The following is a 280,622-nucleotide window of genomic DNA, read 5'->3' as shown; positions in this document are numbered from 1 at the left end:
TGGTGACCAATAGGGGCACACAATTTACCTCATGGTTTTGGCGGGATTTTTTGAAATTAATTGGCACAGAGCAAGCATTGTCAACTTCCTGGCATCCCCAGACTGATGGATCTACTGAGATCCTCAATGCCACCTTCGAACAATTCCTCCGCTCCTACATCAACTACCACCAGGACGACTGGGTGGATTTGCTTCCTTTCGCGGAGGTTGCATACAATAATGCTGTGCATCAAAGCACGGGACAAACCCCCTTCAGGGTGGTATCGGGTCAGGACTTTGTCCCCATTCCCAAGCTCCCACAGCCCCCATCTCCAGTAGTGATGGACTGTGATTGGGGTTCTAAACTCGCAGACTCCTGGCCCGTCATTAAGGACGCCCTCAATGAGGCACAGACCTCATACAAACTTCAGGCTGACAAGCACAGGCGCCAACAGCCGCCTTTTCGAGTAGGGGACCTGGTTTATCTCTCCACTAAATTTATCAAGTCACCTCAGCCTTCCAAGAAACTGGCCCCCAAATTTATTGGCCCCTTTCAGATTAAACAAATTGTGAACCCGGTCACGGTGCGTTTGGATCTACCTCATAATTTGAAACGGCTGCACCCTGTGTTCCACTGCAGCTTACTCAAGCCGGCTAGTGACCCCTCCCAGTGGCATCCACATACTCCTCCCACTCCACCCGTCATGATTGACAGACAGCAGCACTTCGAAGTCAAGGAGATCCTTGACTCCCGCAAGCTTTGTGGCTCTCTCCAATACTTAGTGCTCTGGAAACACTTTCCCCACCCTGAGTGGGTCGCTGCCCACGACATTCAGGCCCCCAAGCTAGTCCGCAACTTCCATGTTGCATATCCCTCCAAGCCCTCGGCTTGATTTTCTTCAGGGGGGCGGTATGTCGTGATTGCTGTTGCAATGTTTGCGACATCATAACGGCTCACATGACAAAGTGCGGATGTGTGTCAATGACTGGAGAGGTGTGGGCGATAAACCGGACAAAGAAGATAATGGGGTTGGGAGATCTATTAAACAACAAGGTCGCATCGCCCGGTAATCGACCATTGACACCATTGTCAAGGAAATGATCAGGGCGAGGTTCGGAAGGGCGTGTCCAGGCTTTCAAGGAATATCGAAGTCTAATTGCCTGGTAATGGACCATTACCTCGCAGGAAGATAAACAGGATGATGCCCGGGGCGAATGGGGCTGGACGACCTCTCACCTATCAAGTCTTGATGACCTGTCACTCCATGGAACTCGTGGGGCACACCTGGGGAGTGTGGGGGTGGAGCGCTGTTTGGCGCGAGGCTATTTAATTCAACTTTTGGCGTGCTTCCCTCACTCTCAGCTTTTTACTGGTGTGCATTCCATTCTAAATAAAAGCCAGAGCTTGAACTTGATTTAGAGTCTCAGTCTTTTATTTAGTCTTAGGCATTCCTTACACCCAGTCACATTATGTTGAGCAATACATTGTGCATTATTTACCTCAACTGCCTGCAGAATTTTACAGGAGGGAAGCTCTGAGATATGAACATCTCTGGAAGGACAGAGACTTCGAAACTGTGGTTTAAAGGAATCCTCATCACACACCTTTGACCCTTCCCTGCATCCTCCGTGTAACTTCTTTGTGTTTCCAGGTTTGATTTAGGGTAAGCTGGGGATTACCATGCAACCCACTAGTCCAATTCCTGAAAGCTGCGGGGGGGGGGGGGTGCCCATTACTTCATTGCCATGCAAGCGGTGCGCAGAGGGCAGAGGGATGAACAGGCCGCAAGAAGCCCTCCTTCCCTTGGGCAGAGAAGGGGACCAGTAATGCTGCTCTGGCTCTCCATGGGCAGGAGAGGATGGTGCCCTGGGCACAAAACACCCTCAGAACATTGAAGGAAGGGCCAGCAGAAGTCCTCAGGTGGCTCCTGTGTCCAGGTGAGGGACACCAGTTACCCCCCTGGGAGCTAAAAGCTACCAGAAGCCTCCCAAGGGAAGCCATGCCTGACAGCTCCCCCATTTGTTTCTGGCAAAGGAGTGGAGGCCAAGTCCCATCTTTCAAATGCTAGATCTGTTAGCAGATTGCTAGGAAAGCCTTTGGCCCAGGAGAGATCAGAAAAGTCACACACCAGGCATTTCTATAAAAATAATTTTATTTACAGAAAACAAACATATTTAAAGGCTGTTTGCTGAGAGGAGAGATTTCTCTCAGCTGCATACTCTTTGCAAGCCTACAAAGAAGGGAAACTGAAACTAAAACAAGTTCAGGCAAGTTCCTCCCTTAGGCAATGCAACCATTAACACGTGAAAAGGGGACAATTAAATTCAACCTCTTCACCTGGCCAAAATGATTAGTTACCATAGTAAACTTAATCTGTAGTAGAAAACATATTAACACTCCCCTTTTTATACTACAGAATAAGATGCAAACCAATTTGCTTTGTTAACTCTTTGTGTCTTTCCATTCACAATATTTTAACATTATCTCCCCTTTGGTTTAACAGAAAGCTACCATCCTTCTTCCTGTGTATTTCCAAACCTAGGTTATTTGTTACTGTTCCAAGGCTTTTTAATGTGAAATGGCTTTTCATGCAGGCTTCAAAATCAAGCCTTTGTTTTTCTGTTGATGTGAACAGCAGCAAATCATCAACATAAATGCACAGATACATACAGCCTTGTTTGTCTTTCTTCATATATACACATGGATCTGCTTTTCCTTTTTCAAAACCAAAATTCTGCAGTTTTTCATCTAATTTTTGGTTCCAGGATCTTGTTTTAACCCATAGATTGACTTCTGCAGTTCACAGACTAGATTCTCCCCTTTTTCATAGCCAGGGGATTGCTGCATGTATAATTTGTGGTCTAAATCACCATAGAGAAATGCAGTTTGAATGTCATAGTGGTGAACTGACATTCTGTCAGGCTCTGCCTGCTAACCAGTAAAGACACAGATGCTAGCGTAGGCTTAGGTTCTGGCTTTATTGAGAAAACAGAGTGCATGCCTTTAGAAAGCTGAGAGTGAGGGGAGCGCGCTGGAATGGGATTTAAATAGCCCACGCCGGTCAGCGCTCCACCCCACCTTATTCCAGGTGCGTCCCACGAGTCCCACTGGTTTCATCCTTGTCAGGTGAGAGGTCGTTCAGCCCCCCTGTGCCCCAGGCGTCGCCTCGATCACCTTCCTGAATGGTAATGATTCATTGCCAGGCGATCAGGCTCTTAATCCCTTTTGACAGCTCGGGCGTGCCTCTCCTGTTGTCTTGTCAATTACCTTTTGGCAACTTTGTATCTTTGTCTTCCACGCCGCCGGCTTTGGTTGTTACTTAGTTTCCAGCACCTGTTGCTTTATTTTTGTTTCATGGTTGCCTTTTGCCTTAATCCGCCAGGGACCCATTTCCCTGTATTGTCATGAGAGCCATTGCAATGTCACAAGCATCGCAACGGTGATCATGACATACTGCCCCCCACGGTATGGAAGTTGTGGACCAGGTCGGGAGCCTGGATGTCACAGGCAGTGACCCACTCAGGGTGTGGGAAGTGTTTCCATTTTACTAGGTATTGGAGGGAGCCCCGCAGCTTGCGGGAGTTGAGTACCTCCTTCACTTCGAAGTGTTGCTGTCTGTCTATCATCACTGGTGGGGGGGGCATGCATGGGTGCCACCGGGAGGGGTCACTTGCCAGCTTGAGTAAGCTGCAGTGGAACACTGGGTGCAGCCTCTTTAAATTATGGGGCAGGTCCAAGTGCACCGTGACTGGGTTCACGATTTGTGTCACCTGGAATGACCCAATAAATTTGGGGGCGTTTCTTAGATGGTTGCGGTGATTTGATGAATCTGGTGGATAGGTAGACCAGGTCCCCTACCCAAAACGTTGGTTGTTGGCAACCAACGTTTTGGGTAGGTGTTTGTCCACTTGCAGTTTGTATGTGGTTTGTGCCTCTTTAAGCGCGTCCTTGATGACCAGCCAGGAATCTGCGAGTTTCGCACCCCAATCACAGGTGGCCACTGCTGGGGATGGGGGCTGAGGTAGTTCAGGGATGGGAATGAACTCCCGACCCGACACCACCCCAAAGGGGGTTTGTCCCGTGCTTTGGTGTATCGCGTTGTTGTATGCGACCTCTGCAAATGGGAGTAGGTCCACCCAGTCGTCCTGGTGGTAGTTTATGTAGGAGCGGAGGAATTGCTCCAGTGTGGCATTAAGGATCTCTGTAGATCTGTCTGTCTGGGGATGCCAGGAGGTTGACAGGGCTTGCTGGGTACCTATCAGCTTCAAAAAAGCCTGCCAAAACCTCGAGGTAAATTGTGTGCCCCTATCGGTCACCAAGCGGGAGGGGCAGCCGTGTAGGCAGTACACATGTACTAGGAACAATTTTGCCAGCTGTTGTGCTGACGGGATTGAGGCGCAGGGGATGAAATGGGCTTGTTTTGAGAAGTAGTCTTTGACTACCCAAATGACCATTTTCTTTTGGCTAGGTGGTAAGTCTACAATGAAATCCATTGAGATTTCATCCCAAGGGCAGGAAGGTTCAGCCACGGGTTGCAGCAGCCCCTGGGGTTTGCCAGCTGGTCGCTTGGCCATTGTGCACACCGGGCAGGACGCCACATACATCTTGACATCCTTCCTCAGCGAGGGCCACCAAAACTGTCTCCGAGTTAGGTGTAGGGTTTTCAGGAACCCGAAGTGACCAGTCTGTTTGCTGTCATGCGATCTGCTGAGGATCGTCTGCCTTTGTGAGTCAGGGATGTATAACCTTCCCTCCGCCCATGTGAGGTCCTGTTCCATAGTGACTTTGTTAGGGTTGGCGAGGAGCCAGGGGTCAGATTTTATCACTGCTATAAAATCTGCCCGTAACCCACCTGGCATTTGGGGTTGCCTGCGCCTGGGGAAAGGTTGCGCCGGAGTTGCTTGTAAGGGGGGGGGGCAGGCTGTCCCCGAGCGCATCCCCAGGTGACAGCTGCCAGACCCCGCTGGGAATCAGAGAGCACAGTCCCTACGATGTCGGATAGGCTCTGCATCCTGGGGTAGTCGGGAGAGTGCGTCTGCCAGGAAATTCTTTTTCCTTGGGATGAACTTCAGCTGGAATTTGAACCGGCTGAAGAACTGAGCCCAGCGTATCTGTTTGGGACTGAGGTGCCGGGGCGTACAGAGCGCCTCGAGATTGCGGTGGTCTGTCCAGACCTCAAACGGGCAAGTTGCCCCTTCCAAAAGGTGACGCCAAGCCTCCAGTGCTGCTTTAACCACAAAGGCTTCCTTTTCCCACACGTGCCAGCGCCTCTCTGTCTCTGAGAATTTCCTAGAGAGATAGGTGCATGGCTTCAGGATTCCAGCGGAATCCTTTTGCAGCAGGATGGCCCCAATTGAGAAGTCAGAGGCGTCCACCTGCACCACAAAAGACCGTTCGGGGTCCAGGTGGGACAGGATTGGCTCCGCTGTGAACAGCGCTTTTAGCCTGTCAAAAGCAGTTTGACAGTCGGGAGTCCAATTAAGCACGGCCCCTGGGTTTTTGACCTTGCGCGTCTCCCCGACGCCTTTGGTCTTTAGTAAATCAGTTAAGGGCAGGGCAATTTCTATGAACCCCCTCGTGAAGGACCTATAGAAGTTCGCAAACCCAAGGAAGCTTTGAAGCTGGCACCTGGTGCATGTGCATTCCCAGCTCAAAACTGCCTGAACCTTTGCGGGGTCCATCGCTATGCCCTTGTCAGAGATTCTGTACCCTAAGTAGTCCAAGCGCGACTTGTGGAATTCGCACTTGGACAGCTTAGCATAGAGTTTGGCTTTCCGGAGCTTAGTGAGAACTTGTCTCACTAGTCTCTCATGTTCCCTCTGAGTCCTTGTGTAGATTAGGACATCGTCCAGGTAAACTAGTACGCCCTTGAACAGATGTTCATGCGGTGCCTCGTTGATGAGTTCCATGAAGACCCCCGGGGCCCCTGCAAGACCGAAAGGCAGTACCTTGTACTGGAAGGAGCCCAAGGGACAGTTGAACGCCGTTTTCCACTTGTCCCCCTCCCTGATGCAAATTCTGTAGTACGCCTCGTGGAGGTCGAGTTTGGAAAACACCCTTCCCTTTGACAAGTGTGCCAGCATGTCTTTTACGAGGGGAAGGGGGTATTTGTTGGATAGGGAGGCGGAATTTAATCCGTGGTAATCTGTGCATAGTCTCAGGGTGCCATCCTTCTTTTCTCAGAATAGGATGGGTGCTCCATCCAGCGAGTTCACCGGTTCGATGAAGCCCCTGGAGAGGTTTTTGCCCAAAAATTCTCGCAGCACCAATTCCCTCTGGGTCATGGGGTAGATTTTGGGCTTGGGTAATGGGACGTCCGGGAGCAGTTCGATTGCACAATCTGTCTTGCGATGGGGGGGTAATTGGTCCGCCTCCTCTTCTCCGAAGACGTCTGCAAAGTCTAAGTATTGCTCCGGGGGGGGGGGGCATGGGTTTGGTCGACGGTCTCTGCCCTCCCCACAGTCAAAGCGGAGGATTTCTCCTTTGTTGGTGCTTGGTAGACCCCATCTTCGAACGTGATAGAGCGGGTCCTCCAATTTATGCAGGGGTTGTGGCGTGCTAGCCAGGGGATCCCCAGCACCACTATGGGCTTCCCCACTGGGGTTACCACAAAGGGTGGGTGCCCATTTTCAGGGTGACCTTTCTTGTACCCTGGGTGGCCGGTCGCCCCCCCCCCCCCCCCCCGCTGTAGAGCCGTCGAGTTGTTGGAACACCAGCAGTTTAGGGAGGGGGGAGCAGGGCAGTTTGAGTGCAGCGACAATGTCTGGGTGGATCAGATTTCTGGAGCACCCAGAGTCCACCAGAGCTTCGACCATGATGGCTCTAGAGCCATAAGTGAGTTCTATTTGCCCTGCCAGGATGGAGCAATCTTCACTCACCCTGGGGTTGTCGCGCCCCTTCTTTACCACCTGCCCGGCAGCGCTGCTTAGGGCAGGTGGGAGGCGTTTCCCGCTGGCTGCTCCTGGGCGTCAACCACGTCCCCTGCGAGGTAGGCATCCACTTCCTCATCCGGGGTCACTAGCACTCCTGTCAGCCATCTGGGAGGGTTGGGTGGCTTGTGTGGCACCATCTGTGTTGGTCTGGGCGGGCGATCCGTCATCCTGTCTTTGAAGCAGTCCGCTGCCCAGTGGCCCGTCTTCCCACACCTGACACATTGCCTGCGGGCAAACCTCGGTTGTCGCTCTGCATCCCAGGTCAGGCCCAACTGTGGGACTGGTCCTCTCACGCTGGGAGGGGTCCTGTCATTTGCGGTTGCTAGCATGAAAGTGCGCTGGGTGTGCTCTGCCTTTCTGGCCAGACAAATCCACCCGTGTAGGGAGTCTGGGTCATCCCTATAGAATGCCCATTGTAGCACCTTGTGGTTGAGGCCATCCTTGAACATGTCGATCAAGGTGGCCTCAGGCCATTCTGGGATTTTGCCTGCTAGGACCTTGAACTCAAGGGCATAGTCAGCAACCGCTTTTTTCCCTTGGCGAAGTCCTTTGAGGGTACTCTTGGCCCTTTCCTTTGCCAGGGGGTCCTCGAAGTATTGTTTCAGCACAGCCAGGAAGTCGTGAAAAGTGGCCAGGGCTGGGGCTCCGGACTCGGACATCTGGACATACCAGTCCGCAGCCCTGCCTTTGAGTTTTGTGGCCACTGCCAAGATTTTGGATGCTTCTGTCCCGAAGCAATGTCCGTACTGGGCCATGTAGTTCCTGGCGTTCGGGAGGAAGAATGACAGGTTCGTGGAGTCTCCGTCAAACTTTACGGGGAAGTCCTTGGCGAATCCCCCAACTTGCAAGACCCCACCTGTGGGTGGTTAGGGATGACCCCCACCGGGCTGGGACCACGAAGCCCTGCAAAAGAGTCCCGTGCTTGGCCCCTTCCTCTCATGGTTGTCGATGGGGTGGGTAGGGTGCCCCGATCCCCTCTTGCCCCCTGTGCAGCAGCAGTCTTTGTGAGTTCGCTCACCACCGATGCCATGGACTGGAGCATGTGTTCCAGGGCTCGTACCTTGGCTTCCAGGGTGCTGACCCTGTCCGGTATGCCAGGGTCGTCCGTCCTCGGTGCTGCCAGTTGCTGCCCAATCGGCAGTCCTGCGACTCCTTGCTCGGCCGTTTGGGGGTAGTGGAGTCTCCAGGTGGTGTAGGATGTCCCTGTCCGGGGTCCTGCTCCGCCGTCCCACGTGAAGAGTTGTTGGCCCCCGACTTCGTCTTCCGTCGGGGCTCTCCAGTCCGGGCTGGAGCTCCAGGTCTGGAACTGGGGTGCGGTGTGGGCAGGGAGGGAGCCCGTGTCCCATCTCGGGTGCGCCGACTCTAGCAGCTGTCGGGTCGTCTCCCCCTCTTGCGTTGTGTCCTTCGCGCCTCCGGTGTGAAGCGCCAACTCCATGGCCGTCCCCGGTTCCATCATTACCGGTGTTTTCTCCCGCAGAAAAAAATTTTTCCTGGTGGAGACTGGTGAGGTTTGTTTTTGAGACTCTCAGCTTTATGTCAGGCTCTGCCTGCTAACCAGTAAAGACACAGACACTAGCGTAGGCTTAGGTTCTGGCTTTATTGAGAAAACAGAGTGCATGCCTTTAGAAAGCTGAGAGTGAGGGGAGCACGCTGGAATGGGATTTAAGGTGCATCCCACGAGTCCCACCGGTTTCGTCCTTGTCAGGTGAGAGGTCGTTCAGCCCCCCTGTGCCCCGGGCATCGCCTCGATCGCCTTCCTGAACGGTAATGATTCATTGCCGGGCGATCAGGCTCTTAATCCCTTTTGACAGCTCGGGCGCGCCTCTCCTGTTGTCTTGTCAATTACCTTTTGGCAACTTTGTATCTTTGTCTTCCACGCCGCCGGCTTTGGTTGTTACTTAGTTTCCAGCACCTGTTGCTTTCTTTTTGTTTCATGGTTGCCTTTTGCCTTAATCCACCAGGGACCTATTTCCCTGTATTGTCATGCGAGCCATTGCGATGTCACAAGCATCGCAACGGTGATCATGACACATTCCTTTTAGTGCAGCAATTTTTAACAGTAATCTAATTGATTCACCTTTAGTAACTGGTGCAAAAGTCTTGTCAAAGTCTAAATCTTTCCTTTGAGTGAACCCTTTTGCAACTAACCTTGCTTTATATTTTTGGAATTTTCCATCAGCATCCCTTTTCAGTTTGAAAACCCACCTACAACCTAGACAGCGTTCATTGGGAGGTAGATTTACCAGTTTCCATGTTTTATTTTCGTTCAAGGATGCTAACTCCTGTTGCATGGCAGAATGCCAATTTTGTGCAGTCTCAGGTTGTAAAGCATTCACTTGTTCTAAAGACTCAGGTTCTGTGAATATGTGAAAAGCCTTTACTGTTTCAGCCTGAAAACATGATGGAGGAACGCCTTTATTACTTCTCTGAGATCTGCGAGGTAATACAGGGCTTAAATTTTGACTATCACTTTCCTGAGAAGCATCTATCTCATCAGACAGATCTTCAGTTTGCTTTTCTGGTTTAATGTCCTCATCAGGCAAAAGATCACTATCAGCAAGTCCTTGCTGTTCTCTTGTGGTGGTCAGATCAACTGGAGAGCTCGAATTTAATCTCCCCCAGTTTTGTTCAGCAAAAGAAGCGCTTTTGCTAATTATTAATTTCTCTCCCATTATGAACCTGTAGCTCCTTTGGCTTTGTTCATAGCCAACAAAGATGGCTTTCTTTGTTGTGGGGCCTCCTTCCTTCTCTTTTGTTTTGGAATATGAACCCAAGCAGTGCTACCAAACACTCTAAGATGGTTTACCTTTGGTTTCACACCATAAAACAAATGGAACGGAGTGTCCTGAATCACAGAGTTATACAATCTGTTTTGTACATAACAGGCAGTAGATATTGCCTCTCCCCAATACTTAAAAGATAATTGTGAATCTTTAAGCATGCATTCCATCGCATTTTGCAAGGTTCTGCCCTTTCTTTCAGCAACACCATTTTGCTGAGGGGTTTAAGGGTTAGAAAGAATTTGTTCTATCCCCTTTTCCACTAGGAACCTTCTGAATTTGTGAGAAAGGTACTCTCCTCCTCTATCACACTGGAGTGCAGATACAGGCCTAGGGAATTTTCTATTTGCCCATGTCACAAAACCTTTAAATTTCTCAAATGCCTCATCTTTATGTTTTAAGATGTAGATAAATGTGTATCTTGAGAAATCATCAATGATGGTCATTGCATACCTTGCTTGTCCAAGACTTGGAGCAAAAGGACCAATAATGTCAGAGTGTACAATTTGCAAAGGTCTAGTTGTAACTCTGTCACTGTGCTTACTCACAGGAGCTTTTAGTGTTTTGCACTCTTTGCAAACTACACAGTCTAAGTATTTATCACAGGGTTTTATCTTTAGGTCAGCACACAGCTGTGGCATTTGTGCTATATACTTGAAATTAGCATGACCAAATCTCCTGTGCATCAGGTGTACACATTGGTCATGATATGGAGTGTTGCCAACTGCAGCCTTGCAGCTTGGCTTCCTTGCATTTTGCACAATGTACAAGGAGTCTTTTAATATACCAGTAGCACACAATTTTCCATTTTTACGTATCTCACAACCATTTTCTTAAATGTTATGACATACCCTGTTGCAGCCAATTGTGCCACAGATAAAAGGTTTGATTGTAAATTTGGCACATACAACACACCTTTTACAGTTTCTCCCAAGCAGGATAAATACAAGTCACCTTGCCCCATAATTTTGGTCACAGACCCATCAGCCAAAGATACACTTTGTCTTTCAGTTTTAGACAGTGACACAAAAGAGCTTTTACAATTACATAAATGACAACTGGCCCCAGAATCTAACACCCATACATCAGAATTACCCTTCTCAGCAACCTGTGCAATCTGGGTTGTCTGAAGAGCCTTCTTCTGTGTTGCCCTTGTGTTCTTCTTCTCTGTCTTTCTACTCTTGGGTCTCAAGGCACAGTCTGTCTGCAAATGTCCAGCTGAACCACAGGTGAAGCATCGCTGGCTGGCTAGCGCTGTGGCCTCAGCTTCCTTTCCCTTCTTTTCCCTTGTTTTCTGGTACTGCAGCTTTCCAGAAGAGATGGGGGGGATCTTTCCTCTCTCTTCTCCCATTCAGCGAGTAAGCTCTGTGTAACATATGATGGGGTGAGGTCTGCTTCAGGCATAGCCTCCAGGGTACAAATCAGTGTGTCCCACATTTCATTCAGTGAGGACAGGAGGATATAGGATTTTGTGAGAGGTGTAAATTCCATTTCTCTCTCCTGCAACTCAACAAACAGCTGCTGAATAAAATGCAGGTGCTCAGGAAGGCTATCTCCTTCTGCAAGGTAGGCTTTGTACAGCTTTTTTGTCAGGGTAACTTTACTCCCTGCTGTTGCCTTTACATACAAGTCTCTGAAAGCGTCCCAAAGTTGCTTTGCAGACTGCATACCTCACATGTGGACTAGCTGATTGTCCTCAACTCCCAGGATAACGGTTGCTCTAGCCCGCTCATCCTGCCTAAGCCATTCAGCACTGGGATTTTGGGGGGTTTGCTCACCAATTGGCAGCCAAAGATTCTCTCTGTGAAGATACATCTCCATCTTCAGGGCCCAATTCAAATAGTTGGTCTCTATTAGGCGCTCCAGAGGCATTGCTGAGGGCTGGCAGGTAGCCCTGGCTTCTTCCTTCTTTTGCAAGTCACCTCAGCTGGCGTCTTTGTCCTGTAGACCGGCAGTTGCTGGAAAATCTCCAGGCAGCTCCAAAGAAAATCTTCACAGGTCTTTGCTACCTGCCTTTAAATTGTGCATGAGGTGTGGAGCTGATCTCTCTATTCTCTCTGGGGTTTTACTGGGCTTCTTACTGGGTTTACTGGGCTGCTTACTGGGCCCATAACCTGTTAGCAGATTGCTAGGAAAGCCTTTGGCCCAGGAGAGATCAGAAAAGTCACACACCAGGCATTTCTATAAAAATAATTTTATTTACAGAAAACAAACATATTTAAAGGCTGTTTGCTGAGAGGAGAGACTTCTCTCAGCTGCATACTCTCTGCAAGCCTACACAGAAGGGAAACTGAAACTAAAACAAGTTCAGGCAAGTTCCTCCCTTAGGCAATGCAACCATTAACACGTGAAAAGGGGACAATTAAATTCAACCTCTTCACCTGGCCAAAATGATTAGTTACCATTGTTGTTGTTTATTCGTTTAGTCGCTTCCGACTCTTCGTGACTTCATGGACCAGCCCACGCCAGAGCTTCCTGTCGGTCGTCAACACCCCCAGCTCCCTCAGGGACGAGTCCGTCACCTCTAGAATATCATCCATCCACCTTGCCCTTGGTCGGCCCCTCTTCCTTTTGCCCTCCACTCTCCCGAGCATCAGCATCTTCTCCAAGGTGTCCTGTCTTCTCATTATGTGGCCAAAGTATTTCAGTTTGGCCTTTAATATCATTCCCTCAAGTGAGCAGTCTGGCTTTATTTCCTGGAGGATGGACTGGTTTGATCTTCGTGCAGTCCAAGGCACTCTCAGAATTTTCCTCCAACACCACAGTTCAAAAGCATCTATCTTCCTTCTCTCAGCCTTCCTTATGGTCCAGCTCTCGCAGCCATATGTTACTACGGGGAACACCATTGCTTTAACTATGCGGGCCTTTGTTGTCAGTGTGATGTCTCTGCTCTTAACTATTTTATCGAGATTTGTCATTGCTCTTCTCCCAAGGATTAAGCGTCTTCTGATTTCCTGACTGCAGTCAGCATCTGCAGTAATCTTCGCACCTAGGAATACAAAGTCTTTCACTGCTTCTACATTTTCTCCCTCTATTTGCCAGTTATCAATCAAGCTGGTTGCCATAATCTTGGTTTTTTTGAGGTTTAGCTGCAAACCAGCTTTTGCACTTTCTTCTTTCACCTTCATCATAAGGCTCCTCAGTTCCTCTTCGCTTTCAGCCATCAAAGTGGTATCATCTGCATATCTGAGATTGTTAATGTTTCTTCCAGAGATTTTAACTCCAGCCTTGGATTCCTCAAGGCCAGCTTGTCGCATGATGTGTTCTGCATACAAGTTGAATAGGTAGGGTGAGAGGATACAGCCCTGCCGTACTCCTTTCCCAATCGTAAACCAGTCTGTTGTTCCGTGATCTGTTCTTACTGTTGCTACTTGGTCGTTATACAGATTCTTCAGGAGGCAGACAAGATGACTTGGTATCCCCATACCACTAAGAACTTGCCACAATTTGTTATGGTCCACACAGTCAAAGGCTTTAGAATAGTCAATAAAACAGAAATAGATGTTTTTCTGAAACTCCCTGGCTTTTTCCATTATCCAGCGGATATTGGCAATTTGGTCTCTAGTTCCTCTGCCTTTTCTAAACTCAGCTTGTACATCTGGCAATTCTCGCTCCATGAACTGCTGAAGTCTACCTTGCAGGATCTTGAGCATTACTTTACTGGCATGTGAAATGAGTGCCACTGTTCGATAGTTTGAACATTCTTTAGTGTTTCCCTTTTTTGGTATGGGGATATAAGTTGATTTTTTCCAGTCTGATGGCCATTCTTGTGTTTTCCAAATTTGCTGGCATATAGCATGCATTACCTTGACAGCATCATCTTGCAAGATTTTGAACAGTTCAGCTGGGATGCCGTCGTCTCCTGCTGCCTTGTTATTAGCAATGCTTCTTAAGGCCCACTCAACCTCACTCTTCAGGATGTCTGACTCTAGCTCACTGACCACACCGTCAAAGCTATCCCTGATATTGTTATCCTTCCTATACAGGTCTTCTGTATATTCTTGCCACCTTTTCTTGATCTCTTTTTCTTCTGTTAGGTCCTTGCCATCTTTGTTTTTGATCATACCCATTTTTGCTTGGAATTTACCTCCAATGTTTCTAATTTTCTGGAAGAGGTCTCTTGTCCTTCCTATTCTATTGTCTTCTTCCACTTCCGCGCATTGCTTGTTTAAAAATAATTCCTTATCTCTTCTGGCTAACCTCTGGAATTTTGCATTTAATTGGGCATATCTCCCCCTATCACTGTTGCCTTTTGCTTTCCTTCTTTCTTGGGCTACTTCTAGTGTCTCAGCAGACAGCCATTTTGCCTTCTTGGTTTTCTCTTTCTTTGGGATGTATTTTGTTGCTGCCTCCTGAACAATGCTGCCAACTTCTGTCCAGAGTTCTTCCGGGACCCTATCTACTAAGTCCAGTCCCTTAAATCTATTCTTCACCTCCACTGCATATTCCTTAGGAATATTAGTGAGCTCATATCTAGCTGATCTGTGGGTCTTCCCTAATCTCTTTAGTCTGATCCTAAATTGTGCAAGAAGAAGTTCGTGATCTGAACTACAGTCAGCTCCAGGCCTTGTTTTTACCGACTGTACAGATGTCCGCCACCTTTGGCTGCAAAGGATGTAATCAATCTGATTTCGGTGTTGTCCATCTGGTGAAGTCCATGTATAAAGCCGTCTCTTAGGTTGTTGGAAGAGAGTGTTTGTTATGCAGAGTGAATTGTCTTGGCAAAATTCTATCAGCCTATGTCCTGCTTCATTTTGTTCTCCCAGGCCATACTTACCTGTAATTCGAGGTGTCATTTGACTGCCCACCTTAGCATTCCAGTCTCCTGTGATGAAAATAACATCTCTTTTAGGCGTGTTGTCCAGTAGGTGCTGCAGATCCTCATAGAACTGCTCTACTTCAGCTTCTTCAGCATTTGTGGTTGGGGCGTATATTTGGATCACTGTGATGTTAGATGGCTTGCCCTGAATTCGAATTGAGATCATTCTGTCGTTTTTTGGGTTGTATCCAAGCACTGCTTTAGCCACTTTACTATTAATTATGAAGGCTACTCCATTTCTTCTGTGGTCCTCTTGTCCACAGTAGTAGATCTGGTGGTCATTTGATGTGAAGTGGCCCATTCCAGTCCATTTCAGTTCACTGACGCCCAGAATGTCTATCTTTAATCTTGACATCTCACCAATAACCACATCCAATTTGCCCTGGCTCATAGATCTTACATTCCAGGTTCCAATGGTGTGTTGATCCTTAGAACATCGGATTCGCCGTTCACCACCAGCACCGTCGGCCGCTAGCCGTCCTTTCGGCTTTGAGCTAGCTGCGTCATCACGTCTGGGGCTAGTTGAGCTCATCCTCTGTTCCTCCCCAGTAGCCTTTTGACCATCTTCCGACCTGGGGGTCTCACCTTCCGATGGTATACCGACATATCTCTGGTTGTACTGATCCATTTAGTTTTCACGGCAAGAATACTGGGGTGGGTTGCCATTACCTTCCCCAGGGATCGCATTTAGTCTGACCTCTCTGTCATGACCTTCCCGTCTTGGGTGGCCCTTCACGGTTTAGCTCATGGCATCATTGAGGTGCTCAAGCTCCAGCACCACGACAAGGTAACGATCCTTTGCTGAAGTTAGTTACCATAGTAACCTTAATCTGTAGTAGAAAACATATTAACAAGATCGCCATTCCTTTGTTTTTCTCATCTCCAGAAGCAAAGGAAAGGAAGGTGTGCCCAGACTGTGCCATCCCCAAGCAAATAAACCATCTCATGCCTTTGTACAACATTTATCTATTTATTTATTGGATTTATAAGGCCATCCAACTCAAGCAATATGATTCTGGGAGCATGCAACAGACAAACAAGCAATAAACTGAATTAACGTAAAACATACACATTATAATAATATAAAATGATGACCAAACAATAATAAAAACCATCTAAAAGGTTCCCCACTCAGCTGGACCCAAACACCTGGGGGGGAAGCCAAATCTTCACGGGTTTCCTAAAAGGGAGCAGAGCTGGGACCTGCAATATATCAGAGGGAGATCATTCCAGAGCACAGAGGCAGCCCCAGAAAGCACACTTCCCAGATCCTGTAAGGTGGCAAAGTTTAAAAGAGGGAACCATGCCAGGTGAATAGCTAGGTTTCCACAGTAGGCCAAACCAGAAACCAAGTACCCCTTTCAGCCTTGTCTAGAGCATTGTGTGAACACCACCACAGTGTCAATCCTTAGCACCGGTGGCATATTGTCTTCCTCCCAACCAGAGCAACAAGGGGGAGGGGATCTTGGGGGCAACTCCTTGGACTTGATGTCAGCCTGCAATTCTGGGACTTGAAATGCTGGAGGATCTTTGGTTCATCTCCATTTTGTCTTGGGATATAAGAACTCAGCCCCCCCACCCCAAGTCTTTTCCATGTCACAAGTTAGTGCCACCTTCTCACATCTATCAGTCATTTTATGTCAGGAATATTATTTATTTATGAACATTTCTAGACCCGTGTAAGTATTTTCATCTGTTTGTCTATTACATTTATATAGCTGCCCATCTCACTTCCATGATTCTGGGCAGCTCACAAAGTGAACTCCCCCCAAATAGAAAAAGCAATAACAAAAACATAGCGAGTCATTAAAACAATAAAAACTACTAAAACCATAAAAAACATCATTTGCAGGAGACCACCATTCATTTCCTAACAGCACAACCACTTTGCAGGCTCTGCACCAGCGTCACCAGATCCTAACCCAGATGACAAAGCCATGTCTTGAAGCCCTTCTGGAACAAGGTTGGGGCCAGTCTGGCCTCTGGCAGGACCCGCCACCTGCCCTTTCTGCCAGACCTGATGGGATGGGTAGATGTGACCAGGGAGAGACAGTCCCTGGAGTAACCTAGTCCCATGCCATGTAGGGCTTTATAGGCCATTAACAGCACCTTGAACTGAACCCAGAAACAAACTGGTAATTTGCAGTTTGCAAAACACACATAGCAACAGCAACAAAATACATCCCAAAGAAAAAATAAACCAAGAAGGCAAAATCACTGTCTGCTGAGACACTAGAAAGAAGGAAAGCAAAAGGCAACAGCAATAGGGGGAGATATGCCCAATTAAATTCAGAATTCCAGAGGTTAGCTAGAAGAGATAAGGAATTATTTTTAAACAAGCAATGCACGGAAGTGGAAGAAGACAATAGAATTGGAAGGACAAGAGACCTCTTCCAGAAAATTAGAAACCGGAGGTAAATTCCAGGCAAAAATGGGCATAATCAAAAACAAAGATGGCAAGGACCTAACGGAAAAAGAAGAGATCAAGAAAAGGTGGCAAGAATATATGGAAGACCTGTATAGGAAGGATAACAATATCAGGGATAGCTTTGATGGTGTGGTCAGTGAGCTAGAGCCAGACATCCTGAAGGGTGAGGTTGAATGGGCCTTAAGAAGCATTGCTAATAACAAGGCAGCAGGAGACGATGGCATCCCAGCTGAACTGTTCAAAATCTTGCAAGATGATGCTGTCAAGGTGATGCACACCATACGCCAGCAAATTTGGAAAACACAAGAATGGCCATCAGATTGGAAAAAATCAACTTATATCTCCATACCAAAAACGGGAAAGAGGAGCATTAACATGACATGCATTAACCCACTCAGGATCTGGAAAATGTTTCCATTGAATCAAGTACTGTAAAGTTTTGCGAAAGAAATGAGAGTCCAGAATGTCCTTAACTTCAAAATGCTGGTGGCCATCGACCATGATGCATGGAGGGGTTACTGCAGGCTTGTGCCACTTAGAACGTTCTGGTGCAGGTTTAAGCAAGCTGCAATGAAAAACAGGGTGAAGTCTTTTTAGGGTGGGGGGTAATTGCAATTGAACAGTCACAGAGTTAATAATCTTAGTAATGGGAAATGGTCCAACAAACTTGGGAGCAAGCTTCCTTGAATGTTGTTGGGAGCGTAAGAATTTGGTGGAAAGGTAAATGAGCTCTCCCACTTTGAAATTCCACTCAGGGCATCTGTGGTGGTCAGCAAACCTCTTCTGAGTCTCATGAGTGTGATCAAGTGCCTGGTGGATGACAGGCCAGTTAGTGCAGATGTGTGCAGCCCAGTATGCCACAGAAGAGTCAGGCAAGGGCTGCAGCTGGAGCTCAGGTATAGGAACAAAGTCCTGACCATATACAATGCAGAAAGGAGAAAAGCCAGTGCTTTGGTGAACAGCATTATTGTAGGCAACCTCAGCAAAAGGGAGAAGGTCCACCCAATCGTCTTGTTGAAAACTAATGTAACAGCGTAGGAATTGCTCTAGAGTAGATTGAGCTGGTTCAGTCGCTCCGTCAGTGGCAGGATGGCTAGATGAGCTCAGATTGTTGGACCCCAATTAATTTCAAAAATGCGCTCCAAAATTTAGAAGTAAATTGGACACCTCTATCAGAAATTACACGTGTGGGACACCCATGAATTTTGTAGACATGCATGAGAAAGAGTTTGGCTAATTGCTGAGCTGTTGGGATTTTAGCACAGGGTATAAAATGAGCTTGCTTAAAAAACAAGTCAATGACAGTCCAAATCTCAGTTTTATTCTTACTCTCAGGTAAATCCACAATGAAATCCATGGCTATCTCCTTCCAGGAAGCCTTTGGGGAGGCTACCTGTTGGAGCAGTCCTTGCGGTTTCCCCCCCTTCCTCTTTGCCTGGGCACAGACGTGGCATGATGTGACCTATGATTGCACATCAGCCCGAAGGGAGGGCCACCAAAATTGGCATTTGACCAAGTGCAAAGTTTTGGTAAAGGCAAAATGACTTTTTACTGTCATGGGAGTGCTGCAAAACAGTTTTGCGAACTCAGGAATGTAGATTCTGCCATTAGAATACCAGACGTTGTCAATTTCAGTTAATTGAGCCTTGTTACATTGTAACCAGGGATCATTAGGCAGCACCTGAAGCAGTTCCTCTTTTAGGTCAGCCTGCACTTTCACTTTCCCGGCTGCCGCTTGTTTGCGTGTTTTGCACGCCATTCCAAGCTGCTGTTTTGAGAAAACAGTGTCCACAACTTGTGTTTGTGCTGTGTGATATTGAGGGAGGTGAGAAAGTGCATCAGCCAAAAAATTCTTTTTACCTGGAAGGAAATTAAAGGTAAAATTGAAACGGTTAAAAAACTGAGCCCAGCGAATCTGTTTTCCATTTAATTTTCTGGGAGTTTGCAAGGCTTGGAGGTTTTTATGATCAGTCCAAACCTCAAAAGGAGAAAGGGCACCTTCCAAGAGATGCCTCCGGTGTGTAAGAGCAGTTTTGACAGCAAAAGCCTCTTTCTCCCAAATGGGCCAATTACGCTCAGTGTCAGAAAACTTGAGGGAAAGATAAGCACAGGGACGAGGAAAACCCGTGTCATCCTTTTGCAGGAGCACAGCTTCAAGAGCCGAATCAGAAGCATCAGCTTGCACAATGAAAGGTTGAGCTGGGTCAGGGTGGGCGAGAATAGGTTCACGGGTGAAAAGCAGTTTCAAATTGTCAAAAGCTGCTTGACAGGCAGAAGTCCATGTAAGTTTTGCCCCAGGGGAGGTAACTTGGCAGGTTTCCCCCCTCCCCCTGGTTTTTAATAAGTCAGTGAGAGGTAAAGCAATTTGAGCAAATTGGGGTATAAAATTTCGATAGTAGTTGGCGAAACCCAGAAAACTTTGGAGTTGGCGGTGGGTGCGTGGGGGTTCCCAACCCATAATGTCCTTGACCTTTGCAGGATCCATTTCAACTCCTTTCGAGGATATACGGTAGCCCAAATAGTCTAGTTGTGATTTATGGAACTCACATTCAGAAAGTTTGGCATAGAGTTTAGCATTTCTCAGTTTGGACAAAACCTTTTTCACAAGTTTAACATGGTCCTTGAGATTGTCAGAATAAATCAAAATGTCGTCCAGGTAAACCAGGACCCCCTTGTACAAATGGTCATGAAGGACTTCATTGATATACTGCATAAAGACACCAGGAGCCCCTGCCAACCCAAAGGGGAGAACTTTATATTGATAGGAAGCAAGAGGGCAGTTAAACGCCATTTTCCATTCATCCCCCTCCTGAATGCGAATTCAGAAATAGGCTTCCCTGAGGTCAAGTTTGGTGAACACCTTCCCTTTGGAGAGGTGCGAAAGCATGTCCTTCATTAGGGGGAGGGGGTATTGATTTGTAATTGAGATGGCATTTAATTCCTCGGTAGTCCGTACAAAGTCTTAATGAGCCATCTTTTTTCGCCCAGAAAAGTACAGGGGCAGCCAAAGGTGAATTAGCAGGCTCAGTGAAACCATGCTCTAAGTTTTTGTCAATGAATTCAAAAAACTGACTTTTTTTTCAATCTCTGACATGGCATACATTTTGGGCTTTGGTAGTTTAGCATTTGGGTCTATTTCAATGGCACAGTCAGTTTTTCTATGAGGAGGCAAGAGATCACACTCTTTCTCATCGAAGACATCAATAAAGTCTGCATATTCAGATGGAATGCCAGATTGTGGCAAGACTTCAGGTGAGGGGGGTGGTTAAGAAGGGTTCCAGCGACCTCCCCTGCCCCCCCGGTTGGAGCACTGAAAATTTTTTACCAACTGCATTGTTAAACAATAAAGCACCTGAGCCCCAATCGATCTGTGGCTTTCTGCTTTTAAGCCACGAGAGTCCCAGTATGATGGAGTAGTTGGCAATAGGGGCTACAATGAACTGCAAGGTTTCCTTATGCCCCCCCCCCAGCTGCATGGCTAAAGTCTCTGTCCTGAATTCCACAGGCCCCCATGGCCAACTGACCCATCCATTTGTGTGAAAATAATAGGATTTTTTAGTCTCTTGGTTTTTAGACTCAGAGTGTCAAGGAGGGCAGGGTGTATTAAACATTTGGTGCACCCTGAGTCTAACATTGCAGTCAAAATGGATTTGTGTCTGGTTTGTAAGTTCTTTAACTCTACTTTCACCCTTAAGGTGGGACAATCATCACTCACCAAAGGGTCTTCTTTGTCATCAATGTCGGAAGTGGGTGCACTGCGCCCTGGAGTTGCCACCTGCTCGCGGGCATGATTTAGAACAGGTGAAACTTGTTTCCCGACAGCTCCAGGACTTCTTGGTCAGAGTCTTCTCCAGAGTCCAGTTGAGGTTCCCATTTGGGGTCTTTTCAATCCAGGGCACTTGCAGCTGCTGCCTTGCATCTGGGCAGTGGGGTTTTAGTTGATTTAGTTGCTCCTTTTATGGCTTTCGGGCATTCAGCTGCTCTGTGTGTGTCCTTCCCACACTTGAAACAGGTGCCTTTCTTTCCGGTCTTGTCTTTTCAATCCTCCCTCTCGCGGAAAGGTCTTTGCTGGGCAAAAGGAAATTGACTTGGCGCTACTGTATTTTTTCCCATTGCTTGAGCCCGAAGCAGCCTGCAGAACTGGTACTGGATGTTCTCTACCTCACCTGCAAGGCAGATCCAATCTTTCAAAGTAGGGGGGTCTCCTCAGCAGAGCGCCCATCTAAGGATTTCTGGCTGCAAGCCCCCCTTAAAGTAGTTGATCTTAGTGGTTTCAGACCAGTCCATAACTTTTCCAGCAAGGGCTTTGAACTCCATGGCATACTCTGCCACGGTCTGCCCCCCTTGCCTAAGCTGTTGGATTCCGGTTTTTGCTCTCATCTTATCCAGTGGGTCCTCGAACCGGTCCCTCAGGGCTTTCATGAACTGCTGCAGGTTACCCAGTTCTGGGGCATTCGCATCGTGCAACTGCACAAACCACTCAGCAGCTGGCCCTCTGAGCCTGGCACCCACTTGGCTAACTTTCTTGTACTCCATGGGGAACGATGAACCATACTTTCTCATATATATGGAAATGGTAGTCAGGAAAAATGCCAACTGTCTTAGGTCGCCATCAAACTTGACTTGTATGTCCTTTGGGGCTGCACCCTGGGTTGCCCCACCAGCTAGCGCTCTCCCTCCATCTCCTTGGCTTTCTGGGTGGCCTCTGTTCCACCTGCATCTCACGGGTGATTCGAAATCTCTGGTTCAGGTCATCTCCCTCGCCCGATTGGTGACTCTGCTCTCGACAGCTGGGTCGAGATTTCTGCCAATGGATATACCATGGTCTCCATAGTTCTCGATACCTGCTGTAAGACCACTACCATGGCAGACATTCTAGCTTCCAGATTGCAGATGTCTTGGGGAGTTCCATTAGGATCTGGAATGGTTCCATGCGACCCCAGGCTTCACACTATTATTTGTGTGTCCACAGGTGGGGGAGGTCTTGCCTCTCCTTCCCTGGCACCTACCTGGGAAGATGCCACCTGTGGTTCTTCAATAATAACACTCGGCATCCGGGGTTCTGCCACAAAATTTAGGGAGTGGAGGGCACTTTCCAACTCCATCTGGTTGAGCTGGGTTTCCACCTCGCACTCGCTGTCTCCGCTCCCCGAACTCTCCTCTGTCTCAATTTTTTCTTCTGCTACTTTAGCATACAGTACGATTCTCTCCGAAGACGGCAGAGGCGATGGCTGCTTCGCCCAGGATTTCCCGTGCTTAGGCATGGTTTGTCAACTCTCAGCTGATTGCTTTCTCGGGAAGAGTTTTCGAATTATGGATTTGCAGCTTAATGTCAGCACCTGCTAATTCAAGCATTCACACACACAGTTAAGAAACTGGAGTTCTTTGAACTGGTTTATTGAAGCGTAATGAACAGTACAGAAGGCAAGCTGCGAATAAAGACTTCTCGCCAAAACCTACTTTAAACTACATTCCCTTAGCTAGTTCCCTTTCCCACGAAACGTGTCACTCCCCCTCCCAACCAGATGGCATTTCTGTCGTATCTCAATCTCCTGTCTTTGATGTGCTTATAGCCAAAACAATCCCTTACATTCCAACTTCACATACCCCCTTTCATCTCCTTCCCATCCTGCAACTTGTGAGAATGACACAATGGGAGATGCCCTGATAAGGGTTTCTGTGAAACTTTTGATCAGGGAATCTGACAAACAGACTGGTTTAAGATTGGGAAGGAGTCTAGCAGGGTTGTATACTCTCGCCCTACCTATTCAACTTGTACGCAGAACACATCATGAGACATCCTGGGCTTGAAGAATCCAAGGCTGGGGTTAAGATCGCTGGAAGAAACATTAACAATCTCAGATATGCAGATGATACCACTTTGATGGCTGAAAGCGAGGAGGAACTGAGGAGCCTTATGACGGTGAAAGAAGAAAGTACAAAAGCTGGCTTGCAGCTAAACCTCAAATAAGCCAAGATTATGGCAACCAGCTTGATTGATAACTGGTAAATAGAGGGAGAAAACGTAGAGGCAGTGACAGACTTTGTATTCCTAGGTGCAAAGATTACTACAGATGCTGACTGCAGCCAGGAAATCAGAAGACGTTTAATTCTTGGGAGAAGAGCAATGACAAATCTTGATAAAATAGTTAAGAGCAGAGACATCACACTGACAACAAAGGTCTGCATAGTTAACGCAATGGTGTTCCCCACAGTAACATATGGCTACAAGAGCTGGACCACAGGGAAGGCTGAGCAAAGGAAGATAGATGCTTTTGAACTGTGGTGTTGGAGGAAAATTCTGAGAGTGCCTTGGACTGCAAGAAGATCAAACCAGTCCATCCTCCAGGAAATAAAGCCAGACTGCTCACTTGAGGGAATGATATTGAAGGCAAAACTGAAATACTTTGGCCACATCGTGAGAAGACAGGACACCCTGGAGAAGATGCTGATGCTAGGGAGAGTGGAGGGCAAAAGGAAGAGGGGCTGACCAAGGGCAAGGTGGATGGATGATATTCTAGAGGTGACGGACTCGTCCCTGGGGGAGCTGGGGGTGTTGACGACCAACAGGAAGCTCTGGCGTGGGCTGGTCCATGAAGTCACAAAGAGTCAGAAGCAACTGAATGAATAAACAACAACAAAACACACACCTGAGCTCCTTTTCTTTGGAGCTCCAGGAGAGCTTGCTGAGCCCTGAGGAAGAGGACATCACAAGCTCTGCAAGGAAAAGATGCCTTGAAGAAGAGGACATGATTCCAGGTAGTGGAGTTTTTGAGGGGTTTTTTTTCCAGAAAGAACAAACAAGGGGATCCATTCTCCTAGACTTGATCCAGACTGATAGAAAAGAGCTGGCTGAGTTGCTAAAAGCAGAGAAAAGTTGGGGAGAAAGTGAACATGGCATCTTGGGGTTCAACGTATTACAGAAGAAGTAATTGGGGCATAGCTATAGGATCATAGGGTTGGAAGGGACCACAGAGGTCATATCATCCAATTCCCTGTTCAGTACAAGCTCTGCTAAAGCCTTTCAGACAGATGGCTATCCAGTGTCTGTTTCAAGGCCTCCACTGAAGGAACATATCACTTCATGAGGCAGCCTCTTCCACTAATTGACAGCTCTTACCATCAGGACATTTCTCCTTATATCTAACATAAATCTACTTCCTTGCCATTTAAGTCACTCTTTGAGTGAGATGGGCAGTGACAAAGCTTTAAATATAAACAAACAAACAAATAAATAAATCCATTGCTTTTGGTCCTGTCCTCAGGAGCAACAGAGAACAAGTTCATTCCTTCCTCTATATGACAATTCTTCAGATATATGGACTGCTATCATATATCTCCTCAGTCACTTCTCTGTAGGCTAAACACACCCTGTTCACAACTATTCCTCAGAGGAATTGATTTCCAGACCCTTCACCATCCTGGTAGTCCTCCTGTGAACTCACACCAGGTTATCACTGTCCTCTGTAAACTATGCTGCCCTGAGTTGGATACACTATTCCCAATGGGGTCAAATCAGAGGAAACCGTCATTTTATGTGGTTTGGACCCTATGCTTCTGTTAATACAATCCAAAATAGCATTTGCCTTTTTATCAGTTGCATCCCACAGTTAGCTCATGTTCAGCTTGTGATCTGCTAGAACATTCAAATCCTTTTCACATGTACCACTGCCAAGCCAGATCTTCCCCATCCTATACTTGAACCTTTTTACTTTTTTTTTGATGCAAGATTTTACATTTCTCCCTGACAAATTTCATCCTGTTCATTTTGGCCCACTTTTCAAGTCTGTTGAAAACTTTTAAAATCTTCACTTCACTCCCCTTCTACAGTGTTAGCCATTTCTCCTAGTTTTGAGTCATCTGCAGATTTGATAATCACCCCCTGAATGCATTCATCCAGGTAATTAATAAACATGTTGAACAGCACAGGGCCCAGAACAGCCCTGTGGAACTCCATTTGATACTATGACTCACTTTTTTTTTTTAATCTGTTCAATCATGTCTGATTCTTGGAGACTGCCTGGATGAGTCCCTGCAGTTTTCTTGGCAAGGTTTTTCAGAATTGGTTTGCCATTGCCTCCTTCCTAGAGCTGAGAGAGAGTGACTTGCCCAAAGTCACCCAGCTGGTTTTGTGCCTAAGGCATCTCCCAGTTTCTAGTCTGATGCCTTAACCACTACACCAAACTGGCTTCTCTTTGTTGGTATGGAACAATTTAAGAGCATTTCAGGGGTGCAGTCATTCAGCAAATCCATCTAACATCTAGTCTATATTTTATTATTTTATTGAAAATATCATGAGACACTTTGTTGAATACTTTGCTGAGGTCAAGATAAACTATGTCTGTGGCATTCCCATGATCTACTCTGTCAAAAAATGACTGTGGCATGACTTGCATGCAACAAAACCACCCTTGCCCTTGTTAATTGTTCCACTCCTATTGCATGTTCACAAACACGCTGTTTAATCATCTGCTTGAAGGCCTTGCCCAGTATAAACACCAAGCTGATAGTTCTGTAATTTCCTAGATTCTCCTTCCTCCATTTTTTGCTTGCTTTCAGTCTTCTGAAACTTCTCTGGTCCTCCAGGAGTTCTCAAAGCTTACAGATAGAAATTTTATTTGTTTGTTTATTTATTTGATTTATATAGCCACCCATCTCAGTACATGACTCTGGCTGAGTCCCAACATTAAAACAAATAAAATATATACAAATATAAAATAAAACAAGAAATAAAATGCACAGCAGCTGGCGAATCATTAAAAAGCCCTCAGCACAGCCAGGAAACAGGCTCTGTCACATACCCAGGGTGCCAGGCTGAAGCACAGAACCAGATCTTCAAGGCCCGGCAAAAGACCAGCAGGGTTGGGGCCAACCTAATCTCTGGAGAGATGATGTTCCAGAGGGTGGGTGCCACCGCAGAAAAGGCTCTCCTATTGGGCCCCACCAGCCAACACTCCTTGGCCAATGGCACCCACATCACGTCCCTCCTGCTGGATCAGATAGGAGGGGAGAGACAACTAGGAAGAGATGGTCCTGCAAGTAACTGGCCCTAAGCCATGTAGGGCTTTAAAGGTAACTACCAACACCTTAAATTGCACCCAGAAGCAAACTGGCAAACTGGCAGCCAATGCAGCTCGGATAGCAATGGATTCACATGTGCCAAACAACCAGCAACATTAACTACCCATGTGGCGGAATTCTGCTTTAGCTGAAGCTTCTGGATGCTCTTCAGGGGCAGCTCCATGTAGAGTGCATTGCAATAATCCAATTGGGAGATCACCAGGACCAAAGATGGAAGATCCCCAGAACTAGGAGGTCCAAAAAACAAAAGCCACTCATTTTGCTTGGGTTGAGCTGAAGCCTGTTGTGCCCCATCCAGGCTCCCACAGCCTCCAGGCACTGAGAGAGAACTTTGACATCACTCAGACAGCCTGGGGTAGAGATATAAAGCTGCATATGAACACCATACTGATGATACCTCAGCCAAACCACTAGATGACCTCACCCAGCAGTTTCATGTAGATGTTAAACTGGAGGAAAGAGAGTACTGAAAACCCTGTGGCACCCCACAAAGTAGGGGCCAGGGGCTAGACCTCTCCCATCCCCCATCAACAGTGACTGGAACCAGCCCTGGAGGAAGGAGGTGAACCAACCCATGCACCCACCCCCAATTCCCAGAGCTGATCCAGAAGGGTTAGGGTTAGGGTATCAGTAGTATCAAAGCTACCAAGAGGTCAAGAAGAGCATGGATGGATGCACTGCCCCATCCCACTCCTGCCAGAGGCCATCCAAGACTGTGATCAATGCTGTCTTGGTCCCATACCCAGGCCTGAAACCTGACTGAAAGGGGTCAAGATAATCCAGTTCTTCCCGCGCCTGCTGAAGCTGCAGTATCACCACCTTCTCCACAACCTTCCCTAAAAAGGGAAGGTCTGAGACTGGAAAAAAATTGTCCAGAATGGTCAGGTCCAGCAATGACTCCTTGAGGAGTGGACACACTCAGAGATGGCAAGACCACCCCGTCTCTCAAGGAAGAATTAACCACCGCCTGTGATCACCTCTGCTAGTCACTATAGTAAAATTAATCTGGCCCTGGAGATCTCAGTTCACTGAAATTGGGTTTACCTTCTCCTTGTCTCTCCTGAACTATGGCCCCCTCCTCCCAATAGCAGCAGAACAATGGCTAGTTAGGGGCTTCATTGTCCTTCTGAGAGAAAGCAGATGCAAAAGAGAAGTTAGGAAGCTCTCACTTCACCAATTTACCCCTTTTCCTCACAATGGTCCTGTCGTCTCTTTGCCTTTCCTTTGGTTTCTGGCACACCAGAAAATACTTTTATTGTTTTCAGTGCTTCTTGCAAGCCTCAGATGATTCCTTGCTTTCTTGAACCCTCCGCAGAGCTCAGTTTCCAGCAGATAATTGTCATTCAGATGTGCTTTTTGGGCTCATTTGCATGGTCTGCTTGCCCCCGTGCAAAGGTGACCCAGTAACTGTTGAGGACATAAATGCCTGCTGTCATCCTGAACTGATCTTTGGCCCACTGTGAAGGCAGAAAAGTGTTTTTTCCCCACTTCTGCTGGCACCAGCCACACCAGACAGTCCATCTGCATTGCAAGGAAAATTTAGGGGCAGGGTCTGCCCTGCTCTATTGGCCAGGTAAAGCCACTAGAGGCACATACACGCACACAGAGAGAGAGACACAGAGACACACATGCTGATCTCTGGCTACTGATTTTTGCTGCCGTTTGCCTTTTAATAGCAAGAGGCCAGGGCTCCCTCACTGGGCCAAGATGCCACCCTCCCACTTCTCTTGCCATCCATGAGCAGCAGGAGAAGTGGGGAAAGCAGGAAGGGAAGTGGGTCTTTTGAGTTCACTTCCCCTCATGGAAGGTTGAAGATGGGCAGCCTGCCCATTCCCCAGGCTCCATTGGATGCCATCTGCTGTGGTTGTTGTAGAAGTAGATTCTCTCCCTGAGCAGAGATTGGATTGTAGGATCTCCAAGCTCCCTTCCAACTATATGTATGTGTGTATACAATATTCTTCAACACATCCTCCTCAGTGTCTTTCTCCTTGTCCTTACTGGTTCTGTTTTTGAAGGATCCCTTTTCACCTCTAATGGCTTTCTTGATCCCTGGATGTTGTCAGGCAGAGGCCGATGGCTCTCTTGCCAAGTGTGCTTGAGTTGGATTCCTGCCCTGCATAGGGGGTATGCCCCCTTCCAACTCTAGGATCCTCTGACTCACCCTGGTGCCATGCTAAGTTTGATTACGTCTTTTTTGATCTGAGGAATACTTCAAAACAGAGCTCCTATTTTTGAATGATCTCAAAATGCTCTGGAGAGACTTGCCTCTTTCAGCTGCTTCTTCCCATCCATTTTTTTACCATTTTTATTTTGGTAATTTGGCAAAATGTGGCATTTTCTGCACTGGGGGTGCTGAAAGAAGAGCTTCCTGCCCTCACCCGCCTTCCTGGCTAGCTGGCCAGCCCAAACTGTTCTCCTTGCTGGTGAAAGGTATAACCACATGTCAGTATATTCGTGCCCCTGTATGGTCCCTAATGATAGTCAACATCACTTGAGTGGGAAGACTGGAGTGTGCGAGACCCACTCAAAGGAAGCCAAAAAGGCAGAAGGGTGTGCTCAGCTTATGCAGCAGCGGGAAATGAACCAGGACGAAGAGTCTGAAGAAGACACAGCAGGAGGTGCTTTGAACACAACAGGTGGTCTCCACAACAGGTGTCTCCAACCGGTGGGCCTCCAGATGGGTCCCTGGTGAACTGGATCAGGCAGTGGCTCACCAGTGGACAAACACAAGGAGGGTGAGAGAGGAGCCAATGGTCCTCATCAAGCTGGACAGAGATGTTGGCTGGCCCACAGGTCAGTCCCAGGTCTTCGTCAATGTCCACTAATATTTGGGGCAAAGAGGTGGAGGGATCGTCTATCAGATCTGCTGAGGAGACAAAACTGGATGGGCTAGCAAAGGCCCACGAGGACAGAAATAAGATTCAGGATGGTCACAAAGATTAGAGAAATGGGCTAAAGAAATCTAGTGGAGACAAGTGCAAAGGTCTTCCTTAAGGGAAAAAACCCAGAAGTGCCAACAGAGGACGAGGAAAACCAGCTTCATCATTGCACTTGTGAAAAAGATCTTGCACACGGACTATGGGCCAGCAACCGAAGGTGGCTACAGAAGAGGCAAATGCCGCTTTAGGTTCCAGTACACCAAGCAGAATCATGAGCCCTGACCCGGACAGCCCCTCAAACGTTGCACCCGGTTCTGGCGCTGCACTCCAAGGAGGATTCAGACCAGCGACAGTGAGTCGAGGGCGGTCTCCGAGACAGCTGCGGGTCAGAAACCGACTCTCCCTCTGTCAGCGCCAGGAGGAGGGGAGGTTCTCCACGGGAAGGAGCGCCCTCCCCTGGACTCCGACCTGATCGCGGCCCATAATCCACGGCGCCTGCTAGCTTCTCTCCATCTGTGCTGCAGATGCCTCCTCCTCCTCCATCCCGTGGCGCCTCAAGAGATGCTTGGCAGATCCGAGGGCAGAGTTCCTCGGGTTCCTGGCTCAACCCCCACCCGCCCAGTGCTTCACTGCCCCCGCCCCGCCCCACTGGCCCCGGGCGCTCCCATCCTGCCCTCAGAGCAGGTGGGCTTTTCAGAGGGGGGTCTTCTGGGCGCACTTCCAACGCGGGAAGTTCTCGCTTTAATGAGCTCCGGCGACGGCGGCCGCCTTCGTCGTTTTGCCCCGCGGGTGGACAAACCCCGGAACGGCGCGAGGGCGCGCGGGCGCCGCGGGGGCCGAGGGCCAGGCGGGGTCCTTCCCCGGGGTGGGGCGGAGCCTCCGGCCAGCCGCCCGCTCAGGCCAGCGGGGAGCGGCCGGGTTCGGGCTGGGAGCCAAAGGCGCCGCCGAGGACGCGCGTTTCCGACCGGACTCCGCGGCGGGCGGGCTCCATCTTCTCGGCCTCAGAGCACCCCAGAGGGGAGGGTGCGCGCGCTCCAGGACTGCTGGCGCCCCTCCGGCCCACCGGCCCCCGGGACTGCTCGGAAGCCGCAGCCGGCCCTGCGAAGGCTGCCCCCTCCCCGGCCCGCCCCGACCGGCCCGGCAGCGCAGCGGCGCCGCGGCTGCGTTTGCTCGCTCTCTCTTCGCACCAGAAGGCGCGCTTTCCTCCTCGGCAGAATCTCTCGCCCTCCCCCGCCCCATCTGCCCGCACGCCAGGAGGAGGGTCCCGGCAGAGCCGCTTCCGAGCCCGCCACCTCCCCCGACCCCGCTTGAACTTCCAGAGCGTCGATTTCCTTTTCGCCTCCTCGTGCGGAGTAGCTGCCGAAATGCTTCTTGTCTGCTTTTAGCATTTCTTCCCGGGGCGGGGGGGGGCGGTCTCGAAGGCCAGTCAAAGAGGAGAGAGGGAGGCTGGTCCCCCCCACAGCCGGTCCAGAAGGGGCACTTCCCAGCTCTGCACATCATCTCGCGGCGCACCTGCCTCCAGAACCCTAAAACTCTCACTAAGTGAGCGATTCAGGCCCCTAATCCACGTTCCCTCTGGGAGGGAGGGAAGAGGGAACTCACCCAGAGCCAGCCTCCCCTTCGCACGTTTTTAGTCTCCCCGAATCCCCTCCTCCAGACTTGTTATTTGCCCTCCTTTTACACGCACAGACTAGATTGGGCAGCTAGTAAACTCAAAGTGCCCACAGGCCCCTCCTGGGGGTTTCCAGTTTTTGTACCTCATTAGCTTTCTAATTTATTTTTTAAAGATTATTTTATTTAGAAAATGAAGCACATAGGAGATGCTTCATGCTGGCATGCTGGAAGGCTTCATCGCTGCTTTTCTCTCCAAGGATGCTTTTCCCTTAGAAAGAGAAGCAACAAAACCACTGCAGTCCAGCGCTTTGTTTGAAAAAGCACCCATTAGCCTAGAAAAGGGTGAAAGGAAAGTAGGAATAACACTTGGGGTGGGGGAACCAGCTGCGTCCCTTACGGTGGCCTGTTTATCCCCCCACCTCAAAGCTGCACAGTGCTAATGGTTTCAAGCCAACTGCAGGTCATTAATTAGTGAACCTCTTAAACTCTGCCTAGTGTAGTGATACAATTAAAACTTTGCCCCAATTAAACCCAGGTAATTAATAGAGCTGAAATTTATGGGAGTGCTATCAGTGCAGCAGAGGCCAAAGGGAGACCAGCCCTGCCTGGCAAGCAGGAAGAGAGTGATGTCACATCATGCTGCCCTTCGCCAGGCTTCATCCACCCAGCCAGCCCTCGGACCACCCCTCGGTCCATGAGGAGCCCCCGGATGGTCAGGCAGGACTCAACCCGCCTCAGACCACAGGCTGCCTCCCCTCTGCAAAGCTGCGAGGTACCTTATTCCTCTCTTTCCTGGGCTCCGCTGCATGCGGGGGAGACCCTAAAGCAGAGCCCTGGGGAGGCTGCTCAAAACTCCCCTCCTGCTCAGTGGTGGCCTTCTAACTGACCGGCGTTGCGGAAACAGGGCAGAGGGAGGCCCGGAGGCCCTGTTCTTGGAGGAAGGGCCCACCCACTCTGCCTAAGGTGTGTGCGTAGTGGCCACCCCGTCCGGAGGAGGACCCTCTTCTGCACCCTGGCAAGATATTCCTCCTCAAATGGGCACAGCGACCTTCCAGGTGGACCTTTCAGGGCAGAGAGGTGTCCCTCGGCCTGGTGTCAGCTGGGCTCCCTGCAGGAGGCTTCACTTGGGGAAAAGCGCCTTTGGGCCTACCTCCCTGTAGCCCTGGGCCTCAAAAGGCCAGCGGATGAAGCGGGGTGGGTTGTTCTGCCTTAGGGAGATCGGCCCTCTCAGTCCAGAGGGAGGCTGCGGAACCCCGCGACCGGGCGCGGCTGCTCTCTGCTGCCCCTCGCCCCCCGCAGCAGCGAGCGTTAGTCCTCCCGCTCCGGGCTTCGAGGCTCCCGTACCGATTAGCCCTTCCTCCGCCGCCAGCTTGGCCTCGAAGCGAAGCCGGCTTCCTTCAGCTCCGTCGGGCAAGCTCGACAGCTCGCCGATCGTCGCGGCTCAAGCCCCGGCGGGCCGGGGACGAGGGAGCCGGGAGTCCGGGCGGCGCAGGAGGTACCGGCAGACTCGGCAACTCCCACCCCCGCCGGGCTCTTACGGGCCGGGCTGCGCCACGGGGTCCGCCAAGCAGAGGCTCGTCCTGCAAGGAGCGCCGGGTTAGGCCGGCCCGTCCGCAGGCAGAACGCCGCCCCGCCGCCCGGTCCCCTGCTAGGAGGCGGCGGCTAGCCACCCGGACGGGTCAGTCCTCCGCGCTGACGCTTCCCTCCAGCGGCCCAGCCGGCACACCTCGGGCGGGCGTCAGGACCGCCCCGCCGGGAACCCGCGCTCTGCCCCCGCGGCCACTCGGGGCGGGGGCTCAGCCTGCCAGCAGCGGCGGAGGCGGCTCCGGCTCGGCTGACGTCAGGCGGCCCCTTAAAGAGGCGCCGCAGCGGGAGCGGGGTCGGCAGTGGCGGGCCGCCGAGCTCGCCGGCCCCGTGCGACCCGACCCCGCGCTGGTGCCGGCCGGGGAGCCGTGGCCCGCCGCGCCCCGCCGCTGGCGATGGAGCCATGGCGCTTAGCCGGCGGAGGCGGCGGCGGCTGCGGCGCTGCCGGGCACTGCTGCTGGGCGCGCTGCTCTCGCTCTCGGGCACCTGCCTCTGCTACGGCCTGCTGCTGCTCTGCTGCGCCCCCGAGCCGGCGCCCGCGGCCGCCGCCGCCCGCTGCCTCCCCGCCCTGGCCGCCGCCGCCCGCAAGAAACTTCTGCAGAAGTGGCGCGCCTGCCCCGCCGCCGCCCCCTCGGCCCAGGGCCCGGCAGCCCCCTCGGCCCGGCCCCTACGAGGCGGCGGCGGCGGGAGCAGCCGGAGCAAGCCCGCCGCCGCCAAGCGGCTCCCGCACGCGCTAATCGTGGGCGTGAAGAAGGGCGGCACCCGCGCCGTGCTGGAGTTCATTCGCGGCCACCCGGCCGTGCGGGCCCTCGGCACCGAGCCCCACTTCTTCGACCGGCACTACGAGCGGGGCCTGGAGTGGTACAGGTGAGGCGGGGGCGGCGGCGCGGGCGGGGGTCTGGACAGCTCCGCTCAGCTCAGCTCAGCTCGGAAATCCGCCGAGCAGGCGCAAGGAGACCGCCTCCCGCTGCTTCCGGGCCGCCCCGTCCACGGCGCTCCGCTCTCCGTCGGGGGGCCGGAGCGCCAGTGCCGCTCTGGGACCGGGGTGGCCCCCCTCGGGCTCGGCCGTGACTCCTCCAGCTCTTCGCCTCGCTCGCCTGCCTGCCTGCCTGGCGCCCCGGCGCCGCCCGCCCCGCGCTCGGCGCCCAAGAGTGGGACCCCGCCGCTGGCGCGGTCCGCTGGGAGCCCGGGAGGCCCTGCAAGGGGCGCGACCGCTCCGCCTGACTTCGCCCGCCTCTCGCGCAACGGGGTGCCCCGGCAGGAGCCACTCAAGCAGGCGCGGCGCAGGAAGAGAGCCGAACAGCCGGCGGGGCGCTTCGGAGGCGCTTGCGCCGTTGGCAGGTTCTGGGCGGGCTTCCAGGCCGGGGCTTTCCTGGGAATCCCCATCTGAGCGGGCTCGGGGAACAGGCTGTTCTCGCCTGGTGCCAGCCTGCAGCATCCGGTGTTGTCGCTCCTCTCCGCTCACCCTCCGCCCCCCCCCGCAAAAAACAAACAAACCACCCACTGACCTTCCCACCTGTGATCCCAGAGTTGCCTAGGAAACCTACATTCCTGCAGGGTAGAAGTTAGATTCCCAACCAGGATGGCCCAGAATTGCCCTGGCCCAAGATGGTCTCTAAATCCCAGAACTGGACTAAACAGACCCAGGATTCTGGCCCCAGGTGTGTCAGTGGGCCAGGCGGTGCAAGGCTGCCTCATTCCCTGTCTGCGCTAGTTCCCTGTCAGAGCCCTCAAGGCACTGAAGGTGCTGTCCTCCCTTCTGTTGGCTTGAAATGCTGAGAACGAGGGTTGCAGCTGCTGCAGCTCCCACCGCACAGCGATCCTCTCCGCCTCCACTGACACAAAACGGAGGGCAGGGAAAGAAGAGAGTCCAAGCCGACGGGCGGGCAGTTTGCACTCCAGCTGGTCTGGCAGCAGAGGAAACTCAACCTCAGTGCTAGAGCAGGGGGTGGACTAGATGACCCCTACTGTGCCTTACAACTGTGTGATTCTGATTCTAAGCTAAGATTTCCCTTCGGGGATCTTGGGAACCAAATGGAGGTGTGAGATGAGGGGTCACCCCAAGGCAGAAATGGAGTCACAGCGCCATCACGGTAGGTTTCAGCTAAAAAACAGATGGAACCAAACTAAATCAGCTCAGCTTTCCAGCAGTGCTGAGGCTGTGGGAATGCAGAGTGCTTTCAACTTGGTACAAAAATCTTCTGTAGGAATGCGCTCAAGAAATGCCCAACAAATGGCCATTGTCTGGCGAAAGGATGACTGTTTGCATCTCTGCCTTTAATTTCTCCCTGATCTCTTATTCCCTCCCCGTGAGCCCCCAAGTGTGATTTGCAAGCCAGCCATGTGCCCATTTAATTGCAGGACCCTCCAGCCTATGCTTCACGAGGTTGCTAATAAGAAAGCCCTTAAGACACATGATATATACAAGATTCCCTCTATCTCCTGATGAAGGTACACAGCGAAAAGTAAGATAAGAGTAATCTGGCAAGATTGGTAAATCATTAATTGAATTTGGTAATTATTGCATTGTAAACCGAGTGTAGATAGTAGTTCAATTCCTCTATGGTCTGCTCCGGGATCTTCCCAGGTACTGATGTCAGTGTAAGCGGTCCGTGACTCTGCCTTCTTTGAAGAAAGGGACAGTCGTCCCTCTCCAATCTGCCCTTCCTCCACCCCCCAAAATTTCTTGAAGATTACAAGAAAGGCTCCTTTGGGTACACTAGAGTGCCATTCATCTGGCCTTCGAGATTTAAATTCACACAAAGCAGAGACCATTTTTCAGGGCGGCCCAGATTCATCTGCCTCTGTGCCACTGCCTGGTTCCTTTGATCATGAAGAAGGTGGAGCCCAAAGGGGAGCTGACCGGTTCCTTGTGACCCTGTTAGCTTTTGCCCTCCTCTCCACAGCTATGGTTGCCAGTCTGTCCTCTTCCTCGGCAGCCGGTCACTTTTTCTGCGGACCCGCTGGCCTCTTTGGGTCTTCGCTGACTGGTTTGCACTTGACTTTCCATACTGCTCCCAAGCCCCTCTCCAGGAAGGGGGCCACAGGAGAACACGGCCAAGTTGAACCCCTCTGTGTCCTGCAGCCAACTGTGGGAGCTTTGGCATGTCCCCCAGCATTGAGGGGGTTGAGCTCCCCTTCCCCCCTTGCAGGCCTGCAGAAGCAGGCCAGCTCCTCTGGGCTGGGGAGGAGAGCAGGATCCCTGTGGGGTCAGGAGCAGAGATGTGGGGTGATGGGCTGACGAAATGGGATAGGCTGTGGGGAGAGGTCTGCTTGCCCCCCTGACCGGGCAGAAGGCTTCTCTCTTGCAGGGGGCAGCGCAAAGGCTGCAGAAGCTGAGTCTCCCTTTGCAGGCCAAGGAACCAGGCGGAAAAAGCCAGTGTCCTGGGCTGTGGGCACTGAAGGCAGAGGTGGAGATGCCCGAGCTTGACTCCCGGTGAGCAGGAACTTTATTGTCAGCCTTTTTGCAGGATGGCATCTATCTAGTATCTATCATCTACCTGTCAAATTCATACAGCCATCCATCTCACAAACATGACTTCCCCACCTTGGGATTCCCTGGTGATCTCCCGTCCAAGTAATAATGCCTTGCCACCTGCCCCAGGAGGGAGGACGCTTGGCAGTGAACCTGGCGGGGGACTTCATGAGTGTTCAGTAATGCTACCGAATCTCCATGGCAAATGCTCCCCCTATACACATCGCGCCCCCTTTTCTCAGCCCTTTTCTATGTTCCTGCCCAAGGGCCCAGTAACCATTTGCTGCTGCAGAACTCAAGGGCCACTTGGGGCACCCCAGGCCAGGGCCCTCCTCTCTCATTTTGGAGGGGTGTTTGTAGACCTCCTCCCTCTGTCACAGCTGATGAGAGGCCTCTAGTCACAGATGTTCTGGGAAGTCCCCTGTGGCTTTTCTGGGAATGACCGAGGCCAGGGACAAGCTGATACTGATGCTGATGCTGCTGCCGCCCCCACTGGAGAGCACCTTGGTCTTGCAGGGCACCTCCTAAGCTGGCTGAGATCAGGAAGACAGCGGGTCAGGCCATCGCCGAGCAGGGGCGGAGCATCTGGGGAGGAGGGAGGGGGCTAGTCCCTTCCAAGCGTCCCTGTCTGATGGGCTTATGCAGTGGGAAGCAGGCTCAGGAGCCAATGGGCAGGGCATATTTTGTGGAACAGCTGTTCCAGAGGTGCAGCTTGCTGTGATCTTCCAGGGTGGCTCCTTCAAAAGGTGTTGAACTGGAAACGGTAAGCAATGGAATTGTGTGTTGTTACTGAAGTGGCAAAGTTCGCCACTGTCCTATTCTACTTGACTATTATTTCCTTTAGATGAAATATGTAACTAAACGAATAATGTTTGACCCATTGGTCTTATCTAGAGGAGCAGCATCTCTGTTTAGACCTGAACAGCTGGACCCAGTGGATTTTTCTTTGTGATCAGGATAATGTGGAGCAAACTGCAGGAATGAACTGGGTACTGGGCAATGAATCCATTGGCATTTTCAGCCCCAGTCTGTGTGAGACACGAGCCATCATAGAGTAGAGTTTCCTCCACCCCAAACAAGGGGTCTTTTTGCTCCCCTACAAATGGGTACTCCAGAATGATTCATTTTAGGCTCAGCAGCTACATACCCCAGGGCAGGAGGCAAAGCTGTTTCAGGGCTTGTAAGCAACATTCCTTCTTGCACATAAGCATGGCACATCCCCCATGGCGGTGGCTTTATCTTGCCTCCAGTCTGTGAGTAAAAGAGCCTTCAGATGTTGTTCATTGTACCCATATAACAGTAGTATCTCCCTTCTTAAACTGGCCCAAGCCAACCACAGTTTTCAGGCACAGTTTGTGAATTTGTAGCACACGGTCGGTCGCCTGCTATCTTGGAGGCAAAGTCAGCTGAAGTGCCATCCGTGTGACTGGAGGGATTAAGTGGCACAAGTGCCCCCCTCCCTCCTGAAGTAAGCGTTAGCCAGCCTCCACCAGCCATTTTCCTCCCAGCATTTGCCCTTGCCATTAGCCCTTGGTTCTTTAACAAGGTAGAAGCGGAAGAGCAGAGTGCCCTATTTTATTTGGGAAAGTAGAGAACATGTTTTTGCACTATCCCTTTTACAGGATTCTGAAATGTGTCTTTACTTTAGAGGCGTCGGTGCCTTTTTTCCTGATTGCCGGATTCAGAAAATGAGGAGGGGAGCTGCACCAGGCTCTTGTGGCTTCTTGCCAGCGTCCCCATGTTTGTCAGTTTCAGCCACTTCCCCGCTGCCTCCCTGGAGCAAGAGGCTGGTTGATGGGAGCCTGGGAGCAGCACAATCCGGCAGGGTCAGCCTCCCTCTCCCCGGGGCTCTTCCTGTCCTGGAGTGGTCTTCTGTCTTTCTTCAAGTCTCCTCCTTTAAACCTGAGTCCTTTAACTCAGAAGCAGGAAGGCCATTTCCCCCGTTCCTAGAATTATTTGCTTTTCATAATGGATTAGGACCGGTGATTTTGTGTTTTTAAAAAAGAGGTGGCTGAATTGGCTCCATGGGGAGAGACTCCTGGGCTTCGAACAGCTGGATGGAGTGTGCATTGGCTCTCCAGTTCAGGAGCAGTGTTTTAGTAGTGGTTGCTGGCCTACAGGATCTTGGTGGATCTGCATGGCCCAGACCAGCACAGGGGAGTCATGCAGTTAACCTTAGAGGCCATCTGGTCCAAGCCCCCTGCTCAGTGCAGGACCTGCAACAGCATCTCTGACAGATACTCAGCCTGCTTGAAAACCTCTGGTGGAGAAGTCACCCCTTCACAAAGCCACCTGTTCCACTGGTTGACAGCTTGTGCGGTTGGGAAGTTCCTTCTGAAGCCTAGCCAGAACCTTCTTCCTTGTAATTTTATCCCATTGGTTTTGGTCCTGCCACCTACAGCAGTGTTTCTCAGCCTTGGGAACTTTAAGGTGTGTGGACTTCAATTCCAGCATAGCTGGCTGGAGAATTCTGGGAGTTGAAGTCCACACATCTTAAAGTTCCCAAGGCTGAGAAACACCAGTCTGTGGTGACAGAAAATAATTCTGCTCTTCTATGTGACAGTCCTTCACGATATGAAGACTGCTGTCATATCTCCTCTTGGTCATCTCTTTGTAGGCCAAACATGCCCAGGTCCTTTAGCCAGTTCTCACAGGGCTTGGTTTCCAGATCCTTCACCATCTGGACAGCCCTCTTCTGAATTGCACCTTTTGTTTTTCCTATCCAGATAAAGAATTACACATGTCTCCCGGTTAAATTACATAATGTCCATTTCAACCCACTGCTCAGGCCAGACTAGATTTTTGAACCTTTTCTCTTTCATCTGAAGCATTAGTCACCTGTCCTGCTTTTCCCCTCATCTTCATGCAAGGCCTTGACCAAAATGTAGAACAGCACAGGACCCTGTGGCCCTTCCCTTGAGACTTCCCTCCAGGCTGAAGTGGACTCTTGGGGTGTGGTCATGCAGCCAGCTGTGAAGGGATCTAACAGCATCATCTAGCTTATCCGAAGTATCCAAAGGCCCTCTGCTGAAGCCTTGCTGAGGTCCAGGTACACCATGTCTACTTCATTCCCCTGATCTACTATGCTAGTAATTCTATCAAAGAAGTAGTTCAGGTTAGTCTGGAACAAACTGACCAGCCCATGCTGGCTCCTGTTACCTGCAGCAGACTTAACCAAGTGGTTGCAAACATGTGCTTGTTCATCTCTTCAAAGGCCTTGCCCAGTATAGACGTCAAGCTGACTGGTCTGTAATTTCCCTGGTCCTCCTCCTCTCCCTTTATGAAGATGAGGGTATCATTTGCTCTCCTCCAGTCTTCAGGGAACTCACTAGTCCTCCAGGAGTTCTCAAAGATTACAGGAAGTGGCTCTATGATCAAGTGTCAGCCCTATAAGGTAAACCAGACTAAGAGCTATACAAACAAAATCTTGCAAGTCTGAATGTACTTCCTTTCCTCCCCCTTTTGCCTTCATGAGAATTGTGGGAGGGGGGGCTGCTGAAGTGTCTTCACAGACTGCTTTCTTGGCCTGGGCTCAGGTTTTGTTTATCTGATAGTTGCTTTGGCAGCACATCTTCCCTTGGTCCTTCAAGGCCGTCCTCTTTGTTCAGTACTGTCAGTTCCTTCACTGCCTTGGGATGCAACCAGCATGGCCCGGAGACGTGCATTTGTTTAAGTGAGCCAAGCTCCCTCTGGCACCCTCCTCATCCACCCTGAAGAACCAGCTGTGACTCCACTTCACTACTTCAGTGCAGCTTTCTCCTGGCTACTAAACAGCCCCCCTCGGACCAGCCATGAATCCCACTGGACTTCCAGGCAAGAGATGTTTCTGGCTTGATTGAGTTGCTTCATCTCCTTCCTCTTTTCCAAGAGGCAAAGCCAGGCTGGCTTGCTGCCTTCAGGCATTGGGATCCCCACTCCAGCAGGGAAGAGCCAGGCGGCCCCAAGCTCCTCCCTGTGTCCTTTCTTCCCCAGACAGACAGGGGCCGCAGCCCGGCATCCCCCAGGGTCCCTTGTTAGGGTCTGGAGCTCATGCCATGCAAGGGGAAGTCCCCAAGTTCAGCTGCGGGAGAAATTCCCGCTCCCTGTCGAGCCCCCAACTTCTCCAGGGACTGGGAGAGGGTTATCCTCGTTTCCCATCGTTCCTTAACTGAATAAGCCATTGTGGCTGGGTTCACAGACCACCCTAAGCCATACATCAAGTTCCATAAATTATATTATTCCATTCTCAGGCAAACTATATTATGGCTTAGTGAGATGAGTCAGTTCAATTGTATAGCAGAATATGAATAAATATTATTAATTCACAACCAAACTTTCTTTTTAAAAAAAAATAACCACTTAAAAGAAAAGTTAGCAAAACATTGTTTCTTCCATATTCAGGCTGCTTCAGGGATCTTTTTATGCAGCATTTGAGTTTTCTGGCTTACATGGGTGAATTGGATGTTGAACCTCTGATGACTCAAAAGAGCTAAGATTATTTGGAAAAGAAACTTGTAGTTTTTAATAAATGTTTACATAATTTAAGTTCCATGAACTGACTGGGAAAGTTGAGAACACCCCCGACATGCAATGGCCGGGCATTCTAGTGAGGAAAGCAACAGGAGGCAGCGTGGTGGCTGTGGGTGCACGAGTGGCTTTTGACTGTGTCAAGAGAGACACATAAAGGAAATAGGAGGTGGGTGCAATCCCTCAGGAGGCCCAGCAGCATGGAGCTGGGAGGATTCTGGCAGCTGAAGTCCCCACAGGTTAAAGTTGCCAAGGTTGAGAAACACTGGGCTGGAGTGTAAAAGGAACTTGCAAGGGAAGCTCAACAAAAGGCGTTCAGGGCTGTGTTGGTAGTGGAAGGAAGAAAGAGGGCAGGGTGGGCCAGCAGCTGGGAGAAGGTGGTGGGGCAGAAAGGAGTAACTGGGGGAGGACGCAGCTTCCTTTGCTCCTGCTTTGCTTCAGCCTTCCTCCCCAAAGGGTAATTGAGTTCAAATCACCCAAGCAGAAGAATTTATTCAAGCGGGGAGTGGTAACCCCAAGTAAGTAAAGAATGGTTAGGGAACCCATTGATACTGTGAAGAGGTTTAAGTCTCCAGGACTGTATCAGTCACCTTCAAGAGTCTTGAAGAAACAGATGTCATTTTGGAGCCCTTCCCTGTAGTCTTTGAGAAATTGTGGAGGACAAACATGGTAGCAGAGGACTCCTGTCCTCAAAAAGGGGGACAAAAGAGGACTTGATAAATATAGACAGGTCAGCTTGACATCCACACCAGGAGCAAAGATTGAGCAGTTGGTTTGTGAGCATTCGGAAGAGAATGCTTTCCTTGGCAGGAGACAGCTTGGGTTAATCAAAAATGCCAGGCCAAACCAACCTGTTCTCCTTTCTTGACCGAGTGACCACCCTAGTTAATTGGGGAAGTAGGTTGGAATAGTGTGCCTTGATTTCAGCAAAGCATTCAGGCAAGTCTCTCATAAAATTCTAGCACAAATAATAGGAAAACGTGGCCTGCCCTCCACTTGGTCGATCACAAGCTGCCGGTGGGCCAAATGCAGTTCTAGGTTGCATCAGCAGAGTAATGATGTCAGGATTAAGAGCTCATTGTTACTCTATTCTGAGTTGACCGAACTGCACCTAGAACATTGCGTCCACACTGCATTTTAGGAAGGATATTAGCAAACTCAAATATATCCCAAGAGTGGGCAAGATGATAAGAGGCCTGAAGAAAAAAAATGTGCAAAACTGTTGAAAGTTCTGGGTATGCTTACCCTGGGGAACAGAAGACTCTGGGGATACATGATAGCTGTCTTCAAGTGTCCAAAAGGCTGTCATGAAGAAGATGGGCAGAATTTTTCAGGGAGTTCCAGAGGACAGGACCAAAAACAACAGATTTAAAATAAGCAGATTTTGGTTGGGGATCAGAAAGGTTTTCTTGACAGTAAGAGCTATCCGACAGTGACTTCCTTGGGAGGTGGCAGAGTTTCCTTTGTTGGAGGTATTTAAAGACAGGCTGGATGGCCACCTGTTAGGGAAGCTTTAGTGGTCAAGGGGTCGTATTAGAAGACCTTCAAGATTCCTTCCAACCCTGACATTCTGTAATTCTGTGGTTGTTAGATGTTATACAGTTTCTCCTCCTGAAAAATGAGGCATTGTTCACAAGGTGGGTTGGTTGGTTGGTTTTGCCAGAAATTTTCTGCTAAGGTAAGAATTCTGGAATCACACAGGCTTTACTGAAGAATCACGTCTCCCCTCGGCAGCATTCTCCCACCTCCCAGTTCTACTGTCAGCTAGGCTGGCCTTGCTTGCTCTGAGCTTGAGGAGGCTGGTGCTCCCCCAGCTGAAAGAGCTGCACACCCAGGGCAGGCACTTCAGCCACCAGGCTCTATTTCTTGAGAGGGGAGACATACCCCCTTTCATCCCCAACATTTCTCTGGAATGTGGTGGGGGGAGGATAGGGACATGCACCCCCTCCCCAGGACTAGGGTTTTAACAGGGTGACTATGCCTAAGCAATTTTAGAAGCACAGTGCATTCTACCCCCATTAGAGTCACATGAACCAGAGATTTCCCTTCTATTAAAAAGGCATTTAGCGGGGAAACCCTTGTAGTTCCCTCCCCCCACCCATCCACCACTCACTGGAGGAAGAAGAGGAAGGTGGTTTCTTAGTTTCAGAAGAACTGGGTTTTTAGCCAGCCTGCAATCTCCCAAGTACATGGCTTTGTACTTTCTTCTAACTGCCTTGTTCTCTTACTTGAATTCTTGTTAAGTAGCGTAAGTTTAAAATGCATGAGTGATTTATATTGGGTTGATGCTGAGAGCAGAACTGTTAAAGCCACTAGTCCTTTTGACAGTAAGCCCTTTTGGTTTCACTTTGTCTGTTCTAAGTGTAGATAATCTGGATCCAGTTACATCCATTTTACGTAGTTTACAGAAATGCATCCCTATGTGAAAAAGTATTCTTTTCATTTGCTTTTTAAAGGAAGCCATTCTTAATAAATAGGTAAATGTTTTCAGAATACCTTTTTGAAAATAAATCACTTTGGCTATAGAAAAACATCGGGAAGTTTTGTAAGACTGATCAAAACATTGTGGAATAGCAAGAAAATGTACAGCTGCCTTCTTCAGACTAGCTACTTCTTAAATGCTAAAAATGCAATATCTACAGGACAGAATCTTAAAATGGATTCCAGAAACTGAAAAGCAGATTATCTGGGCTCTTTTCAATCAGGGTTCAGGCCCAGAGATGGGATGATAATGAAGTTGGTTCCTCTCTGTGATGACCTTTGTTGGGACCTGAACAAATGTGGGGGAGGTCATCACAGTGGCCTTGTTTGGCAGGGATCCACGGGGTTGGTCCTCTCCCCCTGCTTTTAATCTGTGCAGTGTAGGGTGGGGATTCTTAAGTATGTAGATGATTTGTTGTTTATTCGTTCAGTCGCTTCTGACTCTTCGTGACCTCATGGACCAGCCCACGCCAGAGCTTCCTGTCGGTCGTCAACACCCCCAGCTCCCCCAGGGACGAGTCCGTCACCTCTAGAATATCATCCATCCACCTTGCCCTTGGTCGGCCCCTCTTCCTTTTGCCTTCCACTCTCCCTAGCATCAGCATCTTCTCCAGGGTGTCCTGTCTTCTCATGATGTGGCCAAAGTATTTCAGTTTTGCCTTTAATATCATCCCAAGTGAGCAGTCTGGCTTTATTTCCTGGAGTATGGACTGGTTTGATCTTCTCGCAGTCCAAGGCACTCTCAGAATTTTCCTCCAACACCACAGTTCAAAAGCATCGATCTTCCTTCGCTCAGCTTTCCTTATGGTCCAGCTCTCGCAGCCATATGTTACTACGGGGAACACCATTGCTTTAACTATGCGGACCTTTGTTGTCAGTGTGATGTCTCTGCTCTTAACTATTTTATCGAGATTGGTCATTGCTCTTCTCCCAAGGATTAAACGTCTTCTGATTTCCTGACTGCAGTCAGCATCTGCAGTAATCTTCGCACCTAGAAATACAAAGTCTTTCACTGCTTCTACATTTTCTTCCTCTATTTGCCAGTTATCAATCAAGCTGGTTGCCATAATCTTGGTTTTTTTGAGGTTTAGCTGCAAGCCAGTTTTTGCACTTTCTTCTTTCACCTTCATCATAAGGCTCCTCAGTTCCTCTTCGCTTTTGCCATCAAAGTGGTATCATCTGCATATCTGAGATAGTTAATGTTTCTTCCAGCGATTTTAACTGCAGCCTTGGATTCCTCAAGCCCAGCATGTCGCATGATGTGTTCTGCGTACAAGTTGAATAGGTAGGGTGAGAGTATACAGCCCTGCTGTACTCCTTTCCCAATCTTAAACCAGTCTGTTGTTCCGTGGTCTGTTCTTACCGTTGCTACTTGGTCGTTATACAGATTCCTCAGGAGGCAGACAAGATGACTTGGTATCCCCATACTGCTAAGAACTTGCCACAATTTGTTATGGTCCACACAGTCAAAGGCTTTAGAATAGTCAATAAAACAGAAATAGATGTTTTTCTGAACCTCCCTGGCTTTTTCCATTATCCAGCAGATATTGGCAATTTGGTCCCTAGTTCCTCTGCCTTTTCTAAACCCAGCTTGTACATCTGGCAATTCTCGCTCCATGAATTGCTGAAGTCTACCTTGCAGGATCTTAAGCATTACCTTACTGGCATGTGAAATGAGTGCCACTGTTGAATAGTTTGAACATTCTTTAGTGTTTCCCTTTTTTGGTATGGGGATATGATTTTTTCCAATCTGATGGCCATTCTTGTGTTTTCCAAATTTGCTGGCATATAGCATGCATTACCTTGACAGCATCATCTTGCAAGATTTTGAACAGTTCAGTTGGGATACCGTCGTCTCCTGCTGCCTTGTTATTAGCAATGCTTCTTAAGGCCCATTCAACCTCACTCTTCAGGATGTCTGACTCTAGCTCACTGACCACACCGTCAAAGCTATCCCCGATATTGTTATCCTTCCTATATTCTTGCCACCGTTTCTTGATCTCTTCTTCTTCTGTTAGGTCCTTGCCATCTTTGTTTTTGATCATACCCATTTTTGCCTGGAATTTACCTCCAGTGTTTCTAATTTTCTGGAAGAGGTCTCTTGTCCTCCCTATTCTATTGTCTTCTTCCACTTCCGCGCATTGCTTGTTTAAAAATAATTCCTTATCTCTTCTGGCTAACCTCTGGATGTAGATGATACCCAACTTTATATTGCCGAGGGAAACGCTGGTGACCTTTCCCAGTGCTTGGAGGCTGTCAGTGTCTGGATGAGGCAGAAGAGACTGGAGCTGAACCCAGACAATATGGAGGCACTGTTGATCTATCAAGGCTCTCCATCAACTCCAGTGTAATCTCTGGACAGACAGGCGTTACCCCTGAAAGAGCAGGGTCCGTATGGACTTGTGGCTTCTGCTATTGCAACAGGTGGAACCTGTGGCCAGAAGGGCCTTTGCCCGGCACTTGGATGGCATGCGAGATGTAGCCTTACCTGGCACAAGAGGACTCACCACAGTGCTTCCTGCCCTTATGGCCACCCCTGTTAGACCGCTCAGAAGGCTCAGGTGATCCAGAATGCAGAATCCGGTGTGCTAACCGGCACCTGTCATTTAAAGCATATTACAGCTATGTGACAAACTTCTGTTGGCTACCAGGCACAATTTAAAGAGCTGATTTCAACCCTTCATGGTTGGCATCTAGGTATATACAGGGCCACTAGCTAGGTTCTGCCCGACCCGTTAGGTCATCCTGCCCCACTCTGGGGAGGAAAGGGGAGCGGAGGCCAGGAGGTGCTGCTGCCTGGCACAGTCCCCCTGTGGAGAGCAGGTGGCACCTCTCTGATTGGATTTGGGAAGATGCCAGAGGGGGGTTGAGCCATATTGGGCCATCTCTGCTTCTGTGTTATTTGTTTTAGTTTTCTGAGTTATTTTACTGTTGTTTAGCATTTATGACTACTGTGGATTTTGTAAATTGTTTTCCAAATTATGCTTTAGCCACTTTGCCATTGATTGAGGAGGATACAAATGACATAATGAAATGGTTCTGCAGAATTGTCTCTTTTTAGAAGGATTTTCAACTTGCCTGAAGGGAAGCCGCCACCCCCACCCCACCCATCCCCGCTCCCTGAAGAACAAAGATTCAAATGGCCTCTCTCGGAATGTCCTCTTTGGCTCCCGGGGAGGCCCTGAGCTGGGGGAAATTCCTCCCGTTGCACCTCTCCTCCGTTCACTGCTCATCTCTGTGGGGTCTCCCTTTGCAGGCACCTGATGCCCCGCACCCTGGAGAGCCAGATCACCATGGAGAAGACCCCCAGCTACTTCATCACCAAGGAGGCTCCCCAGCGGATCTTCAACATGTCGCGGAGCACGAAGCTGATTGTGGTGGTGAGGAACCCTGTCACCCGAGCCATCTCGGACTACACCCAGACCCTCTCCAAGAGGCCGGACATCCCCACCTTCGAGGGGCTGTCCTTCCGCAACCGCAGCCTGGGCTTGGTGGACGTGTCCTGGAGCGCCATCCGCATCGGCCTGTACGTGCTGCACCTGGAGAGCTGGCTCCGGTTCTTCCCACTCACCCAGATCCACTTTGTCAGTGGGGAGCGGCTCATCACGGACCCCGCAGGCGAGATGGCCCGAGTGCAGGACTTCCTGGGCCTCAAGCGGCTCATCACGGAGAAGCACTTTTTCTTCAACAAGACCAAGGGCTTCCCCTGCCTGAAGAAGGCTGGGGGTGGCACAGGGCCACGCTGCCTGGGCAAGTCGAAAGGGAGGCCTCATGTCCAGATTGACCCCGACGTGCTGGAGCAGCTGCAGGACTTCTACCGCCCTTACAACACCCGCTTCTACGAGGCCGTGGGGCGAGACTTCCGATGGGAGTGAGGGTGGTGGCCCCACCGGCCAGGCCACTGGCCAGGTCTTTGACTCCAGCCCTCCTCCGAGCCACCTTTGTTTTGACCCTGGGCGGCTGGCCCAGGAGGCCAAAGTCCAGCACTCGAGCCAGGGTACCGCAGCGCACAGCCATCCCGCCTGGCTCGGCAAGGCCTTCGGTAACTTTTCAATGGTGCAATCAGGGTATGTGTGGCCCAAGGATGGACTTTATTTTTAATAATGTTATAGAAATAGAGTTTATAAAGATCACTATGTAAGCACTAAGGGCACCTGCTTCCCAGCTCTGCCATCCTTCTTCCTGGAAACCCCGAGGCCTGGAGGTGTCCCCTTGTACGAGGCCCCCAGCCCCATTGGGTACTTTGCCCATGACAAATAAAGCACAGATTTCTGCTATTACGGGTACTTCGGGCCCAGCCCTTCCCTCGCTCAGGAGCGTCTCTTGGCTGCCTCTTTTCTCCGTCCTCCTTCCCATGAAATAAAGTCCCGTCCAGCCTGAATCAAGCCATGGCACAGCTCTGGCAGGTGGTTCCTCTGTTGCGGGGAGGGGCGCAGGTTCAGTGGGGGCTCTTTTGTTCCTCCTGCAGGCACCGGGGAGGGTCACGTATTTCGGCCCTGGCTGAGAGAAATCAGAAGCATTTGTCTCGGCCCAAGAGGAGCGCTGGTGCCTGGCCCTCGCTTGGCAGGCAGAGGCCCAGCCAAGCACTGGAGCACCCTGCCCAGCTGCCAAGGTGTGCCAGACTCCAGCCTGGCCTCCTCCCACAGGTCCCTGCCGGGAGTAGATGTGCCAGGCTGCTCTCCCAGCCTTTCGGTACAGTTGCGCCCCTGGGCAGCATTGCCGCCTCAGCTCGGAAGGGGCTGCTTCTGCTTCTCATCTGGTGCACGTGGCCTGGGGGGTCCCTCCCAAATGCCCCCTCCCCAGAGCAAAGGGTCTCTCATCCTGGCAGCCCTCGCTTGATTCCTTCTCCTCCCTGGCAGCGAGGCAGAGCAGCCCAAGGCAGATCCAGCCATTCAAGGTGTTTCCAGGCTGACAATCCAGATCACTCTGCTGGGGGAAGAAACAGTCCTGGGGAGGCACGGGGCATCTCTCACCTCCCCTCGTGCCACGAAAGAAGCTGGAATGGCTTTTGGCCGGGAATCCTCTTCCTTGAAAGGGCTGCGTTTTGGACTTGGGGCAATTTTTAAATGCTGATTGTAGCAATGCAGGCGAGACCCAGTGCAAATTTTACATGGGGCTCTTAAAACATCTGAATGACTACCTGGTGGGGAGGTGATGTAAAGGTTAGATACTAGTCTACCTTGCAGAACATGAAATACAACATCCACAATCCCTTGGAAGGAAGGACTGTCAGAGGGTCTTCTCTGATGGCTGTTCAAGATCTGTGCATGTACACACACACACACACACAGCAGTTGTTTCCAACGGACTGCAGAGCTGCTGCTGGTGCCCCCGTTTCTCCCCCAGCCTTATACCATTCACCCTGTTATGGGCTGGGAGAGCCCTCCTGGGCTGCAGATTCCCCGACTGACTGAGTCCTCTCCCAGCCACAGGTCCATCTGCCAGGACAGGGGCCTTGGGGCGCTTGCTGCCTGCCGGGGAGGCTGCCTGCACACTTCCTCCCCCAGGCCCAGGGTGCCTGGCCTCAGCTGCCATGGCTTCAGGTCTGCCACTGCCTTGCCTCAGTTGGCTGCAGCCAACTGGGCTGCTGGCCTGCCCCTTGCACTGCTCCTCAAACCCCCAAAGGCTCCAGCATTTCAACTCCTCAGGCATCCATGTCTCCCTCTGACTCCCACACCCCTCGGCAGCTGGTCAGCCTGGGTAGAGGGTAGAGCAGAGGCCTGGGGCTCACTGGAGGGCTCTGCTCCCAGCCTGGCACAGCCAGGCAGCACTCCAGCAGTCTGGGGAAGTGCTCTGGGGACAGCCAGCCACAATTCCCCCAGTCGGGTCTGAGACTTGGCTGAGATCTTTGCTTTGGAAAGATGAGCAGGTTTGGCCGCCCCTCCCCGCCTCTCTCGAGCCTGGGGGAGGAAATGTTCAGCTTTGAGGAGGAAGCCCGTAGGCCTGGCTGGGTGGTCTCAGGTTGCCCATGGCCCAGGGATAGGAGGGGCCCCATGGCTGGGTGATGCTGCCCCCAAGGCACTGATCTGCTTGACCTCAGCAGTTGCCAACAGCTTTCCTGACAACAGGAGTGAGGGCAGCGGCTGAACCATGATTCCATCCAAGCTTTCCTGGCTCTTTCCAAGCTTTCCTGTCCTCTTGTACACCAGCCCTGAAGAGCCAAGAATCCCCTTTTCAGCCTTGCTTTCCTTAGGGTTTGCTCACATCCATGTCTTGGTCATAGTGTGATGAATGCCTACCCTCCAGTAAAGTGGGTGGCTCGGCCCCCTCCAGCCTCTGGACCATCAAGCTGTGTAAAAATCAGAGGGCACTTAAGGGGAAATGTTGGTAGGTGCAAGGCTGCCACCAGTTTAGGGTGGATCAAACAACGTGAGCAGCCAGAATCCACTAGTGCCCAAACTTCAGCATTTTTCGTTTGGGACTTCAGTCTGACTTTAACATCAAAGTGGGACAGTCATCACTCACCATGGAGTCTTCGCGCCCGTCCTCTGCTGCCTGCTCACGGGTGCTTTTCACAGCAGGCGGCTGGAGTTTCCCGCCGGCTCCTTGGGTTCGGGCTCAGACTCCCCGGTGAAATACACAAAATCCTCATTGTCGATGTCACCTCTGGCCACTGTGGCCCTGCGTACTGCTGGCGGTGATTTTGTAGGCGCTCTTCCGTGTTTGGGATCGGGTTTGGGCTTCAGACAATTGGCCGCCTGGTGTCCCTCCTTCCCACAGCGTAGGCACTGTCCCTTTGCCTAGCAGTGACTCCTCTCTTCCTCCCAAAGCTTTGGGGCTCCCTTGGCAGTGAGCTGGTCCCCTCTGGGAGTTCGGGTACTTGGATAGGACTGCTCAGCCTTTCCGGCTTGTAAATAGGTAAATTTGGCAGTTTCGGCTTTTCCAGCCAGGCAGATCCAATCATAAAGAGAAGTGGGATCATCTCGGCCTAAAGCTCAACACAATATGTCACTGGAAAGACCTTTAAAATACTCAACTAGGGTGGACTCTGACCAATCGGTAATTTTATTGGCTAGAGCTTTAAACTCTAAGGCGTAGTCAGCTACTGACAGCTGGCCCTGGGAGAGCTCTTTCAAGGCTTTCTTAGCCCATTCTTTTGCCAGGGGATCTTCAAAATGCATCTTCAATGCCCACATAAAATCATCAATGGTGTCCAGAGCAGGCACATCAGCATCGCACAGTTGGATGTATCAGTCCACCGCCCACCCCTTGAGCCAGGCTGCAATTGCATCGACCTTGGATCTCTCGTGTGGAAAATACATCCCAAAATCTCTCATATAGTTCGTGGTGTTGGTGAGGAAGAACGCCAGTTTCGTTGGGTCCCCATCAAATTTAACTGACAGCTCTCTAAAACCCCTGCTGGGGCCAGGTGCCATGGAAACGGGCTGCAGGAGCTGGAGCTGCAGCAGCGGACGCCCCGTCGCTCCAGGTCACGGAGGGTCAAGTTCTACGTGGTGGGGATCCCCCCGCTGTCGCAGCCTGTCCCTGCCCTGTTGTCGGTCTGGTAGCCGGTACAGGTGAGGGTTGTTGGTAGCTGTCCTCCCCCTGCTTCACTAAGCTATCCATTGACATGGAGAGGTTTTTTAACAAGTCCTCTATAGATTCCATTTTTGCTTCTAGCACTCGCAGTCTCTGGGGAGTTGGCGAGTCCCCTCCCACCTGACATCCCAGGGGTCCGGCCAGTTTGGTGGATTCTCCCTCCAGCATCAGCAGCACCCGGTATTTCCAAGATGTTCCTGGCTGTGCCTCGTTGATGTTGTCTAGGACCATCATCTCGCTGAGGGACTCCAATGGGCCCGGTCCTCCCGCTAGCACCCCACTGGTCTCCGCCTCCCCCGAGTCCAATTCCGTTCCTTCATCTGGGGAGGTGCACTGAGTGGCTGGTGCCTGGGATGGTTCGACTGGGACGTCTTGCCCTTCGCCTCGCTCCTCCGTTTCAGGGCCAGAGCTGGAGGGCTCCTCTGGCATTTCCGTGGTTCGGGTTACCATAGCCATCGTCAATGAAAATTCCTCGCAAGAATATTCTCTTGGTAGGAGTTAACGAAATTAGAGATTCTCAGCTTTATGTGATGAACGCCTACCCAAGTTTCCAACCAGCCTCACACAAGAAGCTTATGGATATCTGATTTATTACTGGATAGCATGCAAGTTCAAGAGCAAAGCTGAGAATGGCAAAAGCGCAGGTCTTTCAAACAATTAAAGCTTAGACAGCTCCAGTCCCTCCCCCCAGAGTCAGAATGAGTCCCCTCCCCGCAGCCTGCAGGTGCTCCTAACGGTTCCTGCCGGTCTTCGGGAAAGTGTCCTTGAACAGGCGAGATGACCCAAAGAGACATTCCAAAGCCTCTGCATCAGTGCCTGGTGCAAAGAACAAGAGCAGCCCCGTCCCAAACAGGAACACGTGTCAGCATCAGCATGGCATGGGAACTGGTTACGATGTTCACAGGAACATTGGAACAGGAACCATGACACATAGTAGGATAAAAAACCAGCTATCATGTTCTGCCAGTTCGGTGGACCACTGTGGAATTGTAAGGTCCAAGAGCCAAACACTGATGCTTAATCCTTTGGTTCCTGTTTTTCATTCATAAATCACCACATGGGTTGGTGGCCAGTTACGTCATCACACTGTCTACCCCATGAATAGACCCAGAGAGCGCATTTCAAAGCATAGCAGTATAGCTCTACAGCATCGATACCGTAATGCTCTACTGTCACATCCTGGGCATCTGTTCATTTGACCACACAAAGGGTGTCCCCACCACTGTACGTCAGCACCAGAAGGGGACCCAACCCTGTGTCCAAGCATGTACCTAGAGGGTAACAGTAAGATCTTACTTCTCCCTGGGACACCTTTTTCCTGCACAGGCCTCATCTGCCCTTGTTCCACTTTATTTCCCTATTTCCAACTTCAACAACCAAGTAATTTCTCTGAACCCAAGGCAGTGCTTGCTGGGGTTTATAATGAACTCTGCTTCCTACAGTTTGGTTACCACTTTCTCCAAATGGCCCCCCAACTGGTCCTACAGGTGGCAATGTCAAGCGTCATACTGTTGCTCCCATCTGGTAAGATATGTCATCCTCTGGAAAATGCCACATAAACCAAAGGGCACTATGGTAAACTGGAAAGGGACTTGGCAAATGCAGTTTTTTCTGTTAAATTCCCCTCCAGTATTATTTGCTAACAGCCTTTGGTCAAGCCTAAGCGGGTTAGGTTTGGGCTTTTACTTAATTTGTCTAGGAGACGGTCAGTTCTTGGCATGGGCTAACTGTCAAGTTCTGCAATAAGGCTGATTTTTTTTTAATGGATCAGCGTAAAACTTTATTTCTCCCCTTGGCTTGAACACTGAAAAGATGGGAGCATCTTTGATGACCCTCAGTGGAGCATCAGTCTTTAGCCTTTCTGACTCTCCTCCCACAGTTTCTGGGGACCACTTTGTGTTGCTCGCTGGTTATGCTCCCTTCTTCAGTTCCTGAGCATGTCCCTCCTTCTCTTTTTAGAGAGCTCTCTGTGTCTCTGCAGTAACCTTTTTAGATGTCTTCTGTTTTTCCACCTTGGGGGGATGTTTTGTGCTTCAGTATTTCATTTTGTAGAATGTTCCATCCTTCCTGCTAGGTGTAAGTGGGTCTCTAAACGGAGACAGATTGGAAACTCCCTAAGAGGCTAATAAATCACTAGGGACACACTTTCCTTCATGGGGGAACAAGCTGTCATTCTAGGTGTGAACATTCCTTCATCCCAACCTCTTGATTTTGGGCAGCTTTGTGTTTCAAATTTAGAAGCTGCTTTCTCTGCAACATGTGTCCAATTTCTGCTGGGGCCCTCCAAACAGTCCTGTAGGTGAGCAAGGCTGATCTGATTATGCAAGAGTTGGGATTGCACCCAGTCCTGCTGCTCAAGTTTACCCTGGTTTCCTCCCTGGCTAGAAAAAGCCTGCCTGCCAGCCTGCTGGAGCAGGCCCATCCATTTGTCCAGAGACCCTGCTGTTGACTTGTCCAAGCAGCAAAGCAAGACATGTTGCTTGGTGCACAGCCAGAGAGAATTTATGGCCAAGTTTAATGGTCCGTTTTATGGGAATCTGCAGTCCTAATTGAGTGCCGAGTGCTGCATGGAACAGCTGTAGGAGAAGGCAGCCGCGTCTCAGTTCTGCTGCAACTGGGCTTGCATTCCTCACATTGGCTCTTGGCTTTAACAGGCCACCTCCTTTCTGTGTCTTGTGAGGTCCTCAGGTTGGTGTGTACCAATTAAACTAATTGGCTCGGGTAGGGAAAAGCTACAAACTGTGATCAAGGTTTTGAAGTGTCCACAAAATGAAAAATGCACACTGGCATGGGGCACATCTGGCCACCGAGGCTAGAAGGACAAGCTCCTCTTGGGTTCCACATGCTGATTTTGTTCACTCCTCTTCCCCCCATCCCCCAAGAGTCCAGGATGAGTCAAAGGGCTTTTTTCCAACATTTGATGATTTGACATTTTGTGGCATCCATTCAAAACATGTTAAAGGAAAACAAATTCCTGGTTTCTGACCCAAGCAGGCTGCTGAGGAACTGACAGAGAATCTCCCAGGGAAGCAGTTTGAGGAACTGTGGAAGAGCCTTCTTGGACAACTGATCTGGGGAGAAGGAAGGGTCTCCTGGAGCTGGACTCCCTGATGACTTGGGTCTCTCCAGACAGTAGCACCAGCCCTTCCCAATGGGCACAGGAGAGGGATGCTGCAGCAAATCGTCCCTGGGTGGGTAGGGAGAGAGGTGGGCTCTGTGCCCCAGAGAAGCCCCAAGCAGACCCGGTCCAGCCTGTCTGGCAAGAGGGACTTGGAGCTGAGCCCTGCATCAGGCTTTCTTCACAACAGCAGGCCATACTCTGCAACCCTAGGAGGGCCTCAGTTGGAGCCCAGCAGGGCCACTGGAAGGTGCCGCTGTGGCAGCACCAGACCCCAGACCCCTCCTCTGAACGTCCTGAATGGCAAAGGCTGAGGTGTTTCACTGGGAAGAGTCAAGTATCAGCAGGTGTCAGGGTCAGTCTCGCTTCTCAATAAGACACAGACTCGCTTAATGGGTATTAAGGATTTCTGGTTTATTGGAATGATAGCTGACAGAATGAAAAACGGGAACAGGGGTGGTGGTGTGGAGGTGCCCCTTTTATACCCTCTTGTAGTGCCCCGGGCTCCTCCACCCTGCATTGTCCCGATCCCTCTTGATGGGACCCTTGATGGCTGCCTGGGCGTTTTCCCGGTGTCTCCCTTTGTCCCCCGGATTCGGTTGTGTCCTCCAGGGCACCAGGTGCGGCTTATCTCCGTTCTTCCGACGTCCTTCTTTTCAGCTGTCTATGGGTCCGTGGGCGTGGGTGCTTTCGGGTGCTTGTGTTAATCCCTGGTTTAATTATCTCCTTCCTCTATTTCTTAATGATCAGTTGTGAGGCTCTTTGTGCCTTGCAACGAGGTCATGACATGCTGCCCCCCAAAGATGTTCTTATGGTGCTGGTTTCTCTGGGTATGCCTCGTGGAACCATTTAACTAGTTGTCTTGCCATGACATATTGTGCCTGGACCCACTCTGGGTGTGGGAAATGTTTCCATTTAACGAGGTATTGCAGCTTACCTCTTTGCTTTCTTGAATCCAGTATCTCTTTTACTTCAAAATGTTGTTGGTTATCTATCATTACGGGTGGGGGCGGAGGTTCTTCCGTATGCCATTTGGATGTGCTTGTTGGTTTCAGTAGTGCACAGTGAAATACTGGGTGGACCCATCTCAAGTTGTAAGGCAGTTCCAGTTTGAAAGTAACTGGGTTGATTACCTGTGTGATTTTGAAGGGTCCGATGAATTTCGGTGCCAGTTTCTTCGAGGGTTGTGAGGTCTTTATGAACTTAGTGGAGAGGTAGACCCTATCTCCCACTTTGTAGTTCGGTGCCTCCGCCCTGTGATTGTCTGCATATTTTTTGTACATGGTTTGTGCGTCTGCTAGGGCCGTTTGGATGATTGGCCAGGTTGTTGCCAGCTGTGCCGCCCAGTCGTCGGGTGAGCAGGGCGGGGTTTCAGGTTGCGGCAATTCTGGTATCGGTACAAAGTCCCTTCCGTAGACCACCTTAAATGGGGTGTGGCCAGTGCTCTGGTGTACCGCATTATTATAGGCTACCTCTGCAAAAGGTAGTAGGTCTACCCAGTTGTCCTGTTGGTAATTTATGAATGCCCTCAGGAACTGTTCAAGTGTTGAGTTTAGGATCTCTGTAGATCCGTCCGTGTGTGGATGCCATGCAGTGGACAGTGCTTGCTTGGTTCCGATTAGTTTTAAAAATTCCCGCCAAAACTTTGACGTGAACTGTGTGCCTCTGTCAGTCACCAACCTGTAGGGGGCGCCGTGGATCCTGTATATGTGTGTTAGGAACAAGCGTGCCAGTTGTTGTGCGGAGGGGATAGTTGTGCATGGGATGAAGTGTGCCTGCTTTGAGAAATAGTCTTTTACCACCCATATCACTGTTTTTCTTTGGCTGGGTGGGAGGTCCACAATGAAATCCATGGAAATTTATTCCCATGGGCGGGAGGGGCTGGCTACTGCCTGTAGCAGTCCTTGGGGTTTCCCCCCTTTCCGTTTGGTGGTGGCACATGTGGGGCAGTTGGCCACGTAGTCTTTTACGTCTTTTCTGAGGTTAGGCCACCAAAATTGCCTCCTCATTAGGTGCAGGGTTTTTACGAACCCAAAATGTCCCGCAGTTTTGTCATCGTGCGATCTGTGTAAGATTTCCCCCCGCAGTGATTCTGGCACATACAAGGCTTTCTCTTTCCAGGCGATGCTGTCCTTGAAAGATACATGGTGTCGGTTGTTTTGCAACCATGTATCTGTTTGTAGTGCTTGTGTGAGTCTTTGATGCCAGTTTGGTGAAATTGATCGGTGGCTCCGATCGTTCCCTGTCGTTCATGCTGGCGTGCACTGATTCCTTGTCTGGCTGCGTGTGACAGCTGGGCAGCCCAGCTGTTTCTCGGTCCATACTGTCCCCACGATGTCGGAGGCTTGCGTGTCATCCTGTGGCCGTCGGGAGAGGGCATCTGCCAAGAAGTTCTTCTTGCCCGGTATGAATTTCAGTGTGAAATTGAACCGGCTGAAGAACTGAGCCCAGCGCACCTGCTTCGGGCTGAGCCGTTTTGGCGTGCTGAGTGCCTCCAGGTTCTTGTGGTCTGTCCAAACCTCGAAGGGGCAAGTGGCCCCTTCCAGCAGGTGCCTCCATGTTTCCAGAGCTGTCTTTACTGCAAACGCCTCCTTTTCCCATACATGCCATCTCTGCTCTGTTTCGGAGAATTTGCGGGAAAGGTAGGCGCAGGGTTTTAGGTGGTTGTCGGAGTCCCTTTGGAGCAGGATGGCTCCAATGGTAAAGTCAGAGGCATCTGCCTGCACCACAAAAGGCTTGGTGGGGTCGGGGTGTTGTAGCACTGGCTCGGCTGTAAAGAGGTTTTTTAGTCTCTTGAATGCCGTTTGACAATCAGCTGTCCAGTTTAGTAGCGCCCCCAGGTTTCTTGATTTGCACGTGTCCCCCAAGCCCTTAGTCTTAAGCAGGTTAGTTAGGGGCAAAATAGTCTCTGCCAGCCTTGGCGTGAACCCCCTGTAGAAATTAGTGAATCCAAGGAGGCTTTGAAGTTGTCTCCTCGTGCGTGGGCGCTCCCATGCCAGTATGGCTTGGACCTTGCTTGGGTCCATTTCTATTCCTTTAGCTGAAATCCTATACCCTAGATAGTCAATTTGTTTCTTATGAAACTCGCACTTGGAGAGCTTAACAAACAGCTCTGCCTTGCGGAGTTTCTTGAGCACTTCTTTTACCAAGCGTTCGTGCTCACGTTCCGTTTCCGTGTAGATCAATACATCGTCGAGGTAAACCAAAACCCCCTTAAAAAGGTGATGTAATGGTTGCCTAATCCCAAATACTCAGTCTCACAAGCTCGGGCTTAAAGATAACTGATTTATTAAAGGAATAGTATGCAAATACAGAGAAAGCTGAGAATGAGCAAAAGCGCACCAAATACAAACTTAAAAGCTTTGCCTGTGAGCTAGTCCCGCCCCAATCACCCGTCAGTGCGCACCCCCTCCCAGGTGCTAGGAACCGTTACACGCGCCTGGGAAAGTAACCTTGAACAGGAGCGCAAACCCAAACACACATTCCAAGGCTCCAAAACACCGGAGGGCGGAGGAATGGAAAAAGCCTGAAGGGGCGAAGGAACACGGGAAAGAACTTGACATGTGAAACGTTACAATGTTAACAGAACATTGAAATGGGAAACATGACAGGTGATCATGCAGGACCTCATTAATTAACTGCATAAATACCCCCGGTGCTCCTGCCAGTCCGAATGGGAGCACCTTATATTGAAACGCCCCCAATGGGCAGTTGAAAGCAGTTTTCCACTCATCCCCCTCCCGTATCCGTATGCGGTAATAGGCTTCCCTTATGTCCAGTTTAGAGAATACCTTACCCTTTGCCAGGTGGGACAAGATGTCCTTTATTAAGGGTAGGGGGTATTTATTTGAAATGCTTGCTGCGTTTAATCCACGGTAATCTGTACAGAGCCGCAGTGACCCGTCCTTTTTCTCATGAAAGAGGACTGGCGCTCCTACTGGAGAGTTTGCAGGCTCGATAAAACCTCTCGCCAAGTTTTTGTCCACAAAGTCCCTTAATGCTGCCAGCTCCCGCTGGGTCATGGCATATATTTTGGGTTTGGGTAGGGGTACCCCCGGGACCAGTTCAATGGTACAGTCCATTTTCCTGTGGGGGGGGGAGTTTGTCCGCCTCTTTCTCGCCGAAAACGTCAGCGAAATCCGCGTATTTGGTTGGCAGTCCCTCTGGCAGTGCCATCTCTCTGTGCTCCGCAGTCGTCGTTGCCCCCCCCCATGGCTGCTCGGGGGACCCTGTTCCCTGAAGGTGCTTGGTAATGCCCATCAGCAAACTTAATCTCTCTGGTTCTCCAATTGATGACTGGGTTTTGCTGCACGAGCCATGGGAACCCCAGTATGAGTAGGGGTTGCCCCACTGGTGCCACGATAAAAGCCAATTTTTCCTCGTGGCTGCCGAGCCTTAGCGCGGTTTCTCCGGTGTATTGGGTGACCGGGCCCCCTCCCGCTGCAGATCCATCGAGCTGCGTGAACACCAATTGGTGCTGAAGTGGATAGCAGCGGAGGTTGAGCGCGGCTGCCAGGTCTAGGTGCATTAGGCTTTTAGAGCAGCCCGAGTCAATTAGTGCCCAGACCTTTTCGGTTTTATCCCCATGGGTGAGGGTGACACGGACGTAGAGGGTGGGGCATTCCTCACGCACCCCTTTGTTGTTGTGCCTGTCACTGTCCTCCACCTGTCCTTCGGCGCCCCTTAGGCCAGGTGGCTGTCGTTTCCCGTCGGCTCGTCGGGGTTGCTTCCCTCCTCCTCTGAGCTGTAGGGGAAGTGTCTGCGTCGGTACTCCCCCTTCACTGCTGGTCGCTTTCTAGGCGCTGGGGTTGGTGCAGTTTGTGCCCTCCTCGGGCTCTCTCTGGGTGTTGATTTGGGGCATGCTGCTGCTTTGTGGTCTTCCTTTCCGCACGTGAAGCACTGCCCTTTAGCGAAGCGCCGGTCCCATTCCTCCTTCCATGGTTGGGGTCTCACCTTCCCCTGCCTTGCAGCTGTGTGTGGGGGTCTCACTGCCTCCGTCTGCTGCGTTTCCCTCTTGGCGTGGAGGAACGTGTCGTGGGCGTCCTCTGCTTCCCCCGCCAGCCGGATCCATTCCGTCAGGGAGTTGGGGTTGTCGCGGCAGAGTGCCCACCGGAGAACATTTAAGTTGAGTCCGTGTTTGAATTTCTCAATCAGAGTCGATTGAGACCAGGTGTCCACTTTTCCGGCTAGGGCTTGAAACTCCATGGCATACTCTGCCACGGAATGCTGGCTTTGTCTGAGTGTTTTCAGCGCCCTTTTTGCTTTTTCTTGCTCCAGGGGGTCCCTGAAGTGCCGCTCCAGCGCCTGCAGGAATTCCGTGCTGTCCTGCAGCGCCCGGGCCCCTGATTGGCACAACTGGACGTACCAATCAGCAGCCCGACCTTTCAGCTTTATGGCCAGGGCATTGACTTTGCCCCTTTCAGTTCTGAAACAGGGACCCCATTCCTCGAGGTAGTACCTCGCGTTTGTCAGGAAAAAGGAGAGTTTAGAGGGGTCCCCGTCAAACTTTATGCCAAAGTCCTTGGCAGCTGTTCTGGTTTGGCTCCCGGTGCCCTCTGTGCCATGCAGCGGGCTCTGCGGGGGCTGATGCGGGTCGGATTGTCTCCAGTCTTCTTGCGGTGTTTGTGTCTCTCTCTGGGTCTCCTCGCAAGTCCGTCGACCCGTCGTCTGTGGGGGGCGGGGCGTTCTCCCTCGGTTGGGCTCCTGGATCCAGGCTCCGCTGTCGCCGCCGCCGTACGCCGGGTCGTCCCTCCGCCTCTCGTCCTGGTGCGTCTCCAGTCATCGGGTGGGTTCCTGGGACCGAGCTCCGCCGTAGTCGCCACCATCCGCTGGGTATCTGCTCTGTCTCTCGTCCCGGTGCACCTCCGGTCGTCGGGTGGGCTCCTTGGGCCGGGTTCCGCCATCGCCGCCGCCACGCTCGCCCCGCCACCGCTCGTCCGGGGGTGCCTCTGCGCTGTTTCCGCTGTGGGGTCCCTGCGCTGCCATCAGCTGTTGTAGCATCGCCCACATTGCCTGCATCCCTTCCTCCAGCGCGTCGAGCCTCGCCACCATCCGTGGACTCCCACTGGGCTGCTCGCCATTCCGCTCGCCCTCGCCGTTGGCCATTGTGGAGGATGGACCTTCCCTTGGTCCCTCCGTGGTGCCAGGCACGCCCTCGCCTCCGTGTGCCCTGGGTGGCGATTCGTCTCGCGCTTCCTCCGGGGTTGCCTGCGAGCCTGGAGAGGGTCCCCTCATCTCGCCCCCGGTGGCCCACAGGCTCCGGGGCGCCGGGGTGGGTCCCTTCCCCACCGCTTCCCCCCAGCTTGGTCCCATACTTACCGGGGCGTTACATCGCCCGGACCTCAGCTGCATCCCGCCCGAAGGGAGCAGGGCTTCGTCGCCGGGTGCCGAAGGGTTGCGCTGCCTTGTTTCGTGGGTTTCCATACCTAGCTAGGTCCCTCACAAGCTTGTTGGATGGGTGCTAGGTAAAAAAATTTTGGGGGTTCCTGTTTTTATGTCAGGGTCAGTCTCGCTTCGCAATAAGACACAGACTCACTTAATGGGTATTAAGGATTTCTGGTTTATTGGAATGATAGCTGACAGAACGAAAAACGGGAACGGGGGTGGTGGTGTGGAGGTGCCCCTTTTATACCCTCTTGTAGTGCCCCGGGCTCCTCCACCCTGCATTGTCCCGATCCCTCTTGATGGGACCCTTGATGGCTGCCTGGGCGTTTTCCCGGTGTCTCCCTTTGTCCCCCGGATTCGGTTGTGTCCTCCAGGGCACCAGGTGCGGCTTATCTCCATTCTTCCGACGTCCTTCTTTTCAGCTGTCTATGGGTCCGTGGGCGTGGGTGCTTTCGGGTGCTTGTGTTAATCCCTGGTTTAATTATCTCCTTCCTCTATTTCTTAATGATCATGATCCACATTGTGAGGCTCTTTGTGCCTTGCAACGAGGTCATGACAGCAGGCCCTGCGCAGGCTGCTCATGCTGGGCTCCCTGACCTGACAGCTGGCGGGAGAAAGAAGAGGAGCTGCAGGCCCGGCTGTCTTGGAGGCATTGCGCTGGGGGGGGGGGGGGTTGTGCTCCACGCTGGAGAAGAGCCTTATTGCTCCTGGGAAGCAAATGTATGTATTACTGCTGAGCCCCACATAGCTGGCAAATAAGAGAACAAGAACAATACAGATTCCAGAAAAGTATCCTTAATCCCTGGGGTAAAAACAGAATCTTGAAAATGGCACAAATAAATTCCCATTGGTTTATAGTGGATTAATTAAGGCAGAATCTCCTTGATACACTTTCTTCCCTGTCTCTCGCATCTGGATTAGGTTGCCCCTCCTCACATAAACCACAGTCTCTTCTCACATTGCCCTGCTTTCTTCCTGCCACCCTCTTCTGCACGTCGGTTTGATGGCGTTGCGCCCAGCCTCCTGTTCAGTTCAGTCCTCGGATAACAAGTGCAGTTGCTAGCCTGGTTTGGAGGGTGAGGTGTTGCAGCTGTAGCCATCTTGCACCAATGCTGGGTCCCTGCAACCTGTTCTGCATAAGTCCAACCTATCCTGGAATCAGCAAACAGCATTCCTGCCTCAACCGAACTGCAGCACAACTGCTGGAGCCAGGCACAAGGAGGCATCTGTGCCGGTCAGCCCCGTGTGTTCCAGCCATGGATCCTCCCTGGAGGTCCTGCCTGGCTAGAAAAGATGTTGCCTTTGTGCACTTCCTGAACTCTGAAACTCTTGTTGATGAGGTGGCAAACAAGTTCCACCTCTTAGCAAGTGGAGCAATGAAGAGACCAACTATGTGAAAACGTTACAGGAATTTATTCTGCGGAAGTGAGCACTAATGAGCAATGACAATGCTGCTTCGTCCCACTGATGAATATCCTGCAGAACAACCAGATGGAAAGTCAGAAGGAGGCCTCTTGTTGTTCATCTCTATCCAGAGATTCAGAAAGAAACAAATGCAGGTTTACAACTTGTATAGATCACTTTCTGGACCAAGCTTCCCCTGCTCCCAAGTCCCATTCGGACACCCATGCACACCTGCCTAACGCAAAGTCCAGCCAGCTAAAGCAGTCTGAATTCCAGAAGAATCAAAGCAGGACCCCCACCCTGCCCAGGACCTTGTTTGGTGCGATGGCTGCAGGTGCTGCTTTCCTACCCACAAGACTGGCAGTCGGCTCTTTTTCCCTGCCTCTTGGTACTTTCCCACTTGAGTGCCACTGGATCCTCCAAGCCACAGGGGAGCCATTTCTTGTTCTGGAAACATTTCGGGTCTTGAGAAGTGCCCCTTGTTGTGAGAACTGGGCTTTGCTGGGCCTTCTTTGAGTTCTCCATGCGGTGTTTTTCCACCTGGTGCAGAAGCTGGAATCAGAACAAACTCTACGGAAGTCTTTCCTACCTGGGTCCATTTAGCCCTTTATCCACATGCCTGGTGCTGCAGATGAACAGTTAGAGTAATACTGGCAACAGTACGGTCCCCAAACTTACTGGCACTGCACTTTTAAAAATAAATTTGAGAAATGTCCTTGAGAAGAAACGCCTCATGGTATGTGAGGGTGCCATATGCCCCATGGCCTACTTTGTGTGGGAGGCTCTAAAACACAGGACTAATAGCTTGCTGTTGGAGGCACCCTGGGAACTTGCTGAATTTCAGACACATACACATGCCTGAGCAGCAAGGGCCACCTTTCCAGACAAATCAAACCTCCTTCTGATGAAAGCCCCCCAAACCACCTCCTGGTTTTTGCAATCCATCATAGCAGCTTCTGGCAAAGACTGGGAATGCCAGGGCACCTCTGAGCATCGCCCAGCCACGTTGAGGCAACATAGAGCCTGTCCTCACTGCAGTTCAATCAGCACAACAGTGGTGGGAGGATTCTAGAAAGTGCTGTAAGTCACCTGTGCGGAAATGGCCAAAAGGTGCTTGCATGACTTTTAGATACAGAACAGTGGGAGGGAAGAGAGCCTCGTGAGCATTTTGCAGAAATGCAGGAAGACCTTTGCTTTGAGGAGGTAGTTTGGGAGAGTTCCAAGGACGATTCTTTGGGTGGAAAGGCCAGTATTTCCCATGAAAATGCTCATCTGAAGAAGGAAAAGAAAACCACTGCTGGGAAACAGGTGGGCATTCCCTCCTTTCCCCACCATCCAGGAAGAGGACCAGCTAGGGATCACAACTGGAAGCACTCAATAACCCTTTCCTGTATTTTCCAAACAATCCCAACAACACCTCTCTTATGCAGATAACATTATGCCAAGGGGTTGCCCTGAACTGTGCAAGAATGGTGAGAGGGCCAGAGAAGATCTTAGGAGTCCTTTCACGTTTTCAACCTCCCAAAAGACAAAAGAAAGCTAAGCAGAGCAATGGGGAGGGAGAGATGGAGGAATATGACTCAAAGGTCAAGAATTTCTATTACACTCTGGAGCTTCAGAAGAGAATCCAGAGGCTCACAGGTGGTGTGCCCTGGAATGAAGAGCAGCTGCCACAAGTTTCATGGACCATGCAGATTCTGCAAAGGGAATGGTTCCTCCTCTCTGAAGGGAAGGAAGCTGGGGGGGTGGGGGAGTCAAAGATTCTCAACTGAGAGAGACTGAAGCAGCAGCTTGATGGTCAAGAGAAGGGTGCTGCCTTCCTGGTGTTTACATTTTGGATATGATGGAAAGGCTCCCAAGATACTGACAACTATCCCTTCCCATTGATCCACATGGGAACAAAGGACACAGCCAGTTACAACTTTGAAGGCATGGCAAGGAACTATGAAGCTCTGAACAAGAGTATGAAGGAACTGGGGGCACAGCTGGTGTTTTCTGCATCCCTTCTACCAAAGGCCATGGCCCCAGAAGAGAAATACTGGGAGTAAGCAACTAGCTACACAGTGTTGGAGATCCAAATTCAACTGCATTGACTCTTCAACACCTCATGATCTACTGACCATCAGGGGACGCTGGGATGCAGACAGAGGGTTAAGGACTTACTTTCACTTTCCGTCTTCACTTGGCCTAGCACTCTGCTGCTCTTGGTCCAACAGATCTGAGGTGGCTTCTTTCTGCCTTCCTTCCCAGGCACACCTGCCCAGAGTGCACGCTCTTCGACTCAACCCTGGTAGGATGCTTTTAGCCCAGTGCTAGGTTTTGCCTATCCCTGTAATAGAGTTCCTGTAAATAAATCCTCTTTCTATGACAGTGTATTTATTTATTATTTATTTATTTATCAGATTTATCACCCCCCATCTCCCCCATAAGGAGGGACTCCTATAACCTGCTTCACTAATCATGGCTCAGATTAGATTCCTGCTCTCAGAAAAGCTCACATCGCACGCAGAATGCTTCAACCTCCAGCAGTTATGCAAAAGGTTCCCTACAGGAAAAAGGGTTCCAGGGTCAGTCTCCTGAGGAACTAAAGCCAAGATTAAGGAAGAAATCAGGCAACTTTCAGAAACAGAATCAGGCAAGTTACAGTGTGGAGAGAAGCTTGAAGAAGAGAGAGAAAAGCTTGAATTCAGGTAATTCAAGATGAAAACACCCCTGAAATCTCAGGGACAAAAAAAGACCACAGAAGCAAGGCAGGAGCAAAGAGGCCGCACATGACAGAACGGCCTCCAAAGGGCTTCTTTTCAGACAGCATCTGGCGAAGGGGGGCTCTGCACACATATGAAAGGCGTTGCACATCTTGAGCAGCCAAACGTGTATGGGAGGAATACTGGCTGCCTTCTTTTTAAATGAATCACCTGGAAGTGAGCTAGCTGGAGCATATGCAATAGAAATGGAAGAGAAAGCAGAAACTAATTTTGTGATAAATTGCTTACAGTAGTTTAATTTATGTAATTCTGAGGGAGAGGATGCAGTTCTCATCCAAGAAGCTGCTTGTCAGGTGGCCAGGATCATTGGCAAACCAGCTGTCATAAGGAAGGTAGACCAGTGAAAACTAAGAATCCTGATCCTTGTTATTAATCCAGAAGTTCTTAAACACAAGGCATTGTAGCGTACGAAACAAATCTTATTAATACAAAGTGATCGGTTTCAAATTCAAAGACCAGTCTGGTTAAAAGCCTGCCAACACAGACACAAAAAGCCCCATTGCCCCTCCTTCTTTCTAGAAGCTTTCTACATTACCTACTGGCAGCTGCACATCCTTTCTAACGGCTCTGGTAATGCACAAGCACTGTCATCTCAGCTATCTATTTCTAACCCAAGCATGCTGGCTGCGTAACTACTACATGCCCCATCTGTCTGCTGACAGGATCTCAGCTCAGGAAAATGCAGCCTTTCGCAACCTTTGGCCTTGGAGGAACCCTTGAAATATTTTTCAGGCTCAGGGAACCCCTGCACATTCAGACGCAAATATAGGCCAGAAGTTACAAAATTATTATATTCGTTTCATGGGTAGGCCTGTATATATGCATGGACAGTGTCCTTAAACTAAACATAAAGAATGAAACTTACCTCTTTAATGTGAAGTTGCCCAAATTTGAAATAATTTTTTAAAATAAGTCATGATCTCCCAGGGAACCCCTAGTGCCCTCTCACGGAACCTGAGGGTGCCACAGAACCCTGGTTGAGAAACCCTGGGATAATGAAAGGCTAGAAAGGTGATAGATCAAGGAGTAACAGAGCAAATGGCCACCTGACACCCCTGTTTGATGCTGTAGCAACTTCTAACTTCATTAAAGAACAAGAGACGATCGTTCAATGAGTTGAACTGAATTGAATCTACCGTTTCTTTGGCAAAAGACAAAGGATCACCTCAGTGGCAGAAGCTTTACAAGATTCTGCAGTGCATCACGCAAAGGAGAGGTTCTCAATTTAACAGTCAGAATCGCCTGGTATGTCCCTGGTTGGGAGTTGAGTCACATGCACCCACAGGAGGTCTCAGCTTCCAACACACAGGTGGTGCCAATGGGAGCCATTTGGATTTCCTGAGAATGGGATGCATTTCCAAGATGGGAGATTCCTGCCAAGGGATGGGCTGTTCTTCAGAACACCTGGAAAGAATGTGATTGGAAGGTGCCTTGCAAAGCTGATCTTGAAGCATAAACTGACCTGCAGTGACCCTGGTAATTGTTTTATTTTTCAGAACATTGAAGAAGAGGGGGTCAGCTATCCTAGGTCTGATTCTAATCAAGAATGACAAGGTGTCTGAAGGGTACCTTGGGGAAGGAATGACTTGTCCTCTTGGGGTTCAAGACACTTCAGAAAGAGAAAGTGGAGCATAGTTGCATGTGCAACTGGAACCTAGAAGTATTAGGTGGGCACCCAGAGATAGTAACCCTCAGACCACAGGAAGGACAGAATGTTGGGAATGTCTCAAAAATAAAAAACTGGAAATAAAATCACACTCTACTGCAATGAGGGAAAAAATGAGCAGGCAACTTAAGAAACAGTTGTGGATGCCGAGGAAGCCTTGACTGAGTTAAGGGGTGTATAGGAAACAGAAGATGGTTGTAATCATCAAAGAAGTATACTAACAAGTAGCTAATATCTGCAGAAAAAAAGTGAGAAAAGATAAAGCACAAAAGGAGCAGGTTTGCAGGAAAAGAAAAAGAAAAAAAGCTTTTTAATATGGAGGCCAATTGTAAAATGAAGAAAAAAGGAGGGGCCACTGCTTGAGGAAAACAGTAAGGCAGTAACTGGTGAAGGAAAAGGGGCACAGATTTCCTCAATTTCTTTTTTTTTCTTCATTCTTCTTCCCGAAGGGAGGAACTGGCATTCTAAGGTAAATAGACGCAAATGTATTTAAGTCATATATATATATACACACACACACACATAACACCCACACACATACATACATACAAACATATATATATACAGACACACACGCATACATACACAGTGTGTGTGTGTGTGTGTGTAATTTATTTATTTATTTATTATTCAAATTTAGCCACTGCCCATCTCCCCCAAAAGAGGGACTCTGGGCAGTTTACAATAAAATCAGGCTCCAAATATAAACATTAAAATCTCATAAAACAATTATTATAAAATACAGTAAATAAATATAGAATCCAAGAAAGGTATAAAATCCAGGCTGGTGGGAGGGACTCTAGGGTGTGAGCCATCCCCAAGAATGGTTACCCACTTTCCTGCCCCAGGCGAGATGGCAGAACCAGGTCTTCAGGGCCTTCTGGAAGGTCAGGAGTGAGGGGGCCTGCCTCACCTCTGGGGGCAAGATATTCCAGAGGGCGGGGGCCACTGCAGAGAAAGCCCGTTTCCTGGACCCCGCCAGATGAAATTCTCTTATGGAGGGGGTCCGCAACATGCCCTCTCTGGATGATTGGGTGGGACGGGCCGATGTAATGAGGATGAGACGGTCCCTCAGGTAGCCTGGCCTCATGCCATGTAGGGCTTTAAAGGTGATAACCAACACCTTGAATTGGACCCAGAAGCAAACTGGCACCCAGTGCAGCTTGCGCAGCAAAGGGGTTATATGTGCCGACCTAGGGGCACCAAAAATAGCCCATGCGGCTTCATTCTGGACCAGCTGAAGCTTCCGGATACTCTTCAAGAGTAGCCCCATGTAGACCACATTGCAGTAGTCTATATGGGAGATGACCAGAGCGTGAGTGACTGTTCAGAGGGCCTCTTGATCCTGGAAAGGGCGTAACTGGTGCACAACCCGAAGTTGTGCAAAGGCCCTCCTGGCCATGACTGCCACCTGCTCTTCGAGCAGGAGTCGTGAGTCCAGGAGGACCCCCAAATTACACACTGAGTCTGTCTGGGGCAGTGCAACCCCATCCAGAACTAAGGATGACAATTTCCCGGAAGATGAAGCACCATCAATCCACAGCCACTCCATCTTACCAGGGTTCAGTTGAAGCCTGTTGTTCCCCATCCAGACCCCCACAGCCCCCAGGCACTGAGAAAGGGCAGTCACACACACACACACACACACACACATATATATATATATGATAAAAACCAATACAAACTAATATAAAGTAAAGAAGAAAAGAGAAAAGGAAAGAAAGGAAAAAGAAAGGAAAAAGTGCAAGAAAGGAAAAGAAGTTAAAGAAAAATAGAAAGGAAAGAAAAAAGATTCAGAGCAGTGGCTTCCAATATTCTTCACAGCAGTTATAAGCTTGATTATATTTTGACCTCTCTCTAAAGTTACATCATAACACTCTTCTTTCTATAATCTATCCTGCCTAATCATCAAAACCAGAAATCACAAGTTCATTTTTTTTCATTTTTACACAAAAAGTCCATAAGAGGTTTCCAGGCACCAGTAAATGTAGACATTGTCTTTTCTCTGATCAAAAAATTTAGTTTAGCCACCTCAGCAAGTTCCATCATCTTCACCAACCATCCCTCCATAGTGAGCAGTGTCGAATCTTTCCATCTCTGTGCATATAATAATCTCGCCACTGTAATCATATATTGAAATAATCTTCCACAGATTTTTTCTAACTATTTATCCATGAGTCCTAAAAGGAAAAGTTCTGGCTTCAACTGAATATTAATCTTTAAAATCCTCTGTATCAGAGTATGTATTTGAATCCAAAATGTTACTGCTTTTTTACATGTCTACCAAACATGATAAAATGTCCCTTCACATTTTCCACATTTCCAACATACATTTGAAGTGCCTTTATACATTCTAGATAGTTTCTCTGGCACCATACCAACGATACATCATTTTATAAAAATTCTCTTTGAGATCGTAACACAATGTAAATTTCAACCCTTTTAGCAGCAAATGTATCTAAATCTCCAGGACCAAACCAATTACATCCAAGAATCTTGAAGAGGCTTATGATTGTAATCTCAGAGCCCTTTTCCATAATCTTTGAGAAATCATGGAGGAAAGGCAATATGCCAGAGGACTGCAGAAGATTAAATATTGTTCCTAGCTTCTAACGGGAGAAAAGAGGGCCCAGGTCATTACAGCTTGATACCAGGCAAGAGTGAAGGGCTTTTAAGTACAAGTGGGGCAGAATTGTTCAGAGTTGACAAGAAACCATGACTTTAAATTACAAGGGATTTAATCCCTAATAATGAGTGCTGCTCACCAGTAGAACATATTGCCTTGGGAGGTGATGTACGGTCCTTCCCTGGAGGTCTTAACATAAGCTGGATAGCCATCTGAGGGGCGGGGGGTGCTGTTGGAGTGGATTTCTGCACTGGGCAGGGGGTTAATGGTCCCCCAAGCCCCTTCCAGACAATACTTCCTGGTTCTGCGGTTCTGAGGATGGATCTTGGATAGCCAGTCTAAAGTAACATTTGATCTAGCCGTGACACACGTAAGCTATTGAAAATATGCAGGACCCATTTAGCCTGAACTTCATTCTTCCAGTGTCAACTCACCAAATAATTCAGCTCTACTTGCAACAGTGGCAGGAAGCAGATGTGTTTGGAGGCAGACCAAATGTACTTGGAGACAGAGCACCCTGTTTTAATTTTAGCTCTGTAATTTGACAAGGTGACCAGGGCTCTTCGCATCCCAAACCATGTCTTTGCTTGCTTGCTGTCCTCTGTGTGTGTTCCTTCTGTGCAAGCAACCTTCTCAGATCCTTGCTTCTCACATGGTTGAATGCATCCTTCTCTTTCTCCCAGATTCAGGCTTCTGTGCCTTCTGCCCTAGTTTACACGGAAGCACTGAGTGCTAGTTTTCCTACCCAATATCCACACATCTAGGCTGCCTATATGTTCTCTTCTGGGCTGCACTGTTTATCTTGACTCTTCCTGTGTATCTCCTTTCAATTTCCTCAAAGTTCCTTGTTCAGCCTAACTGGTTGCTTTTCCATTTTTAAAGAGATCAATATAAAAGGATGGGTTTTGTAGTCTGTGCAGAATGTATTAAATAAGTATATGCATTTCAAAATATGTGGAAATACATTAAGTGCTATAGATAAGATTACTGTGCATATGCTATGCATAGACAGATTAAAAGCCCATTAGGTTGGTGGGGTAAAAAAAATTATTAAAATAAATATTAACACCCCCATTGATTTATACTGTAAGAGGCATTCTCATGTTAATGCCAAATAGATATTTTAATCAGATAGATAAACTATTGAGGAAATTTCTATGGGAAAATAGGCCACCAAGTATTCCATTAGCTAAACTGAAACTATCTCTTGATTATAGAGACTTTAATTTACCAGACTGCCAAAAGTATTATTGAGCATTTATTTCTTCATATATATATATATATATATATATATATAGAGAGAGAGAGAGAGAGAGAGAGAGAGGAAGGAAGGAAGGAAGGAAGGAAGGAAGAAGAAAGAAAGAAAGAAAGAAAGAAAAAGAAAGAAAGAAAGAAAGAAAGAAAGAAAGAAAGAAAGAAAGAAAGAAAGAAAGAAAGTTTAACTGAATATCAACTTTTATGGGCTTTATTAGAAAGTTATTACTTATTTCTGTTAAGTTCTTGGCAATTACTTGGATCAGCATATAGCAAAAAAGATCTTTCATTTCCTGGTCTGAGAGCAGCTAGACATATTTCAGCCCACCTGGGACATAGATTAGATTTTGTTGCTCAGTCTCATGAATATTTAACTTTATGGAAGAATTTTACTTTAAAAATAGGTGGGAAGACATTCTATTGGAAAGTATGGGCAGAATCTGGAACAGTGATTTTAAATCAATTACTTTGTAATGATTATTTTAAGTAATTTCAGTGATTATATAAAAATTCAAAAAATTCCCTTCTCACCCCCATGGGTGGCATGTGTCTTCCTCAGCCTCCGGTCCTCCACCACAGGCCTGGGAGCTTGAGGGTTCTGCGCAGGATCTTAGCTGTTCCTAGCACTGCACTCTTCTGGACAAAGAGCTCTGATGTGGCTCCTGGGATCTGCTGGAGCCACTCTCCCAGCTTGGGGGACACAGCCCCAAGTGCCCCTACCACCACTGGGACCACTTTTTTTAATATATATGCCTAATATACAACAATAGCAACTCAAGCACTTTTGGATAGCTCAGTATGAACCTAATGTTTTAGCTGCTTCAAATAAAATGAAATTATCTCACTTTTTATGGAGCCTGCTTTTGAAATCAAACTGATTTCACATCTAAATCAGAAACCTTAAAATATCTTTGAAGTTGAAACTGTTGATATTTATGATGCATGTCTTGAGGTTGAAATTAATTCATCAAAGATTTTCAGTCTATTGGACACCCAATAGTAGCATTAGAAAGGATCAGCTATAGTTTTTCTTTGTTGGCAATGTAAGAAAATTGAGGACACATTTACTCATATGATTTAGTCTTCCTCATTACTGGTTCTTTTTAGAAATAATATTGTAACATATTAAAGTAGATTGATGGGTAATTTTTTTTAAAGCCAAGGATGGAGGCCCCCTAACCATAATTTAATAGGCCAGGAGGTTGTAAAAGTTTAAAGAAGTCAATTTTAGATTATATCCAGAACATAAAATTATCCATACTACTGCTTAACCCTCATCAAAATCATCCAGAAAAGCATGAATTTATACTAAACTTTGAAATTCCTAAGACACTTCCATTAATCCTTAATAATAAATTGTGTAACTATGGAGTTGTTCCAACCTGCCTGTTTAGAGATATAACTATTAACCCTTTGGTCAGGAGCAGAAATTCTCAGAAGTATATTCAGCCACAGTATTTAATTCTCATACTCCAGAACTTGGGCTCTTCCAAAATCTTCACCAGAACAAAATCTTCCTCAGCCTTTGTAAATATTCTATATATTCTTCTTTAGTAGAAGAAATCTTCTCACCACAATTTAACCATCAGTGGAGAAAACCACCCTAACTTGCTTAATTTTTTTCCCCAGCAAAAGAATGAAGCAAATGTTCACAGTTTGGGGAAAATACATTGACTGAAAAAGTGGTTTAAAGAGTTCTCTTCTTCTACAGCCATGACCAACAGAAAGTAAAATTGTTCTACTTTATTCTGCTTTAGCCAGATCCCACCTCAAGTACTGTGTCAATTCTGGGCACCACACTTTAAGGAGGTGTCAGAGAAAAAAGTGGGATAGTACTGGAAAATTATTATTATTATTATTATTATTATTATTATTATTATTATTATTATTCCTACCTAGTTCAAAGGAGCATTTTTCTTTTTGTTAAGCAGCTAAGGAATGCCATGCAGTGGTCAGGTAAACTTTTCTAAAAGTTGGGACTAAAAAGCAAAACGTGAGTGCAGAACAACTCTGTCCGTTCCTCCTTCTAGAAGCCTCTTGAACAGTAGCAAATTATATTCCAGGGTTTGTTGGCTGCAGACAAATCAGACCATTTGGGCAGAAGTCCCCAGTTCAGGAGACTCCAGCCTAGCAGCATCTAATCCACTGTTTCTCAGCCGTGGCAACTTTAAGATGTGTGGACTTTGACTTCCAGAATTCCCCACCAGCATGCTGGCTGGGGAATTCTTGGGAGTCGAAGTCCACGCATCTTAAAGTTGCCACGGCTGAGAAACACTGATCTAATCACCCAGATTCAGCACCAGGGACAGCGCTCTTCTTGGCCTGGTCCTGGGGCAGACTTCCCTGACAGCATCTGCTTTCCCAGTTTCTAATCCAGACCAGGATGAACCAGGTCAGAAGACATGTGGCTCCAGAAACCAAGAAAACACGGTCTGCTTGTTCCCTTTCCAGCTCTTGGAACTGAGTACCTGCACTATGCCTGGGCAGGGACCATGAAGATCTTCTAGGAAGGCTACATCCATATCCAGAGTGGCTTGGCTGGTGGCCAGCATTGGCGTGGAGTAAAACTGGTTACAAAGATTTAGCCAGAGTTAGGAAGAAACCCAGGTTAAGGGTCCATTACCAAGTGAATCTTTGAATGCCTTTCCTTGTTTGAGGAACTGCCAGATTGGTCCAGACAATGTTTCCTCATCCAAAAGGTTATCTGAATATTTGTGACAGGAAGGCAAAATCTTCTGTGGAGCATCTTGAGGCTGTGCCCTAAGAAAGCCTTCTTGGGTTTCAGTAAAGAGGAATCCAGGAAGAGACATATTTACAGAAGCTTAGAAATAATTGATGCCTAAGTCCCTTTTAGTGAGAAATTATGAAAGCGGCTAATGTTTGACACAGTGCTGTGATCTATAATTCATTACTATCTGAAGATCTTTGAAGAACTCCTGCAGGTCTGGCTGGAGTTTCATCTAATTTATAAATGTTTGGGAGGCAGAAGTGAAGAAGAGTCCCCACTTAATTTCACCTGCAGGAAGCATCAACAGTTGTCATTATCTCAAGAGAATCAGTTCTGCCTTGGAAACTGATAAAAGCAGAACATTTGTGCCAGCAAGGATTGTGCTAGAACTGCTGCCTCTTCAACCCAGGATGAACAGATGGAGGGGCAAGCACAGCCTCTCAGAAGGAGGGTTGGAAAAGCAGAATGCAGCCTGTCCAGATGTTTGCATTATGCTCCAGGCCCAAAATGCTCAGTCTTTCTTCAGCTTATTTCTGGTAATGCTGATAGGGAATAATAACCTGCACTTTTTTCAAGCTGCCATTAAAAGTAGAATTTGCCATAAAAATAAGGAGGAACATTTTTTTTTGCCTATAGGGATTTTTTCTTCCTTCCTTCCTTCCTTCCTTCCTTCCTTCCTTCCTTCCTTCCTTCCTTCCTTCCTTCCTTCCTTCCTCCTTCTCCTCCAATGTCCAGTCCTGCAGCATGGAAGCAGGTTGTGCTGCCACTCAGAGATCAAGCTGCAGTCCCCCACCCTGTGAAATGGGCCTGGGACTACTGTTTTCTTTGGGGATCCAGAACAAGCACCTGCAATGCATGCCAGGACCTTTGGATCTTTGGATACTGAGGGTGCTCTACGCATGCTCATCCAAGCAATCTCCTTCCCATCATGACCCCTTGTCAACAGGTTGATTGAATCTTTTCATTTATTATGAGTGGGAGCTGCATTGCTCTGCTGGCTCATGTTTAAGTTGTGATTGACAAGGATGCTCACAAACCTTTCACATACACTGCTGACAAACCAGAACTTCACTATCCTATTCTTGGGCCTTACATTTTTCCTATCCAGATGAAGAACTTCGCATTTCTCTCTGTTAACTTTCATCCTATTCATTTTAACCCACTCCTCAGGCCAGTATAGATTTTCCTTAAACGCTTCTCTTTTATATGAAGTAGTAGCCACCCCTCCTCCTCCTTTGTGTCACCTGCAAACCTAGTAAGTGTCCCCTCAGCTCCCTCATCAAAGTCATTGATCAAAACACAGCACACAGCACAGGACACATCCTGTGGCACTCCATTCCTTACTTCCGTCCAAGGTGAAATTGTGATATTTCTGTTGTTATTCAGCCAACTGTGACTCCATCTAGTGGTAGTACCCTCTAGCCCATACTTTACTATTTTATTAAGGAGAGTATCATGAGAGGCTTCGTCAAATTCTTTATTGTGGTCAAGGTACACTATGACTACAACTTTCCCCCAATCTATTAAGTCAGGAACTCTGTCAAAAATGGAGATGTGGCATGATTTATTTGCTGACTCATGTTGTTACATTTTTAGGCTCCCCTTCTTCCTTTTTTTTTTTTTTTGAGAATGGGGACAACATTCTCCAATCCTCTGGGTCCTCAGCCGTTCTCCAGAAACTCTCTAAGTTTACCCTTAGCAGTTCTGCAGTCACCTCTGGTGGGATATCCCAATCCTGGGATACAATCCACTTAGTTCTGGAGATTTTACTGAAGATAATTTCATGAAACCATGTTGTAGCAGCTCTCTGGAAGAACTGTTCATCCGCACAGAAATCAATAGGGTGGGATCATCATGGGTGGATTTGAAGGACAAGCTGCCAAGAAATGGGTACCTGGAATACAGCATACTTTCTGCAATGTCACAGGAGGTCTGCCCAATGCAATCTCAGTTTTCAACAGGCAATTTATTATTTATATGATTTATAAGTGACCCTGGGCAGCTTGCAAAGATTAAAACACAGAAAACTCACCCCATGGAACCCCTTGGCACCCAAGGAATAAACAGTAACCCCACTCCCCAAAGACATACCAGTAGCAACAGAGCCCACCTAACCACCTGACCCAAATGCCTGGGGAAACAGCCAGGTCCTCAATGCCTTGCAAAGGCTAACAGGGTCAGGGGCATTCAAATGGAGGGGGGGCAGCTGCTGCCATGGAGAAGGCCCAACTCTGGTCCATCAAGATTGCATTTTTAATAGAAGGGACCTGGAGCAGACCCCCTCTACTGGAACTGGTGGGGCAAGCAGAAGAAACAGGAGAAAGAGGGTCCAGCAAGTAACCTGGCCCTATGCCATCAATCACCCATCTACGCAGCATGCCTTTGTTCCTCAAAGTGGATTTCTTCTCTCCTCAGGGTCTGAGCATCCATCCTGTTCTGTGAAGTTTGCCCAGGTAGATTGTCTTCTGGACTCTGAGGGCTGGAGAGTTGTTCCTCAGCTCCACTGGCCCTATTCCTCCTCATCCTCTTCCTTTTCTACTCCCACTTGTCTTCCTGTTCATGATCCCTCATCTTCAACTCCCTTACCTGCTCCTCCTGAGGAGGTTTACCAGTCCTGTCTGGGACTTTCTCACCTTCCCTGAGGTGTTGCAACATTCTCCTCCAGCACTTCCACCTACTCCTTCAAGAAGGACACACGCTTGCACTTCTGGTAGGGTTTCCCTTTGCTTTTAATTTTAAAAAGATACCACCTTTGTCTAATCTCTACTCTTTGTCTATCTTTCTTACTTCTAATGGAGCTATGCATTATTCACAGCCATCTTACATTTTATAGCGAGCTATAAAAGATAGTTTTATTTCATTGTGTTACAGAATAATCTGGAGATCTTTTGCATTCAGTGATTGGTTGGGGTGGGGTAAGGAGAAGGGAAGCAAGAGAAAATCCTTGGCAAATACTTCAACCCCCATCTGTCCATAAAAATTAAAGCACAATTAAATTTTGACACAGGAGCCTGAATGACTAGATCAAGTAATCTATTCAAGCAAAGGGATTCCAGACTGTCCTGAAGGTAGCGGGCAAGATGTCCCAAACTTACAACTGCCCAACGTGAGCATGGAGCTCTGCCGAGCCAAAAGTCCCTCCTTGTACCAAATCGGAGGATAATGTGGCTCCCACAGGGTTGTTGGGGAGAGGGGTCCTTGCATGCTGACTGACACAGAATGCAGGACATGGAATAAAACATTGTACCATTGTGAGAAGAAGTGCAAGGTCATGGGAATGGGCCCTCATCCACTGGAGAAGGAGCTGGATCCGCCAGGCTGAGACCATTATGGGTCAGCTTCTGTTCCGGGGAATCACTTTGCCCAGATAACAGGGGTCTGCACATGGCCCTGGCACACCATGGCCAAGGGCCCCCCGCCCAGCACATCCACACCTGATGGCCAGAGCACAGGGGACCACCCAAGGCAGAGGGACTGACCCTTCCCAGTGAGGCTCTGATTTGGGCCATGAATCCCAGGGACCAGGCGCACTTCATCAACCCCCCAACTGCCTCCCTCTCAAAAGGGCATCTACAGCCAGGCGAGGAAGAGGAAAGGCTTCCTTTCAATAAAATGGCAGCCCCTGGTATACTGATCAACCCCTGTCAAGCACAGAGCCTGAATTTATTTGATCTGTGTGAGCCATAAAAATATGAGGACATTAAAAACTTCAGATCAAATTCCCACTCCCAAAGCCACACCAGCCCAGAGGCTGCACAAATTCAGCTCTGCTGCTGGGCTGGATTTAGCAGAAACCACAAAAAGCTGCTCATAGCACAAAGTTCTTTTTTTAAAAAAACTTTAATGGGTTCTGAAATCAATAGGAAGCAGAGCCCCCGGGGCAGTAAAAGAAGCCCGTTAACCACACGGCCAACAAAAGTGGCCAACAAAAGCATCTTTCAAGCTGAGGTCTTTTTCTATTAACTCTGGTGGGAAGAGCCCCCAACAACAAAGAGTGACCTTAGATTCACACCCTCTTTCCATACCAGCAACCGATTGCAACATGGGCTAGCAATTCTCTTCTGGGGCTTGACAATCTTCCCCACCAAGCCCAAACCGCTCTGTGCCAAAGGAGCCCCCCTTGGTCAGCGTCGGCCGGGTCCCCTCAGCACACACAAGGCAGAGCTTTGTGTCCACTCCTGGAAGGCAGCCGAGGGGGCGTTCCTTGGATCAACAGACTTGCCAGCCGTCGGGATTGGAAACCAATGGATGGAACCTCAATTCTGACTGCTGTTTCTGTCCGTCTGCCTTCCTAAGGTAGCAGAGGGATGTTGCTGGTTGAAATGGTCCCAGGCCAGCTACCAGACCCTCCGGCTGATTGTGCCCATGGATTGTATGTACCTAGGACCTAGCTGGTGCACACCTACACACAAACAACACAACACTTTCTCTCTTGTGGTCTTGTTTCTATTTATGTGTAATTGTTTTTAATGGTTTTTGAATAATGTTTTAATCATTGGTTTTATTGTATGCCTCCCAGAGTCACATCTGTGAGATGGGCAGCCATGTAAATGTGATTGATTGATTGATTGATTGATTGATTAATAAATATACTTCAAACCATAGAAGTTGATGCGCAGAGCAGGTGAGGGGGAACAGGAACAAGGTTTCTGTTCCAAGCAATTCTCTACAGGACATCAGAAGCAGCGTTCTCCAAGACAGTAATTTTCACTGTTTTTAGACTTCATTTCTTCTCCTTTTTTGTCCTTTTTTGTGCCTTCAAGTCAGTGTTAACTTCTGGAGACTGCCTGGACTAGGCCCTGCAGTTTTCTTGGCAAGAAGTTGTTTTCCATCACTGCCTCCTTCTTCCTGGGGCTGAGAGGGAGGCACTGGCCCAAAGTCACCCAGCTGGCTTCACGGTCTCCCGGTTTCCAGCATGGTGCCTTAACCATGGCACCAAGAGAGTGGCTCTCTCCTACTTCTTATTGTAAATAAATTAAACAATACTAAGGAGGCAGATTGGTGTCCTCCTGCAGGTGAGGACCCAGACAGTAGAACACTCTACATCCACAGACCTGGGTCCCCTAATAGCTCCCTTCCTGATAAGCAGAAGCATTCAAGCTTCCCTGGTTCCTGTGTGCACCAAACCTGCTATGGTTAGGAGCATCTCAGTCCCTAAGTCCCACCCAACACAGAGAGAGTCAGAGGGCCCAACACAGAGCATGGGCAGGGCAGGGCAGGGCAGGGAAAGGTGGGTGAATGGGGGGGGGGGTCAGAAGAAAGGCGAGAGGCTTCCAGGGGAAGGATGCAAGGACCTCCAGTATTCTGGAAGGCACCAGGGCGAGGAAGGAAGGCAGCCCTCAGCCTGGATCAGGTCCCTTTCCCTTGTCCATTCATTCCCCCAACTGCTGCCTTTCCCCCTCCGGCTCCCGCCCAGCACATCCTGAGTCGGTCAGAGCCGCACCTGGGCAGCCACTCTCCCTCACCACCTGCACAAGGTCTCCTTACCAATGAGGAATGCAAGCGATTAGCCTAAAGAGGAGGTTCTTGTTCAAGGCAAAGGGAAAGGCCCCTCTCCTCTGCCTTCCACATTGCCCATGGGCCTGGTCAGGAGGCCCAGAAGGCTTCCCGAGGAGGGAAGATCCATTTCACAACAAACCAGGGGGACGTGGCACTTACCCGCACGTGGGACCCCCTCCGTCCAGAACCAGATGGCTGGAGGGAGGCAGGATCCTCGGTGCCTCTGGAACACAGCACAACACGCCTGCTTTTCACATTAGCTCAAACAACTAGCTCTGCTCCTTTTCACAACAACTGCCGTATCAAAGACTTGGTTTCTGAAGTGAGACGGTAGTCAGGGTGGGGACTGAGGAAAGCAGAGCAGTGATTACTTCCTGTAATTTGGAAAAGAAACATCTCTTGATGCAGCCTAAAACTGCATTTGCTGTCTGAAACTGTGTCTTGCTGCTGGTTCATATTCCGTTTGTTGTTCCAAGACCTGTTTCACACGCACTGCACATTATCGTGCCAAGTATCCCTGATGTTAAATCTAGGCAATGGATTTTTGCTTCTTATGTGAAATACTTTGCACTTGTCTTTGTTAACTTGTTCTGCTATTTTCAGCTCATTTTTCTAACCTATCGAGGTCATATTTGATTATATTTCTTCTTCCAGGGTATTCTATTTATTTTGATAAGCATTCCCTTCACCTCTTCATCCAAATCATTCCCAGAAATAGTGAAAATGGAAAACCCAAGACTGATCCTGTGGCACCCTACTTGATTCTGCTCTCCAGTTTGGTGAGGAACCATTGATGAGCACTCATTGAGTATGATTTTTCAAGCCAACTACATATCCATGGAATTGCCATGCCACAGAGCTCACAGAAGGTCAGACGATACTCTATCATGCTAAAGTCAAAATATACTCTGCCTATAGCATTCTCAGCCTCTATTAAGGGAAATATCAAATAAAAGAAAATGAGATAAGGTAAGTTGGTCTCAAATCCATGCTGTCTTCTGGTGATTACCACATTTTTTTCAAGGTGCTCACAGATCCCTAGCCATCATCAGGAAAACTAGGGCTACCAAGAAGACCTACACTAGGATCATGAAGGCTCTCCAAGAAGCCCACAGAGCATGATGTTCAAAACAAGTTCTCATTCCACAAAAATATAAATGGTTAAGTAAAAGCCCAACGATGAAATTGAAAATCTAGTAGGTTAAAGCCAACTTCATCCTAAGGCAACCTCAGTTTGACCAAACATATTTAGGGGGGTTGGGCCTCCCATAAATTTTTTTGTATTAGTTTGTCTGTGTAAAATATCTGATAGGAATTAACATTGGAATTCCTCTTAAAAGGGATTCATCTCAACATAGTATTCATCTTAATTGCAGTAAACTTAGCCTAGAGATTTAATGGAAGTTTTTGCTATCAAGTTATTATATACTAAAATTGCATCTATACATTTAGACATATTAGTGATACGCTTCAAGAAAAATATAAGTATTTTATGGAGTCTGTACAGATTGTAAATCCTAAATTCTTACAGTAGTCTATAGATATTGTAGATCCCAAAGGCAGCAAATTAGACTTTTTCCAATTGGTAATGTAACCAGGGTATAAAGATATTGCAATAGGCTTTGGTAACAATACTATTCAATTATCCAAAATAGCTCTCTTTTGGATAATTGTTTCAGCATTTAAGAAAAAATTAAATTCAGTATCAAGTGCCACCACACCCTTCGTATCTTGAGATTGTCTGACGAAAGAAGGTACGGATCGAAGAACCAGACTGAAAACTAAAGAGAGAAGTGCCATCCTTGATGGATGCCACAACATTGCTGAGGGATTGAGGAACAAATCCATCTGTAATGGCTCTAGCCACAGGTGAAGATACCAGATTATAATCCCAGAGGCAAAAGTGGAAATCTGTGCCTTGTGCTAACGCACTTCATGAATTCAGTCTGAAACTCCTCCTTTCTTTGAATTGATAAATCAGACAGCCAGTAAACCTCCCCTGCCCGACATTCTTTCATTGATGATGTTACCTGGTAGGGTAATGGAACATCTGGAATCCCAAAGCCAAGTTCAGAGGACTCCATGAATGCAACAAACCATCAGCCACTCTCAGCTCCACACACACACACACACACCCCAGGTATTCCTGGAGCATTGCAACCCGCCTGCATTGGCTGCATCTGCAGACCCGGTTAAACTACAGGTCACCACAACTTCCATTTTTTTTCTCTTCTGTTCCTTGCACAAACCAGTCAAAAGGAAGATTAGTTAGACTGCTCCTGACAAATTTCTGTTCCTTCATCTCACAGAAGCAGAAAAGGACTTAAACATAATGTGGAAATATTTTAAGTAAAAAAATAAGTCTTATCAGAACTATGACTTCACATCCCCAGACTGGAGAACCTGACCCGAAGGCCATCAGCTGCATCTCGAGATGTCAAATCCTGCGTGCCACGTCCGGCCAGCTGCTTTGGACAGCAGGCACCGCAGGGCAAAGCTCCAAGAGTCCACAGGGAGGGGCTCCAAGGTCACCTGTCCAAGCCCCTCCTCTCTGCTGGTGAGGTGCCGGTGAGCAGCTGCCACCTGGGGCTGCCAGTGACAATGACGCTCAAGGGGACTATCAGCCTTGCAGAAGGCCCGGGGAGGGCCTGGTCTCTCCCCCAGCTGAAACAGAAATGGCCACTGAGGCCCCACAGCCAGAGGGAGGGGCAGTCTTGCAGCAGGGCTGAGGGAGCCCCGCAGGTCCCTGGCCCCCCTCGGGCTCTGGGCAAACTGGAGCCAAAAGCGCCACTGCCCTGCCAGATCCCCTTGGTCTGGCTTCAGATGGAGGCTCATGGTGAGGACGTGTCTGGTAAGCCCCTCTGGGGCACAGAGGGGGTGTGGGTGAATCCAAAAGGTGAGTACTCAGGAACCTCCCCACACAGGTCACCTCCAGGGCAGGCAAAGGCCAATCACTTCCAGACTAGCCAGGGAAGGATGTGTTGTGCCCACAGCATGCTGTTGAGTTGAGCTTGGTGGTGCCACTGAGTTAAGGGACATGAAGATCCTAACAGAGGACATCTGTGCTGCGGGTGGGCTCCGGTCTCCTGCAGCGGCTCATCTTCCCCAGGAGCAGGAGAACACCCTTGGCCTGGCCCACACAGGGTTGGGGGAAGTATCTCTGAGGATCACTTGCAGCCCCCAAAGCCCTCAAGCTAGTTAGAAAGGAGAGGAGGCAGGGGCCGGAGAAGGAAAAGGCATATTCTGCCTGATTGGAGGGGCACCCTGCCAGCCATCCCCCTCCTCTCTCCCCCAGCCCCAGCCTCTCTTAATGCTAAGAAAACAATCAACGTCATGAATTAATGCCTGGGAAAAGCTAATAATCCTGCTTTCCTTCCAGAATGACCTCCAGCCAGTGATCAGTCTAAGGCAAGCCGTTGGAGGAACTAATGAGGCTGAATTAAGCTTCACCCTGCCCAGGTTACCAGGAACCCCCCACTCCACCAGTTTGGACCTGGACTGTACAGAGCAGCCACTGCCAGTACATCCGGTGCTGCATCATGGTGGTGCTCTGGGCTCAGGGCTTCCATCCCTGCCAGAACCAGGCCTCCGCCATTGTTACTTATGAGTCATCAGAAGGTCTCATCTCCAGACCATGAGGCCTGTTTCCCGCACTGCCAAACAGCAGGGCCCTCCCCCATGCCCTGATGGCCACACTCACAGCACTGTTCCCTTACGTTTGGGCAAGATGCATTCAGTGACCTTCTGAAGGCATCGCCATCCCCCTCTCTTTGGGCCACTGGTCACCCCAGGCATGGCTGTTTCATATCCCTTGAATGGCCCTTGGCTTTGCCTTGATAATTGCATTGAGGGACACTGGAGGGACTTGAATGGCACATGTCTGCCCTTCCAAGGAAAGGGAAATGTTGCTTGCTGTTGAAGGAACAGCATGGTGGACCTGTATGATTCCATGCTTCCCTTAGGAGGGGGAAAATGGGGCACCAACACAATATACTTTCCTGCTTGCTGAAGGAATAAAATAAAGCAGATTCACACAAAGGCAAAGTTGCCTTCCAGAGAATCCACCAGCTTTCGATCTGCCAATCCAAATTGCATAATAAGCTCTGATTGCACCAGGCACAAGAATGCCATGCATACCTTCATTTTCAGTCTGACAGCATGGATTAGGATGGCCTGAAAGAGAAACCAGAAAATAGCTGTCTCTAGCTATTCAGCAGCCTCAGAAATTCCCCAACCCACCCATTGTGCCCAGCTCCCTCTAAATAAAAAAGCATCACTATTCTAAACACATTTAGAGGTGGAACCTCTTCATGTGAGGTGCAGTCCACCCTGGGCCAGCAGCCCACCACCTAGATAGCTCGAACCGTAGTCTCAGAACCCTCATCCCCCTGTTTATATACCGTCTGCATAACCGGCCACCGATCTGCAGCCTTCTTTCTCTTGTGGTTCTTCTCCATGAAGTAGACTGGTGGATGGGAAGAGCCCCAGGACCTTAAGCTTCCTTCAGGAGTTCTAAATCTGTGGCAATGCAGTTGCAGATGCTCTCTGCAGTTTACATGTCCCCACGTGTATCAGCTGAAAGGGGTCATTGCCAGTATACGGACAGCCTTGGAGACTCTTCTGTTGTGTCGTTGTGGCTCACTCCTGGAAGACAGCACACCTGAACACAGAATACGTCACTTTGCATCATTTTCCTCAACAAATCAGCAAACAAGTATGATGTTTCTGACTCATTTGTTTAATTGGATTTTCTCCACCTAGTTTGAGGACTTGTGTGGAGAACAGATCATGCTTTAGGTCATATTTCTGCAGAAATATTGAAAATCCAAGGTATTCTCTGGTCACTCTTTGCTCGGGGACCCTCCATGCAGGGCGGAGAGTCTCTGCAGCACCACTTGAAGGGCACTCCAGTGACCTGCCGCCTGTGTGCAGAAGCCCTCTTGTCCCAAGGGCACACCCCTGCCCCAGGATCGGGACTTTGTTGCCAAGGAGAGGCAGAGCTGAGACAGAGCTGTCAGGATGGCAGCACCAGCTCCACCAGGGTCAATTTAAAGCTGCTACCCCCACCTCCCCAGCCCTCCCACCAGTGGCTCGACTCTCCCTGCCTGCTCTGGCCCACTCCCAGGCTGAAGGAAAGGCCCTCCACCTCTTCTCAGGTCTTCCTCCTGTGGTCAGTTGGCTCAAGGGCTGCCCCCTCTAGAAGGGCTGCCTTTTCTGCAGGGCAGGGCTGGCAGAGGAGACTGGCCCCGTACGTGCCCTCCTCAAGCAGGCCTCGCTCTGGAGCTAGGAGGACAAGTGGGGCAGGAGGGGCAGATTCATCCTGCCAGCAACTCTAAAGCAGATTCAGAGGCATTTTTAAAAAAAAATTATCCCACCTTTATTATTTTTATAAATAAATCAAGAAGTGAACATCCCTAATACTCCTTCCTCCTCCTCCTATTGTCCCCACAACAACAACCCTGTGAGGTGGGTTGGGCTGAGAGAGAGGGACTGGCCCAAGGTCACCTAGCTGGCTTTCATGCCTAAGGTGGGACTGGAACTCGCAGTCTCCTGGTTTCTAAATAAATAGAAGTTGAAGTTTATTTTGCTTACTTGAGAAAGGATGGCAGTGTAAGCAAAAATATTTAAAAAATAGAATGGATTCAATTCCAATGTAATTGACCTTTGATTCTCGGCATAATGCTGCCTCCCCACCCCCACCCGCACCCGTTGCTTCAGCCTTTAGCTTGTTTTGGCGGGCGAGCGCCGTGTGCGGTGATTCATTCTGTCCTGAGGCAAAGCACACACTGTAATTGCTTTTTAACTTCCTGGAATGTCAGAGCCAGGATTGAAATTTTACATATCACTCCTCCCCCACCCCTGTTGGCACCGCCATCGTCACATAAATTCAGCAGCGGCTTCAATAATAACATTGCAGAAAAAGAGGCAGATTTACAGCCCCAGAAAAATGTAATCAAATTTCCAGCCAGAAAGCAATAAGTCCAAGTGCTGGTTTTTATTCGGGAGCTTGCTAGATCAATGTGGCTTTACCTGCACAGTCTCTGTGTCATGCCCTTGCCCCTCTAGAATTCTGGCTGGGCAGAGAAGCCACTGGCATAAAAGCGTTCACAGCCAGGGTCAGCAGTCGGGGGGGGGGTGAGCATCACCTTAAGAAGCAGCTGCAGCCAAGGGCATCTTCTTGGCTTCTCCAGAAGGGCTTATTTATGTATTTATTTATTTATTTATCTATCTATCTATCCAGTGGCTGCCGATCTCAACCAGTGACTGGGCAGTGGCAGAATTAAAGGGATTCCCATTCGGAGAGAACTTGGGAGGTGCGTTCTTGCATTTGGGGCAGCCCCTCGCACTCACCAAAATAAGAATAAAGGCAGAAACTGGGTTCTCCCCCTCCAGCACCTTCAGAACAGAAATGGTGGAGCTACGAGTCATTTCAAGGGTTGGCAGAGGAGAGGGCTGTGGGTGACACCAGCCTTGAAGCCACACGCTGGGTCCTCCTTGGCCTTCTGTCTTTGGAGTAGCAGCATATTCAGGCACCACCTGCAAGTCATCTGACCCCTAAAGAAGAAGTCTCCCACACAGCCCAGTGGAATTCACCTGTTCTACTGAATCAAACTATGGTTTATTCTTGATTGATCAGCAGGTCATGAGAACCAGGACCTGTAGCTTCCTTGGGGTGGTTTCGAGGCAGGGATCCACCTTTGCTATCCATTTAGCTCTTCTTCTTCCTCTTCAGCTGGTGGCATTTCAGGTCATCCCAATCCAGGTGCCTGTTCCATTTTCTGGTTTGTTTCCACAGGCCACCAACCTCCTCCAAGCAGGTAAGTGACCACAGGAAAGAGTAACTTGGCAACAAAACCATTGGTCCACACCATTTGCCTTTGCTGGAAATGTCACCCCTGGCCCTTTGCTCCCCACCCGCTCGCCCCCAAAGCAGTGACCCAGCAGCTGCTGACATTCCCAAGGCCCACCAGCCCTCCCTGCTGCTGTCCCCCAGCATGGCTTACCCAGCCTGCCCACTCCCTTGCCCAGGCCTGCTGGCTGCACGTAGACTTCGGGGAAAGCTGCCGACCACCTGCAGCAAGCAAGTGTACAGAGCCAAGGAAGGACATGGGAGCAGAGCCGATGGCCATAGGGCAGCCGCCAGCAAGGCCTCATCCCTTCAGACGGTGGTCCATCTGCACTCTCCCATGCCTTTAGTGCACTCCTGGAAACCACAGGAAGAGGCATTGCCACACAGCCACTTAATGTCAAGCCATCACAGACAGGAGATGCGTGCATGCGTGGGGGAAAATAAAGCACAATTCCTCCTTAGCAGAGCTCCTCTTCAGCACTCTGTGCAGCTCAGAGGTCGCTTGCCCTGGCTTTTGAAACGAGGCGAGAGAGGGACACAGCAGTCTGAGAAGGAGGGCAGACTAACAGGCCACCTTGGCTGCGGGTGCACCCCCGCCCTCCTTGTGGGTACACCAGAGTCCCAGTTTATGGCCCTGTGGAGGCAGGTCCATATCTACCGATCAATCCGGTTACCAGTTTTCTCTTAATCTCTTTTTTAAAAATAAAACAGGCTATCACCCAGTGAGCCATGTGGTACAAGTAAAATCCATACTCTGGGCTAGGCAAATCAAAATTAAACTGAACAAAAATTAACTTAGGTTCCCAGTTTATTAAAGAATTAAGCAGAGAGAAGTCAGAAATAGTTGCTTTTTAAAATTGAATGAAGCCTAGACAGCTAGCTAAGCCTGAATCTTTCAGGTGTTTTATCATTTTAGCCTAGCATGGGGTGGGGAGTACATAGATGGCCTTTACTCATGACTAAATTTCATCAAAGGGGAGGGGGGAGGGGGGAGGAGGAGGAGGCAGCTTCCCTTGGAATTCCCTGCCCAGGTTCTCTCTTATCGAGCCACGGCTAAGCAACAGCAACATCACTTGGGATGCGGAGTCATGAGATCTTGACCTGGCTCATTCTTCAGGGCCAAACAGCAGGTAGGCGATGGCCAGGCAGGGGCCTTCCAGCTTTTGGCTAATGCCTCCAGTTCTGCCGCTGTGCAAAAACATGCCAAAGCAGGAGCCCAAGGACAGTCCTCCACAGCTGAAGAATTTGCAGGGATGATTGGGAAACTTTCTTGCAGGATCTCATCCCCTGCTTGACTTATTTCAGCCCCTCAGGACATTCATGAGCTAAACCCCCACCCCCACCCCCCGTTGTCCAGTTTGTTGACAGAAGCCCCCTCCAGCTGGCTGGTTCTATGAGCATTTTGGAGGCACTAACTTCTCCCATTAAGCATAATTAAATCTGTTTTTTGCAATACATCCTTTGTGAACGGCTTCTCCCAGGACTGCCATTAACAGATAATCCATATGCTTCAAGAAGAGTTTATCATCAGCTCATTACCAAAGAGAAATCTCGGAGGAAATATTCCAAGGCTCAAAACTGGCTTCAGCGAGCAGGCACTTTGCCAAAAGCCTTTAGCACCCCGCTCAGTTTATGATGTGTGGCTTCAACATTACAGAGGCTCTTAATGTTCCCAGGGAAAAAATGACCCTAGCAACGACAGTGTAAATAAATAAATACTAGAACTGCTAGAAAATGCTTCTGAGGCCTGGAAAATGGATGTCAGGTGGCCTTTGGCTCTCAGAGTGGAAGGTGAGAGGCTGAGCACCAAACTAAGTGCCCCTTTGCACACATGGTGGGCACACAGACGAACCCTGGGGAAGGTGGGAGAGCCCATTCAAGCTCACAGACATCATTCCAACCTCACAGCTAGCTCCCTTGTCCTATCTAGACACAATTCCTATCTAAGTCCAGTTCCTGCACCTCCAAGGGACTTCCACTCTCAGGGCTGAGAGGCTCAAGAAAATGCCCTGCATGGCATGGTGCCAGGTTACTTCAGGAACTGCCTGTCTCTGGTGGTTTCTGCCTATCCCATCAGGTCTGGCTGGGTGGCTGTCCTCCAGGTCCCTTCTGCATGATGGTGTCATCTCATGGGACCTACGAGGTATGCTTTCTCCATTGCAGCACCTCCGTCCTGCGGTCCGGTTGGTCACAGCTCTGCTGGCCTTTCAGAAGGCACCAGAACTTGGTTCTTCCCTCAGGCTTTAGAACTGGGATGTTAGCGTGGCCTCCACTGATTGTGAAGTTGGTTGTTTTTATCTGGCATCCTTATTGTTTTAATGTCTTGTTAGCCACCCAGAGCTTTCCTATTAAGATGGGCAGCCATATAAATCTGCCAATCGAAGTGAATATTTGTAGCTCAGGGTTGAACTGTGAAGTCCTTGGTGCTCTCTGAGCCTTGTTGTTTTCTTGCAGACATTTCATTGTCAGACTAGGCAACATCTTCAGTGCGAGGAGGGAGTGGGCCTTGCTCTCAGTTTATATACTGTGGCTAGAGAGCCAAGGTATATAAAGAGAGAGCAAGGCCCACTCCCTCTTTGCACTGAAGATGTTGCCTAGTCTGGCAATGAAACGTCTGCAAGAAAACAACAAGGCTCAGAGAGCACCAAGGAATCCACATATAAATTTGCTATATAAGTAAATGTCAGATTGAAACATCTAGATACACATGTGTAGTTTTCAAGGTTTGTTTGTTTTTTTAAGAACTGAATTCCCATGGAGAAAATAGCCTTGGGAGTGTCACCCACCCCCCGGGCTGGCCTTTGGAGTCATGGGGCAGCAAGCCAGCTGCAGCACAGAGAGGTGGGTGTCCAAGGGATCCCTTGCCATCTTGGAACTGAAATTGCTAGATCCAGAAGGAGAATGAAGGCCCCTTTCCCTGAGTTTCCCAATGACAGCTCCAGTTAAAAAAAGCACTCCACTTGCATAAAGCAAGAACTGGACTGACTGCTTAGCTCTGGCAACAGATAACACCACAAACTGGTCTTACTTAATGAGTATCCAAACATTCGTCACCAGCAGTCACAGGCTGCTTGTGAAGATACAACAGAAGGGTGGAGTTAGGGGAGAGAAGGTGTGCTATATGCTCCTGGCTAAAGGTCTCAGCAAACGAGCATCCTGCCAAAGCGCTTGGCTTGTCTGATAAAGAAGAGCACACCATCAATATTCAATAGGCCAGAAGACTGCAGTGCATTAAAAAATGATGAGGCCCAGCTTTGAAGCCAGCAAGCACCTGTGCCTCCCTCAACTGCTCACACAAGGAATTAGGTTTTTAAAATCGAATGTCAGCAGCACTTGACAGTTGCATTTGTTGTGGAGCCGATAAATAGTTCTGAGACGTATTCAGGGTGTTCAAGATCTTTCCATCAGCAACAAGAGCAGCTCTGGGTGTTCTGAGCAGCACAGAAAGCCAGGATGGGGAGCCAAGTCCTTTCTCTGCCAGCCAACGGAGAATGTCGAATAACAAGAGCAGCTCTGAAGCAGGCCAAGACGCACCAGGATCCCATCAGGCCCCCCTTTGCCTGGAGGACAAATGCACACAGCTCTTCCCCCATCCTTGCTCCTATGCATTTGGGTGCCCTTAGGCTGGTGCGCCAGGACAGTCTGGCATTATTCCAGCAGCAATGTGGGGGCACTGCTTTTATTGATGCAGCCTAAGATTCAGAGGTGACCATGGGTGGGAGGGCAGCAAAAAAAAAGCCATCTTGACTTTTTTGGGACCCCCCAGACACACACACACACACACACAGCCACCTCTGCTAAGACCTCCCTTGCCTCTTTTGCAGGCTCGTCTTCAGCTTTCTTCCAATCGCATGTCTTGGCCCTTTCCCTGCCAAGCCAGGTCTCGGCACCTGCCCTGTGCCAAAGTGCCCCTTGTTGGGCTCAGGCCAGCATTCCTCTCCTGCGGCGGAGAGCATTCGGATTTCGAGCTTGGCTTTAGCTGGATGCTCCAGGGCTGCTTATTTCTCAGATGGGAGCGGGTGAATGCTGGAGACTGCTCTGGCCAGCGCCTTCTTGGGGAGATGAGAACATTGTCCAAAGCACCGCTCGCTCTCTCTCCCTCTCTCCCTCTCTCCCTCTCTCTGGTTTGGAAAGCTCGGGGCGGGGTCCGCCTGGGGACTCACCGGGGTCCGGGCCTTTGGAAGGGCCTCCCCCCGGCGCCGCCCCAGGGAAGTCGGGAGGCCGCCGCAGACCGGAGCGGCGGCCCGCCAGCTTGGCCACCCCGCGCCTCTGCCCTGCCCCGGAGCCGGAGCCGGAGGCGACGCCCCGGACCTCCCCTCCCCTCCGCCGAGAGCGCCCCAGCAGCCCCGCGGGCGACCTCGCCGGCAGCGGGGCTGAATCTTCTCCCCACGAGCAGGGGGCGAGGGGGAGAGGGCCCCTGCAGCCGCCGTGGCAACGGCCGGCAGGACGGAGAGCCCGTCCGGCTGTGGCGCGCTTGGCAGGACCCGGCTGCTCTGCGAGCAGGGCCAGGTGGAAGCCAGGCCCGCCGGCCCATCGCCGCTCCTCTCCTCCCCCCGCAGGCCTCCGGCCCAGCCCAAGCAGTCCAGCCGCCGCCGACCCCCCGCCAAAGGAAAGGCAACGCCCAAAGGGGTGGGCGGTGGGGGGCGGGACCGGCCGGGTCCCGCTCGCTCGTGCCCGTTGCGCGGCCAAGAGGATCGGGGCGTGCAGAGCGACGGATCCCGCGGAGGCCCCATGTCGTCTCCCCGGTGGGACCAGGGCGCTCGCGGGATGAGGGGGGTTCGGCGAACCAACTCCGAACCAGACTGGGCCTGTTTGGGGCTAAATGGGACCCCCGCGGGGCTACCTGGCCGAGCCCGTTAACGCTGCTGCTGCGTCACAGAGGGGACACAAATGCCCGCCCCCCGACCCAGTCGAGCCTTTCTGCAGAGCCACAGAAGCGGGGGTGGCGTTCCGTGGGTGCAGCCCGTTTCTAAACTCCACACAGCTGCAAGGGACCCAGGATCAGGGTCGCGGACTGGCTGATAAAGGGTCCTCGCGGGGGGGGGGGGGGCTGCCAAGTTAAATGGCCACCTTCCAGTGGAGACAAGCCTCCTTCCTCTTACCCAGCAGGGGATCTCCAGCCCACAGGGGCACACTTCCCCTGCTCCCTGGTGGATGGTGTGCAGGCAACCCCCAACCTCTCCATTCGAGGTCCTCACTCCTGGGCATGCTTGGGGTAAAACGGGGCTTTGGCTGGGCTTGCAGTGGCCCACTGACCAGCCCAGATGTGCCAACACAGCACTGATGACTGTGGCTGGTACACCTCTACTAAAAAGAAAGTGGATGCCAACCTCTGAAGAAGACTATTTTTTATTTATTTTTCAGATTTTGCCACCGCCTGCCCATCTCCCCCCACAAGAGGGACTCTGGGCAGTTCACAATGACCTCTAGAAGCTTGCAACTTGGAATGTAAGAGGAGCAAGTGGTGAAGAGCATGAATTAACGAAAGAAGCAAGTGAGGTCTTGTTTGCCTGTGAAACTAAGTCAAAAGGGGGAGAAACAAGAAATCTGAATAAAGGTGGTTTGATCTGTGGAGGTAAATACAGGAATGGAAGTGAAGTAGCAGGTTCATCGTGCATTTATGTTAGAAAGTATTAATTGGAATTACCAAATAATCCAGTGGAAGGATGCTGGAGATCATCTAATCCAACCCCTGCTCAGTGCAGGAAGCTACTCCTTGAGCCTCACAATAGAGGCTCCGGTGAAGGAAAGTTCCCTTCCTTTGGAGATAGCCTGGCCCACATCTGAACAGCTTTTCCCCCAGAGTGACTTTTCTGAGCTTCACCTGGTGGCATCTGGGTTGTTAGGCGTGCAAATGAACGTAGGAAGCCAGAGGTTGGTCTGGCAGCATATTATGTTTTAGTGACTGCTGATAATGGAAGATCAATTTTGAGGGAAAGAAATCTGCAACAGTCTGAACGGAACACGATCCAGGGGGAAATTATTCTGCTAGGTGACATGAAGCAGTGGGTGAGAACCAGATGACAGAGTAGAGAAGTAACTGGCCCCAGAGACCCAGACTGAATGAGTGAGCGTTTTGAAAGCCTGTTTTAAGCATCGGTCCATTCATATATGCATACGTGGCATCGGAAGAGAGAGTAATCTAAAAGCGCAATCGAAAGGTACAAGGATGTAGAATGACTGCAGGAAGAAAAAATATGTGCATATAGGTTAGTCTCCCAAAGAATGAATGGAAGTGGATGTAAGAAAAGAGGATATGGACGCTGCTGGGAACCAAAATGGGTGGAGTCCTGTTAACGGGAGGAATAAGATGGGATGCTTAGTGGAAGAGAAAAAAATAAGAGAATTGTTTTTGCAGTGCGAAGCAGCTAACGAGAAGCCTCCAGCAGAGAGTGGGAATAAAAATAAAAGCAATGGAATCATTTGGGATAAAACTGGAAGGAGGGAATGCAGGAAGTATTCCCTAAGGATGGCAGGGAGTAAAATCTGAAGTGCAGGGCAGCTGTGTCCTAACAAACCATTTGAACTTTTGCTGTAAATAGTTTGAGTTTGCAGCCAGGAACTAAAATCCTGTAGCTTTATGCCTGGCAGGAAAAAGGCAGACCAGTTTTTTTTTCCTCTTCTGAAAGTCACTGAGAAAAGGATGAAATTGGGAAAGTTTCTTGTACCTTTATTGGTTCAGGAAAAACATAATAAAGTGAATGGGTTTGAACGATGCAACATTTTGCACAAATATGGAATTGAAAGTTGGTTGCTGAATGCAGTAAGAGCCACATACAATATGATGGAATTACATGTGTGGGAATAAATGCTTAGCAAATGCAACACTGAGCAGGGAAGAAGACAAACCTGCAGTTGTGGCTAAATGCACGAATGCTTGTGGTAAGATTGGGCGACATGAAGGTGTGTTACTTTTATATGCTGACAATGCCATGTGGCTGCTGAGGACCCAGAGGATTTGCAGCAGCGGAGACTGCACAACACGACAAAGAGCCCAAAATTAACGTCTCAAGGACTAAGACGTTTGTGGTTAACAGGAGAAAAAGACACAATTGCAAGTTATACATAAGTGGCAAGAAACTAGAGCAAGCTGATGAATGTGCGTATCTTGGTAAAATCTTTACTAAAAATGGAAAAATGGGTTGAGAAATTCCAAAATGTGCAAATGCTGATAGAAAGGTATATGGAAGTGAGAGTTGGGTATGTCAGGAGAAACCCAGAAGCTGAATTCCATAGGAACAGGTCATTTTAGTGTGCAGCAAAACAAGGAGAGGGGGGTGAAAAAAACTCTGCTGGATGAAAGTGGGCTGAATACAGAAGGGAGGGGCCGGTAGGAAAAAGGAACGTGGCTTTGTGGCCTCCAGAGGGGCGATGACAACCCTTGTTCCCAGCAGGAGACTGGCAGCCTTCTGCTAGATGCAGGACTGGAACCAAACCATTTGCAGGAAGCTTCGCTGTTGCATCGTTTCCTGTTGCAACTGCACAGCTGTCTCGTTGCAATCAATGCTCAGCCTTCTGTATGCCCTGTTTGTTCCTGCCAAAAGCCCACATCCCCTGTCCAATGAAACATCGATGTCAGCTCAGGACATGACCCAAAGGCCCCAGTGCTCCACAGGATCCCCTCATGATTCCTAAGCCAACAAAAACATTCCAAAATCGGAAAAATATTGGCTTCTGAAAGAAATGCTGCTGCTGCTGCATTAACTCTAATCTGGCATAGTTTAAGGCAAGATTACTATAACGGTAATCCAATCACCTATAGATGAATGACCCTGCACTGTAATAGCACATCTGTTCTGGCCGTTTCCACAGCATGCAGAAATAGTCTTGGAAGTGAGATCACAACAGGAACGTCCTGCCCGCTTCTGCAGTTGCAGCCAAGATGCTGGAAACAGGCAAATGACAAACCAGCAAGGCATTTCCCCAGGCGAGTTAATCACTCATGGGCTGCTGCTACCCTATACAGAGTTGTAACGTAGGTCTGGAAGTAGGGCAGTTCTTAAGCTGAAGAGGAAAGAAGCAACAGCAAGCGGGCTTCCTCATCCTTCTGGTTCTCAGGCCGAGTCCTTGCCGTGCAATTCCTGGCCTAGACAGAGATGGAAAAGTTCCTGAAACGCTGAAGCTGCAAAGGGAACCCCCGACTTCCTCTCACAATTTCACGACTGTAAAACACACACACACACAGGCTACCATTGTGCTGGTTCTTCACCTCTCAGCATTAAGAGATTCAGGTAGTGCACAGATCGAGTCCTGTCAGGATTTTTCTTCCTTTTTTATCGCGACAAGTGTGTACAGTGTGCAACAGTGTTTCTCTCTGAATTTCTAAGGATTTTCCCATGGTGGTTTGGGGAAGTACAGATGCCATTTCCCTCCAATTCCTGTTTCCTTGAAAAGAGGGAGGCAAAACCCTCCTCACCATTTTAGCTACCGTGAAAGGACATTTTAGGAAATACTTCTTAATCCGTTTTTCCAGACAGATGAATATCTCTGGGAAACCTGACATTTTGCTCACCATTTCAAGATATCGACAGTCTTTCTTGGGGCGGAGAGAACTCCTCATACTTTACCCCAAGGGTCTCAGGGACTTGGCCAGCCCAAAAGAAATCTGGTTCGATCTTGCGGGGGGGGGGGGGAGCAAAACAGGCTCAGACGTGGAAACCCCAGGGTTGCACTGGGCAGGGGGTTGGACTGAAGTAGCCCAAGGTCCCCCTCAGCCAGACATTCGGCACGTGGTGATTTTAGACCAGGGAGTTGAAAAACGTCACAGAAGGAAGCAGCGGTCAATCATTTCCGCATTCTTGCCAAGAACACAATGCAGATGTATCCACGCTGCAACCAAAATCCAAGCTCCCTTTGAGGGAGATTTTACCATCACTTTTTAATGGGGGGAGGGGGAAGAACCATGAAATTTGAAGAAAAACTCATTCCCTCATACCAGGCCTTGTACACTGTAAATTTATTGTACTATTATTACATTTTTCACCATTAATCATCCAATCCCTTGTATCCAAACTCTTCCTTTGGAAATTATTTTCAAAACATAAAAATATAAATTCTGCATATTAAAAGTGCATACAAATAAATAAAAGGCATTGACACACTCTCATGCACTTGCTCTGAAATAAGTTAAAACCCCCTCTGGGAAGGGGACACAGTCTCCTTCCCAGGGGATTGTAGAGATTAAAAAAAAAGACGGAAACTCTGATCACGGTATCAAAGTCAGCAGCGGGGAAGGAGAGGGACGCATGCAGCTCCTCGCACGGAACACGGTTCGCCAGGGCGGAGTCAGGTCTGAGCAGGTAGTTTTAGCCAAAGGTGAGGCCAGGCTCCGGGGGGGGGTGTCCCTGGGCTACCCCTCTGGAGATGGGCAGCCAGGCCAAGCAGAATAAAACGCTCCCAGGGCCTGCTGAACTCAGAAATGCTTTCCAGGTTATTCAAGGAATTTCCACGTTTTCCGTGTGTCGCAAACTCCGCTCTCCTTTTTATTTTGTCAGATACAGCTCCTAGTGCTAGTGCGTCTTTCCCTCAATGAAGAAAAAACCTTGTGTCCTCTCACCAAAGATTAAAACTAAATTTCAGTTGCTTGTGCAGTTATGTTGGACCCATCAACAATTAATAGGGAAATGAGCAAAGAGAAAAAGGTTTTCCCACAAACATGATTTCAACTGGAATTTCCAAGGGAAAACACCTTCTGACCCCAATGAGAGCGGCTTCTGGAATGGCTGAGCAGAAGGCACTGAACAAGTCGGACGAAGCCTGTCCTGGGCAGGGGGCCCACCAGGCCTCCTGCCTGGGCCATTTTGTGGGGCCCCTCCCTAACCGACTTTGCAGGCCTTAGCTGAACAGCCAGGTCCCCCTCATCCAGGACAAGCTCTGCCTTCCTGGGCCATGGGGAGGTGAGAGGCATCCCCATTGCAGGACCTGCCAGAGGCTGACAACATTCATGAAGCAACTCGCCAAGAAGCAGACCAGGATGGGTCTGGGGTGAAAGCTGCATAGGCTGTCCTTGCTTAGAAACAAAAATATAGCTGGCAATGAGAGAAACTGCCTGCCTTCTTTTAAGTACTCCACAGCTAATTTTTATATCCACAGAAGTAAACCAAGGATCACACAAAGGAAGCTATTTTGGGTGCCTACCAAAGCAAGGAACAAGGATCTTTGGCTCCTCAGCTGCATCCAGAGTAGGGTGGACATAACACTCCATCCCAAATTCTTGCAGCCCAGCCCAGGATGCCTGAGCTACAGCCTCCATGTGGTACTCCCACCATCCTGAGGTGGCATAGCCCATGGTGAGGGATGCTGGGAGTTGCAACTCAGAAACACCCAGAGGAAAACAGGTTGCCTATCCTTGCCATAGTGTGTTCTACTGAGGCTTGCAAGAGTTGTTTGCATACTTAATATGGGCATGCATAGGGAACAGCTGGGCAGTGCCATGCAAATTTAACTTCAGTTTTTAGGGGGAAAGTAACTGGCCATGCTCAACATTCCAGATGTGATTGCTAAGCAAAGAATTGTCTGCAGGATTAAGTCACATACGCCTGGAACGTGGAGGTTTCCTGTCCCAACACTTCTCTGAACTGATTTGAGCCTTATCTAGGTTTAAAGGACACTGACTGAAAGCAAGGGCTTGCCACAGTTGCAAAGCCTCCACTTGGTGTGTCGAGGACAAGTAACATGAAGTGTTCAAGGTACGTCTTCTGAATGGTTCCTTGAAGGTACAATTAACACAAACTAATCATCTAATCCCAAAACACAGAAAGCCTTCTGGGATGAGGAATTGGACTCTTCAGTACTGGAAGTATGACCACATAAGGAAGAAATATGCCAGTTGAGGATGAGTGCAGTTCCCATCCTCTTTGAAGGATGCTAGAAATAGTTACTACCAATCCCACCCCACCCCACCCCAAGAACTGTAGAAGCTTCCTAGATACAATATTCCAGTGTCACACAATCAACACCTTGACTCTTAGGCCAACTTGTTCAAAGAAATGTCCAATGAGCCCTAGATGACGTTGGCAACTGAGGATCTCAAGAACGGTTGGGTCTTTGTCTCATTCAAATGAGATCCACAGGGCAAGGGAGAGCCAAGAGCAAGTCCCCATCATAAGACAATCCAGGCCCAGGGTCCAAAGACCAGCCACAAAGAGCTTCAGGAGGCTGCTCCAAGCAAACTGGTGTTACTCCACAAGAGTCAGCTTGACAGGGGACAGACACCAAGGGCCAGAGGGACTCCTGCACCCACAGGCTCTCCTCCTCCTTGCTGCACCTCCATGAACCCAGCTACAGAAAACACACACTCCCCGTTGTGCTTTATGTGGACAGAGACCAGCCTACAACCCTTCACTACCACCACCAGCTGTTCTTCCCCAAACTGAAGCATCTTTGTTCATCCTCATTTAAGCTGATTTCTCCAACCTGGTTCTTTCCAAATGTGGTAAGGCCTTGGCTTCCAGAAGGCCATGGCACGGGGGTTAGGAATTCTGAGAATTTCATCCCAATGCTTTTGGAGGGAGCTATAGCTGGAAAAGATGATTGCAAGGAAAGGGCTCAAATTCTGCAAAGTAGGACAGATGAGTGTCAGATGAGCAACATGTGAAGGGAGCCCCCAGTCACTTTCCAAGGGTGCACAGCAAGCGAGCGACCCATTAACGAAGGCACCCTTGCAAAGAGAGATCTTGCCCAGATTGAGGAGGGGGCACAAAACACAAGTCAACAGCTCCCTCCCAGAGCTGCCTGCAGGGCAAAGAGCAGCCCCTTGAGCTGCACACAGAAGAGAGCTGCAGACCAGCAAAAGAGGAGCTTAGAGAACCAACCACAGAGGGGCTCAGCTCATTCGGGGGGCAGCAAGAACAATGCAGCAGCTGCTGCTGCATCTTTGCCAGGGGAAGGAGCATGCCAACCATCCAGAATTCACAGGGGATCCAAGATACCCCCTTTCTGCACGTCCGTACCCAGGCCAGCGGACACGGAAGCCGTTTGGGGACAGCTGAACAGGGAAGAACGAGGGGGTGTCAGGAGCCCAAAACACCAGGACTGTCAGGAAAGGGAGGAGGAGAAGACACGTTCCTGATTCCAGACAGTGCAGGGACAGCGATGAGGCCCTGCACTAAAAGCCATCGGCAGAAGAATAAGCAAGGACACGAGGACCCTCCAAACCAGAGGCCCCTCCCACAAGAAGCGCCGCCAGCCACCCTCCCCTGAAGGGGGTGTACCTGTCCCACGTGTCCAGGGACAGCAGAGAAGCCTGCCTTCCACCGCCACCTCCCGCAGCCCCCTCTTCTCGAACCATCCTCCTCCTGCCCATGGCCGACTTCCAAGCCACGACCAGCCCCCCCACCCCGAAGGCCAGGGAAGCGCCTGAACTGAGGTGGCCTCAGGCAGGACAGGCTATGAAAACCACACACACCCCAACAGAAACCCCTCCGAACTAAAAGAACATGTCGAACATCCCTCAGAGAGAGAGAGAGAGAGAAGGCACCTTTCTCCAACTCCTCGGTTCCTCCTAGTCCTGGCTGAGCATTTACCTGAGAAATAACATGAGAGCCGAAATACTGCCCTCGGAGAAGCTTGCAATGTGGAGGGCCGAGGTGGGAGGGCGGCACGGCAGAACCAGGGACCGCCTTGCATCCCGGTTCCCTCTGCACACCTTCTCAGCTCGCGGAGCCGGGCCGCCACCTGCCCTGGACAGGCCCCAGAATAAAATGACTGGTGAGGCGACCCAGCCGGCAGGCGCGCGCTCCGGGACGGCTCCCTGGACAGGCTGCGGCTGCCCGTGGCTATTTGGTACGAGGGCCAGACTGGAAGGTGCCTGAGCAGCAAAGTTCCCCTCATCCACGGAAAGCGAGGGAGGAGGCCCACCCCTCCCTTCAGGGCAGCTGAGCAGCAGCCGAGTGGTGGCGGGTCACGGAGATGTGGAAGATGCACAGGTGGAGGGCACCCCGGGGGGGAGCCTGCGCAAAGCCTTGTTGGCAGCTGGCCTGCCCTCCCTGGGGGACTTGGGGCTGCCCTCCACCTGGGAAGACTGCGATTTGCAAGTGGCCAGCAGGGAGCGCTTGCCCGGCAGCAAGGGGTCCATGGCGGCTGCGCTGGCATCGGGGAGGGCTGCGTTGTCTGGCAGCTTCTCCTCGGAACTGGCTTTCCCGGCAGCCTTGGAGGAGCTGCCCACTGCCCTCTTGGCTAGCAGAGTGGTCTTGCCCAGGTCGGCTGACCTCCGGCTCTCCTTCTGGCGGAGGGCAGACTTGAAGAAGGACAAGCCTTTCTCTTCCGACTTGCTGTCCCTCTTCAGGCCGGACCGGGGACCAGGGCCGGGCGAGCGCAGGCTGGCCAAGGAGGTGCTGCGCACGTGCTTGCTCTCGGGGACCCTGCCCTCCCCACGTGCCTGGGTTAGCCGAGGGGAGCTTGTCCGCGAGCCAGCAGCAACGCCCGTCTTCTCTGAGACTGCGCTCGGCTTAGAGCCCTCTCGGCCGAGGCTGCGGTCCGAAGTTCTGCTTTTGCCAGAGGGGGGGTGCCCCCGCACGGAGCACCCCGAGGAGCTCCTTCTGGCTGCTGCGGAGGAAGACGGCGAGGAAGCTGACCGGTGCTTCTGCTGGGCAGAGGCAGCCTCAGGGCCCTTCGAGCCAGCCTCTTTCTTGCCTGGCCTGGGGGCAGGAGAGCTGGGGCGCCCACTGGCCCGGCAGGAGTCCAGCTTGCTCCGGGAACGGGGCCCCTTCGGCAAGCCCTTGGAGGGAGGGGGGGAAGCAAGTGGCCGGTGAGACGCCGGGGAATCCTGGCTGGACAAGACTGCCCGCCCAGACTTCAAGCCACTACCTGGCCCGAGGCTGTCTTGGGAGGGCAGGGCCTGGGGGGAGCTGCTGCCCTCTGGCTTGGCCAGCCAGCCAAAGTTCTGGCCATCCCTGACAGGAGAGCTCTCCACAGAATCGCTCTGGTCAACGAAGGCTATTTGATTGTTGTTGTCAAAGGGGTCCAGAGCAGACCCGCCTCTGTCCACCTGTGTGCACATCTTGCCGGAGGCGCCTGGTTTCCAGGCCGGGGCCTCATCTCTGAAGACGCCTTCCATGACTGCCAGGGGGGCCCTGCCAACCGTCCGCGAGTCCTGCTGGCTGCGGCGGCTGCCTTCCCCCTCACCAGGCTCCAGGTGGCTGCCCGAGAGACTCCGCCGGCTGCCAAAGCAGGAGGTGGCCACTCGGTCATCGCCCGACTCCCCGATTCTCTCCAGGGCGGCAGGCGAGCCGTGGACAGGAGAGGCCGAGTTGGAGCGCATCTGCAGCTTGGCTGAGAGGGACCACGAAGGGCGGGTCCCATTTTCACTTGTGGCCAAAGGGCTGGTCACCGAGGATCTGGAAGACGCGTTCTGGCGCTGCACGCTCCTCACGAAGGGCCGGGTTGAAAACCCTCCTGCAAAGCGCGGAGACAGACGCCACCCCACGTCACCGCGGCCTCTCCTCAGGGGGAAGCCATGCACCACCCTCATCCTCCTGGAGCTCCGAGGCAGCACAGTTCCCTCGGGGAAGGCTGAGCCACAGGAGCAGGAGGGACCCCACCCCTCCGCAGGGAGGAGCCGGCCCCGCCCAAGACCCCGCCCCAGCGCACGCACGCACCATCGTCTTCGCTCCGCTCCCCCGCCAGCTCCACCGATTCCGAGAGAGACGCCAACGACGTGCGCCTGGAGGAGGCCGCAGAGGCGACGCTGGGCTGCTTGCTGCCCGGGAGCCGGCTCACCCAGTGTTCGCACAAGGAGGAGCTGGTGGAACCTGCCGCGGGGAGAGGCCAGGCGGGTCAGGCCAGAGACCGAGGGAGCGGCCGCGGTCCTGGAGAAGCACGCTCATCCTGGGGGCTGGCACAGGGCCCTAACGGGACCACCCACCGCTGACGCAAGCAGCAGGCAGCCCAGGTCCTTTTGCAGGGGCCTCTGAGTCATTCGGTTGGGCTGGGAAAGGAGGGGAGAGCAGGGGAGCAAAGCCGCCAAGGCCTGGGGGATGCCGCCGAGGGGCCCCCGACCCACAAGGATGGCTGGGAAGAGCAGCGGCAGCCCCACCATTACCTGCCACAGAACTGTTGGCCGACCAGGAGGGAATGGCCGTCCGCCTCTGGTAGAAGAGGATGTAGGCGGTTGGCTTGCACACCTCATTCTCCGCCAACGGCTGGACCTCGCTGTCATCAAAGCAGTACCAGAGGCCATCAATGGAGTTCTTGCAGTAGGCTGCAAGAGAGCATTGCGTCAGGGACAGCCAGCCTCCCCAAAGAAGGGAGGGAGAAAGGAGCTCGCCCAAGCCCAGGGGCACCTGCTTTGTCCTCTGGAACCACCACCACCCCCGGTCTGAAGGCCCTCTGAAGGCCCTGCTGGAGTCAAAGCAATCAAAGCACTGATCTGGCTGGGGGGGTGGAGACGCTATGGCAATCTAAAGGCCGTCCCAGGAGAAGATTCACGCATCATGCCAAAGGGTGCAGCTCAGTCACCTGTGTAGTGCCCCCCCTGCATGGTGCCATGATGGTTGCACACCGCATACAAGTCATAGATGAAATCCTCCGGGTCTCTCCCGAGGCCGTAGGGACGCCTCCACGGGGACCAGTGGGAGGGCAGGCTCCAGCTGCTCTGGCTTCGCTTGACCACGTGAGGGGTCATGTCAAGGCTGGTCAGAGGAAACCGGACCATGTTTTGAAGCTTCATCCGCCGGTCTCCTTCCTGGGTGGAGAGGGAGAGAGGGCGGCCATCACCAGCAAGCCCCACACCAGAGGCAGACCGGGGAGGGCTCCCAGACCAGCCCCTTGGCCGCGGGAAGGCCTAGGCAGCCCCCCTCACCTGTCGGAAGCGCTTCAAGTGAACAATCAGCACGTCGGGCAGGGTCCAGAGGCTCAGGCTGATGCTTCCCTGCTGCAGCTGCTTGCAGTGGGGGCAGCGCCAGGCGTCATCGGGGGCCAGCTGGAAGCAGAAGTCGAGGCGGTCAGAGGCATACGGGGCCCTCCCCGGCCCTGCGAGGCAGAGCGAGCGGAGAGCAGCCGAGCTGCGTTCTGAGGCAGAGGGCGGCCCCCGCTCCCCGCAGCCCCACCGTCCTTCTCTGGCACTCCGGAGAAAGCGGGCTCCTCAGGGCCCAACCGGAGTGAAGAGCGCATGGTCCTCCTCCCGGCCGTCCTCTCGCACTCAGTCCAGGCCACAAAGCCCCAGGTTCAACTTTACTTCCCTTAGCAGAATCAGATCAAGCAGAGAAGAGGGGTGGACCCCTGCCCCTAATTTCCAGTGGAGGGAGCTGTGTCGTCTCCCTACGGCCAGGGGGACAAATGACCCCGCGCCACCTGTGGCCGGAGGAACGCGCCACGCCGAGGCCGCTGACCTGCTCCTCTTTGGTGTAGAGCTGGAAGCACTGGGCCAAGGTGCAGGACTGTGGCTGCTGGTGCAGCGCCCTCTGCTGGCGGACGCTCTCGGCATCGGGGACGTACTCGTCCTCCGTACGGATGAACAAGCTGAAACGCGGAAAGAGGGTGCTTTTGTCCCCCCCATTTATTTACGTGGCTGCCCAGCTGAAATAACAGCACGCCAAGCCACGAAGCAAGAATATGCAAGGGAGGGAAACAGCCCATGCCACCAAAGCAACTGGAAGAATTCAACGGCAGACAGGACTGGAACGTACTGAATCTCTCCAGTGGGTGCCTCTGCTCATGCTGGGCGCAGGAAAGAGCCAGGCCTTTCAAAAGGCCCGCAGGATCGGGGCCACCGTACATCGGGGTGGGGTGGGGTGGGGTGGGGGAGACTGCCCAAAGAGCAGGGGCCACCACCGAGAAGGCACGCCTCATGGACTCGCTCAGGGCTAACAAGGCTCTACGACTCCTCCAAGCCTCAGGCAAAATGGCTGGACCGACCCGCTCAGACACACCACCCACCGCACAGCCACTGCTGGCAGCAGGAGCAGGGAAGCCTCTGGAGCAGCACCGAGGGCTCCGCAGGCACCTTGATCGGAGCCTGCGGCAAGCCCGCCGCAACACCGGGTCCTTACTAGTCCTTCGTCTCCTTGTCCCATTCGACCACTAACTTCACGTGGGGGACTCCACCTTTCCCGCAAGACTTCAGGGCCCTGCAGATGGAACACCACAGAATCGAAGGGTCACGCCCCGAAGAGCCCGCCAAACGCCACTGGGATCCCAGAAGCCACTGCTCAGCTGGGCATGGCGCTTGGCTGTTCGCCCCCAGCCGTTTCACGCGGTGCCCCCACAGGAAGCCCGGTCAGTGGGCGCCATCCTCAGAGAACTGGAGGGAGTCGGGCAGATTCCCTCTGGAGAAGGGGCTGGGCCTCCATGCCGCTGCCACCCCCGAGACCTGCTCTTCCGAAGACGGGGGTGTGCGAAGCATGGCCCCTCCGCAGCACCCCTTCTGCAGCCACGAGAGCCATTCTGCATGACCGACTGGAGGAGGAGGCAGCTCCCTCGCCCAAGGCACAAAAGGTCTCTTCCGTATTTGGGGAGAGGTCCTGCTCACCGTTCCACCATCAGGTGGCAGAGGGGCCGCTCTTCTTGAGGCAAGAGGTATGTTATGCCCACAGCGCTGACCACTCGCAAGCTGAACGGACACACCTGCATCGGAGAGGAGGGGAGGGGAGGGGAGAGCCCCGGGCTTCTCAGAGGACGGACAGAGCAGGACACGTTTTCACGAGAGACAAGAGCAGACGGCCCTCAGGCAAGTTCCTCAAGGTTACACAGACCCCGGGACCAAACAGGGTGCTGAATCCAGAGCCCCCCGAGAAAACATGCACCTTCAAATGTCTTGCAACTCCTCTGCATAACAAAGCTTCTTTCCTTTGGGGGCCTCTATGTGACTGCCAAACATGGGGGAAGGAGGACAAAATCTTAGGGACAGCTCAGCTTCCCCACCACTGTGCTTTTTAACAATGCGTTATTCAATGTCCGCCCAACATTTTGTTACAGATTTTCTACTCTTTTGTGCTTTGGATCAGCACAAATTATCACGGTTGTTGCTGGGAAAATAGGAGGCGGGAGCATTAGGTATGTACACTGCCTTGAGTTGTCAAAAAATAAGGGCAGAATCAGAATGAAGGAATGAAGGAAGGAAGGAAGGAAGGAAGGAAGGAAGAAAGGAAGAAAGGAAGAAAGGAAGAAAGAAAGAAAGAAAGAAAAAGAAAGAAAGAAAGAAAGGAAGGAAGAAAGGAAGAAAGGAAGAAAGGAAGAAAGGAAGAAATGTTTTAACGATGCCAACTAAAAACGTAAGCATTTAATGACAACGAAGCCGGAGCTCCCTCCTTGCTCCAAGCACGTGGGCCGAAGGGGAGGAGGCTCGGTACCTGAATGCATGCGGAGGAGCGCAGAAAATACTGCATCTTCTCCAAGATCTCCTTCTGCAGAAGGTCCCAAGGGATGGTCTTCTCCAAATGCAGCACAAAGGGTTGGCCAAACCTGAGAAGTGAGCAGAGCAAAGAGAAAAAACATGGCAGAGCCCACCCAGCAATTTGGCTCCCAGTGACGGGGCTTGTGTGTGTGTGTAATCAGACACCTCAAGTTTACTGCAAGCCAATTTAAAACATAATCTAGGGAGTATAAAATTAATTAACTCCAAATTCTATGGCACTTACTTCTGGGACTGCACTTCGTTATCTTATCTTATCTTATCTTATCTTATCTTATCTTATCTTATCTTATCTTATCTTATCTTATCTTATCTTTCGATTTGTCACCGCCCATCTCCTCCCACCAGAGGGACTCTGGGCGGTTTACAACAAAGGTAGTCAATTAAAAGGGTAAATATAAAATACAAATACAATATATAAAAATATATATACCATTAATAAATAGATATATAGATAACAGATATCTTCAAGAAGTTTGGCCCACAAAATATCAAAGTTTATAATTTTATTAACTGTATCAACTGCTCTACAATATCTGAATATTCAACCAGGTCCCTCCAAAATAAAAAATATGTATTCGTGTTGTTTAAATGTTATACTTACTAAATGCAAAACTTTATGTGTTCGTATGTTTACTGACTTGTAAAATGATTGAACTCAATATATAGCTTTGGATTTTAAGGGAAGGAACGAACACTGCTAACATTCTGATTTCAGCTCATCTAAAAATGTGTGATTTTATGTTTTTTATCTGCAGACACTAGATTCCCAGAACAAGAATCTAAAATGGTACTTACAATGAGACCTACATGATTGATGATACTAATGCATTTTTATAAAGCATTTTTAGCAATGGAAAGGTGTCCCCCACGCCCAAGAAACAGATCCTAAAGCCCTGGCCACAAATCTCTTCCCTACACCGTTCTTGGATGAAACAGGCCTGTGCCCTCCAGTCTCTGCCAGAGTGACCTCTTCAACCCAAAAGGGGCAGGAGCCACGGACCCCTGTGGGCATCCGCCGTGGTGGATCCCTCGTGCCTGGGACTCCTCCATGCTGGTGCTCCAGACTCCCTTGGGAACCCTCTTCCAGAGGCACAGCACCCGACTGGTGCCCTTATGAGCTCAGGCAACCCATCAAGAAGAGATGCCAATGGTTTATTTCTGGGGTTTTACAAGTGCTCCGGTTAAATATGGCCAGAGAAACATGGACCTCCTGGTTAAACTCTTCTGAGCACACACTGGTCTGTCAATGTACTTTTTAAGTGTCATCCAGAACTGAACATACTCCTCCCTACGTGGCCTGGCCCATTTTGATGCTTCTATTAATGCAACAGACAATATGTTGACTTTTTTTTTAGTGGCTTCGTCCCACTGCTTCTTGGCCACCTCATCTCCATCTGGTTTCAGTACTAAATGCAGGTCCTTCTGCAGAGAATCTTATCTGCCTCCAGATTCCAGCATGCCAAAAGTCTAGAATCTGGATTCTGCCTTTCATGATGAAGGCTTACCCACTGCTGAGCATTTTCAGCACAATTATAAAAAGATGATTCACTTTATAACAGAGGACTCAATCATCATCATCGTCGCCGTCGTCATCTTTATAAGCAGCCCAGCTCCCAGCAACTCTGGGCAGTTCATAAATTGTTAAAAACATTTAAAAAGAAGGAGACAACAACAACCAGATGGCGGAAATGACAAACCCAGATGGGAACAAAGAAAAAGAAAAGGGGCTCTCACTTTCCCTCACCAAAGGCCTGGATGAAGTTCCAGGTCTTCAGAGCCCTTCAAAACACCAGCAGGGTGGGAGCCCTTCAAATCTCAGGGGGAACCTCATTCCAGAGGGCAGGCATTGCGAGAGGGAAGGCACACTTCCAGGGTCCCAACAGGTGGCATTGTTTAATCAAAGATACCCAGAGCACGCCAACCCTGCCAGAACTGATTGGCTAGGCAGACACTATGGGAGTTGGGCAGTCCCTCAAGTAACCAGGCCCTGTGCCATCTTAGAATCACACCAAAGTCAAGAATGTACCACCGGAAATGGCTCCTGCAGAGCTCAGAGCCCATGTCCTGAATGCACGGAGAGCCGGGCCTCCAGGGCTGCACTTACCTCCTTCCCTGCTGCCCACCGCAGGCTCTGTTACACACCAACACTACAATCTTATCGCTCGCAGCAGCAGCTGCCGCCGTTGTCCTGGGACTGCAGCTCTCTAGCCTTGCCTGGGTGTAAGCAGATGACTTGGGGTGGTCAATGCCGTATTTCAAGTGGTTCAGATTACTGTTGACGTGGATTCCTGGGAGACAGCGAAAGGACATTTCAGCAGAGAATGCCCTGACGTCATCCCATCACCACAGCAGCTCCATTTCCCAAATCTGGGCTGAACTGAAAAAGCTTAAGGTAGCTGGAATGGAAGCAGAAGGCCAAGACTTTGCTTCCCTTTGCTTCCCAGAGCCCCAAACTCAAACTTCTCTGGAAAAAAAAAAGCGGCTGAGGAGTCTGGGGGTCATGAGCCAACGCCACAGACCCAAGCCAGAGGGCTCCAGCCCAGCCATTCCAACCCAGAAAAGTGCTTGCCCAGCAGGTGCCAGAGAGATCCTGCCCGTCAACGTACCTCTCTGGCTGAGGATTCCCTCAGGCCAGAAGATCTCCGGGGTCTCAAAGGCGAAGATGCAGTCGCTCTCTTGCACCACGTCGAGGTCGTCCAAGTCAGAGAAAGAGCGATGGAAGCCATCATAATACATCTCGGTGAGCACAATCTGGGAAAGCCCAGAGGACAGCCGTGTCTCTCTCGTGGCATGACCTGGGCCAAGCAGCACGTGCAAGCACTGCTCAGAGCCAAGGGGCACAGCAGGGCCGCAGGGCCTGAGCAGGGGGTCTTCGAGCACCAGGACTCAACGCTGGAGCACCTTGACTAGATCTGCCTGGCCAAACACCTGGCTACTGCCAACTCCGCTCCTCCCTAGAGGCCAACCAGCATTTCAGGAAAAGCCACAAGCAGCACAGCCTTGTGCACTACTGCTCCCCCCCGACTGTGGAGATGGCTGGGGAGAGCTGTTGCCTCTTCTAGGAATTTCATGCTATCCGCATGAACTGTTTTTATCAGTAGTCATCATGACCTAAGAGGACTTGACTGAAAGGAGGCATTGGGAGTGGTTTTATTGGAGTGGTTAGTTAAGTTGGAAGTTCAGATTGCCCCTTGTGATTCTGTCTCCCTGGCCAGGCGTGACAGCTGGGGAAGGCTTTTTTTTTTAATCACTGGGATTGTGTAACTGGGGCCCAGGCAGTCTGGCGAGAGGGACTGGCTTATGGCATGGTACGGCTGGCGGAGGGGGGGATGGGGAGACGTGGCCCGATCAGCCGGCGGTGCGGAGCGCTCAATACTGCAGAAGTGCTTTGGGCATTAAGGAGCCCTCATTGGCCAACTGTAGGTTGTGGGGGTGGGCACGGACCTTGACAGACAGGGGAGTGGGAGGGCTCTGAAGTGATGAGGGCAGGCTGTAACATCTCAGGAGTGACAGGCAGAGGGAGACAGGGTGGGAGACACGGGCAGAGGATTCACAAGGAATGGGCCGGAGGTGTATTGTCCCTGTGGCTCATTCCAGCCCCTCAAACTCACTCCCGGGCCCCCGAGGGCAGACTTTCAAGGCCCTGGGCTGTTGGCTGCTGCTGCTGCTGAACGCCAGGTCCGTACGTAATAGGGCCACTTTCAACCATGATTTGATCATGGATGAGAAAGCTGACCTGGCACATATTACGGAGACCTGGCTAGGAGAAGAGGGGGGAGTTCCCCTGAGTTGTGCCCAGCTGGTTTCCAGGTGTGGCACCAGCCAAGACCCCAGGGTAGGGGCAGTGGGAGGGGATTGTCTGAGAGACTTGGGAGGCATCCAGGGGCACTGTTCCTCAGACTGTCGGGTGCCAGACCCTGTTTATTAAGTTGGGCCCTAAGAGGGATCAGTTGGGACTGCTGCTGCTGTACCAGCTTCCCTGCTGCATAGCAACCTCCCTGCCTGAGCTCCTTGACTCCGTAGCCGGGTTGATGGTGGAGTTCCCCAGGCTTATGGTTTTGGGGGATTTCAACCTGCCTCCCTTGGGGGTGGGGTCTGAGGTAGCTCAGGAGTTCATGGCCACCATGACAGCCACGGGCCTGTCCCAAGTCATCCAGGGCCCAACAAATAATAGTGGTTGTTCGCCTGACCTGGTTTTTCTGTCAGAGCAGTGGCAATGTGTTCTGGAATTGGGGGAGATCCTGGCTTCTCCCCTGTCATGGTCAGATCACTTCCTGGTGAGCCTCCGATTCTCTGGCACCTGTTAGATCAGCCCACCCCCAGCGACTGATGGCCCCGAGTGGGCTTCAGAGGGAGCCTAGGGTTGTTCCAGGACGTCTGCTGCACGGTCCGACCAAAGCCTTGGTGGCTACGTGGAGCGAGAGGGCGGCCATGGCCTTGGATCGGATCACGCCCGAGTGGCCTCTCCGTGCCCACAGCTCCCCGTGGTATACGGAGGAGCTGAGGAGGCGTAAGAGGGCTAAGAGACGCCTGGACCACTGCTGGCTGAAGACGGGGAGCGACGACAATTGAACACGAGCTAGAGCCACCATTAGAGCCTGCCTCATGGCGGTTAGGGTTAGGGTAAGGGCGGCAAAATGCGGTTCTTTCTCCACTCCTACTGCATCTGCAGACTGTCGCCCGGCAGCCCTATTTGGGGTGACCCGGTCCCTCCTCGGAGGGAGTAATACCGGTTTCACCTACAGGGTTGCTGTGAGGAATATGCTGCGCATCTGGAGGATAAAGTCGCTCGCATCCGCTCTACGTCAGATTCCAGCTTTACGGCAGCACCAGTGGAGGTTGTGGGGGCTGAGTCTTGCATGGTTACCTGGGGGGAGTTTGATCCTGTTGCACCTGAGGAAGTGGACAGGGTCCTCGCAGCTGTTAGTTGCAGCTGCACCTCTGTGCTTGATCCGTGTCCCTCCTGGCTGGTCAAGGCTGCCCGGGAGGGGGCACGTGATTGGGTCTGGGTGATGGTTAATAGTTCCTTGAGGGAAGGGGTGGTTCTGTCAGCTCTCAAGGAGGCAGTGATGCGCCCTCTCCTCAAGGGGCCATCACTCGACCCCACCAACTTGGATAATTTTCGTCCAGTCTCCAACCTCCCCTTTCTGGGGAAGGCTGTGGAGAGAGTGGTCGCGTGGCAGCTGCAGAGGACCCTGGATGAAGCGGATTATCTGGACCCTTTTCAGTCAGGGTTCACGCCAGCTTATGGGACTGAGACAGCATTGATTGCGCTCTTAGATGACTTCTGGAGGGAATGGGATGGGGGCAGGGTGACCATTCTCACTTTTCTTGTCCTCTCAGCGGCCTTCGATTCCATCCATCATGGTATCCTCCTGGACTGGCTTCGGGAGTTGGGGGTGGGCAGCATAGTATTGTGCTGGTTCTCCTCCTTCCTCTGGGGTTGGTTCCAGTCAGTATTGATGGGGGGAGAAGTCCAGCCCACGCTCCCTACTTTGTGGGGTGCCTCAGGGCTCAGTTTTCTCCCCTCTCCTATTTAACATCTCCTTGAGGCCGCTGGGCGAGGTGATCCAACAGTTTGGGGTGAGGTATCATCAATATACTGATGATAGGTAAAGGTAAAGGTTTCCCTTGACATTAAATCCAGTCGTGTCCGACTCTAGGGGGCGGTGCTCATCTCCGTTTCAAAGCCAAAGAGCCGGCGTTTGTCCGTAGACACTTCCGTGGTCATGTGGCCGGCATGACTAAACGGAACGCCGTCACCTGCCCGCCAAAGCAGTACCTATTCATCTACTCACATTTGCATGTTTTCGAACTGCTAGGTTGGCAGGAGTTGGGACTAGCAACAGGAGCTCACCCCGTCACGCAGATTCGAACCGCCGACCTTCCGATCGGCAAGCTCAGCAGCTCAGTGGTTTAACCTACAGTGCCACCGCATCCCTATACTGATGATACCCAGCTTTATATCTCCGCCCTGGGCCACCTGAATGATGCCATGGATGTCCTGACCCAATGCCTGGAGGATGTGGGGGCCTGGGGGTCGTGCAACGGGCTTCAGCTCAACCCAAGCAAGACTGAGTGGCTTTGGGTATGTGGGCCTTCTGGTGACGAGGTTTTTCCATTGTTGGTCCTGGATGGGGTGGCATGCCCCAGATGGACCCAGTGCACAATCTGGGGGTCCCCCACGGCTTCTGCTTGACGAGCAGGTGGCAGCCGTGGCTAGGACGGCCTTTGCGCACCTTCAGGTCATGTGTGGACCGAGAGGCTTTGCTCACAGTCACACATGCCCTCGTGACCTCCCGTCTGGATTATTGCAATGCGCTCTACATTGGGGCTGCCCCTGAAGAGCATTTGGAAGCTTCAGGTGGTGTCGGATATTCAACGCATGTAACACCACTGCTACGTGAGCTGCACTGGTTGCCGGTGTGCTTCCTGGTGCAATTCAAGGCGCTGGTTGTCACCTTTAAAGCCCTCCATGGCTTGGGACCCGGTCTGGTAGGTTGGGCATGGTATGGGTCCTGTCAGCCAAGGAATGTCAGTTGTGGGGACTAGAAGGTGTGCCTTCTCTGCCTTAGCGCCTGCCCTCTGGAACATCCTCCCTTCAGAGATCAGGATGGCCCTGACCCTGTTGGCCTTCCGTAACGCCGTGAAGACCTGGTTATGTGCCTGGGCCTGGGGTCCCGTGTGTGTTAAGGGCCCCATTTCTTGGCTATACTAACTTCTATGCATTGTTTACTTGACGACCATATATATTTATTTTGTACTGTTTTTATGTTTGTAAGCCTCCCAGAGTCACTTGTTGAGATGGGCAGCTATAAACATTAAATAAGTAAGTAAGTAAGTAAGTCTCATCCTATAATTAAGCCACCTAAGTTGGTGGCCATGGCCGTATCTTGGATGTGTCCAGAATCCTTCACCCTCCAGCTCCAGACGTTGCTGTAAAGGCATTATGTACGTGGCAGTCTTAATTTCCGTTCCTTTCCTATGGAGGCCCAGTATCAACTTTGCCTGAATACGGGTTCTGCTCTCCTTGGGCCTCTGTCAACTAAAGTAGCAGCTCTCACAGCTGGCTTCCTACACAGACCGTCAGGGGATCCCAGGTGGGTGGAAATGGAACAGAGGCAACCTTGAGTATCTGCTTGTCAATGGAAGGCCCGACAGAAAGGGGAAGAGCAGTCTTGTAGGGAGGACCACCCCAATATCCAGAGCCCCTCCACTTACCTGTCTGGCAGGTATTTTGGTTTCTCTGGCCACAGCTTCCCTCAGCTGGGCCACCGTTCCAGACAAAGGTACAGCCACTCCGATGCGCATGCAGTGGGAGCACTTTCCTCGATAGACCACAGTAACATACAGCGGCCTGCAGAGAGCCAAGCAGGCTGCTGAGGGGCTCCTCCCACACAGGCCTGGTGCAGACAAGAATGGGGCCATTTCTCTGAAGACCACCACGGGGGTGAGGGAAAGCCACCTCTCTCCCACTGGTCCCCCAGAGCTTCTCAAGCCAGGCTGACTCCTTGTTTTACTAACCACCTGTTAGTGTGAACCAATCTTGGTCCTCCAGACTTACCGTGTGTGAGGCAGTGGAATCGGCAGAGAAATGCAGAGGAATGGATCAAAAGTATTGCTCTGCTTCTGGCAATGAGGACATGTCAAGGAGGACCTAGAAACAGGAAAAGCCCACTTTTTGACACAGGACAGTAGCCCCTTACCCAGAGAGGTGATAAGTGGGAACCAGGAGGGAGGTCCTCCCAGTTTCCACCATTACCCGTGGCCAAAGGTTAGATTAATCTCTGACAGTGGAAGGGAAGTAAACACCAAACCAAAAGAGTAACATCAGATCTAATCATTAAAAAATGACGAAGAGAAAGGTCCAAGCTGGCTTCACACTGATGTTTTCCTTTGAACCTGTGGAAGCATCCTTTTCTATACAGGAGCGTCACATCGTGTTAGAGGCATGGACAGGTTGAGCGGTACCTCCACCCCTCAGCTTCTGCTGATAAGAATTAGACCCAAGAGGGAAACCAAGGCCACGATCTGCCTCAGGACCTCAAGGGGAGCCAACCAGCTCACAGGCCCCAGGGCAGAGAGGCTGAAGCAAGGACAGACCAGACCAGACCAGACAGCTCAGCCCAGGAAGCCACCCTACTCTGTCCAAGAAACTGTGTCAATGCTCTTTTCTCAGAGTTCAGGGTGAAGCAAGGTGAGCAGAGAGCAGGAGGGCACCTTACCTGTACTGAGCTTGAAAGAGTTCCTGAACGAAAGTGCTGTTTACTGGAAAGATGGTTCCCTCTTCTTCTAATGGTGGCTGAAAAAAATGTGATTCAGTAAGGCAGGTAAGTGTGGGGACTGTCAGGTATTCAGTAATGTAAGCACCAAGGGCACCCTGAAAACAAAGAGTTTCTGAAAGTTCACAAAAGTAACATCTGATGACATAAAGTAACATAAAATCAAAGGTCTGCCTCCCAATAACCCCATTTTGAGCAGAGACCTTCTGTGATCACAGCAGGACACCTAGGAAGGAATGCAAAGCACATGCTCCCCAAGACAACCCAGGGCAAGGCCACTGGTTGGATTCATCTTCTGGATCCACATCCAGGAGCAAATGGCTTCCAAAACAGAATATTTCACCTTCAGAGGAGGTCTTCCATCGCTGTTCTTCACTAAATTGTGGAGATCTTCATGGACTCTGTCCAGAAGCCAGAGCAGGAACTCCTGTGCATCGTGTTGTGAGGTCCCTCGGAACTGCAGGGCATTTTTGGAAACAATGCTCTGTGGAGAAACAGCCCGGGGGTTAAAGGGAACCAAACCCTGGGAATCCACATCTCACCTGTCCCCGAGGGCCAACTTTCAGGGCTCTTCCCATCAGATCGGGGGAAGCTGAATCCCTGCATGACCAAGTTGCTGTGTGCCCAGAAACCATCAGGCTGCAACCCTGGAAAAGGTTTTCTTACAGCACCCTATACCACCAAGTAGAACCCACCAGTCCAGTTCTCTCTTCCCAAGTTGAAATGTGGAGGGTCTCCATGAGATTGGGATGGGGGCTGCAGGCATGAATGTTTGGGGGGGGTCTGATCCATCCATATGGAATAGCTTATCCTTGGAAATTCAAATGGCACCCGCTCTGATTAACTTTAGGAGGTGACAAAAACAGCTTTTAACATCTAGGACACTATTAAAATTGCAAACACCAGGATTGCCTGACTAAATCACATGCAATTTGTTTCTATTGATTTGTTTTATGCAATACTGTCAATGAACAGAAGTCCTCATGGAGTCAGGGGCAAGGCAACAAGCTCCCTGGGACAATTCGAGCGAGCCGGAGCAGTACAGCCCTATGCCGGACTTGCACCGCTGGCCTCAAAACTGCCCGTCCGGTTATACAGGCCAGGTGGGCCCCACCCTCCACCTTTTTCGTTCCCACCCCCAAGGAGAGCAAAAGGCGGCTGCGCTCCATGGGCGGATGGGTGGCTGCCCTCTCTCCCGGTATAAATTCAGAATGCTTCCCGTTGGCCAAAAGCAGCCAACAAAACAAACCTTCTTCCCCTCAAAGACTTCAGAGCTGGTGCCAGCCCCCCCCCAGCGGCCCCGAGTGGCCAGGACTGCCGGACTGCGACTTCCGGCCACCAAAAAGGGGCCATCAAGGGAGGCAGACTGGGAAAGTTTCCGTCCAATGGTCCCCCAGTTTGTCATCACCAGCAGAGGATACCACTTCTAGGAGAAAGATCTGGCGTGACCAAACCACTGTGGAAGTGGAGAGGCTCCTACCTGCGGTGACGCCCAGGAAGGGGCAGAGAGCGGGAACCGAGCAGCCTGAGGCCTGCCACAAGGTCTGGGGGGGTTCACTGAAGCCAAGAGGGCTCTGGGTGATTGGGTGCCAAAGTCCCACTTTGGGCACAAAGAGCAAGTCCTGCAGCAGACCGGCCCAACCAGGGCTCCTGCAGGCACCGCTGCTGGCCTTCCTCCTCCAGAGCCACACGCAGAGCAGGACAAAGCAGGAGGGGAAGCCTCTTCCAGCTGTGCCCCGGTGACCCTGACACGAATCAGGTCGCCTCAGATTTTCTCCCCAAAACACACGGGGGGAAAAAGGTGTTGGGAAGTCGCCATTCCTCCAACAGCTGGGCTGCCTGCACAGGTCCCAGATGACCCAGGTGGGCACCAGGGTGAGCGTGTTCCCAGGCTCAGCGAAGACCGACTCACGGCCTTGCGCAACAGAGAGCGACTGAAACAAGAGGAACGGCATGCACACAGGACCTGGGTGGGGCGGGGCTCAGATGCTTCAGAACCAGCTTGGTGCCAATGAAGAACACCCCCCTTCTCTTGCCACCGACATTTATTCCCAGGGAACTGCACCCGGGCAGAAGTACTCCCCCCGCCGCCTGTTGTCTGTTTCATTACTATTATAACTTATTTATTAGTAGTGCATTTGCACTAGGAGAGAAGAGAGCATTCATTAATTATGAATCTGTTGCACTAATCCTCTCTAATGCTATGAGGCATTTGGAGCATTAAATAAAATATGTACATTTTAAAAAACTTAAATGCTTCCCCGCCAGCTCTTCTCCAGCCGGGAGAGAAACGGGGCACTCCGTCCCTGCTCCCACCGTGGCGGGCAATGTTTCCATCCATTTTCAACATGGGAAATAAAGGTGCAGTTCTGGGACCAAAGCAGAAGATGATCAAATAAACAAGCAGCAACCAGAAAATGCAGAGAGAGAGAGGCTCAAGAAACCAAAACAAAGGAAAACTGGTATTCCTAAATTATTAAATCTATTTCTTAAACTTAAATAAAACTTTACAAGGACCCTTTCCTTATTCTTATTTCCCAAATGCAAAATAATACCGTCATGAGCAGGATGCAGCACCTGAACAGTGAGGGGTCTTCTTGACTTTTGGCTTTAAGCCTGACTCTGAACGCTCACCACGAGCTGCTCCTGGCTCACTGGCAATGGCCATAGGTCCCCTGTCTGCTTGTACCCAAACCCAAAATCACCCGCTCCCACCCATGCCTTTTCCAAGCCTCCCAGCCCATCAGGCTACTGTGTGCTTAGCTGAGTTGGGGGGGGGGGTGTTCTCGTGCATCATCCGAGCACCATCATCAGTCAGCACCAGCGTCAGGGAAGATGGAATTCAGAGGCGCTGAACTAATTGCCTGGGTCAGCTCGGTCACGAGAACAGGGCTTAAGGAGGCAGTTGCCACCTCCTACTGACCACAGAGGAAGCTGGGTTTCTTGAAGGCGCCCACTTCACCAGGTCATCCCAGTTCATCTGCTGTTGACCCACCAGGTCATCTATGTTGTGAAAACTTAGCCACAGAGTAGAAATACACAACAACGCCCATTATCGCAATATAGGATGAAGTTTTCATCATACAAAACCGCAAATAAAGCAAAGATGGGGGTGGAGGGAGGCAGGAGTCTGGAGAGAAGGGTCTGATGATGAAGGCAGAGAATCTGCATTTAGCCCAGGAACAGCCTGCATGATACACAAACTGTGGTGTGCCAATGCAGGGAGCGCTGTCTCCTGTTACAAGCAGGCAAAGCTAATACACCACAGGCAGGCATTCTGGTTTGCACCCGGCAGAGCAGGCCAGAGAATGGGGCTAGCGTTAAACATCCCCAGCGCAGTACGCCTGGAGCCCTGCGGTTTGTCAGATGAGCCTTTGTTGATCCTCATGGGAACAACATAGACAGTCCCGCTCTCGAGGTGCAAACAGCACCTTCCTCTCTAAAGACTGCACACTTCGAAATTAAACTTTCCTGGATGTTGCCTTTTAAGCTGCAGCGCAATGGCTGACCTCTTGCTTTTGAAATTAGAAGACCCAGCTGATTCTCAGATCTGTCTCCACATTTAGACCAAACACACAAGTTGTTTGGAAAACAAAAAAGAACCTAGACCATTTTTAGATCAACAAAATTGGAGACCGTTCTGGGTAAAAATAAAAGCCATCCAAAGACAAGGTGGATGGTTTTATTGAGAAGTAACAAGGTGGTCACCCCAGAGAAAAAACTCCAGTCTCTGAGTAGCATAAATCCTCTAAACCAGTTCCATTTCTGAATAATTACTGTATATTTAGCACTTTCCAGTCCGTATTTTAACAACCAAGGTCCAAAAATCCCTACAGGGCACCAGACGGAGTGAGAGCTTTTGCCTCTGTATTGGCCCGCTTAACTCTACCACCTTCAAAGACGGGCAGTCCACTCTGCGGTACCAAAGGACCAATTTTTATTACCGCCGGCGCCTTCCAAAGCATGCAGGACAATCTCCACCTGGACCGGTGTTTATAGAAGAGGCCTCCTGTCCGCAATTTAAAGGTGTGCCTGCCTCCTCCCCGACCAGCCTCCGCGCTGCCCTGCCCCTTCCTTGGGCAGAACCCTTGCAAGCCAGCCAAGCAGAACACTTGCCCTGGAGGTGAGCCAAGGATCCAGCCTCAGGCTCCTGGGCGCTCTAAACAGTGCCCCTCAGTGCTGCTCACCTGACGCATCAGCAGTACTTTCAAAAGGGTCAGACACTGAAGAGAAGACTGGAATCTGCCTGGCTCGGAGGATGGCAGTGCCCCAGAGCACCCGAGTAGCACCCCCACAGAACGGCCGAAGCCTTTCAGCACTTCTCACTTTGGACCGCTCTGGCTTCTCCTCTGTGGCTTTGCAGAGCCTGCCATCTTGAGCCACACAAGAGCCCCCAAGAGAAATTGGGGGCGGGGGTGACCTCAGGCCCGGAAGCCAGAACAGCCCACACTTCCCCCCCCTTCTCCCTCCCACTTGCCTCTCCTGCACACAGACATATTTGTTAAGCTTTCACTGGCACGAAATGGCTGCATTGCTGATATAGCTCATGGGAGGGAACCCCCTTCGGCCTTCCTTGCTCCCAGCAAGGCACAAACAGCACCCAACACCAAGATCAGGGCTGCCAGCGATGCCAATCAACACCAGAGGGCCCATCACACCACGCAACCCACCCCTCAGCTTCATCCACGTGTGGCAGGAAAGCTGTGAGAACAAAACCACAACTAGATGCAACCAGAAAAGTCCACCGAAATTCTGAATTGCCTCCAAGTATCTGCAAACTAATCCAGAGACTTCTGATTTGACACCTCAGATTGGCTGAAAGATCTGATGCAAAGATTTAATTTGAAGCAGCAGCGATTCAACTGAATCTCCTTCAGATGAAAGGAAAATTCACACAGTCCTACTGGCTCGTAATGCACATCTGCCAATTTTGACATTTTTATCCACTAATAAAGCTGGAGTTTTCTCGACTGCTGGTTGGGAGGTCTCAAAATAGAGCATCTCGGGAGTGGGGGGAGTAACGACTGTAATTTGGAGTGATTCAGCGGAAGGCAAAGAGTCAGGTTATTATGGGAAATGGAAATGCACCAGGGCAGTTGCTGCTCCCAGGCTGCAACCCAATTCAAGGAGCCACAGAAGGCGAGGATTTGAAATCGAGTGGAAAGGGGAGCAAGTCCATCCTTTTCTTCTGCAATAAAGCATCTTCCTTATCCTTTGTCCTCTGGGTACAGCAACTGGTCTGATACTGTGAACTTACATAAAAGCTTTCTATTACACAACAGTTTTTAAAATCATTTTGGGGTACTTAAGGTGAGATGTCATTGTTGTTCATTCGTTTAGTCGCTTCCGACTCTTCGTGACTTCATGGACCAGCCCACGCCAGAGCTTCCTGTTGGTCGTCAACACCCCCAGCTCCCCCAGGGACGAGTCCGTCACCCCTAGAATGTCATCCATCCATCTTGCCCTTGGTCGGTCCCTCTTCCTTTTGCCTTCCACTCTCCCTAGCATCAGCATCTCCTCCAGGGTGTCCTGTCTTCTCATGATGTGGCCAAAGTATTTCAGTTTGGCCTTTAATATCATTCCCTCAAGTGAGCAGTCTGGCTTTATTTCCTGGAGGATGGACTGGTTTGATCTTCTTGCAGTCCAAGGCACTCTCAGAATTTTCCTCCAACACCACAGTTCAAAAGCATCTATCTTCCTTCTCTCAGCCTTCCTTGTGGTCCAGCTCTCGCAGCCATACGTTACTACTGGGAATACCATTGCTTTAACTATGCGGACCTTTGCTGTCAGTGTGATGTCCCTGCTCTTAACTATTTTATCGAGACTTGTCATTGCTCTCCTCCCAAGGATTAAACGTCTTCTGATTTCCTGACTGCAGTCAGCATCTCCAGTAATCTTCGCACCTAGAAATACAAAGTCTTTCACTGCCTCTACATTTTCTCCCTCTATTTGCCAGTTATCAATCAAGCTGGTTGCCATAATCTTGGTTTTTTTGAGGTTGAGCTGCACGTCGCATGATGTGTTCTGCGTACAAGTTGAATAGGTGGGGTGAGAGTATACAACCCTGCTGCACTCTTTTCCCAATCTTAAACCAGTCCGTTGTTCCGTGGTCTGTTCTTACCGTTGCTACTTGGTCGTTATACAGATTCCTCAGGAGGCAGACAAGATGACTTGGTATCCCCATACCACTAAGAACTTGCCACAATTTGTGATGGTCCACACAGTCAAAGGCTTTAGAATAGTCAATAAAACAGAAATAGATGTTTTTCTGAAACTCCCTGGCTTTTTCCATTATCCAGCAGATATTGGCAATTTGGTCTCTAGTTCCTCTGCCTTTTCTAAACCCAGCTTGTACATCTGGCAATTCTCGCTCCATGAACTGCTGAAGTCTACCTTGCAGGATCTTGAGCATTACCTTACTGGCATGTGAAATGAGTGCCACTGTTCGATAGTTTGAACATTCTTTAGTGTTCCCCTTTTTTGGTATGGGGATATAAGTTGATTTTTTCCAATCGGATGGCCATTGTGTTTTCCAAATTTGCTAGCATATAGTATGCATTACCTTGACAGCATCATCTTGCAAGATTTTGAACAGTTCAGCTGGGATGCCGTTGTCTCCTGCTGCCTTGTTATTAGCAATGCTTCTTAAGGCCCATTCAACCTCACTCTTCAGGATGTCTGGCTCTAGCTCACTGACCACACCGTCAAAGCTATCCCCGATATTTTCATCCTTCCTATACAGGTCTTCCATATATTCTTGCCACCTTTTCTTGATCTCTTCTTCTTCTGTTAGGTCCTTGCCATCTTTGTTTTTGATCATACCCATTTTGGCCTGGAATTTACCTCCGATGTTTCTAATTTTCTGGAAGAGGTCTCTTGTCCTTCCTATTCTATTGTCTTCTTCCGCACATTGCTTGTTTACAAATAATTCCTTATCTCTTCTGGTTAACCTCTGGAATTTTGCATTTAATTGACCATAACTCCCCCTATCACTGTTGCCTTTTGCTTTCCTTCTTTCTTGGGCTACTTCTAGTGTCTCAGCAGACAGCCATTTTGCCTTCTTGGTTTTCTCTTTCTTTGGGATGTATTTTGTGGCTGCCTCCTGAACAATGTTGCGAACTTCTGTCCATAGTTCTTCCAGGACCCTATCTACTAAGTCCAGTCCCTTAAATCTATTCTTCACCTCCACTGCATATTCCTTAGGGATATTAGTGAGCTCATATCTAGCTGATCTGTGGGTCTTCCCTAATCTCTTTAGTCTGATCCTAAATTGTGCAATAAGAAGTTCGTGATCTGAACTACAGTCAGCTCCAGGTCTTGTTTTTACCGACTGTATAGATGTCCGCCACCTTTGGCTACAAAGGATGTAGTCAATCTGATTTCGGTGTTGTCCATCTGGTGAAGTCCATGTATAAAGCCGTCTCTTAGGTTGTTGGAAGAGAGTGTTTGTTATGCACATTGAGTTGTCTTGCAAAATTCTATCAGCCTTTGTCCTGCTTCGTTTTGTTCTCCCAGGCCATGCTTACCTGTAATTCCAGGTGTCATTTGACTGCCCACCTTAGCATTCCAGTCTCCCGTGATGAAAATAACATCTCTTTTAGGCGTGTTGTCCAGTAGGTGCTGCAGATCCTCATAGAACTGCTCTACTTCAGCTTCTTCAGCATCTGTGGTTGGGGCGTATATTTGGATCACTGTGATGTTAGATGGCTTGCCCTGAATTCGAATTGAGATCATTCTATTGTTTTTTGGATTGTATCCAAGCACTGCTTTAGCCACTTTACTATTAATTATGAAGGCTACTCCATTTCTTCTGTGGTCCTCTTGTCCACAGTAGTAGATCTGGTGGTCATTTGATGTGAAGTGGCCCATTCCAGTCCATTTCAGTTCACTGACGCCCAAAATGTCTATCTTTAATCTTGACATCTCACCAATAACCACATCCAATCTGCCCTGGCTCATAGATCTTACATTCCAGGTTCCAATGGTGTGTTGATCCTTAGAACATCGGATTCGCCATTCACCACCAGCACCGTCGGCCGCTAGCCGTCCTTTCGGCTGTGAGCTAGTTGCGTCATCACGTCTGGGGCTAGTTGAACTCATCCTCTGTTCCTCCCCAGTAGCATTTTGACCATCTTCCAACCTGGGGGTCTCATCTTCCGATGGTATACCGACATATCTCTGGTTGTACCGATCCATTTAGTTTTCACGGCAAGAATACTGGGGTGGGTTGCCATTACCTTCCCCAGGGATCGCATTTAGTCTGACCTCTCTGTCATGACCTTCCCATCTTGGGTGGCCCTTTACGGTTTAGCTCACGGCATCATTGAGGTGCTCAAGCTCCAGCACCACAACAAGGTAATGATCCTTTGCTGAAGTAAGGTGAGATAAGAATATAGAAATGATTTTCTAAAGTATTTGGGGAAAAAAGGGAAATACGGCATAATCCATTTCTTTTATTTTTCCAAACTTTCAGAAAAAGTTTTCCAAAGATTTGTTACTTCTAGTAGGGGAATAGCTGAGCATCTGGGAATCTTTCACAGCTTTCCTTAGCTGGGTCTTCATAGTGCAGCCGACAACATCAGAGGAGTGAAGGTGCACCATCTTAGCAGTTTTCCATTCTGGGTGTGTCACTAGAGGGAAGAACAAGGATTCTGGGGGGAAATTGCCACCTAAGGCCCAACATGCTCCCTTCAAAGGTAGGACTTGAACTTCCACAGCTTGCTTTGCTTTCAGTTCTTAAAAGACAAACAGGGCCACCATGGAGGGAATACCCAGGGCATCACTGCCCTTTCCAATTAGTATCTGGCCTGACTTGGTCAGTGGGGTGCATGGTGGATCTGGTTTTCTGTACTGGGCGGGGTGCAGGATCTAGCTGCAGAGGGACTCTCTAGAGCACAGGTCCATTGCCACGGACAAACGTACTTCCAGGGGGGTGGGGGTGGGGAGTAAGACATTGGGAATCAAAGCTTCTGCAAAGATGGATGGCCACAGCTCAGGCCCAGCTCAGAAAGCTCGGGGGTCCACATGGCCCCGACTGTTGTTTTCATCAGAGTAGCTGTAATAGGATAATTACAAACACTGACTGCCCACAAGGTGAGATGCTTCCTTTCTTAAAGAGAGGGTAGGAAGGCCTTTGTAGGTTTCTAAATCCACCTGGCCTCCATTAGACTGAGATTTTTCAGTAGCTGTAGTGGCTGGAGAGAGCAGTACGCACCATATTGGGAGGCAAAAAGGTGTTTCTACAGATTGGCAGCCTACACAAAGGCTGAAACGGCTCTCATTCTCGGTTAAGGCAACAGAGAGGGATTTCTCAGGCTGGCAATGTCTGCCGCCAGCTTCTGAAACCCATTGCCCTGCCCCAACAGAGCAACCTTTCGTACTGGGCTGTGGCATCAAGATAAATATTACCAGCCTAGCTGTGAACCACACAGCATTTGATTTTCAGAGTAAGAAGCTGTTGACATGCCAGCCTAAACAGGATCAGAAACTGTTAAATACCCAGAGCCGCCTCTTATTTCACGGAAACAAAAAAAATGCTCCTCGCCTGCGTTGAGGAAGTACTGAACAACCTTCCTGTAGCAAGTGCTTGATGATGGTCACAATGGCTGGCTGTTTCCCTGGAATGCTGTTTAGCACAGAATGGGCCTTAACAGGAGAATCCCCCCCACCCCCCTCTCTCATTACTCACATTTATTTCACACTTTCAACTGAACCTGCTTCCAAAACCTCAGAGTAACCCTCATGGACTCCTCTCCCTCCCCAACCCCTTGCTGTGGAAGGTATGGCTGACAGTCATCAGCCCCAAAGTCATATAAGGAACATTTGACATGGCCTTGGTATGAACAGGTGCAGAAGGGGAGGCAAGAGAGCCAGTTTAGCCTAGTGGTTAAGACACCGGGCTAGAAACCAGGAGGCTGTGAGTTCTAGTCCCGCCTTAGGCATGAAAGCCGGCTTGGTGACCTTGGGCCAGTCGCTGTCTCTCAGCCCAACTCACCTCACAGGGTTGTTGTTGTGGGGAAAATAGGAGGAGGAAGGAGTATTTGGTATGTTCCCTGCCTTGAGTTATTTATAAAAAGAAGGAAGGAAGGAAGGAAGGAAGGAAGGAAGGAAGGAAGGAAGGAAGGAAGGAAGGAAGGAAGGGTGCTGTACTGCTACCAAAAGCCACAGACATAAGTCAAATAATTGTATTACACAAAACACAATAAAACAGAATATGCTGCTACTATCTGAGGGAGCATACCACAGGCCCTCCCTTGCAATTTAAGGGCTATACAAGTACTGTAACTCCAGATTTAGAGGGAACAATTGAAGAACACTTGGCATGCAAATATTCTCAGAACTTAAATGTTCTCAAAATCAGGTCACAAAAGGACAGCTGGTGACTCCTGACTAGCTCAGAGAATCACAGAATATGAGTTGGAAGTGATTATGGGGATCATCTGGTCCAACCCTCTGCCCACTGCAGGAATCCACTAGCACAGCATAGTAGTAGATGGACATACAGCCACCTAGTCCATCCTTCCAGTCAAGGAGAGTCCACCACTTCCTTGGGCACCCTGTGTCACTGCTGAGCAGCACTTACAGTTAGGATTCTGTTTTTATGTCCAACCAAATCCACCTCCTTGCAATTTAGACCCACTATTTCTTGCCCTGTCTTCCAAAATACCTCTTAACAACTCTATAGATGTTTGAAGGCAGCTATTGTGTAGCCTTAAAATATTCTCTTCTTTGGAGTCCTTGGTGCTCTCTGAGCCTGGTTGTTTTCTTGCAGACATTTCATGGCCAGACTCGGCAACATCTTCAGTGCGAGGAGGGAGTGGGCCTTGCTCTCTGTTTATATACGGTGGCTTGCCCTGCTTGTGTTGGTGGAGGTGTTGTTCTCTCCTTGGGAGTTCCTTGGTTAATCCTAGTGTTGATTTTTGCATATCTGGGTGTCATTTGCTGGCAAGGGAGTGTTCTGGTCTTTTGGCTTTTCTATTGTCTCTTCTGAATGGTATGTAAATGTTGTTTACCTCTATGGGTCTGTTGATGGCTGCTTTGTCTGAGTGCCAGGCTTCCAGGAATTCTCTGGCATTTTTGGATTTGGCTTTAGCTTCTCTTGTGGGAGGTTGGATTGTTACTTTGGTAACAGGAAAGCTACCCACACCAACCAAGTGCTCCATTACCAAAGTAACAATCCAACCTCCCACAAGAGAAGCTGTGTAAGAACATTATTCAGATGAGCACTTACACACTGCAGCAACCCAGAACACCAGAAAAAGGGAACAGATCATCTGTACAGCATCTTCCAGCAAAATGGATACCCACTCAACTTTATCAAAAAGTGCCTCACCACCTGACCCACTACAGCCCAACCAACAGAAGCTATGAAAAGGATAACGCTGCCATACGTCAGAAACATCTCAGAAACCACCAACAGACTGCTACAACCACACGGCATCACCATAGCACATAAAGCAACTAAAACTCTTCAAAACGTACTAAGTAACCCAAAAGACCCAATAGCCCAAGAAGAAAAAAGAGGAGTTATTTACAACATACAGTGCAAAGACTGTAACAGCCACTATGTAGGACAGACAGGCAGAAGACTAGCAGAGTGCATCCACGAACACCAACTGGCAGTCAGAAGACACGATGAAAATTCCTTAATCTCACAAAATCACATGGACAGACTCAACCATAGTTTCAACTGGGAACGGTGAGCATCCAAAACCAAGCCAAATCCAAAAACGCCAGAGAATTCCTGGAAGCCTGGCACTCAGACAGAGCAGCCATCAACAGACACAGAGAAGTAAACAACATTTACATACCATTCAGAAGGGACAGTAGAAAAGCCAAAAGACCAGGACACTTCCTTACCAGCAAATGACACCCAGATAGGCAAAAATCAATGCTAGGATTAACACCAGATAAACCATCAAACAGCACAATACACCCCAATCAAGGAACTATTAACTCAGGCAATCAACCAAGCAGCAAACAACAGCCCAATCAAAGGACTCCCAAGGAGAGAACAACGCCCCCACCAGCACAAGCAGGGCAAGCCACAGTATATAAACTGGGAGCAAGGCCCGCTCCCTCTTTGCACTGAAGATGTTGCCGAGTCTGGCAACGAAACATCTGCAAGGAAACAACCAGGGTCAGAGAGCACCAAGGACTCCACAGTTCAACCCTGAGCTACTAATATTCGCTTCGATTGATATTCTCTTCTTCTGACTAAACATATAAAAAATCTCCCCAACTGTTCCTCAGAGGTTTTCTCCTTCCAGACTTCTTACCATTTTGGTTGCTCTCCTCTGGACATGCTCCAGTTTGTCAAGGGTCCTCCCTAAGATGGATGACCCAGGCATGAGAACTTTTGTGTGGTCTGACTGATGCAGAACAGAGAGGAGCAAAAGCTTCTCTTGATCTTGGCACTAGATTTCTGTTGTTGCGGCCCAGGACTTTTTTGTTTTTTTGCAGCTGCAATACCACATTGGCTCATATCCAGCTTGTGTTCCTTTTTTCCATCCTCGGCCACCCAGTTTGGGCTCCCCCACCCTATACTCCTGCCTTTGATCTTTCCTACCCAAACGTAAGACATGCCTCTCTGTTGAAATTCATCTTGATAGTTTCTGCCCACTGTTCCAGTCTGTCAAGATCCTCCTGAAACTCAATACTGTCCTCTAAGGTGTTTTCTATTAGCAACCCCAATCTTTACATCATCTGCAAATCCAATAATTGTATCTTCTAATGCCAGCCACGTCATTTCTAAACACTCGGAACAGCACAAGGCCTAGAACAGAGCCTGCGATACACCGCCTGATGTGGAGCCACCAACATACATTTGCTAGGTAGGATTGTTCAACCAGCTCTGCACCCACCTGATGGCAGCACAGAACAGGCCAGAGGGAAGACAAGTGCCTTGCTGACCACGGTGTACTACATTCCCCTGGCTAACTAAACTGATCACCCTATCAAAAGTGAAGATCAGGTTGGTCTGACATGGCTTAATTCTGTCAAGCCATGCATTCTTTGCTAAATGCTCCCAGACTGATGGCTTAATAATCCATCCCTGAGTTCTGCCCCATATCAACATCAAGGGCGCTGGTCTGCAATTACCTGTCTGCAGCTCTTCTTAGGTGAATTGGAAGAGTTTCCCTTTGGGGAGAGGACCAAAGAAAAGTGGGAGCTGAGAAACTCTGCCCTCTCCCTCTTGCTGCCCTCCCCTCTTTTCCTTCCCTTTACTACTAGCATAGCCAAAAAAGGCCATGTTGTTGCTTTTAGCTTCCCCTGCAAGCCCAAGTTTGTTTTGTGCTTTAGCTTTTCTGACTTCTCTTCTTCCGGTATCAGTTCTTATGCTGACAGGCTTCCTTGGAGATTTTACCCATGTTGCATTCACATGCGTGCCCTTTTTAACTCTCAGCTCAGTGGAAAGCTTCCTACGTACTGCTGACTGTACCCAAGTCACGCCCAGGCCAAGCACCGATCCTTCCCATCCCTCACTAAGAATGCAATGCCAGAGCCAGAGCCTTGCACACTGTAATGGGGGGAGAGCGCCAGACTGCAGAATCTTTTGCTACCAGATACTTCCAAAAAGGAAAATGTCTTTTCATGGAGAATTTGTTTGAAGTCAGCACGCAGCTCGGCACAGAGTCCTGAAATGGCCTGCTTAAGAATGAAGTCTTGATTTTAGGTTTTGATGATTGAATGGTTTGATTTTAGAGATGCAATGTTACTAAATATTTAATTAATAGTAAGAGATTAACTTTTATGAACTTTTATACCCGTGCTGGAAAAGGTCAGAAGCCACTGGTCTGATATGCTTTTTTGCTTATTCCTGCACCGTTTTAGCTTTTCCTATTTCTTTTTTAGACTTGTATTCTATTGGTCTTACTTTCTGCATTATGTGCTTTAATTGTATCTTGAACAATTAATAATAAAAAAAAAAATTAAAAAGGAAAGTGTCTTGAAATGCCTGACCTTCAGCTTCCGCCTCCTCCACTCCCCTTTCAGGTCCTGGGTGCTGGTTTATGTCCTCATGTGACAGCAGCAGCACTACCTGCCTTGCTGCTGAAGAGTGGTAAAATGTACATGGGAGGGCAGTATTTTTCCAATTGACAGAGAAATTGTCCTTCCATCTCAAGGAGAGGAGGAAAGCATGTCAACATGGCAAGTAGATGTGTCGCATTACATTTTGAAGAATTTTCAGTTGTTGTAGTCTGAGAATATGGACAACGTATGCAGCAAATGTACATGTGTCCACTTGATCCTTATGTTTCAGAAGGGGTAACTTCAAGATAGATTAAACCTCTGAAGGAGGAGCGATTTAACTACTGTAATGAACTTGACTGGACAGAACAACTGCGTTCTCTGAAACAGTTCCTTGCAATGTGGCTCCTCCTCCTCCTGCTAAAGGCCTCTTCCAAAGCCAACAAGTGCTGGAGTCAACAGCTGGTCACAAGCACCCCCTTCCTAGATAAGTTGCTCAGACAACCACATGGTTGGAAGATCAGTATCAGGCACTCTACAGTGGACAATTAACAACTTCTACAATAAGCCCTAAGGCTCTACAGTTACTAGACAATACAATACAGGCAATGCAGCTGAACTAAAAGGAAAATTAATCAGACCAATGGGCATTGTGCTTGTTCATCTTGGTAGAAGGTGGTTCCTGCAAAATAAGTCCTCTCACAGACACATGTCAGATGCATCCCTGGTGTCGACGAAGATTCTCAGTCATCCAGGTGGAATTGTCTGTAGGTTGAGTCTTGGCAACTGGATTTCTTTCTTTTTGGTTGAAACATTTCGCTGCTTGTCCAAGCAGCTTCTTCAGTCTGGGCAAAGGTTGGTGAGGGGACCCCATATATGTCTTCCAGGGTGGCTGCATTGTCCCTACACCTGAATGGCTGTTAATTGTGCCATGGAGGTGTGGATTGCCTTTGGGATGTCTTACTCCTAAATCCCTTGCTCATCCCTAAATGGATTGTTAAGTGTGGCCTTCCTGGTGAACTTGTGGTCTTAATCTTCCTGGGGGCTAATGAAAGAGCAGCATGAAAAATGGGGGACAAGTTGTGTCGGAGGCCTCAGCCTCTATCTATCCATGGCACAATTAATAGCCATTCAGGTGTAGGGACAATGCAGCCACCCTGGAAGACATATATGGGGTCCCCTCATCAACCTTTGCCCAGACTGAAGAAGCTGCTTGGACAAGCAGCGAAGCGTTTCAACCAAAAAGAAAGAAATCCAGTTGCCATGACTCAGCCTACAGACATACATCCCTGGCATTGGATGGATGCAAACAGCCTCTCCTGAGGCTCTCTGGTCCCACAGGCCAGTCTATACTAGTGCCATTTAGGGCACCATATCTAAATATCCCCAGCAGTATCTTCTGATATCACTTTTCCAAGAAGGATCAGAGCACTGCCAAAAACCAAGTTCACTTCCTTTCCAGTCATTCCAGAAAGATACCATGCCCGATGTCAAAAGCGATTGAGAGGCCCAGTTCTCAATCTCCCTCTATCTGAGCAGAAAAAAACCCTTGAGAGAAACCTCCATCTTCTCAATATCAAGTTTCACCCAGCCAATCACCACTTTTATACATCAGTTCAGCATTCCCACAGCATCATCTGACTTAAATGCAAAGTATCTCAAACATCTCTAGAGACGGGAGTCAGTCTGTTCTAGAGAGGACTATGTTTCTCCATAAATTCAGATTTGTAGTCTGGGGATGCTTCTAGATCCAGTTTGGTCAACCGAGAGCCAAGTGACCTCTGTGTCATGAAGCATTTTTCATCAGATAATGTTGGCTTCTTTCTTGTGGCTTCTCCTGGACACAGAAACTGGGATACAGTTGTCCATGTTCCCCAGGACCAACTTTGTAATATACATCATCCATAAGTGGGTAATACTTGTATTAGCACTTTAAATAGCCTGTCTGAACATGTATGTTTTTTACTTCAGGTGACATGTTACACAAAATCATGAGATGTGGAGAAAGTAGCAGACTGAGCAATGATGACATTTCCATTTTCAGAGCAGGAGATGACATCAAGAACACTTGCCACTGACTAATGCTAGTCTCTGCCATGAAGCTGCCAGTCTCATGGCCTAATTCTTGGGCCTTCTTGCTTATTCCCCATACCCTGGTTCTGGAGTATCTTGCGTGAATAGTTCTGGACAATTCAAAAATATATTTTGATTGGTCCTGATAAATGTATTACCATGACTAATCCTCCTTGTTATAGGGTTTTCTCCTTTATTATCCTTTTGTTTCACTGTCACCACTAAACCTCTTTGAAGGTTTAGAAATTCTCAAGTCTCTTAAGTGATGACATGTGGGAAAGTTATAGGATAGCACATCCAGCACACACAGTTGGTTAAATTAGGAACAAACTGACTACCAATAAATAACTTTAAAAATAGGTTCATTTATTTCTACAAGATCTTTATACTCCATCAATACTAGCCTACCACAGTCCTAAAATTATTCCAAGCCTATCTCCTCAACAAGAGCAGTTATTCCCAGATTGGGGCTCTGAGCCTGTCCTTTCACCTGCACCCCCAAATCCCTCTTTCTGCTGACCTGGGAGGAGGGATCCAATGTTGCCACCCTCTGATTGGCCATCCTATTGCTCAGCCTTCCCAATTACTCACCTCTGGATTTTGATTTACTGCTATAATGGCTACAGTTCCTTCTATTTTAAATACTGGAAGGTATAACCCAACATCTGGGGGGGGCACCAGGTTGAGGAAGATGGTGTGCTTATATTACCTAAACCCTCAGGCTAACAAACTTCTTGCATTCCCAACTGTTGAGGGCATCTATTACTCAAAACTTCCATTCAAAGAGTAGCATAGGACTCTGTTCTTATATATGATAATAGCAGCAAGACTCTTATATGCTCAAAGATGGGAGGATGCACAAATTCTCTCAATGGAGGATTGGATGGTTAAACTAATGGCATTGGCACAAATGGCTAAATTGACAGCATTGATAAGAGAAAATACCGTGAGTGGATTTGTTTCTACTTGGAAACCGCTTTTGGACTATTTGCTTGTATCTGAAAAAAATGAAGTTCTGATTTTGGGTTTTGATTATTAAATGGTTTGATTTTAGAGAAATAATGTTACTAAACATTTAAGTAATAGTAAGAGATTAACTTTTTAATATGCTTTTATGTCTGTGTTGAAGAAGGTTGGAAGTCACTTGTCTTTTATGATTTTCTATTTCTGCACTGTTTTAGTTTTCCTTGTTTATTTTTAGTCTTGTATTCTATCTGTTCTATATTTTGTGTTTTATTTATTTATTTAATTTTTATCCCGCCTTTATTATTTTTTTTTATAAATAACTCAAGGCAGCGAACATACCCAATACTCCTTCCTCCTCCTCTTTTCCCCCACAACAGCAACCCTGTGAGGTAAGTTGGGCTGAGAGAGAGTTTAATTATACTTTGAAAAAATTAATAAACCTTCAATTTAAAAAATCTCTATTCAAAGAGTATATGAAAATATGTTCTAAGAGAAATAAAAATCTGTTGTAATAGAGATTAAATTCAGCACTGGCAGTTCAAATCTCTATGAAGGATTTTCCATGCATGAACCTTGTAGAAGTTACAAACCAGCGCAAACTTTCAAAAATGAAGGATCTGTTGTTTCCTAGGTCCTTTCATTCAGAGAAAGCTGCGGGAACCTCCATGCTTCAGGGAGAGAGGAGGGATCCAGTTACCTCAGCCAAACATTTAGCAGAACAAGGCTGACCAAAAGAGCCGACCAATAGGGTGCAGCAACCCTAACCCGAACTCTAACCAGCCAGACCCTTTTCAAACAAGTCTTGGGTTTTGGCAATACAGGAAAAAGCAGGTGCCAACTGGCAGAAAGAGATTTTCCTCTTGACAACTTTGCAGCCCTACTTTCTTAGCTTTACTAGTGACAACGAGAACTGCAAACTAGAACTGGAGAAACCCTCTTCATTTGGACAAAAGAAACCAACTGTCCATTAGGGTTTCTGCAGGTGTTATAAGGTCAGTCTACGATACAGGGAGAAAGACGAAATTTGGAGTGAAACTGCTCCCCAGTTATGGGCCTGACTATTTTATTACTTATCTCAATGGCTGTATATGGCTGCCCACACCAAACAAACAAGTGACGCTGGGTGGCTAACGACAATTAAGGCCAGCAAAGCACCAAAAAATACAAAATAAACAGGTAAGACAAAAACAGTAGCCACCACCAGCTTCAGGGCCCCTAACTGTCACTTCAACCCCCATGCCCAGGGACACAACCACATCTCCAAGGCCATGTGAAGAGCCAACAGGGCCAGGGTTAATCTGATCTCCGGGTGGGTGGTGATGTCCCACAAGGCAGGTGCGGTGACAGAGAAGGTTCTCTTCGGGGCCCCCGCCAGGAGGCACTCTTTAAGGAATGGGGCCCACAGCTTGCTTCTCCTGCTGGGTCTGATGGGAAGGACAGACACCATCAGGGAGAGGGAGTCCCACAAATAATCTGGCCCGGTGCCATAAGGCTTAGAGCTGACCACCAGCACCTTGTGCTGAACCTGGAAGGACACCGGCAAACAATCCAGCTCACAAAGCAAGGGTGTAATATTCAAAAATCGAGAAACACCCATAGCCAGTCTGGTCTAGTGGCTAAGGCAACAGGCTAGAAACCAGGACCCTGTGAGTTCTAGTCCCACCTTAAGCACGAAAGCTGGCTGGGTGACCTTGGGCCAGTCCCTCTCTCTCAGCCCAACTCACCTCACAGGGTTGTTGTTGTGAGGAAACTAGGAGGAGGAAGGAGTGTTAGGTATGTTCACCACCTTAAGTTATTTATTAAAGTAATAAAGGGATAGAAAATATATATATATATATATATATATAAATAAATAAATAAATAAATAAACCACCCATGTCATTGCATTTTGTACCAGCTGCATTTTCTGGATGCTCTTCAAGGTCAGCCCCATGTAGAACACATTGCAGTAGTCCACCTGGCAGGTGACTATGGTGTGTGCGACCATGAGCAGAGCCTCTTGGCCCACAAAATGGTGCAATGGGCACGCAATGTGAAGTTCTGCAAAGGCTCTCCTAGTCACACCAGCTACCTGCTCCTTGAACAGGAGCCACAAGCCCAGGAGGACCTCAAAATTGTACACCTGTTATATTCAGGACAGCACAACTCCATCTGGAACAAGAGATGGAAATTCCGTGGAACCAGGGAGCTCTACAACCCAAAGCCACTCACTCTTGGCAGGGTTCAGCCTGTTCTTCACCATCCAGGCCCCATAGCCTCCAGCCACAAAGACAGAACCTCCGCAGCATCACTCAGTCAGCCAGTGTGTTGATGATACCTAACCCCGTGTCCTTGGATGACTCGCCCAGCACCCACAAAGAAGGCAGGTTGAAGTTCCCCAGGACCATAAGCCTGGAGAACTCCACTGCCTGCCCAACCACAGTCCAGGAACTCAAGCAGGGAGGTTGCTACACAGCAGGGAGGCTGGTACAATAACAACAATCCCAACTGATCCCTGAAGCCCAACCAATAAACAGGTTCTCACAAACAATTATCCCCAAAGCAGGGTCTCTGAATGTCCCCGAACTACAGCTACACCCGTGTCCCTATCCAAAGCCATCCAATTTGGGGAAAGCCTGGGGAATCCCCCAAATTCATTGCCCAACTGTTCCATCCACAGACCCTCACAACATCCTAAAACAACAGCCACCACAGCCCACTCACCCACAACCAACCTCAGCACCATGATGAACAAAAAGAACTGACTGGAACCACTAACTGAATCAATGTAAACTGCCCAAAGAATCTGTTGCAAACACAAAAGGGGTCTTGTGCTCCTGGAGGGTAAGGCCCAGTCTAAATACGCTCGTAAGAGAACGTTTATATCTGCATTCATTCATTCAATAATCATCCTTTTCAATTGCGTTATGAAGGATGCCTCTAAGTGTCTTTTACGAATCAAGTAAAACAGTGTTGAACCCCTGCATAGTACTAAATTCTCTGCTTTTGACTCAAAGACTGCCCAGAAGGCTAGGCCCCCATGTCACGCCCATCTTGCTCTGCTCTGAGCACTTAAGGGAAGGTGGACTGTCCAGACCATTCGGACAACTTCTTCAACAGCAAGATGGGGCAGCCACCCTTAGATTCTCACCCAACCAAAGCGACACAGACAGGGAAGCTCTGGGGTCATCCCGCAGCAACACACTCTCTTACAGGCCATCCAGAAGGTGCAGTGGGATCAGGAAAACTCACTACTCACGAGGAAAGCCACGACTGTAGAGCTCCACCTATTTCACAGTCACTGCACGAATGACCAAGCCCAATCCAGAGCAACAGTCACAAAAAGAGTGGCACCAGGGGGTGTATCAGGAGCTGCTTTACCCAAACAGAATTCTGCCCCTCCAGTCCAGACAACTGGCACAGGACAGTTCCATCAGCCACCCCCAAGGGAGGTGAGAGGGCACGGGTTGGAAGGCGGGCCTGCCCGGTAGTGGCCCATAGCTTTAGACCAACCCCTGGGCAGGTCTGGCCCTAATTATGTCCTGGCGTAAGAAAGCAAAGCAGCCTGGCCTGTGGTTTGTGCAGGTCCTGCTGAACTGCGGTTTTACGCTCATCCCCACATGTCCATCTGCAGCAGCCAATGCTTTCAGCTTTGGTCACTAAATGACCTCCAGGAAAGCAATGCTTGTTTGTTGCCAGCCTTCACCCAACCAGCACAACTAGAACCATTCAATGGAGCTGGCAAGAAATGCAGGAACTGAATAGTATTTCCATCAAGAAGCCTGGAACAGCTGCTGTAACCAGAGAACAAGCTCCAAATGAAGAAACAGCGTTCAGACACGGCAGGTCTTTCTCCTTCCCACCCTGCCTAGCGGACTGCTGGACCCTCTTTCAAGCAAGCTGCCCCATTTCCACCTCTCCTCCATCTTTACAACAGCCGGATTTGCTCATACCTTGTTTTCCACTCTGCTGCCTGAAAACTCTCACACCAGCCAGGAAGCACCTACAAGGCAACAACATCTGCAACACCATGAAGTTTTCAAATTTTCAAAACCTCACAGAACCATTGGTGTCCATGGGAGCCTGACTCACATCAGCAGCACTACCATACAAGCCCGGCCCTTTTCTACATGTATCATGACATCACACCATGCCCCAAAGAGGAGAATCTGTGGCACAATATCATGACACCACTTTTGTCCATTCCTGGGGATGCCACCACACAAAAGACTGCCAAACCTTGTGAGATTTCAGTATGCGTACAGAAATCTCAGGGGAGAAGCCCAAACCCTGGTAAAAATTCAAGATTGAGGATGTGAAACTTACTGACATCTCTCAAAATTTACTAATGTAGTAGCTGCTAGGAAGGTTTTTCTAAGTTCAGTCGGAATCTGCTGCCTAAATCCTATCTTCCTTATCCTGCGCTCAAAATAGAGGGGTGGGGGGCTCCCCTCATGCAAGTAGCTGTTGTCCGGACTGTTTTCACAGGGATTCCTGCCCCAAGCAGTGGGTTGAGCTCAGGGACCTGAACAGCCCCTCTGAGAACTAGAACTCTATTCAAAAGGACCAACAGGAGTCTCCAGCGTGACCTGCCAGAGCTGTGGCAGATCTGTGCTTCTACTGCTGCTGCCTATCATATATTTGCACAAGGCAACCCCGGAAAAGGCCAGAGAACCAGAACCAGATTGGCCCCCTTTCAGCTGATGGCGGAGGGTAAGACAAAAGAACTGCAGAAAAAGCCCCTCTCCAATGGGACATGGATCCGAGGAAGGAGCAGGCCTAGAAAGGTCACCTAAAAGCCAGAGACACAAAGCAGAACCAAATTTCCACCCCCACCCCGCAGCGAACCCGGTTCGGAGCCTTCGGGGGAAGGGAAGCAGACGCTGCAGATCCAGAGACTGGATGGCACCTCTTTGGAGGGCGGGGGGGGGGGCGCCTGCAGGGGGCCAAGGGGAGGGAAAGGCCACAGATGGATTTGCATGGAGGAGGAAGCAGCAGGAGGGCTGCTGAAACTTCTGAAAGAAGCTTGGCTCAAAGTTCGGGAGTCACAGCCGCTGCGGCTGCTGCTTCTGCTGAACATGGGAAATAAAGAGGGCCCGCTTTGGCTCTGACGACAGAAAGGGGACTGCGATTCCATACCCCGTGCAGGAGGAGCGCAGCGCTACGAAAAGCCACTACGGGCGCTGCGAGAGGGGAGTCGGTCCCGGCGGGAGGAAGGGGCCCCCTTCACCGGGCAGGGGCCCAAGTCCGGTCCGATTCCCCCACAGCAGGCGGACTCCCGCGGGCTCCCGGGGGGAAGGAGCGCGCGCCTCGGGACTGCAGGAGAGCAGCGCCTGGCAGGTGGAAAGGGGCTGCGTCCCCCCCGCCAAGCCTAGGCACCTCCGGGGGGCGGCAGGAGCCATTCCTGGGGCGGCCAGGGGGGACCCCGCTCACCTTGAACTCGCGGCTGTGCTGCGGCGTGTACTGGAGCGTCCAGAGCGCGCGCACCAGCTCCGCCAGCTGCTCGGTCACCTCCCCGGCGCGGGGCTCGGGCGGGGACGCGGCGGGCGCGCGGAACTGCTCCAGCGCCAGGAACTCGGCCAGCGGCTCCGTGTTGCTCAGGCACTGCAGCACCGCGTTCATGAAGCACGTGTTCCCGTGGTTGCGCAGCCCCGCCACGCCGGGCACCAGCGCCGCGCCCGCCGGGGGGCAGCAAGGGGCGTCGGGGGGCGCCGGGGGGCGCGGCTCGGGCTCCTCCTCCTCCTCCTCGGGGGGCGGCGGCGGCGGCGGCGCCGGGGGGGCGGCGGGAGGGCCGTGCTCGCCGCCCAGGTGCGAGAGCGTGGAGAGCGTCCGCAGCACGCGGCTTACCAGCCCGCCCAGCGAGGAGCCCCCTGCGCCGCGCCCGCGGAACAGCAGTCGCTTCCCCAGCGAGCGCTTCTCCTTCTCCTTCCCCGCCGCCCCCCCCGGGCCCGCCGCCCCGGACGCGGGCGGGCCCGGGGCCGGCGCGCCGCTCACCCGGCCCGCCATGGTGCCTCTCCCGGGCGGGCGGTGGGGGGGCAGCGCCGCAACCGGGCCGGCGGGTCAGGCGGCGGAGGGCTCAGGCGGCGGCGCGGCGGCGGCAGGGGCGGGGCGCGCACGACGGGGCGTCACACGCGAAGCCGGCCGCGCCATCTCGGGTGAGGGCGGCCGCGGCCCCGCCTGCCGGGGCAGGCCGCCATCTTGGAGACGGGCAGGCCTTAAGGGGCCCGCGTGCCGCCTCTGTTCCCCATCCTCGCGGGGGGAGCCCGCGGCGCTTGCCCCGCTGGCAGAGCGGGGGTCCACGCCACCCGGGTGAGGCGAGGAGCGGGCAGGCTCTGCCCGGCCGGGGTAGCTCGGGGGTCGGTGCTTTGGCCGCAGGGAGACCCGCCGCCCCGCGGGAGCCGCTCTTCTCTCTCCAACGGCCCGCCGCCGCTCCCAGGCTGAGGAGGAAGTTTGCTGCCCAGGGGCGCTCTGGGGCCAGGCAGAGCCAGCCCGGAGACGGCGATGCGGCCCGGGGGGGCCACCGCCTCGGAAGGAGCCTGGCTTTGGCTCTCCGGCCCGGGCAGCCTCGCCCCCGCCGGGTCTGCTCGGAGGCGCCTCCTGAGGGGAAGGCCCGGCGCGAAGGCCGCCCTTGCTCATCCCCGGCCGCCCTCCCAGGGGTGGAACTCCGACCCCAATCGCCCCGCTGCGCTGGTGCTCCTAGGGCGCCTCAGCCGCTCCCAGAATGCCCTGGCAAGCAGCCTGGGTGGACCTCAGCGCCAGAGCGAGGCCGGCTGGGGCATTCTGGGAGCGGCTGAGGAGGGGAGGCGCCGTCCTAGGGGCTTGCTACTTTTGCCACGCACCCATCCTTTTCCTCCATAAATGAATGTAGTAGCCTGATGTTTTTGACTCCTTCGTTTAATCGGGTTCTCTTCCTCTAGTTTTAGGACTCTCATGGAGAACGGAGCACCTCTGGGTCATCTTGAACATTCAAGGGGGTTCCCAAACTTTTAAGCAGTGCCACATCAATCAGGGTAGCTTCGCCACAGGAACAAAAGACAGCCCTGGATTCAAAACACACACAGACATACAGGGGGTAACTGAACAAGTAACCCTTGTTGCTATCCTTCGTTAAGATAATGACCTCATTTTAAAGAAAAAAACCTTGGATTTTTGAAGGAAGGATGAAAAGCAGAGCTAGGGAAGGTGATGGAGGAGGTTGCCCTAAGACGCACCATAAAGCCATTGCTGGTGGGCTGCCAAGCAGCCTGTTGGCTCCTCAGATTCTGTCAAACAAGGATGGGTGCAATGGATGTAGCAGTAATACCAGTTTAACAACGGGGTCCTTTATGTTAGAGATGGGGGCTTAGCCGGACAAACAGCCGTCTGTCAAGAGGATGTAGCTCATGTGTCACGGAGTGTAAGGGATGGAGTAATCCTGGAGCTCATCTAGTCCAACCCCTGCCCAGGGCAGAAACCCACCGCTAGAGCATCTCCCACAGGTGACCAGCCTCCCTTTAAGCACCTCCAGCAAGTTGGGGTCCATCACCTCACAAGGCAGCCCATTCCATTCTGGAGCAGGAAATTTTCCTAGTTCCTCACCACCTCCGCCACCATCAAATCAATATCCTTGTAATTTAAACCCATTGTTTCTTGTTCTGTCCCAGAACAATTCTGCCCCATCTTCCACATGGCAGCCCTGCAGATACTTGGAGAAGCTATCCTGTCTTGTCTTCTTCAGGCTAAACTACCCAACACCTCCAACTCTTCCTAAGTTTTTCATGAAACAAAATAGAAGTAAACAAATATGCCCAGTGATGAAATTACAAATTAGGAAAATTGAAGCCCTGCAGTCATCTGAAAGTTATAACTCAGAGAGAGAGGGCCCTGCAGTCTGACAGCTCCATTAGAACTTAATTATTAACTTACTAATTTGTTTAAAATAGGTGCAATAGATATCCCTCTTAAAAATGTATATACAAATTGCAAGGTTGTAGTCAGATTCACAAGTTCCATAAGCTTTTGAGTATTTTCAACCATCTGTTAATATCACTATTAATCTGCATTACACAATTTGAAATATTCCAATATACCAACAACCAACTCCCATTCTAGAGTGATAAGGGGAGACACCCTTTTTCAAGTCTCATTATCTCCAATCAACTGGGTCAAATATCTCCTGCAATGTTACGGATACAACTAACTCCTTTGAATAAACATGAGAAATCCTAGGAAGCTTTATTTGATTAAAAAAAATCAATCTGCTAAACAGTCTGCTAAAGGGTAACAGTCCCAAACTAGCCAATTAATTGCACTTGAATTCTTTTATATTGTCTTGTGATGGAAAGTCTAGCAGACCCTGGGAGAGTTACTGTTATAGAAAAGATTCCTGAATTGGGGGGAACTACTGGGATTTCTGGAAAGATCGTTATTGCTAGGAAGGTATTGTGACCAAACTTTGAAAATGCTTTATTTCATGACCTACCCTCAAATAGTGCACAGCTGGTCTTGGCATCCATTCAGCTACTTGAAGAGGGCTCCCCCCTCATTTTTTACTTCTCAAGGATAAACATTCCCAGTTCCTTCAATCTCTCTTCATAAGAGTTTCTAGTCTTATGGTTCGCACTGAAGATGTTGCCTAGCCTGGCAATGAAACATCTGCAAGAAAACAACAAGGCTCAGAGAGCACCAAGGACTCCACAGTTTCTAGTCTCTGGTTATCTTTTTTGCCCTTTCCTGAACTTGTTCCAGTTTGTCTGAATCCCATCACATTGGTGCCCAGAACTCTGACCAGCATGGGAGTGCAGCTGTTACATTCCATGTTCTGGAAACTAAACTTCTGTTATGCACCTTAAAATTACATAGGCCTCTTCTGCAGCAGCATGGCTGGTTCATACTCAGTTTGCAATCAACTGAGCTCTGATTATATAGTGTTTCTTAGAGGGAAGGTTAAGGTTATCACCCAAGAATGCCAGTGAGTACCCTGTTTTCAAAGGACACACACAAATCGATGCATGCAATTTTGCGGGGCTCCTCATATGCAGCAGGCTGGAACTTTGCCTCTTTTGTGAAGAAAAGGCAGTCTGCATCTGATCTCTCTTTTGATGACTATCTGTGGCTGAAGACCAAGGACGTATTGAAGGCCTTATTGTTTTTAATGTCTTTTACTTCCTCCCTTATAAGCCATTATTTTGCCATTGGCCTTATATGGCTGAGGTCTGAGGAGCACATAGTTTCTAGTATTAATCTGGTCCCTGAACATATCTGTCTTCCCTGGCTTGTTGCTGAAGATCTCCTGGTATTTCTTCACCACTTCCAGAAAACGTTCCTTGTCTGCTGTTGAAAGGTCCTCTGCCCGCTGGATCTGCTTAATTCCTCCTTTTTCTTTTGCTGACATCATCTGATCAGGACTTCCAAAATCTACTTTAAATTACTCTAGTGTTAAAGTAACCACCATTGAGTCTTCAACAAAGAACACCTTTAGCTTTTCCATTAGAGGTTTTTTAATGCGTTCAAAGGCAGCATGCAAGTCAACACATACCCGAATAAACAAATTTAACCTTCCCATCCAGCTTTTAATTTATTCAGTCTTTAAGGGAAGAGGCATGATCCTCAATTCAAAATTCTTATTCCTGAGTTTTTTTAATACTCCTGAGAGCAGGCCAGATTTTGTTCAACTAATTTTACTTAAGACTTCTCTAAGTTTTAGTGCATGCTGTATTATAGCTACTTTGTTCTCAGAGAGTTTTGCTCCTCAACTCTCTTTTACTCAAGAAAGTAAATGTGTTATTTTCCTTCAAGGATATGACTGACATGGGAAAATTCTGGGGAGGCCTGTGTGCTTCTCTATGGAGGCAAACAGGACACACAGTCATTCCCCATCCCAATTCTTAGGATTTTCAACCAGCTACTGTATGTTTTAACCATGGACTTCATGGTACTCTCGAACCTTTCAGAGGAACCACTGGCTGATGCCACAATATTTCCCTAAACTTTGCATGATACCTGCTTCCATCTAGTTGGTGAGGAAAAAAACCAAGGCAAAAAATATGCTCAGCAATGCTCCCGGGGATTCTAGAGGAAACAATGCCGTTGCTTTTGGAGCTCCAGTCACGCCACAATCACTGCTAGAATATATTTTCCACTTTTTCTGGTTGCTTTTCAACAAGGTTCAGTCCAGTCTGCTGGTATGGGAAGGCTGTCTAATGGCAATGCGTTTTCACTTTGTTCACTGGGAGAAACTTGGCACCCTTGGCAATAACTCTTCACATCTTACAGGGGCATCTGCAGGGTGTGTGTCACACATGAAAACAGACAAAGCTTCAGTTGCACTGCCAGAGCCCCCAACTTGACTTTTTTGACCATACCCTGCAAACACCCCTAACATCTTAAGAAATTCCTGGACAAATCTGTTTCATTTTGCTTTTCCCTTAATGTCCAATACTATATAATGAGTTATTTAATTTACACAACAAGCTATATATACATGTTTTGCAAGTATGATTAATTCTTTCACTGCAAGATAATTTTTCTCTTAGGTGAAGTTTCGATATAATGTATCATTTTCCTGATGAAGAAGTTCTCTTGAGGTTTCTACTGCCTCAGACTTTCTTCCTGCTGCCATAATTTCTCTGATTTTTCCCAGAGAGAAATCAAAAATTTCTCTTTTAAAAGTAGAAGTCTCATACAGCTTAGGAGCTGTTAAAGCATTTCAGATTCGCAGAGAAGGGTACTTGCATTTTTATCCCCACCTTCAGGCGACCTCTGTCACTTCCATCTGAATGTTTTTATGATCCTGAGAGCGATCCAGTTCCGTTCCTTGTGTTCTTCTGCCCACTTCCATGGAAGTTGACATAACTGGGTGCCCCATATTGACCAGCCTTAAGCTGAGCTTTAAATCTTTCCCTGAAGAAATCAGATCCCGTTTGATGACAGCCTCTTTGAATCCGTCTCAGCAATCAGCTCAGTCCTCAGGAAGGCTTCAGCGGAGTCTCCCTCTGTCAAGCTGAGACGCATGTTCCGTCTTTGGGCCTGGATTTATGACCGATGCCCACCCCTCTCCTTCAGGTGGCCCTTGTTCCTCTTGTGCTTGGAGGTTTCCTTCACTTTCATTCTCAAAGTGGGCTTCCACGCATCGTCTTCCTTCCCCCGGTGCCCTAAGTGTTCTTCTTCCTCCCTGCCTTGCACCTTCCCCTCTGAGTACTTCAGCTCCCCCACCCCTCGGTTGGTCAGCCTTCTTCAAAACACCTCCTGGGTCAGGAGTTCTGTCTGGAGAGTCTGGACCTTCCGCCCTCTTCCTCACAGTAGCAACCACATCTTGCCTTTTATTCACTTTTCCTCCTTTTCAAAATGTTTAAAACAACCCTCTTTATTTTTCAGCTGTTAAAGGTTTTCCCGGTTGACTTCTACATCAGAAATGTACAGCATTTTTATCTCCCTGAATAAGCGGTCTTCCTTGCAGCATGCTGATCCCACCATGATGGTCCATCTCCTTGCTGGGACAGTGGTCTTGACTGATATATTCCCAAGGAATGTTTGGTTGGGAATATTTATTTATTAAATATATATGCCAGAGGAATACTTTTAGAGAAAGGTAAGAGTCTATGGCCTGGTCACTCTCTCTCAGCCCTAGGAAGAAGGCAAACTACTTCCAAAATTCTTGCCAAGAAAACTGTTGGGACCCACCCAGGCAGCCACCAGGAGTTAACACTGACTTGAAGGGGCACACACACAGACACACACACACACACAGTCTATATAATCACTGCTGCCATAATTATTGGATGCAATCAAAATTCTACAGTTGCTTTTTACAGGTTAGCACAGCTCTCCAGAGCTCAAGGACAAATCTTTAACAAATCAAACAAAAATAATAGGTATTTTAGAGCCAGTTTGGTCTAGTGGTTAAGGCTCCAGGCTAGAAACCAGGAGGCTGTGAGTTCTAGTCCCACCTTAGGCATGAAAGCCGGCTGGGTGACCTTGGGCCAGTCACTCCCTCTCAGCCCAACCCACCTCACAGGGTTGTTGTTGTGGGGAAAATAGGAGGAGGAAGGAGCATTAGGTATGTTCGCCGCCTTGAGTTAATTATAAAAATAATAAAGGTGGGATAGAAAATAAATAAATAAAATATTTGTAAAGAAATCTTTCCTTTTCCTTTTCTATTGTATCTTTACAGAGTTGTCTATTTTTCTTTTCTTGTGAGAAAGTATTAGATTCCCACTGAACCAGCAACTTAACTTTGCCTTTCAAGAATTTCTCACAGCCCAAACCAAATTCATTGTTTCCTACCAAGAAGCAGCTCCAGGGGTACTGGTGGCAGGAGAAGGGCCACAGGTCAGAAATGGGGCAACGCCAGGAGGGGAAGGGACAAAGAAGCCTCGTTTTCAATGCCTCCCCCCACCCCCGGCTGCTGATGCCTAACAATCCCCTCTCCTAGGATGGCTGGTCCCTGCAGGAAGCTCTCCAGGGTGGCATCCAGCCTGGCTCAGCACGAAAGGACTTCAGGGCTCCAGTGGATGTAAGGAAGAAGGTCGCCACCGTTAAAAATGGGGTAGTCGATGCCAGTAGCAGGGAAGATCGTCTGAAAGGGCAAGAGCGGCGCAGGCGCTTGGGGCAGAACATACCCCATCTGGAATCTGAAGAATTTCATCACTTGCACATAACATTAGTGACATACATCACTAACATCTAACACGAATGTTTGAATGTCATGATGCTCCAGTATTATTCATTCTGTATCAAGAGGTGTGATACTTGTCAAGAAAAGGCAAAGGCAAAACAGTCTTTCCTTGCTGGGCTACGAGAAGCATCCCTCGGTGAGTCTTTATGGTGCTTCGTTTTCCAGACCTGGCTTAACTTCATGAACTGGGTCCCTCTAAGGAGGGCACGTTTGTTGAGAGGAGGACTGAACTTCGCCCAGAGCATGCTGGAGAAACAGCCTTCCTTTCCTTGGCACGCTCGATCTCCACCAAATACACCTCGCAACCTCTCACCAGGGGGTGGCTGGAAGGAAGCACGGAGCCCTGGGCATTAAAGTGGCACTATCTGGGGTTCGGGGTCTCTGAATAAATGGGGCAAGCTGGGGCAGTCTGGATCAGGACCAAAGGCAGGGTTCGCTTGCTTTGGCATATAAAATTGGTGCCCTACTGATACCAGGAGAGACCGATTTATTCCTAGGTCACTTCTGCAGAGTGAAGGAGGCCAGTTAAGTACACATGTTACGTGAAGCCCTGCTCTGTTTCACACCACAGACAAATCACCTCACCACCGCGGGCTGGGTTTGCAGAATCACAGAATCGGGGAGTCAGACGGGACCCCGTGGATCTTTTAGTCCGACCCTCTGGTGTGTTCAGGAAATCCATCCATGAGAGGTGGTTGCCCGGCCTCTTAAAATCTTCCAGAGAGCGAGACCTCACAGCCTCCATTGTCATACAGACCTTACCATAGGGACGTTTCTCTTATCTTTAGATGAAAGCTGGGTAGCTGCACTGCATGCCCGTGATTACGGCCATGGAAAAGAGTTTTTGGCCATCTTCCCCATGGCTTCCCTTGGTGCACCTGAATACCTGTATCGCGTCTCCCCGAGTCTTCTCTTCTTCAGACGAACACCCCACCCTCTCCAGTCCGCCCTCAGCAAGCGCCTCCCGCGGCCCAGGACTGCCTCAGCCCTCCTGGCAGCTGTTGAGGGCTACTCACGGTGGTCTGGTGCCAAGGGCCGCGCCCGGCCGCTCCCAAGCTCGAACCCCGCCCCTTCTCTCGAAGGCCATCTTGTGCCTTCCAACCTGCCCTGCCCTCCCTCCCTCCCTCCCCCCGTGTGTCGCCAGGGAAGCGGCGGCGGGCCGGACTCAGGCGCCCAGGGCAGGCGGGCTGGGACCGGCTGCTGCGCCACCCGCCGCCGACAGGGGCCGCCTAAAGACAGCCGGTGCCCCGGAGGCGGCGGGGCACCCACACGGGCAGGGCGGGGGCGCCGCCCGAGCCGAGAGAGGCGGGGCGGGCCGGCGGCGGGCACAGCGCGGAGAGCTCCGGCGGCTGCGGGCACGGCCGCCTCGCAGGTGAGATCCGGGGGCTGGCGGGGCACCCCCTCCCGTCGTCGGCGCGCTGGTGCCGTGCTGGGCAGTGGGCAGGCGTCTTCGGGTGCACCGGGAGTCCCGCTGCGCCGCCGGCTGGGGCGGGCGCATTGCCGGGGAAAGAGCCTTCCTTCTCCCAGCCGTTCGCCCCGGACCCTTTCCTCGACGGCCCGGCTGGGGCCCCGCGGCTCGGCCGGCGCTGCGCCGCCTCCAGCGCGGTCTCTGCCGCGGGCAGGGAAGCCGGAGCTCCCGCCTGCCCCCTCCTTACCCCGACGGCGTCGCGGGCTGACCTGGGCTTCTGTGTACCCTCCGTCGCTACCGCTGCTCTTCCTTCCTCGTCCGCGAAGCCGAACCGCCCCGTCGGAAGACGCGGGCAGTTTGCGCCGTCTAATCGCGTTAGCTGCCAGTCCTGGGCGGCGCGGGAGAGCAACCTTCTTCCTGGGAAGAACGGGCCGCTTGCTCCTGAGTAGATGTCCGGACCAGCATTGCCCAGGCACGATAACATCGCTGTTCGGGCTGGTTAATGCTTGGCCGGAAGGGTGGAAGGGCCCTCGCGGACTGGTTGTGCCTGTTCCTACGGAGGGCCCCCGGCTCTTGCGGAGGAACAGGGGAGGGGCCGAAGCCGCCGGCTTGGGGTTTCCTTCGCTGCTCCGGTTGAGGCAGCCAGACGCTTTTAAACCGCTGCGTTTTTCTCTCCCTTTCCCTGGGGCCCTTCCCTTCCCTTCCTCCTCCCCTCCCCCCCCCCTCCTTCTCCTCCTCCCTTTCACCCAATGCCAGAGCAGTGCCTTTGGGGTGAGCTAAGGCTGAGCCCCAGAGTCCATGAGCCTCCACACAGTAGCAGCCCCCCATCCTCCAGTAGGAGGGAAAGAGATTTCCCTGCATTGGACCCCTCCCTCTCCTGGGTTGGGAAGCCTGGAACAGAAACCTGAAGAGATTAGAGCCCGGGGCCCACTAACATTGGTTGAGTCATCAGTGGTAAGCCACCGACCCTCCTCCTGATGACGGTCCGGTCACTTTCCTTTGTCCTGCTCAGGACAGTGACCGCCGCCATGGCTCCCGCAGAGAAGATCAAGGCCAAGATCAAGAAGACACTGCCTGTGACTGGGCCCCAGGCGCCCACCGTGAAGGAGCTGATGCACTGGTACTGCATGAACACCAACACCCACGGCTGCCGGCGCATCGTCGTGTCTCGGGGACGCCTGCGCCGGGCCCTCTGGATCCTGCTGACGTTGATGGCGGTGGGGCTGATCCTGTGGTACTGCGCCCAGCTGGTCGTGAACTACTACATGGCCTCCGTCTCGGTCACGGTGCAGTTCCAGAAGCTCCCTTTCCCGGCCGTGACCATCTGCAACATCAACCCTTACAAGTAGGTGCTGAGGGTTCTGTGGGAATTTTTAGCAGGGGACAGATGCTGCAGGGACAAGGACCAGACAGGAGGAAGACAAAGGGGCGGGGCGGGCATTCGACCTGCCGCCGAACGTTTCTCCGGCTCCTTGTCCTGCCGCAGGTACAGTGCCATAAAGGAGCACCTCGCAGAGCTGGACAAGGAGACCAGGGCCGCCCTGGAGTCCTTATATAACTTCTCGGGAGCGGAAAGCAAGGCCCGGGAGCGCCGCAATGCCGGCAGTCAGAACCCTGGGAAGAGCAAGTTTCTCAGGCAGTTTCCCCTGGTGAAACTGGGCAGCCTCCGTGCTCAGCCCCTGGTTAACATCTCTGCTGGGTACAAGCGGCGGACTGAGGCTGGCATCATCTCGGGCAGCTCCAGCATGGTCAACGTCCGAAGCCCCCAGGACGTCATGGGCTTCCAGCTGGTGAGTTGTTCCCTCGAGGAGAGCCAGGGTCCCTCCAGAGGTGCCGTAGTGGCATTTGGGATTGGGGGCCAGGCTTGTGGCAAGGGGGGCTCCACCCCTAGTGTTCAACGTAAGGCCATGCTTCCGCAGAGGTGCTGTGAGCAAGAGGGAGGGGCTTCCGAGATGCCAAGTGGCACCTCAGCAAAGCCCACAGCTCAGCTTTGGAAGGTGCCACGGCTTTCCAAAGGGTGGCCATCTGCCCTGGCAGTCCTTCTCTGGACCTTCCCCCTGCCTGTTGTGTCCCTTCCAGTGTGACACCAACAACAAGAGTGACTGTACTGTCTACACATTCAGTTCGGGTGTCAACGCCATCCAGGAGTGGTACAAGCTGCACTACATGAACATCATGGCTCAGATCGATGCAGAGGAGAAGGAGCTGATGAGCTATTCAGCCGAGGAGCTGCTGCTGAGCTGCTTCTTTGACGGGGACTCCTGTGATGCCAGGTCGGCCGCTGAGCTCTTGGCAAGGAGGAAGCGAGAGCGGGCACAGTGGCAGGCTCCCGCGTCACCCGACAGAGAGAGGGGAAGGGCACGCTGGTTACAGGCCAGCTAAGCGGGCAACATTCACACTGCAGGCTTAGCCTGGAGACCAAACCCATTTTCAAGATCTGAACTGAGAAGCTAACCACGTGGCCCAGATTTACTCCACCAACTAAGCGGCAGAAAAACACTGACCAAGCTTGACATGTTGGATTTGTAACTGTCCTGGTTAAGCTCTCAGCCTTTCAGCCTCAACTCTCCATTTGGAAATGAGGAGGGACAGCAACTGTTAACAAAGTTGAATTCATATTTTGGGGGTGGCCCCACTGGTGGCAGGAATTCATATTTTGGTTCATCAAATCAGTAGTAACATGATGCTTCCCATACACATCATTTTGGCTTGAGGCAGGTTGCATGTAATACTTTTCTATGATGGTCTCTCTCAGGAACTTCACTTCCTTCCACCACCCTCTCCATGGAAATTGCTACACCTTCAACAGTGGGCAAGATGGGAAGATCCTGAGCACGTCCACAGGCGGCAGTGAAAATGGTAAGAGGCCCCTCCCTCCAGGAAGCAGGGGCTGCGGAGAGATTGATCGCTAGAGCAAAGGAGCAAAAAGCAAGCCAGATTCTTTGTTGGGCACTAGGATCTTCTCTGATTTGCTCGTCTGTTGTTCAGTTTCGGTTTTGCTTGGGTCCTGTTTGCATTTTTCCTCATTTTGGCACCTCCATGTTTCCTGGCTTAGAACCACCTTCTGTGCCCCCACTGGTTTTTGTTTTTGTTTTTTTTGCGTTGCCTCCCCAGGAGCAGTTAAGGTACTGCCGTTGCACAGTGTGGCCTCCACGGTCCTTGGCTGGCCAGGCCCCATAAAGGCAGCTTCTCTGCCCCAAGGGATGTTGGACTCCTGCTCCACACTTTCCTGCCAGAGAAGGCACCCCAAGCAGAAGCCTCTGGCACAGCAGACGCCCTGCCAGCTCCGCCTGGCAGCCCAAGGGCAGTGGGGGAGCTGAATTGGCCCAGGCTCAGTGGGAGCATCTCCACCCGAAGGAGTGACGATTAGCTCCCTGGAAGCAGGAGGTTGGGGGTGGCCCCACTGGTAGCAGGACCCCTTGGGTCCCTGTTGGACTCATCCCTGGTGGACACCCCAGCCTGTTTCTCTGAGGCCAATGCCAACCTTAACCTTAACCTTTGGAGCAATTGTGGCTTCTCCACACACACCATCAGCAACAGTTTCACTGCTGGAAACCAACCATCTTATCAGAGGACAAAAATGCCTATCTTACTCCAGAGGTATAAGATCTTTTGCGCATGAGGATTGTGACTGCTGTTGTTCCAGCATCCTTGTCGCATCAAGCTGTCATCCCCTTGAATTGGTTGCACAACTGGCCAAGGCCATATCCATCCCAAGGTCCATTGCCTCTGCTTGGGACCATCGCTTGCCTTGTCACCACTTCTGGGTGGTGATCACCTTGGCAGCAGGTTATTATCCCTCCTAATCATGCTTCTCTCCTCACCATCACCATTGCCACAGCTAATTCACCTTGCCACCTTGTTGATATCCAGAACCTTCTTATAAGCCCACTAAACAATAATCCTTCTGGAAGATGATGCTGAGCCTAGAAAAAGTGTGGTCCAGGATCACCTCAGTTGCACTCCTAGGGCAGGCCTTGATGCTCCTTTTGATTTCTGGTTCTTTAGGCCTGTATCCTTGCTCTGCTGCTGGTGCCTCCTGCCAGTTACGTGGCCTGTTTTTCCTCTGGCAAGGCACCCTTAGTTCCCTTTCCTCATTCTGTGCCATCCATGGCATTTCTGAGCTGCTTCATTTACTTTATAACACTTCCAGGAGCATCTCCAGTATCAGATTCCTGGGCTGCCCGGCAGCCAGCAGTTCCTGTCTAGACTTTTGTACCAGCAGCTCTCTCAGCTTCTTCCATTGTTGCTGTTCCTCTTCTTTTGACAATCAAGTTTCCAATCTTGAATCCTCCTCTTCCTCAGTGTCCCTTCCGTTTTGTCTCCATTGAGGATGCAAAGGTATTCACGGGCCTGATCCTCCAGACGAGTGAGTTAGTGGAGACTAGTGGTACAGAGCCTTGAAACTACTGCTTAGGACTTCAGATTTGATTTAGTAGGTATTGATTCCTCCATATAAATCTATGAGTTAAAGTGAACAGCAACAGCTTTGCCATGCATGATGGTTACTAGCCATGTGTCTGTGGCCTGTTAACAATTTTTGTTGTTGTTGGAGACAAAAGACATCTCTTGAACCTGTGATTCAATTCCCTGCTCAAAATAGCAGATTAGCATGCTCTTCCGTCATATGACTGACAGTAGTTCAAAGCCCACGACTGCTGTAGTCAATGGCAAGGGGTTGTTCAGCGAAGCCCCCGTGGTGCTGTTGACTGGGAGAACAGGCTCTGGGCACCCGCTCAGTGAATAGAAAGCACAATCATGGACGTTCAGGGCTCAGCTGCTCCTCTCCTCGGTTCTCACTTTAGGAGTTCCTCAACATGTGGCAGAACATCATCTCTGATCAGTGGGTGGGTGCTTACTATTGGCCTGGCTTGTTTTGTGATGAAATCAGTATCCCTTTCTGTGGAAACACTTTGTTATCATCCAACCCATCTCTTTTAGAGGAGTTATTTTTAGCACACGTTTACACAGGACACTGATACTGCTGCTGCTGACCTAGTTCGAGAGAACGAGTTCACTCGGGGCACGGCCATCTATCAAAGTATGGGGCTTTCTGCCCTGTCCTGGACCTGGCAAGCCTGGGGAAGGCAAGGTGATGCCTGCTAGCAACGTTTTCTTCTTGCTCTACTGAGGAGAGTGATTCATCTCCCTAGATCTGAAGAATACCCACTTCAGCCTCTCAGCTTCCTACTGAGGTTCTTGGCATTGGGCATCTAGATTGCTCCTGTGTAGGCTGTCACTGGATTTGGCCCTTCCCCCTGTGAGGCTCCTGGGAAAAGTCATCCACTGGCAAGTGATGATGTGGAAGATACCCTGCTGGACAGGAGATGCGATGGAGGTCCTGGCCTGGAGGCCTCAGAGTCTAGATGGTGAAGAACAGCTGAGGCTGAATCCTGGCAAGACAGAATGGCTGTAGTTCAAAGGCTGGCAGTCCGTCTTTGGCTTTGGAAGAGTTGCATTCCCTGAATGGATCTGGCTTGCAACTTGAGGATCCTCCTGGGCTCATGGATCCTGCTTGAACAGCAGACGAAGGCTGTGGCCAGGAGGGCCTTTGCAAAATTACGTCTTGTGTGCTCTTCTCATTCCTGGATCAAAAGGCATTGTGCATGACCACGCATGCCCTCCTCACCACACATCTGGACTACTGTAATCCCTTCTACACGGGGCTGACCTTGAGGACCATTTGGAAGCTTCAGCCAGGACAACATGCAACAGGCTGGGTACTTACGTAACACTGCTACTGTGGAAGCTGCACTGACTGCCAAGTAGCTTCCAGGCACCATTCACGATGCTGGTTGTCACTGTTAAAGCCCTACCTGGCTCAGGGCCTGAATATCAGACTGCTTTGTCCAGGTCGAGTGGGCCCGTCCAGCGCGAGTAGGCAAAATCGAAATATTTCCTCTGACTTTGCCATAGCAGTAGGAAGCATTGTGCTTTACAGGTACCCCTGCCCTTGACTGAAGCTTTCTGCTTGGGGTCAAATAGCTGATGGCGTCTCATCTCAGGCTAACAGATCTGGGCTGAAAAAATATGGATGATCAGCAGACGGCAGCAGTTGGTAGCAATCAAAACTTTAATTTGATTGTGTGTCTCATAGAAGGGGGGGTAACTTCTTTTGTGAGCAGCCGCACAGCTGTGGGAAGAACAGGTCCAGGTGTTCCCGTATGTGTGGGGCTCAGCCTCAACCTCCAGGGCTGCTTGGCCCTGCTCGGTCCCTTCTGCCAGCAGGCCCTCAAGTTGCGCCCTCTTCCCGTCCCTGCCCAGGACTGCAGGTGATCCTGTACGTAGAGGAAGCAGACTACAACCCCTTCTTGGTGACATCCACGGGAGCCAAGATTGTGATCCACGATCAAGACGAGTACCCCTTCATCGAGGACATTGGCACCGAGATCGAGACGGCCACCGCCACCTCCATTGGAATGCACTTTGTGAGTGCCACTGTCTCGAGGTCTCTGTGCCGTGCCCCGGACGCAGGGCAGGCTCCACAGCCTAGATGCCTTGGGAGGTGTGGGCGTTCAGCACAGTCTTTGCCCTACTCTGCCGTGGTCAAAGCTGAACAAACTGACAGAGCTTCTGGGCAGAAGGAGGCCTTCCTCAAGCAGTGGGTCAGTTGGGAAAAGGGATGTCCACCCTGGTGCTCCAGAGCCCCCTCCCCTGGGTTCCTTCAGGCACCTCCCAACAGAGCTCTTCTTTGTCACGCCACAGACCATGTCCCACCGTCTCAGCCAGCCGTACAGCAGCTGCACGGAGACCGGAGCTGACGTTCCCGTGGAGAACCTCTACAACAAAAGCTACTCTCTGCAGGTGAGCCCTTCCGGCCCACCCCCGGCCCTGGCCTTCCCTGCGGGCTGGCTTGGAAGGGGGAGATGGCAGGGCTGGCTTGGATTCAGCAACTCCCTTCCCAGCAGTTCAGCAGATTTAGGCTGGCTTCTCTGGGAATCTCTGTGGCCAGTCCAGGACAACCGCAACCTGCTTTGGCAGCCACAGGGCTCACTGACCCCCAAAGCGGTGGAGCGGGCTGTGCCTCGAGCCCCCGCAGGCCCTCCCTCCCGTGGCCCCTGGGGATTGCAAGGAAGACAACCGTCATGTGCGTCACTTACCCTGCAGTCTCACCGGCGTTTGTTTCCCCCGCGCAGATCTGCCTGCATTCCTGCTTCCAGAACTCAATGGTGAAAACCTGCGGTTGTGCCCAGTACGCCCAGCCCCTGCCTGCCAGAGCTGAATTCTGCAACTATAAGAAATTCCCCAATTGGAGTAAGTCTCCCTGGGAAGTGAGCGGACCCCTCCCGCACACGTATCCTGGGCTGTCCGGTGTCTGGCTGTGGAGTCTCACGAGGCCCTTGAAAGGGCCGGCCAAGGCAAGCTCTTCCGCTTCCTGGGGGCTGCCACTGGCCTGCATGCATCTGCCTCTCCCGCCCCCCCTCCAAGGTTTAGGAAGAAGCCCCAAGGGGCCCCGCCTTTCACACAGGCAGCAGGAGCACTTGGCACTGCCCACCCGGCTCTCCTCCGGCCAACCTGGGGCTCCCTCCACAGTGCTTCTCCTCCTGGCTCCTGGTGAGTTTAGGCCCCCTCCCACTGCATCCTCCCTCACGCTCCTCTGTTCCCCTGCAGTGTACTGCTACTATAAGCTGCACGAAAAGTTTGTGAAAGAGCAGCTGGGCTGCCAGAAAATCTGCAGGGAAGCCTGTAGGTAAGTCCTTGTGGGAAGTCCCCGGGGCCCGAGGACCCCCACACACAGGCACAGGTGCAACACGCAACGCTGGCTCCTGGAAAGCAGCCGCTGCCGCTCCCTCACATCTGTTCTCTCCTAGGGAAAATGCAGAGCCCCCAAGTTCTGCTGCAGGAAAGCCCCTTATCAAAAGCTGCACAGCGTGGCCCTTGCCCGGGCAAACAGCCCCTTTGGTGCTCATCGGCAGCCTCGCAGGGATCACCTGGGATCGACAATCTTGCCCCAGCCCAATGCTGCTGAGGCAAGCTGCCGTCCTCCCCGCCCAATTCCAGATTGGCATGTTCAGATCCAGTGGAGCCCCCAAGTCCATGTCTGGGGCAGGGCCTGTGCCAGCGGTAGAAATACCCCCCATGTCAGGCTGAGAATAATTACCCACCTAAACAGTCATTTCTAGAAATGCTCTGAGGCCTTTAAGCAGTTTGCTTTTAAACACTGAACCAAATGGATGCACTCAGCATGGAGAGTGCTAAAAAATGGGGTGGGGTGGGATGTGGGGCGCCATCCTGAATGTGGAGCTTCCCCTCCTGCCCTCTGGGGCACCCCTTGCTCCCAGCTGCTCACCCGCCACCTCTCTCTGCAGATTGAAAGAGTGGACCCTCACCACCAGCCTGGCCCAGTGGCCGTCCAGCGTGTCCGAGGCAAGTTCCTGCTCAGCTGAGGGATCCTGCCAGGCACTGCCCCTCCACGTTCAAAAGGCAGCTCAAGATTCATGTGGGGCAATGGGTCTTGCTGTGCCCAGCCCGGGTGACTTCTAACCTGGGTCAAGTGGTGCAAGCAAGAGGGGGTTGCGCCTGCCCAGCCCCGGACCCCATGCCAGACTCCCGTCCTCTGCCAGAAAACCCGAGGGCAAGGATTCCTGTGGCACCACCTTGCAAGCCCCCAGCTTTCTCTCTTTAGAGGGGAAGCAACCAGTGGACATTGGGTGGGAGCCTCCCTGGACAGGTGGCAAGGGGGGGCATTGTTATCCAGCTCCATTGTCCACATCTGGGGGGGTGGACATTCTGAGGGGGCCAACGTGGAGTTCCTGGGGGAGGGGTACACTCGCTGCCTCTGAAAGGGGTCAGACAACACACTGAAGGGGTTCTTGAGAATAGCAAAGTCTGAGAGGGGGATCCGCACAAACACGTTCCACTAACCATCCTTCTTCCCCCCCCCCTCCTTGAAAGGAGTGGATCCTTCGAGTTCTCTCTTGGGACAAAGGGAAAAACAGCAACAAGATGTTAAACAAGTAAGTTTTCTGCTGCCCCTCCAACTGCCAGAAGCCATCAACCTTCAGGCTGCCACGGGAAGGGCCATTCCTGCAGCCAGGCTCCTCATGGCTGGCCCTCCTGCTGTTCCCCATCCCCTGCCTGCCTGCCTGCCTGCCTGCCTGCCTGCCTGCCTGCCTGCCTCCCTCCCTCCCTCCCTCCCTCCCTCCCTCCCTCCCTCCCTCCCTCCCTCCCTTCCTTCCTTCCTTCCTTCCTTCCTTCCTTCCTTCCTTCCTTCCTTTTTCTTCCCAGGACAGACCTGGCAAATCTCAAGGTGTTCTACAAAGATCTGAATGAGAGGTTCATCACTGAAAATCCAGCCAACAATGTAAGTTACCCCTTTGGCTAAGTTCTGGGCTGCTCGGTTCTGAACCGGGGTCCCCTGGAGGACTGGTGCCTGTGTCCCCACCCCTCCCAGCTGGCCCTTCTTGAGAGAGGCAGGGGAGGGCATCCTTTCCTAATTGTGCTCAGTGCAGGGCAGCGCCATCTGGGCCCCCCCTCGAACTGGCCCCCCTTCCCTCCGAGCGACGTGCATCTTCTAGTTCCGGGGAGCAGGACCAGGGCCGGGTGCCTTGGCACCCCTGGATCATGTTCAGGGAGTTGGGGGTGAGCCTGTCCCTGCCTTCTCGGCAGCCTTCTGGGAACCGCGGGGCGTGACACTCCCCTCCCTCCACCCCAGATCGTTCTCCTCCTGTCCAACTTTGGGGGCCAGCTGGGCCTGTGGATGAGCTGCTCGGTGGTCTGCATCATTGAGATTGTGGAGGTCTTCTTCCTCGACACACTGTGCATCATCCTCCGCCAGCAGTGGCAGAAGGCCAAGAGGTGGTGGAAGGGGCAGCCGGGCGAGCAGGGCCAAGCAGAGGCCGGTGGGCCCCCCCCAAGCGGTGCAGAACAAGGGTACCACAACTCTGCCTGCTCCCAAGATGACGAAGACCCCCCTACCTTCAACACGGCCATGCGGCTGCCGCCGCCCCGAACCCCACCACCCAACTACAGCACCCTGCGACACGTCAGCCCTTTTTCTGAGCAGCTGGCAGATACCCTGGAGGCCGGGGCCCAGTGAGGCCGTTGGTCTCTGCAGGAAGCACCGGGACTTGTGGCGCCGCTGGAGGCCTGAAGCCACATGCTGGCAGCACGGCGGCTCCCTGTGCAAGAGACTTGATCCCATGCACGCTCCCCGTTCCCCTCTGCCCTTGTGGGGGCCAAGCCAAGCCCGTGGGACACCCACTGTTGCTGTGCCTCAGGAGGGCAGGCGGGACCCTTGGGCGAGATGCTGCCCAGCCCGTGGCCTGACCCCTGGACAGGGGCTGCACTCTCTCCCCGCTGGGAAGCCTCGCTGCTGCTGAGCTGCACCGTCCTCGCAGAGAGAGCTTGAAGCACCTCTGGCGGGGGAGCCAAGGTGGAAGCGTCTGACACAGGCTCATTGGCTGGGGGGGCCAACTTCGCTGACCTTAAGAGCTCTGCCCGACTGGCTGTGGTTTGGCTGCTCCTGGAAACCCTGCAAACGCCAGCAGCAGTCAGAAGGGGGAGATTTCCTGCCCCCCTCCCTGGAGGGCCAACTCCTACGGCTGCAGCAGCAGCACCCCCAAGCCCTGATACCAGCGGGACGGAAGAGGCCGGCTCCGCTCGTGCGCAGCGAACAGCCAAGTGTCTTCATGGCAGCCAGAGAAGGGAGGCAAAGGCCGGGGGGGCTTAATAAACATGTCTTCGAAGGCGCAGCGAGTGTGCCTCTCTGGTCCCTGCAGGGAGAATCGGGCTGGGCCTGCCGCCGCCCCCCGGGCCCAGCGGGTGTCTCCCGTTCTTGCACCAGCCAAAGCTGCTGTGGGTCTCAGCCTTTCAAGAGAGGCTCTCCAGGCAAATGCTCGCTTTCTTTTCTCATCCCGAAGGGCTTCTCCCTTTTGCAGGGCGGCCGGGGCTGTCTGTGGCTTGGGCCGCGTTTTGGCCGTGCAGACGAGCAAGAACGTCCTGGCTGGGAGGGGTGGGGGCCAGGCAAGGGGGGCGTCTGCACTCAGCAACTCCCTGATCAGCTGTTCCAGCAGGCCCCGCAGGAGCTACCAGAGTTGGCAGTCCATTTCCGCCTGCTCCCTGCCCTGAAGGGAGTTCACTCGAGCGGTGCTCACGGCCCCCCCTTTCTGTCAGAAGAGCCGCACCTCTCACGAGGAATCGCTCCCCCACGCACACCCACAACAGCATCCCAGCAAACCACGAAGACTCAGAAGGGCAACACACGCACAGTGATGTAATTTCGCAAACACCACAATTACGTATTTGCATCAGGAAGTCTGGTGTAAGCTCACAGGTCATGGCCTTTGCCAGATCTGTCACTGCACCATCATCATCTGCCCCCTTGTCCCTTGTGGATGCCCCTCCCCCTCCCACAGATCTACTGTACCAGAGAGAGTGGTTAGCTCTGACCCAGGGATCCATCTGCATCCTGCTCATGGCTCAGATTTCCACATAAATTCTGCTTGGGGCTGCCGGTGGAAGCAGAATTCAGTTTAATGCCCTCTGGATCAAGTCTGCAAGGTGTGAGTCTCACAGACACATTCCTCCTATTCATTGCTCTCTGAGTTAATCCATCTTCTGACTCTGTACAATGCGATAAACTGTCATGCAGCCAAGAAGGCTGCTAAGCTGTCAAAGCCAGAAATGAGCCAGACTTCGAAGGTAACATGGTCAGCTGTGTTGTGTGAACACCGCACTCGATGGCACTGGTCCTGGACTGGGGGGGTGTCTTCTTGAGCGAACCAGCTGCACTACATGAAAGGCAAAGTCTGCCATCTTGAAGGAGATGATTGTGCCCAACTTTCACCCATGGATCAGGCCATTGTGCCCAAGCCAGAAAGTGTGGCTTCTGGTCTTCCTGAGCACTGAGACGGGGCGAGGAGGGCCACTCCTCCAGCGCCACCCCCAGCTGTCAGCAGCCACACCTATGGCAAAGGCTCATGGGAAACAGCTTCAGGGGTTCCCCCACCCAGGGAAAGAGGCTCCCCTTCCCTGCTGCCAGCCAAACGTTGAGGGACTAAGTGGAGGCTTCTGCTGGTCCCCAATTTGTTCAGCTGAGATTCTGCCCCGTGTGGGAAGCAGGCCATCTCCCCACCTTCTCTACTTCAAGAAAGGCAGCCCTGGCCTTTGCTGACTCCTCCCCGCCCCACCCTTATACAACTCCTGTAAATCAGAGACAGGCCCCCTGCAGGACAAACCACCCAGATGGAGAGGGCCAATGGGCAGGGCAGGGCAGGGCATCACCTAAAGTCATCTGAAAGTCCTTCTCAGTGAGGACTGGCTGGCAGGCATCAGATGGGCATTGAAGAGTATGAACTCCTTGCAGTAAATAGTATTTCAGGTTTTAATAGCTGTTTTGTCCTCAGTGTGTCTGTTGGTTGTTTCTGGCTGCTTCTTCCCCTGTCCTTGTCTTCCCAATTTCCAGCCATCCCAGGGGCCCAGATGCTTGAGAACCCGTGGAAAGGCAGAGCCATGAGCATCACCAACATCCTGCTCAGTGGGTGAGGGCACGGAGAGCTGTGGGGCAGAAGGGGAAAACCCTTTCAGGCTCTCTGTCCAGCATTCTACTCAGAAGCACATCCCCATTTCCAGTCACGGGGAAGAAAGCACCTGGGCACCCCTCGCCTCCCCGCCCCAGGGAGAGCAACGAGGCCGGACCAAAGGGCCCAGGGCCTTGGAGGGAAGAGCAGCACATCAGAGTCCAACTGGGAAGTGGCGGGACAATGCCTGCCCACCTCTGGGTGACGCTTCCAGATGGAGCAGGCCTACCGGGAGAAGGCCTTGTGGCAGGGGACCGACCGTCTGCTCCTGCCCTCTCCTGCCCTCCTCCTCCACGTGGCTTCTCCTGCTAAACAGCTACCCAGCCAGGGAAGGCAGCAGGGCTGCCCACTGGTTCCGAGGGATCCTGGGGTCCCCCGGCTCTGAGCACCTTCCCCTCTGGACTCTAGGGAGCAGCAGGCTCATGGGGGCCCTGGAGGCCTCTCACGGGGCACCAAGAGGAAGCGCTCCACTTTGGCTGCAAAAGGAGCCAGCTGCTGAGCCGGTTCTACCAGATGCTGACGGCACAGGCAACGCTCTTGTGGTGGGTTCCTCCCTGGCAGAGGCATGACCTGCAGCTGACTGCCACAGCCACCCAGCAGATTCTGGGCAGAAGGTCCGCTCCTCCCAGGTCACAGGGACATCCCCTAGTCGCTTCCTCCTAGCTGCCTCCTGCAGCAGAGCTGACCTGCACGCTCCTCTCCAGAGCGGGCCATCTTGAGAAACCCTCGGATATGACTCAGTCCTGACTAAGCGCAGCACTCCCTGCGGGGGTTGCCTTCAGAGGCTCAGCCAGTGGAGAACCAGGCAGGGAGACCAAGCGGTGGGCGGTCAAGGAAGGTGCTTTGATGGCATAAGGGGGGGGGGGGGCAGAGGGAGCTGAAGGCAGCCCAGAGAACTGGGGGCAGGCACGAGGGAGCCATGCCACTTCTGCAGTCCGTCAGCTGGAGTGGCAAGGCGAGGCCCGCCCAGCTCTTCCAAGGCCTCACGGCAATCTTACCCAAGACGGCCCGCTTGGGTTTGTCAGTCAGATGCCAGGAGGCGGTTCCTGGGAAAGGTGTGGCCACCCTTGCCCGCAAGGACCCCTTGGACCAGAGAAAGGACAGGGTGCCCCCCTCCTCCAGGGGCCCAAATAACCGGCCCCCTTGGACAACGCCGAACCTGGGCGCAGGGACCAACCTTCTGAAGTCACTCGGCTGATCCCAACTTCCCCTGGGGAGGCCGGGGAAGTGCAGCCAACTGGGTCCAGCTGAGGGTGCAGCTTCCAACGGCCACATTCGCTGGACTGCAAAAGGCCACGTGGCCAAAAGCTGCCCCTCCCCACAGGAGCCAAGATGCACCCTCCACTTCCACGCTACAAGCGGCAACTGCCGCCCTTGCTGGGTCGGGGGGAGAAGTCCCAGGCACGTGGCATGGCGTGGCACAAGGCTGAGAGGTGGAGTTACAGGAGCAGCCCTGCTGCTGCCCCCCAGATGGGGATCCTGCATTTGTTGTCCTTGGAGAACGCAGAGAGGGGAGGCATCCTAACTAAAGTTCCTGCTCACTTTGTGACTCCTTTTTAAAAATGTTTTGGAAACGTTTGAGCAGCATCCTTAGCCTGGGCAGGCTTAGGGAGAGGTGCAAATCGGCCACGGGGTCCTGGAGAGTCCACGGGGAACATGGGAAACGGAGGCTGCAGCCTCCCGTTGCGTCCTGCCACCAAGCAGCTCGGTGCTGGACTATAAACACAGCTGTGGAGGGGCCTGTTTGTCATTCAACAATTGTATTCATTGCAATTTAAACTTCTGTTATGGAAACACTCCTCTATCGCTCTTAGCTTTTATTCAGACATTGTTGATCAGATTTACTGATAGCATTTAAAAGGTTTCCAGCAGCTGGGTTATCCACACAAGTAATTCTAAAATGCAGTACGAAATGCATACCGTCAACAGTCAGTCACGCTGAAGAAGCAGAAGATATGATGGCAGCAGTAATAAAAATCAAGTTTCAGATGTGTGCGTATAAACTAAAGAACTCGCCCTTTTTTGAGAAGGAAAATCCACCAGAGAAATTCCCACCTCTTAGTCATCTTTGAATGCCAGGTTTCAGCAGAAGGTGGTCCTCTGGGAACAGTGAGCATGTTTGGATCTCAAGAGTGCGTAAATGGCACTGTCACAAAATGGCGGCCCCAGAGCCTAGCCAGTCACCCTGCAGCAACCTGGTGAATTGCTCTCCACCAGGTCAACCAGTTTTGGCCCCTTGGCAGGGGGACAGCCAGGCCAGGTTCCCAACAAGCCACAGCCTTTTTTATGTCCAAGATTGTCTCAGGCTGTAAATAAATGGAAATGCTGGATGTGGCAGCATAGTGGCTTTCCATTTCATTTTTTAATTCCAGGAATCCTCCAGGAATCTAAAACCACCGAGAGCCTGAGGATTTAAGTGGTACATAAATTGTACAAATAAATAAGATGAAATTATGCGGGGCCTGAGGCCGTGCATCACCAGTACCCAGGCCACGTTGGGAGCCCATTAAGGCTGTACCGACTGGTTCAATCTGGCAGGGTTGGCATGCTCCGGATTCCATCAAGTAAACAATGCCACCCTGGAAGCGCCCCTTCTGCCGCAATGCCTGTCCTCTGGAATGAGGTTCCCCCCAGTATTAAAACAGCTCCCACCCTACTGGGCTCTTGAAGGGCCTTAAAGACCTGGCTCTTCACCCAGGCCCTTGGAGAGGACAACTGACACCCCTTTCTTCCTTTCTGTTCCCCTCTGGGTTTGTTTTCTGTGCCATCATTGTTCCTTTGTCTTGTGCTGATCTTGTGTTTTTTGTATTAATCTGTTTTTTTAAATGTAAACTGCTCAGAGTTGCTGGGAGTCGGGCAGCATATAAATTTTTCATCATCATCATCGTTGTTGTTGTTGTTGTTGTTATTACAGACCAAGGTAATCTGCGGTTTCTGTGCAGGATGGAGATGGAGCACGTCGAGGTAGTTCCAGCCCATCTTTTTGCACCAATGTAATCTCCCAAGTTGTCTGTCCCAAATGTTTGCCAGTCCACCACCTGTACCTCCTAGTTAGCAGGAAGTGGGCATTGGGATTGGGCCTGAAAGCAAGACTCTAGATTAGAACTCCTACTGCGCACAGAAGAGCCTGAGCAAGCCTGGGGAAAGTCTGGACTTGGTATCTTTGGGTCTACTGGCCCAAATGGGCCAGGACTGACTGTACGGTCCTTGCCATTCACAGGGATGCTTGTGTGGCATATGGGGTAACATCATCTGCACCTTATCTATTTTTCTAAACAGTGTTATGTAAAAGCTTCAATAGGCCAAGGCCACAGTGGGTAGTGGTCAGTATCTGTGGGTCCACCTGGTGGCAATCACGGTGTGTGAAGACAATGATAACGACAATGATAAAGTGTATGAATTAACAAATGAAAAGGAAGAAAAACAGTCACATGCCTCTAAGAGAAAGGGAGGATGTAATAGATCCGAAGGTGGTTTGATCTTGTGGAGCAGAGTTGATGAATACATGTAGGGGCTGAATTATGAATTCAGGGGTTAAAATGTGTATCAAAAGTATGAGTTGGTGTCATCTAGTTGGTGTAACAGATATGTTCTCCAGTGAATGGTGATAAAGAAGGAACTACTGGTACAGGTAAAGTATTTCACTGAGGGAGATCAAACAGGCAGAGGAGATGAATGAAAGAGGAGGAAGGGTCAGTGAGAAGGAAAAATCTGCTGACTGATTGCTAATGCTGTTTCCTGAGAAGTGCTCAGGGTGTGTGAGCCTGCTGACCTAGCTGAGGCAGCTTCAGAGGACGCATGAGGAAGCCAGCTCCCCAGACAGCAAGCTCCCTGAACAAGCAGAGGACATGAAACATGGGCCTGGCAAGGGAGGTCAAGGGGGAGGGACTTTTTAATTGCTGTTTGTGTTCACCTGAGGAACATGGAGATGGAGGGAATTGTTCTCATATGACATGCAAAGGATGGGCCATGTTTACTTTCCTCCTAAACACAACAAGAACATACATCCTACAAGCACAAGCTGATTGCCGTCCTGGAAAAGCTGAACAGAGTAGAGACAAACTGTTGAGAAGAGCCTGGAGCTTCAGAATGGAATCAGGTCTCTTCCTTGGTGATGGTCCTGGGCCTCCTGGATGTTTGTGTTCTCCTGAGGAACAAGGAGAGGAAAAGAACCATGTCTAAAGAGGCCTGCTTGAGTGTGAAAGAGAAATGGAAGACAGGCTCTGCAGCTAACCCCATTCCCCACAGGCAGAAAAGCCCTGCTTCCTGTTTGCTTTCGGAATACTGGCCTCATGAAAGACCTGCCCTGTTTTCCATGAGGCTGATATTCCTAAAGGACAAGATGCATGACCCTTTCTGAGGGCATGATCTCAACAAACTAGAAGTGGGCAGGCCTGAAGCCAGGGCGAGAAGGCTGAGTGGAAGAGGCCCAGATCTCATGCATCACACTGCAGCAGTCTAACCTGGATATCTGGTGAAGAGGTTGCTCAGTGTTGTGAGTTTGCTTGGCCCCAAGGGTTGGGGGGCAGGTTAGGACTCGGCTCACAATGCCGTCTCTTACATGTGCTCCTGTCCCAGAAGGCTGCTCCTGCAGAGCACCACCAGTCCCTTCAAGGGGCAGCTTCCCCTTGCACCAAGCTGTCCACCGTTGTAACCCCCTGCCTTCTCCTTCAAGCGTCAGCACATCTTCAGAAGAGCTGAGGGCTTGCCGTCCCCTCCCCAGATGAATCCCCCAGAAGTCTGGGAAGATTGTTAAAATGACTTAGTACTGCCATAACTGGACTGAGTACTTTTCTAGTACTAATTGGTGCTAGAAATGCTCTTCCTTACGGATTTAAAAAAAATGGCAGAACTACCATCCCAGCAACCCTGAGCGCTCCCATACCTGGTTTTTGGAGAAGGAAGAAGATATGCAAAGTCCGTGACTAAGGAAGGCAGTTTGGCAGAAAAGAGATGCTAAGAAGAGAAGCTCCCCAAATTACGGTACTCAGAAAGTTTATGAATTGGGAAGCTCCTCAGGAACTGCCATCACCTCTGAAAAACAACCACGCAGCCAGGCCTCTCCTCCTCTCGTCCAAACCTGCCCAACCTGAGGCACCGGCAATCCAGGGAAGGGAGGTGCAGCGGTTGGCAGAAAAGGAAGTGGGAGCTTGGCAAAGCCATGGGCCAAGGTGGGGGTTTTCTTGAGGCCTCCCATGGCGACATCCGAGGCCAGCGCAGCCAAAATGGATCAAAGGTGCTGGGAGGGCGGCTGAGAGGCCGAACACTGGGCCGAAGGTCGCGCTCTTCGGGGCCAGCCTTCAACAGCAGTGCCAGCGGTTTGTCAGACACCCGGGGACCGATCCAGGCAGAATTCTCTGCTCTAGCCATCGGAGCCTCCTGACTCCTGTTCACAGCAAACCCTGGTTTACCGAATGCTGCTTTGGAGTTGCTAGAAAGGTATTGCAAGCACCCAAAGCCCTCGTGACTCCCACAGAGAAGAGTGTTCATTGCTACCTTGGCCCAGCTGGCGGGTGGTCGCCCAGGGCTGCCCAGGGCTCTCGTCAGCAGCCGCAGAGGGAGGGAGAGAGCAGAAGGCTGGAAAAGGCGGTGGAACCCTGGCATGCCCCGGCACAGAAGCCTCCGGGGGTAACAGAGCAGAGATGAGAGGGAAGAGTGAGGGGGCTGCCCAGTCTGTGCCCAGGGCAGAAATGGGCAAGTAGCCACCAGCATCAGACCACTGTGCCGACACCCCCTGGCAAAATCTTTATCTGCCACATCCCCAAGACCTTGCCTGCCTTCTCCTCTGCCGAGCCCAGCTCTACCTGCACTAAGGTCCTCCACTGCCAAAGACCCTCCCCCACTAGCTGATTGGCAAGGTGGGCAGCAGTCAGCTGGATGTGGCAGGGAGGCTGTGGCAGGACTGATGGGAGCCCCCCCCCAGGGGTGTCCAGAAAGGGGGAGGGCAGGAGACACCAGCCAGCATGAGGCTGCAGAGGCAGGAGGGGAGCTGGCCACAGCCCGCCATGGTGCCATTGCTGCCACCAGCTCGGGGACGGGCAGAGCTCAATCTTTCCTGGAGGTCATTTGAGAGCATCAGCCAGGGAAGAGGCTGCAACCACTGCCCCAGACTGCCCCCAGACACCATGGGGCCCCGGGCTTCTCCAGAAGGGAGGAATCAGAGGAACTGCATGGGCTTCAGTGGCTCTAGGTCTAATCGCCTTTGGAACCCAAACCCTGCCAATTAGTTCTGCCCTGGCAAAAAGGCTGGTGGGTCCCTAAATAAGGGTCCTGAGCAGGGAAGGCCCCCAACCCCCCCCCCCATGGGCTGCCAGGAGCCCAAGCCAGGAGCCCAAGCCGTCCAACTCCACTTCTCCTCCCAAAGGGTTAGGGTTAGGGACCACCGAGAGTAGGGCACAACCTTCGCCCAGCCCGGAAGAAGCCGCCCGCAGTCGCAACGGGCAAACCGCCCTCCCGCAGCCCAGGGCGGGGGTTCTCCAGCCGGCCACGGTGGCGCGGCGCGTCTCTCGGAAAGCGCCCGGCTGGAGAGGGCCACCGGCCGCCTGACCGCCGTCTTTGCCCCGCTGGGACCGTGCGAGGCGGAGAGCACGGACCCTTCCAGCGGGGGCGCGCCCGGAGGGGCCGCGGGCAGGAGCCGCGGAGCTTGGGAGGCCGGGCCGGACGGGAGCGCCCGGGCAGCCGCGCCCTCTCAGCGGAGGTGGCTCGGAGCTCCTCCTTCGCCGGCCGCCGCCGGGCTTTCCTGAGACGGCAGAGGCGCCTCGCTAGGAGGAAAGGAGCAGAGGAGCCGCGGGCGCGGGGGCCGCGGAGGGCGCGAGGCAACGGCAGGAGGAAGCGGGGCGACGCTTCGCTCGCCGCCCGCCTGTCGCGGCGTCGCCGGAGCTCCGGGAGAGGGCCGCCCGCCCGCCCCGTCGAGGAGAGCGACGCACCGAGGGAGCCGCTCCCGCGGGGCGCCGACAGGTGAGGGCCGGCAGGCGGGCGTGCTCTCCTGCCTGCCCGCGCCCGAGATGCCGGGGGAGCGGAGCCGGGCTGGGCGCCCCAACCCGAGAGGCGGTCAGGGCGTCGCTGAGCCGACGGGTCTGTGCCGTCGCTCCGCGCTTGTCGTCCCGCTCTTTCCTGCGGGCGGCGGGCCGGTGGGGCGCGGCCGAGGCGCGAAGGGGCTGCGTTCCGGCGAGCGGCTGCGCTTGGCCAGGAGAGGCGGGGTCCCGAGCGGCGGAGCCCGGGAGCAGCAGGGTCCGGCCGCGGCGTTTCCCTCTAGGAGGAGGAGGAGGAGCAGGAGGGAGGTCTTCCTTTAGCCCCGAACGGAGGGGCCGCTTCCCCGCCTGGACCGCGGCGCTGGACGGGCTTTGCGGGCATCTGGACGGTTTCCGCTGGGGCGCCCGCTCGGGGTCCCGTCCCCCTCTGTTGGGGTCCCGGGAAGGGCTTTGGGTTTTTCCTGACGTTCAACCCGCCTTTCTGGAACTTAAATCTAGTATTTTGTTATGTCCCGCACCTGGTGTGAGGCGGCAGAGCAGTCCTTGACCTTCCTCTGAGCGGCCTCCTTTTAGGCATTTGAAAAATGCCGTCGCCCGTCCTCTCCCAGCTCCTTCCCTCTCTTCCTAGGGCCGTTTCCAGCCCCGAGGAACCCCGCTGGAGTGGCCTTCTCGGGATCCTCCTTAAAGCAAGAGCCAAAGCTTGGCCGGGCGTTTGAGGCAGGGCCTGACCAAAGTGGGTAAAGTGGAAGGATTACTTCCCGCCTTTGGGAAATTATCCCGTGGGGGGTGGATATCAGGGATATCTGAGCGTTTTAACCTCTCAGGAGCTGAATTACAGATCCCCGGGTTGCTGTTTCAGCGCGACCCTAGCCCAACCCCAGCCCCTCTGTGCATCTGATCACCTGAGCCACCGCTGGCAAAAGCCTTTAATAACATTTATTAATCTGAAAAGGTGCTACCAGGTGCCTTCTGAGTTTTGCTAAAATCAAGTTATACTGTTTCCAAAACATTCCACCATATACAATGAGATGAATCAAGATTAATTGACAATACTTGTTTTTGAGAAATCCATGCTGACTTTTCATAATTGCTGGAATTTTCTTAGAGACAGTTTATGTTGTGATATGTTGTCACACAGAACTGTAATTCCCTGGATCTTCCTTGCCTCTGTTTTGTTATTGGAATGGGTTGCAGTTGTGTTTTTAGTACACCTCTTTTAGGAGCACCCACCCAACTTGATCTCTTTGTCCTGTTTTTATTTATTTATCTCTTAGGAATCATTGTTTCTCTGAATGTATTAAAATGTGCTTTTTTCCAAGTCTAAGGTAAACATCTGATTACACTTAGCTTTAGTTTCTCCTACAATCAGAAACTCCATTGTCTACTGCTTGCACTTCTTCAAAATGATGCCAATCGCCACATCTGAGGCGTTGGCTTGGACCACAAAAGGCTTTTCGGGATCAGGGTGTTTTTGCACTGGTTCAGAAGTAAACAGTCCTTTTAGGCGCTCAAATACCTCTTGGCATTCAGCAGTCCATTTCAGCCCAGCTCCCGGTCATTTTGTTGCTTTCTGGTCAGCCTTGCCTTTGGTTTTAAGCAGGTCAGTTAGGGGCAATGCCACTTGCGCAAAGTTAAGGATAAACTGGCAGTATAATTTAGCAAACCCCAGGAAGCTTTGTAGCTGTCTCCTCGTTTTAGGGGCTTCCCACCCCACCACTTCCTTGATTTTCCCAGGGTCCATCTCAATTCCTTTACTTGATGCTCTGCACCCCAAATAATCCAACTTTTCCTTATGGAACTTGCACTTAGACAGCTTCACATACAACTGGTTGCTTAGCAGTCTCTTAAAACCTCTCTCACCAAGGTGACATGCTCCGCCATTGTGGCGGTGTAGATCAAGATATCATCCAAATGCACTAATGCTCCACAGTACAAAAACCTGTGAAGCACCTAATTTTATTTATTTATTTATTTATTATTCAAATTTTGTTACCGCCCATCTCCCCCAAAAGAGGGACTCTGGGCATCCCTCTTTTGCATGAACACACCTGGCACCCCCTGCAGGCTGAACGGCATCACGAGGTATTCAAAAGACCCCAACTGGCAGTTAAAAGCAGTTTTCCACTCGTCCCCTTCACGAATTCTGACTCAAAAGTATGCTTCCCTCAAGTCTAGTTCTGTAAATATTTTCCCTTTCGAGAGGTGAGCTAGCAAGTCCTTCAGCAGGGGTCCAAGATATTTATGGGACATACACACAGCATTGAGACCCCAATCTGTACACAACCTCAACAATCTGTCCTTCTTTTGGAAAAGTACCGGGGCCGCCATTGATGATGACACAGGCTGTATGAACCCTCGCGCCCAGTTCTTATCTATGAACTCTCGTAATGCCTCTGTTTCGGTCTGGGTCATGGGGTGTAGTCTGGTTCTCGGCAGTTTGGCTCCTGGTATTAGTTCTATGGCACAATCGGAGCTTCTGTTGGGGGGACAGTTGGTCACATTTGGATTTGCTAAACACCACCCTTAAGTCTCTGTACTGCAACAGAATGCTGGCTTCTGTCTCAGCAGTTGCCCCTCCCTAAGCCTCCACTAGCTGTCCCGTTAACTCGCCTCCTTCGGGGGGATCGCTCGCCTTCAACCCTGGGTAGGTTCTGTCTGCGAACACCCCCTGACTTCCAATCCACCCTGGGGTTGCGATCTCTTAGCCAAGCTAATCCCAGGACAACTGATTGGCTCACTATGGGTGCTACTAGAAATTTCAAAGTCTCTTTGTGCAGCCCTATTTGCATCTCTACCAGTTCAGTGTAAAACTCAACAGGGCCCCCATGCATGTCCAACCCAACCAGGTGGGTAAAAATTATGGGGTCTTTGAGTTTCCCCACCTTCAGTCTCAGTCCCGTCACAATAGCAGGGTGCATTAAGCTGCGGGTGCAACCACAGTCCAGCATGCCCACTAAATCTGCGGCCCCTCCCCCCGTTAGGGCTCGAATTCTCAGCTCTACTGCAATGAGGGGGCAATGTCCACTTACCAACGGGTCTTCGCACCCATTGATTCAAGCCTGGCCCTGGGCGCAACTTAGGACAGGCTCCCTCCATTTCCCCCCAGTGTATGATTCTCCTTGCCAGAGTTTTCAGAATTGGTGAAGTGATTTTCGAATCCAGTCTCCATGAGAGATGCAGCCATGCCTCGGCTTTTACGTGCTGGTGGCTTTGGGTGGTCGGGCTTGGCTTTTGATTTGAGAGTTGCTGTTAGGTGTGGGCACTCTTCTACGTGATGCCCTTCTTTTCCACACTTAAAGCATAGTCCCTTCTTTGCTTTTCGCTCCTTTTCTGCTTCCAAGCTCTGGCTAGGCTTCTTTGGCATGGCAGGAGAGTTTGTGGGGGTTGGCGTTCTCCCCCAGGCTGCATGCGCAAATGGCATTTGAATTGAAGTTGGGTGTCTTCTATTTCCCTGGACAGGCAGATCCACTCTCTCGTGGTTCGTGGGTCTCTGCACCCCAAGGCCCAATGTAGGATCTAACGCTTTGAACTCCATGGCGTATTCCGATACTGATTTCAATCCCTGCTTGATGTGCTGCAAGCCCACTTTCACCCAGAGGGGGTCCTCGAATCACTCCCTTAATACGAATATAAATTCGTCCAGGGCTTCCAACTCTGGTGCCTCTGCATTGTGCAGTTGAATGTACCGGTCGACTCCTGTACCTTTCAGTCACTGTCCCACAAACCGCACTTTTGCCTGCTCTGTTGTGAAAGTGTCCTCATACTCTTCCATAAATGTCTCAATGTTGGCTAGGAAGAATGCTAATCATTGGGGGTCTCCATCAAACTTTACACAGAACTCCCGGGAAGCTCCCACCTTCGGGCAGCTTAGCACTCCCCCAAGACCTCCCAGGCTAAAACTGCCGGTCATGGTTCGTACTTCATCCCATGACACGGAGTGCCGTTCGCATCCTTGCCTCCGGCCTCTCTCCTCTCCCGGGCCTCTCCTGGTCACTGGGGAGGGTTGCCTGGATGCTGGTTTCGGGGTCAGCTGCAGTAGGAGTAGCTCTAGCAATTTCAACATTTGCTGCAGCATCATTTCTATGCCAGACGCCCATTTGGTTAGTGTGGAAACAGCGCAGTCCAGTTGATCCATTCTGCCTCTTGATCGGCCTCTCGCTCCCCTTGGCTGAAGTGGCTGATGACTGGTTCCACACCATCCCCGACTCCTGCTGACTAGTGGTGTCAGCATTTACTGGCATCACCTGGTGGTTCCCATTCCCTTTCTGCTGGTTTGCTGGGGAATGCTAGGGCAGTAGGGAACCACACTGGTTTTAGGTGGGGAGCCTCTGGTTGAGGGTTCCATCAACTAGCAGGCTCTGTATCTGTGAAGTCAATGAGTGAGTCCCCGGGCTCTTCCTGGGGATCCCACGTGAGGCTCTGTCGCTCCTCTTTGCCACCTTCAGAGGCATAATCCTCATAGTCCTCTGACTCCAATATTGTCACTTCAGGTTGCAAAGGTTGAGTGGGTGCGCGCTCCTGAAGGGAGGGTGAGCCTTCTAGTGTAGCCGCCGCTCCGTTGGAACTTTCCTCATCGATCAGTTGATCAGTGGGTAAAATTGCCATGGTACCCTTGAGTCTTTCTGTGAGGATCGTGGGTTCAGATATCACAATGGTAAGAAACCTCTCTGGAACCAGTCAGGTCTCAGTAAAGTATTTCTTTATTGTAAGATACAGTTCCATCTCCATCTAAAGACTCAAGTGAATAAGATTTCCCAGTCCCCTCCTTTTACTTGCCCCAGTTTCCCACCTTCTTTTGAAACTGAATATTTACGACTGCTACTGGCTTTACAACATGATTCCCAGCACCATTCTTCATTGTCTGTTTGCTGGTAAGATGTTAGCCACAACACTCTGGCGTCAGCTTGCTGGGTCAGTCAGTGATGTCTCCATTTCACAGAACAATCAATCCTCCCTCTCCCTCCTTTATAGCCCATGACAAAGGAGAAGGACCAGAAGGGGTTTTTATGGCTTCTGGGCCAAACCTCTGACACAATAGCATGACAAAGTGTGGGCTTAGCATATAATTCAATTCCTCCTCCCTCTCAATTGCATCTTTTCATTTGGAATAAATTTGTGATATTCTAACCAGGGGGTCATCCCATCAGGCCCCAATAAAATTGGAACCACCACTAACCACCACTAGAAGGCAGCAAAAATCCCAATGACTGCTAAAGAAGAGGTACTCCTTGTTGCCATCTAGTGGACACCCAGGTTTTTTGCACCCATATGATAGCACTGCTACAATTATTCTCTCATTTACTCCTGAAATGCACAAATCAGTCTCAAATGCCTATTCGACTTTTTGTCTCACAATCTCACAGGATCAAGGTTTCAGCTCAAGTTCACTTTGCTTTAACTAAACCCTTTCTTCCCAGCTCTTGTGAGGTATAGCTCTTCATGCACCACCAATCTTTCACCCACAAAGTGTGAGCCATGGTCCTGAAACCCAAACTCTGATGTTTACTTCCATAGCTGGTCCTTCTCTGTTGCCTGGGAGAAGGGATGAGAACCTCATCTAGGTCCCAAGTTCCTGAGTTTCTTCCTAGAACTTCAAAATCTGAGATTATAGTTGTTGCTGTTTCTCAGCAACAGCAGTAGCATGTAACTAGACAACCCATGACCCATTGGGTCATCCTTTCAGAAATATTTCCTTACCAGATTTCTCAATGCCTTCAACAATGGCAGAGCTTCTAATGTACTGGAAAAGTTCTTAAAAATTCAGGGAGAGATTTATCTGCCTTGAAAGTAGCCAGTGTCGAACTGTATAGTCCAATCAAACATCACGACTTGACTACAGGAAATATTTTATGAAATTTTGTATTATGTCATAAAATGTTTTATAAAATTTGCCAGATTTCTTTTCCATGGGAGTCATGGGTTCTGGATTTTGGATGCATTCTGAAAGTTAGCCCATTTGAGGTACCTTGGTTCAAAAATTGTTGCCCTACGATGCACCATTTTGTCCAGTTAAAGGTTACAAAATACAGACAGACACAAGAGTTTTAGTAGTATGTAGATAGTTCCATTTTAGTCTGCACTGATCATGGCCCATCTTCAATCAATTACTGTGCCCAGTTCTAGGTAATACATTATAGCAAGAACTTGTACAAATCAGAACAAGTTCAAAGGAGGCAATGATGATAATCATGGAATAGAACCTAATTCCTATGAAAAAGATTTAACCTTGAAAATGCAAGGCTGGATGTGTTCAAGCAGCCATCTGTCAGGGAAACCTTAAATTGCATTGAGCAGGGAATTGGACTGATGGTTTAAACAGCCAACAGTATACTTTTGTATTTCCACATGGAAATACATGCATATTTCATCTTGTTTCTGTTTGTGTCAGCCCTGTGAGTTTTCTGGAGCTTTTTCCTCTACTCATTTTCTTTCTTGTGAATTCCTTTCTACCTTACCTCCTGCTATGGTACCTCCTGTGCTCTATCCAGTAAGTTTTTATCTTCGTAAGAATTCAGGCATAAACAATCACAGCTGCCATTATCTTACCTGTGTTCAAGCATCACTATAAGCATGCATTTGCTACACATGCACAGGATGCTATATTAAGGCCGAAACAAAATGCAAGGATTGCAGTGCCTAATTGCAGTGTCACACTGATCTACATTCTACTCCTTATGGTCCTACATTATAATTACTAGCAGAACACCTTTGCTTTCTCTTATTTTCTTTCCAGGTTCACATGTTAGCAAAGTCTGTACTCTCCATTTGCAGTAAGATAGGTGTGCCAAAAAGGAAATTGGTTTGGAAATTCCTATTTAAGCTCCCCCTTTGCACTGTGCTTTCAGATCTCTGTTTACCTGCTCAGTGACCTCACTTCCTGAAAACTGGATGTCTCAGATGCCTTCTAGAGTATCTGAAGTACGCCCTCCTTGCTCATATGAAGCATTCACACTGCCACGCAGTATGGGTAGTCCACCAGAAACACTCCTTATGACACAGAGAGCTGTGATGGGCTGTGCGAATAAGCTTGGGAGATGGGGAAGAGCAGGGCAACAGTCGGACAAGAGATAGCTCAGGCCACAGAGGGAACAGGGTGGAGGAAGCATCTCCGAAGGGCCCTCCCTATTCTCTGGAAAGTCAAGGCAGGGAGGGAGGAGGGCTTTCAGACTTCCAAGACTGACGTCAACCCTTCACCATAATCCAGACAGGAAACCAAAACCACGAATACTATATCTTTATTGTAAGGTTACAGTGAGAGAACCTCGCAGGTAATTCCTTCTGTGGGCTGAGGTGTCTCCCGTCTGACCGTTGCCCTGGCTGCAGCTCTTCCTCCTGCCTCCCGAGCTTATTCGCACAGCTTGTTACAGGGACAGTATAAAGATGGTTAAATACTTACTTATGCGTGCCACCGACTCGGGAGACTCTGGGTGCCTTAACAACCTAGCCTATAAAATGTGTCAGATAGCTGCCCCCCCACAATGCTGTTGTCTGCCCAAGTGGGGTTCTTCTGGCCAGGACCCTGCAGAGAGCACCATTTGTACCACCTGCCTGAACACGAACGCCCCACAGGCCATTCTGGAGCGAGGGGGCCATGCGCTGCTCCTCTGACTCCACCCTGACCTCTGAGAATTGCAGGTGGGGATGCGGATGGGTGGGCAGCTCCTGGGTCAAACGGTCCCAAAGTTAACAATACATAATTCATAACTGTCCGGGACTGACTCTTCAGTGCGTGCGGCTGGCCACCTGCTTGCCCAGCGAACCACCTTCCCTGCCCTTTCAGAGCTTCCTCCTCCTGTAGTCCTCTGCTGCCAGATTTCTGAACTTTTATGGAACTGGAGACCAGAGTCTCCAGTTGTGTTGACAGCAAATGCAGTCCCAGGCTAGCAGATACAAAGTGTGCGTCCCAACTTCATGTATGCATCAGTGGGACCTGAGGTGGCAGGCAGAGTTTGATCAGGAAAGAGACCTTGGGAGGTGGGCTGTGAAAATGCGGATGAAGAATACAAATGTCCTTCTCAGGATCAATAGAGGAGTAACCGAAAATAAAATATATTGCATATCATCTGGGATTATCCAATGGAATGACCCCTAAAAATATTGATGGAAGATGGAACAATCTGTGGTTTTGATCGTGATGACTGTCCATAGCTTCTCAGTATCAACAGGAGGGTGACATGGTGCTCCTGTTGCCCTTGTTGACTTCCCGCAGCGCCTGGTAGCCCCTCTGGCAATAGATGGGCCTTGGTCTGGCTCTGCACAGCCCTGTTATGCTCTTAGGATGTCACTTGTAGGGTGACGCCATACAGGAGCTCATTCATGGACCGCATAAGATTCGTCCCACCCTCTTCAGTGACACTCTTTTCCTGACGGGTCCATCTCACACAACGGCCCTCGGGGCGAGCATAGGTTCTCTGCACCACAACTACTATGTATTTCCAAGTGGCACAAGTTAGGGGAAAGGGCACGCTGCTCTCTCTAACAGCTTTCGTCTGCATCTTTAAACTGACTGAAGCTTGTGAAACTGACTACGCCAATTGCTCTGATAATAGCATGTTGTAAAATTTACTATAGGAAAAGCAAAGTAACAAGAAGTTTTTGAGAAATAAGATAGGGACTCTAAGGCTCTTCTGGGCAGGAACAGTTTCATTCTTTAAAAACCTGCATTTCAGTATGCAGGAATAAGGGAATCGTATTTTTTCACATTTACAGATACCATAGAAAAACCTACCACGCAGCATTAGCTGGAGTGTTTGTGCAGTTCTTGCTCACTTGAAACCCCAGGCCTCACTAGCACTTCCTTATTCTCTGAGGCGTGTGCCTCAGCTCCCACTGGAAGCCCTCGCTGGGGGGGATTTGTGTTTTCCAAAATGGCTCTCATTTGTTGTGCATTATGCCCAGAAGGCTCCAGGGTGGGTCTGGCCCTGGTCCGACGGTCCAACTTCACTCATCCACACTTGGCACGTTGCACCTGTAAACCAAATGACTGCAAGTGGGCAAGCCAGCTGCTTGGCAGGTGGGCAGCTCCCATGGAACACACGCATTTGTATGTGCGTGCAACAAAAGAAACACATGTAAAAACAGGTGACAGAGCAAAACGGGGAGCTCTGCTGGCTTTGCGCAGATGGGTCTCTCTCTCTCTCTCTCTCTCCCCACCCCCGCCCCCCCAGGGCTGGTTAGCAAAACTTTGCTCCGAAGGATCTTTGGTGTGACGGTGGAAATCATCCATCAGCTTGAGCTGTTTTTTAAGCCTATATCTACTCAAAACTAATTTAAGCTGAAGTAAGAGTGTGACTGATAGTTATCAACTGAGAAAAAGGACCAATGGAAGCTCTCAGTGATCTTCCCAACTTCGCCCTAGGAAGCCCCCCGGCCAGGAGCCAGGAGCATCCACCGGAACAGGCCTATCAGGCATCTCTGGCAGGTGCTCCGCTCTTTAAATGGCAGTTAGACCAGTTTCTAGAGCAAAAGTCAAAGTTCAAGAAGCTCAGCCAGCAATCTCAAGTGGTTCAAACTATTCGTTCTTTCCAAACTGCAGATTTTGGGCACTGGGCCATTAGGCCCGCTGCTAGCAGAGCACTTGTGCAACGGCGACGGGATCTTGTGCCCGTGTGTGCCAAGAGGACTGGGCTCCACATCCAGTTTCTACCTGATTCAAGCAAATCCATCCCCTCCCTTGCTGCTGACATCCCTTTTCTAGGATCAGCCTGTGCGGCCCTTCCCTTCCCTCCCCTTCTTTTTTTTTTTGTCCATTAACTGGGTTGGGCAGCCTAGAAATAAGGCACATTTCTCAGAAATCCAAACTTGGGCAAAAATTTTGAAGCTCGTGCTCCTAATTTCAAATATTAAGACTTTCACGTTTTAATTTTAAATTTTGATTTTGAGAATTTTAAGGTTGCTCTCCTTTCATGGGCCAGCTTGCTTTCCTGTTTCTTATCTGTAATGCAAGTTGAAGACAGAAAAAGAACAAAACTTCTAATTCCTTTGTCTCTTCTCTCTCTCCCTCAGTGATCTCTAGTGTACAGGGGTGTACCTGTAGACCCATAAAAGATGGGAGAGCTGCCCAACTTTTGCCCTTTTTTACCACACCTCATGGACACCCCTACTGGGGGTAAAGGGTTTTTTCATTCTGGTGGGACTCTGTCCTGCTTCCTTTGAGGAATCAGGGTGATAAATGGAATTAAATGCAAAACTGTACCAAGTTAATTTTCTATATTGCAGGAGACATCAGGTTTTCCTTCTCGAGCCAAGGGTGGCTCCCTCTTCGTGGCACTGCAGTGGGCTGGCAAATCAAGCCAAGGAGGAGGCTACTGGCAGAAAAAGCTTACGCTTCTGGTGGCATTGGGGAATCCAGGGAGCCAGCCGTAGTTCGCCATGGATCCTCAAGTGGTTCCAGGAGAAATTCAGAGCGTGCCAGGTAAGGGAAGGGGAGGCTGGGCCTAAACAATATTTAGGGGGGTTACCTAACTTTGGTGGACAGCAGATGCTGTGTCAGATCCTCATGCAGATCTCCAAATGGGTGGGGCCATTTCCCATTGGGGATTGGGCCCTCTGAGACCCCCCCAGCAAAGGAGGGCTGGCACAGGAAGGAGCCTCAGCAGAAGAACTCCCTGGCGTGGCTCACCCTTCCCCTCCCCTCCTCTCACCCTGGATTCTTCTGCCCTCTGGAGACCCAGGAAGGTGGTTCTTCTTCCATACCCGCCTCCTCCTGCCACAGGAAACGAAAGGGCAGCTGTGGAGCTGCTGGGGGGCCAGGAGAGAGACTTGCGCCAGTGCCCAGGTACAGCCAGGCAGGTGGGTCTGCCTGCGGAGGACCAGCGGGCATGCCTCAGGCAACAGCAGCACCCGAGGAGGCCTGGCAGGCTTCCTGCACCCACGACTTCCCACGCCAGGGAGGTCAGTGGGCAGGCTAAGACTGCCTTATTTGACCTGGTTGCATGTGCCGTATGAACACCGTGGGGCCTGCTCTTCTTGAACATGCGTCCATCCATTCCAACTGCCAGTTTGCAACATAAGCCAAGGTATGCCCTTCCAAACGGGGATCAGCCCCTGGTGTATGCAGCGTGCAGCTTAAGAGTGTGATGTGGCTGTGTCCAGATGTGCACCTTCTTTTGCGTTAGGTTTTGTTTTCCGTTCTTTTCTAACTTGCAAAGCTGCAATGTCTTGTCCACACAATGCAGAGAAACCTGGTTCTTCACCCACACATTTGCAACAGGATGTGCGTAAACTTCTCTATATTTCACTTTCACAAACCGGGTCTCTTTCCTCCCATCCCATGCTGTTCACTCTCCCGAAGCACAACAGTTGTGAAAATGCACACAGTCCACGCTCCTCTCTTTTTCCCGGAATAATTTCTACTGTGGAATTGCAGAATTCCTAAGTCACCCTATTCTGAGTCCTCCTGTATTTGTTTGTTTGTTTGTTTATTAAATTTACACACCGCCCGTCTCTCTATAAAAGTGACTCTGGGCAGCTTATGTCATGAGCACTGATGGTGAGCAGGAAGGGGCCCCTATACAGGGGGGGGAAAGCATGCGTAGTAGAGAGAGTTTGAGCTGTCATTCAAAGAGACCCAGAACAGACCCGCCTTGACTTTTGGGGTTTATCTGTCTGGGTTTTCCCACACTTCTTCAGTTTGGTAGGATTTCCCGTCTACTTTAGCAGTAATAAAGCGCTAGAGACTTCTTCCTCGTCTCGGCGTGGTTCTTGCTTAGTCAGGACAGCTTACAAGTAAAAGAGTCATAAAAACCATTATGAAAATACAAAAGATAGAAGATAAAAGGGGGCAACTAAAAGGCGGAGAGAGCGTCTTTAAGCCACCCCTAGGGCTGCCTACCACTCTTGGACCCCGAAGCTAGTTGGCAGAGGCAGGTCTTAACACTGGCATTCCTATATTCTCTAACCATGGAAGGAGCTATGATTTGCCAGAAATCCATAACGGGCTTCATAAAGATAGCAAAAGCAGATTAATCTGTAAAGGAATTGTCCCTAGGGACCAGTTGTTCAGTTCCTTAGGGTAGAAAGTGGGCAACTACTTTGCCTGCTTCTTTCCCTTCCAGACAATCAGCCCTGCTACATTCAGAAACCATTTTTGTGAAGAATGTAGATTACCTTTGTACATACATGGGAAGGGTTCCTTCTACTGTATTCTAAAAGTGAAAGGTGAAAGGGCAGGCAGAAGCGAGACACAGGGCTTCTCTGAACACAACGGTCATTGTTTTGAAATTCCAGGGTTAAAAAAAAGTTGGATGTACAAGCATGCAGAAGTGCTGGTACTCAGAACAGTTTGGCATGTAGAGAATGGGATGGAGACAGACTTGGAATTTTCACTGGTGTCAAAGATTGCCCCTCCCCAAATACCCCGCAGGCAGGGGGTCTGCAGGGGGGCATCAAGAATGTCAAGAGGGCAGCTGTGACAGTGCGATTGAAGCTCCGCTGGTTACTTATGTGCCTTGACAAAGATTTATTCATTACTGCAATTTATATATCACTCAATTCTGAAAAGGCCCCATCCTATTCCTGTGCATTTGATTCAATTCCTACGTGAATAACTTTACATTTAATGAATTGTTAAACTTCATTCTGTTACATTTAGCTCATTTCTCTAACCTTTGATGATCATTCTGAATTTTACTTAGTCTTCTGATTCTGATTTTTGTCTTAGCTGTCACACCCAGTGCTGTATTATCTGCAAATCTGATAAATTTTATCTCCAATTAAATAATAAAAGCACTAGCAAGTACAGGGCCCAGGAATGAGCCTTGTGGCACCTGCTCAGTGCCTTCAGTTGGCTGAGGATTTCTCGAATACGACTTTTGAGTTAGCCATGCATCCTCTTAATTGTCACACCTCTCAGCCCAAGTCTGCTAATCAGAATATCCAGTGCTTTGCTGAAATCAAGGTATATTCTGTCTACAGTATTTGCACAATATTCCAAGGAAGCTGCGCAATAAGAAAATGAGATAAGATTAATCTAGCAAGGTTTGTTTTTGATAAATCCATGCCAACTTCACAATCATAACATTGTTTTCAAAGCATTTACATATCAATCATTTTAAGATTGCTTTGGAATCTTCTCGGCTGTCAGTCTGGCTGCCTGTCTGTAGTTCCCCAGTTCTTCCTTTCTTCTTCCCTTTTTGAAGACAGGGGCAGCGTTTGCAACCCTGATACTTAATTCATTCTCCAGGATTTCTCAAAGATGATACACCGACTTTTGTTTGGCCCGACTTTCAGGAAATTCCTTCAGTTCTCTAGAATGCAGTTAATCTGACTCCTCTGATTTAAAGTGAGGGAAAATATCCTGTCCCACGTAACTGCCACTCTCTGTTTTCAATCCTGCCCCTTCACCCTCTTCTTCACAATGACCTGGAAGGACACATGGTGTTTTGCTGCAGAAGATGAGCCAGAACAGGAGTAGGATAGAAGCCTTTTCTTGGTTACCTGCTAACACTTTTGCCATCTTCCCTGAAAAGCTGGCATATTATTTTTTTTCCTTTTTCTTCTGTGTTTTTATTTGTTGGTGACCCATCTGCCAGTTGACTTCCTACATGCATCCTTTGTTGTTTTAAAATGTTTGTTAATCTTCTCTGCAGCCGCATTGACTAATATGACTCTCGTCCTCCTTGGGTTCCTTTTCTTGTTAGTGTCTCATCATTGCTCAGAGTTGGTTCAGATCAGCCTGTGTGAACTCCAAGAGACATGTCCAGTTTTCCTTAGGATCAAGAATATTAGTTGGACCTTTTCTTCCAAGGTTCCTGCTACTTCCACTTCCTCAAATACATTTTCCCTGTTGGCTATAGTCAAGTCCAAGATAGTTGATTCTCTTACACTTTCCATCTTCTGAAGGAGAAAATTTCAGCAAGAAATAGGAAAGTCTGGATTTCCTAGAGGGACCAGATCTGTCAGAATTTGTCTCCTAATAGATGTTGGGGTAATGGAAGTCTCCTGACTTTTCCTAGCAGCTATGCCATGTAGGCGTCCTTCAAGATGTGGACCTTTCTCTGCTTTTCCAGTCTGAGATCATGAACTCTATTGACATGTCTCCTCTGACCTTTCTTGGAAGAAAATAGCCTTAGAATGGAGTGCATGCTGGGCAACCTCAGGCTGGACTATTCTAACTGGTTCTACAGGAGAACCTTTGCGTCTGGTCCAGAAATCTCAGTTGATAACAAAGCTGGCAGGCAGGTTGGCCTGTGGAAGAACCACATTTGTCCCTTGTGCTGTTTCAGACAAGACACCAAGTGCTGGTTATTATTTGGGGAGCTCCAGAAGGCTTGGGAGAGAACACAGTGCTGGTCCTGGTCCTCCTGAACTTTGCCTACACTTCCTGCAGGTTTGTCGCATGGTGGCTCAGGCTGGGTTTTTCTGTAACTGTCCCACTTCAGAGTGTGCTCCCTGCTGAATTGACCTTTAGAGCTTATCTTTTTCAACAGGCATTTCATTATGAGAGATTGTAGTCGTTATAGTATGATTGCTTTTATGCTTTTATTATGAATTTGGTAGTCAGTGGGATAAAAAGTCTAATAAATTAAAAAATGTTCATGTAATTTTAAACTGCATCAATAAAAGTATAGCTTACAAAGCACCGATGAAAGGGGCCATTTAAGCTGCGAGTGAGACCGTCCCAGACAGGTGGCCCTCTGGCTTCTGCTTGGACAAACTGCCCTCCCCGCCGCCTCGGTGAAGAGATGCCGACCCTCTCTGGGAAATTGGCTCCTTTGCCAGTGTGCTTCTGGATTTATGAGCAGTTCAAAGGAATCCACCTTCATGTAACTTAAATCCATAACTCCTTGCACTGCCCTCTGGAATGACTCTTTTCTGTGGGACACCCTTTCAGGTAAACAAAGAGAGCTGCCTTTTCAGTCTCCTCTTTGCCAGCATGTCCGTGTGTCCTGCATCCGTCAAACCCACTTTGAATCCAGTTCTGGGTCCTGCAGCCCATAAAGAAGGACTCTGGAACTGGAACTGGTTCAGAGCAGGATTGTGAGGGTGATCAGGGGATTGGGAAGTGGGTTCCAGGAGAGACTTGTTTAGCCTTGAGGGGCCAGGTAGCATACAGTATTTCAAGCATGGGAGTGATGGCCCCTTAGAAAACATCGGGACCTGTTCTTTACTCTCCACGGGGCACATTGTGGAACAACTGCTTTGAGGAAGGCAGAGTCGCCTCGAATGCTTCGGACCTTTTTCTTTCTAGGGTTACAAGCAATTCAACAGGGGAAGCTTTCAGTAGGACAGGTAGTTGTTGGGGCTGGGGATCAATGGCTTAAGGTCCCATCCACCTGGAGGGGTCTATGGGGCAGCCTGTGGCCCTTAATTGGAAAGCTGAGTACAATGACATGACCTTCAGCATAGGCTGCACATTTCAAAACCTTTTTCCCAGGATTGTAAACAGTCTCTGACTATAAAAGTCCAACCAGGGTGGCACGAGTGCAGATCTAGGTTGCCAGGTGGGCCCTTTCCGTGCTCAAAGAATCTGTGTCCTGAGGAAATGCTTGAACTTCTGGTGTTTGAGCATTGGGTGAAACAGCTGCCTGGGAGCCCTCTCTGGCCTGCAAGGGTGAGATTCCAGCCTGTCGTCCACCATATCGGAGGTACTCCGGTGCATCTGTGCCTCCTTCCTCAGAGGCATCCCGCAAAAGGCAGGGTCCTCTTCTGTCTCAGTTTGAAATTCCATGCAGGATGGAGAGATTCAGAAGTGCGTGTCCTCGCCTTGCAAGAGGATGACAAGGCGTACGTGAAGAGACCAGGGCCAGGCTTCAGGCTCTGCCTCGGCTTCGCTCAACAAGACAAAATGTCCTTTGAAAGACAAAATAATTAGAAAAGCAGCCTGCGTCCCAACCCTGCTGTTGACTCTCATCTCTGCGGGAATCTTCCTTGGGTCCCCAGGAAAGGTCCTCCTGTTCCAGAAGGGGAGGGGGCTTCCCTCACCTTAGATCCGTTTCTTCAACATATTCCTTGAGTCCAGCCCTCGCATCACCATAGTGTTGCTTTAGGTCAACATTAAACCGGGAGGCGGGGGTGGGGGTTATCATCGTGAGGGAGTTGCCTGGGAGCCTACCTGATCACACGTGCCACACTCCTCTGCAGACATGGATCCTGGGCCTTTTGTGGAAGCTGCCACGAGGCCAGCACTGACAATACGGGCCTGGCTCTTGCAGGTCAGACTGTGCGTTGCCCTTGTGGCTAGGATGGCACCAACAAGCTGGAGGCAAGATCATGCCAGGACCAAGGGAAGCTCTGCAGGAAGCCAGGAAGGGAGAAGTGAGTCGTGTGGTGTCATCTAAGTTCAGGGCTGGCCAGAGCATGGGGTTTCTGAAGGTGACAATCCAGAGAGTCCTCCCTCTCCATCCATGGAGTATGGGCAGTCCCCGAGAAGCTGAACCATTTCGGTGAGGCCAGTGTGGAGGGTCCTGGGAAACTCTGGGCCATGGACTGAATGGATCTTTTCCCTCTTGACTACTCTCCATCGCTCTTTTTGCATCACACTAACCTGAAGTGGTTGTGAGTCAGCATGAAGCAGGTGCTGGAACAGAGAAGCCCTAAAATCATCGAGGTGGTGGTTGGACTTTGAGATCCTTCCAACTGTTTGCTGCTAAAACATTTTGGACAGAGAGCTATCCAGTTGGCTTGAGGAGCACCAATGAAGAATTCACCCAGCTCACGCAGTCAGGAGATTCCCCCTAGTATATAACCTGGATCTACTTTCCTGCAGTTTCAACCCACCAGTTCTGGTCTTGTCTTTCAGAATGACAGACCATTCCTCTCTATGTTAACACTTTGGATTTCTGGACCCTGCTATCATAGCTTGCTCTCAACCTTTGCAGGATGATCATGCCCATGGAGTCCTTGGTGCTCTCTCAGCCTTGTTGTTTTCTTGCAGATGTTTCATTGCCAAACTAGGCAACATCTTCAGTGCAAAGAGGGAGTGGGCCTTGCTCTCAGTTTATATACTGTGGCTTGCCCTGCTTGTGTTGGTGGGGGCGTTGTTCTCTCCTTGGGAGTCCTTTGATTGGGCTGTTGTTTGCTGCTTGGTTGATTGCCTGAGTTAATAGTTCCTTGACTGGGGTGTATTGTGCTGTTTGATGGTTCATATGGTGTTAATCCCAGTGCTGATTTTTGCCTATCTGGGTGTTGATTGCTGGCCAGGGAGTGTCCTGGTCTTTTGGCTTTTCTGCTGTCCCTTCTGAGTGGTATGTAAATGTTGTTTACCTCTGTGTGTCTGTTGATGGCTGCTTGGTCTGAGTGCCAGGCTTCCAGGAATTCTCTGGCGTTTTTGGATTTGGCTTGGTTTCGGATGCTCACCCTTTCCCAGTTGAAACTATGGTTGAGTCTGGGCATGAGACCATGCCCATGTCTTTTAACCATTCCTCCCAATGCCTGGTTTCAGGACCCTTTGCCATCTTGGTAGCCTTCCTCAGAACTCACTGCAGTTTGTTGCTGTCCTTTTTGAGCTGCTCAGAACTGGACACAGGACTCCAAACAGGATGTGACCAAGGAAGACACGGTGGAGTGAAACCATTACTTCCTATGATCTGAACTCTGTGTTCCTGCTTATTTGCCTTTTTAGCAGCCACATCACATTGTTGGCTCATGTTTAACTTGTAATGGACAAGGACACCCAGACCCCTTTCACAGGGGCTATTGCCAAACCATCCTACATGTGTGCTTCACATTTTTCCTGTTCAGATGCTGAATTTTACATTTCTCCTTGTTGTGTTCCATCCCATTCATTTCATCCCGCTGCTCAGGCCGATCTAGATTTTTCTGGATCTTTTGTCATTCATCCGAAGTATTAACCACCCATTCTGCTTTGCATCATTTGCAAGTTTGATAAGCGTCCTGTCAACTCCCTCATTCAAGCCCTTGATGAAAACACCGGACAGCACAGAGCCCTCCCCTTGAGACTTCCCTCCAGGCTGAAGCAGACTCTCGGGGTGCAGTCATTCCACCAGGGGCAAATAGCTCTAACAGCATCATCTAGTCCAGGCGTGTCTAACCCGTGGCCCGCAGGCCTCATGTGGCCCTGAACAGCTAGTAGTGCGGCCCACAAAGAAAATTTGTGCCAGAACTTGAAGATGAAAAATGGCTCACAGATTTAGCGTTTTCGGTGGATGTGACCGCTCATTTAAATGAGTTAAACATGCGTCTTCAAGGTGAAAACCAACTTATCACTGCAATGTTTCAAACCGTAACAGAGTTTGAAATGAAACTTAAAGTATGGCAAGCTCAAGTTATGGAAAATAATTTTAATACATTTTTATATGTTGGCTAAACACAGTCCTGTGAACAGCGAGAAATATGCAGCCTTGCTTTTCGGTTTGATGCAGGAATTTGAGAACAGGTTTCAAGATTTCTGGAAAAATCATCAATATTGTGGTATATTTTCGACTCCATTTTCAGTCGACATAACTACATTACCTCTGGATTTTCAAAGGGAACGCACAGAGTTGCGATCAGACATTCAGCTCAAAGAAAAATGTGATCATGTCTCTCTACTGGACTTTCATAAGCCCTATCTTCCCAGAGAAAAATATCCCTCGCTTCACAGTCACGCCTTATTCATGACATCGCTTTTTGGCAGCACGTACATTTCTAAGCAACTATTTTCAAGGATGAATCACCCAAAGAGTAAAATTAGAATTAAAATTTCTGATAAGCACCTTGAGAACTCACTGAGAATTGCAACCACTTTCATTGAACCAGGCACAGATGCATTAGTTTCACAAAAACAAGGTCAAATATCCCGCTAGTTTTAAGTGCCCTCTTTTTTTAACTTTTATAATAAAAAATATAAAAATAAATAAATGAAGTTTTATTACTTATATACATTAACTATATATTTTATGTGTGGCCCAAGACAATCCCTCTTCACTCAGTGTGGCCCAGGGAAGCCAAAGGGTTGGACACCCATGGTCTATCCTGTATTTCACCACTTTTTGAAGGGGACTACCCCGAGGCACTCTGGTGAAGGCCTCCTGAGGCCCAGGTATATGATGTCTACTGCATTCCCTTTACCAAGGGAGGAAAGGAGGGTAGTCTGGCACAGTTTGTTCATGAAGAATCTCTTCTGCCTTCTCTTAACTGCATTTCTATCCAAGTGCTCACCAAGATGCTGTTGAAAAGACTGTTTGAGAACTGTGCCCAGTATAGATATCGAGCAGAGAGGCCTCTGGTTCTTGGGGTCCTCCTCTTGTTTTGGAGGTGAGGGCAAAATTGGTTCTCCAGGGCCTTCTGAGACTGCTGAAATTTCCAGAGTTTGCATTCTGGCTCTTCTCGACGGGTTCCTTCAGTTCCTGGGATGCAACCTATTTGGAATTGGAGACCTGGATCTGTTCAAATTAGCTAAATGCTTTTTTCCCCTTTCCTTGTCTCTCCTGAGCTGGATTTCCTTCCCCTTTGGAGAGGAGACCAAAAGAAGTTCTCACCTGCCCAGTTAGCCCCTTTCTCCCTAGAACAGCAATACCACTCCATGCCTTTCCTTTGGTCCTGACATCCTGAAAAAGGCCCTGTTGTCCTTTGGGCACTTCTTGCAAGCCAGCTCCTTCTGAGCTTTGCCTTTCCCATTTCCCATATACCTTTTTGGCATTTGGGGAAGCTGCTGTTTATCCACACTGGGCTGTTGATGTCTCCTGTTTTCCTTTCTGCTGGAGTTGTTTGTGATTGTGTCTTTAGGATTTCCACTTGCAGGATTTCCCATCTGTCACAGACACCTTTTCTCCTCAGGTTTTCAAGCCACCAGATCTAACCAGCCTTCCATCCAAATTCATCCAAAGTCACTTTTCTGGAATCCAGCATAGAAGTCTGGCTCTTCTCTATTCCTCCTCCTCTTCATATCATGAACTCCAGGATAACATGGTCCCTTTCTCCCAAAGTTTTAGTCACCTTCACTTCTCTTCCCAATTCTTCCCTGTTGGTAAAGATTAGGTCCAGCAGAACCCCTTGTTCCTTCTTCCACCTTTTGACAACGGAGCTGTCAACAAAAGAGGATGGGAATTTGTTGGCTTGTAGCCCTGGAAGGCTACAACTTACTCAGAAGAAAAGGGGAAAATGCTACACTCTATGTAAAATAAAAACACACTTGTACAGAAATTCACTAATCAGAGCATGGAAATCCTGCTGACAGTTCTGTGTACCAACAAAAGGAGAGAGAAAAGTACAGGGTATTGTTGTAGGAGCTTATTAGAAACTGCCTGGACAGGTAGAACATACAGGTAAGGCCTTTCTGTGTTAAATGACCAGACTCTCAAAGAGGCACACAGTAATTATAAGGGGAAATTTCAACCATCCCAATATCTGCTGGGAATATCATGCCACCAAGTCCCAGTGATGCCCATGACACGATATCTGTTCTCCCATGTTAGGATTCCAAGTTCTCCCTGTTTATTCCCCATATTCTGGGCATTGGTGTAGCAACATCTGAGATGTGAGTGGTACCACCATCCCTGCCTGCCACTGGCTCCACTGTTGCTTCTTATTCTTAAGCTGTTACTTATTCCAACCTATGAGAAATTGTGCATGTTTAAAAAAAAATCCAGGTTCTTATTCCATTTCTCTCACACACCTTTTCTGTTGTTCTGCAAAAGCTTCTCAAATGACTCTGAAGAAGTACTTCGTGAAGGCTCTGCACCGCCTCCAGAAGGGCCCTGGATACACCTATCAGGAGCTGCTGGTCTGGTACTGCGACAACACTAACACCCACGGGCCCAAGCGCATCATTTGTGAGGGTCCAAAGAAGAAGCTGATCTGGTTCTTCCTGACTCTGCTCTTTGCTTCGCTGGTGTTTTGGCAGTGGGGAATCCTCATCAACACCTACCTGTCCTATAACGTCACAGCCTCTCTGGCCATAGGCTTCAAGACCATGACGTTCCCCGCTGTTACCATCTGCAATGCAAGTCCTTTCCGGTGAGTTCCCTCTGCAGGAATCCAGACTAGTATCAGAATACAGAGGGCCTCTGTACTCTGGACAATTCCAGGATTCAAGGACCATCAGCTGCAGCTGGTACTGCTGTTACCATCTGAGGTCCTTAGCTGATGGGATTTCACCTAGGCTGCCCATGAGCTATAAGGCCAAGCCAGTTACTTTGACAGAGGGCTCGAAATCTCACAAAGTTTTCTCCACATTTCCTTCTGGAAGGCCCTATTGAAGCTTAATTTGGCCCAGAGGCCACGGATTCTAGGACCAGTTGGCACCTCTGGCAAGAACCAGGCTCTCGGTTGACCTTAACTCAGGAGAGAAAGTATTGTGCTGGAGATACTGACAGCTTAGCTGGCAGATGCTAGAGAAGCTCAGAAATAGTGAGCCTCTCTCTGTTAAGGGGGAAGGAGGCAGGCATCTTAGGATTTTGACGTGTCCCTTGGTTCGGCTTCCTGCCTGGCCTAGTGACAGTTATTATTTGGGGATGTGTGGGCTGGTGCGTAAGATCCTCTTTGCATTTTCCATCTTTGATGACCAAACCTGGCATGAATTTTCTTTGGGGTATGTCTTAGGTATTCCAAGGTGAAGCCCTTCCTGAAGGATTTGGATGACCTCATTGAGGCAGCCCTTGAAAGGATCCTGCAACCTCTCCAGGAGAATGCATCTGTTACCTCTGCAGCAAATGTTAGTGAGAAGCTCAACTTGCAGCTCTGGAACCAGATCCCCTTGGTGATGATTGACGAGAGTGATGGATCTCATCCAGTCATCCTTGACATTCTTGGGAATGGCTCTCTTGACCTTCACAACTCCTCCTCTTTTGGCAACCTGGAAGGGAGAAGGTACAAGCTGGCTCTGAAACTGGTAAGCAGGAGAGGAGAAGGATTTCCTCTGTGCCCCCCAGGTGAGGAACCCATCCCCTGCTCCTAGGCAGGCCTATGCCCCTTCCCCCAGCCCTGCCACGTGGCACACCTGCATGGCTCACACACAGGTTGGTCCTGGAAGCTCTGAGCTACTGTGCTTGTTCTGGCTTCAAATTCCTCTGGCAGCCCTGCTGGTAAATGGGCCACCTGGAGGGTCCTTTTTGGAGTCATAGCAGAAGCCCCACCAGGTCACTTGCTCTGCCAGCTGGAAAGAGCTCCTTACTTCTGGGCCAGCCCACCAGCAAGCTGTTACATACCTTCACTTGCCCTGAAAAGGGCAACACCTCCTCATAGCTCCTAGACTTTCTTTCCAAGCATGTTCCCCCTTCCCTTTTGGTTGCATCCTCAGTGCACACACCTCAGCTCCACCTGCTTCTTCCGGAAGTTCACCAGCGCAGCCCAGGCAGTGACTGAGTGGTACATCCTGCAGTCTACCAGCATCTTGTCCAAGGTGCCAGTGAGCAAAAGGATTGAGATGGGCTATCAAGCAGAGGACATGATCCTGGCATGTCTGTATGGAGCTGAGCCGTGCAATCACAGGTGTGTGCGCAGGAGAATTAGCTGAGAATCTTGCTCAGTTCCTTGTTTAATGGCAGAGCCTTGTGGGGGCTTAGTGTGATATGTGAACCCACATTCTGTGGCCTGTGGAATAAACCACGATATGAAAATCGGCCTAGGGTAAACCAAGAAAAAGACAGAAATCCAGTGCCCACGTTTCCCAGGGAGAGCTGCATTTGGCCTCACTTTCTGAGTGGCCACAAGCAGATTTCTTGCTCCTGCCCTGCGGATTCTGAACTGACCCCTGCGCAGGTCTCAGTCGTAGGGGAGGAATCACAGCAAGATGCCAGAGGGTTGCATTAACAACGCAACAGGAAGTGAGTGTGCTTGGCTCTGCCAAATGGGGTGGCAGCCTCAAGCCCCAATGGGCGCGTGTGGCCTGCAGAGACGCTCCCTTTGGTGACGCAAGCCGTGCTCCAAGCCCAGGGCGGGGATGTGCAGGGAGGGGCAAGGCGCGTCTTGGTCTTCCCCCAGTTCCCTCTGGCTGTGAGGTGGCCTAATCCCCTTTCTCGCCCAGCCCAGCTCTGCAACTGCCAGGGTGGATTGCCTTCCAGAAACGTAAGATCCCGCGTGCTGAAGCAAGATTTCACAAAAGCTTCGGTCCCAGATCTGGAGAACCTCAGACCAGCCTGGCTGAAGCCAAAAGAGATGAGGCAGGGAGGCAACAGCCCCGAGGGCTTCCCTCCTGCACGCAGCGGGGCGGGGGGCTCTCTTCCAGGCCGGACAAGGCTTTGGGGTGACATTTTACACTCCCGTTGGGGGAGAGGCAGCTGACCCCCTGCCCCAAGTCTGCCTGGCTTTTCAGCTGAAAGCCAGACTCCCCCCACGTCTCACCACACCGCCTTCCATTAGCAAGCCCCTTGCGTTGGTTTGCACTCAGCCCACCATCTGCAAGGGGCCAGTGGCTGACGCGCCCGTGCCTTCCAGATGCGCGTTCCCGCAAGCTGCCCGAGGGCTCCGGCAGCATCCCCCGCTTCGCCTCCTGGAGACCCACAAGCCTTGTCCAGCCACTTGGGAGGTCTCTGGCCAGAAAGGCCGTTGTGCGTGAAGCTGTCCAGGCCCGCTTGAGGCACATTTCTTTTTCTGGAAAATGAGCTTTGAGCCACAGGACGGCGTATTCTCTTTACTAGTGAATCTATTAGAGTTATATGCTCCCTCCTTTTCTCAGCATAGCAACAACCCTGTGAGGCAGGCTGGGCAGTTGCAGAGAAACTGAACGTGCAACAGGAGAGCCTCTGCAGAGCAGGTTCTTCTGGAGCTCTCTGTCTGCCTGGAAGGTGGTGGTGGTGGTGATGTTTTTTTAAAAGACATGGTTCTGACACATTAGGCATGGTGCGTAGGTTCAGACATAACAGTTCACACACAAGTCTCAGTTAAGCCAAGCGCACTGCCGATGCCTGACTCTTTATCGCTCAGAGCCTCCCCCAAAGGCAGGACGCGTGTGACTCCGAGGGGCGCTAAGCATGGCGGAAACCGGCTATTAGCAAGTCATTTTCTTGCTCACCCTGAGTGGGAAGGAGGACAGCCTGTTTCAATGTAAACATCAGGCAAGCAGTTTGCTGGCTGTCCCATTTGGATGCAGCCAAGAGGCACCTTCATGTTAATAGTTTAGGGCTCCTGTGTTGTGAGAATGTGGCCAATGTGCGAGTACACACTTCCCTGGGAGGCCACATTAGAAGGAACCACTGAGCTTGATTGATCTCTCTCTTCTAATTTGTCAGGACAGCTCAGGCTTCAATGGAGGGTTTCCCTGAAAGACACCAAGGGCTTTGTGCTGGCTGTGTAGCACCAGATCGATGATTTACACACACACACACCCCGGTTTGGGAAGGGCCAGTCCAGCCAGTCTGACATGTGCGTGGACCCCGTGACCCTCCACCGGGAATAACCTCTTCTGCTTGGCTTCCCTCAGAAACTTCACCCACCTCTACCACCCAGACCACGGCAACTGCTACGTCTTCAACTGGGGGGTCGAGAAAGAGCCCCTCATCTCCTCCAATCCGGGGGCAGAGTTTGGTGAGTACATGGCTGCGTGGGAGAGCCCCGGGACCTGGCAGCACTTGAGGAAGGGCCCCAAGGCCTGGCTGGGTTCTGGCTGGAGGCAGGAGGGCTGGGTGGAGCTGGCAGGGAGGCTCTTCAGCTCCCAAGGGGCTTGGCCTGGGCAGAAGGGCCCCCTGCTCCAAAGCATGTTTGGTCCCGAGAAAGCGAAAAAGGGCCTCAGAGTCCTGCAGCACAGTGGTGATGAGAAGCCTTGTTTGTAAATCTGGAGGCAACGAGGGAAACGAACATTCGGTTGGCATTGCTCATCCAGGCTGAATTTGTGTGGGCTTCGACACCAAGCCCCATCCCAAGTCCTGAACCGGAGCAGGGGAGGCCCGCAGCCAAGGAAGCGTCTGTTGCTGGCCCAGATGCGTTGGCCGGGCCTGTTGGCTGGGCATGGCATGCCTTTCCCCCCAGGCCTGTCTGTGACTGCCCCTCCCCAGGTGTGGTAGGGCAGCTGACATCCCCAGCCCTTTTGGCACGGGCACCCAGTGGATCACCTGGGCTGCAAAGACAAGCCCAGAAAATGCCTCCAGAAAGAAGACAGGCTGGGCTGCTGCCACAGCACCCCCATCCTCTCCCAGGACACCCCGGCCCCCCGCTGACCACCAGGCTTTGCCTCTGCAGGGCTGAAGCTGATCCTGGACATCAGCCAGAACGACTACGTCCCCTTCCTCACCTCCACGGCTGGAGCCCGCCTGATGCTGCATGAGCAAAGGAGCTTTCCCTTCCTAAAGGATCAGGGCATCTATGCCATGTCAAAGACCGAGACCTCCATTGGAATCCTGGTGGTAAGTAGGCCGCTCCAGGCTGACTCTGGAATGGCTGACCACTTGAATGGGAAGGGGGCCCATCCAGGAAGACTTGAATTCCGACCATTAGTTTGCTGAAACTTCCCAGCTAGGAGCTGGGGGTCAGGGGGAAGGGAATGGCCCCTGTCTGGAGGGATCCTCCTCCAGGGTCACGCATCAGAGGGATTGCTTCCCTCTCCTTGCTGTGGGTGTGCGGGATTTCTGAGAATCCCCTTGGCCTTTGCACGATCTGCACTCTCTGGAGATGCAAATGGGGACAGGGTGTTGGCAGATGCTGGGAAAGCCTTTAGCCCAGGAGAGGTCAAAAAAGTCACACACCAAGCATTTCTATAAAAATAATTTATTTACAGAAAGCAAAACAAAAACAAAACATATTTAAAGGACTTAGCTCCCTTTGGAGCAAGCCTTGCTTGCCTACATTGCCGGCAGAGAAAAAAAAAAGAGGAAGTAAGAACAAGTCCGGGCAGGTTTCCTCCCCCCATGCTATTTTGCATGAAGCACGTGAGAGGAGACAATCACTTGCAACCTTTCACCCGGCCAAATGATTAGGTATAATAGTAGCTTAATCTGTTAGTAGGGAAACCTTAACACTCCCCTTTTTACACTACAGATTAAGATGCATAACCAATCTTCTCTGACACCTTTATATGTCTTTCCATTCACATTACCATTATCTCCCCTTTGGTTTAACAGAAAGTTACCATTTTTCTTCCTGTGTTTTTTTCAAACCTAGGTTATTATAATTCCAAGGCTTTTTAATGTGAAATGGCTTTTCATGCAGGCTTCAAAATCAAGCCTTTGTTTTTCTGTTGATGTGAATAGCAGCAAATCATCAACATAAATGCACAGATACATACAGCCTTGTTTGTCCTTCTTCATATATACACAGGGATCTGCTTTTCCTTTTTCAAAACCAAAATTCTGCAGTTTTTCATCTACTTTTTGGTTCCAGGATCTAGCAGCTTGTTTTAACCCATAGACTGACTTCTGCAGTTCACAGACTAGATTCTCCCCTTTTTCATAGCCAGGGGGTTGCTGCATGTATAATCTGTGGTCTAAATCACCATAGAGAAATGCAGTTTGAATGTCATAGTGGTTAACTGACATTCCCTTGAGTGCAGCAACTTTTAACAGTAATCTAATTGATTCACCTTTAGTAACTGGTGCAAAAGTCTTGTCAAAGTCTAAATCTTTCCTTTGAGTGAACCCTTTTGCAACCAACCTTGCTTTATATTTTTGGATTTTGCCATCAGCATCCCTTTTCAGTTTGAAAACCCACCTACAACCCAGACAGCGTTCATTGGGAGGTAGATTTACCGGTTTCCATGTTTTATTTTCTTTCAAGGATGCTAATTCCTGTTGCATGGCAGAATGCCAATTTTGTGCAATCTCAGGTGGTAAAGCATTCATTTGTTCTAAAGACTCAGGTTCTGCAAATATGTGAAAAGCCTTTACTGTTTCAGCCTGAAAACGTGATGGAGGAACGCCTTTATTACTCCTCTGAGATCTGCGAGGTAATACAGGGCTTAAATTTTGACTCCTATCACTTTCCTGAGAAGCATCTATCTCATCAGACAGATCTTCAGTTTGCTTTTCTGGTTTAACGTCCTCATCAGGCAAAAGATCACCATCAGCAAGTCCTTGCTGTTCTCTTGTGGTGGTCAGTTCAACTGGAGAGCTAGAATTTAATCTCCCCGTTTTGTTCAGCAAAAGAAGAGCTTTTGCTAATTATTAATTTCTCTCCCATTATGAACCTGTAGCTCCTTTGGCTTTGTTCATAGCCAACAAAGATGGCTTTCTTTGTTGTGGGGCCTCCTTTCCTTCTCTGCAGTTTTGGAATGTGAACCCATGCAGTGCTACCAAACACTCTAAGATGGTTTACCTTTGGTTTCACACCATAAAACAAATGGAATGGAGTGTCCTGAATCACAGAGTTATACAACCTGTTCTGTACATAAGTGGCAGTAGATATGGCCTCTCCCCAGAACTTAAAACATAATCGTGAATCTTTTAACATGCATTCCATCGCATTTTGCAAGGTTCTGCCCTTTCTTTCAGCAACACCATTTTGCTGAGGGGTGTAAGGGTTAGAAAGAATTTGTTCTATCCCCTTTTCCACTAGGAACCTTTTGAATTTGTGAGAAAGGTATTCTCCTCCTCTATCACATTGGAGTGCAGATGCAGGCCTAGGGAATTTTCCATTTGCCCATGTCACAAAACTTTTAACTTTCTCAAATGCCTCATCTTTATGTTTTAAGATGTAGATAAATGTGTATCTTGAGAAATCATCAATGATGGTCATTGCATACCTTGCTTGTCCAAGACTTGGAGCAAAAGGACCAATAATATCAGAGTGTACAATTTCCAAAGGTCTAGTTGTAACTCTGTCACTGTGCTTACTCACAGGAGCTTTTAGTGTTTTGCACTCTTTGCAAACTACACAGTCTAAGTATTTATCACAGGGTTTTATCTTTAGGTCAGCACACAGCTGTGGCATTTGTGCTATATACTTGAAATTAGCATGACCAAATCTCCTGTGCATCAGGTGTACACATTGGTCATGATATGGAGTGTTGCCAACTGCAGCCTTGCAGCTTGGCTTCCTTGCATTTTGCACAATGTACAAGGAGTCTTTTAACATACCAGTAGCACACAATTTTCCATTTTTATGTATCTCACAACCATTTTTCTTAAATGTTATGATATACCCTGTTGCAGCCAATTGTGCCACAGATAAAAGGTTTGATTGTAAATTTGGCACATACAACACACCTTTTACAGTTTCTCCTAAGCAGGATAAATACAAGTCACCTTGCCCCATAATTTTGGTCACAGACCCATCAGCCAAAGATACACTTTGTCTTTCAGTTTTAGACAGTGACACAAAAGAGCTTTTACAATTACATAAATGACAACTGGCCCCAGAATCTAACACCCATACATCAGAATTACCCTTCTCAGCAACCTGTGCAATCTGGGTTGTCTGAAGAGCCTTCTTCTGTGTTGCCCTTGTGTTTTTCTTCTCTGTCTTTCTACTCTTGGGTCTCATGGCACAGTCTCTTTGTAAATGTCCAGCTGAACCACAAGTGAAGCATCGCTGGCTGGCTAGCACTGTGGCCTCAGGTTCCTTTCCCTTCTTTTCCCTCATTTTCTGGTATTGCAGCTTTCCAGAAGAGATGGGGGGGGGATCTTTCCTCTCTCTTCTCCCATTCAGCAAGTAAGCGCTGTGTAACATACGATGGGGTGAGGTCTGCTTCAGGCATAGCCTCCAGGGTACAAATCAGCGTGTCCCACGTTTCATTTAGTGAGGACAGGAGGATATATGATTTTGTGAGAGGTGTAAATTCCATTCCTCTCTCCTGCAACTCAACAAACAGCTGCTGAATATCATGCAGGTGCTCAGGAAGGCTATCTCCTTCTGCAAGGTAGGCTCTGTACAGCTTTTTCGTCAGAGTAACTTTACTCCCTGCTGTTGCCTTTACATATAAGTCTCTCAAAGCGTCCCAAAGTTGCTTTGCAGACTGCATGCCTCGCACGTGGACTAGCTGATTGTCCTCAACTCCCAAGATAATGGTGGCTCTAGCCCGCTCATCCTGTCTCAGCCATTCAGCACTGGGATTTTGGGGGGGTTTGCTCACCAATTGGCAGCCAAAGATTCTCTCTGCGAAGATACATCTCCATCTTCAGGGCCCAATTCAAATAGTTGGTCTCTGATAGGCGCTCCAGAGGCATCGCTGAGGGCTGGGAGGTAGCCATGGCTTCTTCCTTCTTTTGCAAGTCACCTCAGCTAGCTTCTAAGTCCTGCAGACCGGCAGTTGCTGGAAAATCTCCAGGTGGCTCCAAAGAAAATCTTCACAGGTCTTTGCTACCTGCCTTTAAATTGTGCATGAGGTGTGGAGTTGATCTCTCTTTTCTCTCTGGGTTTTACTGGGTTGTTTACTGGGCACATAACCTGTTGGCAGATGCTGGGAAAGCCTTTAGCCCAGGAGAGGTCAAAAAAGTCACACACCAAGCATTTCTATAAAAATAATTTATTTACAGAAAGCAAAACAAAAACAAAACATATTTAAAGGACTTAGCTCCCTTTGGAGCAAGCCTTGCTTGCCTACATTGCTGGCAGAGAAAAAAAAAGAGGAAGTAAGAACAAGTCCGGGCAGGTTTCCTCCCCCCATGCTATTTTGCATGAAGCACGTGAGAGGAGACAATCTAATACAACCTTTTAACCCGGCCAAAATGATTAGGCACATATAGCAGTCTTAATCTGTTAGTAGGAAAACCTCAACACAGGGAACCCTAGTTCTGGGGGAATGTTGTCCGCACTGGACGCCAGATGCAACCGCTGCCCGCCTTGGGGCCTTTCTTCCCAGGATGAACTTGAGCGGCTGGGCTCTCCCTACAGTGACTGCACCACCAACGGGTCAGATGTTCCTGTCAGGAACCTGTACGAGGACTACCCTGCTTCTCAGGTGATGGGGTTCGCCGATCGGGGTCCCTGGTTTTCTGGGAGAGGGTCCCTCTTTCAAGTAGCTAGGGGACTCCAGTCTGCAGTACAGCCAAAGGATGGGCGCTTTGGGATGTTGATCCTGCGGTGCTGACAGAGGTTGCAAAGGGAGAGTACCTTGCTGACAGACCCCCTCACTGGTCTTTATGACCAGGGCTCCCCTGGCCTTGCGGGTGGAGACTGGGCCTGAAGAGTCTCCTTCCCATCAAGAAAGGGGGTGCAGCTGGGATGGGGGGCACCCTTCCTTGCTGTCCCCCGCTGGCCTGGCCTGCTTTCAATGAATGCCCCCCCCCGATAGGATTTGATCCGCCCACACTGAAGAGGCCACCAGGTGTGACTCACAGGCCCAAGCCTCTCCCCCCTCTGAGCCCTGGTTTAAAGACTGAGCAGCTCCCCGACATGGGAGTCGGCACCCTAATGAAGCGGGAGGCGTGCGCTGGGAGCCGTCCTGCTTTCTGGAGTCTGATGGGTTGTCTGTATCTGAAGCCCTCCTGGAAAGCAGCAGCAACAATGAGGGCGGGATTCAGGGGGCCCGTCTGCTGAACGTGACACGCTGGGCCCCAGCTCCGAGAACGACTGACGTCCCCCACTGCCTGCTTGGGAAATATGGAAGCTGCGGTCTCTGGAGGAAGAAGGACCAGCCTTGGCTCTGGATGCATCAGGGGGCTTTTGGATGCTGTGGGAGGGGGGCAAGCACAGAGACACAGCCTTGTCCAATGTGCTGGCCGGCCTGGAAAACAGAGGGCCTGCTCTCAGCTGCTCCACCCACCCCTGTGCTTGGTTCATAAAAGCATCTGCTCACCCTTTGCCCAGCTTTCGTTTCAAGAACTGAGCCACCCTGGAACCCGCTGCTGCAGGAGCTGAGCTTGGGGAATGGCGTGTGGACGGCGCCTGCTGACCGGCCAAGCGAGGCGTGGAGAAGTCTGGAGTGCCCGAGTGTATGATTTCGTCAAGGGGAGCTTTGGGCTGCAAGATCTGTTCACCCCATTATGAAGGAGAGGCCAGCCCTCCTCTCCACTCCTCTGCTTTCCTCCTGGCTTTGCACCATTCCCACCATCCTGCTATGTGAGAGGAAGGGCCGTGCAAGTGCTCTGAGCAAGCACTTCACCACATCTGGATCCACTCCTCAAAGTTGCGGAGCAGCTGCAGCCTCTTGAAAGCTGAGCCCTCTTGAGTCTTCCGGGCAAGGGCGGGTGAGCCCGGAAGAAGTCCTGTCCAGTGTGTTCCACGGAGCTGGTTAGAAGGAATGTAGCCTGGCCACCCCGATTCCCCACCCCCACACACGATCTTCTCATTCCCCAGGCCACGATTTAAACAGCTGTACCCAATCTTCCTCTGTAAATCACTTTAAAAGGAAAAATAATACATGGTGCTCTAAAATGGCTTTGAAAGGCGCACCGGCGGGGCCCTGGCCAGCTCCAGGTCCAGCTGCTACGCCCTGTCCCAGCCCCCCTCTTTTCAGCAGGATAAACCCCCATTAAATCTCTGGCAGAGGAACGGATGCCAAGCCCATGGGAGACCTCAAGGGGGTCTGGCACTTCCAGGCAGACCTCCATCCGAAAGGGGAAAATGGGGAGCCAGAGGGCTTCAGGCCACTTGGCTTCTGCCCCAACCTGCTTCCGAAACTGCCTGGTCTCAGAGCTCCATTGAGCTGCCCAGTCCTTGCAAGGGAGCAGTGAGGCTTCCTCAAGTGTGGGTGCGTGGTGGGGCTGGGGTGGCCCCTTTCTTCCTGGTTGCTGGGTGGTTCCAGATAAGCCTTCCATTGCACAAGCACCTACTCTATTTATAAGCCTTTGTGCTTTTCCTTAGAAAAATCTGTCACGCAGGAAGAGCGGGGTAGCCATGCATGTCTGCGCTGGCAGCCTCCATCCTCAATGGATGGGGCCCCCTTTCTGGCTGGGCTCTCCGGAAAATGGGGGGAACACCGGCGGGCAACTTGCTATGGCCCTTGGCCCAATTTCTGCAAGAGACCAGCTCAGACCTCTGAAGGAGCCACTGTTTGTGGCTGGGGAGAGATCAAGGCCGGCGGAGGTCTTTGCCAGAAGAAAGGGGGTCCTGCCTGCTCTCGCCTCAGGCCACCTCTCTGCCCTCCAGCCCGGCCCCACACAAGGGGCCCTTGAGGGGCCAGCATGGTTTAAAGGGGCCTCTGTTCTCCAGATCTAGGGAGAGGTGCTAAGGTGGGTTCTCTGACATTGTCCTCTTCTCCACAGGCCGAGGAGATGGAGCCCTGTGCCAACTGTACCCTCCCTGGCAGCAAAATGGGCTCCTCGAGAAGCCGGTACAAAACCACGTACTCAATCCAGGTGAATAGTGCTGCTGCCCATGGCACAGGGCCCTTCTCTGGGCCAGCCTGGGAGGGGCAGAGATGGTTCCCTTCCCAAGGGCCCTTTGTGGCCCCTCTGTTGAGGCCTCTTGGGGGAACTTGGCTAAGATCTGGCGAGGGCTCTGTGGTAGCGCTCAGCAGCCAGAGCCGGGCCCTACTGTTGGGACACACGTGGCGAGCAGGACCCCTCTCCTCTCCTCTCCTCTCCCAGGCCTGCCTGCGCTCCTGCTTTCAAGCTAAGATGGTGAAGCTCTGCCAGTGTGCCCACTACTCGTACCCATTGCCCGAAGGAGCGCATTACTGTAACAACGAGGATTACCCAGACTGGGGTGAGAAAATGGAGGGAATGGCCCCATGACCACGACTTGGGAGCTGCCCCCGAGCTGTCCCCCAGAGGGGTGGCCCAGCAAGGCTGGGGAGCTGCAGGCCTGTGCCCCATGAGGCCTCTGGACGCGACCCGGCTCTCCGGACATAAGTGTGACTAGTGCCAACCAGGGTCCCTTTCCTAGAGCTCAGGGATGCTCTGAACAGAAAAAGATGCGGTGGGAATCACATCTGAAAACTTAGCTGAAACTTTGGTTTGGGGTATTTCTCATTCAAAATTAAAGATAACATTTATGCTGCTCAGGTTAGCCGCACCTCAGCAGAGGGCAAACCCAGTAAGCTGTTGTGGTGAGATGGGCCTTTTTCCCACCCACAGCACATTGCTACTCCACTCTGCGCATGAGCCAGGAGCATCGGCAGGCTTGCATCAAGTCCTGCAAGGAGACCTGCAAGTAAGTGCAGAGGGCTGGTCCAGTGGAGCCTGGGGGCCAAGGGGCTGCGGGGATGGCCCTGACCCGTCGTCTTGTCCTCAGCAACACCCAGTACAAGATGACCATCTCCATGGCGGACTGGCCCTCAGAAGCGTCAGAGGTGAGTAGTGCCCGAGGCCAGCTCCTTGGTGTGCCCTCCCCAAGGGCTGGGCAAGCAAGTTTCCTCAGAGGCAGCTGCCCGAGGACAAGCAAAGGGAACCCAGAAACTCCCTGACGGTTGAGCTCTGACAGCTGGATGCCTCCTGGAGAAGTGGTGAGCTCCCTTTAGCTGGACGCCTTCGGGCATCAGCTGGACAGCCATTTTGACACTCCCCGAGGGGGGCTGAGTGACACCCACAGGGGCCCCTTCTGTGATTCAGGGGCCCAGTATTAAACAGTTTAAATTCTAAAAGCCAGTGGGAAACAAAAAGGGTACCAGGTATATTTTAAACGGCTTCTTTTGGAAGTGCTCATATGGGTATAGGACCAGCAAGGCTTAATGATGCCTCCACCACCCGAGCGCAGAGCCTCCCCATCCAGGAGCACATGGCACATCGCAGGACTGGGAAAGAGCCTTGCGGCCTCCCTGCCCCAGCACCATCAGGCTACTGCAGATGGGACAGCTCTGCAGGAAGGGTCTGCAGATCAGCAGACCCACTCTCTTGATCCGCTAGCTTCCGGGGGGTCCAGGTGCCCTGGTGCCCACCAGGGCCATCTCAGCTTGCTGGCTGGGCAGCCCCTGCATGGGCCAAGAGTGGCGGATGAAGGGTGCTTCTTGAGAACAAAACTCCCCCTCCCCCAGGCTTGGTCTGAACAAGAGCGTCCCTCTCCTGCAGCGCCCTGCTCGGGTCACTTTTTTTCCTCTTCCTAGGACTGGATTTTCCATATTTTATCTTATGAAAGAGACACATCAACCAAGGTGACCCTTGACAGGTGAGTAATGCATGTTCCTTTTTGAGGCAGAGGTGGCAGGTGGCAGCCCCCCCGGGGGGGAGCAAAAGGCTGGAAGGGGCAGCCACCCACACTGGGACCATGTGGTGGTCGGAGAGAAGTTGGCCATGTAGGGGAGACTCGGGTCCACCCTTTGCTCTCTTCTGAAGCTGACTGAGAGGCTTTGAGCCACCACCGTCGTTCAGCGGGCCCTGAGTGTTCAAAGAGGAGGGAAACATCCATTGGAAGGCGAATGGGGGTCTCCTCCTGCTCCCTTTCAGAGCCCCCACATTTGTGGGACAATGGGGACCCAGGGAAGAGTAAGCAAGCCTAGCCGGTCCCCTTCCTTGCCTGTCCCAACGGCTCACGCCTTGGTGTCTCTACAAAGAGGACCCGATCTGCCATCTCAGAAGAGAGCTGAATCCTGCAGCTGTTCCCAGTCACCACAGTGACCAAACACCTTTCCCTTTTTGCCAGAAATAAGCAGAATACTGCCACTATGTATTTTTCTGGTCTTCCTCCTCTCGTGAGCTTTCCTGAAACCAGTTTTGTCATTGGTCTCGCCTTCTGGTGCAGAACTTTACATACGTCCCTGTTAAGTACCATCCTGTTTATTTCAGCCCAGTGCTCAAACCTGGCTAGATCTGTAATGGCATGTGGGAATGACCTTGGGAGGCGAGGGAAGAGATGCTGCCTAGGGAATGATCAGAAAAAAGGAGTGGAGCCCGCAGCTGCATAACAGGCAGAAAAAGAAATTTAGGAAAGATCTGCCCTAACTTAGTAAAAAGAGATGGCGGGAGATTCGTATTTTCAGATTTGCAAGATTCTGTTAATGTAGCCTCACAATAAAGTAGGATTAGCTCATCTTGCCATGTTTCCTGTCTGGTCTACCTGGGAGGCTGACAAGATTTTCCTCTCTTGAGATCTTCCTGATCTCTGCTTGGAAGCGGTGGGGGGGTGGGTTCTGGCAGGGGCAGACTGGAGCCCCCTTTGCTTCCAAGGCTTGAGCTGCCCAGCCTGATCTTCCAACCTGCTGGCTGGGGTGTCACTCAGCCCCTTGGAGTGGGACAGAGGCAAGGACACCAAGGCCTGGTAGCAGCCCTGCCGCCACTCCCGCACCCCACTGATTGTGAATGGGCTCTCCCAGATAGTGTGACCCTTCGGTGCCCCCTTCAGCCAATTCCTTCCGCTTGCAGTGGCCTTGCTCCCTTACCCTGGTAAGTGGGCTGCATCCCCCAAGCATCTCATGGTGGAGGAAGCCTTGTGGAACAGCTCGGCTGGTGCGGTCCTCCTGGGGACAGCTCCAGCAGAAACAGGCACCAGGAGTCTCTTCTGAACAGCTCTGACAGAGTGCCCCCTCCTGCCAAAGAACTTCAGAGGACGGCACAGCCTGCCCTTCTGGTGAGGAACTTGGCTGCCTGTTCACAATCTGGGGGGGAACAGCCTAAAGTTCTCCCAGGCCAATCTTTGTTCCACACTGATTAGGAGGCTCCACAGAGCTCACTAGGGCTATTCTGTCTCTTGTTTGCCAGTCTAAGTGGGAAAAAAAAACAGCCATTGCACCCCAACTGGCTTACGGTTGTGTGGCAGGACTCCTTTTCAGACATTTGGGTATACAAGCTAAAGTGAGGGACCTACCAGGTGGGAGGTTTTGCTGGGCAATAAAAAACACAGGGAGGTAGCAAGAAGGAGTTAGTTGCACAGGGAAAAGTCACACCTGGAGATGACAGCAATCCTGGGCAGGGTCCTCAGATGGGATGATCAGGCAGCATCCTTGCAAGCACTTGGATAGGCCTGCTGTAGGTAATGGGAGCCAGCATGGGTTGGTCACGATTTGTGCCAGACTAAGCTGAACTCCTTCTTCAATAGAGTTAACCAGCTTAGTAGATCAGAGGAATGCAGTAGACAGTGTACCTGGACCTCAGCAAGGCCTTCAGCAGAGTGCCTCGCGATAGTCTCCTTCAAAAAGTGATATAGACTAGATGATGCTGTTGGACCTATTCACCCTTGGCTGAATGACTGTACCCCATGATCCCACCAGCCTGGAGAGAAGTCTCAAGGGGATGGCCACAGGGCTCTATGCCATCCAACATTTTAATCAAGGTCTTGACTAAGGGAGGAGAGGGGACACTTAAAAAGTCTGCAGAGGATACATTGCTGGGAGAGGTAGATAAACCTTTCAATGAAGGAGAAGATTCAGAAAGATCTAGACAGGCTTGAGTAGTGGGCCAAAATAAGTAGGAAGGAACTGAACAGGGTCAGTTCTCACCATTGAAAGACCTGAAGGACCAGGTCGGGGATAGGTCACCCTGGAGAAAATCTGTGTGGTCAGCACTGACTGGATGGGACATAACCATCATGTAAGGCTTGGCACCTGTTTAGGAAAAGTGAAAGGCATGAGCATAGGATGGGAGACAGCCGGTTCAACAATAGACCACATGAAAGGCTCCGGCTGCCATCCTCAACCACAAGCCATCAGTGTGATGGAGGTGCTAGAAGGGCAGACACTATTTTGAGTTGCACTTTTACAGATCATAGAATCCAGGTTATGGGAAGTAATTGGTTCGCCCTGTGGATATGTCATGGGTATGCTCCAACAGAAGAGAATCTCTAGCTCAGGATTGAACTGTGGAGTCCTGGGTGCTGTCTGAGCCTGGTTGTTGGCTTGCAGACGTCTCATTACCCAGCACTGATGATGTTACCCAGTCGGGTAATGAAACATCTGCAAGCCAACAACCAGGCTCAGACAGCACCCAGGACTCCATGGGTACGTTCATCCTGCAAAAGACTGGGGGCAAGATATGATAGCATTCTTCAGAAATCCAAGGCATTATCATACAGAGGAGGGAGTGAACTTACTCTCTGTTGCCCTGGGTGGCAGAACCAGAACCACACAGAAGGAGGTTCAGGCTAAGATGTTCAGAGGAACCTCCTGGCTGTATGAGCTCTCAGCCAGTGGCTCCCACACGAAGTCATGAGTTCCTTGCTAAAGGGCCAGCTAGAGACTGGATGGTCCTCTGTGAGATGCTGGAGCAGCCCTTGCACAGAGGTCCTTTAAGGTACCTTCAAACTCTTACGATTCTGTTGTTCTGTGACACACCCAGCCCAAGCTGAAAACCACAAGCTGTTAGAAAAGGTGTGGAAGAAACAAAGGAGGGTATTGTCGCACATTTGTCACCGACTGTTCTTTCCTTCTCTGCCGCAGAAACGGAATCATCAAGCTCAACATCTATTTCCAGGAGTACAACTACCGCACCATCTCAGAGTCAGCAGCTACAACTGTAAGTGGCACTTTTGGCCCAGAGATGGTGAGATGGCCGGTCCTCGGTTCTAGGAAGGCTTCTCTCCCACAAGGGAGGTTGGAGTTCATTGATACACAGCGATGAGCAGCACCACGGCGGGGGGGCCCTCTGAGGCGGAATGTGTCACTCTCTGCCCAGAGGCGTGGGTGTGGGTGGGCGGAGGGCAGGCACCCTGCTCAGGCTTAGCAGCGAACCCTGCTCTGCATGCAGAGGGAACAAGCGTCAGCATCTGGGAAAAGCAGGAGAGGCCGACCAGAGGCAACGCGGTGGCTCAGTTGGTTGGCAAGCTGTGGGGAAATTCCAGGCAACAGCTGAAAGCTCCTTGTAACTGAGGAGAAATGGTCCATTTTCAGTACCTGAAATTCAACATTTTAAATTGGAAGTCTGGCTTTGCCTTCAGTAGCTGGGTTGGCTTACGATCCCCACGTCCACGTTGGCCTTTTGCAGGAACATAGGAGCAAGGAAGACCCCAGCACAGGCCCTCCCTCTCTGGCGAGGAGAGTTTGGCCAAGCCCTGACGCCAATCCCCGAGTCCCTGATCTGGGGCAGCCCTGGGCGCACTGGCCCTCACCCCGGCCTCTCTCCCTACTGCAGATCGTCTGGCTTCTCTCCAGCCTGGGCGGCCAGTTCGGCTTCTGGATGGGGGGCTCCGTCCTGTGCCTCATTGAGTTTGGGGAGATTCTCATCGACTTCGTCTGGATCACCGTCCTGAAGCTGATCGGCTGGGGCAAGGGGCTGAAGTGGAAGCCGGCCCTGAGGCCCCCGGATGCCCTCCCGTCTGTCTGTGAGAAAACCGAGGCCTACACCAACCTGGGCTTCTGCGAGGAGGAGGAGAAGGGGGCAGTAGCTGGGGGCCCTGGCAATGGAGCCCCGGCTGTTCAAGGGGCTGGCTCTGAGCCTGGCACCCCACCCCCCAAGTACGACTCGCTTCGCGTGCTCCCTCTGGATCCCATGGCTCCAGACAGCGATGAGGAAGCCCCTGGGGTGGAGTTGAAGAGCATGTGATGCCAGGAAGGCAAGGATCCCTTTCTGGTCCTCAAGGCACCTGCAGGAATATCCTACCCCTCCCTCTTGGATGGCACAGCTGCCCCATCCCCCAGTTCTGCCCAGGCCCATCAGTCGCTCAGGAAGCAGCTGGGGAGCCCGAAGCAACTGCTAAAGCCAACGCATTTCTTTCTGCATATAAATCTGGCAGGTCAAGAGGTTGCTGTAAAATGCAAGTGCTTTCAGAGAATTTTTCATAGATAGCAAAACTGGGAGATTATCCTCTGCTAATCCAGTCAGTCCCCTATTGAGTCCCTCGCCCCCCCTCTGGGAAATGATACCTGGGGGTGGGCCAGTTTTTTAATTCTGAAGGGGGAGCATTCAGCTGATCATGGGGAAGTGGTCTGATCTGTGGTGCACGTCATAAAATGAATGGGGGGGGGCATGGGAGCGGCAGCCAGGGCTAAGCATTCTGCAATAAAATGGGGCCTTGCCTTGCCTTGCTTGCACTTGCTGCTTTGTTGGAGACGCACCTGCGTGAGTCTGGGGCAGGCTGCTTCCAGGAGCAGCTTGCCTTCCATTATGGATTTTATTGGAGTTGATAAACGCATTGATGTGTGTGCAGAAGGGAGTCACGCTGCGCTGCAAAAAGACAGGATTCTCCCATTACAGAGCTTTTCCGCAGAGTGAGCCAGTTTGGTTGGGAGATCAGGTTCCCTTTCTCACCTTTCCAAAGCTGCTCCGTGCCCTCAATTTCATCTGTTCAGGGAACAAAGCTCATGGGAAGAAGTCATGAGTGTCAAGGAGAAATGTACCAGCTGCATTTTAGGGGATTTGTTAGATGTTTATAGGCAGGATGAATGCTAAAAAACTGGCAACAGGTTGTCACTTGCTAGCTTGGCTGGAATCAGCCTGAGTTGAATCAGAGCCAGAAATGGTACAGCTGAATCGCGCTAAGTGCCCCTCTCCAAAGGGAACTTCATCCTTGCCAAAATGTGAGGCAGAAGCACCCTAACCATATCGTCAACGTGCAAATAAAGGCGGTCAAAATGATCCATGTCCTGGGCAGCTCCCAGAGGAGGAAAGGGTCTGTTGTTGGGGGTTGCTGAGCCAGACAGCGAGAGAGAAGCAGAGCAAAGCGCATTGGCCTTCTCCCTCCCACATTATCATGGCCTGCAGGATCACCCCATGAAATACAGGATACGCAGGATGCACCCTAGGAAATGCTCTGCATGGTGGAAGTCTGGAGTGGGCTGCCTGAAATGGCGCAGGGGACATGAGCTCAGCTGTGTCACAAGGGGACCAGGCAGCTTCCCGGTGGGTCAGACTGCAGTGGCTGCAGGATTGGAGGCTGCTGAGATTCCCCTGCTGGTCCCTAGGAAACACGAGCAGCTATGGGACCCCTGCTAGGGAGCCAAATTCAGGAGCTTCATTCTGAATGAAGGAGGGGCTTCATGCTGATCCACCACAGGCCTTCCAATGTTATGGCCATTTTACAACTCTGGCCACTAGTTTTCAAGAACAGTATTGTTTGACCCTGGGGGAGAGGGGAGAGAGAAATTCTCTCCCAAAATGCTGCACACCTGTGTTCTCTACCTCCGGAGTGAGTGTGGGCAAAAATGCTGACTTTCCAGTCCTCGCAGCTCAAGCATGCACATTCGAAGTGGTGCATGCACACCCGCAACACAGCCCTTGGGCCGTTGCACACTCCTTTCCCTGTTCTGGGCTGAAGGCGGCTGCCAAACTGGTAGGTCCTGCAGGTAAACTGTTGCTGTGAAGCCAGAAATGTGTCACGTTGCTATTATGTTTTGCACAAAGTATGACTTCTTTGCTTTATCAAAGGCAAAATTGTCTTGCCTTTCTTTTTCAAAAAGCATTTTTGGCATTATGGCTACTAAAAAAAGAGAAAAGCCTTGAAGAAGTGGAGGGAAAGGCTTGGTACAACTTGGGAAGTAGGAAGGCGGGGCACTTGCCCTCTTTGCTGGGCTGGGAGCCAGCATGCTGCTTGGCAAAGGCCACGCCCCGAGCCAAAGCAGAGGTGGGTGAGCGCAGGGGGGAGATGAGGCATTGCCTTGTTTGCAGCTGCCTGCTTGGGCACTTGGACCGCTAGGCACTCCCCTGGAAGGAGACGGCCAGGTGGCACTTCCAAGGCAGCATGGCAGTATTTTGTCCCCCTGGCCCATCACCCAGGGGTTTTCCTCCCCCAGCCTGGGAGCTGCTGTGCCACGAGCTGCTTGGGCTTCGAAAGAGCCACCTTGCCTGCAGGTGAGCCTGTCGCCTTGTGATGCCAAATGTCCACTTGCTGAGGTAGAGGGGGGAGGAGAGGAGGGGGGGCATGGAGACATGGGGTCAAGCCCCCCCACCACGAGCCATAGAAATTTGCTAGGTGACTTTGGCCCACTCCTCTCTGTCAAATCTACCCCAAAGAGTTGTTGGCAGGCACCTCCAGTGCCTGCCAACGTAGCCCCTAGGAGCTTGTGTCTAAGCCCTCAGGGGCCCACAGCTTCCACCCTGGGGTGAAACGATAGCAAAGCCAGGAAGGGGTGCCCGGGTTGCGGCTGCTCCCACGAGGAGGGGCCCATCTCAGGCACCTGTACGTTGTCCCGCCTAGGGCGGATCGAGACCTGAACTGTGACTAAGCTCATAAGCCTGGGAGAAGGGGACGAGGGCAGCCTCCACCCAGCAAGGGAAGCTGTTCTGGGCAGCAGAATCCTGCTCTGCCTCTGGGGCAAGAGGCTTCGGCCCACAGACTGGACCTCAGTGAGCAACATGAGGCCCGCAGCCTAGGCCAGGGCCCCCATGGGTAGAAAAGCAGCCACTGCCCAGAGCCCTGCCCTTGCCTCCTTGAGACTCCTGGCCATCAACAATGCCAAGCCCAGCCTTGAAGATGTGCCAGTCCAAGCCATGTGTGGAGAAGCACCAAAGTGACCTGGGGAGAACACCCCCTTTCCTTCTTGGACTCCGAGTCCACAAGCTGCTTGTTGCCCCCAACCCCCCCCCCCGAAAGCTGCCTCTGGCCCAGTCACATCCAGTCCTCTCCCCAGACCACCTCTTCCAGCCTGCAGGGGGCTCCCAGGCAGCCCTTCCTTTCCTGGGCTGTTGCTGGACCCTCAGATCTGGTCCTGGGCTGGTCACTGAGGTCGCCGCTGAGGTTGCCTCCTTGCAGACAAGCCAGTTGGACAGGGCGACGGTGGCCTTCCTGCATGTCCCAGATTCAGCCAAGGCGAGAGTTAATTAGGGCTTTGGAGGACTGGCAGCTGTACACCCAGCATAGCTGGGTTTTCCCACAGAGGAAGGAAGGAGCATGACACTGCGGCTGGGCTGTGCAGAGTTCGCCCAGCCTCAGCCTTGTGGCTGCACCTGCAGAACTGGCTTCCGCCTTGCTTAGAGGGCCACGCGGGTTCTGCCTGCTGCGCAGGAACATCCCTGAGCAGGGGCCCTTGTCTGGGCCCCTGGTGCACAGCAGGCTTCAGGCCAGCCAGCCCCCAGCAGAAAAGGAACACCCTTATAAAGCAGGCGATGGGCAACTGTACCCCCTTCCCCACAACTGCTCCTCAGGCCGGCCACCCTTGGCCAGCCCAGCCGACTTCCTCGGGAGCCTGGTCGAACCCCATTTCTGAAGCTGCCCCCGTCCCGATGCCCCCTCCAGTCTCCGCTGCCCTTAGGTGTGATTCCTGCAAGGAGGGGCTGCTGGCTGCAAATGCCCTTTTTCACCAGCTACCAGGTAAGAGGTGCCTTTTAAAGGGGTTTATTGAGTACTTACAGAATGTGTCTGAACACACACATCTGTTTTCTGGCCTCTTCCTCCCCTACACAAGCAAGGAGAGGACTCTACAGAGGGGACACTGGGCACATCCAGGCCCTTCCAGGGTATCTGGCTAGGTGCAGCAACGGGGCCGCTCTCGGGCCACAAAGTCAGCAGCTCAACAATCCAGGTGCCTCATGGCAGCGATTTTGCCAGCCAGGCGGCGGGGAAAGTTCCTGGCCGCCTGCTTGTAATCTTCCGGCTTGGTCTTCAGGAGGGCCACAGTGTCCTGCAGGGCCTTGGAAGGCTGAAGGCCCAAAGCATCCATCACGTTGATTAAATACTCTGTAAGGCAAATGGGCAGCATCACGTCTGAGCTCCCCTGGGGGAGACTGGGCTGACAAGGCAAGAGAAGGAAGCAAGGGTGATTCCCAGGACAACGGCTGGAGCACCACGGCATCCAGACAGACTGGGAGGTCAGCAGATGACGGTGGGGCTAGAAGCTAGGTCCTAGGAAGAGAGGCTGACAGAGCTGGGCATCCTTAGCTCAAGAAGGCAGGGTGGGCACAATGATGCTCTTAAATGTACTTGAAAGGATCCCCACTATCCTTCCCAAAATGCAGGACGTGGATTTAAGATCCAGGACGGCAGATTGCCATGCAAGCGCAGTGTGACAGTGGGGCCAATGTGCCGGTCAGCTGCCCTTCACTGGAGACTTTCAAAGGGCAGCCAGACTGCCATCTGCCAGGGAGGCCTGAATCTGGGTTCTGAGCAGGGGAGGGGGCTTGATGGCCTTCAGGACTCCATCCAGCTGCAGGGCATAACCTGGTTATCTCCCACACATCCCAACTGCTTTCTTCCCTCACCGATGTCCGTGGCCAGCTGCTTGGTGGAGTGTGGGGTGAGCTCAGGGATCTGTAGGATGACCTCGCAGTACGTCTGCATTGTGGCCCTGGCAAGAGCGCCCAGCCAATAGTCTGCCATGTTGTCCAGCTCAGGGACCTCATCGCCTGGGGGAAAGAGAACAACAAACAATGATCGCCCTGCAGCTGTTGTGGGCTCCTTCCTTCGAAGGGTTGCCAGTCGTTAGGGCAGGCTGAGGAGGGACTAACTGGGGATGGGGGTGTGTGCGGAATCCTCTGCAAGGACAAAAGGGGTGGCGGCTGGGGACCACGGGGCCCTGAAATGCCCATGCCTGGCTCACTGCCTGTGTGAGCTGTCCTGCAGATACCTCTTTGGGCAAAGGCCACTTGCTGGGTGGGTGGGGGTGGTCAGGACCCCTCCTGGCTCTGGTAACTTTCCCACCTGGTTCTGGAGGGAAGGGCAGCTTCCCAGCATGCAATGCGAGTTCCAGCGCCGGGTCCTCCTGGGTCACAAAAGGCTCCAGGTGAAGAGGGAGGGACATGATGTACTGGCCAATCTAAGAGGGAGGAAGGAGAGCAGCTGGTCAGGCAGCCCCAGCCTTTCATGGCAGAAAATGGGGTCACTCTTGCCTCTCCAAAGACCTGCCAACTGCCTACCTTTTCTCTGATGGTGGAAAGATGGTGGATGTGATCTGCACATTCTTCCCCAAGGCACATCCTGAGGCCAAAGAGGGGCAAGCCAAGCCTTGCCTCAGACCGAGATTTCTCCTCTCCCCTCGCCCTTGGGGGCTCCTCTCTGTAGCTCAACCCCCACAGAGCGACCCCTCGGACCTTGAGCTGCCTCACCCCGATCCAGCCCTCGGAGGGCTTCCCTGCCCGGCTCCTCAGAGGTACGAGTCGCACTCACAGGGGACCAGACTGGAACCCGAGGGGGCCCTGGCTCAGGGGCCAAGCAAGCTCCTGACCCTTCTAGGCTGCCCAGGCTCTGGAAACTGCCATCCTCCTGAACGCTGACGACAGCTGCCAAGTCAGGGCAGGGCAGGGCAGGGTGAGGAGCATCTTCTGGGGACATGTGTGCACCCCTCGCATCACAGCAGCACTCGCGCTTCCACCTACGTTGCTGATATATTCCAGGGGTGTCAGGCTGAAGCCGGGTAGGTCATCAGTGAGGATCTCCCCCGCGCTACTTGCACTCCAGCTCTGGCGCAAAAGAGCAGATGGACTCTCATCACCACAGCACAGTCAGAGGCTGCCGCATCATGCAAAGTGACCCTCCCTCGTTCTGCTCTCCCCCGTGGTCCTCTCTGGGGATCCCACCTCCTGGCCCTGCTGACCACTCCCAAGACACTCACCTCCATCTTGGCCCCCAAGAGGAGCTGCTGCTTGATGCGAAGGAAGACAGAGTCGAAGGCCAGCTGATGGGCCAGCTGGTTGAGGCGAGCGAAGGCGGAGCGTGGCACAGAGAGCAAACTGTGGCTCGTCCCTTTCTCCTGGGAGAGGGGAGGGGAGGGGGGCCAGAGCCCAGAGAAGCCAGTCAGGTCCCCCTTTCTCTCTTGCGACACACAAACGGGCCCTACCGCTTCCAAAGCAGTGTAGAGAGCTCACCCAGCCTCAGCTGGAGGGTGAGGGACCTTCCTCATTAATGAGTTCCACATGATTGCCAGATGGGGGGGACCTGAAACCCCCCCAGCCACCCTGAGTGGTAACCCTGAGAACAAGACAGACGCCAGGGCAATTGTTGCAGTCTCAGAGTTTGGTGAAGCAACAGACGACGAGAGGCTGCCCGCTTGAAGCACCGGCAGCCACGTTTTCGGCTTATGCAAGGTCCCAGGCCATTTCCCCCCTACAGGGACCCCCCAGGAGGCGCCAAAGCCCGAGGCCACGAAGCCGTTTCATTTCTCTTGGAGGCAGAGGACGCCCAACACCGGAGCCTACAGACATTGAAGAACTGGGTGAGGATAACCATGTTCAGAGAAGGGAGGGGCTCTTCTGGGGGGGGAATTACAATCCTCCTAAAGGATCAGGCGCAAGGGTTGCCCCTAGAGGGTTGAGTGGTCTCTGCGGCAGGAGCTTTGGCCGAGGTGCTACTTGCAAGCTCTCTTGGGGCTACCACATTTTGGAGAAGGCTGCCTGGAAGATGGTCCTCTCGTGGCTCTGCCCATGTGGCAGGGCCCACCAAGCAAGGAGAGGCCTCCTCGGCAATAGTATGCGGGTTTTGGCTTTGGCACAGCTCCCCAGAACCCTGAAGCCCGTGTTTGGGATTTTGGAGCACCAGGCAAATGTGCCCTCTGTTTTGCAAGCTTTTCAGAATGGGGCCTTGCCCTGTGTTTTTATCTCACTTGCTGAACCCAACCTATTCTTAGAGAAGAGGGGGCAGGGTGCCGTCAGAGTCCCTGCGGAAGCAGTGCCCACTGCAGAAACAGGCAGGGCCCTCCAGGGCAACGGAACTGAAACCTCCCTGCTTCCCCGCTGTCACTTCCAGCCCCACATCCGTCCGGAGCATCCCCTTCTCACCCCTGTGCCGGCTGGGTGAGAGCAGGGCTGGGTCTGCCTCCCTGCAAAACTGCCCAAGAGCCCGGAAGGATCTAGAGGCCTTTCACCGGCAGCAGCCACAGGAGGAGGAGGAGGGGGGTGTTTTCACAGTCACAGTGCAGAGACTTCAGACTCACCACAACCCGATGAACAACACCCCCCAGGACTGTATGGCAACCGAACTGCACAGGCTGTTCTGGCCCCCACAGGTGAGGAGCTGGTCTGGGAGCAGAAGAGCCCCGCCCCCTCTGGGAGAGTGCACAAGGTGCGGGAACACAAGGGGCCGGAGAAAGCAAACACTTGCAGGGAGGGGCCACACCCAGAGGCAGCACCCCCTGCCCCTGCCAGGGCACACATGGAAGCTGTTTCGGGCAGGGGTGAGCGAAAGGCTCAGTCCAGGGATGCCCTCTGCCAACCCGCAGGCCAGCTGCACCCACCTTGAGCATGTAAAGGGTCTCCAGCAGAGCGGCGTACTCCGCTGGGCTCTCCTGCTGCAGGTAGCAGTATTCCTGCCAGGGGTTCTTGGTGTGGCTCTGCCTCTCTGGGCCAGGATCCTGGAAGCCACTCAGGCTGCAGGGACGGTAGGACTCTGAGAGGAACTTCCCTGCTGCGGAGAGGATCCTGCGACGGGACCCGGAAACAAAGCAGCCTGGGCTGAGGACACCGCAGGGTCCTGACATGAAAGCCCCAGTGTCCTTGCTCTTCAAGGACTTGGAGGGGTGCGTGGCACTGGTGCCCTGCCTGGTGTCGGACGGGAGACCGGGAGCGGGGCTGGGTCTGCCTCTACCCTGTCCCCTTCTGAGCGGCAGTCCCAGGACCCCTCTGCCCAGCAAGCCCACCTGTTTGCCAGTTGCTGCTCAAGGTCTCTGCACTGCCGCAGGAGCTCCCCACAGGCGGTAATTATTCTGCAGGGAGAGAAATGCCTGTGGCATCACTGCCCCCCCAGCCCCCATCCTCCACTGATAGGCCCTGGGAGAGCACAGGCATGTTTCTTTCCAGCAACGAGAAGCCACATGCCTGGACAGAAAGGGCCCCGGAGTTACCCCCCCGTCTCTCCTAGGCAGAATCACAGAATGCATTATTTGCTCCCAACACAGCGAGGAAGCGTGAGCCTTCTTTACAGCTCATGGCATGGCTCACTTGCTTGAGGAATCCATTATTGTTTGTGAACAAATGCCCCTCCACCTGCTCCTAGGGCATAGCATGCACGTTCTCATGTGTGTGTGTGTGTATCCAGAATGCTGTGGTTAACCAGAGAAAAAGGGGGAAAGAGAAAGGGAGACAATGGGAGTGCCAAAGACGGTCAAACTAAATTTCCTTTTAAAATCTTGTTCAGCTGAAGGAACAATGCTGGGCTCTCCAGAAACGCCTGCCTTCCACGCCCTCATCTTTTACAGAAGGGATTTTTCTCACCGAACTGCATTCTGAAAAGCGGTCCAGTCTTCCTGGAAGAGGGAATCAGAAGGGATGTCATCCAACTGGCATTTCTTCCTGACTGACTGCAGGGTGTTGCTGAAGTCCGAGGCGTATCTAAAGAAGGGTCAGAGGTGAAGGGTCAGCCAGCCCAGGGCCCACGTGGCTGAATGCTCCCACGCCAGGAGCGGGTTGGGCCGGCCAGCAGTCCAGGCGGGAAGGGAAGCTCCCAGGGGGCCAAGCCAGTTCTCCTCCTGAGGCCAGCCTGCCTCTGCTCCGCACTGGTGAAGCCCCAGGCAGGACCCAGGGGGGGAACAGATGGCATCAGTCATTCCCTCTCATGGCCATGGGGAGCAGAAGAAACGCCATGGGGCACTGGAGTCCCAGCCACCTCCTAACCCGTCCTCCTTGGAGCAAAATTCCCCACTCACCACTCACGCAGGGGTGGAGGTGTTCAGCCGGTGGAGCATCAAAATGCTCCCGGTCTTGAGACAGCCTCCCCGCTCTCCACAAGTGTTTCGCTTGTGGCCAAGGACTTACTTGTTGAAAAGAGCCTGCAGGGCAGTGAGGAGCCCACCCACGCCCAGCCCGTCAGTCAGCGTGAGACAGTTGTCCACAGCCACCAAGGCCAAGCCAAAGAGCCTGTTCACGGAATGGCTGAGCTCTTGGACACAGTCCATCACTTCCCCGTGTTCCTGCACAGGAGGCAAGATCGTGGTCACCGCTCTGGAGGGGCAGGGCAGCCGGTCCAAATCAGGTAGAACTGGGAACAAGGCAGCCATTTTCACTGGGGGTCTGCAAGGCCTTTGAAAGGGCTCCTCAGGAAGCCTGGTGCCGCGAGCAAAGTCCTCTGAAAGACTGTCCCCCACTGTCTCCACATGCACAGAGGATCCCCTTGCTTGGCTGGAGCACTGAGGAAGCATTCAAAGCCCCTGGAGGATGGGGCCGTTCCGATGCTTCAAAGAGGGGATATTCTGTAAAACAGGCCTAATTTCTATGGGAAAAGTCCAGGGTTCTTCTTCAGCCAAACCAGAAATTGGTGGGAAAGATCCATGCATACCCTCACCACTTGACATAACAGGACTGGGCTTAAGTAGCGGGAGGGGAGGGGAGGGGAGCCAAGACCCCCAAGACTGCTTTGCAGCTCCCGTTGCCTGAGAGCACCAGGTGTCAATGCCTGGCTGCTGCCAGAAACCGATGCCTTGCTTTCTCAACACTTTGAGGGAGAAAACAGAGAAAATGTAGTGTAAACCAAGGTTGTTTAACATGGTTAAAAAAGAGGCAGTAAACACTCCCAGCTCAAGAGGACAAAATAAGAAATCTCCTTGCTCCTCACATGTGGAACTTAGTCTGGCCTGTCTCAGTCACCGTCCTCCCAAAATGACAACTGCAGCACCCAGCCACCCGTCTGAAGTTGAGTGGGGAAGGCCAGCAACACTAGATTTTCTTTGCACCTCCTAATTTAAGTTTTCTTTAGAAAAAAGTTTTATTCTATCCTTTGGGCTGTCCCCCAAGCTTTCAAGCTTGTTACAGGCCCATATTCCACAAAAAGATGGACCCCTCTCAAGGGGGGCCAGGAGGCCACTGGTGAAGGAAACCTTCCAGGCTGAATCAGCTTTTGCCATGAACGGAACCCTGCAAGGTTTGGAGGCGGCCTCCTGTCTGGGACTTGGCTTGGACGGGCTCTCACTCCTTTCGCCGTGTATTTATTCTCGGTGGCTTACAAAGCCGTTTCACTGTGATTGCTTCTGAGCCTCCCCTTCTCTTTCAAGTCCACAACAGCTCATGCAGAATCGACCCAAGTGTGAGACAATTAAGCCAATAACAGCATTTTTTTACAAGCCCAGAAAAGGCGAAAGGGAAGCCGAGCACGGCAGCTGCTGTTAAGCCCTTGCCAAAGCTCCCATTTTCACCCACACCTGGTCCCTGGGAAGAGGCTGGGATCTTCTAGAACAGTGTGACTCAGCAACTTTAAGATGTGTGGACTTCAACTCCCAGAACTCCCCAGGCAGCCAAGTCCACACAATCTTAAAGTTGCTGAGCTTGAGAAACACTGTTCTAGAAGCTCTGCTCCATCTATGAAGGCCAACAGTGGAAAATCTTCACTTACAGTAGGGACTTGGAGTTCTTTAAGTCCTGTTCATCACTTCACATGCTACAAAAGTGGACTGTAGATAAACAATTGTGCGTGACGACTGCAGGATTTCTCAGGGCAGAAGACAAAGGGCCCTTACCAGAGGGATGGCACTCATCTGGATGAGCAGATTCTCCTCCTCCAAGGCCCGGTACTGCAGCTGGAAGGGCTTGTAAGGGCCGAAGACGGCGTCCACCAGTTCGGCCACCTTCACCAAGTTACACGCCCCTAAGAGCACAAAGCGCAGCGTCACAGCCAGAGTGGCATGATGGGGATTCCCCACATTGCTCACATCTCCCCCTGCTTTGCCCAGGTTATTTTCACGCCAAAACACGAGCCTGGGGCGAGAGGAGAGATTAAAAGACCCACAAAACCCTCCAGCGCCAACAGTGGTGCTGAAAAACTCCCCTGCGGACACAGAAGGCCCTTCTCTGCTCCCCAGACTCTCCAGGGGCCCTTCTCCAAACTCGATGAAGAGTGTGGAGGACGGAGGGCTGAAGCTGCGAGGCAGCTCAGGGGCCGATAAGCTTAGCTTTCAAAAAAAGACCAGCTGATATAACAACTCGAAGAAAGTGCTTTAAGTCTTTTGTATGGGAAAAGGTGTACTTTAAAATCAAATCCTTCCACCCCACTAAACATTTACTGCTGTATTGTTTTTATTTATTTAGTGGGGAGAGGGAGAGGGCCTACGGAATGTGAAACACCGCCACGCCCCCCCCATAACAAGACACCGACTCAGAAAATGTCTTCCTCCAGAAAATGCCTGCAGACAGCCAGGGTTGGCTCACATTTCCTTCTGAATGGCCACCTTCAGGAAAGTGTCCTGGGGGGGCAAGAGCTTCATCCTGCGTTTTAGCGAGGGAGCAGCTCCAGCCCAGATGGGGGGGGACTTCTCCTGCCTGCCCTCTGCTGCCCCTGCCCTTGCCCTGCCGCTGGTCCCCCCCCCCCCCCGCAGCACATACGGAGGGGGGCACAGAGGCCTTGCCAAAGGCCTCCAGGGCGGCTGGAGGGAAGGGAGGGGCTGAGCACCAGTTAACCTTTACAAAAATTGGAAGTGCTAAGTAGTATTTACTCAAGATAAGAGTGCAAATTGTTCTGCTTTGGCAAACACCTTAAGAGCTGTGACAATACTGCCCAATCAAGTTAAACAAAGTTTGGTACAAGTGTTATGTAACTAACAAAGGAATATTAACAAATTGTGTTCCCATAAAGGAACACAATCCCTCTACAGAAGGGACAAAAAAAAAAAAGTCACGCCTCTGGGCACTGGAGCAGGATGGTCCAAGGGCAACGCCCGAGAAGGAAAGGCTTACTCAGACTGGGCAGCATGGCAACCTCCAGCCCGTGGGCAAAGTAGACAGTGGTGCCGTACAGCTCCAGGAGTCGACTCAGCTTGCTTTCCGGGCCACACCGGTCCATGTCGGCACTGAGGCAGGTGGGGACGGAGGGTGTCAGGGCGCCCAGCACCTGGAGCAGTAGGACAGTCACGACCTGGTGGGGGTTCTGGAAAACCTGCGGGAGGAAGGGAGGAGGAGCAGGACTGGAGGCTTGGACAGAGCTGCTCAGGAGCCCTGCTGAACAGAGGCCCCGGCAAGACCGAAAGGAGGCCGCTTCTAGAACTGGGTGCCAGTGCCTCTTCTTGCCTTTTGTGCAGCTTTGAATAGTTTTAGTCTGCGTATTTATCCAGATGACTCTTGTGGGGAAACCCTGCAAGCGGCAGCCTCGCAACTCTGCCTTTGGTGCAGCATCCCAGCTACGTTGGAACCAACTCTGGCTCTTCTGAGCTGCCCCGGGGTGCAAGGAACCCCGTCTAGGGTCTGGCAGGGGAAGGTGCACAGAACCCCTCTGGCCCATCAAAGCTGCAGGCCTGGCGCTCTGCCCAAGACGGGGGGAAGAAGACGGATTCGGTGGGCAGCGGCACCCTGGGCCAGTTTCTGCTCTCCGGCCATTAGAGAGCCACCAAACCACCAAGTCCCTGCCCAGCAATCAAGACCACCACGCCTCCTCTGCCCGTCTCCTCCATCTGCAGGAAGGGACAGAAGAGGGGGTCCTCCAGGCCATCGGCTCCACGCAGGGCACGGGATTATTCCCAAATCAGGAAGGCTTGCAAGGAACAGGGGGCGCAGCAGCTACTCCCAAAGGAAACTAGGCTGTCTTCAATGGCAAACACCTTGCCTGAAAAACTGATTAGTCTATCAAACCCAATTGCAGAAGGAGGAGGTGCTGAGCCTACAAGACCCCCCTTAACATTTATGTTCTGCTTCTCAGTCAAGACTGGATCCTGAAGCGCCTTCAATTAAAATCTATCAGAAGATACACTAGGTAAATGAGATGGGGGAGTTGTTAGGGCTCCACCCTCTTTGCCTCCTGCACATTTTTAACCACAGCTAATTCCTCATTATTTTGTTGGGAAATGTAATCACATGCTGAAACATCTGTCAGAACCAGGGAAGGCTCTTGCCCACCATCCTGCAACTCGTTCCTGCCAAAAGGGGGTCTTCCTAAAACGGCCAGTCCTGACTGCTCCTGCTCTGAACGAGCCAGCCAGGCTGCAGCTCACGTGCTGGGCTCCCAGTCTCGGCTCGCTGTGATACAGCTGAAGGATGGAGTGGGCAGGTCGCAGACCAAAATTCCACAACTGGAGGGAGCAACAGATTTAATCCTTATCGTCGCACTCCTCTGTATTTATTGACTTGTGTATTTTCGACAGTACTCTTAAAAATTATAATGACTAGATGCCCAATAACTGAGATAACAGGAACTGCTTTAGCAGAGCTTGGATCATTTGCTGCAGTTTGCAGTGCTGTGATTCTTCTATTGCTACAATTAATGTTTAAAATAAAAAAAAGCCAGCTGGGCAATTTGGGCTCCGAGGGCGGGGAAAGCCACTGGCCTCCCTGCACTCCGAACTGGGAAGGGCCCTTTTTATGGTCTTCTGGCAGCCTCAAGAACACTCCAGACCAGCCCCCTCACAGCCAGCCCTTCTTGAGTTTTCTAACAGGAAAGAAGGATCTGATTTCCCTCAAATGAGGCACTGCAGGGTCCCCCGGTCCCCTCTGTTGTGGGGAAGAGAGGAATTCGTGGGGATTCTCCCCCTTGCTGCCCACTTCTGCCCTCCCTGCTCCACACTCCCTGTTGCCTGGCAGGGCAGGTGGCAAACCTGGGAAGAAAGTCCAGGAGGGTGCTGATTTGTTGGAGGGGGAAAGCCAGCTAAGCCCAGGGGAAGAACCCAGCAGGCAAGACCTCACAAAGGAGCCCCCTCATCTCACTCCAGAGGGTGCTGGAGTCCTTCCAACCGCTTTGGTGGCAGAAAGAGAAAGACCCGGGTGGATTTTATGGAGGACTTTATGTCAGGATCATTTCGAGGAGGGATGTAGTCAGAGAGGCTTAAAAACCATTGCCTCTTGACCATGCCTGTGCAGCTGCACCAAAAACAGTAATGAAAAACCCTTCTGAGATCCATGAGTTTTCATGATTGACTGCAAAGGCTGCAGCTGAATCACAGAATTTTAAGGTACACAGGTGATTACGTACTTTGGACCTTGTAAAATTCCATGAACAGGCAGGCCGATTTTACCATAAAAAACCCATTAGGCCGATGCTTCAGGGTGACTTGTCAGCAAGAGAGATGATAAAATTCGATAAGCCTCCTGTACATTTCCATACTGGGTCCTGGAACATCCTTGGCGTCAAACTGAAGCTAGTAATTCCTGTTTCGAAATTAGCAAGATCAGATTTTCCAGACCGAGCTTCATGGCAGAATAGAAAAAGCGTGATGAACTGGAGGAAATGTGCTAGGTGTGCCAAGAAAGCAACGAAGTCCTACCTAATTTCAAAAATTCCAAGTTTAACATCAATGTTTCATTCATTATTCATCTTCAAAATACGCAGTGAACTTGTCAGCCCTGCAGGGTAGACAGACCAGGAAACTGACCCTGCAAGACAACCAGAGCCACCCTTTTCTGAGCAACAGAATCGTGCAAGGCTCCCGCCTTTTCCCTCCCCTCCCACTGTGCCGCGCAGAGTCGGCAGGAGCCAGCCCAAGCCTCTTCCTCATGCCCACCAGCCCACCCCCACTCAACACGGGCTGCTTCCACACCTGCTGCGGCCTTAAGGCTTTCTGCAGGGGGTTTCCTTGCCTTCCTACAGAACTGCATCGAACTCCCCTGGCGTTTACATTTAGCCCTATTCCTATATAAGTCCCTGATAAGAAATTTAAACAACTATTACATCCCACCTAGCATTTTTACAACGCTTCAGACTTTCTCATGATTAACGAAGGGCGCCAGCAGACGCAGAGCACTGCTGCCAGTTTCTGCCTGTAGGGCTGGGCGTGGCTAGTACATATTTAGATTCCTTTGTATGTGGCATTACGAAAAGAGAACGAGCCGTCAGGAACAGGGAAGCAGATGTGGACAGAGAGACAAGAAGTGGGCGACAATCAATGAGCCCCCCCACCTCCTGCAGAAGCTCCAGACAAGCAGACTGTCCCTCGGAAACAGCCCCCACTTTTGGGAATCCCTTCGAGATTGGGGGGGCTGGAAAGAGATGCTCCGGTGGAAGGGGTGGAAGGAGATAGCCGGGGAAACCAAGGAGGCCACACCCAAACCAGCAGAAGTCGTTCACACCCAGGCAAGCCCTCCAATCCACGTCTGAGTGGTACAGTGTCTCCGAAAGAATTGCATGCTTCTCATTTAAACTCTGCACCAAAGAGGATCCTGTTTCCTTGCTGAGAGTCGGAAGGAGCTGCTCTTCGCCCTTTCATTGGTGTTATTCATAGCTGAGGCTGCCCCTTTGGGCCTCGTGGAGGCAGAGGAACATCCGTGGGAAACGGGCGTGGGGCAGCGCAATCTGTCAAGTGAGCAAGATCAGCCCAAGACGGCCCAGGAAACTCCTTCCAGTTTCCCTGACCGGCCTCCCCAGAGATAAGCATCACTTCTCCCCTTCACAGGTGAAAGCCTCAGAAACCTAATCTGGTCAAACTGGCCACTGCTTACCAAAACTCCAGCAAACCAGTTTGCCACCAGGGGACCCAGTTCCTTTGTGCTGCCAGGGCGAAGGCAACAGATTTCCGGCCGTGCTATGGAACAGGCAAGGACGCTCAGCTCCTCTGCCACCAGGGTGAAGCTGGGTACCTGCCTACCTGCTCTGGTCACAGGCGCACAGCTGCTGCAGAAAAGGCAGGGGAGTTAAAGGCCAGAGGCGCAAGTAAAGCCCCACTCCAAATGATGGAACAAGCCAGTGCCTTTTCTTAAAGAAAAGCACTGGGCCATTTGCAGTGAGGTGCCAACTGTTCAACTGGGCATCTCCAAGTCCTTCAGGGATCCAGAGGGACAATAACCTGTGATCTTACTGTAGACAAGCAGACCAACTGCGCCTTATGGCTGTCCTAATTTGATGCCCCTGATGCAGCAAAGTCTTTGGCATTTCAGAGAACAGTGAAGTTATTACAACACAAGCTTTTGTGGCTTAAATTCCGCCAATAATGAAGTATTAATTAGCAACCATTTGTTTATTTAACAAGATCTCCAGCCTTCCCCAGTCTTAACAGACTCTGGGCTATGAACTACTTCATACTGGTTTAAGGCATTAAACCAGATTAGGGCACCTCAAAATTGTCTGTTGGTTTTCCTGCAAAAGATGACCACAGCTGCGACTCCGCAGGGACCATGCCCCTGCACCTGGCCTCTGCATGCCGTGCTGCTCTGCTGCCAAGACTCAGCTTCCAGCAAACGAAAGCCACTCTGGTCCCTGCTCCCCACTGAAGGACCCTTCGTTTTAAGCAATACATTTCTGCAGTACCAATTCTGGCTCTCCTTGTCAGAAAACAGGTAAGAGGCCCTTTCCTACTGCTGGGCTGCCTAGGAAGACTTCAGGTGCTGTCAACAAAATCACCACTATGGGCAGAAACTTGCCTAAAAGTATACACCAGGAGAGGGTTACAAGGATATCTGATTCTGTATCCCATCCCAACATCTCACACTCATGTAACCACAGACTGGTGGCATGTTTGGGGAATCAGGAGCATAAGGCAAACCGTTTGCCAATAGTTAGTTTATGTGCAAGCTGTTTTCACGTAAAGAGACGTAAACAGCTTAATTTTGCAAGGAACGTTCCTGAGGCACTAAATCCAATTGAGCTACAATGGCTGTTGAGGAAACCCTGGGGTGATGGGGGCACATCATCAGGCAAGGCCAGAAACTGGAGTTTTGCAAGTCCTCAACGGCTTGGCTGAGCAACCTTGCCAAATTTCAAATAGATGAAGGGAGAGAAAGGGCTGCAGGGATGCCCAGGGAGAGAACCCGCACCCCCTGGCTGCCCCTGCCTCGACTGCGAGAGGTTGAACTCCCCCCAAGCACCAGCACACGAGGCTCCAGACCACTGGTCCCCTCCCCTCCCCTGCCCTCCCCCCTCAGCACAGCTGTACCTGTGTGGTCCACTGCAGCTGTGAGTGCCACATCCCCAGCAGCGCCTCATAGAGCTCGGTCAACTGCCGATCCAGGAGGAGGTCTGACTGGCACAGATCCTGCCATGCTGCCACCAACTGCACCTGTGAGCAGGGGAGAAGGTCAGCATCTCGTCCAGGTTAAGGTCATTTAGGGGGGCCCTGAGAAGATGTTTTTTCTTGTCAGTAAACACAGAAGATGAGGGTGAAAACTGGAGGAAAGTGAGAATCCGCCACCATCAGATAAGCTCCAGACCCCTGCCGCTTCACCTTGCTGGGCTGCCTCAGCTGTGGCCGCATCACAGGGCTGCCACGAGGACCAGAGGCCCGAAGCCTTTGCTGGGAAGTTCATAAACCGAGTCCAACAGTTCTAGAGACCAACGTTCACAATACGGCCTCTGTCCTCTAATTTACACATAAGACCCCTGGGGATTCAAAAGCATCCTCAGAGCCACCTGTGAATGCAGCAAAGCAGCTGCTGGGCACCTGTGGGATTTGTGAGATTGTGAGGCCAACAGTTGCCTCAGATTCCTCATGCAGCCCCATCCCGGTCAGCCAGGAGCGAAGTGAAGGGGATTAGGCTGGGTTGGGCCGCAGTGGGACCAGCCTTCTGTCCCCAGAATGCACCCCTCGCCTTGTCAAGAGTGTTGCATAAGTTGTAAAATGGGCAAAGCCACAAGCTGCATGGCAAGTAACAAGGTATGAAAAGGAAGAAGCAGGAGAGAGAGGAGAGAGGCTTCTCGATCCGCTTCCCTCATCTTCCACACTTACGCAGTTTTAGGACTAAAAAGGAAGAGGTGCAAAATTCAGTCTCTCATGCTGTTTGGACTAGTGAGCACCCACACAGGCCTGGAATGACCCCTCGTGGCTCTCCATTGGAACCGAGAGGGAGAGGAACAGAGCTGGACTGGGGCGCCCCATCTCGGGGACAGATTTCCTGAACAGGGCTTTCAAACCAAATTGAACACTGCTCATCTTTTTGGGGACACAGAGGAAGACACCCACCTACATACCCTAGCACCCCATTGCCCTGCGTGGACCTGGAATCTGGTGGGACATAGTGGACTAGGCCAACCCTTGCCTCCGGAAGGCATCACGATCATCATCAGCGAGGGGCAGTTTCAGAAACTGTGCCCACGTTTTCCTCTCATGCAGCCCAAGCATGGGGGCTGAATAAGAATGGCCAGTCCATTTCAACAGCCGCGAGGAACCCGGTACCTTGTGGCACTTGTAGTAGTAGGCCAGCAGCTGGGGCATTCGGTCAATTTCCGTGAAGACTTTCACAAACAGCCGGGCCTGATCTAAGAAGCACAGATTTCATCCATCAGTCTGCCTTGGGAAGAAAGCAGGTTCGGCCTCTGTTTTAATCCAGCCCAGGTGCTTCCACCCACCCAAAGGCCTGAAACCCTGAGCATGGAGGCCTGGACCCCACGCACCCCTCGCCCCTGCACCCAGCAGGCCAGATGGCCATTGGCACACGCTGCAGTATCCAGTATCCATCCCCCAGGAGGGGACTCTGCTTTCGGGACCAACAGTATGGGGAATAAGCCAACACTTCCCGGAGGTTCAGGGTGCTTCCCAGGGAGCATCTGAGTAAGGAGAGTCTTCTCAGGGAGTGGGGCAGTGGCATCTGGCTTCACGCTCCATCTTCTCTTCCTCCCTCCAACCACAACGGCCCTTTCTCACTTCCAAAGCCCCTGAGAGCAAGAGGTCTGCCTGGGAACCCTCTTCAGAAGCACCACACCAGCCTGGTGGGGAGGGGAGGCTTTTGACAGGTACCCCGTGGCTCCCACAGAAGGGGGTCTGAGCACGTGACAAATGCTGCGTGGCCTGTCACTTGCAAGGCGGTGATCCTGGCAACCCCTGTAGGGAGGGAGGGCCACGCTCCATGCAAGGCCAGCCAAAGCCCATGCTTGGCACAAGTCTGCCCCCTGCTGGTAGCCCTGTGGCACAACTCCAAGAGATCCCATGGTAACTTCAAACCTGCCCCATCGGGAACACTCAGGGCAAATTCACATGCCCCCAACAGGCCTGGAAATACACATCACAAGTATCAAGCTTTCAAAAGCCACAAAAAGCAGAACCCCTTTAAGAAGTTTAAGCCTGGGACTGCCCATCCACAAAAAGGCCTCTCCCCAGACCCAACCTCTCCGATTCTACCAACGGTCCTCAGTCAGTTCCTTCTTCAGAGACTCTAAAGACCAAGCCAAGAAGGGCCTTGCCAACATCCTGGGTCCCAGAAGGGGCCACAATCCACCACAGGCACTACACATGGGTGGCTTCGTTTTTCGATTATTGAGAGCTATGACCAAGTCACCTGGCGTGGCAGAACAAAAATATAGTCCAGATTCGAGGTCCTTAACCCTCAGTGGCCTGTGGGCATCTCTAGATTTCTGAGAAAGTACTGAGGGGATGTTAAAAAACAGATTGTTATAGAGTTTCCAGCTACACCATTTACCACCGAGAGGGCAAAGTAGGAGGCCAGGAACTGAGCTGTATTGCCCCAAAGGACGGGATGCGGACTAATGGACTTAGGCAGTGGAACCAAGGCAACCACAGGTCTCTTTCCTGGGTTGCCCCGGATGACATAATTAAAGCCATTTGGCAATTCTAGGTTTCTATCACACAAAACATCAATTCCACAGACCAATGCCGACAGACAGGAGCCCTGCTATGAAGAAAGCTGCCGATGTCCTTTCTCCAGCAACGGTTCTTTTCTATCGATTGATCATCTCCTCCCAAAGCCGAACCCCAACCCTGGTCCCACCCACCACCTGGCATTTGGATTTACTGCCCAATTCTCCAAGCACAGCTGAGATGCCAGGACCTCTTCTCTTATTTTCCTGGCGTTAGCGATATTGACTTTATCCAACTGTCTGTAGTATCTGAACAAATTCCTAACCCTGTTATAGGAACACTTTGAGGTCTTATGTTTGTTTCTGCTTTAAGAAACTTGTATAAGTGTATGTTAAAGACATATTTGCCAAGACCCTTGACTGCCAATGTTCAAATGTTCCTTTGAACGCCTGTCTCATGTACCAGCTTAGCCCAATGTCTGGAAACCTTGCAGAGTAGCTCCATTCTTTTTTGCAGAGTCTTGCTAAACTCGCAGCCTGTGCTTCTTTCAGACGCTCCACAGGACCCTCTCAGCTAGGCTGGCTTAAGCCTTCAAAACCCAATGACTTTCGTTCAGCACAGCATCAAGCTTACTTTGTGATGGCACTTTGTAACCGACTCTGAATCTCCCCTAAACCTGAGCAACAGTCACTTTTCCCAGCAAGCCACCCATTGTGCAGTTCTGGGTTGGATTTGCAGGGAAAGGCCACTATGCTAGAAGTGCCTCTCTGCTCTCCAGCCCCCCTACCACAAAAGGCGCATTGCATCAAGACCACACAGTGCTCTTACCCACAGACTGAGTGCTGAAAGCAGAGACGATCTGTGGGCTGGCCAAGGCCTCCAGGCGGTTCTTGAGTGCCTCCAGGTGCACACACTTCTCTGAATAGTCCGGCGTGTCTACCAGCACAGCCAGACTGTTCTGCATGCTGGTCAGCTTGTTAGAGATCAGAGACACATCCTGGCCCAGACAGGAGAGGAAAGCAGCCTGGTTAGGCTTGGTGCTTCCAAGCAAGGCCCCCTTCCCCGCTCCCTTCCCTACTATTCCCGGACATCCTTCCTCCAGAAGAGTAGAAAAGGTTGCCCTCTCTTTCTCCTCCTTTATTTTTATTGGCCTTAGAGCCAGGGGCAACAAAACTACGTCAAGAAAATAAAATTTCAGGAGTTAAACTAGCAACTCGAGGACATAAATTGAAATTATATGCTAACAATCTTGTAGTTACAATTCCCAGCCAAACAACACTTTAGTATTTTAATGAAATATATACAGCAGCACAGTTGTGTGTCAAGCTTTCAAATCAATCAAGAAAAAACTCTAATGGTGAGACAGAACATTTGACAGAGGAAGAAAAACAACTTTCCCTTTTTCTGCTTCATATTTTTTCTTTAAAACATTCAATAAAAACAGTTTTAAAAAGTGAAACCATAAAGTCCACAGTGGGAGGAAGACTTTAATTTAAAAATCAAAGAAAAAAAGAAATTGCTTCATTTTCATGTTGAGAAAAAGCCCAAAACAGAGAATCAGCATAGGGTCCTAAATCTCTCCCGTGTGTTTTGGTTTTCTTTATAGTTTCCAATGGTTTTGTTTTTCAATGGTTTTGTTTGTTTTTTGTTGTTTTAATTGTATGCACCACCCAGAGTCACATATGTGAGATGGGTGGCTATACAAATAAAACCAATTAATCCATCAACAAAACCTGCAAGCAGCTTCCCGAGCGTCATTAATGAAGAATTCCAAAAGAGAAGTGGCTTTTGGGGGGGAAATCACACTAGTTCTCTTGCGCTTTTGGCAGAGGCTGCCTGACCATACCAGTCATAACTACCTGACAGTCATACTGCCTGACCAGTCGTAACTACCATTCGTTCAGCATCATCATAACTTTAAATGGTCGCTGAACGAATGGTCATAAGTCAAGGACTACCTGTATTATGATTTCTGAAACCCATCACAGTTACCATTAGTCACACTTCCAGTTCCAGATGATGGAGTAAGTGGAGTTATTCTCTATTGCCCCAAGAGCAACACCAATGTTTAAAACTATAAGGAAGAAGGTTCAGGCTAGACATCAGGAGGAACTTTCTGACCGTATGAGTTGTCAGCCAGTGGAACAGACTGCCACGTGAACTAGTGAACTATCTTCTGTTGGAGGTTTTAGAACAGAGATGGGATGATCTCTGGTGGATTCTGGACTAAACAGGGGGTTGGACTGGATAACCTCTGACATTCCTTCCAACACTAGGATTCTATGAAGTCCCCAAATTATGATAAATTAGTTGATCTATCAGCTCCATTCTCTGAGCAGCCTTTAGGCATTCTAATCTGTTTAGAGGATATTGTCTGCAGTTGTAAATATAGACATACCTGTGTTTTAAATGTCTCTTCGATGTCTGCACTGAGGGTGGTCCACTTGTCTGCTTCCTGGAGGGAGTCAACAGCTAGCTGCATTCGGGATTTCACATGATCGAGTTTGACTAAGACCTGAAAGGAATAATAAATGTTCATCTCAAGAACATCCAAATCCCAACAACATAAAATCTGATCTGTTGTTTTCAAAAAGCAAACAACTGTTGGAAACCAACTGTACAGCAAAGCACTGTATAATTCCAGAATTCTGCTCACCACTTCTTTAAAAAAAGTAAGGAAAGCCCTGCTTGGAAGGACCTCCAAGGATCCCATAAGCAGAACAAGAAATTGCTGCACAAATATTTTAAAGCCCTTTGAGAGAGTAATCAAGCCCACATTTTATGGCTGTGAATGCAGCGCACTGTCTATTCAGCATGGGAAGATCCTTTTAACTGGCCATTAAAAATGGCGTGGCTCATTTGACCAATAAATCTCTCCACAGCCATGACCCACTGAGGGCTTCTGAGCCTCACCAGCTGCAAGCATCCAAAACACCCTCTTCTCACCGAGGCGCTTTCCACAGAACCATCCTGAAATATTTTCTGATCCGACTACAATGAAGTCTAAAACTGATTTGGTTCTGCTTCAGATCAAAAAAGGCTCAGCATACTGGAAACTAATTTCTTGTGGTTTGCGTATGATATTCAAATATAACGTCACCTATTTGCATATGGAGGGAAGCCATCAACACCAAGGATGACTTAACTCCATGACTCTGAGCAAGCAACCCAGTTTTCAGTTCAGGCTAGATTGGATGTCAACATTTTCTTGCCGTGAAAAACACCCCCCATCCAACAGTGGTAGGAGAGGCAAGCCAGGGCCCTCCAAGACCAGAAGTCTGAAGCGGAACCAGCCCACCCTGTGGTTTTAACACAGCAATGTTTCCTGTTTCAAGCTTTCACACAGCACAAATGTGGGGGAAAGCATAAGGCATAGGATCGACAGAAGATATGGATAAGTCTTCCAATCTTTCAAGAGACCTGCAGCAGTGACAATGGGAGATTTTAGCTACCCTGACATCTACTGGAAATGTTAATTCTGCCAAAGGTCTGAGAGCCAATAGGTTCTGATACATCACAGGTTGAACATGAGCCAATAGTGTGATGCTCCTGCTAAAAAGGCAAATGCTATTTTGGGAGGTACTAACAGCAGCATAGAGTCCAGACCACAGGAACTAATTTTCCCAGACTACTCTGCCTTGGACAGAGTAGAAATACCCACTTGAAAGACTGTACTTCCTTCTGACTGTCACAGCCTAAAATGACATCAACAAACTGAAACTCAGAGGGCGACTACCCAGATGGTGAAGGGACAGAAAACAAAATCCTCTAAGGGATGGTTAAAGGAAGTGGGAATATTTAGCCTGCAGGAGAGAAGACCAAAGGGAGACATGGCAGCAGTCTCCAAATATCGAAAGATAGGGGAGCTTTCCGCAGAGGGCAGGGCCAAAATCAATGGAAGCAGATTCAGCGTAAATATGGAACAGGCTGCCTTCTTTAGATTTCCCCTCACTGGGGGTTTTGAAGAATGCTTTAGCAGGTCCTAACTGAGCAGAGAGTTGTACTAGATGATCTCTGAGGCCCCTTCCTACTGTATGATTCTAAGTATGGGTAGGTAATCTAAACCAAACCACTTCCTTCAAATGAAAAACAGAAATAAATATCTGGGCTTAACTGCGGGGTAGCTTACAGGGTACAAGTGTAAGAGACAAGTTAAATTCATTTCAATGACTATCTCAATATAATTTTAAAACATTTGTGCTGCAGCTTAAACAAATCATCAATTTTTAAGGTTATATCTTGTTTTTTAAGGAATGCTAATCTTTACCGATTCTGCTGCAACTGTTCAGGAAGAGGAGAGTATCCATCCCACCTGCCCATAGAGGAGCACCAAGCACCTGCATTGACTGAGCGGTGTCCTCCTCCAGCTTCTTAATATCCTCCCTCACCAAGACCATTTGCTCCTTCAGGAATGCTGCCTCTTGCTTTAAGGCTTCCACTTCCCGCAGAACTCTGGGCATGCTCTGGAGAGCCTGGTGGCTCGTCTCTGTAGGAAACCAAGAACCAATGGGTCAGGCACAGCTCCAACTTCACAGAACACAAGAGACAGAGGCTGCACCTCTGGGGAGACTGGAAACCAGCAGCAAAAGCAGAGGAACTGTGCCATGAGAGTAGAAGGGTGTCCACAAGAAAAAGGTGGTTAGATGGCCGAAAGGGGCACCATCTGTTCAGCACAGTGAGAGCAAGGATACTAATATCTGACCAGTCAGTTCAAATCAGTGAGTGAGATCAGCCACCACTGACCAAGAGTTAGGAATACGCAGTTTCACTGAGTGTCTGTTTCTGCTTACTTCCCTATATTAAACCCTATATTCCTCTTCCTCCTCCTCCTCCTTCCTATCATCATCATCATCATCACCACCACCATTTTTAGTTAACCAGACCTCAGTGAAACTTTGCTATTTCTTCTTGGGACCACATCTTTACCCTGAAGTAACCTGAGTGTGAAAATTAACCACCAGCTTTCTAAACCCCTGTGGCAGATAGGAAACTTATGGAAAGTTATATCACCAAACTGGCTGACATTTTCCAGTCCCCCAAACTATTTTGCCAAGCAAGAAGGTCCATAAATGGCGGGAGGGGGGAATGGTGGTAAGTGAAGACAGCAGACTTGTCCAAGGGCTACTGGCACAAAGAAGCAAAGGAATTATATCCATATTTAATGGGGCGGGGGGGAACCAGTCGTTAATCATTAAACCTAGCAATAAAATCCATAAAAAATACCCATCTTGCTACTGAAATTCCAGTTTCTCCTCACTTTCAGAATATGTCAAAAATGACAATATAAATGTTGCTTTACATTCCAATTTGTATTTCCCATTTCAGTTATTTCATAGTATCTGAAATTATGAAAAGCATGTAAGTTTCTTGTGAGAGAGCAGAGAAAACAATCTTCAGAATTTGGAAGTGGGAAAACTCTTGCTGAAGGCAGAAAAATAAGCTTAGGCTAAGCATTTTTTTTAAGCCAGCCTCACAAACGTTGTATCACACAATATCTGTAAAGTTGGTACCCCAACAAGGCTTCATATCTGGCTTGCAGAAACATCTGAGTGCCAAAGATAATCTGAACTGTACACAACTGCACAAAGCAGCTGCTTCCACCACCCGGACCATGTATGGTCCTTGAACCTTCCCAAGTGAACCCCCCTTAACGACAGCAGCATCACCTTCCACAGCATTGTTGACTTCTTGGATGAAAAGCTGCAACTTCATCACCAGGGTAGCTGCGTGAGCATCCACTTTGCCCGGGGCTTCCTGCTGCACGGCCTGGAAGGCCCCATTCACCCAGGCCTTGACCTCAAAATCGTCAGCCAGGAACTTGGAGAAATCCATGGTGGCTGCCACACCTTCCCCCCCCCCCACATGGAGCTGGTCAGCAGTAGCAGCACCTGACGATACAAGGGAGATAGACAGGAACACAAGCCATAGTTCAGCAAATGCTTTGTCTGCAGAATGTCTTAAATTTTAAAAAAGGACTATGAGATGGGTATTAGCATTACAATGCACAGGCTTACATGCCATTTGCCTGGGATGGCCTGAGGATTTCTGCCCTGGACAGGGGATTGGACTAGAAGACCCCTCCAAATCCTAAGGTTCTATGAAGTTGGCATGCAACTGACCATCTGTGGACTCCCTGGTGCTCTCTGAGCCTGGTTGTTTTCTCGCAGATGTTTCATTACCCAACTAGGCAACATCATCAGTGCTGGTGAGTGTGGGGTCTGCTCCCTGTTTATATACAGCAGCTTGCCCTGCCGGTGCTGGTGGGGTGTGGTTTTCTCCTTGGTAGTGCCATCTATGCTGTGATAGACAGGCAGCTTGTTGTCCCCTAGATGAGGGTGTTTCAAACTATGTTCCATGGAGCCCTAGAGTTCAATGAAAATTTAATGGCATTAAGAAACTAAGAGCAAAAAAAGAAAAGTTCACTCAGGCACAGCCGATCTTTTATCAGAAGAGCTTTGCTTCTTGATCAGGGTTCTGGATTTTTTCTTTTTTTTTTAACTAACAGGTTCCACTGCCTGAAAACGTGTGAAACTCCCTGCTCTAGTCCTATCCCGCCAGGCCAATATCTCAGGAGAGTTGTCCTCGGAAAGATCTGGAAAGATCCAGAACCTGCTCCTGTACTAAGCAATATCCCCGAGCTCATGCAAAAGATGCACTCAAAGGACAATTTTAAATAAAACGTTGCATCTTTGTCACTTGAAATCTGAGTTGTAATTAGAAGAAACATTCACCCTTGAATTTCACAACTGTCACTCTTTAGCTTGAACGGGCCACTGTAAGTATAACAAACTGCTATGTTTCTCTAGATGTTATACCTGAAGGAATTACTTGCAGGACAGATTTGAGGGGGCTTTGGGGGATTTGCTAAAGTGTAAAAGAATACAAAATACTGGAACGTGTACAAATAAGGCAATAAAATAATTGGGGGGTATAATAAAGTGAGAGAGCCAGTTTGGTGCAATGGTTAAAGGCACCGATCCAGAAACCGGGAGACTGTGCATTTGAATCCCACTTTGGACACAAAGCCAGCTGGATGACCTTGGGCAGTCACTTTCTCTCAGCCCTACAAAGGAGGCCGTGACAAACCACTTCTGAAACACCTTGCCAAAAAAACTGCAGGGACTTGTCCTCAGACAGTTGCCAGGAGTCAACACTGACTTGAAGGCACCAAAAAAAAAAAAGTCTGTGAGAAGGTAGACTGCGAAGGTATAAGAGGCAGCTTCTGCCCTGTCAAGAGAGACAAGTCAAGTGAGGATGGGCTTCCAAGAGCCATCTGGGGGGAGCCCAGCCACTGCTGGTGGGGGGGATCCCTACATTTGTAAGCCATGAATTCCCTAATGGCCATAAGGAAGCCCCTCCCAGCTTCAGGCTCCTTCCTCATACAGGAATGATGATTACAGCCAAACCTATTTATTCATTTATTAGTTAGACAGCCAGTTTGGTGTCATGGTGAAGGCACCAGGCTAGACACCAGGAGACCGTGAGTTCTAGTCCCGCCTTAGGCACGAAGCTGGCTGGGTGACCTTGGGCCAGTCCCTCTCTCTCAGCCCTGCGAAGGGGGCAATGGCAAACCACTTCCGAAAATCTTGCCAAGAAAACTGCAGGGACCAGTCCAGGCAGTTGCCAGGAGTCAAAAACTGACTCGAAGGCAATGATGATGTGAACACCATGCGTACTAGGCATACCATATCTAGACAACTGGATTTTTGCGGCTCTAATACAGTAGCCTAGAACGATGTTTCGCAACCCTGGCAACTTGAAGAGGTGTGGACTTCAACTCCCAGGATTCCCCAGCCAGCACGCTGTCTGTTGAAGAGCACGCCTCTTAAAGTTGCCACGGTTGAGAAACACCGGCCTGGTCCAAAAGGAGTGACCTTCTTCATGCCCGAAATCATTTCACTGTGCAAGCACGCTCAGCCCCGCACCGGCTGCCCAACTCTGCATTTGGGCGTGACGAAGCGCGGCGGCCCAGAGGAGCCGCATCTCGGCGTCGGCACGGAACCGGCTGCAGGAGGACCCCGCTTCAGGCGAGGCGTGGGGCGCCGCGACGGAGAGACCCGGGCAAGAGACCTCGGCAAGAGCCGAGCCGGGGAAGGAGGGCCCCGCCGGTCGCGCCCCGCCGCGGCTCGCCAGCAGGCCCCGAGGACGGGCTGCGCCAGGCCGAGCCAAGCCCGGGAACGAGGCCTTGCCAAGCCCCGCGGAGAGGCTCGGGCGCGCCTGGAACAGGAGCCGGGGGGCATCGGCCCGGCCGCGCTACCTCCGCGCCCCTCACCTGCCGGCCTCCTCGGCGGGATGCCCGGAAGGAACTCACCTGCGCGCAGGCGCACTGAGCTTCCGTGCCCCCTCGTGACCAAGGGGCCCAGCGGCCATCTTGGGGACGGGCCTGCGGCTTCACGCCTCTTTAGCAAGGATTTCCGGGAAGCCCCGCTCCCGTCGCTGATTGGCTGGCGGCCGACACTCGCGCCCCAGGATTGGGCAGGCTCTCCGCTGACTCAAGCCCGCGCCCGTTCGGAGAAGGGGCGGACACCCCTTTCCCAGTCTCGCTTGCCTTGAAGAACGCGCAGCAGGCGCAAATCCAACTGGGGTAGCCTCTTCCCGCCCCGCTGCGACCAGAGGGCGGCACTTCGCCCTCGGCGAGGAAGCCGCATCACCAGCGCGGTAGATGCCCGCCGTTGGATTGACGCGGCCAGGCAGGCCGCCAGCCAAATCCCTCCACGCAGCTGGCATAAGATGGACCACTGCTGCCTGCTTAAGTTTCCCCTCCACCATTAACCCCCATTTGCTCTTAGGCAATTGCAGCGTCCTGCACTATTTCGCGCCATTCCGAGTCACAAAGGTGGCCTCACTTTTGCACTCTGAATCAAACATTCACTGGTCTCCAACTGCGGAGGGGGAGGGGGGAGAGGTCAAAACAAGGCACCACCTTTCATCGAAGCAAGACAATGCTTTTGTCGAAACAGGTACGGAGAGATTGGCAGAAAGTTGCCAGAGTTGCAAGTCAGCATCTCCCAAGCAAAGCGGCCCCAAGGCTGAAGCCCCACATGCTCAGGTGGGGCAGCTCAGCTCCAGAGTTCGAGGTGGGGCAATCAGTCACTTCCCCAAGTCCACTGTGGGTCCACTGGTTCTGGGTGAACAGCAACCTGCATCTCAGTCTCAGGATCCTAGAGGAAAACAAGCGAGGGACAACAGCCTTGGGGAGCAGGTGTAGGTGAGATGTTCTCCTCTAAGGGGATCCCGAAACACAGTGCTTGGGTGAAGGATGAGGTGAGGGCTTCAGCGTTGAACTTGTCAAGACTCTCCATAAATCACAGGTAACTACCATCCATCACCGAGCCAGCCAGGTGTGGGACTGGCACCAGCCCCCCCCCCCCTCCCCTGCTTGACCACACAACTCTTGTGTGGGGAAAAATGGGAGGGTTGAGGGCTGAGGAACTGCCTTGAGCTCCTGGAGGAAAGGTGGGACATCAACAAGTCCATCCTGACTAAAGAGCAGCCTTGATGGGTTGATGCAGCCCCTTTGGGAGGTCCCAAGTCACCCTCCTGCCTGCAGCTGCTTTCCCACATGGGCAACCCACACCTGGCTGGGGGCTCTGTCATGAGTACTGATGGTGAGCAGGAGGGGGCCCCTATCCAGGGGGGGAAACGCGTCCGTAGTAGAGAGAGTTTGAGCTGTCATTCAAAGAGAACCAGAACAGACCCGCCATGACTTTTGTCTGGGTTTTCCCATGCTTCTTCAGTTTGGTAGGATTTTCTGTCTACTATAGCAGTAATAAAACGCTAGAGACTTATTCCTCATCTCGGCGTGGTTCCTGCTAGTCAGGACAGGCTCTCTGTCCAGCAATCAACCCCACTGCCCAGCCCCTCTGTCTCTTCCGGCACAAGCTCATTTGCTGCCCACTGGATGCCCCGCACACCCATTTCTCCCATGTATCTTCCCAGGGTTGGCCAGCAACAGGACTTGCAAATCATAGCCTGAAGGTCACTGACACTGGATTGTCATGGACTGCCATTCACCTGTCAGAAAGAGAAACCAGTGAGGAAGGTTGTGAAGATTGCAAACCTGCAGGGAAACCCGTGGCTCTCCAGAACCCCTTAAAGACTGTGCGGTTAAAAGGTCTCCATCCTCCCTTTCCAGTCCAAAGTGAATCACCTCAGAAGGTTAAGTTTAAAAAAAATCAGGGAGCAGAAAAAAATCAATACAGGGGTGGGAGATTGAAATCAGTGGAGGCGGCAGCTTTGGTTGCTACCCAAATGTTACCAATGGTGGGACCAGGAAAGCCTTCCCAGGGGGAGAGACTGGCAGCCTGGCGGCACAGCTGAGATAGACCGGGACTCCCAGAAATGCTTCCCTGGCACATCTGGTAGGTGGATAGGGGAAATGGGGCCACCCGCATCCCAGCTGCTCTTGGCAAAGTAAACGCAGCTCCCGCAAGGAAGGCTAACAGCTCCCAATTCGTGTGCTCCCCTCACCCCCAGGGCATCTGGCAGGGGGAGCACTCCCTCCACTGGGATCCAAGTTGTCACACCCAGAAGCATAACCTGGTTTTGTTTCCCCGGCCCATTGTCAAAGCTGTTTTAGCACAAGCTTCCCCAACCACTCTTGTTACTCATGCTGTTCTAACTAAAACCACCACACTTGGAGAGTTCTTGGGGTGGCAAATCCCGGGGGGGGGGGGTGCTGGAAGCTTAAGAGGGAGGGGCCCTTTGGGTGACCCATCCTGGGGACAGTGGCCTGCACAGCGCCATTGCCCAGGTGGTTGGCTGGCCAGGTGAACCTCTAGGGAAGCAGAGCACAGCCTTCAGGCCCTTTTACTCATAGATGGTGACGTGTGGAACCAGTGGTGAACAGGAATCGGAGTACAATGCTGAAGCGCCCGAGTGGCTGCTGGAATCAGAGAGGAACAGGTGAAGGGGATCGGAGGGGTGGCCTGGCCAGAAACCTCCCAGCCCCTTTCCCAGGGCTTTCTAGTCTATGAAGGTCCTTGTGGTGAGGGGGGCGGGAGGGGGGCAAAAGGCGGTTGGGACTGGATGGTCCTTTTCACGTCGTCCTTTTAGAAACTAGAGGCAGCCCACACAAGTTGGGCCCCTTTTTAGCTCAAGGGTCTCCAACCTCTGGGGACCAGCAGAATTACAAAATCACCCCAGAAGCCTTGTGCCAAGATGGCTGCCTCCTTGGGCTCTGCCAATCAGACATATTTTCCTTGGGGGAAAAAAAAAACCTGAATCAAAACTTCAGTACCAAGCTGGGGGGGGGGGGGTGTCAGAAGAGAAACCCAGTCCTGCCTCAGTCGGATGCCCCCCCCCCGCTTCCTTCAGGTGGCTCAACCCTCTCCAAGGCAGTTGTGGTCACCTTCCAGCTTCCCTGCCCGCCCCCACCGGTCACCCCATCATCCCCAATGCTTCCAGGCCCCTCCCCTCCTCCTTTTGGGGCAGGGCAGCCAGGAATCCCAAGCAGAGCCCAGCCAAAGCTCCTCCTTTGCCTCTTCAGACGTCTCTACCGCGGGTCAGGCCAGGAGGAGAAACCCCCTCGGGGGCCTCGGACCACCACCCGGGCTCTGAAAGGTGAAAGGCGGAGCAGTTCCACAGAAAGGTTGCTGCAGTTCCGGCCTCAGCTTTGACTCTGTGGCGGGAAGAGCTGTGGCAGCCGACAGAGGAAGATGCGCAAACCTGAGCAGCGAGGCCGGGACTGGGCTTGCTGACTTCCCCGAAGGCCGTTATTTGGAAATGCCGCCCTCTGGTGGCAACCGGCCTGAGCGGCTGTGAAGGGACGGCACACTGCCCAGTCACATCCCAGGCTAGGGAGGGCACTGCCGTCTTGGGAAGAATTGCTATTGTTACTGATTCCAGGGGAAGATCCAGGACAGAACTGACGCCCACTGCCCCTCCAAGCAGCCCGTGAGGCTTGTCTGGATGCGCTCTAGGCACCTGCTGGAAATGCACCCATTGCCTGCACTGCCCACCTTTGGTTTGTTAACTGTGGTTTAGGGTTGCAAATATTGTATGAACCAGTCTCTTCACAAGACCAGAAGTGAGTGCCTGCAACATGTTGGATCTTTGCCAAGTGGCCCTGCTTGCCACTGAAAAAGCTTCCAAATTGGTGGCCACCTCAAGGACCGACTTGAGTATTCCAGCAGAGACTCTTCTTTTTTAGAAGAAAAGCCAAACTATTTAGCAGAAGCAGCTCCACGTTTTCACAGCCAAGAGCTCTGGCTGCAGCCCAGGGATGAACCTGGGTGGCATGCTTGCCAGCCACATGCTCACTCACAGCAAACGGAGACATTGCCACATGGTGTCACAACGTGAAAGTCTTTATTGATTAAAGCTCAGAGTTCAGGGCCCAGTCTCACCTTGCACAGCAGATGAGAGAGGGAGGGAGGGAGGAGGAAAGACTTCACAAGGTTCAGCTGCAGAAAGAGCCTTCTGTGGCAAGAACTCCTCCACTGGAACGCTCCCTGCCCCTAGAAAACTAGCAGATCAGGGAAAAGGAGGGATCGAGCCTGGACTTCTCTCCGGTAAGTCAATTGTCCTTGGGGAACACATGCAGCCTAAAGGGCTGAACCTGGACTTTCATCCGGATTAGGAGAATTTAGGCTCAGCTCAACAACAAGCAGCAAGAGGGTTGATCCTGATTTCCTAACTCCCACATCACTTGTACAGGACCTTTCTCAGCCGTTTGGTCCTTTTGCCCAGAGCTACAAGAGGAAGACTGTCAAACGCATGCTAGGCCTGGTCTTTATGTAACCTCAACAGGGCTTTAGATCAAGCTAGTATTCTCCCTTTCCTATTGAATTTGAACCCTGCACCATCAATACCAGACCACGTTGCTGTAAAACCAGAGAATATTCTCCTTGGGTTGCCTCCAAGCCTCGAAGTCTTTGCCCAAGTTCCACCACGCTTAGTCTCCCCAAAGCCCTCCCTCTGCCCCATTCCCTCAGGAAGCTGGTCCACTGCACAGCACCCCGTGGATGCGAGCGCTAGTCTCCTTGCGTCCCAGCAGGATCATCATCTCAGCAACACTGGGCCCGTCCTGAAACAGAAGTGGCGGTTACCACAGGAGGATCCTGATGGCCCCCATTGGTTGAAAGCGAGTGCAGTTCCCCCACATCAAATCCAGAGCAGAGGAAGGATCTGAGGAGGGAAGGAGACCCACCTGCAGGCCACTGAGGGCAAGGCGGAGGAGCCTCATCATGCTGCTGTACTTGGTGCTGCTGATCTGCTCATGCAACTGCCTCAGTTGCTGGCCAAGTTCTTCAGGTTTCTGAGTCAGCGGCCCTTCCAGCAGCCTTTGGGAGAAAGCGTGATGCAGTCAGCCCAGAGCAAGCTGAGAGACTGGCCAGAAGAGGAGCAGCTCTGAGCTGGCCCAGCTTAAGTTGTCAATCCCACTCTGAGAACCTGGCATTACAGATCCAGGCACCTCCACAGGACTCTTTCGAGGAAGCCTTGGACAAACAGCAGACATGCTGATCATCTGATGCCCACTGGAGTATCAAAGTCCATCTAAATTTGAATCCAGCAGGCATCTTAAGACCAATTACGTGGTATAAACTCAAGCTGCTAGTTTACCTGCCACAGTTCTGGCAATTAATGAAACTTTCATTTCACTAAAATTACCACAGAGAGACTTCATCACAACAGTTTGCATTCTTTTTTCACAGTGTGTGTGCACCATTTGACAGAGACCAAATAACAACATAAATTTACCCTAGCAGGGAAAATGCTCATTTTCACATGAGGATTATGAAGATGGCAAGTAGGAAACTACCCAAGACTAAAGCAAGACTCCCCACCAAGATGGTGGCCAATTTACCTGAGGACCACCCTTCCTATCTCATCTGCCTCCGTGGAGAGAGCCTGCAGCTTCTCAGAAGGCACAGAGGGTCGGATCCACAAGAAAGCGTAGCTGGGTGACACCAAGTCCTTCAGATGGCTAATGTGGCCCTAGGGAAGAAGGAGTTCTGAGAAGCAGAGCCCAGGAGGGAGACCCCTGCAGCCTTCTTCCTGCCAGGTCCTGCTAGGTGCTGTCCTTCAGCTGAAGCGCTCTGCTCGAATTGCCCAATGATCGAACACAGACCGCGAGCGAGCGTTATAGCAACATGGCCATACAGGCTTTACTTGCTGGTCAGGGAAGGAATTAAATGCCCTTTTATCCAGACTGCACACATCTTAGTACAGACCAGCATACGCCACCCCCATGGTTCAAATATATGGGGCCGTGGAGTTTTCATACATTTAAAGGCAACTGTTGGCTGGCAGGAATCCACAGCTGACCCCTGGGAATAATCTGCTCCTGACTTACTCTTCTCAGCAGCAGCACTTGCTCTACGTAACCCTCCTCAAGGACCTCTCTGTCCAGAAGCTGGCTTCCATAGGCTTGCTCTACAGAGGCCTGAACCTCTGCCACAAACTTTCGCCGTAGCATCTCATCTCCAATCTGCCGGTCCAGATGGATCCTATGCAAAATAACGTATTAGATACAGGCAGACACAACTGGGCATCTCTTGGGAACAAAGCCACAGCAACCATTAAAGTGAACACACATCACTAGAATGGCCTGCCACATGACCAGCCCCAACAGACCACCCCCAGCTCAGCCCCCTTGTAGCGCAGAGCCCAATTTGGCAATGTCCTTTTCCAGACTATTCCAGCAACATATGCTGACACGTTGGGAAAGTTTGGGGAAAGAAATTGTGGCTCCCTCAATATTCCTAAGTCAACTTCAATCAGGGAGCGAAAGAAACCAACGTAGGGGCAGGGGGGACTGGCCTCCAAAACACTGAACAGGGAGCTGGACTACATTGTTACCAAGTTAGAGAGCAACAATGAATCAGGAGATGTATGAAGCCCCTTCAATTTCTCCACCTGTTGAATTCTGGCAGTTTCTGCAGATCCAGGAGGGCTGAGTACTTTTCAACCCTGCTCAGGTCAAACTCATCAATCAGCTCCTTCAGTGTTCGTCCCACTCGATTCTCTGCAAAACAGATCAAGAAGCTGCTGTGCCTGCTCTTCATAGACACCTGATTCAGTGTGCAGGTGCCACACTAATTCCTCCCACTTTATCCACAGCCTCTACCACCTGCCCATCCTTCAACCTCCAACCAAGGTGGGGGATAACCATTCCTATCTCAATGGGCCGTTGCATGACTGATGGTCAGTAAGCGGGCCCCCAGGCTGGAGACAGGCAACAATTTAGAACAGGTGCTGCAGTGGCTGAGAAGGGGCAAGAGCAGGCCAGAAAGAGGGAGGGGTACAAATCGCCTGTTGAGGGAGTGGGCCTTTGTACCAGCTCCTGCACGCAGTCCCTGCCACGGTTGGAAAGTAAGACACAAATGGTTCTGAAAATAACACACGTTCACCTTCCTTCACCTGTGAGCTATGACTGCGCTACCTGCAAACCCTGAGCCACAGTGTGTGATGAGATCCAGGAGCGTTTCTGGCAAATAGCCGTCTTGAGCCAACTCCTCCACAAAAACGTGTCCCTGTCTCTTGGAGAGCTTACTGCCATCTTTGTTCAGGAGCAGTGGGAGGTGCCCAAAGTGAGGTGGGTCCCAGCCAAAGGCCCTGTAGAGGAGGAGGTGTTTGGAGGTGGAGGTGAGCCATTCAAGTCCACGCAGAACATGGCTGATCCCCATCGTGTGGTCATCCACCACGTTGGCCAGGTGATAGGTTGGAAAGCCATCGCTCTTCAAGATCACCGGATCGCCTTCCACGCTGGCCACCTCATGCTTGCTCCACCCATGGATTAGATCACAAAAAGGCTCCGACCGCTCTTCCAGGCGGAAACGCACCGCGTAGTCAATACCTTGAGACACCTTCTCAGCAGTCTCCTTGGGGCTTAGGTGACGACACCGGTTGTCATATCTAGAGGGAGAGAGCAAAAGACAACAAGAGCACATCAACTCTCACTTGGCTGCAGGTGCTACCAACACGAAGCAAGAGGGGTTGGGAAAAACAAGGCAGACAGACAAGAAACAGAAGAGAAGGAAGACCTTCAAGAGGAGGCTGTGGTTTAGTACTTTCCTTGCGAAAAGTTTTAGAATCAACCCTGGACGTTTTTGGCAGAGAAAGTCCTTCCTGAATCCCTGGAGACTCACACCAGCCAAAAGAGCTGTGACTCCCCTGAACAGTCTCCAATGTCCCCCTGCTTGCAGAGGGCTGGGCTCAGGGTAACGTTTCTCTGCTTTTTAAGCAGTGGGGTGAGCAGCTGGAAAACAGCAGACCGGTCACACAGCATTTCTTAAGACGCCCCAAAGGGATGGATAAGCTTTGCACAACTGAAGTTACTCCTGTTTTCTTAAATTAGCCCCCTCCTCCAACCACAGGATAAAGCGAAAATCTAAGAGCCTGATGCTAAGTTCAGCCCCTCAACATCAACAGTTCTCACCGTGGAGTTTGCTGACTGCGCAGCGCTTCCTTCTTCAGCAACTCCAGGCGCTGGGGCGTGCAAAAACAGCAGTAGGCAGCCCCCTTCTCAAGAAGCAGTTCTGTGCATTTCTTATACAGGTCGCATCGTAGGGATTGTTGGTAAGGGGCGGCAGGGCCTCCCTGGCGAGGGCTCTCATCTGGTGGCAGGCCTGCAGGCAGACAACTATGAGCCAGACCGAGAGATGACAGAACCCACAGTCCACTGGCAACACAGGCTCTGCCCCATCGCCCTCAGGCAGCCCTGTAAGCTAAAGAAGGGCTCCAGTTGGTGGCACATTCACTGGTATGCTAAAAATCCCCACATGTCATTCAGGAGGCTGACCGACCAGAGGTTGACCCACACCCCTGAGGTCCCCTTACCCAAAGGGCTACAGAGACCCTGGAAGAAGCTGGTCACAAGCACCAGGTGAAGGCAAGTCCGCAAGGAAGCCCTGGCCCCTGAGAAAGTGTCCTGCAGGAATCTTCCCAACACAAAGTAGGCATATCAACAGCAGGAAGGAAGTTCTCTGTACTCTGGGCATCGCTGCGTAGTATGCAGAGACGCACCAACGGACTTGAGAAAGCCGTACAGTTGTTACTGCTGGTACGGGGGTTAAGTCTCCAACAGGACCAGGCACAGGGACTGGATGGACTGTTACTGCAGGGAGGTGTTTGTGCAAAGAACAGGGCCAGCTGCACTTTCCATTCCCTCCTGCAGTGGCAAGACCTAATACCCACAAAGTGGGTCTGGAACAGGGATAGACCACTTGCAGCCACATGCAACCCCTTTCCCCCAACTTCTCTCAGGTCCCTGGGGATGGGCCCCTCATCACACTGGCAGAAGAAAAAATATTGCCAAAATTATAGCAAAACACAAGGCCTTAAAAAGGGAAAAAAAAGGACATAGGTGGGTGGGAGAAGATGACCAACTGAACAGACTGCCTGCAAGCTCACCAGGCAACTGGCAGCATGTGACTCTTTGTGGGGGCGCAGGCAGGCTTTTCCTGTTGCCCCAGAGTGTTTTCAGATAGAAGACACTCAGAATCACCCCACTTGTACTTCGGAACGTCACCTTGTAGCCTGAGGATCGTCAACAGTGTCGGCACTAATCCAGTAGAGACAGGAGTCGGAGGATACCATTTTCCAGACCACGCTGCAGCCCCTTTGGGACACTAGGTCGAGCCTTTCTCATTCCTAAATCACCCAATTTGTATATTTTTAAGTTTTGTACCTCAAGAGAAACTCTCCACAGCAAGAAGAAATTAATCTCTTTGTCCTGGCTAAGCAAAGACCACGCCGAGACAAGAAGGTCTCTAGTGTTTTATTTAACTGCTATTGTAGACAGAAAATCCTACCAAACTGAAGAAGCGTGGGAAAAGCCAGACAGATAAACCCCAAAACTCAAGGCGGGTGTCATGAGCACTGATGGTGAGCAGGAGGGGGCCCTATCCAGGGGGGAAAACGCATGCGTAGTAGTGAGGAGTTAAGCAGCCATTCAGAGAGACACAGAACAGACCCACCTTGACTTTTGGGGTTTATCTGTCTCGTTTTTTCCCACGCTTCTTCAGTTTGTTAGGATTTCCTGTCTTATATAGCAGTAATAAATACTAGAGACCTATTCCTCGTCTCAGCGTGGTTTCCTGACTGTTAGGACATCAATCCTAACAAACTCCTACTCCCATTGAAAGAGGGAGGAAAAAAAAAATAAAGGAGAGACATTTGGGAAAATGTCTTTGGAAAACCAGGAAATTTGGCAAGCCATCCAACAACTCGCAGCAGCCCTGCAACAACACCAACAAGTAGATCTCCAGATCAACACATTACAAGCAGCTGTGCTACAGCAGTTACAACAACCAGCTCTGGTTAACCCACAACCGGTGCCAGCAGCAGCAGCAGCAGCTCCGCCAGCAGTCTTGAGATCCCAGGGCAGTTTACCAGAGAAGTTTGGAGGAGAAGCAGGACAGTTGAGAACCTTTCTCACACAGTGCACAATATTTTTCGACAGCAGACCGGCAGAGTTTCCCACAGACCAAACCAGAGTCACCTTCATTTTAAGTCTGCTAAAGGGCCCAGCAGCCAAATGGGCTATTCCCATGGTGGAGAACAACGACCCAATTCTCAATGACTACCAGAATTTTCTGGCAGGGTTCCGAGCACACTTTGACGACCCGATCAGAGAGGTCACTGCCAGCCGGGAAATTCAGAAGCTCAAGCAAGGCAACAAGAGGGTGGGAATTTACATTGCTGATTTCAAGCTGTTAGCAGGAGATCTAGACTGGAATGAGAGCACCTTGAAAGACCAATTCAAACAGGGGCTGGATGAGGAAATTAAAAATGAATTAGTGCGCCAGGGAACACCAGCTACTCTAGAAGGTTTATATCAGCTGTCTGTGGTCGTAGACGCCAGGCTAGAAGAGCTCAGACAGATGCAGCTGGGGAGAGGCAGGGGCCTCAGAGCACTTCCAGGATTTCCAGCTCTCTCTGCAGCATCTCTCTACTCAGGACCAGAGGAGCCAATGCAGATCGGGGTGAGCAGGAGGCTTACTTCCGAGGCTCAGACACAGAGAAGGAGAGGGAGAGCCCTCTGTTTCTACTGCAGAGTCCCGGGGCATATGGTGAGAGCTTGCCCAGCGAGAAGCCAAGCAAATTCCGTAAGAGCCCCACGGCAAGCAGCAGAACCAAGAGCCACCTCTACTTCCAACCAGGGAAACTCCATCAGTCTCCCTCCACAGAGCTCAGCAGGGAGACCATCAATCAAGAAGGGCTCATTCCGAGGATTCCAGGCAATCCTTTTACTACTTACCAGTCATAATGCACGTAAACCCAGAGCACCAGGTCAAGCTAGAGGCCCTCATGGATTCCGGAGTTTCCACCAATTTTATTGATGTACAGACTGTACAAGACCTGAACATCCTGACCATGGAATTGCCACGTCCCATAGAAGTTGAGACCATTGACGGCCAGCCCCTCAAGGCAAGGCCGATTAGAAGTTTCACAGAACCTTTGCAACTAACAACGGGAGACCACACTGAGTGGATCCAACTTTATGTTACTGCATCACTTAATGTGCCCATAGTCCTGGGCACACCTTGGCTGAAGATCCACAACCCATTGTTGGACTGGACTACGGGAGCAGTCTCCTTCCCAGCTAAGGAATGCCAGCACCACAAGATTCAAGCCGCTCTTCTCTCTCCAGCAACCAACAGAGTCACGGAAGCAGGGGGGGTCCAATTGCCAGCCAAGTATGCAGATTTCGCAGACATTTTCAGCAAACAAGAGGCCACAGCATTACCCGCCCATAGGGACTGTGATTGCACCATTGAGTTGATACCAGGAGCCCAGATTCCAGCAAGGAAACAATATCCCATGTCCCCCAAGGAACTAGCCACCTCAAAAGATTACTTGGATTCTAATCTCCAAAAGGGTTTCATCCGACCATCTACTTCCCCAGCGTCTGCTCCTACCTTCTTCGTACCAAAGAAGCCTGACCCGTTGGCACCGGCAACTCAGGAGGCACCCATGAGAGTAGTACATGATTTCAGCTCCCACAATAAAGTCACAGTCAAGGAAAATTACCCACTCCCCCTAATATCTGATCTGCTGGATAGCTTACAGAAAGCATGCATTTTTACTAGGTTGGACCTCAGAAATGCGTACAATCTGATCCGGATGAAAGAGGGGCATGAACGTCTAACTGCCTTCAATACCAGGTTTGGTAAATTTGAGTACCTTGTTTTGCCCTTTGGCTTGATTAATGCAGGAGCCATATCTTCCCGATTTATGAATCAAATTTTCTCTGATTTACTAGATAAGTATCTGGTCATTTATCTAGATGACATATTAATATTGTCTGAGGATGCTACAACTCATGTAACCCGTGTACGTAATGTCTTACAAAGACTGAGAGAGAACAAGCTGTCCGCCAAGCTAGAGAAGTGTGCCTTCGATTTAACTGAATTACATTTCCTGGGCTATAGAATATCAACAGAAGGCATATCCACCGATCCTTCAAAGGTCCAGGCAATTCTCTCTTGGCAACCCCCCCGAAATGTGAAAGATGTACAAAAATTTCTAGGATTCTCCAATTTTTACAGAAGATTTATAAATAAATTTAGTGACAGGGCTAAACCCCTCACACAGCTTTTGAAGAAAGGATCAAAATTCATTTGGGGGGAGAGGGAGCAAGCAGCCTTCCAAGAATTTAAGCAACTCTTTGCATCCCAGTCGCTTTTAAAGCATCCTGATCCCACAAAGCAATTCATAATGCATTCAGATGCTTCAGATTTTGCTATCGCTGTTTTATTGCAATATACTGACAAAGAAAGGAAGACACTGCTTCCTTGTGCATTTTTCTCTCGCACGCTCTCACCAGCAGAGAGAAACTATGATGTTTTTAACAAGGAGTTGCTGGCAATTAAAGCAGCATTTCAAGAGTGGAGGCGCTGGCTAGAAGGTGCAACCTTTCCTGTGAAAGTTTGCACTGATCACAAGAATTTACAGCTTCTACAAAACACCAGATCCCTCACCCCACGCCAAATCAGATGGAGCCAGTTTTTCTTTTGTTTCAATTTTGTTATTTCTTATGTTCCCGGGGCGCAGAACTGTTTGGCAGATGCCTTGTCTCGATCCATTCAGGCAACCCCTGCTACTCACCAGGAGGTCCAGGCTACTATATTACAACCTCACAACTTTGATCAGTCTATGAGGGGGAATCAGACAGAGATTTTAGCAGCAGGCAGACAAGCAGAGAACCTGTTTACAAGAGTCAGAGCTCAGCAACAACAGGACCCGTATGCCAGGGCCAGGATGGATGACCTCCAGAGGGGCCCGCAAGACACTGCCTCCCCATTTAATGTGGAAGCAGGAATCCTCTGGCATAGTGGGTGATTATACATTCCCCCCTCATTGAGGGAAGAAGTACTGAGACTTTGCCATGACCATCAAATGGCAGGCCACGGAGGTGTTTTCAAAACTCTCCATAGAGCTCTGAGAGACTACTGGTGGCCTAAGATGACTGCAGACATAAAGGGTTACGTTGCTTCTTGTCATACCTGTAGATGAGCCAAGCCTCTCCCAGGGAAGCCCACAGGACTCTTGCAACCCCTACCCACCCCCAGTAGGCCTTGGGATACAATCTCCATGGATTTCATCACTGATTTACCCCCGGTCCAGGGGCTGACTTCCATACTAGTGGTGGTAGACCTTTTCACGAAAATGGCGCATTTTATTCCTTGCAAGGGCCTCCCATCTGCGCAAGCCACAGCGCAGTTGTTTATGGACCACGTTTTTAGGTGCAGAGGCATGATAAATCACTTGGTGAGTGACGGAGGCCCTCAGTTCACTTCCAGGTTCTGGAGGGCTTTTCCAGTCATTAGGGGTCCAGATCCACCTATCATCATCGCATCATCTGGCTAGTAACGGGGAAGCTGATAAAATTAACCAATAGTTACAGCAGTATCTCAGGTGTTACACCACTTATCAGCAAGACAATTGGCCAGCCCTGCTGCCCATGGCAGAATTTACTTATAACAACTCTGTGCAATCCTCTACCAAGATGTCTCCTTTCCAAGCACTCTACGGGGTTAACCCTCGGGTGTTGCCCACCTCCTCCCAGCAGGGAACTGTTCCAGCCGCGGCTGATTTTCTTAAAGAGCAACAAGCCGCACAGGAGTTGTTAAAGGAGCAGCTGAACAGAGCAAAGAGTGCTTACAAGAGAGCTGCAGATGCTCACAGACAAGAGGGGCCAGTGATTGCGGCAGGAGACAAGTATGGCTCTCTACCAAGTTTTTGACCTCTACCAGGCCCTCCAAGAAGTTGGACTCAAGTTTGTGGGCCCTTTCACTGTGGTACAGCAGATAAATCCAATGGCTTATTGTTTACAGCTGCCAGCATCCATGAAAGTCCATCCAGTGTTTCACAGAGCCTTGCTAGCCAAAGATCCTTCCCCAAGTACCTTACGATCTCAAATGCCCCCACCACCTCCAGTTATTGTGGAGGGGGAGGAGGAATACGAAGTCGAGGAGATTCTGGACTCTAGGAGGAGGGGAAGGGGCATCCAATATTTAATACACTGGAAAGGGTACCCTGAGGAAGAGCGCATGTGGGAAAATGCCAGAGATGTGCATGCACCAGTGCTGGTTCATCGATTCCATCAGCCTTTCCCTCACAAATCCAAGCCTCGCACTCTACCAGAGATTCCTCACTTGACTGAGCAAGCAGAGGAATCCCAAGCAGACGAGTTCGTAAATTGGCAACCTCCACCCCCGCCAGAGGCTCTGAGGCCAGAGCGAGAGAGGAGGAGGGGGAGCCGCAGCCCTCCACCTTGGGCTTGCATTTCCCAAGGGGGAGGGGGGAAGAATCTTCTAATTATCTAGCTATTTTCCAGCAGCAGCCACCTGCTGGCCAGAAGCAGTATCAGACCTGGAGAGCAGCACTGATTCGTCCTTGGAGGAGTTTTCCTTTGAAGAATTTCCATTGTTGCCCAGTTCCCATGGGAGCTTGGAGGGGGAGATGGACTATCATGAGACTTTGGAGGGAGGAAGGAACCATAGAGAGGAGGGGGCTGAAATGGAATGTAAATCTGGAGGGGAGGGTGATGTCATGAGCACTGATGGTGAGCAGGAGGGGGCCCCTATCCAGGGGGGAAAATGCATGCGTAGTAGTGAGGAGTTGAGCAGCCACTCAAAGAGACACAGATCAGACCCGCCTTGACTTTTGGGGTTTATCTGTCTGGGTTTTTCCCACGCTTCTTCAGTTTGTTAGGATTTTCTGTCTTATGTAGCAGTAATAAACACTAGAGACCTATTCCTAGTCTCAGCGTGGTTTCCTGACTGTTAGGACAGCAGGTCTGTTTTGGGTTTCTTTGAATGACAGCTCAAAGTCTCTAAACTACGTGTGCGTTTTCCCCCCTGGATAGGGGCCTCCTCCTGCTCACCAACCGTACTCATGACACCCTTGGTGTTAAACATTGATGTTTCTGGATTACTCTTAAAACCTTCCTTTAACTGCTGGCTTACTTCCCATTTAAAATTTGAGGAGGACTGAGAATGAACAATCATCTCTCCGCTACTACTTTTGTATCTAACTTGAAGGGTGTAACTTTTTCCTACACATTTGATCTTTTGAGTTTTCAGCTTTCTGTTCACTTTTCTTGGACGCTGTATCTGCTGGTTTGCCTTTTTGTTTTGTCAGTATCATTCAATAGCTTCTGGAAGTCTTTCATAGGGAGCTAGATTTTACTTATTGGATTATGGAAGACCATAAGGGGACCATTTCAGGACTCTGTGCTGAGCTGCGTGCTGATTTCAAACAAATTATCTGTGAAACTACTCAAGCTATTTTGCAAGATGTTTGGGATATTATTTTTAAAATATATCAATTGGCTGAGGACTTTCTGAAGGGAGAGGAAGAGATATATCAAGAAGGAGGCATTTTTCCCGATTGTGAGAATCCAGAATGTGAAGAAATGCTAGCTGATGAATATGTGCTGCTCATGAAGGAGCTACAACTCAACTTGCAAGATAACGACTGGTCTGTTTGTCTCAGGGTTTGTTTCAAGAATGGGATAGCTCTGTATTGCAGGAAGTTCTTTGCGGACTTTCTAAGGGGGGTACTCAGGCTCCTTGATTCATTTATAAAAAATGTCCTGTGTATAATATGGAGACAAGTAAGTGTTCTGGTTTACTATGAGGTGGGATAAGAAATTAAGAATAAGTATGTGGATTGATTTCAAGGCTGTATGATTCTATTTTTCCATAATGATTCAAAGTTGGTTTGATTTTTTTAAGGTATAATAGAGGCAAGGAAGATGAATATGTTAAAGATTGTATGATTAAATGGGTTAAGAATTTTGGGTACAATATTATGATAGAACAATGGGAAAACATGTGGAACAATCCACTTGGAACTATAAATGGAAAGAGAATTTTTATAAAATGATGTACCATTTGGTATTTAACTCCTGAGAAGCTGTCTAAAATGTATAATGGGATATCAAATATCTGTTGGAAATGCTCACAGGGGGAGGGGGAAGGAACTTTTATTTATGGTGGACTTGTGGGAAAACTAACAAATTCTAGAACCAAGTATGTAATACTATTCAAAAGATTCTTAAAGTGGACTTACAACTGAAACTGGAGCTGTTTCTCTTGGGCTTGATGGACCAACAGCTTGAGAAGCAACATGGAACTCTGTTCTTATATATGGTAACAGCAGCAAGACTCTTATATGCTCAGAGATGGAAGGATGCACACATTCCCTCAATGGAGGACTGGATGATTAAGTTGATGGAATTGGTGCAAATGGCTAAGCTGACAGCATTGGTAAGAGAAAACGCTGTAGGTAGATTTGTTTCCAGCTGGAAGCTGCTCTTGGACTATTCGCTTGTAACGCAAAAGAAGGAAGTCTTGATTTAAAAAAAAAATGGACATACATAGAAGCATGTAAGGCATATTGAAAAAGCTTGAGCATCACCAGCAAACTTTTAATTGAGCACTTTCCATCTTCATGCCCTAAAGACTAGGGGCTTTATCTATTTTTCAAGGGGCCAAGGTACACAGGGACATATCTCACAGCATCTGCCGTTACCCAGCTTGACTTTTAATGTTACCAGCTGGCATGCTGAGAAGCCAAACATCAGCCTCCCACATCATCTTCATTTCCCATGCTCCTTCTGTCCCCACAATAATGCTTCTGTTTCATAACACATTCTTAGAAAATAAAGGGTAGGTGGCTGCAAAAAAAAAAAAAAAAGCACACCCGATCCCCTTCAACAGGCTCTGGCCCTTACCTGCCCACTCCAATACATCTTCTATGCTTTGAGAAGCTGCTGATACCACACGGCTTTGATCGGTGTCTTCCAGTCGAAGGATAAAGCTGCCTCTGTGCTTTCGGGCAAAAAGATAGTTGTACAGAGCAGTCCGGAGCCCTCCCAAATGCAGAAACCCTGTTTAAAGTAGACAGCATTGCTCAGAGGGAACAGGCACATCAGCATAACCCCTGTGAGGGGTGGCTAAGCAGACAGACAGTGACCTTCCCCAGGCAGAGAGTACTGGGGAGGGAAAGGGCAGGGCACCCTCTGGCTCCCCACTCACGCTGCATGAAAAGCATCTTCCTCCCAGGATCCCCTCACAGAAGCTGCCTCGGCCCTAGGATCTGAAAGGAACCTGCCCCTCCTTTCAGCAGCCTCACCCCTCTATGCTCATATGCACAGGCACATGCTCAGGGGCTGGGAAAAGAGATTTTAATGGGGGAGGAATTCGGCTCTATTAGGAGCTTGTGTGAAGAGAAGCAGAGGGAAAGCTGCAGATGTGAGAACTACAATTTGCCTGGACGCAAACCCTAAAGTTATAAACGCAGAAGAGAGAGGAGAGCCATAGATATCACACAGACACGGATGCAAAGGGATGGCTGCACCCTGCTCTTCCTGGCTGGCCAAAGTCAAGCGATCAGCGTGTTGTTCCAGGGTAGGAGGCCAGCAATGAGAAACCCAGAACAAAAACAAGGGTTTCAGTGCAGTTGTTTGGCAGACATCTGGGAGACGTCTCAGCAGGAAGAACACTTCCGCGGCGGGAGGGAGGCGGCGGTGGCTCCGCTTCGCTGGAGGGCCATCCCCAGGATGCCGGGCGGTGGCGGAGTTCGTGCTCCGGGCAGGGGCGGCCTCAGACCGTCGCCAACGTCTCCCCGACCCCGACGCTCCAAGGCCCCCGACGGGCTCCCGCGCGGGGCAGCGTCTACCGAGGCCGGACTGACCTTGCGCGCCCTTTGGTCCCCTCCCCTTCAGACTCCTATTCCGGCGAGGGGGCAAAGGGCGTCCCCGGCACCGGCCTCCACAAGCCTCCCTTCGGCCTCCCGTGCGCCCCCGCCCGGCCACCTGCCACCCCAAACCGGGGGCGAAACCGGGGCTTCAGACGGAGCGCAGCGGGGAGGCCAAGCCCGGAGCTAAAGCAGGACTCGGCGCAGTCCCGGCCCGGAGCGCGCCTCCGGCCTCGGCAGGGCCGACCGACAAGGAGCGCGGGGCGCCGCCAGGATGGGCCTTGACCCCGCCCGGCCGCGCAGAGACGCGGGGCGCGGGGGCTCACCCGTCGGGCTGGGCGCGAACCGGACCCGGACACCGCGCGCCACGACCCCCTGCGCCATGAGCGGCCGCGGACCCGGAAGCCTCACCCCCGTGCCGGCGCAGCCTATCAGCGACGAGAGGCGGGGCTGCCCCGGCCGGCGCGTCACGGCCCCCCACGCCGAGCCTACGGAACTCGCGGCCACCAGGCCCTTCCCAAGCGCATGAGGGGGAAGCCTCCAGGGCGGGCCTAGCAAGAGCGAGACGCGGCAGACGCAGCCCCCTCAGGCGGAGCCGGAGCAAGACGCGGGATCCCCTGAAAGCTCCGCGCGGGCCTTCGGGCCTCGCCCATCCTCCTGCCAAGGCGGCTGGGAGCGCAGGGTGCCGGGAGACCGCGTCTCGCGGAGTTCCGCCGGCCGCGGGACGGGGCTCGCCGCCCGGGCCCACCCCTCGGCCAAACGGGCGGCTACGGTGGCCGTCGAGGGCCAATCGCAGCGCCCTTCCCGACGTGCCCCGCGGCCGGGCTGTACACAATCATCATGGCCGCCACCTCTGCCTCCCCCGGTGCGCGTGAGACCGCAGCCGCCTCCCGGCTCGTCCCCCGCGACGCGGCGGCGGCGGCGGCCCGGGGCGGGTGGGGCCCGCGCCCACTGGCGCCCCGGCGGAGGCTCCCCGGCACTGGCCGCGCTCCCCGGCACCGGCCGCGCTGTCGGCAGGGCGCCCCGAACGCCTCCCCGGCGGGCCCGGCGCCTTCGGCCTGCAGCGGCTTTGTGCGGGGCAGCCGGCCGTGCGGCCGCCGCGCCTCACTGAAAGGGGGCGGCGCGGAGGGAGGGCCAGGCCGCGCCGCGCTGGGTCCCCGGGAGGAGGCCCCGCGGGGCTTGGGTCGAGACCGGGACGGGGGTCCGCGCAGGTGCCGCTATCTATCGGTCGCGCGTCTATCCCCGTTTGCCTTTCCTTTTCGCAGACTCGGAGGAAGCCAGCATGGACGCAGAAGTCCGGAATCCAGCCCTGGGCTGCAAAGGCGAAGACGAAAATGGCTCGCTTTCTGCCGAGAAACCTTCGGAGCCCGATGAGCCCCAGAGCGACCCACCCAGTTTGGAGGCCTCCGTGAGCAACGGGGGTGAACCTGAGATGGAGAAGGAGTTGGTCGAGTTGAAAATTATCTGGAACAAAAATAAGTACGACTTGAAGTTCCCTCTTGACAGCACAGGAGCAGACCTGAAGCTGAAAATCCACTCACTGACAGGTGAGAGCACCACCTCTTGTTTCCTGGAGAAGTAGCTGAGCCTGCCTTGGGAAGATTCCTGTGCTAAGCGCTCCCTGTTGGTTTCCTCTCTGGTAGGCCTTCCACCTGCAATGCAAAAAGTCATGTTTAAAGGACTGCTCCCAGAGGAGAAAACCTTACGAGAAATTAAAGTCATCAGTGGAGCAAAAATAATGGTGGTGGGCTCAACTATCAATGATGTCTTGGCAGTAAACACACCAAAAGATGCTACTCAGCAGGAAGTGAAGTCAGAAGAGTCCAAAAAAGAGCCTCTCTGTAGACAAAAGGTTAGTTGGAGCTAGCATCTGATACAGATTGGTTTGAAGGTGTTTTGAATCATAAGTCTGTTAGAAAAGGGATCTTTATATTTTGTTAAACTGAAGCTTTCTCTTTTGATATTCCTTGTTTTCCATTAGTGGTTCATTTTAAGATGAGTGGAAGTAATCTTAACAGTAAAGTCATCGCCTCGAGGCTACCAGCCTGTTCATGGACAGGCACTTACATTTCTCTTTGACTTGTACAGAATCCACAGATTGGCAGATCTAATTCAGTCCTGTATTTTGGTCACCAAATGCACTGCTCCTTTTTGAGTAGTTTAGCTGACACGTCTCCTTTGATGCTTTCGGTCACTGTTCTAACCACCAGTAGGCTTTGAGACTGGAGATGTTTGGAGGAGGATTGTCTGTGTCTCACTGTAGATGGTGCCAGGTGAACGGTCTAACATATTCCAATAGGGTGGGGAAACATTCCTTTTCTGAAACTCTGCCAGTTCATTTTGCCAGCAGTAAGCAAAAGAGCCTTTCCCAGGTTTGCCAGATAAAGCATTTTCTTGTAATCCAATCTTTTTTTCCCCCTTGCTGTTATTTTCTTACCATCTCACTGGCTTATTTACAGGTATTATCCAAGGCTTCATTTTTTAACTATTAAACAGTTGAGGACACGCAGACAGGCTATTTGCAACTTTCCAAAGCCTTTGGTTGGTTCGCCATAAGTTATTTATAGCTGCCCTGCTCATTTCTGTTGGCTCTTGTAAGGGTTTTTTGTCACTGCTGCCACTGCTAATGTTTCCCCTGATCACTCCCTTCTTGGCACTATCTCCTGCCCACCTGCTGCTCTTGTGGCTGACGTGTGGCAGCTCCTACTGCCACCATTCATGTGTTGATTTTTGCTTCTTTCTGCAAGCCCAACCACCTTGATCCTCTGATCGTAGAACCCTCTAACTGCAGTAAACCGGAGTGCACACAAGCAGATGTTCCAGATTTTGATCTCCCCATTCAGAGCTTCTATGAACACCTGCATCAAAATTGTTGTGCAGTGCAAGAAGCTGCAGAATGTTGAGAACAGAAGTTGCAGGCTAGTTTTGCAGCATCACAGCTCTGTAAGCACATAGAAAGTTATGCATTGACAGAAGTAAGAACATGTTCCTTCACCTCAATCTTTGAATCTGAAAAGGTTGCCTCTCCCTTGTAGAATTTCTGTGTAACTTCAGATTGGGAAAACATGAATTCTGCTCCATAAAGAAGAAATACTGATAGGGTAGGAACAGTTTGTGTGTCTTTTAATTAGTATCTGTTTGCACCTTAATTGTAGGGTTAAGACCTAAGTAGTTGCTGCCTTCTGACTGAAGATTGTGCATTTGGGAATTTTTAGACCTCTCGTTAATGTGCCGGCAAGTAAGCAGAGTGGAAATCCTTCAAGGCTTCTATCCTTTTTCAGTTAATTCTGATTTCTGCTTTACAGCAACACAGGAAAGTCTTGGATAAAGGGAAACCTGAAGATGTGATGCCTTCTGTCAAGGGTGTCCAGGTAAGGAAACGGGAGTTGAAGGGCCAGTGATTGGCAACACTAGCTGTTCTTTTCATACTGATGGACAGTAAGAGAATATAGCATTTCCCTCCTTCTACTGTAACTTGCTTTGTTCATAGAAAGCTTGTGTTCTCAACCCCTTTAGGAGCGTCTGCCAACCGTTCCTTTATCGGGCATGTACAACAAGTCAGGTGGAAAAGTGCGGCTAACCTTTAAACTTGAACAAGATCAGCTCTGGATTGGCACTAAAGGTGCGTGCCCAAAATGTGTGATTGTTCAGATCCTGGAAGCTTAGCTTTGTGGGATGATCAGTACTTTGGGAACTGCTGACCTAATGCATCTGAGCTTACGAGCCTCACTGAATCCAATTTACTTGTGAATAAACTTGTTTAAGTTGCTCCGTTTTGATTTGTGAGCAATATGTGAAGCTTGGAGAGCTGAAACATTGGTGATGGGCATATCTTTGGCTGTCCTTTGACTTAATGCTTGGGGTAGAGGCCTGCAAGTCTGAGACTGAGGTGGGCGGCTTCAGGACAGCATGTTGTCCCTCTGATGTTGTTGTGTGGCCCTTGAAGCCCACAGCGTCAGTCTGCTGAAATGCAAGTGAAAGGCTTTCCCTTGGGGTTAATGCTTCATGTAATTTGATGGGGAGAGGAGGATGTGGATTTTCATTTTTCAATAATTTTCTTCCTTAAAAAAAATCTTCTGCTGTCATGTCACTACCAACCCCCTTTGACAGGGACACGGTGACTATTCCTTTCTGAGGTTAGCAATTAGTAGTTCCAGTAACCAGTGAATAGTTCCGGAAAGGCAAGGTCACCAATAACTCCCTGTAGCTGATTAACAGTGTAGCTGCATATAAATCTCCTCCCAGGTAAGCCCTGTTGCAGCCTAAAATGCTAAACAAGATGGAATTGTGAAGTATGATGGAATTTATGGGGATGTTTCTCACTCTTGATATTCCAGTGTAAACAAAATACAGAATAGTCCAGAAGTGTTGTTTCAGTTACGTGTTTTAAACAAAGATGTTTTCTTTTTTGGTGCTGTTAAGTATTAGTGCTCTTGTTGATCATCTATCTTTCAGTTGTTAATTACAATAATTCAGTTTTTAAATACTTCTCATATGCAGTAATGTACGCAACCTTAATTTTGGCTCAGTAGTATATATTTTGCAGGATTTAAGCATGTACTTAATTTGTTAGCTCCTTATAGCCTTGTTGAATTGAGTGGAATATGTAAATCATAGTAAATAAATCAAATTAATAATAATTATCTCATAGAATCAATGGGCACAGAACACTTTGCTCCACTAAGCACAAAGATTTATACTTTTTTTTTTCATATTACAAAAACAACTCCATGTACTTTGTCTGGCATAGTTTATCTTTTATTAATGTTATATTGAACATAGTTAAGTAATTTTCTTTGTCCACTTATTGATATTATCTCTTCTAAAACTATATCTTTGTCTTAAAAAGTAAAGAATGCTTTGCTCCAGTAAGTGCACAGTTTGGTAATCTTTGTTCTTACCTAATTGTTCTATTAGAGCTAAGTAGTTGAAAATTTGGGTTCTTACTGTATTTTGAGCTTGGTTATTCCTGCAGATATTTCTGTTACCAGTCTAGATAACATCATTAGTGCAAGGAAAAGTGAAGTTTGCTGGTGGTTTATATATATAGAATTTGTTGTTGTTTATTCGTTCAGTCGCTTCTGACTCTTCGTGACTTCATGGACCAGCCCACGCCAGAGCTTCCTGTCGGTCGTCAACACCCCCAGCTCCCCCAGGGATGAGTCCATCACCTCTAGAACATCATCCATCCACCTTGCCCTTGGTCGGCCCCTCTTCCTTTTGCCCTCCACTCTCCCTAGCATCAGCATCTTCTCCAGGGTGTCCTATCTTCTCATTATGCGGCCAAAGTATTTCAGTTTGGCCTTTAATATCATTCCCTCAAGTGAGCAGTCTGGCTTAATTTCCTGGAGGATGGACTGGTTTGATCTTCTTGCAGTCCAAGGCACTCTCAGAATTTTCCTCCAACACCACAGCTCCAAAGCATCGATCTTCCTTCTCTCAGCCTTCCTTATGGTCCAGCTCTCACAGCCATATGTTACTACGGGGAACACCATTGCTTTAACTATGCGGACCTTTGTTGTCAGTGTGATGTCTCTGCTCTTAACTATTTTATTGAGATTGGTCATTGCTCTTCTCCCAAGGATTAAGCGTCTTCTGATTTCCTGACTGCAGTCAGCATCTGCAGTAATCTTTGCACCTAGAAATACAAAGTCTTTCACTGCTTCTACATTTTCTCCCTCTATTTGCCAGTTATCAATCAAGCTGGTTGCCATAATCTTGGTTTTTTTGAGGTTGAGCTGCAAGCCAGCTTTTGCACTTTCTTCTTTCACCTTCATCATAAGGCTCCTCAGTTCCTCTTCACTTTCAGCCATCAAAGTGGTATCATCTGCATATCTGAGATTGTTAATGTTTCTTCCAGCGATTGTAACTCCAGCCTTGGATTCCTCAAGCCCAGCATGTCGCATGATGTGTTCTGCGTACAAGTTGAATAGGTGGGGTGAGAGTATACAGCCCTGCCGTACTCCTTTCCCAATCTTAAACCAGTCTGTTGTTCCGTGGTCTGTTCTTACCGTTGCTACTTGGTCGTTATACAGATTCCTCAGGAGGCAGACAAGATGACTTGGTATCCCCGTACCACTAAGAACTTGCCACAATTTGTTATGGTCCACACAGTCAAAGGCTTTAGAATAGTCAATAAAACAGAAATAGATGTTATTCTGAAACTCCCTGGCCTTTTCCATTATCCATCGGATATTGGCAATTTGGTCCCTAGTTCCTCTGCCTTTTCTAAACCCAGCTTGTACATCTGGCAATTCTCGCTCCATGAACTGCTGAAGTCTACCTTGCAGGATCTTGAGCATGACCTTACTGGCATGTGAAATGAGTGCCACTGTTCGATAGTTTGAACATTCTTTAGTGTTTCCCTTTTTTGGTATGGGGATATAAGTTTATTTTTTCCAATCTGATGGCCATTGTGTTTTCCAAATTTGCTGGCATATAGCATGCATTACCTTGACCGCATCATCTCGCAAGATTTTGAACAGTTCAGCAGGGATGCCATCGTCTCCTGCTGCCTTGTTATTAGCAATGCTTCTCAAGGCCCATTCAACCTCACTCTTCAGGATGTCTGGCTCTAGCTCACTGACCACACCATCAAAGCTATCCCCGATATTGTTACCCTTCCTATACAGGTCTTCTGTATATTCTTGCCACCTTTTCTTGATCTCTTCTTCTTCTGTTAGGTCCTTGCCATCTTTGTTTTTGATCATACCCATTTTGGCCTGGAATTTACCTCTGATGTTTCTAATTTTCTGGAAGAGGTCTCTTGTCCTTCCTATTCTATTGTCTTCTTCCACTTCCATGCGTTGCTTGTTTAAAAATAATTCCTTATCTCTTCTGGCTAACCTCTGGAATTTTGCATTTAATTGGGCATATCTCCCCCTATCACTGTTGCCTTTTGCTTTCCTTCTTTCTTGGGCTACTTCTAGTGTCTCAGCAGACAGCCGTTTTGCGTTCTTGGTTTTCTCTTTCTTTGGAGTGTATTTGGCTGCCGCCTCCTGAACAATGTTGTGGACTTCTGTCCATAGTTCTTCCGGGACCCTATCTACTAAGTCCAATCCCTTAAATCTATTCTTCACCTCCACTGCATATTCCTTAGGAATATTAGTGAGCTCATATCTAGCTGATCTGTGGGTCTTCCCTAATCTCTTTAGTCTGATCCTAAATTGTGCAAGAAGAAGTTCGTGATCGGAACTACAGTCAGCTCCAGGTCTTGTTTTTACCGACTGTATAGATGTCCGCCACCTTTGGCTGCAAAGGATGTAGTCAATCTGATTTCGGTGTTGTCCATCTGGTGAAGTCCATGTATAAAGCCGTCTCCTAGGTTGCTGGAAGAGGGTGTTTGTTATGCACATTGAGTTTTCTTGGCAAAATTCTATCAGCCTGTGTCCTGCTTCATTTTGTTCTCCCAGGCCATGCTTACCTGTAATTCCAGGTGTCATTTGACTGCCCACCTTAGCATTCCAGTTTCCCGTGATGAAAATAACATCTCTTTTTGGTGTGTCGTCCAGTAGGTGCTGCAGATCCTCATAGAACTGCTCTACTTCAGCTTCTTCAGCATCTGTGGTTGGGGCGTATATTTGGATCACTGTGATGTTAGATGGCTTGCCCTGAATTCGAATTGAGATCATTCTATCGTTTTTTGGATTGTATCCAAGCACTGCTTTAACCACGTTACTATTAATTATGAAGGCTACTCCATTTCTTCTGTGGTCCTCTTGTCCACAGTAGTAGATCTGGTGGTCATTTGATGTGAAGTGGCCCATTCCAGTCCATTTCAGTTCACTGACGCCCAAAATGTCTATCTTTAATCTTGACATCTCACCAATAACCACATCCAATTTGCCCTGGCTCATAGATCTTACATTCCAGGTTCCAGTGGTGTGTTGATCCTTAGAACATCGGATTCGCCGTTCACCACCAGCACCGTCAGCCGCTAGCCGTCCTTTTGGCTGTGAGCTAGTTGCGTCATCACGTCTGGGACTAGTTGAGCTCATCCTCTGTTCCTCCCCAGTAGCATTTTGACCATCTTCCGGCCTGGGGGTCTCATCTTCCGATGGTATACCGACATATCTCTGGTTGTACTGATCCATTTAGTTTTCACGGCAAGAATACTGGGGTGGGTTGCCATTACCTTCCCCAGGGATCGCGTTTAGTCTGACCTCTCTGTCATGACCTTCCCGTCTTGGGTGGCCCTTCACGGTTTAGCTCATGGCATCATTGAGGTGCTCAAGCTCCAGCACCACGACAAGGTAACGATCCTTTGCTGAAGATATATAGAATAGTCCTTGCTTAATGTCCATTTGTTCAGCAAGTGTTCAAAGTTATGACAGCACTGAACAAAGGAACTTATGACCAGTCCTCAAAGTTCTGGCCATTGCAGCGCCCCCATGGTCCCATGAACAAACTTTGGGCCTACCCTAACCCTACCCGCTGCCGCCAGCTGCCCCTGCTGCCGCCATGTGTGCCACACTGTGCACCACTATTGTACTGGCTGGGGCCTTCTTTCGCACAGCGTCTTTCAGAAAAGAAGGCCCTGGGAGGGGCATGAATGGAGGCCTTGGACGGGGCGCAAGAGAAGCCCCAACTGCACCGGTGCAAAAGAAGGCAGTGTGAAGGAAGACCCCAGCCAGTGCAGTAGCAGTGCAGTGGGCAGGGGTGTGCAGTGGGGGCAGCTGGCAGCAGCGGGTAGGCAGGTGACCAAAAGGGCAAAGTGGGGAGAGATAAGCAGATGGGGGAGTTCAAGAGGAGGCAGTCCCTTACCTTACCGAGGCTTGGGACTAGGAGGGACCATGCTGGGAATGGCATGGATTGGGGTGGGTCCTTGCCTAATGACCAGTGGGATTCGGTTAACAACGGCAACAGGGACTACCAGGATTGCTGTCGCTAAGTGATGCAGTCACATGAAATCATGCTTTATGACCACATCACTTAGCAACGGAAATTCCGGTCCCAATTACTGTTGTTAACCAAGGACTTACCTGTAACAGCTTGTCTTGACAGTCTTAGTTGGGGTGTTTCACTATCAGGGAAGAAATCACATCCCAAGGTGAGTTGCTGTATATAAGCCATCAGTAAACACCGCTCTTCCGTGCACTGACGATGTTACCTAGCCAGGTAAAAAAAATCTGCAGGAAAATAACCAAGGTCAGAACACCAAGAACCCAACAGTTTGATTTAGATATTAGAATAAACCATCAACTATTAGAGTTGATGGTTTATTCAGCCATAGGCTGCATGTCCGGTAAGACCGCCCAGAGTCCCTCTTGTGGGAGACGGGTGGTGATGAGATTTGATAAACAAATAAATAAGACAGGAGCTAGATAAAAGATCTAGTGATGGTGTTCTTACCTTGTCCTTCTAAGATAAGCTAGGTGGATGGGAGGGGAGAATACTGGGAAATGTGGAACGTCAGTTATCCAAACGGATATTTTTTCTTTCAATGTAGAAAGAACAGAAAAGTTACCCATGGGATCCATCAAGAATGTGGTGAGTGAACCCATTGAAGGACATGAGGATTATCATATGATGGTAAGTGGCTTCAGCCGAGAAATTAGGCCTTCCCGTGGACAAAGGCAGTCCCTTTAGGGGTTCCAGCAGAGGTTTATCTGGGGAGGCAGCGGTTCCTTACACAAGCAGTCGCTTGGTCCCTCTGCAAGTCAGTCCCTGCGTGTTAGCAACTTTACAATGTCAGAGTAAAGGCGGTGGGATCTTTTCTGCTTCTTTGCTCTAACAATCATCCTTGGTAGTGAGCCAGCCCTTGCCGTCACTTCCGCTCTCTCCCATCTGCAGTTACCCCAAGTCCCAGATCGTTTGACCCCAAAGGACTTGGTCTCCAGCCACTGCTGCTGGATGCCGGGTCGGCCTGTAATGGGGCTTTGTTGTCCATGGTTGTCTCATGGCAGACCTGGAATGTGTCACCAAGACCTGGATGAGCACAGAAGGGGTTTGGTGTTGGCAGCAGCCATGATTGCAAGGCTGGGGGTGGGGTGACTGTTGTTACGTGAGAGATTCGGATGGCTTCCAGAGGCGCCGTGCCGAAATAATCAATATGAGATCTTCCTGTCAGTCATGATTGTTGCTCCAGTCCGGGCTGGCCTGTGATACAGCAGCTGCCCTGCTCAAGGCTGGGCTGCTGTAGAGTCTCCCGGACCCATGGAGCGTTAGTGACGTGCCTTCACTCAGTGCAGAATCTGAAGTGGTTCAGAGTTCATGGCTAGTGTGACAACCATGAACAGGACACAGATCATCAAGCACCCAACACATTTTGGTGGGCACGCCCTGCCTCTGTTTTTTTCTCTCAGGGCAGTTGCAACATGATGTGCTGCATGCAGAACATTAATGAACTGTCTGCTCTTTGTTGTGGTCAGACCACGGTCTGGTTGTTCTGGAGCTTTTTGAATCTTGCTTTTGAATCTTGCTTTCCTGCTCTTTTTGTGTCCACATAATGCCAATTAGCAGCCCAGTTGAGAGTGACTTGAACTTTCTTTGGGAAGGGGGTGTCAGAGCAATACCTTGTGGACCACTGTGAGCATCATGCTAGGCAGTTGAGGGATAAAATCACTCAGATTTGCTCAAAACTGGACTCCAGCTTTTGGATTGGCTGAGGCAAGGTCTTCCCCTGTTATCTAGGAGGAGTTTCATCCTGTGAGGCTTGAGGAACAGGTTCTCAGAGTTGTTAGCGCAGCAACTTATATGTTAGATCTATGTCCTCCTGCCTGGTCAAGGCTACCTGGAAAATAATGTGTTGCTATGGTGGCTACATCTTTGAGTGAAGGTGGTTCCTCCTCCTTTGAAAGAGGTAGTGTGTGCCCCCTCCTCAAGAAACCATCACTGGATCCAAAGACAGTGGACAATTTCCATCTAATACCTCACTTCCCCTTTTGAGGAAGGTTTGTTGAGAAGGTGGTCGAGCTGCAGTTCCCAAGAATCCTGGAAGAAACGGATTATCTGGAATCTTTTCAGACCAGGGTGTAATACTGAAACAGCTTTGACTGCTCTTGTGGATGATGTCCTGCAGGACCAGGAGAGAGGCAGTGCAACCCTCCTGGTCCTTCTTGATCTCCTTAGCAGCCTTCAAGATCATTGATTGTGATACTCATCTGGACCAGCTTCAGGGTTTGGGAGGGGCACTGTTCTGCAGTGGCTTTCCGTCCTTCTGGTGCATGGAAGTGGTAGAAGCGAGAGAGTGAGCTTTAAGCTTCCTCAGAGATCAATGCTCTCCCACTCATATTTAACATCTACATGAGACTGCTGGGAGAGGTCATCTGATGGCACAGGGTCAAGTGTCCTAAGTGTGCTGATGAGTCCCAGTTATCCATCTTGACCCCCTGGCTATCCAAGTGATGCTTTTGAGCCCCCCTCCCAGGGGATAGAGGCTGTTAGAGTCTTGATGGGAGAAATAGTCTTTGGCTTAACCCTAGGAAGACTGAATAGTTTTGAGTTCAGAGATCAGCTACATCTGAGAATTTGCTATATTTAGTTCTCAGTGGGGTTGCACTTCCCCAGGTGAAACTGTGCACAGTTGGGGGTCCTCCTTGTGGTTCTTGCTGAAAGAGCAAGTGGCAGCTGTGGCCAAGGGGGATTTTGTATCGATCCATCTTGTGCACCAGTTGCACCCTTTTCTAGACCAACAGACCCTTCTCATGGTCATTCATACCCTAGTCACCTCCTATTTGGACTATTACAATGTGCTCTGTAGGGAGCTGCTATTGAAGACTGCTTGGAACTTCCAATTGATCCAGAATGCAGCTGCACAAGTAGTTATGGGTGCGCCTCTGCTTTGCAAATGTCCTGGTTACCAGTTGGTTTCTCTGTGCCATTCATGGTACTGGCTGTCATCTGTAAAGCCCTGCATTGGGCCCTGGTTATTTGTGGGACTATTTTTCTCCAATTATCTGCCTGTCTTATAAGAACTGGCAGGGTGGTATGATTGGGTCCATCTACAGAACATGCCATTTTGTGTGACCCCAGAGATGTGCCTTCTCTGTTGCTGCTCCTGCCCCTGGAATAGCATTCCCCTGAAGTTGGGTTGGCCCCAACTCTGCTGACTTTTAGGAAAGCATTAAAATTTTGCTTTTCAAACAAGCTCTGGGTGGGCAATTTGTGAATGGTTACTGTTTGAATTTTTGTTTTTTCCCAGTGTACTGCAATTGTTGTATTTGGTCCTGTATTGTTATTAGCAGGGTTTTTTTAGTGCTGTTTTAACCCATTGTATCCTGCTTTGAGTTAGTTCAAATAGGTGACCCTATAAATTGAAGAAATAAAGCCATTTACAGAAAATAGTTACACAGTTCTGGGTCTCTTGGCATCATTAACATCCTCTTTAATGCATTCTCTGCTCTCCCTCTGTTCTGTTACCCGGGGGACCAGAACACAAACATCATCTCAAAATGCTATTTACTTAGTAAGCCCACCACACCCCCAAGTATGCTAATGGATGGTCTTGCATCTGGGGGAAACTGAATCCTGTGATTAGCTGCTTTCCCTTCCTTGCACATCAGTGCTAAATGCTTTGGTTCAAAATCTGGTTTGCACAGACTGGTTTATACTTTCACAAGATAACTAGATTACAAACCAGCTTCAGCCTGTGGCTACAGTAACAGTTTGAAGAGCAAGCTCAGTTCCTAATTGCCCAGTTCAAATGTAGCAGCAGACCATGGTTTGTGGCACAGAGGAATTGGCCACCAGGGCGGAGGATCCAAGGGGAGGAGAAAGCAGGTTCCTCAGGGCTCCTTCTGGGGGTGCAGCTGTGGGGTGACTGAACATCCCCAAGCCTTCCTGAGTAGGAAAAACAGCAGGGGGACTCAAACTTGCCTGAGACCACTGCTTTATTGCTGTAGTGTTTGGCTTGTGTTGTTGGACTCCAGGAAAGAGCTTCTGATATGAAGACCTTGACCCTAAAACTGCAAAGTAAATGCAGATCTTAGGGATGAGGGACCTGGCAGGGGGTGGCTGTGGCTCACAGGCTTTAACTTCCTCCTCCTCCTCCTCCTCCTCTTCCTCTTAGGCTTTCCAGCTGGGTCCCACAGAAGCCTCTTACTACTGGGTCTACTGGGTGCCTACTCAGTATGTGGATGCAATCAAGGACACGGTGCTAGGGAAGTGGCAGTTCTTTTGAAGGCACGCTCACCTCTGGCACCGGAGACTGGCACAGACCGTAAGGACGCTGCTGGAGAGGCCCGGGTGCAAGTCATCCTGGGACTTCCTAATCAACGCGACTCCGAAGAGGCCTGGGAGGACGCCAGAGGTGGGGATCTCTCGCCGTTAGTTTATTTTTAACTTAAAGCAGGGCGGCGGCGGCGGCAACAGCTCTCGTTCTGCAGCAGCTTCAACCGTATTTAAAAAAAGCAAATACAATGGAAATCAATAAATCTTAATTTACAAACCACTGTGTGTGATACACTTCAGCTCTGCCAAGGGCAGCTCTTCAGATTTCAACAAAAAGCAAAAACGACACATCACTGTGGATTTTCTACATGATTTGGACGAGAGGCGGATATTTTCATAATTCTTCATAAATAAGTATTACTGTTTGAGCTATGGGCTTGTAATGGGGAATCTGAGAAACAGGTTTTACTTGGTCTCTTTTCTTGGAACATTAAAGAAAACTTTTGAACCGTATGTAAACTTGGGTTTTCCTAAGCTGTTCTTTTCCTTGTCCTTAGGGCTCTGTAACCTTTCTGGTACTCCTATGGCACGGTTTCCACCCTGAACCCAAAGGGGCTCACCTCCTTGTCAATTTTGTGGGGAATCTTTCCGCGTCTGCCACTAAGAGGGAGGAAGGGGCTGTGGGGAAGATGCACCATCAAACTGACGTGTTGCTTGCTTGGGTGTGTTTTGCTGTTCTTTCCCCTCCCCCACTTACGTTTCCATAAGTGGGGGACCTGAGTTGCATTAAGGAGCTCTTTATGGCCATTTCTCTTAATAATCCAAGAGTGCTCTGCTCTTAAGGTGCTGCTGCTGCTGCTTTGTGGATTTAGCGCGTGGCATTTTCTTTCCGCAGCGTGGAGGGTGTTTGCTTAGAGCAGTGCGTCCTGGCGGAGCTCTTGGAAGAAACCATGTCTTCCAGGCTAGCCAATGCAACCAAAGGCCTTTGGAGCCAGCGTGGGCACGAGGCCACAGCCATATTCTCCTTTGTAACCGCAAGAGTGGCTTTGGTTCCAGACCGGCTAGTTCTGGAAGGCCAATAGGGAATTTTCGTTCCAGTTTTCCTTTCCTCTTCCTTTCTTTTTTGAAAACCATGCCAGGGAATTGCAGTCATGGGCTTTTTGTACTTTTTGCCAGACTTAAAGGACCATCTTCTGCTGCTGTTTTGTCCATTTAGTGCCCTGGAAATGGTAAATTTTAAAGAGGCCTGGGAATTGTAGCAGCTCCTATGTAGGCCGTTTTCTACAGATAACCAGGTTAGAGATTGTCTGTTATACTGAAAATTATGAAGCCATGGAAAAGGAAGAAGATCCAGAAAAAAATAGACACGTTGGTCTATTTATTCTGTGTAATTTATTCTGCATAATTTAGCAGATAAAATTATTCTGAGTATGACAAACAAAAGCATAAAATGTCTTAATTTTACTCAAACAATACCCACAAATATACCTAGTATTAAAGATAGCCCTCCAAGCTACTGTATCCTAAGATATCTAAGAGGATTTTTGTAATACTGCATATGCTTACAATAAATTCCATTGAACTCAGTAGGATTTCCTTGGAGTAAGCTTTGCAAGTAGGAGAAAGTAGAATTTTCATAAATAGAAATTACCAAAATTGTAATGACTAAGGAAGACTTTTTTTGTTGTTTATTCGTTCAGTCGCTTCTGACTCTTCGTGACTTCATGGACCAGCCCACGCCAGAGCTTCCTGTCGGTCGTCAACACCCCCAGCTCCCCCAGGGACGAGTCCGTCACCCCTAGAATGTCATCCATCCATCTTGCCCTTGGTCGGCCCCTCTTCCTTTTGCCCTCCACTCTCCCTAGCATCAGCATCTTCTCCAGGGTGTCCTGTCTTCTCATTATGTGGCCAAAGTATTTCAGTTTGGCCTTTAATATCATTCTCTCAAGTGAGCAGTCTGGCTTAATTTCCTGGAGGATGGACTGGTTTGATCTTCTTGCAGTCCAAGGCACTCTCAGAATTTTCCTCCAACACCACAGTTCAAAAGCATCGATCTTCCTTCGCTCAGCCTTCCTTATGGTCCAGCTCTCACAGCCATATGTTACTACGGGGAACACCATTGCTTAAACTATGCGGACCTTTGTTGTCAGTGTGATGGCTCTGCTCTTAACTATTTTATTGAGATTGGTCATTGCTCTTCTCCCAAGGATTAAGCGTCTTCTGATTTCCTGACTGCAGTTAGCATCTGCAGTAATCTTCGCACCTAGAAATACAAAGTCTTTCACTGCTTCTACATTTTCTCCCTCTATTTGCCAGTTATCAATCAAGCTGGTTGCCATAATCTTGGTTTTTTTGAGGTTGAGCTGCAAGCCAGCTTTTGCACTTTCTTCTTTCACCTTCATCATAAGGCTCCTCAGTTCCTCTTCACTTTCAGCCATCAAAGTGGTATCATCTGCATATCTGAGATTGTTAATGTTTCTTCCAGCGATTTTAACTCCAGCCTTGGATTCCTCAAGACCAGCATGTCGCATGATGTGTTCTGCGTACAAGTTGAATAGGTGGGGTGACAGTATACAGCCCTGCCGTACTCCTTTCCCAATCTTAAACCAGTCTGTTGTTCCGTGGTCTGTTCTTACCGTTGCTACTTGGTCGTTATACAGATTCCTCAGGAGGCAGACAAGATGACTTGGTATCCCCATACCACTAAGAACTTGCCACAATTTGTTATGGTCCACACAGTCAAAGGCTTTAGAATAGTCAATAAAACAGAAATAGATGTTATTCTGAAACTCCCTGGCCTTTTCCATTATCCATCGGATATTGGCAATTTGGTCCCTAGTTCCTCTGCCTTTTCTAAACCCAGCTTGTACATCTGGCAATTCTCGCTCCATGAACTGCTGAAGTCTACCTTGCAGGATCTTGAGCATGACCTTACTGGCATGTGAAATGAGTGCCACTGTTCGATAGTTTGAACATTCTTTAGTGTTTCCCTTTTTTGGTATGGGGATATAAGTTTATTTTTTCCAATCTGATGGCCATTCTTGTGTTTTCCAAATTTGCTGGCATATAGCATGCATTACCTTGACCGCATCATCTTGCAAGATTTTGAACAGTTCAGCTGGGATGCCATCGTCTCCTGCTGCCTTGTTATTAGCAATGCTTCTTAAGGCCCATTCAACCTCACTCTTCAGGATGTCTGGCTCTAGCTCACTGACCACACCATCAAAGCTATCCCCGATATTGTTACCCTTCCTATACAGGTCTTCTGTATATTCTTGCCACCTTTTCTTGATCTCTTCTTCTTCTGTTAGGTCCTTGCCATCTTTGTTTTTGATCATACCCATTTTGGCCTGGAATTTACCTCTGATGTTTCTAATTTTCTGGAAGAGGTCTCTTGTCCTTCCTATTCTATTGTCTTCTTCCACTTCCATGCGTTGCTTGTTTAAAAATAATTCCTTATCTCTTCTGGCTAACCTCTGGAATTTTGCATTTAATTGGGCATATCTCCCCCTATCACTGTTGCCTTTTGCTTTCCTTCTTTCTTGGGCTACTTCTAGTGTCTCAGCAGACAGCCGTTTTGCGTTCTTGGTTTTCTCTTTCTTTGGAGTGTATTTGGCTGCCGCCTCCTGAACAATGTTGTGGACTTCTGTCCATAGTTCTTCCGGGACCCTATCTACTAAGTCCAATCCCTTAAATCTATTCTTCACCTCCACTGCATATTCCTTAGGAATATTAGTGAGCTCATATCTAGCTGATCTGTGGGTCTTCCCTAATCTCTTTAGTCTGATCCTAAATTGTGCAAGAAGAAGTTCGTGATCGGAACTACAGTCAGCTCCAGGTCTTGTTTTTACTGACTGTATAGATGTCCGCCACCTTTGGCTGCAAAGGATGTAGTCAATCTGATTTCGGTGTTGTCCGTCTGGTGAAGTCCATGTATAAAGCCGTCTCCTAGGTTGCTGGAAGAGGGTGTTTGTTATGCACATTGAGTTTTCTTGGCAAAATTCTATCAGCCTGTGTCCTGCTTCATTTTGTTCTCCCAGGCCATGCTTACCTGTAATTCCAGGTGTCATTTGACTGCCCACCTTAGCATTCCAGTCTCCCGTGATGAAAATAACATCTCTTTTTGGTGTGTCGTCCAGTAGGTGCTGCAGATCCTCATAGAACTGCTCTACTTCAGCTTCTTCAGCATCTGTGATTGGGGCGTATATTTGGATCACTGTGATGTTAGATGGCTTGCCCTGAATTCGAATTGAGATCATTCTATCGTTTTTTGGATTGTATCCAAGCACTGCTTTAGCCACGTTACTATTAATTATGAAGGCTACTCCATTTCTTCTGTGGTCCTCTTGTCCACAGTAGTAGATCTGGTGGTCATTTGATGTGAAGTGGCCCATTCCAGTCCATTTCAGTTCACTGACGCTCAGAATGTCTATCTTTAATCTTGACATCTCACCAATAACCACATCCAATTTGCCCTGGCTCATAGATCTTACATTCCAGGTTCCAGTGGTGTGTTGATCCTTAGAACATCGGATTCGCCGTTCACCACCAGCACCGTCGGCCGCTAGCCGTCCTTTTGGCTGTGAGCTAGTTGCGTCATCACGTCTGGGACTAGTTGAGCTCATCCTCTGTTCCTCCCCAGTAGCATTTTGACCATCTTCCGGCCTGGGGGTCTCATCTTCCGATGGTATACCGACATATCTCTGGTTGTACTGATCCATTTAGTTTTCACGGCAAGAATACTGGGGTGGGTTGCCATTACCTTCCCCAGGGATCACGTTTAGTCTGACCTCTCTGTCATGACCTTCCCGTCTTGGGTGGCCCTTCACGGTTTAGCTCATGGCATCATTGAGGTGCTCAAGCTCCAGCACCACGACAAGGTAACGATCCTTTGCTGAAGAAGGAAGACTTTACTATCTGGCAAACTTTATGTAGACCTAAGTATCATTATGAAGCTTATCTTTTTAGAGAGAGCTCACAGAAAATAAATATATAAATGCAATTAAGGTGTATATGGTCCCTCTGTTATCATCAATGACTCTGAGGTTGATTACACTGAAAACAGGAGCTGTGCAGTCCTAAACTCCATAAGTAAATCTCACTGGGTTCAACCAGCTTATTAACACATCGGTGTGCAGAGAGTTGTAGCCTAAATAGATTGTCACATACCTTTGATCTGTGAGTGGACTGGGCCTGAATAGAGCCAAGGGCCCATAGAAACAGGAGGAAAAACAAGTTTCAGAATCTTGAGCCCATGATTTTTATTGGTATCTCTTGCCATTTTGGCTGCTAATATACCTCTGGCAATTCTTGCTTAATTCAAGCATGTCTGAAATAACATGTTCAGCGGCCTGGTGCTGAGTTGCTGCAACGGATGCTGGTTTCCCTGAGGCTTCAAGTAAACAGGAACATCTTCTGTTCCAAAACTCAGCCGGCCGCCAAGTCACGTTGCTCTCCTGGAAGGGGGAGGAGAGATTGTAGCCCCACACCTGCTCTCCCCTGCAGATCCCCATAAGGGTGCTGGGAGGGCCTCCCAGGGAAGAGGGAGAAAGAGCTGTTTTCTCTCCTGCACGTGTGACCTGATGCTCAAGCCACAGCGCCATGTTAGTGTGGCTGTCTGGCAAAACAGTCTGCAACTCCCCTTAAATTTCACAGCGTTCCCTGCTTGTGCTGCTGGAGGTGGAACTTGAGTTGGCTTGCCGGACAGCAGCTTTCCTTCCGTCTAGCTCTGATCTTTTTCAGGGCAGCCTTCAGCCTTGTGTGTGTGGCTCAGACACTGCTCCAAATGGTCCTTTTAAGGGTGAGGAGGGAGTGGGCTCTGGGTAGGACAGAGGGGTTTCTCTCTGCTCATGCGTGCCTCCGAGTGCCTTGAGTGTGTGCAGGCTGCAGGTTCCCTTCCCCCGTCCAACTGGAGAGATGCTGCAGCCTGGCGTTCTGCTGCGTTTCCCCTGCCCCTTTGGGTGTCCACTCCTCTCCTCTCCTCTGAAGGGCAGGCCTTAAAAGTTGTTCTGATCATTTGGAGGGACCAGAGTCTTCCTTTCATTACTGAATAAAGCAGCTTTTTCAACCATCTGTAGGTTCACAGAGTCCTTGCATCTTGTCAGTTAAACATTGCTAGGGACAGCTGCCTTTCTTGAATTTCGCAGATGCCCCAGTGCGCTTTCTGCTTTGTTGGTGAGGCTGGGCTCAGCATCTCGCTTTGAGAGCTGGGGTCAAAGGGGAAAGAGCCAAACAATTCCATATGACAGCTGTGTCCTTGGGGTTCCATAGTCCAGTCCCAACTGGGGGAACATCACTGAATGCGCCCTTGGGAAGAAATTTCCTCCTGACATGACCCATCGTGCCCAGGGCAGCTCCCCTGCGGCTGGCCTTTCTGCAGGGTGGTCCAAGGCAGCTCCCGTACCACAAGCTCCCGATGCCATCGGGTGCTGGGGGCCCTGACCGTCTTTGCAGAAGCTCTCTGGATGCTGCTGTTCAGCCTGGTTTTTCTGCCTGGAGGGGGAGCCCAGGTGAGGCTTCCAAGCTGGTATCACAAAAGAAAGTCTGGCTTTGCCGCAGAGCCCAGCTTTGTGTGCCTCAAGCCCCAATTCTTCACTCATGGGGACCGTAAATGGGGAACATCTGACAGCACACCCCACCTGAGAATAAACGTGGGGGGAGGCATACCAATAAATTACAAAAACGATACCTAAATTAATGAGAGAATAACAGAATAAGCAAAGATTTTGTTACCTAATTGCTTTTAATTATATTTGCTAAATCACAAGATGAGAGACTATTTGGTGTAGTGGCATCAAGCTAGAATCCCGGAGGTCATGAGTTTTAGTCTTGCCTTGGGCACAGAGTCGCTCTCAGCCCTGGGAAGGCCAGGGTAAACCACTTCTGAAAATCTTGCCAGGAAAAAGGAACTTAGCCAGGCAGTAGCCAGGAGTCAAAAACTGATTTGAAAGGACAAAAAACAAAAAAACAAAAAACCATACCATCTTTCATTGGTGTGTAGTGTGTGTGTTTATTGTGTCATATTTGAGCAGCCGTATCATTTCTTCACCCATGGGGGTTTTTCTTGTGTCCCTGGAAGGGCTTTCAAGACCTTGGTGCCTGCCGGCTAGCGGCCCAAGGGGCGGCCGGCTGGGACTTCTGCGCAGCAGCGTTTGCTTTCCCAACAGAAGGGAAGCCTCCCCAAGCCGATTTTGGTTCCCAGGCGCTTGAAGCCCCCTCACGGGTTTTTCCGGGCAACCGTCCGAGAGCGTGAGCGGGCCGAAGGCTGAATGTCTGGGCTGTTCGACGGGCCCCCAGGACGCTGTTGGGGGCTGCCGAGACCCGCCGATGCTCTCCAGGGGGGCTGGAAGGAGCGTCCTGGAAGTCGGGCCGCTGGAGAGAATCCCGGGGGGGCGACACCCCCCCCGGCACAGTCCCCTGCTCGCGCGCGCCTACCCCACCCCGCACCCGCGCGGGAGGTCGCCACTCACGCGCGCCTCCGACCTCCCGATCCCGGCGAGACTTCCCGCTGGAGGGCGAGACCAGCTTGCGCCCGAGGCGCGGGAAACCGGTCCGGCGGGTTTCTCTTCCTGCAAGGCCGGGTTTGGGGGAGGCGAGGCCATGCCCACAGGTCGGTCAGCCCCCGAGCGCCCCTCGTCTGTGGCTGGAGGGGAGGCTGGCCCGAGTTCTGCCGGCCGCTTCGGGAAAGGCCCGCGTACGCGCTGTGGGCTCCCACGACCCTGAGCCAAAGTGCGACTTCGAGGGTGGGTGGCTTGGGTGTTGCGGGAACCCAGCCACAGGGACGCAGCGAGGACATTAAACCGTGGCTAACGTGCTCTGCGGAAAGGCGCGGCCGCCACCACCGGCCTGGTTCGCCCCGCACGCTACTGAAGGGGTTGTTTCGCTCTGGATTAACAGTCGTGTGAACCAGCCAGTGTGATGCTAAACCATGGCTTACGGCTCAGCGTGTAATGCGAACTGTTTATTAACACATCACGGTGTTTTTGCGAAACGGGCGGACCCCCGTCCCCTTCTGTTGCCACCGTCCCTGGCCCAGAACCTCTTCCGAGGAACGGGCAGGTTCCCCGCGCCTCGGAGCGCCTCGGAGCACATCCGGAGCGGTCGCTGGTCGCGGGGAAGGGTCAGGTTTGCTGAGGTGGAGCGAAGGAAAGCTTAGGCGGGCTCGCTGGGAGGTTGGTGCCGTCAGGGACCCGGATCTGGGGCGGAGGCCAGGCCAGGCGAGTCCGGTTCCTCCCCGTGTGCAGGAGGCAGGAGCGGAGGCGCGGGGCCAGGAGCTGCGGCGTGCCAGGGGCGCCATGGGCGAGGCCAAGGAGCAGCCCCCAGGAGGCGACCGCCGAGCGCCGACCCTGCCGCACCTCCCGCTGTTGCTGCTGCTGCTGCTGCTGGAGGAGGTAAAGGCGGCCGACGAGCCTGCTGAGCCAGAAGGGCTGCGGAGGGGTGGCGGAGGGGTCCAGGTCCCTCCCTTTTTTCCAGAGGGGAGGCTCGTCGGGACGGTCCGCCGAGCAACTAGAGCTTCGCGCGTTCGGCTCCCAGGGAAGCGGGGGCGAGGAGCGTCCGCGAAGGCGGGCAGCGGGCAGGTGCTCCCGCAGGCTCGCGGGCCGGGCCGGGCCGGGCCGTTCTTTCCCGAGCCGGGTTTCCCGGGCGCAGCTTCGGAAAGGGCGCGGGGAGGGCGACGGAGAGTCCGGGGCCCCAGATGGGCGGACGGACTGCTCGGATCCTCGTGATCGCCCGGAGAGCCGCTGGCAGCGCTGTTGGCGCCGGGCACTCCGCTTCTTGGGCGGCCTGGCCGCCTGTTTGCCGCGGGGCAGCCGCGCAGGTGAGTCGGCCGAGTCGGGGGCTCGGCTGCGGCTCCGCCTCGCTTTTGGACTGAGTGCGCCGGCTGGAAGTCCCGAAAGGCCCGCTCTCTTCGGCGTCGGGGCGCGCAGCCTCCCCGAGAGGCGCCCGCGCAGTGGCTCCCGACGCGGCGCTCGGACCTGCGGCCGAGCGGGAGGCTCTGCTTCCAGGTCCAGGGCGAGAGCGGTGCCAGTCCGCCTCCGGGAAAGCCTGGGCCCACCTCCGGCGGAGCGGGCGGGCGGGCAGCCTGGCTCTGGGCCCACCCGCCGCGTCTCCCTTTCCCGCAGACTCTGGCCGGCGGCCCCGCAGCGTCGGAGTCGGAGCCGCCGCTCTTCGTGGCCACGCTCGACGGGCGGCTCCGCGCAGTGAGCCCGGCCACGGGGGTCGCCCGGTGGACGCTGAAGGAGGGTGAGCGGCAGGCGGGGCGGGTCGCGGGCGGATTCCCCGGGCGGGTCGGGGCTGCTGCTGACCCTCCCCCCCCAGAGCGTCCAAAAGGGCGCCGCCCTCCCCGGTTCTGACGGGAGCTCGCTCTGCTTTCAGATCCCCCTCTGCTGGTGCCCCGCGGAGAGCCCGAGTGAGTGGCGCACGGCCGGGATGGTTCAGCGGGTGGCGGGGGGGGGGGGGCTCCGCTCTCTCCCAAAGCGCCGCCTGCCCGCCCCATACGGCAGCCGAGGACACGCCCTGACCCCCTCCCCGCTGTGGGGGAAGCGAGGCGGCTGGGGTGAGTGGGGGCGCTCTCCACAGGTGGTCCGGCAGCCTCGTGCCCGGAGGAGGTCTCCGGGCCAGCGTCCTTGTCCTTCTCATCTTCCCTGTCCAGGCCAGCATTCCTCCCGGACCCCAGTGATGGCAGCTTGTATGTGGTGGGGGGCAAGGACAAGGGAGGGCTGATGGTAAGTGGCCAAGAGAGAGGGGACAGGGCTCTTCGCACTTGAGTCAAGGCGGGCAGGAAGGTCAGCCCGTGCTGGGCCTCACTCCTGGGGGGTTAAAGCGGGAGGAACCTTCCTGGGGAGCCTTCCCTGCCTTATGCAACTGCAGGGTTGGGTGGGGGGCTGAGGGGGGAAGGGAAAGAAAGCTGGGAGGTCTCCCTGTATCCTCAAAGTCCTGGGCTGTGCAACAGGAGCACCAGTTGGGAAAACCAATCCCATAAGAACGCTGCTCTGGCCTGAAGGAGGTAGTGCTGTCTCCAGGCGTGTGCCAGAGACTGAGGAGGCTCCCTCTGGGCATCTGGTGCTGGCAGGTTCTGGCCCAGTACAGTTGAGTGCAGAAACATCACTGAGGCAGGCGAGGTCTTGGAGGCCAGGCATGGCCAGGTCCAGCGTGCCCAGCGTGCTGGGAGGAAGCCAGAAGCCAGAAGCCGGGGCCAGGGCGAGAAATTAAAAAGACTTGAAGGACCTAGAATGTGCCCGGAGTCAGAGAGTTTCCTAGTTACTTCGTGGTGGTCCTTGTGAGCTTTACTTTAGAGAGGACAGGATGCTGGCTTAAGTATTATGGGGATTGAAGCTGTTGCGCTGACGCCTCATACGCCCGGAAGGGCCGGGCCTCTTGAAGGCTGCAGCGTCCCGGGAGAGCGGTTCACACCCTGGGGGTCCAGTGCGTAATTCAAGGGGCACCTGCGCTGCCACCACAATGATAGTTATTGGCACACAGGTCACACACGTTCCAAGTATCTTGCACCGAAATGCAGCACTGGATCAGCTGTACCTGATGGGGCCTTGAAGACTGCAATCCCACTTGTTAAACTTGGCCCCATGCCAAGTGGGGTGTCTCTCTTCTTTCTTTTTCTGTTAGAAGCTGCCTTTCACCATTCCCGAGCTGGTGCAGTCTTCTCCTTGCCGAAGCTCCGATGGTGTCATCTACACAGGTACAAGTGGGGAAAGTGGAGAAGGAGGTGAGCCGCTCCTGGCTTGTGAAGGCAGTGCAAAGGATCCGGAGGGCCGGAGCCCGTTTCCACTTGGTGATACGAGTGCCTCTGAATGCATGCGTTCCTTCCTTGATTTCCCAGGAAAAAAGGAAGACACCTGGTTTCTGGTGGATCCAGCATCAGGGGAGAAGCAGAGTGTGCTGTCCACAGAGGCCTGGGATGGGCTGTGCCCCACCAGCCCCTTGCTGTTCATCGGACGCAGCCGTAAGCACACCTCGAGCCTGACAACGTCCAGGGGGAGAAACAACAGCCCAAAGTGTACTGCAGCTGTTCCTTTGCTTGGGGTGTGTGTGTGCGTGTGTGTGTGTGTGTGAACCAACCTTGCTCCCGTCTGCAGAGTATGTCATCACCATGTACGACACCAAGTCCCGCGAGCTGCACTGGAATGCCACGTACTTGGATTACTCTGCTCCCTTCCATGACCGGAATTATGACTACAGTGAGTAACTGGGGAGACCAGGGCTGGCAGCTGGGATTCCCCACTCCACTCCCTCCTCCTTCCATGGCAGCTGGCAGCTGGCAGGGCAAGGAGCAGTGGCAGAAATCAAGTGAGGGTTGATATGGAGTCAGCAGTCGTGGCAAGTCACTGGACGTTTGGAGAGGGAGAACGTGGGCTGCCCTTCCAATACCTTTGCAGGGGAAAAGTTCAGACAATGGTGGCCACGGCCTTGGGGGGAGCCGATTTGGGGGTGCGGTTCTGCTATGAAAGATTCGGTTCCCCCTGCAAGAGCTGCTGGTTTCATCAGCCAGTCCATGTGAGGTGAGCTCATTGCAGCCTTTTTAAAAATGTACGACCTTCTCACATCTGGAGATTGATACGCCAGTGTCTCCTACTCCCTGGAGGTCTCCCTCTTGCCAAATGCAGCGCAGGGTTGCTTGCTTGATAGAGCCTGCCAACTTAACACCTCAGCAAAGGCAAGAACAGCTCCAAGGAGTTAGCTGTGCTGCTGACTCTGACCATTAGTGCTTGGCCAGCCTTCCAGTTCAGTTCAGCCAAGCCTCCGCTGTGTTGCCATGCCCAGCGCCTCACCTTTTCTCACCGTCTTGGCACAGAAGTGGCCCACTTGGCCTCCAGCGGAGACGGCTGGCTGGTGACAGTGGGAAAGGAGGGTGGAGAGGTGCTCTGGATGCAGGACTATGGATCGCCCGTGGTCGGCGTTTACACCTGGCACCAGGACAGTCTGCACCGGGCGCCCCACCTCACTATAGCCACGGAGAGCCTGCGCTACCTCGTCCTGCACTCTCGGGACATCCACCTCATCAACTGGAGTTTCCAGACCACCAAGGACTTTGTCGCCAAGAGCCGCTTGCTGTAAGTGCTGACCCGAGTAGAGCTCTGGGTGCGCCTGGAAGGACTTGTGGGTGACTTCTTGGAAAGCAGTTCTGTAGAGGAACCAGGGGCCATGCCACCGAGGGGCTTCAGCTCAGATGGCTTCCCCGCCCTTCCTGGGCCTTTTTTCCTTTCAGGACAACCCTGTATGTGGGCAAATATGCCGGGGGCTTTTACGCTTTGACGTCCCTGGTGCACGAAGGCATGGCCCTTGTGGTGAGTTTTCCCTTGCCCGGGGCCAAGGGTGGGGGGTGGGTCCTGCTGCTCACTGGGCTGTCTGTGCCTCCTGCAGCCTCAGGGCATGGCTCTGGCCCAGAGCAGTGGCCCCATCACACGCGAGGTGACACTCCAAAAGTCTGGCGAGTGCAAGTTCACACCCAGCACGGGCATCCAGTATCCGCCGGGCAGCACCCCCCTCCCCCACAGCCAGTGGCTGCTGATAGGTGAGTTTCTGGGCCTCCTGGACCCAGGTGTGGAGACAGGCCTCGATTTCCCCCAGAAGCGGTGGGGTGCTCTGCCTTCAAGTTGCCCAGGATCCCTGAACAGACAGAAGGGGAAGAAAGCCCCCCTGGGTGTATCCCAGGCACCTGCTCCTGTGTGCAGCTATGCCATTCTGCATATGAACACACAGGAGCATACTTGCAGGTGTCGGCAGGGAGCCTTTCCCCACTGATGCCTGGATGGGGCTGTGGTATTCTCACCCAGGAACTATTTGCCCTTTGCAATTGGGGGGGGGGGTCAAGCTAAAGTATATGGGGTTCAGAAAGGGAAGGGGGAAGAAATTGTGGTTGGAAGATTTGAGGAAAGCTGAAGGTCCCTGATTACCGTTAGTTGAGAGCAGAGAGGAATGTGGAATTTAAGAAACGAATCATTCAGTCAGCGTGACCCAATCTTTAAACGACAGGCAAAGCGCAAGCAACTGCCCTAGACCCAGGCGTCAGCGCTGCAGGTGGCATGTTCTCCCTGGCGAGAGCCCTCCAGCTCAGCAGGGTGACTCCAGGCTGCTCCCTCCCTCCCTTCCAGGACATCACGAACTGCCCCCGGTGGTCCACACCACCATGCTGAGGGCCCTTCCCGAGAGCCTGCGGAGGACCCCGGAGGCTATTGTGCCACAAGGCTCCCCTGCCCAGACCCTCTTCGAAGAGGTACGGGGTAAGAGGGGAGCATTGCAGGCTGGTTGCTGATGTGGGCTGGGGGTGCTCCAGGGCAGATTACCCCGGTCCTGCAGATTGTGGTGGCCTTCTAAGAAAAGAGGGCTGCCCAGCATTGTCCCTTCCCATTTGAGGCTGCTTAATGAAGTATCATAACATGATGTGGAGCAAGCGATTAAGCCCTGATGTCCTCCATGCTTTTCTTGCAAACACCCAACAGTCACAAGCAAATGTGGGGATAAAGGGGGTGGGGGCAAGAGGCACAAATTGCTTGTCCCTCCCTGCACTTTCCCTTCCCTGCCGCAGTCAGGATCTGGGGCAGAGGAGCTGGACTGGCCCGGCTCCACTTCCAGGAAAGGGTCCAGGGCGTGTGACCAGGCTGCTTGCGGGTCCTGCTCCATCCTCGCCAAGAAGCCTTCCTGCTCTGTTGCAGTTCCTGGCCCCCCGCAGTCTGCAGGGGCATCTGGGTGACAGCCGGCCCTGGACGGGCCCCCCCAGGAAGGAGGCTCCGATGGAAACGGATCCCGAGTTTGGCGGCTGGGAGCTGGTAGTGGTTGGCGTGGCCTCCATCTGTTGGGGTGGGGGGCTCCTCTGCCTTCTGCTACGGGTGAGTGGGCTTGGATTGGGCCCTCCCCCAGCTTTTTGTGCTTGCGGGGATTGCAGGAAGCCCTGGGGCCAGGCCAGGAGAGGCTGTCCTCACTCCTGCCTGCTGCTGGAGGGGGCACCCTGGAGCCCCTCCTCTTGGGTGGGAGGACCCTCGCTCCCTCTCAAGCCTTTTGGGTGGGGGCCGCTTGCCAAAATGCTGCCTGCTGGCCCAATGCCAGGCAGGGGGGTCTCTGCCAGGATGTGGCCAGCCTTGCCCCAGCCCTCTGAAGGTGCCTCCTGGTGGTAAAGGCGGGTGGTATCTTCCCCTTTTGCTGCTGCTGCTGCTGCCATCACAGAGGGAAAGGGTCCCTCCTGGGCGCTGCTCTGGCCAGCCTCCTCCTGCGGCCTCCAGCCATTTCCCAAGCATGACTCCTGAAGGTTCCCTGGAGCTGGACCGTAGGGCCGACCTCCCTGCCTCCTCAGGCTTGACTGATGGGGGATCCCTCCAGAGCCCCCCGATGGGAAGCCCTGGTCAAGGTAGGTACACAAGAGGAGGGGGTGACGCTGGGGAGGGGGGTTGGGGCTGTTGAGGAGGCAACGGGGTTGCCTTCCTTCCTCTGGGGGTACATGCTCTCTTCTGCTCTCAGCAGGTGTTGCCCCCAAAACCGTTACCGTGGGGAAGCTCTCCTTCAGGCCCCAGGATGTGCTTGGCCGTGGGGCAGGGGGCACCTTTGTGTTCCGGTGAGTCAGAGGCTGCCCCTGTGCCCGAGGGAGTCGGGCCAGGTCTCTGAAGCAGGTTCCCAGCCTTGCAAATCCAGCCGGGGGGTTCCCTGCAGGCAGAGTCCTGCACTGCTCAGAACTGACCTTGGCAACTTGAAGGGGCCTCCTTCTGGGTGTCCAGGTTGCCAAAGTGCGGTGGCATCCTCCCCTGGTTCTCAGCCAGCTTTTGGCATTTTCTGAGTGGGCAGAGGTGGAACAAGAGCCTTCCCGGGCCTTCGGCAGAGGGCTTTTGTCACGTCCCACAGGAATCTTGGTTTTGTAGATGACACTGTGATTCGTCCCTCTTGAACAGGGGCTGATCATGGATCTTCTATGCATTCTAGCCATTTGTAGGTCATTTTATCCAGGGATAGTATTTCACCCCCTTGTCCCAGAATGGACAGAGCCTGGCACAGCCAAGCATGCTCCTTATGTCAGTCAGTCAGAGATACAGTGACAACACCTCGGACTGGTCTATGACCATAGATGAATTGACGGACAATGTTTGGGAGGTGGAGTCGGATGCTAATATCTAGCAGTTGTTAATTACCCATTACGATGCAGCTGCATCATCTAAAGCAGGACATACTCGTCTGAACCCAGAGACAAAGAAATTCGAGAACAATTCATGGAATGAAGTCACATATCATGTCTTTGAGATGTTCATTCGAGCAGTGCAGGGATACAAGGCAAGCAGTTCCTAATGTCTGCGGATTTAGGAAACTGGTCTCCCAGCCTGGAGCGATTTGGTTTTCCAGCAGCAAAACTCTCCTGGCTGTGTTTTGAGAAGCTTGGAAATTGTTAGAAGAGACTGAATAAGGCCACTAGCAGACCGTACCTCCCCCACCCCACCCCCAGCAGTATTGTGATGGCAGAGTTTTCCAGAGAAGTCTTGCATGAAGAGGTGGAGGAACAGAAGCAGAAAGGATTCTGGATGCCACACCCCGGAAGGACAAGAAAGCATTTGTGGAAATATGTCTGTGGAATCCCAGGGAGGTTTAAAGTGTCTAATAAAGGCCACCCTCAGACCCAAGCCTTTCCCCTGTCTAAATGGTGAGGTCAGGGTGTTGAAGGCCCTTCCAGGCAATGCCCTTGGCTTCAGTGCCCTTCCTTGGCCTGTCTCAGGAGAACCAAACCACGCAGCCTTCTCCGCTTGTTGGGGTTTCACTTAGTGCCTCTGCTTTCATGTCCCCCCGCCTCTGGTACTATTATATTGCACCTTGCTTTTCTCGGGGAATTTTGTTATATTTTATAATACTTGGATTTAATTAGTAGCCATTTTAAATGGGATACATATTTATATCTTACATACCCCATTTATATACCCTGTTTATATCTTCTAATATATATTAGAAGGGTATATTTTCTAATCCTAACAGGAATAGGTGCTCAGACCCCACCCTTCTTACACCTGATCCCAGGAGGAGGGAAGGTGGGCATTCTGGGCCCTGGCACAGCGGAGAAGCCATTCCTCTCCGCAACCTCAATTGGGTGGCTTCCTTCCGGCAGTGGCCGCTTTGATGGGCGCAACGTGGCGGTGAAACGTCTGCTGCCGGAAAGCATCCGCTTGGTGGATCGCGAGGTCCAGCTGCTGCGAGAGTCCGATGCGCACCCCAACGTGGTGCGCTATTTCTGCACAGAGGTGGACCGGCAGTTCCATTACATCGCCATTGAGCTGTGCTCAGCCACCCTACAGGAGGTGAGGCATGCCTGTCGCTGCCCCCATCCCTGGTGCCCATCGCACCTGAGTGGTAATTTTATTCCAGATCAGAAAATACTAACTTGCCTTGTAAAATAATTGTGCCTGATAAGTTACATCACATGAACCTATCACGTAAAATAGCATCAATGACACCCCGGCCTGCTGGCCCTCCATCTCGCTGCCAGTTCAGGATGCTCTGATTTGTGTTTTTGTCCTTGAGAGGCCATCCCAAGCAGCAAGACTTTGACTTACGTTTCCACCAGTTTGAATGTTCAGAAATTACTGGAAATCATACAGTATCTATTTGAGAGGGCTAGAAATAACTTTTGGTCAAGCAATTGAAGTGTAGCTTGGAAGGATCCCCTCCAAACTGAACTTCTACAGTTTTACCTGTAAAGAGTCCATCTCCGTAACAGGAGTTTGGCCGGTTCTTTAAGTCCTTCAGAACTAAGGGTTGCTCCCACAGAGATGTGGGGCGGGGGACAGGCTTGCTGCTGTGGCTCCTAGCCAGGACTTGCCTGCTCTGTTCCTTCTGCCCCCTCAGTACGTGGAGAGCTCTGTCTTCGCTGGCAAGGGCCTGGATCCGCTCTCCCTGCTGTTCCAGACCATGTCCGGATTGGCACATCTGCACTCCCTCAGCATAGGTGAGCCCCCCCCCGGCAAGGGCCAGCTGCCCCCCTCCCCCTTCAAATGAAGGCCGGGCATTCTCTGGGCATGTGGCGAGGCCCATTTTTTTCCAGCTCATCGTGACCTGAAGCCCTGCAACATCTTGATCTCGGTCCCCGACGGGCAAGGCCAGCTCCGGGCTGTCATCTCCGACTTTGGCCTGTGCAAGAAGTTCCGGGGGGGGCACCAGAGCTTCAGTCTCGGCTCGGGCATCCCTGGCACCGAGGGGTGGATCGCACCTGAGATGCTCAGGGAGGACGCAAAGGAGAGCCCCGTGAGTCCAGCTGGCCTGCTCTTGTGGTTTGGGGGGGGTGTCTAGGAGCAGAGGGTCGCAGCTCCTCGGGGGACTTTGGGCAGCCATCCTGCCCAGCCCAGCCCACCTCCCAGGGTGGTTTTCCTAGGGGAAATGGAGCCCCAGAGGAGGGGTAGGATAGTTGTGGAAGAAACGTGGAACTTGCTGGGTCTCGCTAGGGCTCCCCTGCTGCTCCCCTTTCTTGCAGACCTGTGCGGTGGACATCTTCTCCGCTGGCTGCATCTTCTACTACGTTCTGTCCCACGGGCAGCATCCCTTTGGGCACAGCTTCCATCGCCAGGCCAATATTCTGGAGGGCGCCTACCGGCTGGTGCAGCTCCAGCAGGAGACTCACAGTAAGGGCGGCACCATGGGATGCTTTGGCCCCACGGGAGGGGGGGGGGAGGAAGCCGTCCCCGCCGCCCTATCCGCTTGAGGACTTGAACCGGCCCCACTAAGCTTCTCGAGGCGAGCAGGAACTGGGGCGGCTTCATGCCTCCCTGGAGCCCCAGGCTCACCTCTGGTCTGTTACTCAGCTGAGCCCGAGCCCCTTTCCCTCAGCTTCGCCCTGCTGCCTGCTGTGCTAGCCTACCTTGCAGGGGTGTGGTAAGGGTGGTGACGAACTAGAGGTGAATCCTCGGGCGAGCAGCTGAGGTAACGTGCCTTCCCTGCCTGCCTGCCTGCCCCCTCCCCAGGCAACGTGGTTGGGCGGGACTTGATAGAAGCCATGATCAGCGGAGACCCCCACCTGCGCCCCTCGGCCACGCAGGTCCTCCAGCACCCCTTCTTCTGGGGCCCTGAGAGGCGGCTGCAGTTCTTCCAGGTGAGTCCTGGGGGCTGGGCACGGCTTCTCCTGGACATCGCTCTTGGTCCCAATCCACCCCTGATGCCCCCCCCACACACACACAGGACGTCAGCGACCGCCTTGAAAAGGAGCCGGCGGACGGGCCCCTGGTTAGCGCGCTGGAGGCCGGGAGCCTGGCTGTGGTGCGAGGGAACTGGCAGGTGCACCTTTCTGCCCCACTCCAGACAGGTAGGGGCTTGTCCTCTCTGGACCCACCACTTGGCCCTGGGGGGAGAAGTGTGGGAGCTTTGCTGACCCCCTCTGCCCCCCCAGACCTCAGGAAGTTCCGGAGATACCATGGCAGCTCGGTGCGTGACCTGCTGCGAGCCATGAGGAATAAGGTACTCTGCTAACCCTGGTACTCCTCTTTGGGGAGTACTAGGCCCTCTGGGGCTGAGTGGCACATGGGCAGGTTGCCCCCCTCACTTGCTTGGGCACCTCCTGTCCCCCTTCTGCCTCACCGTCATAGCCACAGCCACATAGAGCTTGGCACTGTTCCTCGGGGGCCCTGGCATCCGGACTCTTTCTCCTGCAGAAGCATCACTACCAGGAACTGCCCGGCAGCGTGCAAGAGGCCCTGGGCACCCTCCCCCATGGATTTGTCCACTACTTCATGGACCGCTTTCCCCGCCTGCTGCTGCACACTCACCAGGCCATGCACTTATGTGCTGGCGAGAGGCTCTTTCAGAGATACTACTGCCAGGGGGAGTGACGTGCCTTCCAGTGGGAATGGGGTGCTTGCTGGCCCCCTGCCCTCTTGCTTCTCAGTGTGTTCAGCACATATCAGCCTGCCCCTGTTCTGGAGGGACCCAATTCAGCACGAGCATGCCAGCATTCGAACCCCACCTGCCTCGTGTGGGAGCTAGAAGCGAATTCCTGGGGGCTTCCAGGAGGCCCGAGTCAGAGGGGGAGCAGAGGAAGAATAGGGGGCTGCCCTTCCCAAGAGGATGTGGTTGACTTCCCTAGAATTCCCACCCGAAAAGAATAGTGGAGCGTCACACGTCACCACAGGCCAAGTTTGCACTGCGCAGCCAGTCAGTTGCTGTGTTTTGGTGAACAGGCCCCTGTCCTCCTATGGACGTTTCAGAGCATTGGATCCTTTTGCGGATTTCTGAAGGCAGCCAGAGGTGCCCAGGTTGGGCACTGCCACCACCTTTCTCCCCCTTATTTCTGCACCACAAGTGCCCCATGGATTTTATTTTCAGGCCAAAGACAAGGCTTATAATGCATATGGAAGCAGGCAGCAAATCCCACTAACCAATAAGCCGGCGGGGGGGCGGTTAGTAGCAGAGAGCTGTAAAATGGTTTTTAAAAACCCTTATATGTAAAGGAGCGTATAGAAAGGCCACCAAAAGGAAACAGGTGGGACACTTGGCTTTGCACGTCCACAACCATCGGGAAGGACCATTTTCCACAGCACTTTCTTTCAGCCAGGAGGGATCCTGGCCGACTTAGCAGCAGGAGGAACGGCAGGGCAGGGGTTCCACCCGAACCAAGGTTGAGCTGAGAAGGCGGTTTGGGGGTCAGACTTGTGAGGATCAAATGCCATAGCGACCTTACAATTCGTGCACTTATGCAGAAGTCTAAGACAGGAATTGTTTTAGTCACGATTTGATAAACTAGACAAAATTAGATCAAGTTTATACATGAATAGTATTGTCAGACTGTTATTTTTTGATTGGGTAATTTTAATGGATTGTGGGAATGCTGCAGTCAAACTATAGCTTGATTTCAGGAAAACATTTGGCAAGATTTCTCAAAACAGAAGCTGGATCCACAGCAGGCTTGATACTCTTATTGGAAAAGTGCTCCTCAATGGCTTCTGATGAAACAAGGAAGGTGTCACAGGGGTCAATCCTTGAGTCTGTTCTGATTATTAATGAGTTGGGTGAGGGGATTAGCAGATGACCGAACATGGGTTTCACTCCGTTACATGTGCTGCCCACCATGTTGGCTGAAGGCCCAGTCCTAGAAAATACCTAAAACTGGCACTCACGAACTGGCAGGAGCAGCTGTGGAACACCCTGGCAGTGTTTGCCTTTGAGACAGACGGACCCCGTGACTCTCCAGCGCTGCTTGCCGGAAGGCCACCTTTCAGCCAGCGTGGCTCCTGACAAGTTCTTTGTCTAGCTGCTGGCCCAAGGGGGGTGGGGTCTCTGCCTGTTGGGGCATCAACAGATGACTGACTTGCGCTTGCGTTCGCACAAGAGGCTGGAACCAAGACAAGCAGCCTCTTACCGCATAATCTGTTGTGCAAAGCCCAACAAGGCTATTAGGCAAAGTATATTTAGGCATTCATTTATAAAAATCTCCCACAGCAAACCATGGAAGCAGCAGAAGCATGCCTAAAATGTGTTTGCAGTCTGCTTTCATTTTTAAAAATTAGCTAAAAATCATACATTATGCCAATTTTTTTGCTGAATGTTGACTGCTAGATACTCCTCAGCATAGACATATGTACTGTTGTGGCTGTAGGACAAAAGACAGGGAAGCAGGGCTTGTTTTGAGTTTCCATGGCTCTCTTTGGCAGAAAACATTAAACATGGAACGCAAAATCCAAGACTGAGGCGAAACTCCAGAACACCAGGAGTTTGAAAGTTTTCTTAGACTGACTCAGAAATCAGGACATGGCAAAATTCAGACTATACTTGGACTGAGGCTGGGAGAACGAGAACCAACCACTCCCTGGGAACTTTGCAGTGCCGACTTGGGGATTGGAAAAAGATGTCAGGAAGAGTTTTTATTTAGTATTTTAGTCCATGTAGAAAATAATTTAAACAAATATTGGTCCATAATGGCTGACTTCATACCATTGGTAAATTCTGACTTGCCAGCAGAATGTAATTTCTGGGGAAGATTTTGTCCTCTTGCAACTGGGTTGTTTTGATTGTGAAATGTATATTTCAGACTCTTTTCTAAAATACGTAAATGTGGAATGGGTGGTTGAAGGCGGTTCTTGCACAAGACTGGGGCCTCTGTGTCCCCCCTTCCCCGGTTATGCACAGCTGGTCCAGTTGGCTTTGTTTGTTTATCAGATGGATGGCCATCTCCCAGCCAGAGGGCCCAGGGGCAGGAGACAGTCCAATAAAAGCCCCCAACGAGGTTAAGCAGCAAACCAAAGGGTTTAAAACACAGGATAGCTGAGCAGCAGGCAGAGGAGCCCTTCGGAAGCAAAAATCTCTGCCAGGCTCTGGATTCCAACCCCAAGGTCTTTGCTTGGCCCTGAAAGGTAGAGAAGGTGGGCATCGTTCTGTTTCTGGAGAAGGCATCCACCCAGACGTGCTTCTCCCAGCCCCTCTGGGCAAGAAGGTTCCCTCCATCAATCTGGGACCCAAACAAGCAATGATGGAAAGCCAGCAGGGCTTGTTTAGGGCCGGGGATGCAGGGCGTGCCAGGTGATGGCATCGCAGTGGGGTGGATCGTGGTGCAGTCTCCCACTCAGGGACTGCTGCAGCCAGGCACTCCCTGCCCAAACAAGGCCACTCTCTGGACATGCTGACCATGCCTTCGGTGGGTGGGGAGCACATCCACATTGCAATGAGTCCCTGCTGCCCAGGGCCTCAATCCTGGGATCCCCTTTGCTTGCTGGGCCTCACCTGACCCATCACCCCTTCTGTCACCTGGGTGCCGCTCACCTGTGGGTGCACTGAACCTCCAAGCCCAGGACCCCCCTCCCCCGGGCACTTCAGTTGTGGGCTGCCATTTGCTGCTGCTGCTGCAACACTTGTGGCTTCAGGCGCAATTGTGGGAAATCTCCTGCCCAGGAACTCCGGGGCTGCTGGATGAGCTGGGAATCAAGGATCCCAGAGGATCCACAGCAAAACACCTGCCCAAGGAAGGCCTGGTCCTGGGAAGTCCGGCTTGACCAGAGGGCGGCAAGAGCACTTCCCTGTTGTTCCCACTGTCTGCAACACCTTCCTGT

General features: G+C 51.0%; 8 protein-coding genes and 1 long non-coding RNA gene across 12 annotated transcripts; 5 read left to right on the top strand and 4 right to left on the bottom strand.

The window, feature by feature from the left end:
• The first annotated feature begins 32,409 nt into the window (after positions 1–32,409).
• Positions 32,410–46,940, top strand: HS3ST2 (heparan sulfate-glucosamine 3-sulfotransferase 2). Its single transcript, XM_063314923.1, has 2 exons — positions 32,410–32,964; positions 45,816–46,940. The coding sequence occupies exons 1-2, from the start codon at positions 32,501–32,503 to the stop codon at positions 46,432–46,434; spliced, it is 1,083 nt and encodes a 360-aa protein (XP_063170993.1). The 5' UTR covers positions 32,410–32,500; the 3' UTR covers positions 46,435–46,940.
• Positions 46,941–93,331: 46,391 nt separating this feature from the next.
• On the bottom strand, positions 93,332–134,093 carry USP31 (ubiquitin specific peptidase 31). The gene is made up of 16 exons (XM_063315038.1): positions 133,449–134,093; positions 111,370–111,510; positions 110,970–111,046; positions 110,309–110,401; positions 109,966–110,101; positions 105,351–105,495; positions 104,849–105,032; positions 102,680–102,791; positions 101,860–101,954; positions 101,381–101,458; positions 100,721–100,850; positions 100,192–100,311; positions 99,849–100,074; positions 99,433–99,591; positions 98,990–99,142; positions 93,332–98,786 (listed from the first exon to the last, which is right to left on the bottom strand). The coding sequence occupies exons 1-16, from the start codon at positions 134,019–134,021 to the stop codon at positions 97,294–97,296; spliced, it is 3,915 nt and encodes a 1,304-aa protein (XP_063171108.1). The 5' UTR covers positions 134,022–134,093; the 3' UTR covers positions 93,332–97,293.
• A 9,013-nt stretch (positions 134,094–143,106) lies between these two features.
• Positions 143,107–152,218, top strand: SCNN1G (sodium channel epithelial 1 subunit gamma). Its single transcript, XM_063314640.1, has 12 exons — positions 143,107–143,423; positions 143,565–143,868; positions 144,158–144,351; positions 144,834–144,937; positions 148,343–148,506; positions 148,784–148,882; positions 149,215–149,332; positions 149,690–149,768; positions 150,388–150,445; positions 150,974–151,035; positions 151,307–151,382; positions 151,734–152,218. Exons 1-12 carry the CDS (start codon positions 143,107–143,109, stop codon positions 152,115–152,117), a joined length of 1,959 nt encoding a protein of 652 aa, XP_063170710.1. The 3' UTR covers positions 152,118–152,218.
• A 29,866-nt stretch (positions 152,219–182,084) lies between these two features.
• LOC134505122 (uncharacterized) lies at positions 182,085–183,800 on the bottom strand. Its single transcript, XR_010068708.1, has 2 exons — positions 183,659–183,800; positions 182,085–183,306 (listed from the first exon to the last, which is right to left on the bottom strand). It is a non-coding gene; the product is annotated as an uncharacterized LOC134505122 (long non-coding RNA).
• Positions 182,158–199,924, top strand: SCNN1B (sodium channel epithelial 1 subunit beta). Its single transcript, XM_063314660.1, has 13 exons — positions 182,158–182,468; positions 183,054–183,342; positions 183,751–183,941; positions 185,872–185,975; positions 186,627–186,790; positions 191,179–191,277; positions 193,523–193,615; positions 193,847–193,964; positions 194,336–194,411; positions 194,493–194,550; positions 195,301–195,362; positions 198,565–198,640; positions 199,256–199,924. The coding sequence occupies exons 1-13, from the start codon at positions 182,158–182,160 to the stop codon at positions 199,664–199,666; spliced, it is 2,052 nt and encodes a 683-aa protein (XP_063170730.1). The 3' UTR covers positions 199,667–199,924.
• Positions 199,925–203,379: 3,455 nt separating this feature from the next.
• COG7 (component of oligomeric golgi complex 7) lies at positions 203,380–227,795 on the bottom strand. Of its 4 annotated transcripts, none has more exons than XM_063314655.1 (18): positions 227,627–227,745; positions 225,021–225,242; positions 223,692–223,840; positions 221,753–221,869; positions 220,183–220,351; positions 217,996–218,078; positions 216,760–216,882; positions 211,646–211,844; positions 210,433–210,560; positions 208,739–208,893; positions 208,199–208,315; positions 207,625–207,690; positions 207,223–207,406; positions 205,606–205,743; positions 205,370–205,453; positions 204,696–204,810; positions 204,257–204,400; positions 203,380–203,735 (listed from the first exon to the last, which is right to left on the bottom strand). In XM_063314655.1, exons 2-18 carry the CDS (start codon positions 225,184–225,186, stop codon positions 203,569–203,571), a joined length of 2,304 nt encoding a protein of 767 aa, XP_063170725.1. In that variant the 5' UTR covers positions 225,187–225,242; positions 227,627–227,745; the 3' UTR covers positions 203,380–203,568. The 4 variants fall into 4 exon arrangements, with proteins under 4 accessions (XP_063170725.1, XP_063170726.1, XP_063170727.1 ...); XM_063314656.1 differs by having other exon boundaries at positions 203,409–203,735; positions 227,666–227,795; XM_063314657.1 differs by lacking the exon at positions 227,627–227,745 and adding an exon at positions 227,255–227,343 and having other exon boundaries at positions 203,409–203,735.
• Positions 227,796–231,646: 3,851 nt separating this feature from the next.
• Positions 231,647–246,090, bottom strand: EARS2 (glutamyl-tRNA synthetase 2, mitochondrial). The gene is made up of 9 exons (XM_063315098.1): positions 245,835–246,090; positions 244,544–244,699; positions 235,736–235,925; positions 234,740–235,212; positions 234,214–234,322; positions 233,651–233,804; positions 233,162–233,292; positions 232,505–232,637; positions 231,647–232,381 (listed from the first exon to the last, which is right to left on the bottom strand). Exons 1-9 carry the CDS (start codon positions 245,890–245,892, stop codon positions 232,286–232,288), a joined length of 1,500 nt encoding a protein of 499 aa, XP_063171168.1. The 5' UTR covers positions 245,893–246,090; the 3' UTR covers positions 231,647–232,285.
• A 184-nt stretch (positions 246,091–246,274) lies between these two features.
• UBFD1 (ubiquitin family domain containing 1) lies at positions 246,275–259,131 on the top strand. Its single transcript, XM_063315099.1, has 7 exons — positions 246,275–246,373; positions 246,774–247,055; positions 247,152–247,360; positions 248,814–248,879; positions 249,025–249,130; positions 254,957–255,039; positions 258,518–259,131. Exons 1-7 carry the CDS (start codon positions 246,349–246,351, stop codon positions 258,626–258,628), a joined length of 882 nt encoding a protein of 293 aa, XP_063171169.1. The 5' UTR covers positions 246,275–246,348; the 3' UTR covers positions 258,629–259,131.
• Positions 259,132–266,912: 7,781 nt separating this feature from the next.
• On the top strand, positions 266,913–277,539 carry ERN2 (endoplasmic reticulum to nucleus signaling 2). The gene is made up of 23 exons (XM_063314644.1): positions 266,913–267,008; positions 267,091–267,433; positions 267,553–267,858; positions 267,991–268,024; positions 268,268–268,340; positions 269,239–269,311; positions 269,453–269,575; positions 269,709–269,810; positions 270,425–270,683; positions 270,839–270,917; positions 270,994–271,144; positions 271,725–271,846; positions 272,286–272,459; positions 272,794–272,974; positions 273,085–273,178; positions 274,706–274,895; positions 275,443–275,542; positions 275,639–275,838; positions 276,065–276,212; positions 276,552–276,679; positions 276,766–276,889; positions 276,974–277,041; positions 277,236–277,539. The coding sequence occupies exons 1-23, from the start codon at positions 266,913–266,915 to the stop codon at positions 277,410–277,412; spliced, it is 3,345 nt and encodes a 1,114-aa protein (XP_063170714.1). The 3' UTR covers positions 277,413–277,539.
• Positions 277,540–280,622: the final 3,083 nt, after the last annotated feature.

Source organism: Candoia aspera, chromosome 14 (genome assembly GCF_035149785.1).
Source record: "Candoia aspera isolate rCanAsp1 chromosome 14, rCanAsp1.hap2, whole genome shotgun sequence".
NCBI classification, from domain to species: domain Eukaryota; kingdom Metazoa; phylum Chordata; class Lepidosauria; order Squamata; family Boidae; genus Candoia; species Candoia aspera.
This window is presented reverse-complemented; position numbering and strand designations above follow the sequence as displayed.

Excerpts from the sequence above, each read along its gene's own strand:
- HS3ST2 (XM_063314923.1), top strand. The coding sequence starts at position 32,501 with ATGGCGCTTAGCCGGCGGAGGCGGCGGCGGCTGCGGCGCTGCCGGGCA. Across the intron at positions 32,965-45,815 it reads CGGGGCCTGGAGTGGTACAG|GCACCTGATGCCCCGCACCC; the intron begins GTGAGGCGGGGG and ends CTCCCTTTGCAG.
- USP31 (XM_063315038.1), bottom strand. The coding sequence starts at position 134,021 with ATGGCGGGCCGGGTGAGCGGCGCGCCGGCCCCGGGCCCGCCCGCGTCC. Across the intron at positions 105,033-105,350 it reads GGGAATCCTCAGCCAGAGAG|GAATCCACGTCAACAGTAAT; the intron begins GTACGTTGACGG and ends GCTGTCTCCCAG. Across the intron at positions 98,787-98,989 it reads GGAGCGGAGCGAAGACGATG|GAGGGTTTTCAACCCGGCCC; the intron begins GTGCGTGCGTGC and ends CGCGCTTTGCAG.
- SCNN1G (XM_063314640.1), top strand. The coding sequence starts at position 143,107 with ATGGCTCCCGCAGAGAAGATCAAGGCCAAGATCAAGAAGACACTGCCT. Across the intron at positions 144,938-148,342 it reads CACAGGCGGCAGTGAAAATG|GACTGCAGGTGATCCTGTAC; the intron begins GTAAGAGGCCCC and ends GTCCCTGCCCAG. Across the intron at positions 150,446-150,973 it reads GGCCGTCCAGCGTGTCCGAG|GAGTGGATCCTTCGAGTTCT; the intron begins GCAAGTTCCTGC and ends CCTCCTTGAAAG.
- SCNN1B (XM_063314660.1), top strand. The coding sequence starts at position 182,158 with ATGACTCTGAAGAAGTACTTCGTGAAGGCTCTGCACCGCCTCCAGAAG. Across the intron at positions 193,616-193,846 it reads AAACCACGTACTCAATCCAG|GCCTGCCTGCGCTCCTGCTT; the intron begins GTGAATAGTGCT and ends CTCCTCTCCCAG. Across the intron at positions 194,551-195,300 it reads GGCCCTCAGAAGCGTCAGAG|GACTGGATTTTCCATATTTT; the intron begins GTGAGTAGTGCC and ends TCCTCTTCCTAG.
- COG7 (XM_063314656.1), bottom strand. The coding sequence starts at position 225,186 with ATGGATTTCTCCAAGTTCCTGGCTGACGATTTTGAGGTCAAGGCCTGG. Across the intron at positions 223,841-225,020 it reads AGTCAACAATGCTGTGGAAG|AGACGAGCCACCAGGCTCTC; the intron begins GTGATGCTGCTG and ends GGTTTCCTACAG. Across the intron at positions 216,883-217,995 it reads ACTACTACAAGTGCCACAAG|GTGCAGTTGGTGGCAGCATG; the intron begins GTACCGGGTTCC and ends CCCTGCTCACAG.
- EARS2 (XM_063315098.1), bottom strand. The coding sequence starts at position 245,892 with ATGGCGCAGGGGGTCGTGGCGCGCGGTGTCCGGGTCCGGTTCGCGCCC. Across the intron at positions 235,926-244,543 it reads AGATGTATTGGAGTGGGCAG|GCCTGCCACCAGATGAGAGC; the intron begins GTAAGGGCCAGA and ends GTCTGCCTGCAG. Across the intron at positions 233,805-234,213 it reads AAACTGCCAGAATTCAACAG|GATCCATCTGGACCGGCAGA; the intron begins GTGGAGAAATTG and ends TATTTTGCATAG.
- UBFD1 (XM_063315099.1), top strand. The coding sequence starts at position 246,349 with ATGGCCGCCACCTCTGCCTCCCCCG. Across the intron at positions 248,880-249,024 it reads CTTCTGTCAAGGGTGTCCAG|GAGCGTCTGCCAACCGTTCC; the intron begins GTAAGGAAACGG and ends CAACCCCTTTAG. Across the intron at positions 255,040-258,517 it reads ATGAGGATTATCATATGATG|GCTTTCCAGCTGGGTCCCAC; the intron begins GTAAGTGGCTTC and ends TCTTCCTCTTAG.
- ERN2 (XM_063314644.1), top strand. The coding sequence starts at position 266,913 with ATGGGCGAGGCCAAGGAGCAGCCCCCAGGAGGCGACCGCCGAGCGCCG. Across the intron at positions 269,312-269,452 it reads CGATGGTGTCATCTACACAG|GAAAAAAGGAAGACACCTGG; the intron begins GTACAAGTGGGG and ends TTGATTTCCCAG. Across the intron at positions 270,918-270,993 it reads ACGAAGGCATGGCCCTTGTG|CCTCAGGGCATGGCTCTGGC; the intron begins GTGAGTTTTCCC and ends TGCCTCCTGCAG.